The sequence below is a fragment of the Marmota flaviventris genome, chromosome 11, assembly GCF_047511675.1.
Source record: "Marmota flaviventris isolate mMarFla1 chromosome 11, mMarFla1.hap1, whole genome shotgun sequence".
Lineage (NCBI taxonomy): Eukaryota > Metazoa > Chordata > Mammalia > Rodentia > Sciuridae > Marmota > Marmota flaviventris.
The window spans coordinates 43,938,022-44,226,379 of NC_092508.1; the positions used below are offsets into that span (position 1 = coordinate 43,938,022).

The following is a 288,358-nucleotide window of genomic DNA, read 5'->3' on the forward strand; positions in this document are numbered from 1 at the left end:
CCCAGGCTGTTCACCACACAGTCATAATGGTGTTGTCACGGAACATACATTGTGTCAGGGATCTCTTTTAAATATTGGAACAATCTATAAAGCAGACTAATTAAAATGACCCCAGTTTTACAGAGGAGGGCCCTGGGGCCCAGAGAACTTATGTATGTATATATGTATATGTATGTATATGTGTGTGTGTGTGTGTGTGTGTGTGTGTATTATATATGTTAAGTCCTCATTGGCAGAACTGGGAGTCAATTCCAGTCATTCTGAATCCAGAGTCCATATTCCCAACTGAAGCATTATAAGGTCCCTGAATTGCCATGTAAAAACTGGGACTTTCTTAGAGCCCTGTGGAGTAAGTAGTCCTGTGTTAATTAGCTGCCCAAAGTAGAGAGGAGCCAGGTGAGTTGGGTCCAGAGTGGGTGTTTACTGCTTCACATTTCCCATCCGGGACAAGCAGTACGCTTCCAGTTACCCACTTATCAGAAGCCACAGCTTGTTCTTGTACAAAGTACATTACTTTCCAATTTGAGGAAACATGCCCCTTTTCTCTCACCTATTTTGTCGCCATCCAAGCATTGGTCTTTCTCCCAAGTGCCTAATGATTCAGAATTCTTGAATCAGGTATTCTTAAAGCTTCACTGAAATAACACAGAAGTGGTTTAGGGCTTCAGATAGCCTTTGTCTTCTTCCAGTGCATCATAAGGCTGAAGAATTCCTGAATGGAAAATCACCTTTTTTTTTTTATCCATATGCTCATCTCTGTCACAAGCCTCATCTTCACAGAATAACATTAACTTTAGGGTCAGCCTCTCATGCAGAAGCTGAGGAAACTGAGGCCCACATATCCCCCAAAGGTGATCTCTTCCTGTACTGTCCAATATGGTATAAATCTAATTCCTCAAATGCACTAGCCACATTCCACCTGCTTAATAGCCATATGTAGTTCACAGTCACCACACTAGACTGCACAAATAGAGAATTTATCATCTTCCTAGTAAGTTCTACTGGACAGAGCCATTGTACAATACTACTGTCAAAGGATGTTGATCTGTGTATGTATCCGCCCTTCCTGGCTCCCACGGCTCTGGTCTGGAGAGTCCCTACCAACCTCTGGGTTTTCTCTATCATTGACAAACCATCCAGAGTGTAAAGGACCTGGTGTCCTCATAATTAGCACCAGGAGTTTGAAGTTGCTACATTTCTGGTTATCTGGAAATATCTAGAAACCCTTAAATAGAAATAAAACCACACACATGTATGTTTCAGGCACATGTGGAATGGTTCAGGCCAGGGCTGCTTTAGGCTTGCTCTACCATAACATTAGGTGGGGAATGGCCTCCCCACCCCCTGGGATGGAGGAAGGTGCTGGGTGGACCAGGACTTTGACATTAGGAGGATCTGACTTTGAATCCTAGTTTTGTGACTGTAATCCTATAATTTAAGCTCTGTTAGCTTCAGAATTCTCATATTTAAAATGGGGCCAGTGATATGTACCACAGAGGAGTTTTGTAAGGACAAAATAATTTCTTTAGCACATAACAAGCACCCAATCACCATGGATGTGGCTCCTCTTTTCCTAGATTGACAGCTTAACCTCAGATTGGCTGAGAGGAATATTGCTTAAACAGTGGCCCCGGCAGCACTAGAAGTATTGAAAGGAACTGCAAAACCGTAGGAAGCTTTCAGCTAACTGTTTCTTAGGGCCATGGTAAAATTCACAGGCCAGTAGAGGAGCACTGTCCTCCCTATGAGTCCTTAAGTTTTTCAGGAAGTGACTGCCATTGAGATGTATTATAAGCTATTATTCTGTTTAAGGCTTTGAGGACTAGTTTAATAATTAGCAACCAGCCTCTTTGCATCCAGACGAACTCAGCACCCTGGGGTAATCTGCTATTTCTATGATCATAGGGGAAAAAGTAGAAAATAAGTCATTAAGGCAGTGATTACCAGCCTGGGTTTTGTGACACCCCTGAGTATTTCTAGGGATCTCAAGGGGGGTTATAAAATTCTCAAATCAAGATTTAATTTGAATTCACTTTAATGTTTTTTAAAGTGGCATATGGCACTTTGAAGACAAGAAAAAGTCACAAAGTCCACAGACTCATGAAGGTGTCAGCTCAAAAGGCTGGAAATTACTGCATTATTGGATCAATTCCCACAGTAAACATTTCATGACAAAGGTGTGTTGCATTTGGTCTCATTCATTACAGAGTAAAGGACTTTTACTTTTTTGGTCACATCTTTATCATTTAAGAAATATTTAAAAATGTGTTTTATTTTTACTTCAACATGTCCACTGTGCATTTCCAAAACAGCAGGCTTTTCAAGGAAATAAATCAGAACTGTAAACACAAGATACAATATAAGTTTTTGACTTCCTACAGTCAGTTTCACAAATCTACATACTGTACATTCATAGGTGCGGTTCAGCCTGTCACCCACTTCTTTATTTCTGTAATTACACAAGCATAATAAATACATCTGATTTTAAAGGTCACTTAAAATGAGTCATGATAATTTACAGTACAGTACGTTTCAGTTCAAGTGCAAAAATAACTATTTGCTTAACTCTATTTCTTTTTAAGCTATGTTTTGTGGTGAAGCTAGATATCCAAGTGTACAATTTCTTCTCCCAGATAAAGTACTGGGCAGAGCTGTGTCATGGGGAGGCCCTGGCTTTACCATGATCCTGTCTGACCAGAGGCTAAGGCGAGAGCTGGCTTCTAACTGTTCCTTCCTCTCTCCCATTGCCTTTCATTCAGCTGAAGCAGTGGCTCTCTCCCTAGTCCTCCACTTTCATTTTTAGCAGCAAGCATTATGCATGATTCACCAAACCATTGTTCTGAAGATAGCTGAATATGTACAGTCTCATACCCAGATCTAATTGTCCAGTGTCTGACTATATCTTCTTGGGAAAGAGCACACTGAGATTTGTTTCTTTATTCTTTAGAAAGTACCTCTTGTTACACCCTTTCTATTCCCAATTTCTTATTTACCACCTCACAAACAAAACTGACCTACTAGGTAAGTTTTAAAAATTGTATCCCTCTCCCAGGCACTTAAATCTTATACTGTTCTTTGTAAATAGTATTGTGTAATTAAAGGAACCTTAAGAATTCAGTGATTTTTGTTTTATTATATAAGCTAACTAGAGCCCAAATCCCTCTAAAATAGTAAATAGTGATGGAAGCTATTTCCAGTATAATATATTTAGTAAACCATTACCTGTTAAGCCATAGGATACTGACTTGGTCAGTTTCTTTGAAATATTCCCTCATTTCTAGTCATTCTCAAAGCCCATTTAAAACAAAAGGCATTTTAAAGCTCAATTTAGCTTGCAGTAGTCAATGACAGCTTTTGCTGCTCAGTACTATTTTCAATATATACCATACGTATATAAAAATATATTTGTTGGAGATATGCAAAGCTTATGATGAAACTTAACTTTTTAAAATTTTAAACAAAAAAGTATAAGTATTATTTTCATCTGATTACCTTTTAATATATCTTACAATTTTTAAAATGGTTCTCTTCTAGAGAAAAAAAATTATAGATGTATTCTTTACAGTGGACATTAAGAACACAATAATTAGAATAAATAATCAGAAGAGGGAAATTATACCAATATTCACCTTGAAATACTCGTGTTCCCTCTACTTAGTGTAACAGCTGGTTTCCAGCCTTCCTGCATTGGCAGAAATGTTCTGTGGTCATTCACCTAACCAACCAAGAACTGAAGTCCTCACTGAATGCTATTTCCTTTCTGTGACTCCAATGGGACTATGGAAGTTCACCTTCTCTTGCCATATGTATTGTAGCTCAGGTGTGTGTGTGTGTTTATGTGTGTGTGTTTTCCATGTTAATGAGTTTAGATATTTAGAAGCGTATGCGGTGCTGGCTCCTCCGCAGGAGTTGTGATGGGGTCTGGCCAAGGAACCCAATTCCATGCAGGGTGTGAGATGAGCAGGACACGGTCCCTCAGCGTCCTCCAGTGGCAGGCGGAGTGTGCTGCTCCCCACTCTCCTCCACACGTGGGTCCACACTGGGGTGAACAGAGCTAATCTGCGTCTGAGATGCTGCTGCGTCAGGGGATGGCTGGTTTCTAGGTGGGTCAGGGTGAGTCTCACGCAGGACAGGCTGGACTCCACCAGCTGGAGAATTTTCTTGATTCTCACTGGTCCCCTGGGAGGAAAAAACAGAAAGAATGTGAAACCAACCCTTTATATATGTTTTCAAGTAAGACACAGCAAACGTGGGGAGATCATCATGAAGTGCCCAGGGACCAAGTAATAGAGGAATAAGTAAAGAATGTCTTACCTTTCATTTCTTTTCCTATGTGCAACTGCCAGAGCCGCATGAAAAACACAAACACTATAAGCAGACATATCTTGTGGATAAAGGAACATTTTTACCAAAACACCCATCACTACTAGGTAAACAATTTACATCATCAAATATTTTAATGACTCCCCAGTCACTGTAAATCACTGGATGAGTACCAAGGAATAAGTGAAATGCAGGCCACTTGCTAAGACCAGGGTGTTCAAGAGCTAGAAGATGTTTTGTCAATATTAAGTTAATGAGGGATTTTTCTGTAATGAAAAATCCTAATGTATATTTGCAATTTCAAAATAAAAATAATCACTAAAAGTTAAATGAGAAAGAACTTCTACATAAAAAAGGGACGTGTACTTATGTAACCAGTGGTGGGTAGCAATAAGTATGTGTACTCACTCCAGTATGTTTTGGTAAAATTCCATATTAGTTTTCAGGTCAGGAAACATGATTTTTTTTTTTGTAGTTATAGATGGACAGAATGCCTTTATTTTGTTTGTTTATTTTTATGTGGTGCTGAGGATCGAACCCCAGCCCAGGAAACATGATTTTTAAAAAGGGTTACTTCTAATAGCTGAATAATTAAAAAAAAGTTTCATTTTTGTTAATTTTGAAATATATGGGAAAAAAACCTTAGCACAATGACTTTTTCATAAGAACTACACCAAAACTGCTAGTTCTTGTTAATCTCAACAGACACCAGAAAAAAAGAAAAAAAAAATTAGTGCTGCGTAACCCTCATGGGCTTCTGTGAAAATGAGGCTGAGCACAGAGATGACAATGCTACGCCCTCGGAGGCAGACTCACCTGCTCTCCCGCTCCCCTCCCTGCTGTAAAGTACAAAATCCTCCCTGTGCTCCTCCCACCCCAATGTCGAGTTCAGACCTAGCAGAAGATTCATATGAGTTTATTATCTTAAGGAGGATCATGCACAAACTGGCATGCATATGGTTATCAGTCAAGAATCAGATTTGCATAAATTATATAAAGATTTTAGGTTTACAAAGTCAAGATACATTAAATGAAGGTAATTCAACAGATTTTATAAAAAGAAAATACCCAAATTACCCTTAAGTCTTTCTCCTTTATTTCTTTGTTTCTTCTGGCTCCTCTGAAGCTACTCTAAATATGGAGCTGACACAACTTATCAAGCAAGTGGGAAAAAAAGGGAATAAAATTCATTCCTTTGGTCAAACTGTTTGTAGAAGTCATACTCATTTTCCAAAGTCTGGAAACAGCTTTTAGTTACACAGCTATTAACTTTATCAGCATGGTTTGACTTTTCTCAGAAGAGATCACTAGAGATTATCTAGGGATAAGAATAATTGCACTTTCTATTTTTCAGGTGAGGCCACTGCAGAACCATCATCCCCTGAGTTGGGGGTCCTGTCAAACCCATACAGCGGCTCAATTATTAGTTAATTAATTCAACAGATATTTATTGCATTCCTATGATATGGCATGACCACTAGAATGTTGGAACTATAGAGCTTAGTAAATACAGTCCCTGAATGCAAGAACAATATACTCTTGCTGTAACTGTTATCCATCAACACTGAAATTTTAAAGGAGTATATAAGATTGGAATTTATTAAGAATTATCATCCCCTTTGTAAAGCCTTCCTAAACCTCATAAGGCAGAATTTTCCTTCTACGGGACCATGTAAATATGCCATAACAGCTATCAGAGTATTGAAATTGTTTGCATGTCTCTTGTTTCCCACCAGTTTTTCGATAAATCTTAATGAATGTAAAATGAATAATTAAAATGAGTGAGCCCACTTTAAGTGTCTCCAGTGAAGGTGACATTGCTAGCCCAGTGGAGGAACAATACCTGTAAAGGCTGTATCTCAGAAGCACGGTTGTCTCTTGTCAGTTGCATCATCTCTTTAATTTGGTAGAGTGCGTAGACCAAAGTCACCCAGGGGGAGGAGCTGACCCCCCAGGCTGGTTTGTTCACATCTTCCTGTTCTTCCTGGTGCTTGGTTTTCTTGGGTGGAAGTCTGGGCTCAATGCGTGGCATGACATCTTCTGTCTGTTGCTGTACCAAGTCGATGGTTGCTATGGGAACAGGACTGGAGGGAACAGGAATCCTTTCTGCCAACATTGTCTTGTCTGGAGAGAAAATAATGTTCAAATTATTTTTCAGTTTTCTACATATTTAAATAAAGGCAAATAAGCCAGGTGCAGTGGTGCACAACTATAATCCCAGCTACTTGAATGGCTGCCTTGAGCCCAGGGGGTTGAGACCAGCTTGGGCAACAGAGTGAGACTCTGGCTCAACTAAATAAGTAAACTGACAATTCTATACACCCATTCTAATTTGTTTAGCAACATTAATAAATTTTTGTTTACCAAGGATTTCTTTATGTGGTGCACGACTTCTTTGCTTGGTCTCCTCATAGGGCTTAATAGATATTAACTTATATTTATTTAAAAAATCTAGTTTTCAATTTAACTTATATATAACATTGTATGGAGCATAGGTTACAGTTAATGTGCTTTAGGTCCCCTTGTAGGATTGCAATTTTAAAGGTAGCACCAAAACAGCAAAAGCTATCTGGAAGCCTTTTACTGAAGGCTCAAACTGAGACTTGTAAGAGGTATGATCCACATGAGATTATAAAGAACAAAAGTAAGAAACCCAATATTGCTCTTTTTTTCTGAATAACTCAAAGTGATTAAAATCTACCTATGAGGTTTCTGTAATAAGTAAGTTTTTGTCCTGACAGAAGTACTTTGGATACTTGAAGCCAGGGCTCATGGAAGGATAGGACAGCCAAAGAAGACTATCCCTGCACAGGGACCAAGTAGCTGAGCAAGAGTTATTTGTATTCTACTGGTCGACCCTTTTCATTAAAAAGTTGATTTAAGCTGGGTGTGGTGGCACAAACCTGTAATCCCAGTGGCTCAGGAGGCTGAGACAGAAGGATCACAAGTTCAAAGCCAGCCTCAGCAAAAGCAACTCAGTGAGACCCTGTTTCTAAATAAAATACAAAACAGGGCTGAGGATATGGTTCAGTGATCAAGTGCCCCTGAGTGCAATCCCTGGTCCTCTCCCCACCAAAAAAAAAAAAAAAATGCTTTAACAAGTGGTGATGCCTGTAATCCCAGCGACATAGGAGGCTGAGGAAGGAGGATCGCAAATTCCAGGTCAGCCTGGGCCATTTAGCAGACCTTATCTCAAAATAAAAAGAGCTGAGGACAGGTCAGTGGTAGAGCGCCCCTAGTTTCAATTCCCAGTACAATCTCCAGTACTGCAATCAAGATTGATTTAAATTCTCATCTATACATTATACTTGACAAAACAATTTTACTAAAGGCCATATCTAGTTCAGGGAAAACTTCAAATTTCAGATTTTGACTTTCATTTTCTTCAAATGAAGGTAAAGGCATAGATAGTAATACCACTCCCTACCCCTAGAAGTAAAATTACTATAGCCTTATATGTATTTGACTATTGAAATCCCTCCAGGATACCAGGGAAATTTAAAACCAGTACCATAAAACAAAACAAGAATGTTCAAGCTTCCTAATATAATTCTTTTTAGCAGAGAAGGAGGCTTCTCTCTAACATGGCACATACGAGTGCATCGGTACATCACTGAGGAAATCCACTCAGGTAGGCCCATCATATACCATTACTACTTCCAGGTTTCTGAGGGGCACCTGTGAAATTCCTCATGGTCTGGACCATTAGCAACATCAAGAAAGAATGGAAATGTTTACCTTCTTCCTCATCTGGCACTGCCAGCCACTGGATCAGGGCAAAGAGCAGGAGGATCACCAGGCAGGCCATGCCAATGCCTCGGAAGGTTGCAGCAGCCCCTGTGAAAACAATCACAGGACCGTAGAGGAATTCCAGGAAATGCAGATAGCCCTCCTCCCAAACTGTCAATGTTCTAAAGTTCAGGCACAGGAAGCACAGCTTTCAGTGAATCAGAGGACAGTGCCCTTCCGCTAGCTTTCCCTAAAGGTGCCCCTGGCGCTGGCACTGGTTCTGTTGTTTGTCAATTATAAAACTGCATTTTTAAAGGATTATAAGGGATTGTCTTTCACTGCCTTCCATGCAACATCTAATATTCAATGGCATTCTCTTCTTTGTAAACACCATTTACCTACCTTTTTACTAACAGCCCTATTAATCTGTAGTGGGATGGCAGAGCTTATATGGTGTTATAAACTCACATGTCTCTGGGCCCAACTCACCATGACTGAGCAGTCACAGTCCCTAGAGCAGAATAATCTCATTTCCACCCTGGCCCCTATATTTCCAATAAAGGAGATCTGATGAGGCAGACAGGCTGTGTTAATACAGATGTACTAACATGATCAACATCAGTATACTGTTAGTTAGACTCTCCTGGTTCAAATGATGAATTTTCTTTTCTTTAGCTTTATCATCATCAGGTTTGGGGTACCACACTGTAAACCAAAAACATATGTGCTTATTCATTTTTTGGGGCTCCTTTGAAGTATCTATGTAGCATCTCATTAAACTGTTAGTCAAAGGAGTGTGGGCACAATTATAGGCTGCTTTTAATCATCTTAACAACCTAACCACATGCTTTAGAATTATAACTAGCCTGAAATTTAGAAACAGAATACAAATACTGGAATTTAGCTTCTGGCAATATTCAGTAATAATGTGAGTGTTCATGAAGTATTGCTGAAAAATTATGTTTTCACCAAAGGAAAAAAGTCCTTTTTACCAAAATAATTGACTAACACGCCTCCAATCATGGCACCACATCCTCTCCCCAATCCCAGGTGAAGGCCCTGCAGGATGCCCTGTGCAGACGTCCTCAGCTCCGGGGGAACAGCTGCACTGAGGTAAGAAATACATGCTGCCCAGATGGCCGCGTGTGTCACTCCTGGAGAAGGAAAGAAACAGAGAAACAGGAGGCATCAAATGTCTGCTTAGAACTCCTTCAGTTACCCCATTTAGAATGTGAATTATTTAAATTTTAAACACATGCATTCTCTCTCTCTCTCTCTCTCTCTCTCACACACACACACACACACACACACACACACACGTACATTGGTAAAGTATCCATAGCATAAAGTTCACCACTTTGACCATTTTTATACATTCGGTTCAATGGAATTAAGTACACTCACACCGTTCTGCAAACATCAACAACACCCATCTCCAGAACTTTTTCACCTGAAACAAAATCTATACCATTCTTTAATCCCTCCCCTTCAGGCCTTGGCAACCCCTTTTCTTTCTATTTCCATGAAGGTCATTACTCTGGGTATCTCATAACTAGAATCATACAGTATTTGTCCTCTTTGTTTCTGGCTTATTTCACTTAACATAACGTCTTAAAGGTTCATCCATGTTGCAGCAAGTTTCAGAATTTCCTTCCTTTTAAAGGCTAAATAATACTCCAACATATGTATATATCACATTTGCTCATGTATTCTTCTATTGGTGGACATCTGAGTTGTGTCCACCTATTTTGTTTTTTCGTTTGGGGTACTGGGGATTGAACTAATAAGGGTCATTTAACCACTGAGGCACATCCCCAACCCTTTTTATTTTTTAGTTTTCTCTCCTTTGGGAGACAGGGTCTCACAAAGTTGCTTAGGACCTCGCTAAGTTGCCGAGGCTGGCTTTGAACTCATGATCCTCCTGCCTCCGCCTCCCCAGTCACTGGAATTACAGGGGTTCACCATCACACCCAGATATGTTCACCTATTAAAGGCTAGTGTGAATAATGCTACTATGAACATCGGTATACAAGTACCTGTTTGTATCCCTGATTTCAATTATTTTGGATATACACAGCTCAAAGCAGAGCTTCTGGGTCACATGGTCACATGCTTAACATTTTGAGGAACCACTGAACTATTTTACACAGTAGTTGCACCATTTACATTGCCATCAGATAAGAACAAGAGATCCAATTTCTCTACCACTTATTTTTGGATTTTTTTTCCTCTTAAATAATAGCAATCCTAATGAGTGTGAAGTAGTATTTTGTGTTTCTGATTTGCATTCTCCTAAATACTAGTGATGCTGAGCACTAGTGATGCTTTTTAACCATTTGTGTATCTTCTTTGGAGAAATGGCTATTTGAATCCTCCCATTTTTAAATTAAGTTGATTTCTATTGATGAGTTGGAAGTGTTCTTTATATGTTCTGTGTATTCATATCTTAGTGAGCACCTACTCTGACATTAAGATTATTTCCATTTTTCTCCATCATGATTAGCACCATAATTTACAAAGCTGGAGATAAAGCTTTTTATGTACCTTAGATTATTTACACTGGCTATAATTCCACAATTGAGGTTAATGGTTCAGAGGATATGACAATTTGGGGGAGGGGAGTACCAAGGATTGAATTCAGGGGCTCTCAACCACTGAACTACATTGATTTCTCAGTCCTATTTTGTGTTTTGTTTAGAGACAGGGTCTCACTGAGTTGCTTTAGTTGCTTTAGTGCCTTACTGTTGCAAAGGCTGGCTCTGAACTTGTGATCCTTCTCCCCAGTCACTGGGATTACAGTTGTGCACCACCACACCTGGCTGGAGATGACAATTTTTATGCTTGTGAATAAACAGTTTTAGTTTTCCAAAAGAGTGTAGAGACAACTTACAATGCCTCATAACAACTGTATTTTATCTTCATTATCTGTTGGAGGGAGAGAGAAGTAACAGGTTTTTTAAAAGTAATTATTTTAATATATGGTAACTTTGCATTATCTGAATTAAAATATTAACTGAGACATTGCTTTAAGTGTGATTTTAAAAAATATATTATCACAACAGGTTTTATAGCTAGAGAGATTAAAAAATCAGCTGGTTCTGCCTTGATTAAGTCAGGAGCTCCTTCCCTAAAAAATGATCTCTTTTGGAGATAATATCTTCAGAAACTCACCCTAAGTTTTAGACTATTAAACTACAGAGTCAATATTCCTTTAAAATTTGGTCTAACTTTTGTCTGCTTCTGACCAGAATGGATCAACAGGGTGTAGACTTACTCTCTTTCCTGAAATAACTGAAAAGCTATATATATATATATAAACATATATATATATATAGCTTTTCAGTTATATGATTCTCGAGACATTGCTTTATATATGTTGTATGTGTTGGAATACTTTCGATTTTTATTTTAGTATAAGTGAAATTCTAGCGTGCATCAGCAACAAAACCAGTAACACCTGAGACATGAGAAATAAATGAGTAGCCCCAGCTCAAAGCCTGAGATATTCTGAGAGGTACAGGCACAAAGAATCACTGAGTTGAATATTCCAGCCAGGAGTCTAAAGAGACAAGGTAGCCGGTGTGCTAGGGCAAAACACCAGAGAGGAGACAGCCTTCAAAGAGAAAACTCCAGAGACCTACAGAGGGTTTCCAGACGAGAACTAACTGTTCAACAAAAGCATGTATAGAAATTTTTCAAAGCCAAGGAAAGAACCACCCAAGAGTGTGATAGAGAGCAATTCTGGAAACCATATGAGGTTGGAAATAGTACCTGCTTCCACCAGCCAAGGTGGAAAACCTCAGGATTTCTGGGACTTGTCAAGTACTCAAGAGGGTCTTGTGTTAGTAAATAAGCCCTAACCACTACTCTAGTCTCACCTAAGTAATCTTAAAAGCAAAACCCCAAAAGATGATACTATTTCCAAGTAACTGAGTTATGTCCCAGAACAAGGCTCAAGCATGTTTCTAGGAATATGAAAATATCCAGCACTCAAAAAGGGAAAAGTCACAAGTATGCCATACAATAAAAAATCACTGGGATGACCTTACTTAAGTGGATCCATAATGCAATAAATGTTATTTTTACTGGACACTTTATCTCACATGCCTCATAATTGACTAAGAAACATCTAAACAATTTTCCTATCCCTTATATGTGCCTCAGTCATCATTTTAACTGTTTTTTGTTTGTTTGTTTTGTTTTGTTTTTCTAGTGCTGCAGATCCAACCCAGGCCTCCCACAAGCTTGGCAAACACTCTGTCACTAAGCTATATCCTAGCCCTAACCAGACTATTTTTCAACTAAAAAGTCAGTCTAGATCATCAGTGGTAGCATGCACACTTAATTAATTTCCAAAGAAGTCAAATAAAGTATTTACTTTAGCTAAACAATTGCAATGCTCTCTAGATAGTGCCATATTTCTCAGAAATGAATAATGTCTGGATAGAGTCTTCATTGTGAATGTTGATACAGAGGTACACAATGGGAAGAGTTTCATTTGTATCATTAAAGGTGATGTTACTTCTATTTCTTTTCAAGATGTACGCTAGAATTTCACTAACACTAAAATAAAAATCGAAAGTATTCCAACACATACAATTAATTCATTCAAAATTGATTTGATTCAATAACAAAATCCAAATTAGTGATCCATCTTTAAGACGTGGTTTCCCAAGACCTGAAACCACATCACATGGTTGCACGTTAACTGCAATCAATTGCAGGATTTACAAGTAGACAAAGACGAGCCTCTTTGTGTATGGGACTGTATTAAAATATACTTTTTGGTTATAATTTAGATCAAATGTATTTGATCTCATTGATATTTTAGATTAAATATAATTCTTGAAGTTATTCTCAAGTGTGAAGGCTTTGGCATACACAAAATCTTGCAATAATAGAGCCTCTCTCTTTACACCACTTCAAAATTCTAGGTGTTGTCTAAAACTTAGACAACAAGGTAATCTAAGGTAATCAAACCATTTTCCACCAGGGTGACTCCAGTCTGAAGGCTTTTAAATTATTTTTAGAGCTGGCTGGCTGGTATAATGTGGCAGTTCTGAAATTCTCCTGAGTTAGATTTCTAAAGTCTCTTTATTGTTTTTGATTAGATAATTGGGAACTACAGCCTTTAAAGTAACTAATGGCATTAGCTGAAGGGAAAAACAATAAAGTGTAAATGTCTTCTCTGGTACTAAAGATAGAAGAAGGAAAGCCAGTCCTCCTATATCCTCCAACATTTTCTAGGGAAGACGTAAGGTTAGAATTGATTTCTCTCAAAAAAAAAAAAAAAAAAAAAAAACAACTATTTCTAAACATCATGACAATGGAAGAATCAATTAAGCCTACCCCACTTCCTAGAAAATAAACTAGCAAAACTAAGCAATCCATAGAAGGGACCGGTTAGTAATATCACCTTAAAGGCATTTGTAGAGCTACGGTTCTTATGCTTAAATTTGAATACACAACTCTCCAGTAATCTTATTAGTAATCTCAAACTCTGGCCAATATTTTTATTACAATTGTGTTCTGGTCCTCTAATTTCAGAATAATATAAAAAGCTACCTTAGAAATCTAAAAACTTTCCACCATTTTCCATATTTATATGACAAGATTGAGGAAGCCTTAGCAATTGTGCTACCTAAAACAACTCTCCTGTAAAATTTAGGAGGTAAAATACTATCATAAACTAGGAAAAGAAAATATTTCTACTTTCTTTACTTTTTATTAGAGATCTGTGCAAAAGAGTAGATGATTATTCTTTATGTGATGAAATAAGAACATTTATTTTGTGACATGGGTAAATGTGTACAGCAGAGGTACAAAATTTCAAACCCTTAAGTATGAGATAATTATGTTGGAAGAGCCAACGGTGAAAATCAAAAGATGTTACCCCTGATTGCTAACAGTGAACACACAAATTGACACCTAGCCACACCTGTTAACCCTTCCTTAGTCACTTGTCATAAATCTATCGAGATGCCTTCAGTAGTAATTCATCACCAACTCACTAATAGGTGCTCAACGAATACTGCATGACTCACAAAGACCAAACAGGTCACATAAACTTAGTGTCTCAGTCCTCCCTTACTTCTAGTGGGGTTCATCAGCATTAGCTTTGAGGCTTAATAGAAACAAAAAGATATGCCCACATTACTTAATGCCATGACCCTAACTATCTGGAGATACTGTTTGGATAACCTTGAATCACTAAAAATAATTGTGATTAATAATAAAATTTTTTATTAATAATATAGTATCATCACAGCAAATTATTCCACAAGGAATTGTGCTATTTTGCACAGATTATTTCCTTTATTCTTGGGTAGCATGTTTTTCTTCATTTTCCAAAAAGGAAACTAAGGCACCAAGAGATTAGAATGCCATGTTCAAGGTCACAGAGACAGGCAGTAGTAGGACATGGTATGAATCTTGGATATCCACATTCAGAACTTAAGTGCTTATGTGTTGCACTGTATGTCCTCGTAACAACTATTTCAGTATTCCTCAGAAAATGTAGTTGTCAGCTTTGAGAGGTTTTGTTGGTATTTGCAAACATGCCCAACAATCTACTTTCTTGAAAAAAAAATTCCTATTCCTTCTGCCTTTTTCCCCTCATTCCCTAAAAGCTGATTTATTACATATAGCATCAAGTCTTTCATATACCCTAAATGGCTCTTTACCTTATAATATTCAACACCGGTATCTTATTCTGCAATATGTATTTCAAAACTGTTCAGTCCTGGCCCACAAGAGTGCTCTATTGCAATAAATGGCATGTATGAGCAAGAAAAAAAATCCTTTCTTCTCAAGAAGACAGCTATTCTTTGTTAAATGTTGCTTGGCTTGGGGAAATCACATCATAATGGCTGGGAGGAGAGAGAACTGACAAAGTACTGAGAACTAGAACTGTTTTGTTTTTCTTGTTTCTACCACTGATGTATTGCTTACCAAACAAAATATAATTATCCCTTTAGCACCAGCACACAGAATTAGCTGTCACAATCCTTTTCCGTGTACAGACCAAAGTTTACATTTCAATTACTTCATTGTACTTCTCATGCAGGGATGAAAGAAGCTTCTGAAAGATAAAACTTGTGAACATCGGTAAGACTGCTCTCCCTAAATAAAGGCCTCCACTGGGTAGGCAGTAAGAGGAGTCTCTATCAGTTAAGGTAATGCTAGCTGTTGTAATAGATAAGCCTCAAAATAATACTGATTTCACACAGTAGATACTTTCTTGATCATAAATGAAGTCCAACTAGCAGGAGACAGGAGGAGTAGCAGCTCTGTTCCATACACTCATTCAGGGATCCAGGCTGCAAAGACTTCGACTCTTCAATGCCTGGTACCCTAGGTTTCAATACCCAGGGGAAGGAGGAGAGGCAATCAAAGCACACAGAAAATTTTATGGGTCAAGTTTAGAAGGGATATACATCATTTTTTTGCTCCTATCTCACTAGTCAGAACCAGTTATCCAGTCATACCTAACTGCAAGGGATATTGGAAAATATAATCTAGCTGTATGTGCAAGAAGAAAGCCAGATAGCAGATGAGCTACAGCAGGGAGCCTGGCTTGTTATTATCCCTCTTAGACTTTCCAAAAATAGCAGGGAATCTTTCAGAGTAATGTACTTAGCAGAGGTGGCATGGAACTTGAAAGAGATTTTATATAGGACAGGCAACAATTATTATTATAGGCCAACATTTCCACTTCTACCAGCACACAGCACTGCAAGAATCTCCTTCATGCCTCTACTTAGCACTATCTGTTGATAATGTTGATGTCTATACTATGGGCCAGATACCTGGTAGGTTCGAAGAATATGATGATATCTAAGAAATGTCCAGTGGGTCAAAAGGGTCAAGATTTACCTGAAGAAGGAGCAGACTGAGCTCCTTGTGGAGAACAGACCTACCCAGCATCCAGCACAAAGCCTGACATCTAATGGCAGCTGAATAGAAGGATGATGAATTCAAACTAGGCAGGAAGTGATCTGTATGCTGGCATATGAGAAAGAAGGCATTTATGGATAAAAGGTATTCTAGATAAGGTTGGAGAGAATTTCCAAATCCCATGTTGTGTAAAAGTAGAGAAGAAACAGATCTCTTCTATAAACTTTAGTTTGCATGTTTGAAAAAATTAAGTTTCTAGAAAAGTCTATATCTGATGTAACATTGTTTTTGGAGCCCTCATGAATTTTATATTATGCCTTTGGCACATTTCAAACAAGTTTAAGGAGACTACCACCTAACGCCGAGTGTGTTTAATGTCAAGACTTGGCAGCACTGTATATTACATCCTCATGCTTTCCCACATGAAGCTGCACACAGGGGCTAATTTTATATCAAAGCCAGTAAAAAATATCCCTTCCCTAAAGATGGTCCTGATTCCACTATGTTTTGGTCATCAGGTCTCAGGTTCTAATTCATAGCCAGACTTTCATGTATAATTGCAGATTAACCTCCTAGGATAGAATCTTTTCAATTATATTTCTTCTGGTACTTGGGTTTGTTTGTTTCTAATTTACCTTATTGTTATTGTTTTTTATCTAACATCCACTGTACTCTATGTGTCAAATACTGTTCTAAATACTTTGCATAAATTAGTTTATTTAGTACTCATATTAATCTTTTCTATAATTCAAGTCTTAAGCTTAGAGAGATTAAGCAGCTTGCCAAAGACACGGAACTTATAGTCAGGGAGCTTGAATTCAAACACAGATGGTCTAATTCAAGCCTAAGTACTTTATGGTTTCCAGGTTATTGTATTTTTTTGTAAACTGCCTCAACAAGCCTATAGAATGAGGTGGGAGTGTAAGTGAGTAAATGATTAAAATATATCAGTGTTTTTACAGTATGCCACAGATGGCAAGATGTTATTCTAGAAAGAAATATGATATTGAAAATACAGGATTTAAGTTTTGTTTTCAAAATCTCTTCAGATATTTATAAATTTTCAGATAGAACTTCATTATTCACAAGGGTTAAAAACTGGAAAATATCAAGTACAGTACGAGATACAGGGGCAATAAATCACAAGCAGTTATAACATATCTTTGTATAAGCATAACTCTTAGGAGAAATAAAGTGTAAGGCATGGACTTTGTATTTAAGGGGTTAAACAAGGCAACAAAACTAGTATTTGCAAAATGACTTGAGTGCTATTACGTGCTAACTTACACAACATAGTCCATAAATGTGAGAACAATTCAGAAAAAGGAGAGCTCAGTGGGGCATACAGATGCCAGAAAAGGATGATTGGACCAGAAGACATTTCATCAAATGAATACTAAATGGAAAAAATAATTTCTTTTTGAAGAAAATGTTTTTGTAACTGTTTTAGTTTTATCAACTATAAAACATGGGCAACAAAGAATAAAATTATTAGCTGAGTGTGGTGGCACATGCCTGTAATCCAAGTGGCTCACGAGGCTGAGGCAGGAGGATCTGAAGTTCAAAGCCAGTCTCAGCAACTTAGCAGGGCCCTGAGTAACTTAGCAAGATGCTCTCTCAAATTAATAATATATTCTCATATATATATATATATATATATATATATATATGAGAATATATTATTAATTGTATGTACATATATATATAATGTCATAAAAATTATATTTTTTATTATATATAGGGGCTAGGGGATGGCTCAGTGTTAGTTAAGCACTGCTGCATTCACTCCTTGATATAAAAAAAATCATTAAAATTTGTAAGACTATTCTGATTAAAAGTTAATTTTAACAGTAATACCAATGACTTTTGTGTACCAATTATCAACTGAAATGCTTAACTTAGAATATTTGTGTATCTTAGGTATTCATGTAGCAAACTACTGTGTTTTAAGGGTTAAGCCACACAGAAAATTTTCAACCTGATAATAACAGATTGGAATCATGTCTAGAATTCCTACTGTCAGATAAGGACTACATAGTAATCCTCTTATAATTTTTCTATGTTCTTCAAGAACCTAAGAGGAAGGAAAACATGGGTCTTACTTGGCGGAAGAGGCATGCTATATAAACAGAATAAAGCTTCATAAATGTCAGCTCAGGCCCTCCTACTGGTGACATTAAAAAACCATCTTTCATAAAAAATGTAACCCAACCCCCACTGGCAAAATATCCTACAGAGAGGAGATGACCTGAACTTCATTTCTACCTGTCAACACTAAAGTCATTAATTCAAGTAATTCAAAGTAACCTTTTAGTTATAGCAGCTCCCTGGGGTGGACTTACTCTCCTTAAATATATTTTAATAACCAGAATAATTTTGATCACATTCTTTTCTGAGCTTTGCAAAGATTTACTATAAAATCAGTACCCACATAGGAAAGAAGTATAACAAATTTGAGCTTTACTTTTATCAAATGTTTATATTCCTGATCATAACCATAAATGTTCAAATGTTTCTTACGCAAAAGTAAAGGTAAAATTTCCATGAATTTTTAAAATAAGATCTTGAGAAATAAAAAACTAATCCTGCCACCTCTGGGATGGTACTTAGATCCAACTTAAAAAACAAAAATATAGACTCCTTATGGGCAGGAAATATGCTTTATGCCACTAGTTGCCTACTGAATAACATGTTAGCTGAATTGCTAAAAGGATAAGGCTGCAAGATAACACTGGCCACTGAATGTGAGAAAGATTAGAGAAAGAAATGACCTCACATTTCCATAATGGTCATACCTTGATCCCCAAATAGATCTGCGTAGCCTCTTCCCTATGGGTCTAAAGAGGAGAAATTTTCCTTTTTCTGCATCCCAAATGCTAATTAATGTTAATATAGCCCAATGAGAGAATGTTACAGGATGATTAAGAACTTGAAGAAATCAAGGAAAACAAGGGATTTTTCTACCATGAGTTTCATGCAACCCCAAAGAGGAATAGATGGGTAGCTGGTGATACAGAACACAGTACAGCTTTTGTCTTCTCCACTTCAGCTGCGCATTAGGCAGTATTAGTTTTCATGTTGTTTTGGGGACTTTAATGTCTTTGGACAAACAATGTAAAGGCAACATAATCAAGACCACTCAAACAAATCTTTTCAGTCAGAACTGTATCCTGTGATGCAAGACTGACTCCACAGGGATGATCCACTGCTTTCCGTGGGGTGGGCATGGGTCAAATAAAGGAAGGAATTTTGGTTTTGTTGTACAGCCAAATACTCAGTATTCAGTCTGCCAAGGAATGAAATGATCTCCAGTTTTAGAAACAATGAGCTCTGTGGAAACTGGTCACAGAGCCCTCTGTTGGAGGAGGAAACTATGCATTTACAGATCTCCTTTTTCTCTTGCTTCAATCAGTAACTAAGTTTCTCCTGGAACAAGAGAGAATAAAATGAAATATGTAAGTATAAACTGTAGCTGGTGACACGAAGCAGAACTCCTGTTTAGATTCAGAACATGGCCAGCCCCCCAAATCCTGGGATGATACACCCCGAGGTATATACAAGCATTGTAAAAACACAGCCCAGGTCCGCAGTTTGGGATGATAATTCCATGGAGCCCTAGCTGTGGCACACCACCTGTGTTCCTGCGGTCCTGCTGTGCTTTCTACTTCTGTGTTTTGGCATATAGCACTCTTCCCTATCCTAGAATGCTGGCTTTCTTTAGGCTACCGGGTGGATTCCTACTAGCTCTTCAATCCCCAGTTTGTATGTTATTTCCTTAGGGAATTCTTCAATAAAATCCTCATCCACCCACTCTCGACTTCACAAAGCCAATTATTTTCTCCACCAAGCTCTTTGTCTGTTACCTAGCACATTTTTCTATGATTCCATCTAACACACTGTGTAGTAATTATATGTTTTCACATCTGGCTTCCAGAACAGATGGTGAGACCTTGAGGCATGAGTTAATTTTTTTTTATTACATTCCTAGTACCCCACATGCTGCCTGGTTCCTAGTAGCCATTTAATACATCTGATAAATTAACAGGAAAAGAGGTTTTAAGTTCAAAATAGCATTTGTTTTTCCTTCTTATAAAATTCTTCCGTTGCTCCTTAAACCATTTCATGAATGCTCTTTTTTCTTCAGTATCTTATGTAAACTTTTCTATCTAATTCATGTTAAATTAAAAGGAGAAAAAAAGTATATACATAATTATTGCAAAATATATTTTCATAGGCACACAGATCTTTTTATGGAGTCTGTACACTGTGACATACCAATAAACAAAGCAATGAAGCCAGACAAGGAGAGAACAGGAAATAGAAGTGAGATACTAAGAACTGGGTTGCATATAGCTTGTTATTGCAAGATTCTTTCCTGTAGCTCATGTTTAGCTCTTTGTTATTCTTCAATGATATAATATAAGTATGCCTTAAGACCCTTCTAGAATTCTAGTGATTATATATGATAATTCATTATATGCTCAATTTTCTATACATTTATATACAAATCTCCTTTTACCAATTATACCATAGAAGTATAATTTCCTGAGTGAAAAGCACCTTTAAAGTTTTTGGGTTTTTTTGTGGGTTTGTTTTGTTTTTTTTGGTACAGTACTGGGGATTGTATCGAGGTCCTCATGCTTGCTAGGCAAACACTATACCACTGAGCTACATTCCCTATCCTTAAAATATATATATTTTTAAATTTTATAATTTTAATATAAATATAAATTATATCTCATTTAAATTGGGATGTTCTTTTCTCATTGCTATGGTGTAATCTGATGAATGAGTGAGATTACTTTTTTTTTTTTTTTTTGGTACCAGGGATTGAATCTAGGAGCTCTTAACCACTGAGTCACATCCCCAGCCCTCTTATGTTTTATTTAGAGACAGGGTCTCACTGAGTTGCTTAGGGCCTCACTAAGTTGCTGAGGCTGGCTTGGAACTTGAGATCTCCTGCCTCTGCCTCCTGAGTAGCTGGGATTACAGGTATGCACCACCATGCCCAGCACATTTTACACATTCTATTTAGACATACGGTTGTAAATCTTTCATCTTAAAAGATCAAAATCATGAAAAGAAATTAATTATATTGAAATGCATTTACATCCTTCAAGTTAGGAAAAAAGATAATGGAAATCTTTAATAAAGCTAATGAAATTATATATAACCCCATGCTGTCTAGTCCAATTACTGATTTAGGAACCTGGGCTGTCACAGCAGACTCAACTCCAAATGATCTTGTCTTGAGCCTGTATTTTAATCACAATGCCAATCAATAAATAGGACAGGCAAGGTACTAACAGTGGTTTTCAGAACCCAGTTACATGAGCTAATATGGCAATGAGCCTCCTAGAAATTTTTTCAGTTCTATCTTGATAGGAAACAGTGTAGTGAAGCCAGGGAAGAACTCAGGTCAGGATATCTGAGCAAAGATTTAGGAGGTTCATGGAAAAACAATAATGTGACTATAAAGCTTTAGACATAAACCACCAGATATAATAAAAATAATGGAAGAGATAAATAATTATGACAATATTTTTTCAATAAACATAGTTAACTTAAAAAAAACAAAAACACCTAAATTTTTGAAAAATGAATACTTTTACATTTTAAAACCACCTTTAAATGCCTGTGGCCTAACAATTATATGTAGGATTATTTTCTAGAGTTCTTCTTTCTTTGTTTAGTCACAAGGGTGTGGGTCAAATCCAGCTCTGTTTGACTCAATGCAGCACTGCACTCAGGGTAACTGAAAAGCCAGCCTTTTGACGTCATCTCTTCCTTAACAATCACTTCAAAATCATATAAAACAGCAGGTCCACCCTTCCTTTGTAGAGTCAGATGCTGAAGGCCACATTGCTTGGTTAAGTAGAGAAATAACTCTAATTATAGCAGTTAACTTACCTTGAAGAACTTCCATGGGGAGGACAGTCCAGGCATTTTCCAGGTAGGAAATATAAATATAGCGAGCTGTATTGCAGGCCAGGCCAATGTACAGAACCCTATAAAAAGCAAAGGAAAGTTAATTAAGCCCCAAAGACTAAACACAAAAACTACAAATATTACCTACTTTTTACCCTCCATCATTGAACAGATAGGGTTCCAAACCTAGGGGAAGGTAAGCTATAGGACAATTAAATTTACCCATGATTTAGGAACAAGAATAATGCTTCTAATATATCTGCCCTCAGCCTTTCCCAAATGCTTAATATAAAAGCGAACATCGCCCTTCCTAAAACTTTAATTAGTAACAGAGACAATGTTTTTTTAAGATAGCCTGGGCACACTCCCATCTGTAATGACATTACTGGCTTCCTTCCAGGTGGCTGGAGGGTAAATATGCCTGGGATTGTAGCCACTTCACAACAATGGAGAAAGAACAGGATAAAAATTAGAACATGTGAACATGATTGTGGTCTCACTTATAATACCCAGGACATCAAGCAGTGTCACAGGGAGACTCTTAAGGTCACTAAAAATGATCATCTAATGATGGATAATAAACTATTTGGAAATCAAATATTTTTCCTGTCAGTTCAAGTGATAGACGTTCACTATTTTAAAAAATATCCATGACATCACACACTTACAAAACTAATATATATTAATCTCTTGACTCCCCTACCCCCGTTCATTATTACTACAAAAAATATAAGTAAAAACAAAATAAGCAAAGGACTAAAGTGGTGCACCCAAGCATAAAGTTACAGTCTCTCCCATTCTGAACTGGGCAGGCTGGTTTGGAAGCAGATGGTTCCTGCTTCTCTGTACTAAACAAACAGCCTGATGAGGAATTTCTCTTTCTCAGTCATTTTTCATTTTCCTAACCTTAATGTTTTTCTTGTTTTCTGATGCCAACATGACAGTCAGTGGTATTTTCCTAATCTTGCTCTGCTAAGATTACATACATGATTATACAATCATTTCTATAAAAATTGTCCTCTTTTTCCCATCCTTGAATCAATCACAGGACAGACTATGCTCTCAGGTGCCCAGATGGGACTGATTTTAATTAAATGTGGAACAAAAGGATGGGAAAAAGACAAAAGGATTGGGTTTGAGGAGGGCTAGGAAATGGATATTAGAAAAAACTTAGGAGATCCTCCGTGAATTATTAAAAAGGCCTGGGTCACTTAGTTCTATGAATATTATATTCTTTATACTTGTGTGGTTTGATGAAATAAGTATATTTCAGTTCTGTTTCATAAAAATTTTGTTGAACATGCTTGCTACTGATCCATCTATCAAACTCCCTCAACTAGGCAGGAAAAAACCCACAGGAAATTAAAATGCAAAATGCACTACAGAAACACAAAACAAGATCCAGGAACCTCTTTTTGCTTCTTTTTAAAGTTCTAACCCAACTCTAAGTTAGGGTAAGAGGATAGCCTCTACTTAGCCTAACTCAGGGGCCAGCAACATTTTCTGTTAAGGGTCATAACCTCTATAGTTTAGGTTTCCTGGGCCACATGGTCTTTATAACAACCACTCAACTCTGCTCTGCTGGTGTGAAAGGAGAGCAGATAATATGTAAGTAAATAAGCCTGTCTACACTCTAGTAAAATTTAATTATGAACATTGAAATTTAAATTTCATGTAACTTTTATGTGTCAAAAAATATTATGCTCCTTGTGACTTTTTTCAGCCATTTCAAAATGTAGAAATGATTCCTAGTTCATGAGTCATACAAAAAGAGGCAGCAGGCCAGATTTGGCCTTTAGGCCATAGACCTAACCCCTGGCCTAAGTTGTTAATTCTTAACCTTGGCTATGTATCAGGTTTACTCTGGTAATTGTTTAAAACGACAGATGTCAAGGCCTACCCATCTCAATAAAGATCTCTAGGCTGAAATGCAGGTGTGGTGCTTCTGAAACCTCCCCAGGTGGTTCTGATAACTGAGTCAGCCAGGAGAATCACTGGTGTAACTCATTCCAACCTGTCTTCAGTAACACTTTCCCATAATCCTATCATACAATATATTTGGTAATCCACCTTCCTAAGGCTCACATTGCCTGTCTTCAACCTTTCTTTCAAGCCTGACTCTGAATCAGAGTTGCCATGACAACTGCTATGCAATCCAAAGTGGGCCATAGTACAAAGCTCCTGGCCTAAAGTAACCCAAAGTCAATCAACCCATTTTAGGAAGTAGATGATGTCTTCAAACCTCTACCCATGTGCAATTCACTCGATGGAGCTATTGATCCATAGCTTCTGGGACTCTTAGGTCTCAGACTGCCACCAAGAGCTTGCTATAGCCTTCACTTCTTTCCCACATTTCTAATGTCAAAACTGATATTCCTTTAGCACCAAACAGGTGCCCTAAAAAAGAAAAGCAAAATAAGAAGTATCCATGGCAAGATACTCTCTCTCTGACACTCAGTTTCCTCATGTCTCAAGTAGGATAACAGCATCTCTTCTGCAAATTTGTGGAGATACTTATAATACAATGATTCACCCAAAATAATCACTCAATTAATGACAGTATTTTCATTATTTTAGAGGAAAGCATCTAAGAACTTCCCTTTTGTTTTCTAACAGAACTTTATCCCAGAATTGAAAAAGAGGAACCTGTTAGTATTTGAATCTCAAATGTCCCTTAAAGTCTCATATGTTGAAGGTGTGGTCCCCAGCTGATAGCCCTGTTGGGAGGTGGTGAAACCTTTAGGAGGTAGGGTCAAGTGGAAGGAAGTTAGGTCATTGAGGACCCTGGCCCCTTCCATATTCTCTTTGCTTTCTGATTGCCATGAGATAAACACTTTTACTCTGTGGCCTGCTCCCTACCATGACTGCTTTGCTACAGGCCAAAGCAACTAAAATCTCGAAAACTGTGAGCCAAAGCAAATCTATCCGCCCAACCTCCCACCCCCACCTTTCCCCTTCAATGTTGGGGATTGAACCCAGAGCCTTATAATCCTAAGCCAATGTTCTACCACTGAGTTATATCTCCAGTCCAAACTTTCATCTTTTGATTTGTTATCTCAGGTATTTTGTTGCAGTGACAGAAAGATGACTAATATAGAGCCCAGCATTCTTCCTCACCAACCATTTTGGGGAGACCATGGTTTCAAGAAACTAGCACAGATAAAATTATGAGCATATAAAGAAAGGCAGCATTTGTATCTATGAAAAGGCAAAGATAGAAAAATACATTTATTCAACAGTCATTGAAAAGTACAACTAAAGAATTTTTTTAATATCTGAACTTAAGCTGCCATATTATTCCATTTTACAGACTGAATTTTCCCAAAATTCATAATTCCTAACCCCTAGAATCTCTGAATATGACTATATTTGGAGATAAAGGTTTTGAAGAGGTAAGGTGAAATGAGGTCATACTGGTGGGTCCTAATCCAATGTGACTCATGTCTTTAGAAGAAGAGAGTAGGAGACAGGCATGGGGGAAAGCTGTGAAGACACTGGAAAATGAGCCACAGGGAGGGGCCTTCAAAAGAAATCAACCCTGATGACACCTTCATCTTGGACTTTGAGACTCCAGATCCATAAGGAAATAAATTTCTGTATTTTTAGGCCACCAAGTCTGTGGATTTTGTTATGGCAGCCCTAGAAAACTAATATATTCACTCTCACAAAATTAAGGTCTGCTGATAAAATGAAATTTATAATGTGTTTTACTAGATCATCTTATAGATAACCAAATGCTTCTTTATGTGTGGTGTAGAGCACATGTTCAGAGTCCCAGAATATCCCTGGGCTCTAAGGTCTGGAAACACAGATGAACAACCTAAAAAATGCTTCTCGATAAGACACAGATACCTATTAAACATCTATAGTGATAAAGGTCAGTAATAATGTCACTCTTTTCCTTTTTCATAACAGGAAGTCAGTAATAAAAGTAGGCAAGAAACAAAGGCAATTTTAGAACAGGTGGTTGGTATAAGTGAAGTTATCTACAAAGAGGAACACAACTAGTAAGAGGGGATATATTACTACACCATGGAAAACCTAAATCGCCTGTTAGATATCTTGATTCTATATTTGTGCAAACTATAAAAGTATGAGAAAAGGTGCTTATGAAATTCTAATTTCTTATACAACCACAGTTCACAGTATTAGCAGTATATGTTGGTTGGTAATAATCTGATAATAAAACTGATACTTTTAAAAACAATCTTCAAGAAATAGATAACAATTAATTGTGAAGTCATTCTGGAATTTCTTACAGAATGTACGTTAGACATAATGCCCTATTTTTCTAAATTTAACCAACTATAGTGTGGCTGAATGCCCCATAGGAACCATACAAAACTATAATGTGTATGAATTTCCTCAAAAAACATTTATTGAGACACCACTATATACTACTATACATTGTACTGGACCCAAGGGGAATAAAAATGAAGAAGAAATCTTCCTTGCCAGAAGAAACAGTCTACTGGGGAAAAAAGACACATAAGCAGGAAAGTTAAATACAAGTAAAATAAAATATGCTAAGAGGGGCTGGGGTTGTGGCTCAGTGGTACAGCACTCTCCTTGCACATGTGCGGCCCTGGGTTCGATCCTCAGCACCATATAAAAATAAATAAATAAAATGAAGGTATTGTGTAACTAAAAAATAAATGCAAAATAAAATATGCTAAGAGTACATGGGAACATAAAGATCAGGCCCTTAGCTTACGGGAGTTCAGGGACACCCAGGGTAGGAGCAGCTAGAGACAGAAGATGGGGAATGCCCCAGGGAAGTGTAAACAAAGTGAACAGAGGTTAATTATAAAGCCACCTGGGTCTATAGCCAGAGAGGGTGTTTCAAAGATACAAAAGGGGTCCTAAGCTCAGGACTGAAGAAGAGGTACCAGTGAACGATTCTAATCCAGACCCATTCTGGAAATTATTCCAGAGACAGCACAGGGTGCAAGCAGCAAAGAAAGGCCTAAGCAGGCCCACCCTACAGTGCTCATCTGCCTCTTTCCATTCTCAGAGAAGGAACACAGGTCCATCACTGTGTTTCAATAAGCAGACAAGTAAATAAGGAATGATGCTGGCCCTATGGCTCTCCAACCCAGTAGGATTATTATCTGGATTTCTACTTTGTCTTTAAAATTATGCAACATCCAACTAAATTCATATTTAATGTCATTCCTGTCTTAATACTACAATAGGAGGGAACTGGGGTTGTGGTTCAGTGGTAGAGCACTTGCCAAGCACATGTGAGGCACTGAGTTCGATCCTCAGCACCACATAAAATAAACAAAATAATACATTAGAAGGATGGATGTGAATAAACCTTGGTTATCCAAGTAGTTTTAAAAGGCACCTGACATAACCAGTGATGCCTTAATCATTTTCATTCTAGACAAAGAAACTGATGGCCTTTGGAGACAGCTTAAGGAAAGCACTTGTTTGCCACACAGATCATTAGAAAGCATATGTGATACAATGGGGCATCTGGATTTAAAAAACAACTGCTGATACACACAAGATTCTATTCTAAATCATCCTTCCTTGCAATCTATCTGGCACAATGCTCTGCCTAGCAACCTGTCCTCTGGCCCACATGAATGCCAAAAATACCCACTGGCACACAGTGTCCTAATCCTCCTCCAGCCATCACTCAGCTCCATCTCATACCAGGTCTATGTCCTTTACCTGTGATCACTGCATCACAGGTTTGCCACATAACACTTATCTCCATTGTGACTACACATCCACAACCTGAAAGCATTTCCATGGAGGGTGCTACGTTATATCCATTTTATCCCCAGTGCCTGACACACAACAGGCAGTCAATAAAATATTCACGATCTAGAGGGAAAATATGAATGCGCTAAATAAAACACCAATTAACAAATATGTACCGAACACAATCTGTGCTAAGTGCTAGGGATACAGTGGTGGAAAAGATATATACTATGCACATACTGTACTTACAATTACATGTGTGTGTTTATTTTAAGATTCCTAGTTATGGTACAGGAATAAGTTATGAGTTTGTGAAAGAATGAATTGACTTAATTCATTAAAAAAAACCCAGATGAACACAATTGGCAACATTTTCGACTAAAGTTAATAGACTTTGTTGAAGATAAACATTGTAGTAATTCAATGAAGAGCTGGCTATGGTTTGCTTTTTTGGAGCATCCTGAAGCTCCATGCAATGTGCAAAAAGCAGATAACAGAGTTCTGCTCCCCACAGGCCTATCTCACCAAAAGAAAGAAAAGCTAGCATACAAGCCACAAAGCATAGAGTCAATGGCATGCTCCTGGCACAACTGAAGGGATCTCCAATAGAGTCCTCAGAGGCCATCAAGCTTCTATTACCAACGGGTATTGCTGGCCACTGAACCATCCTTGTAAAACTGAGCATAAGAACCACAAGGTCTACAAAAGAGTAAAAGGGAAAGAAACAACAGCCATTTAGCTATGTGTGTTTTTTGCATCTACTAATCGCTCCTTCTATCTAGTTCCTACTAGAAACTGAAAAGATAAAAGTGAAGTCTGAGTCTCTGATGCTCTTAACTCATTCTTTATTTTGCTACCTTCAGAAATCTCCTCTCTAAATGATTGACAAACTAAGAATATAATTATTGTCACCATCGGCATGGTCATTGTTGGTTCCCTGACATATTTACATCTCTCCATTATTCTTTTAATTTATCTGTTTTCTTAGGGTGTGTCCATCATCCTGGTATAAAATTAATGATGTTGAAAAACAAATAAAACCTTGACAAATGAAACAGAACCACTTGGAAGACAGGGTATGCTATTTCATTGTTATATTTTTCAATTAGGTGAAAGCTGAATGTCTAAAAACATAACACCCTCCCCACCCCCCGATTTTCTTTAAAAATTGTTCATGATAAGGCCTAAGTACACATACAAGGACATTTGGCATAGCAATTAATTTGAAGAAGGCCTCAAGAGTTTCAGCTGCTCCTAAACTAAATCTGAGGGAACTAAATAAATTCATTAAAATTCAGGATGAAGGGGGCTGGGGTTGTGGCTCAGTGGTAGAGTGTTTTCCTAGAACGAATGAGGCACTGGGTTGGATCCTCAGCACCAAATAAAAATAAATAAATAAAATAAAGGTGTTGTGTTCATCTACAACTAAAAACTATTTTTTAAAAAAACAATTCAAGCTGAAAGAATATCATGACCAAATCAAAAAGTGACAATAATCCCACTATTCCTGACTTTGGCCAGACCATGGCAGAAGTGAATACAATTAAAGGCACCAGATTTTAAGAGATCACTGAGAAAAAGAAAGAGAGAGAGAATAGAAAAAAGCCAGAATATGGAGGGAAAAGACAATAGAGGTGCTAAACAAGATGATCTAGAAGAAATCCCTGAGTGAACTGGGACCTTCAAGATAGTGAGGGGCCTTCCTGCTAAAGATAAGTTGGGCCCACAGTCACACCAGGGAGCAGGCAATATGGTAGAGGCTATTATCTTAGCTGCCTCTCTTTTCAACTGAACTTGAGCCTGGAGCTTCCTGGGACTTGCCCTATAGGAGATGAGATTATTAGAAGGAAGAACCCAGGGTCTGGTTATGTCACTTGAGACCTGGTTGAAGCTGCACCTAAGGCCATGCACTGCATTTCTCAATTAGACAATATATTCCCTGTTTTGTTTAATCCACTTTTTTTTTTTAAAGAGAGAGAGAGAGAGAGAGAATTTTAATATTTATTTTTTAGTTCTCGGCAGACACATCTTTGTTTGTATGTGGTGCTGAGGATCGAACCCGGGCCGCACGCATGCCAGGCGAGCGTGCTACCACTTGAGCCACATCCCCAGCCCTTGTTTAATCCACTTTGAGTAAGATTTTCTGCCACTTCAACTGAGAGTCCTAAATGATACAAAATCCTGGTTGCCTCGGGAGGTAGCAAGTTCAATATCACCAGAAGTAGCCAAGCAAAGGCTAGGTAACCATGAGTCAAGGATTAGAGAGAAGGGAAGATAAACAGGAATGGAGCTAGTCCTATATGACTGCATGTGTTTGCTAGGGCTGCCATAACAAACAGCATTCACTGGGTGGTTTGAACAACAGGAATTTATTGTCTCACAGTTCTGGGGCTAGAAGTGCAAGATCAGGGTGTTAGCAGGGTTGGTTTCTTCTGAGGCCTCCTTCCTTGGCTTGAAGATGGCCATCTTTTCCCTGTCATCACAAAGTCTTCCCTCTATGCTTGTCTGTGCCCTATCTCCTCTTCTCATAAGGTCATCAGTCATCATGGATTAAGGTCCCACCTAATTACCTCATTTTAACTTAAATATTTCCTTAAAGGCCATAACTCCAAATATAGCCATACTCTGAGGTTCTAGGGGTAAGGACTCCGCCATATGAATTTTCAGATGACAAAATTCAACCCATAAAATGTTCCCCAAGGTCACTTTTGACCCCAACCTAGAGCAAAATTTAGTAAAGAGCTATTTACTCCATGGACTACCCATCAAGGATGTGATAGCAATGGTACCTTCCCTGGGCCTCTGCAGTCAGACTGAAGCTGTATCTTTAGTGGAGGATTGTTTAGGATTTTGCACAACGTAATCTAGTCACATTTACTCATTTATTTTATCTGGGGGATTGCTATTTACTTTTCCAGTGGTTGATACAAAACAAAAGGCTTGTACAAACATGACTAATGAATGCCTTTTCACAATGAGCAGCACTGTGACATTGCTGCATTGGGCCGAGGTGGTGGAATTCAAGGCACTCTTGAAGTGGGCTTCGCTTAGAAGTGGTTATAGCTTTTCTGCTTATGAAAAGTTCAAGTTAGCACGCAAAGAAAAATTACAAAGCCTTGTACAAATGCATAAGCTACCATTAAATAAAATACAGCTATTTCAGCAAGAGCAATCATGCCTTTTACAAGTTCTGCCTGAGCCAGTACATAGAGAAGTGCCTAAGATTTGGAGGCCCCAACTTCCATTCAGGTCAATTAATTAAAAAAAAAAAATTGTACAGCAATCCAAGCACTGCTATGATAAATCACATCCCCTGTCACTGGCTAGACTGCTGTCACAGCATGGCATAGATAAGTTTGCATGGATGGCTTTGTGCACATTTTTGATTTAGCAGCAAAAACCATTTGAAGTCTCTGTACTAGGGTAAAGGGTGAAGGTAGGCAGGGAGTGGGAAGGTCTGATGGATGGTTTTTCACATACTAAAATCAAATAAAGCCGAAAATTAGATTACTGGAGACAGAACTAAAAGAAGCCGTAGCATTACCTCCAATCCTCTCATTTCATAGCTCAAAAAAAGAGAGGCCACAGTGTTAGACCAGTGGAAGATCCAGGTCCCTGTCCCCCTTGCATCACAGCATTCTATTGGAGGTAATAGCAATGTGCTATTTTTCTTCTCTAAGGTAGGGCCCTATGGTGTTAGAGTCTGTAAACAAGTCAAAATAACACCTGGCATTTTGCCAGGGGAATGTTAGAGTTCGTAAACAAGTCTGGATGGTGCCTGGCAAAATGCCAGAGGGAGTGGTTTGAGAAGTAACAAAAACAAGCCATTGAGTGTGGAGATTCCTTATTGGTTGACTGATGTATCTAGTTTATTCTAATTAGATAAGCTGTGTGGAATGTATAAATACTGCTCCTGTCCTGCAATAAACGGCTCCCACTCCTGCTGTATCAACGTTTACAAGTTATTCGTCACCCCCCGGTTATTTTGCTGCAGCCGGACTGTGGCAGATGGTGGCCCGTTACGGGGAGCCCCGGGACACTCGGGGGTAAGTGACAAAAAAAAAGCTGCCCGTCCATAGATAGGACGGGGGCAATCTGCTCGTCCCTAGGCAGATAGGGCGAGAGGAAAAATGACCATTTCGAGAAAATGGAGAAGATTGATACAGTATGTTTGTGTCTTGTTTTGTCTAAGTGTATTGTATTGTCTTTGTGATGAAAATATGGAAGGGGTGAGAAGTAAATTACTAAGGGAAGAAGGCACCCCAGTGGAACCAAGAATATTTAAGGCATGTGTTGATGGAAGCCCAGGAACTCTAGTCAGAAAGAAAAAGAAAGTTCAGAAGAAGAAAGATTATCAGGAAAAAAGTTGCAGCAAAAGGCTATTACTGAATACTTTTCGTTACCGGAGGGTGCGTGAAGCGGAGAGGCGGCTGCCGAGTGTGCAAGCCGGCCATAGCGCAGCAAGGATTTTCCAAGAGGCGGCGACTGGCCCTTCCCCGCCTCCTGGCCGGGGAGCTGGCTCTTCCACTGCTGGGATCCCAAATCTAGACCTGACCTGGAGGCACAGTCTCGCAGGCTCTTGCTCCCTGTGTCCGGAAGCAGTTTGAGTCCGGGACACTCCCCAGGGCCATCTGGGGCTGCCCAGGCACTACAGCCAGCAGAAGACGCTACTGGTGTCCCTGATGTTTGGTCATTTTCAATGCCAATAACTAAGCTACAATGGTTCTCCCACACCTGGAAGCTGATGAGTAATGAGCACTATTAATGCTTATTTCAAATGCAAAAAAACCTTGAGATAATGTACTAAATTGTTCAGAAGGTTGTTTTCTTAGTAGAATGCTACAGGATTTTCTTTAGCCATCCGGAGTTCCTGCCTTCGTCCCAGTGCCAGTAAAGACCAAGGTGGAAAAATTTCCAGTGTTGCTGAAAACCGGACAAGATTTCGGCTGAGAAACAGACGAGACTTCGGATTAAGCTAGTTGCCTGCAGAACTTACCTGGACTGTGATTTAAGCTAGCTGCCTGCAGAACTTACCTGGACTGTGATTTACCTAGACTGTCAGTTAATCTGTTGAGACACTGCTTTACCTGGACTGAGACAACAAACTGTAATCTATAACAAATTGTAACTCGGTATCTTTGCTAACAGTGTCATTGCTGGTATAATTTTTCCAAGGGCTTCTTGCATGGAGCCATCAATTGGCTTGGTATTGTGGCATTTTGTATCCTCCCTTTCTGTTTGTAGCAGGTTATTTATGGTGTTTCTGTAAAAACCACTATGGTCGTTATTTAAATTAAACAAAAGGGGGAAATGTTAGAGTCTGTAAACAAGTCAAAATAACACCTGGCATTTTGCCAGGGGAATGTTAGAGTTCGTAAACAAGTCTGGATGGTGCCTGGCAAAATGCCAGAGGGAGTGGTTTGAGAAGTAACAAAAACAAGCCATTGAGTGTGGAGATTCCTTATTGGTTGACTGATGTATCTAGTTTATTCTAATTAGATAAGCTGTGTGGAATGTATAAATACTGCTCCTGTCCTGCAATAAACGGCTCCCACTCCTGCTGTATCAACGTTTACAAGTTATTCGTCACCCCCCGGTTATTTTGCTGCAGCCGGACTGTGGCACTATGGCAGAAGACTGGCAGCATTAGTGTGGATATACTTCTGGACACAGCTGTGCATTTGGATTAAGGATGCTGGCTGGATGTTCGTGTTGGCTTTAGAACATGGCTAACATTTTAAACTTTGATGAATCATTGCAAAGACTGGGCTAAGAGGAAACTAGAAAAGCAAGTGCCATGCAGCAGCTGTCTAATATCCTGGATCTCAAAAGAAAACCTTACCCAAAGGCAAAATTATGTGTTATGAGATGAAATGGGCCAAAAGACCATTTCTGCTGAAGTAGCCACAGAAATCAATGCTGAGCCAGAATAAAGGGTGGGCCAGGGTTTCCACCCCTACCTGCAGGCCAAATGGGGGCTGCATCTAGCAGGTGAACTTTGAGATGAAATAATCAGAGTTGACTGCATGGCTGGGAAAGAAGCAGAAACCAGGGACACTGCTTACATACACATAGCCAAGGGAAGAGTATTTTTCTTCTCTAAGGTAAGGCCCTATGCAGAAGACTGGCAGAATTAGTGTGGATATACTGTGCATTTGGATTAAGAGTGGCAGAGGTAGGGTCTGATAGAAGTCTCCCTAACCACAGGTGCAGGCTGCATCCATCATCTAGGTCTTATAGGCCTCTATAGCAGGCTGGGAAGTAGCTTGAGCTGGGCTCACCCCTCATTCCATCAGGGGACTGAAAGGAGTCCTGATCTCTTCCATTCCCTGATTCCTGATGCAGTTCCACATGACTCACTGTGAAGAGTCTTAACTCCCCAAAGGCCACACTGGGTATTGAGTCACCTCCTCTTTTTCTTGAACTTGCTCTAGTTTTCAAACTTAATGCAATCCTACCTATGCTAAACATATTCTGTCTGAAGTACAATTTAAGGTGTGCATTTTTCAAGTAGGAAAAAAAAATAACATAATAAACTCCTACCCTAAGCCTGTCAATTAGTAAACTTTTATAAGAAATTCTGCTCTTATTTTTTTTTAAATAGGAACTCCAACTGAATAAATTTTGTTCAAAGCATTCCTGTCCCTCCTTTTGTAACATTACAGAATTATACCCCTCATACCAATATTTCAATCTTCTATCATATTCTCCTTTTTTTTAAAAGCATTTTCCCAGTTAGTTCCCTGTTTATTCCTGTGGATAATCTCCTGGAAGTTTTATTGCAGAGGAAATTAAGGTCCTGAAAAGTGAACCAAATTTCCAGAGTCATGTAGCTAAACATCACAGAACAGCACAGCTGGGTCTTCTGCTGCCTTGTCCCAGGCCTCTCCACCACTGGCAAAGCCTTCCCATCCTGATCACAAGCCTTTAGGGAAATTTTAAAGGTGATCTTTTTCTTATACATTAATGATCACTTTACCTTAAAATCTTGTTTCACTTAGATTTGCTATAATATTCTACCTATATTTGAAACATATTATATTTTTACAAAAAATCATTAACAGAGCCAAGAATAAAATAATTAATAGTAATGAATTAATAGTAATTAATATTAATTCAACTAATAGTAATTAAATAATAATGATACTAGTCTCCATGTACTTCGATGACACTAATATAAGTGTCTGATACCTATAAAAGACCATGAGATTTGTAAGCCAGAGAACCTGAGCCGATATCCTACTTTCCTCTCAGAAAGGTAAATTTTGGACAAATTATAGTAAATTGGTTCTTTCTTAGGCTTGCAGGGTGGATGTGCCCAACCAAGGTGCATGCTACCAGAAATGTACACACATGCAGGAACAATTAAGGGTGGTCCTGGATTCATTCCTACTGGGTTAAGCCACAGGTTCCTATGCTAGTGACCTTTGACTCTAAGAATATTTGAGAATCCAAAGGCTCTACACCCACTTTAGCCTCTTCTTGCTGACTCTCTGTTTAGAGATGTATATTAGTTTGCTTGGGCTGCCACAGCAAGAAACCATAGACTGGGTGGCTTAAACAACAATTATTTCCCAAATTTTCTGGAGCCTGAAAACCAGAGAACAGGGTGCTAATATGGTTTCTGTTTTTTACCATAAGAAAAGCAGAGTAAGCCAAGTGCATGCCTTACTGCAGGTGTGTGAGAGGTCCTCTAGGTGAGTCTGCTGGGTTTCTGTTCTAAAAGGCTCAGGGTTTACTCCAGTTGAACTGGGCTGACTGGGCTGCGCAAAATAACCACACAAGAGACACAAACACCTTTTTCTTTGGGGTCTCTGTGACGGCTCCTCTGACCTTAAGGGTCTGCAGGAAGAGAGAAAGCGAGAGCACACACGCTGACCCCTTTTATTAAGGAGAAGCTATTCAAATGAGGCAAGGGGTCAGGTTTCAGGGGGCTGAGTCTATCTTCATGTTGTCCACTGTCAGCAGGTTGACTGACTCCTGGGTAGGCCACACCCAAGGGCACAATAAGAGAACCGGACACACACAAGGCACTTCCATGGAAGATTCTATCCTAAACAGGGCAAGGGGTTATATTACAAAGGAACAGGTGAGCATAGCTTCACCCAGGGGGCTGTAGCAAGACACACCCATGCATGAGACACTGACCCTTGAACCCAAGAAGAGTGGGGAAAGCTCTGCCACATTTCTGTAACTGAGCGCCTCACCACCCAGCTGGGGAGTGTGACTCAGTCATGTGCAAGGTTGGTCTCCCACACAGAGTCTTTATCTTAAAATGCAATTTTCGGGCCACAAGTTAACATCCAACTTCAGCATCAATACAGACTGCTAAATTGGCCTCTACAGTGACCACCTAGGTAATGAATGTGTCAGAGCATCTTTGCTCTTGTCCAGTGCACACCTTGACCATCACCTTGGCCTGTTAGGGGCCCTTGTTAGTTGTATTCTTGGGGCAGTCTGCAACCACAAAAATGAGGACACAGGTGAAGTTAGTCCTGCTCTTTTTAACCAAGGGAGTTGCCTCATTGACCCAGAAATTGAAGATAAAGAGAAACCAAAAGTGACACCACTAACTAAAAGCCCTGGATGCAACTGCACTGCCTGGCAACAATGGTCTTTTGTTCTGAGCTATGAATAACTTGATTATAGGTAGTGTTGTCATAAGTCATCCTGGTAGCTATGATATTATATGGTAATGAATTTCTTTGCAAAACTGTTCTTTCAAGGAACTACAAAGACCAAATTACTCACTTCAACTCCTGATCATAAATTCATCTATTTTTTATATTCCATGGTTTATAATTCAATAATAAGAATCTATACTTGAAACTCTAAGAGGCTTTTCCTATGAAAATGGGTATCAACATCTTTGAAGGTCAAATGGGAAATAGAAAAGTAGAAATCTACCCACATATAAATAATAATAGCTACAATTACAATTATTTTATATGTAAGCAATGACAGAGATGGAAGTTTACAGTCACCAAGCCCTAAGAAATGGCATTAACGAATATATAAAGAGTTTAAGAATTTTTTTTTAGTTTTAGATGAACACAATATCTTTATTTTATTTATTTATTTTCATGTGGTGCTGAGGATGGAACCCCATGCCTCACATGTGGTAGGCAAGTGCTCTACCACTAAGCTACAAACCCAGCTCCAACAGTTTGATTTTTATATGGCTTATTTTTATCAACAGATGTTTTTTTTGATTTTGTTTTGGTAAGTGCTATGATATAGACTACATGTGTGAGATATGTCCTACAGGTATTAACTGAGACAAAAATAATCCATAATTGCTTATATTTTAACAACTCTGAAGTTTGCCAGTTTATACAAAATGAAAAACAAAATCCAGTGGTGATGAGCTCACACTGACCTATCCTTATGTTCTCATCCAACCATTCATGTCTAAGAGAAGGCTGCCCATTGCACTTTGAGCTTAAAAAAAAAAAAGATCTTGTCACCAGTTTCATGTTCTGTAACTAGAAAAGCTCTAATCAGCTCCACTCTATAATAGTCATTGTGTTGACATAATAATTCCACCTCAGAGCCCTCTAAATGCATGATAATTTTTATACTTTGTATGTCAAGACATCCTTTTGAGTTATTTTTTACTGTGCCTGTGAATCAGGGAGAGAGCGAGTGAACATCTGTGTAGTTTCTTCTGAAGTTTTCAGGACTGCATTAAACAGGAGGTCTCTTCACGCTTGTGGTGATGGCTCACAACCTGCCTTAGTGGCTTACACAGGCCAGCCATATGTTCAGAGAGCAGTGCAGGGGGAGTCCCTAAATTCCCACCCATCTAAGACTCCCGGGTTCCAAAATTCCTCATCCCCTGAAACCTGGCTCATTTTAAACTTGAACCAGTACAGTCTTACATGTCGCTCTAGGTTGTTGATATTTAAGCTCAGCTTTTAAGATACAGTATAAATGCCAAATAGACCAGAATCAATTATTTCTCTCTTGTACTCCCACCAATGTCAGTGGGTTGGGCAGACCCAGAAGCATCAATAAATGTCCTGCCGCTATAGCTTTCCTATCTTTGGCCAACTTGGAATTTCCAGTTCATAATCTATTTCATTAGTTTCTTTATAAATGGAATGTACCCTCACCCCTCCTCAACTCTGAAACATCATTGGCATTGCCAAATAATTTTCTTTCAAACTTAGATCCCAAAGAGCCACTAGGAATATTTTACTACTGATACCTACCTCTCCCAGTTAGCCCCACCATCTAGCTGGGTTGTTTTTCAGGAAGCTAAGGAGCCAAACTGTTGGAACTATAGCAGTAAACAAAGTTCAATGTCTGCGTCTTTCTGATGGGCAGAATACTCTGCTCAAGAGTCTAGAGTTCTAGAAGCACCCCTCAAACGAAAGCTGTGGCTCAACCTGGCTTTCCCTATTGATACAACAGCATATTCTTTAGAGTTTGTAACAATTCTGTGATGATTAGAACTCAGATGAAGCTTCATGATATTAATCTCAGCCTGATCTCAGGAAGTAGACCTTGTCACAGGACAGGAAAATCTTGGTCATTGGATGGTGGCAAAAGCAGTACTACTTCTGGAGAGTGTTATTGTGTGGGTGTTTTTATTTTAACTTAAGTCACAAAGAAATTTTAAAAATATTAAAATTCATACCCTTTGATTGATCAAGATGGAGGCAGGATAACTTTATTTTTCCCTGGCACCAGTGCTTAATATGTGCTCTATCTCCTTTGGTTAATTACTTACCCACATGAAAAAGCAGGTTGTTTTGAAATATCAGTTCTAATCCTTACAGTTCAAAGGGAAAGAGGAAAAACAATCTTCCTTTTGTCCACACAGTCAATCAGTTATAGGAAGCATTAACTCCTTCCATACTACCATGTTATGAATAATTGTAAGTTATCCTGATGAAAAGAGAAGGATTTATCATTTTTTCCCCACCTGACTTTGCAAATAAAATTTCAAAACCAAGATACCAGGAGAAGAGTCAGACCTTACATTCCAAGTCATCCACCATAGGAAATGAACTATTTTCTCTTTCATGCATCCACATGGTACTAGTTATGTACCATCCTTGGAAGACTTGAAGAACCAGTTACTCAAACCGTTCTCTGTATTCTGTGGTTCTGAGAAACATCAGTTGAGAAAGTCTGGCAGCACAAAAGAAAAAAAAATCTACTCCTTTAAATGGGGATAATGTGTTGAAGGAGCATAGAACATATTGGAGTCTACTTTCAATACGTGAAATACATAGAGTCTACATTCTCTTAAATATTCTGATGAATTTAAAATAACTTGCATTCAGGGTTGTCAGGGTTATGGAATACCAATACCACCACCACCAAAAACAGCAGCAGTGGCTCCTATTGCTTCCTGCATCTTTGCTAAGGCCTGATTCCACCGAGCTTTCATAAATTCTCTTGAACTCTCTCTAGCAAGACTGCCCAATTAAGTAAAAAAGCAAAGGCAGGACAGAAGCCAGGTCAAGGCTCCAAGACCAACCCTGAAGGGTGGAAGGCTTAAAATGAGGGTCTGAACTATCATCTCTCTGAATCTATTTCAAATTAGCATGTATTTATCAAAATACATAGTATAGAAAAGAGAGAGAAACCATGAATATCACCTCTTTCCACTATATGATTTTGTACAAAAAGATCAGAATTTAAAACAGAACAAAAAACACTGTCTTTTATCAAACAACTGCTTTTGAAAGACAAGCTGCTTATCATACCTGAATATTCCCTTTCAAAATTAAAACAATAGAGTTAATACGTAATGATATAATTGTTAACCCCTATAGAAATACCTGGCTGATAACCAATTTTAGGACTTGTACTGTGGCTTTACTTTTTTATTTATGCTTCACCATACATTTTATATAATGAATAAAAAATATGACAAAAATAAGAAAACTGAGTTGTGTATAATGGCAACTTCAAAGAACCATGAAGTGTCCCTTACACGAAAAGCAAATACACAGTCTCTGTTGGTCTGCAATCACCCTCCTGAGGTTTTTTGAGTTAACTCCCAACCTGCTGCAAGAGAGCACTCATTCATTCACATCCTAAAAACCCAAGACTGGTGACACTGTAGAGCTGATGCTGTGGCTCCTCTGTATTCTATTATATATGACAAGAACAATCACATACTGAGTTTGAAGCCACAATCAATGACACATACCACTCTGGCAGAGCAGATAGGGGCCAGTGTGCCTCATTTCACCAGTGCTAAGAGTCTTCACATACCATTTCACTAACTAGCCAGAATACATCAAATCACCAGTTTTGGATACACACCATACAAATTCAAATGATAAAAGTACTGATTAACTAGACTAGATTAATCTTTAAGACCATCTTATGTTTTAAGGAGAATAAAACATTCTCTAATACAAAGGCTACACCAGGTAGCATGATTCCAATTAAATATAATCTCATTTAATTTGTCAATCTACATTTGAAAATCATTATAAATTGTTGGAGTAGGATCTCAATTTGCCCAAGATGTTTGTTGAGGGGGAATGCTGGGTATTTTGAAAACCTCAAATGACTTGACTTGGCAGCCTTAATGATTTATACACTTATGATATTGCTGTCATTTGTATCTTTATTAGATTCAATGGATCTTAAGTTATGAGCAATGTAATATATCAGAAGATTAACATAAAATAACAAAAAATTAGATAAATTCCTAATATATGCCAGTCACAACAATTGCCACATTTTATCTCATTTAGTCTTCATAAAAAAAGGTAAGAGACAGGTATTAATACTATGCCTATTTACAGATGACAAAACAGAGATACAAAATGTTCTGTAAATTGTTGATGGCCACATGGTTCCAAGGTACAGATATGGACCCAGAACCAGGCAAGCCAGCTCTGAACCCATACTGGTGGACAAACAACACAATCCCCCATTAACACTGAATATTTGGAGCATAGTGATACGCTTTGAGTAATAAAGTACAGACCAATATTTCAATAAGATCAGAAACTTAGAATGATATCTTGGAGATAACTATAATTTATTTCCCTCAACCCACTGCTCTTCTTAGCCCACAAAAGTTCCTTGCTGATCCTATACATGTTTGCAGTTCTAACTGTCCCAAATATGTACCCCCAATCCCACCTCTCCATTAAGCTTCAAGCTTATGTCAGTACATGCCAACTGTCTGCCAGACATCCCCCATTTGACCTCTCTAAATGTTTCAACTTCAAATTAACCTAACACTAAATACAAATCATTATATGCCCCTTCTTCCTAATCTACATCTCTTTTCTGAATTTCCTATGGAATAATGAAACTACCATACCTAAGTCGGAAATGTGGAAGTCTCTACCTCATCTCCTATATCCAAAATATTCTATGAATTTTAACTCCCAAATATATCCTTTCCCTCAATTTCTGCTGTTACTGCTGTAGTTCAGGCCTGTACCACATGCCACTTGAACTATTTTAAGAATATTCTGAGGGGCTGGGATTGTGGCTCAGTAGTAGAGCGCTCGCCTAGCACGGGCGGGATCTGGGTTTGATCCTCAGCACCACATAAAAATAAAGGCATTGTGTTGTGTCCATCTACACCTAAAAAAAAGAAATTTATATATATATATATATATATATATATATATATATATAAAGAATATTCTGAATGGGCTCCCAGCTTCAAAGTTACCCTGCACACTGCACATGAGTGACCATCCCATAAGAAAATCAATGGCCCTACCCTGCTTTGAGCCTTGCTATGACTCCCTACTGCCTCCAGAGAAAGTTCACTGATCTAGCATCCATCTCGACTTCAACATCTCCTGTATTTTCCATTGTCCTTTTCTTTAGTGCCTATTCTCTGCATCCTATTAATCTGGGATTCTCTAGGTCTAAGTAACTGTTCAACAAAATCGAACAAATATGGAGGGTTTTGATTTTAAATAATGTGGAATAATATTTGTGTCTCTAGAGCACATGTAATTTAAAATTTACTATGAAAATTAACTCTTTCAAAACATTTTTTAATGGGATAAAAATATTTTTAAAGAACTAATTCTCCTTTAAGAAATCAGAAGGGAAAAAGTTGTTTAAGGTCCACCATTGTTTTGTTTTCCTTGCAGTGCTAAGTTTTGAACCCAAGACCTCCCACATGCTAGGCAAGCACTCTACCACTGAGCTATATCTCCAGCCCTTTTTTAGTTTATTTTGAGACAGGGTATCAATAAATTACCCAGGCTTGCCTGGAATTTGCAATCCCTCTGCCTCAGCCTTCCAAGTAGCTGAGATTTCAAGCATGCAACACCACCCCTAGCTCGTTTTGTTCCTCAATAAATAATTGAGTTATTCTATTTCTATGCTATGGTGTCATTGTGGCAACTGCCATCAGAAGTCTTCCTAAACAAATAAGTGTTGGTGTCCAAGTCAGCATCTAATCAGGGAAACAGTCACCAATCTGTCTCAATTCAGGGACTTGTTAAAGAGGTGACAAAAAAGTGGAGAATCCAGGGTACTACTCAACAGCCTCTCTATGACACAAGTTAGCAGGACACTGGGAGGAGATGATGATCCACAGTGGTGGATCCACAAGCAAGATGTAGCATCTCACAGAGGCTCTGCCTAATGAGGCTGAGAGGTCTCCTGAGTCAGGGTAGAGAGTCTGGGAAGCTGGAAAGAGTACTGTAGTGGAGAGATCCAAAGAGAGAGCTGCAGAGATCTGCAGGGGGTTCCCTTGGAGCCTCCAGGTGAGTACTAATCAACACATGGATGTGAGGAAACTACCAGAGATCAAGGAAAGAACCACCTGGAAGGATTAGAGGGAGCTGTCTCTGAAAACTCATACAAATATGCTGCATGAGCTAGAAAGAGAAAAATGCCCTCGGTTTTCCCATCTCCCTTCCTCTACTCCTCTTTTCGTCTACGCCTCTTATTAGTTGGCGTTTCTCAACCTAGGCTGGGCACAGGAATCAACTAGGGAGCTTTAAAAAGTGCAGCTGCCTGGAGGGTGTGATGTAATTGGTCTGGGTACAGCCTGGGCATCAGGAGCCTCCAAAGCACTGCTGATGAATCTACATTAGCTGAGCCCAGGAGACCAAATCCTGGGAAACTCCAAACACCACCACCGCTACCAAAAAAAAGAAAAAAAAACTCAGACATGATCTTCTCTGGGTCTTTCAGGGCCACCCAGCTCAAACTGATCACTCCAGCTGTGGGGTTTCCTCCTTCTTCTAATGCTTTTTGCTATTTCTCCAAAGTGTGTGCTCAGCTGAGCCAGTTGCCCAGCAGCTGACTCTGCTCTGGGTCTGCCTGCAACGCCCCCTCAGCAGAGCCTGGTGCTCCTCCTCTTGCTATTTGCATCATGTATTTCCCTCTTTCCCAAAATGACTGGCTAGTTTGGATACATGACTACTATTAAGTAGTAACTTATGGCTAACAATGGATAATAAATATATTACTCTCTCTAGATAACAGCTGCAGGCAAAACTGACCTTAAATGTAAGATTAAATGACCTTAAGTGTTAGATTGAGTAGATTTATGTGTGTTAGATTTATCTGTGTCCCTTAAAATGGAAATAATTTTAAATCAAATAACATAAGTCATAGCCTAATCTTAGATAATAACAATTTACAAGTTTACAGATCATTTATTGCAATTTGTTTTGGTCATGACGCTACTCACAGTTGTTGAAACGTTCTGCAAGGTGAATACACCCTTAAGACACATTTATATCTCTAGTTAACCATCCTGATATAAATGGACTTAAAAATAAACTTTCTGTAAATCCCCAAATACAAGAAATTTAGTTTTTTAGGGTAAATATATACTATCCTATTTGCTGGAGAAAGTCATTGTTTAGAGAGGGACAAAAGCCAAAGTCAAAATCAGAAACCATTTACTGTGTGTGTGTATGTGTGTGTTTAGACTGAAAAGTTATTCTCTGAAAAACTGGGCCTGAAATACTAAATGGTTCAAAAGTGTACATGCTGTGTTAAAAACTGCTTTATGATGTGGGTTTTTCTTCATTCTAAATCTATATTAAAATTTTTTGTGAAAATAGATTTCTGACTATTCTGTCCATGTACAACTCACACACAAAAAAATTGACTTTAAACTGTCACCACTAAACATATTTAAGTCACCAAATTTCAACAATCACCACTTGACTGGGCTCCCAAAATTGTTATCAAGAGAAGCATATCTGTTTTGCCTGAGTACAAATGCAGGAATAATCTTACTTTAACAACCAGAATCTTTTAAATATATTTAAAATAATTAATATTACTTTAGTGAACAGAATATTTGAAAGAGGCAAATGACCACATATTGATGAAATCCTGGCAGGCTCTTGGAAGCAACAAGGTGACCACAGGGGCCACCTCCTGTCATCACATCATTGAGTAAGAAAAAAAAGAGAGATGCTTTTGTGTGTGTGTGTGTCTGAACATAATACCAAATAATTAAGGTTATGTGCAGTATAGGTTTTTAAGTAAGAGTGACTAATACTACTCAGGAAAGGAAGACAGAAGTGTAAACTCACTAACATAAATAGTAGTGAAGCTATTAGGGCTTTATCATGAAAATACACCTCAGACAAAAGGCAAAGGCTGCTGAACTGGGGATGTGGCTCAGTGGTTAAGCACCCCGTAGGTTCAATCCCCAGTACCAAAACAAACAAACAAACAAACAAACAAAACCGCAAAGGAGGAAGAGAACTGTCTTTTCTAGGCATGAGAAAAACTTAATATCTCTGAAAATAGAACCTATTTGTATATTCTATACTGAGTCTGTGCTCAATTGATGCTATTGACTGATTAAATAATATGCTATCTAGGAACTCCCCTCCTTGGTAACACCTAAATGGGCACTTTTTTAGGAACAAACCCTGATTGTTTGAAGAGGGATACTAGAGTACTCTACCACTGAGCTATAGCGTAGAGCTATAACCCCAGCATCTTTTTTTTTTTTTTCCTTAAAGTACTGTCTTGTTGAATTACCCAGACTGGCCTGGAATTTGCAATCCTCCTACCTTAACCTCCTGTGTTGCTGGGATTACAGGTGTGTACCACCATGCCTGGCAGATTTTTAAAATCCTATTAGAGGTAAGATCCATACACTTAGGCTGCAGAGAAGTATCTAATCATCATGGTCAATCCACACAGCTCAGAGAATGTAAACATGGCCTGGAAAGGCGTCAAAGGATTTGAGAAAGAAGGGACAGGATACAGCCTCCCAAAGCAAAACCAAACCACACAAGGAAAAATATTCACAATTGTTTGGGAGAAAGAATGATTCTAGGTTGAACTTTAAATGAGAAAATATTTTCTTCAGTTAGAAAGGAAATGAAAGGAATAAAGATTAATATTTTCTAAATCTTGTCACTGTTTCTTTTTTTAATTTCTTATAGAAAGAGCAGGTTTCAAGACCATCATGTACACACAAACACATACAGTTGCTTTCTTTTGGTTATGGTAACTTGAAAGTTTAGGGGGAGACATGTCATACTTTTCTACAAGGCAGTGGTTCAATGCAGCTGGTTCCATATTTTGGAGTCAATAATAGAGCAGAAGAACTTGTAGATAGCAAGGTGTGGTTTGATCAGCCTTAGATAAACATCAACGGTGACAAACGCTACAAAACAAAGAAACTAGAGGAATTCATAGCTTTTGTTTGTTTGAATAAAAGGAAATCATGAAAGATTTTTAAATAGTCCATGTCTTCATGGCAAAGATACAAAGATTCATGTAACAATTAGGAAAAAAGTTACATAAAGATTTACTCTAATCACAGATTAGGGATTATGGTGGGTCATATCATACTTCATTAAATATAATGTTTTGGGTTTTTTTTTACAGCACTGAACCTCAGCATGCTAGGTAAGTGCTCTATCACTGAGCTACATTTTTTTTTGTCATTGTAGTAGGACTGAATGCCTTTATTTATCTATTTTTTAAAAATATTTATTTTTTAATTGTAGTTGGACACAATACTTTTATTTATTTATTTATTTTTATTAAACCCAGGGCCTCACAAGTGCTAGGCAAGTGCTCTGCCCCTGGGCTACAGCCCCAGCCTTGTGGTCATCTTTACACATCACATATTCAAACTTTACCTGTTGTCATTAAGTGGTTCATAATAAATGGAGGCTGGAAAAATAATCTACAGAAACTTTCCTATATAAATGTTTGATTCAGGTAGACTCCTCAAAGTCCATGGAACAATATAGCTCACTAAGCTCCCACGCCTGAGAACACTTATTTTGAGCATCTCTTAGCACACAGATAAATAGCCTACTGATCTTTCCAGAGTGGTGGGCAAGGGGAGGCAGCCATTTTTTGTTTGCCTGCTTGTCTATAATAATCCATCTATGTTATTCCTTCCTTGCTTCCTTTGGTTTCCATTTTAAAGAGAAAGAGCAAAAGATAGCTTCCTTGCCAACCCAACCCTACCCCCACACAAATCAGAATACCTTAAATACGTTAAAAGGAGCTCTAGACTATAAAATGACAAAGCTCCACTGCTGAGGGGATCAACAGTAAGCATTTTCTTACCTGATGTGGCCAATCAATTCAATAAGCTTGTGACTAAAAAAATAAGCTGTCAGCTCAGACACGTGACTCAGGACTGAACAGACCCCAAAGAGGGTTGTAGTTCCATTCAGGTCTTCCAAATGCCAGTAGAGAAAGGTGAACACGAAGCCATATCCAAAACCCATGAACCAAGCCACAAACAACACTGAGCCATACTGCACGCTGCAGAGCAGTTTGATTAAGTCCCAAAAGTTGAAGGTCTGCGAGTGGCTCATGGTGGTGGGTGTCTCCTCAGAGGACTCCGTGGAGTTGTTCCTTTCCACCTGAGGGATCTCCACCTCTTTCCCCTTGCTATCACTGTTTGTGAAGTGGTTGTAGCGGAAACGGAACTGGGTAGCCACAATCAAGGCCATTGTCATGAGAACTCCGAAGACGATGAAGACGATCTGGTAGTTCCGGTACTCAGGGGGCTTACACCCCTTGCCATCCACGAGAACTTCCATGTGGGTATAGTCAATCCCGATGCCCACGGACAGCATTGCCAGGCCCCAGCCCAGGGAGCCCCACATGCGCTGCAGTCCATAGCGGTCTCGGTGCTTTCCCAGATACTGGAGTGTTACTGTGTCTACAATCGTGACAGAAGAGGCACTGAAAAATTCTCCGATTATGACAACTACCAAGATCACCAAGAATATAGCTTCAACTTCTTGCTGATCATAAACAAGAGTGACTTGGTCAGAAGGTAAAGATTTGATGGTAGTGACAATAGCAGTGGTTGTCTCCCTGGTTACATTCCCCGTGGGGGTAAGGGTTGCTGTGCTTGTATTCAAGCTCAAGTCCATAACAAGGTCAGTGATTTCATCTATCTGGGGCTGCAGAGTGGGTTCATGGATCTTGGTTGAAGCTGTCGTAACGATATCAGCATCTAAGATGTTGGGCCCCGTTTCTAACACTGGTGGCCCACTGGAAGGAAACAAGTCCCTTTTCTCACGCGTTTTTGGTGATATAGTAAGGAAAGAGATAGCAGAAGAATTTGTTGGCAAGACGGTTAACAGGTGACTTGCATTGGTGGGGTGAGCTGTTGGGGGAATCTTTGGTACACATCTCAAGGTAGCAGGTTTGACAAACCCAATGCCCAGGTTGAATAAAACCCAACACAAAAGAGAAAAGAGAAGGACAATTTTGCCTTTTTTGAAGCGGTCTGCAACCACACCCCAAAAGGGGGCACTACAGAATTCAATGAAGTATCTAATACCAACCAACAGTCCACTCTGGCTTGGCGACATTCCCAGCTGTTTATAATACACAGGCAAAAGTGGGTAAAGAGAGCCATAGGCAGAGTAAAAGAAAAAATAAAAAACCTTGGAAATGAGAAGATCGTTGTTTATTTTAACACAATGTTTTTCTATCCAGTCTATTTCCTCCTCAGGAATAGCAGATGTTTCTGTGGAGGAGGGCGTTTCATTTGAAGGTGGTTCTGGTTCCCTGGAAATTCCATTGAAGGGATCAGCAAGCACATATTTTCTCTTCTGCTCCTCCTCATCATCAGTTAAGATAGCAACTTTATCATCTGCCGCCATGGCTCACCACCACCATCAGAAGGCTTATGACTTTTAAAATCTTGACTGTTGATCTGTAAAGCAAAATGTTAAAGACAGCTTAGTCATGAAAATCATAACATGGAAGCATAGGACTTCATCATGCAGGAAGATGAGTTTCACATTACAGCTAACAAAATAACTGGAGAGAGAACTAGCATTTATTACTTACAGCCATATAATACTGGTACAGAAAGATAACTTAAAAATTTTAAATACCCTTCATGGCCACTGACTCATTACATCTTTCAGTGGCAGGTTTATAGCTCAGGATCATTCTCAATCTTTTCACCGATTCCCAGGGAAAATGTACAAGTAATAGGGATTATGTTTAAACCTAATACAGGGAGCTGAAAATAAACACTATTTATAGTTTCTTGGTTTTACAATCACTTGATTTACAAAACCACTGCATTATGGAGTCTAAAAATCTTTAGTAATTAAAGAGAGTTAAAAACCTTCAGTTTTCAGAGAAAAACAAACAAGTGCTTAATCACCAGGACAAACACAATGAGAACAAAGAAGCCAACTGTGTTCTGTAATGGGAGTTGGTTACAAGGATCATGAGAAGACATCCCAGTAAGGAAGCGGTAAACAGTAAGGAAGCATTGCTAATGTTACAGACATCAGTCCCAATATGCTTTTATGGTTTGCAGTTTAAGGGAACATCATCAAAAATAACATTCATTGTGGGCCGGTAGCAGACATTTATTGAAGGCTGGTTCAGTAGCAGAGTGCTTGCCTAATATGCATGAGGCCCTGGGTTTAGACCTTAGCACCATCAGTCAATCACCCAACCAACCATAGCAAATTCAATCTGCTAATGTTTAAAAAAGAACATTTATTGGGCACTTTCTCTGTGCCAGGTAACATTTTAAGATCTTTAAATGCATTAATTCACATTCATCCTAACAGGCCTATCATTTTGTCTGTTTTACAGATGAGAAAAATAAAACCTGAGGAGTTTAATTAATAATTGGCAAGGCCAGGATTTGAACCTTGAGATTATGGCTTTAGGACACATGATCTAGTGTGCCCAAAATGCCAAAATGCTCAATGACACATTTTAGATAATATTATTAAACCTTTTTAGGACACAGCTGTTTCATATGAAAGATCAGCAATGTACAATGGTATAAATTTATAGGAACTGTGTCATATTACACCAAAATTTCCACTTTTTTCTGATAGACAAACGGTCAAAGAGTCAAGAGGTCTTGCCTCACAAGTTGTGTCCTCTAGTTCAATGAACACTTCTGAAGTTAAAAGGCATATCCACTAAAGTTTTGTTAACTCCTTTTACTTTCTCTGGTAGAGAAATACCAATTTTACTTGCCAATCCTTGTAATATCTTGCCTTCTCTTTTCTCAAATGAATTAACATTCTGAAAATATTCCAGAATAATGCATGTAAACATTTTTTAATGTCTACAAAGCCCTTCAGCAGACAACAGAAACACAATTTAATGAGGTCTATATAATTAAGTCCATTTATTTTATTCTCAGAAGTGAGTTGTCAAATAGTTTCTAGCTTTGAAAATATTCATGCATTTTGGTAGTTTTTTTTTTTAATTGAGGTAAAATTCACATAACATAAACTCAACCATTTTAAAATAAACAATTCAGGGGCATTTAGTCTATTCACAGTATTGTACAGCCACCACTTCTACCTAGTTTCCAAATCTTGATTTTCTTTATGGTAAAAGGAAAAGCTCCCCATCCTGAGAAGACGTGAAGAAAAGTAAAGTCCAGCTTCTGCTGCACAGCTATGAAAGATGAGTTCTTCCACACTCTAAGTGACTTTGCTTCCATCATCAGTGCCTCTACCTTCCCAGTTCATCAGCTCCAATTCCACTTTGTTACCTCAAAATGAGAAGTAATTCCCCTTTGAACTATTTCCTAGTTTATTTTATTTCTTGAGCTCAGAACCAAAAGAAATGTTTGTTGTGTTTCAAATTCATACAGTTATATGGCATTTCTGGGTGAAATGGGCATTAAACACATCTAATTTGGTTCCTTCCCTAAACCCACTGAAAGGAAAATGCGCGTGTGCATACCTATACCCACATTATAATCATAACCTAAGCTAGAAAGAGTTAAGGAGCTATAACATCAATGAAATAGAGACATTTTACACAAGTGATTTCTCACAAAACGGATATCTTGTTTTTCCCTTTCTCAAGGTTATGTTCTAGCACACCAATGGGATAAATCAAGAGAGTAAGACACAGAATGCAGCAAATAAGAGCTAGAACCAGGAAGACAAGCAAAGGGAGCATAGGGATGATGGTGATTGAAGATCCCAGATGACAACTATGTGCCAGACATGAGAGACAATGAATCTAGCTGGAACAGTGGGGCCCAGGACAGACCCTCAGCTGAATAACACTGGTGTGGAACACCAACACACCTGAGCAGGTCCTAGAGGGTAATTTAGACAATTTAGACAATTGATGCATTCAGGGATGAATCAGTGGTAAATAAAGTTAAAAAAAAAAAAGTTGCACAAGAAAACAAAAAGTTGCACAGGAAAAATAATCATAGTTTACTACACATCTCCCACTGTGATTATAGTCACACTATGTAAACAGTGAATACTGAACAACTCAAATCTGCCACACAACTACACTGGAGAGGCAGGAAATGAGATGGCTGGGCAGATAAAGCTCTAAAGGCAGGAAGGGAGTCAACTTCACACCTTCCACAGCAAGAACAGATAATCCTCACATCCAAAAGTTGAGAAACAGGAATATAAAGACAATCCCCAAACAGGTAGAAAGCAGCTCCTGGGAGGATAAACCAGAAAGGAAGGCACACAAGTCTGAAGGGGTTTTTGTTTTTCATGACTGGTTTGAGAGAATGTCATTTGTCAAAGTTTGAAAAAAAATCAAACTTTGTAAACTGGTTCATTTTTTAAAACTTTTGTGCATGAATAACTCCCATTTAAAATATAAAAGTCAATGAATTGTACATTTTAAAAAAGTAGAAATATAATGAAAGTTTTCACCATAAAGAAATGATAAATGAGCCGGGCACAGTGGTGCACACCTGTAATCCAGGGGTTCCGGAGGTTGAAACAGAAGGATCATGAGTTCAAAGCCAGTCTCAGCAATGGCAAGGTGCTAAGCAACTCTGTGAGACCCTGTCTCTAAATAAAATACAAAATAGGTGTGGGAATGTGGCTCAGTGATTGAGTGTGCCTGAGTTGAATCCCCAGTACAAAAAAAAAAAAAAAGAAAGGAAATGATAAATGAGATAGATATGCTTGAACTAGGCAATGTACACAGGTATCAAGTGACCCAAAGTACTCATTGATATGTAAACATTTGTGTTGTTATGGGTCAGTTAAAAATAAATTTAATTTAAAAAAGAAAAAGAAATCTCTGGTTACATGAGCTTTGGCCCTGCAAGAGATAAGAAAACCTTTCCAATAGTGACTAAAAATATTTTTCAGAATTGCACAAAATATCTGACTACATGAATTCTAATCAGGGGCCCTTTGGTGGCCTTTAATTATCCCTCATCAATCAACTGCTGAGACTTTACCAAGTAGGTCAGAGAAGGACAACAAAGTTCTCGTAAGAGGCATAATTCCTTAAACAGTCCAAGTGGTGATGGAGAACTGAGGCCCAAATGCTCATCTGAAGCTGCAAGATACCTTACATTAGGAAGTCAGTTTATACCTTGACAAATGACATTCTCTCAAACCAATCTTTCCTCTCTACTTTCTTCAATTTGGCCATCACAGGGTTATTCAAGGTTTCTTTGGTTACAGAAGTCCAGATGTTAAGTTAGTTCTCAAAGTATCAACAATTGCAAAGTAATGTCCCGTAACATAATGTTTTTTATATGAAAGTCACACTCGGTAACTTTTATATGAATTTCAAATCCAAAAATACAAACAAAAACTCTGAGTTTAAATTCAGGACATTAATTTTTAGACTTGATATTTTCACATTTAGATTTTAATGAAAAGGAATCAAAACACGGGGAAATCATATTTAAACAGTAATAAAATAAAGAGTAATTATAGTCATTCGTATAATCACAGGACCAAGGACAAAAGAAACAAACCAAAAACATTTCTGTATTTTAAGGAGACTAAAATATGTTCCAAAGTAGTTTATCTTTTGCTGAATTTAATCATAAAATGTAACTCGTCATGTCAAGTACGGATAAAGCAAGTATAAGGAATGGTAAAATACTTAAATATTCTGAACAAGATCCTTCACATGTTTACAAAATGGGGGCAGATTAAGAGGCTGATGTAGGCTGAATGTCCATATCCCCCCAAATTTATAAGTATACCAAGGTGACTTTATATGGAGATATAGGACCTTAGATTTTAAAAATGGTCTTGAAGGTGGGATCCTCATGATGGAATTAGTGCAATTATAGAACAGGAAGACAGACAGATCTTTCTTTCCACATCATTTGATAAGAAAAGGCCATGTGAGGACAGTGAGAGAGAGACATCTAACAAGTCAGGAAATAGGCCTTTACCAGGAACTAAGTAACTGGCACCTTGATCTTTAACTTCTTAGTCCCAGCACTCTGAGAACAAATTGTTGTTTAAGCCACCTAGTCCATGTATGGTGTTTTGTTAGAGCAGCTTGAGCAGATTGATTCAATAAACATGAATCCATTCAGCTTGTATTTTAAACTTCTAATCAGAAGCTTTAAAAAAATAAGCCTTAAAAATAGAAGACATTTCAAATATTCAGAAACCTATGAATCTCTCTGGGAAATCGCTATTGCCAATTTGCAGTTGATCCTAATTGGTAACAGGGACTTTGGTTTATTTTCTAGATAACCTGAAAAGTTTTCTCATCTAGCACACTTGAATGATATTCATCAACACCACCACTGTGAAAATAGAACACAGCCTTTTAAAACCTGAAAAGTCATCCTACCAGTACCTATTGTGAGTCATTCAAATAGAAGGTATTTTTGAATTATTGATGAGAGACAATAAAACCATTCTTGTTCAGATTGATAGCTTTCTTCATTAGGTATTTAAATTAAAAATGACTTGAACATGTATTGTGATCCATAAATATATGAGTATAGAAATGGATTAAATCTTTGAAAGGAAAAAAAAACCCTTAGACCTGAATATGTTATTTAGAATAATAATTGCAAAGATCAGATTTACAAACATAATGATAACATGTGCTATGACACAGCAATGAGATAACAGTGATATAAAGGACACAATCCATGGGGAACAGAGAAGGGGCATTCTTCCTGTGCCCCTACCATCATAACTCAAATGTTGCCCATAACTGAAGCTGCAACACAGGGAAGACTATTTCTTGAACCCTAGGAGCTAGCTCTACCTTGCCAACCGTTACTGACCATTCTCAATGTCTAGGAGCAGTGTGAGTCCCAGAGCAGGACTCTAACAACCACTGTAATTTATTATCAGCACAGACTATGAGAAATCACCGTAAATGAGCCGTAAGAGTCCTGGCATTTACACACAACACTCCTGAACATTCAGTTCAACCCCTAGCATTTTCTAGAACAGAGCTTTCTTCAGAGGTACAGAATGCAATATCAACCCCACAGATCTTTATTTAAATCAGGATTGCTTTAGCATCTGCTAGACATTTGGCTGATGTCATGAAAAAAAAATTAAAAATTGGCTTTATAACAGTCACACAGGGTACAAAGACATCAAAGTGTACAAGTGGCTATTTTGGAATCTTCCTCTTCCTCCCAGGCATTATGACAAGGCTTCTTTATGGCTGAGAGAAACTGTGAAGGGCAGAACTGGTCCTACTTCTGTCAGTCCAGTTTTCAGCCTGAGCCCTCCAGGCACTTGGTGCTGCCCCCAGACTCTCCGTAACTGCTACCAATAGCATTGTATTGGGACTGAACCTCCTCCCAGAAACAGAACCTGTCACACTTGTCTCTCCTGGGGGACCTTTCCTAAGCTCCTAGTCAAACTTGTCTGCTAGATGACACATATAATGTTGCTCCATTTTCACAATATATTTGTATTTGAATAAGGATTTAGTGCACTATTTTGCCATCATTATTATTACTAACTACAGCATAACACTTAACACCATGGGCTTAACAGATGTTAACTCATTTAATTCTCACGGCAGTTCCCCAGGGTAGATATGATTACTGTGCTTCATTACAGGTGAGGAAATAGAGGCACAGAAAAGGCAAATAACTAGCCTATGTTTACACTGGAAACAAGTAGAAGAGCTGGGATTCAAACCCATATAGCCTAAGCTTTTAAAAGATACTACCTCTCTATGCACTGCACAGTTATTAGGCAGAGATGCCAAATACTTGGTCTGAGGTCCCAATGATTTGCTTTATAGTAGACAAGATGAATCCAAAATAGAAGGAAACATTTAATGATGTGGAAAAAGTTAAATCACTAGAATCAGAGGAATAATGAAAGAAGCCAGCCACTTAGCACTGCGTAATTAACAAAAGAAAAAAGGTGCTTCAGACCGTGGGAACTTCTGGAGTTGAGTGAAGAGTCCATACTTCAAACAGGGGGTGGCAACAGAACGAGGGACTTAGACTGACCTTGAAAGATAGAAAGGGTTTTCCTTAGGCAAGTAGGAGTGGGGAAATTATTCCAAGATGGGAAATGAAGAAGAAATAGTGCTTCTTTAAAAGATTTATATTAGGATTGTGGACCTCTGAGGCCACCAGACAGCCACAGATTACAGAGGGTCTGATTGTCATGCTGAAAGAGGATTCGACACAAAGCACAAAGTTAGCAACTTACACTGAAAATGAAGACTTTTTTTTTTTTTTAACCCAACAGCTATAAATGTAGCAATAACCATTAGATGGCATATGCTGTTGGTGATCCACAGTTCACAGGGCAAAGACCATGCAATCCCTACTCTCAAGCCCAATGGTGAGAGACTTGAAGGCAAAGAACCACAACATACCATGCCGTGTGTTAAACCAGAAACGGACACTGTGGTGCAGAAGTCCCTGGGGTAGGATCTTGAGGAAGCCTTACAGGATGTGTAGAGCAACCCAGAAGAGGAATAGGGTGCTGATCCAGAGACCTGTGTAAATGCTGAGGGGTTCCTGAGAGGTGGAAGAGACTGGCAGAGACAGGAATCACTGACTAGCTTTGAGGTTCTGGAAAAGCTTTTAACATCTCAGTTTCCTCACCTACAGGTGAGGCTCATCAGAACACCTTTCCTTCTTGACAGCTGTGAGGGTGAAAGCATATCATGCATGTTGGACTCTTAGCACAGTGCTTGATAAACACTGAGAACCTGTAGGTCTTATTTATTTTGAGAGCAATGGGGAGCCACTGATGTGAATGGAGCAGGAGAAGAGCATGACCACATTTATAGAAAACAGACCGCAGGGTTTTGCTACTGCAACACCTACTAAGAATTCCCTGACATTCAAGTTCTTATTTAAGTGTGTGGCCTTAATTCTAAAGGCAAGAAATTTGTAATTCAGGGGCACTCAGCCACAGAGCCACATTACCAGCCTTATTTTGTATTTTATTTAGAGATAGGGTCTGAGTTGCTTAGCACCTTGCTTTTACTGAGGCTGGCTTTGAACTCGTGATCCTCCTGCCTCAGCCTCCTGAGTCGCTGGGACTATAGGCATGGGCCACCACACTTGGCCATTTTACAGATATCTCTTATCCAACCAAAAAGATTATAAACTCCTTGAGAGAGGAATCTAGTGCTTTGCATATTTCCATTTACTTCTGTAAGCTCTTGCAAATATTGGTTATTTTTGGTAAGCATTTGATGAAAATATAGGATTTTTATTAAAGTTTAATGTGATCAGAGATTAATTTTAGGAAATAGAGGAGAAAGAAGTTTCAGTATTTCTCCTAGTCTTGACAGATCAGTGCCTCTTCAAGCTCCATTTTCCTCATCATAAAATGGTGATTAAAAAAACACAAAACTAAGTTAACTGACCCACAAAGAAATTCTGAGCTTAAATGAAATAATGTATGAAAAAGCGTTTTGTTAATTCAAAAGCAACATATGAACATTTGGTGGTGGTAGTGGTCACTGTGGTTTTATTCCAGGATATGCTATTTATTTTGCAATTATTCCAAAAGTGTTCTCCCGAGGGAGTGTTCTAAAATTCTTTGGCACCATCTAGCTTAGCATCTGACCTGTCAATGCTCACAGATTTGTGCTCTTGTCTATCTCTCAGTCAACAGCCCAGTGTGAGGTGAGGTCATTGGCTTGCTAGAGAACACACTGTTGTGTTATGGATTGGAATTATAGTTGAGTACCTCTGGGCCAGAAATAACTACTCATTTAAAATATAAACGTCTGTAGAAGCATTTTACTTACATTTGTAACATCACAAATCTGCAAGAAAGGAGTTGAAACCCTCCCTAACATTTCCCTTCAATCTGCTGAGAGAGTAAAAAGGAATGAACTGTTTTGATCTCTTAAGGCTGAAAGATAGCTTTTAAGTGTAATGGTGGCTTTAGGAATAAAATCCAAGTGGATTTTCACTTTAACTTTGTTGAAAAAAATAATCAAATGCCAATGTTAAAAATTACAACTTGGGCCCTTTAGACTTAATTAATCATCATGGAAATAGACTCCTATTTATTTATTTTAGGCTTCTGATTAAATATTGTATCAATATACCACAGTTTAAAACATAAATCTGGCCAGGCAAGGTGGCACATGCCTGTAATCCCTGTGGCTTGGGAAGCTCAGGCAGAAGGATAATAAGTTCAAAGCCAGCCCCAGCAAAAGCAAGGTGCTAAGCAACTCAGAGAAACCCTGTCTTTAAATAAAATACAAAATAAGGCTGGGGATGTGGCTCAGTTGAGTACCCCTGAATTCAACCCCAGGTACCCCCACCAAAAAATACATAAATCTGAAATAGGCCCCAGAATCACATTTCTTTGTACTTTCAAATAAACTTCCTGTGTTAAAACAAGCCCAGCCTGAGGAACAAGAAACAGTTCCTATTATAACATGAAAAAAAATGTTTTACAAAAGATACCTCTATTGAGGCTGGGGATGTAGCTCAGTGGTAGAGCACTTGCCTAGCACACACCCTGGATTCAATCACCACCACCACAAAAAAGGGAAAGTATTTATATCTTGTGAGTTTCTCTAGCCAAAAAAATCCAACAGATGTTCAAGATAGTAAATTGAATTTGCAGTTGATACTGTGCATGCATTTGTTGAAGATGGAAAACAATGTAGGAATTTAAGGGGCACACAGAGGCCTTTGTGAATGTGGAAGCAATGTATTTTCATCATCTGTTCCTAAACAAAGATCAATAGCCAGGTGGGCAATGAAATGGCTTTTTATGGTAACTAAATGAACAGGCAGAGTTTCAAAATCTCATTATACTTCAATTATTGAAGCTTAGAAACCATTTCCCCATTGAACCAATATTACAAATAATAGGAGTGCTCAGGTTACTGAATTAACAGTGTTAAGAACCTAAAGTCTACATAATTTTTAAGGGGAAATTCTTTCACTTTTCCATCTGGGATGCTACCAACACATCTTTCTAAGGCATCTCCACCCAGAGCTTGAGATTCTACTCCTTCCTTTCCAGCCAGGAGTCACAGCATTGAGCCTGGGGTCACCAGCCACTTGCTTCCCCCAGGACAACAATACCAACCTGTGGCAGCCATCAATTATTGCCAGGGATCTCTGAAAGCCCTAAAAAAGCATACATATCTGATGTTCACGTTCTATTTGTTTTCAAATGTTTATTCATGCTACCATCATATATTTATTTCTCTAATAAAAGTTAATGCAAATCTTATTATCTTTCTACCATCATGTACTTTCTCAGGGGACCCTAGGAGAGCAACTATGATCACATGGAAAATCTACAGGATGCTGTCTTCAAACTCCTTACAGGTAATCAGACAGGTAAGAGGTTGGGAGAGGAAGGGGAAGGATGAAACCTGATCAGCACCATCACAGGCCACAGCAAAACCAGGAGCCCAGCAAGTTTACAAGGACCATCTGAAAGTTGTCTCTATTACCAAATTATTTGTTATTTTAATGAATATAAATTTCTTTCTTTGCTAGTAAACTGACATGGAAAACCTTAGATTTTTTTGTCTTTTTTTTAAAAATATTTTTTTAGTTGTAGATGGACCCAATATCTTTGTTTATTTTTATGTGGTACTGAGGGTCAAACTCAGTGCCTCACACATGCAAGCCATGTGAGCTACTGCCCCAGCACCTCTTGTCTTTCCATAATATAAAACAAAGGGTTTTTTAAAGATTGGCATTGAAATTGAAAACCATTATTTAAGGTTTTACAGGAATACCTTCCTCAATAAGTTTGTTATATCTTAAAATGAAAACAATTTATATAGAATGTATATCTGTTTTTAAAAAAGACAAATTACAATTCAATTGAATGATTTTAGTGACTGTTTTTAAACTCAGTTATGTGAATCCCTCTTTCATACACAATTTTTTTCCTCAAATCTCTTCAGAAAAGGACTGACTTCAGTAAATACAATTACTATAAGACTATGGGTCCAGGAAAACGAAATACTAGGAACATAGAAAACTCAAGACTGTGAAAAAATAAAAATTATAATGAGAAATAAAAACATAATTCTAAGTATTAGTAACCTAACACTAGGTTATAATACTACCCTACATATTATTATAATACTGTATTTATAATGGGTCCTTAATAAATGCTTGTTCAATAAAAGACAGGTCTTATCACTTGATTCTTCTGATACCAGACACTGAGGAAGTTAAGAGGCTTAAGGAAAGCATAATCTACTCATAGGACAAGACATTTTATACAGAAATGTACAGGAGCTTTAGAAGAAAGACACAACTGTTATGAGTTCACCATTTAAATCAGAATATAGACTTCAAAGTTTAAAAACATTTTCCTATAGATATGAAGCTACTGTCAATGATCTTTACCTTCACTCCCTAAATACACAACAGTCTAAGAGAATAATTTATATCCTTAGAACATTCCATATGTGTAATCTCACATTGTTTAATTTTGTTTATTATGCTATTAGAGTTCTGATAAATTGAGAGCTGAAACGTGCTATCCATTCTAATGACATAATTACTTTCAGAAAAATGTTTTATTATGTAGCCTACTACTAAATACTATAATATACTAAAATATACTTCAACATACATGCTATACTGGTACTTTTTAAAATAAAAGTATTCAGTGCTATACTGGTACTTTTTAAAATAAAAGTATTCAGTGCTAATGAGGTTGAGGATTGACAGGCACCTTCATTCACTAAGAATAGAAGTATAAACTTTCTAGGAAGCAAAGATTTAAGGTAACCATATTTACCCTAAGAACCTTAAGGTTACAGACTTGTATAATAATCAAAACTGAAACAAAGTAAGCAATTAATAATAGGGGAAGTTAAATGAATCTTGGTAGATCCATATTAGAGAAAAATTAAAATCATATCTATATGATGGGAAAATATAACTTAATTACACAGGAAAATGTATCACACTAAGTGAAAAAAGCAGAACACAATCCTCCATGTAAAGTGAGAGTTTATATCTGTAAATTTATACACTGCAAATGAAATATGTTTTTTTTTTTAAAAAAAAAAACTTGAAGAAATAATATAAAAATGTTACTAGGTGTTAACTGTGTATATTAAAACTAGAATTTATGTTAATATTTTTTATACTGGGTTGGATTTTTCTTCAGTGAGCACTTCTCTCTTTTAAAATACATATTTAAAAAGTCATTGTTAAATATGAGACATCTTAGTGACAACTGGGACATCATTTATCCTGGAGTTCCTGGCTAAAGTGTGATTACTCACCAATGCCTTGTGCTTCTCAGTAGAAATGACTGAAAGGGACAGTTACAAAGGCTCTGAACTTTGCAAAGATCTTACACCTGTGATAGGGATACTCATTATATGGATAATAAAATGAGTGTCATTTTTATCCTTTTGAAAATATCACAAAGTCTTTTATTTAAGCTTTCTTAAAAGGTGAATTGGGTTATAAAGGTTCCTTTCTTATAAAGGAACACAATTTTTCATTAAACACAATTCCACAGATATTATTTTAAACAGAATTAAAGGCCCTCATAATAGCTAAAGAAGTGTGACTCTCCGGATCAAGTCCTGCTTATCAAAGCAGTGCATTTCTTAAAAATTCCAAGTAGTGTGCATGCCACTTTGTATGGTCTGGTTTTATTTGTTTAGTATGGGGGCTTCCTGCTTTGCTCTATATGAATGGAACCTCATTTTCCTTGGGCCCTACTACAGTCTATCTGAACCTCTGTCCCTAAAAGTGTCCAGAACAGTTATGAGAAAAGAATGGGCAACACGAGTCACAAGGACCCACTCCTCCAAGGGAATTCTTCCCTCTTTACCCACCATGGCAGAGGGGCTCAGGGTGCATTTAGTGCATAGGTTTACTGAAGCTGATGCTGCTGGCCATGTGGAAAGTAGAGGGCACCTGACTTGGCTCTAGTAACCCTACACAGGCAGCCAACTACTAGTCCAGACTCGTTACTCACTTTCCCTTGGCATGGTTAACCCGCAAATCAGGCTTGTTCAGACAGCACCAGTTCCTCTTTCTAATTCTCCTTTTTATCCTCCACAAAGCCACACCAGAGCTTCCTCTGCCCACAGCTGACTCATGGTGCTCCCATATCTCTGTCTGTTTCCCCAGTCTCACTCTTGGTCTCAGATCAAAACACTATTAAACAGTTTGTCAGCGTCATTCAAAGTTGGACTTTCCTATTTTCTATTTGCAGAATGTTTCCTGAATTAGTCTCCCATTCTCAAGTGTCAAGGATTCCTTGTTTTGGATTCTTAGAACAAGTGTCAAGAAAGGTGTCCCTGACCTCCTTAACTCAATCCTTTTCACCTCTTTAAATATGGCTTTTCTACTAGTCTGAATTTCTTCCATCTTTGGAATTCTCTCTCATTCCACCCTGGCCCCCACATCTAAAATGCAGCAGGACCACAAGGTCATGAGGTAACACAGAGCTCTCATTTACATTTCCAAATGTTAACCTGCTTTCAACACAATTGTCAGCATATCCATGGCTCAGTTACACTTACATACTGGACCAAGGCAGATGGCTGCTCCTTTGAATGTACAAAACAACTGGCTGTCAGGCTTAGTTTCTGTTGGTGCTGAAGTAGAGGGTGTACGTATGCTCTTTAGAGACACAAATTAGCAATCAGAGTCGCAATGTCTATAACAGACACATATTAATACATATCACCTAAACTCCGGATTTAGTTTTTCCACATTTTTTTAAAGAAAGTTTTGTTTTGGCCTCTGTACCAACAAATCAAACATCATGTGTCTTAGCAAATGACTAAGTTGCCCAGCCAATGAACTTGAGACAGTGCCACTTTACAAAACAATTGATATTTTCCAAATATAAAAATCCAAACACAGCTACAAAGCAAAGGTTACTCAATCCAACAATGGAGCTAAGTACTGGATAACTTGTCATTCAAGATTTAGGAAAATAAGTCAAGCTGATACAAATCCCTTTCACCCCAAAAATGCCAGTATAGTAAATGCCCATAGACAGCTAATGTTGGATAACTAACCATGGAGGGATTTTAAATCCAAATTGAACACTCTTGGTGAAGGCACTAAGGTGATTTCATTGTCCCACAGAGAATTGATATCAGTTGTATATATGTTTCTCCTAGGAATCCAAAATGTTGTGCCCTGGGAAATGCCTTGGTAGTTTTGCTTTGAGGAAGAAAGTTTTACACAAATTGAATCTGTGCTAGGGTTGAACTGTACACTAGATCTACAGAGTTTCCTCAATCAAGGAAAACCTTAAAATGTTCAATATCACCTCAAATTGTCAATATCTCCTCTGCAAAATAACTTTATCTTTCTCAGGACTCCTATTATGTTTACAATGAACCAAGTTTATTCAGATTTCTTTCACATATAAAATACAAGAAGCATGTGTTTTCTTGGTTCTGGAAAGTCTGAATATATTTGGTTCTAGATTTCTAAGTCCCAACAGGGAAATGTATGAATTTTTAAGGATTCTAAGCATTAATTTTTATTAATTTTACATAGAACTGGGCAGAATTATGGGATTGTATTAAATAAATATGTATGCATCAGACTAAATTAACTTGATAACTTGCTGCTCCTGAAGTTGTTAGTAAAATTACATCTAAAGTCATCTGGAGTGTCAACCTCATAAGATGACACAACAGGTAAACTGATTCCTCCAACTCCCGCTTCCACCAGGTTGTTCTGTAGGGAACAATAATGCTTCCATGGTTGTAGCCACCAGCAAGACCAGGAAGAAAGGAATTCTTACCCTCTAGTCTTAAACAGATGAACTGTGGTATGCACCGGAGCATTCATACAGAGGAGGAAAACTGGGGAGCTGCAGAATATGCTACACTTTAGAAAAAGTAAAAATCAGTTATAAGACTCTTCACTCTTTGCTCCTACATCTGCAGTTCCAAGACCACTGTCTTCCACTTTGATCTCCTGAGATTCATTTCACTTGCTTAAATTATAGAATTTAGGCATACTAAATTTCCTCTCACTTTGGATTTTTATAAAGTGAACTGATGCTATTCTTTGTTTCCCTTTTTAGTTTATATAATAAAAGAACATATGATTATTTTAAAATTTTAAAGCCCAAACCTAACTTTACAAGTAAAAAAGGGAAAACACCCTTTTATTCCACCCCATCCCACTTGCTTAAGGTAGCCACTCTTGACAGTTTGGGGACAAGGAGATATATATGTACCTGTAAGCAGGTTTAAGTAAATGTATACAAATCTCTTCTGCAAGTTGCTTTGTTCACTTAATATACCTCGATTTTTCCCATGCCAATGTACCAAAGTGACTAGCATTTGACCCTGCATTTATTGTATTTCTCCCTTTCCCCATAATGAGAATGTTCAATCAAGAGTTAATGAAAAAGGTGGGTGCAGTGGCACACTCCTGTAATCCCAGCAGTTCAGGAGGCTGAGGCAGGAGGATCTTGAGTTCAAAGCCACCCTCAGCAAAAGCAAGGCACTAAGCAACTCAGTGAGATCCTTTCTCTAAATAAAATACAAAATAGGGATGGGGATGTGGCTCAGTGGCTGAGTGCCCTTGATCAATCCCCAGTACTCTTCCCCAAAAAAAGAATTAATGAAAAAAATAATAAATAAATAAAATTTAAAAAGAATTAATAAATATCAAAAGAAGTAAGAAAACCCTACTGGTATAATTCTAAAATTTTCTCTGGCAAATTAGTTTTTACTAAAACTAGAACAAATGGTAAAATATACATGTTCTGATATATATCTATATATCTATATATATTTATATATATCTATATAGCTATAGATATAGATATCTCCATTATAAATACATAGATTATCCTATATGGACGTTACTATATGCAATATATGTATGTTGAAATGAAGTTAATTTCAAAGGCAAGAAGAAAAGGAAAGCATTTGCCTAGGTGGTAAGGTTTAATGGTCCTGAGTAGGGAGAGACACCAAGTGGAAATTTCCCACACTTTGGAGCCAGGACATACAGGGTCCAAACCTAACTGCATCTCTTCCTGATTGTGGTTAGTATAGAATTACTTAAAATTTTTGAGCTTCCTTTTAATTAGAGAAAAATATTTTACAGATATTTAGAAATAAATGGTGTTAAGATGGTGTGTTGAATATCAGTATTCGAAAGTGTCTTATTGCCAGGTGTGGTGGCGCATGCCTGCAATCCCTGCAACTCAGGAGGCTGAAGCAGGAGTATCACAAGTTCAAAGCCAGCCTCAGAAACTCAGTGAGATCTTAAGCAACCTAGTGAGACCCTGCCTCAAAACAAAAAGTAAAAGGGTTGGGGATGTAGTATAGTGGTTAAGCACCTCTGGGTTCAATCCTGGGTCTGGAAAAAAAAAAAGTGCCTTACTACTGTTAATAATCCAGAAATTATAGATGAAACTGACAGTCCAATATTCACATGACCAAATACCTGCAAACCTTGCTATTTTGTCTTTTTGTTTCAGTATGCCTTCATGATTTTATACTTACCTAATTTGTACACAGAAGGTACCTTAAAAATAAGTTATTATAAACACCCTTAGTCACTATTATTTAAATTTTTATTAAAATAGTCTATTCCCCCAGAGCATCTTGTTGCACTGGGCTCATTAATGTTTCAACCATTTCCCAAGCAATGCTGAATTTTACTTATAAATTGTGATAAATACCATCCAATCAACTACCACGAAATAACTAAAAACACTCCCCTTGTCTTCCAGTGACCAAGTATCAAAAGTCAAGCTTCCCATTGAAAACTCTAACCTCTCCTTTTGTTTAACAAGGCAGTCAGAGATACCTACACTTTTAGTTGGCTAATGCCCAGGTCTTGGGGAAGAGTTGTTCTGCTCACATCTGGGACCTACCAAATAGTCATCTCTCTTCATAACATGCTGTTAGTCAACTATATATATGTCCACCTACTCTTTACATCCATCTACACTAAAAAGGTTAGATTAACACAATATCATGAACTTCTAGAAAAGGCAAAGGAAAATTTAATCACTACACTACCCAACCATCTTTTTTTTTTCACAAGTGAGAGAAAACTGGGACCCAGAACCCAAGGGCATCAAACTATTTGGATTTCAGCCTTCACTCTTAAAGATTATTTTCTATTACTCATAGGCCAGGTATCATAGGTTCCAGTTGTACTGTGTGATACTTATTAAACATTTTTTGATTAAAGGAAATGTTTGTTGTTCCTAATGCATGTGGGAGTAGCAAAATGCATCGTGTGCCTGCTTGAAGGGTTATTAATCCACCTGTGTGTGTCCACGTGAGGAGGGGATAAAAGAAAGGGGGAGGTGCATTTGGAATTGTTTACTACTTAAATTTACAGGTAAATTACAGGGTATGGAATAAATAAGACTCAGAAGTACTAGCAACCCCCATTACCATTTCAAAAGGGCTTCAGGGACATACCACTAAATTCAAGTACAGAAGGAAGCGCGAAGGGTACAATTTCTCCTAGGTAGCAGGCCTGAGAAAAGGCTCCCCCCCCCCCCCCGTATATATTCACCTGGGGAAACTGACAATATCAATTTCCTCCTTCTGCCAAAGCAGGGCCACGTCCTTGTCACTGGGGCTGTGTGGAGGTTCTCACCTCCGCCTTTCTCCCGGAGACATTTGTGCCAAGGACGTAAGTGGGGCTGGGCCGAGAGGGGCCTGGACACCCGGGCCCATCCCTCATCCCCCTTTTCCGGCGGCAACTGGCGTCGGGCGAGGGCTCCCTGGGCAGCGCCTTTGTTTTCCCGACTCCAATTACGTTTGCGGAAGTGCTGCAGGCGCCCGGCACACGGGGGGCGCTGACGGCAGCCTCCCCCAGCACCCTACAAAGATGACAACAGACACCCGAGCCCAGGGGAGGGAGGGAGCGAGCGGCAGGCGACCAGGGTGGGCGCGGAAACGCCCACGCGCGCTCCCTCGGGCCCCTTCCCAAGCCCCCTCCCCGACAGCAGGTGTGCGCGGCGAAGGGTCCCCGCCCTCCCGCGCGGCGCGTCCCCGGCGGGGGAGGCCAGGGCGGGGCTGCGGGGCCTCCCCCGCCGAGCGCGCCCCCTCCCCGCGCACCCGGCACGACTCACCTGCTGCGGCGGCGGCGGCGCTCAGCTGCGCAGGGCGCGGGGAGCCCTGTCCCCGGGGCGCGGGGCGGCAGCTCCGGGCGCCGGGGCGGCGGCTGTCGGGGCGGTGCGCACCATCTCTGGCGAGTCGCTCGCTCCGGGGGGCTGCGGCGGGCGGGGTGGGGCGGGGCGCGGCGGGGCTGAGGGATGCGGACTGGGTGGGGCGACGACAGCCGGGCCGAGCGCTCCCGCCGGGGCGACCTTCTCCAGCAGCTGCTCTTCTTGGTGCTGGGTCCTCACGGTCGCTGCAGTCGTTCACTACCGGCTGGACCCGATTCAGGGCCGAGCGCCGAGGACCGTCCGCCAGGTGCAGCGCTCCGCCTCCTGCGGCGGCGGCGGCGGATGCGTCGGTCTCCTCCTCCCGGCCTCCCGCCCGCCCTGGCGGCCCCGGGGGACCCGGGACCCGACCCGGCTGGGAAGCGCACTAAGAAGGGGAAAGCGGACGTCGAGGTCCAGCCTGCCCCGCCACTATCACCACCACCACCACCTACCCACCCACCCACACAGGCTTCCAACCGAGACCCCTGTCTCCCTATGCAAAAAATTCAGGCCACGGCGAGGAAGAAGACTTGAGATGGGGAGTAGAGGGACGTCTGATCTGAAGATAGTACTAGCCATCATTTATTGAGCGCTTCTTAAGAGCCAGGCACAAGGCTAACACTATAAATGCTCTATCACAGTGTCTCAAGTCACAGTCTTGATCGACTGTCCTCAGTTGACTTGGGAGAGAAGGGAGGGAAAGAACGTGGTGAGTTTCACGAACTCACAGAGGCTAAAACACCCTCCTAGCAAGGCACTGCGGGGTATCTGGCGCTTTGCTGAAGAGATCCTGTGTGTCGCACTAAGAATGTAATTTAAATTGTATTTCTGGTTAAACTTACAGCGAGGCGGAGAGTGTAGTTGATTGCATAAAGTATTCATTCAACAAGAATTTTTGTGTGCTTGTGACTGGCTCTAGGGGATGCCATATCCTGTTCTCAGCGTTTATTCTGGCAACAGCAGAGAATAATGGAAGCTAACATTTATGAATGTTTATTATATATGAAGTACTATTTAAGCTTTATCATAATCTTATGAGTATAGGTAATGATATTCCCACTTCACAACTAAGAAAACTGAGGCTGAAAGTTAATGTAATCTCTCCAAAATTACTAGGTAGTAAAAGAAAAAGATGACTTCTTTTAAATCCAGTTGTTAACCTCCTAACCATGAAATCATACTCATGAGAACTTTTTAGGTCTTGGAGCTTCAGAATTTGGAGTCCCTTTTTGGGGAGAATTAAAACAATAAGAATACTAAGTTGCTAGACCCTCTCCAGGAACCCATGAAATGTGCCTGAAGCCTACAACACAGCCTCTTGATAGATCTATTTACAATATCGACACATAAAAGCAAAATAAAGGTAGCGAGTGCTAAAGTTTTAAATGAAAATGATGAAGGAGATTATTGTTCTAAGAATGACAGATTGTTGTTTGATGTGTCCTGGAGATACCTGCTTCCTACTGCATTATTTTAAACTAAATGTCTCATAGAGTACACAGTTGGTAGCTGTCACAATAGAATTGTCATTTTTCTGATCTATCAACTATTAAATAAACAACTTTTTAAAAAAGAACATAAGGGAAAAAAGCAAACAGACTCTCTTCTCTCAGGTCCTTTCCTTTATGAGAAAAGACAACAGAAAAAAACTTGGAGAAATATTGGATAGATCTTGATCTATAAAGTCAGCCCCATGTTGAAAAGTGAAGCCATGTCATCCCAGAGATCAAAGCTGGTGTTTGTATTTCAAATAGGACAGGGTAGGCTCAAGGGTCAGCACAGGGAAAACGTGTTGTTCCAATTGACCTTGTTAAGGAAGGAATTTTTTCCTGACAGCCACAATCCTTTAAATATGTCAGGGTTTTTGGCTCTGTCTAGTAGGTCATTATTCAACTCATACACATACTAAAGATCACAAAATTTTAAATTTTCTTAATTTTTAAAACTCACAAATAAATCAATATAAGGAGAAGACACAAATATGCATGAAGAAATAGTGATCTGCTATTCCTTCCCACCTTCCCACTGTCTCTGAGCCAACCAGTGGGTGTGGTGTGGGAAATTAGCCTCCAAGTACACAACCAGTCAGGCTAACCCAGAGGTCATTGCGCAGAGAGACTTCAGATGTTGAAATCACAAGGCTATTGAAGAATGCACAGCATGAAAGCCAAGAGAGAGAGGATGGGGTACAAATGGGTGATATATTTATGAAATGTGCATAGCTTCATACCTCTTCTCCAGTCTCAGCTATATCATTCTTTCCCGCTGATAGAATAGTTACAGGATCAGAGTGGAGGTTAAACAAAGAGGCTTGGTAGACAGAAGGTGCCTGGTGCCAAACCCAACACATACTTACTTGCTCCAGGAGACATAGGAACAAGTATGCCTGGCTCTTGTTCTAGCTCACCAATTAATCTGGTAGTTGCTATGGATTTTATCTGCATTTCTCAGGCAGAGAGGAGTGCAGCCTGCATGGGTATCACCAGTGGGTGATCCTTTTAAGACTTCCTGGATATTGATTGACTTATGAATATTTAGTATATCAAGAATATTTGGGGACTGGGGTTGTGGCTCAGCGGTAGAGTGCTTGCCTGGCACGTGCAGGGACCTGGGTTTGATCCTCAGCACCACATAAAAATAAATAAGTAAAAGGTATTGTGTCCAACCACAACTAAAAAATAAAATATTTTTAAAAAACAAGACTAATGGTAAAGCTGGGAGAATTAGCCCTTAAAAAAAAGAATATTTGGCCAGGTACAGTGGCGCATGCCTGTAATCTCAGCTGCTTGGGAGGCTGAGGCAGGAGGATCACAAAGCCAGATTCATCAACTTTGCGAGGCCCTAAGCAACTTTGTGAGACCCTGTTTCAAAAAGTAAAAGCTGGGGATGTGGCTCAATGGTTAAGCACCCCTGTGTTCAATTCTGGGTACCAAAAAAAAAAAAAAAATCGATGCCTACTTGGTCCTTCCAACCTTTCCTCTTTCCTCTACTTTTTCTCACAAACTACTTTCTTCTGCTTCATTTGCCTTCCTCATAATGTTTTTTCTTGTATTCCCTTTGACAGAATTGTTTATTCTTAAATAAGAAAATAAACACATTACATTGGGCAATAATAATAACAAATAACATTTATATAGGACTCACCATGAGCCAGGCAAGGCTCACTGCAATTTGCAATATATTTATTCAGAAAACCCTCACAGTAATCACATGATTTTACCAACTGGTGCATATAAAAGTGAAACAACTTGACCAAGATCACACCACTAGTAAGTGATAGAATCTGCATTCGATCCCACATAGTCTGGCTTCAAATTGTGGTTCTTATTCATTCCTCCTTGCTCATTTAAATACTTCAAAACATGTCTAATCATACAGAGGGGGTTGGAGTTTTTTAAAAATTTTTTTAGTTGTAGATGAACAAATATCTTTATTTTGTTTATTTATTTTTATGTGGTGCTGAGGATTGAACCTAGTGCCTCACACATTCGAGGCAAGTATTCAATCACTGAGCCACAACCCCAGAGTGTCAACCACTCAACCACTTCTTTCTTCACCTGTCAGGAACATTGGACACTGTTGATGGTTTCTTTTTCTGTCTTTCTTTTTTTTTTTTTTTTCAAGTTGTCAATGGACCTTTATTTATTTAATTAATTTATTTATATAAATTATATGGTGCTGAGAATTGAAGCCAGGGTCTCACCTGTGCTAGGTGAGCACTCTACCACTGAGCTACAACTCCAGCCCCTGATGTTTCCTTTTTAAAACTTTCTTCCTTGAAACTCACTCCTCCTCTAACTTCCATGACCCATAAGTCTTGTGTTTCCCTTTTCCTCAGGCCACTCCCCTTTGTATGATCCATTTGGGTTTTTTTAATGCCTTGGATTTTGTTCTAGATCTTTCTTTCTCCTAACTGCTGCTGTTGTTATTTTGGTGAATGTTCCTTCTCATTCTGTTAGCTTCAATCACAGAATGTTTAAAGATAACCTGACATCCATCTCTCTGAGGCAGCTTCTCTCCTGAGGACCAGATCCATATGGCCATTGTCCAGTGGAATGTGTCACAGGCATCCCAACCTCACTAAGTCCCACATCAATGCTTCATTATCTTCTGCTTCTCCCCCACTCTCCTCCCCTGTTCTTACTTCTGGGTTCTCAAACTACCATCTATCTTTCCCCCTCTCCAGTACCCCCATACACAGTATATTTATTTCCTATTGCTGCTGAAACAAGTTACCATATTATCTTAATTTTGGAGACAGAAGTCCAAAATGAGTTTTAGTGACTGCAGGACTGCTGTGTTAGTTAGCTTTTTGTCACTGTGACAAAATACTGGAGGTAAACAACTTAAAAGGAAGAAAATTTATTTTAGCTCATGGTTTCAGACGTTTCAGTCCGTGGTCAGTTGGCCCTGTTGCTATGGGCCTTTGTGAAGGCACAACCTCAAGATGGTGGCTGGGAATGTGGGGGCAGAGAAGTGGAGAGGAGAGAGGAGAAGAAAGGGGCTGGGGTTAAGATATGCCCTTCCTGGGATATGCTGCAAGTGACCTACTTCCTCCAACTAGGCCCACCTCCTACAATTTCCACTGCCTCCCAATAGTCAGTCCAACTATGAACCCATCCATCGGTAGATTAATTCATTGATGAGATTAGAGCCCTCACTCACTTTCCAAAAGCCCCGCCTCTGAGCATTACTGCACTGGGGGCCAAGGCTTTAACACATAAGCTTTTGGGGGATATTTCTGATCTAGTCTATAATAGCTTCATTTCTGTACACTATACAGGAGAATCAATCACTTAGGCTTTTCCCACTTCTAGAAGCTAGGCACATTCCTTGCCTCATATGACCCCTTCCTCCACTTCCAAAGCACACCATTCTAATTTCTGCTTCAGTTTTCAGGGTGCCTTTTCTGACTCTGACCCCTTTACCCTCTTATTAAGAACCTCATTATTTCACTGGGCTCACCCTAATGACCCAGGATAATCTCCTCCTTTCCAGAGCCTTAATCACATCTGCAAAGTCCCTTTTCACCATGGAAGGTAGCATATTCATAGGTACCTGAGGTTGAGATTTGGACATCACTGGGGGCTTTGACCACACCAAGTCAAACGCCAAACTCTCCCAGATCCATCTTTTGAAATCTCTGGACCCCATCCTCTTCTCTCTATCCCTGTGCTATTCTAAACCACGAGGTTATCTCACCTCTTCCTTGTGACAACCACTTCTCTGACCTATTTGCTTCATTGTGCTCATCCATTCAATTAATTTTCCATCCACAACCAAAGTAATCTTTAAAAACATCTGTCCATGTAATCTCTTTGCCATCCTTCAGGGTGGTGTAACACCATGGGACACCCTTCACATTGTATGGTGTGTCTGGGATGTGCTATCAGCAGACCTCATTTATTGTAACAAGGAGACTCAAAGTTCCAGTAGTTAAATAGGACTAGAGATTTTTTTCTCATTTATCACTCCTTAAGTAGACAGATAGTCCACATAACACAGGAATTCCATCTCTGGTCCAGGGTAACTGCTTCAGGTCTCACCATCCCCAGCACACAGGCATGTTGGCTATAAATTCAATCAGTTAGGGAAGCACTAGCATTTATATACATCATTCCCATTCACATTCCATTGGCTGGAACTTAGTCACATGACCACATCTGAGTGCAAAGGAAGAAAATATGGGCTTTAGCTGAGTGGCTACATGCCCAGCTAAGTTCTATTCCTACAAAAGAAAGAAAGAATGAATTTTGAGAATCAACTGGAAACCTTCAACAGGGGGAAAAAGTGGAGGATTGTAATTTATACTGGAGGATAAGGGATACTTCTATGAGGAAGTAACACTAAACTGAGACCTAAAAGCATAAGTAAAAGATAGCCAGGTAAAGGGTTCTGGAAAGTTCTTTCCCCACAAAAGGCATATCTTGAGGCAAGAGAGAGCTAGGATCATCTGACCGGAGCTGAATGAGGAGTGAGCTATGGGGAAATTTGATAACTTTGGGTAAATAGGCAGGAGCTAGGTGAGGCAAATACCTGTACATCCTATTAAACGTATGGAATTTTAAGCTTAAATTCAAAGCAAACCACTGCAGAATGTTTAGGAGATCTGTGCTTTTAAAATATCACCATGGCCTGGAGAGGGCTCAGATGGTAGGGGGTTAGGCTAAGTTAGAAAGTAGTCAGTGGAGGAGAGAATGGCTAACAGGCTTGGATCACAGTGGTAGTAGTAGGGATAGAGAAAGAAGATGAATTTGAGAGAGTTTTTGAAAGCGTATGAGCACACTTGGTGATACATTGGATGTGGGAGGCAAGGGAAAGGAGGTGTTAAGAATGACTCAGATTTCTGGTTGGAACAACTGGGTAGATTGTGATAACCTTTACAGAGAAGGAGGAGACTGTGGGAGGAGCAGGTTGGAGGGAAGAAAGAGTTCACATTTGACATAAGTTTGAGATGGCTGTGAGACTTGAAGGTGGAGCTGTGAAGCAGACAATTAAATATAAGATTCCAAAGCTCAGAATAAAGGACTCGATTTGGCAATCATCAGTGCTGAGGTAATATTTACAGTCATGAAGAAAACCACTTAAGGATAAAATATATTGAAGGAGCCCTGAGAAAGGTCAACATTTACCAGTTGATATATGAGGAGAAATTTAGAATAATCAGTGATAAAAATAGGAGGAAATTAAGGAGGATGTTGCCCCTGCAGCCTGTTGTTGTTGTTGTTGGTGTGCGTGTGTGTGTGTGTGTTTCAAGGAGTGTGAAGTTTAACACCCTACTCCTTTTTCAGATCCCAGATAAACCATTGTATCTTCCACAGACTAGTCTTGTTGTCCCTCAGTGGCTTCATTTGCTGTGCGTCTTCTCTATCATGGCACCTACCATAGCTATTGTAATGGCTTGTTTGACTTCCATGTTGGACTGTGTATTCCTTAATGGGACTCTGCATACAGGGAATGTAGGAATGTTCATCATTCTTATTAGTTAGCTAAAGGATGGTCCATTGCAACAGCCCACATATAGTGGTTTAAACAAGAATAAAAGAATACTTTTCCCTCATATAAAATTGTAGGTTAATAGGTGGCTCCGTGTGTTGGGAACCAGGAATTATGGTCTCTTGATGCATCTTCAATATAAAGCTTCCATCTCCAAGTCCAATGAGGCATCACCAAAATGCAACATCCAGCTCTCACCACTGTGTGCACGCTTTAGCCATTGAGCTATGTGGGGAAGGGAAGGCATGTTCCTTTCTCTTAAAAACATAAACAGAAATTGTACGTATCACTTAAATATTACTGTTCAAATTTCAGTGCCGGAACTTGTTTATATGACCACACCTCTCTGCTATGACGACTGAGAAATGTAGTCTTTGAGTATTCATGTACAGAGATAAAACTTTTGCTATGAAAGGAGAAGGGAACAGACACTAAGTGTGACTAACAGCCCTAACCCACCTCTGTTACTGCATCCCAGAGCCTGACTGCCCTTCTCTAGTGTTCTGGTTATCATTCACCTCACACAGAGCCTGACTCTTGGAATGTGCTTCATTCAGCATAGAGAAAGGTGGAAGGACAGCACTAGCTTTTGACACTGATTATCACATGTGGGAGGAAATGGAAAGGGCATGGAGGGAGAGTTATAAGTATTTGTTGACTAAATGGATCATAATAAATGGATAAATTCAGTGGTGACAATTGTAATGAGGATGGTTCCTTTTAATTCCCACTATCTTCCCTTCCTTCCTTCTTCAGCATTGGCTTGTGGAGGAAGTAGGACTTAATTTTGGGCCCAAAACATGACTTAAGACGTAAATAGTAACAAAGAAGGCTAATTTATTTCAATCTATTATTATGACTTATTTTCACTTAGTTCTCTTGAGTTTTCTAGGCAGACAATCACATAAAGCCATACATAATGATATTTGCTATCCCTTTTGATACTTGTATCTATTTTAAAATTTTTATCACATTGCTAAAATAATGGTAAATATTTGTAATGGCCAACAGTTGTCCCTTGTGTTGTTACTTTCTTTGTTGACTGCCTCTGTTACTTTTCCATTGAGTATGAGCCTGACTGTTGCTTTGGCATAGATATTCTTCATTAGATTAATAAAGTTTTCTACATATGATCTAATAAGGTTTTTAAAAATGAATAATAGATGTTTTAATATAATCTACTTCATGTATTTTCTAATATTTTTGTCTATTTCCAATCCAGTTCCATACCATAATATGCTTTTTATCTTCTAATTGTGGTCATCCTAATGATAATGAATCTACCATGTCAGGACAGAGAGTTAAGCACTGAAGACAAAAGGAAGTATAAAACCTGGTCCCTCCCTTATGAGAGGCTTATAAGCTACTAGCAAGGGTATGGCTATAAATAAATCAATTATAATTAGTATAATAACAGAAGGTGGCATATTTTATGAGTGATACACAGACTAATGTTACAAAAATAACATTTTTTTAATGTTCTTCCCCTTCTAAGAGAAATCTATTAGATCATTATAGCCTAAAGTATAAAGTCCAAAATCTTTAATCATCTTCAACCAAACACTAACTTTGCCAATTTTATCTTCTTGGCATTTCTCTAATGTGTTTGATCTCACCCATCCTACATATCCTTACACACATCCCATGGAACTCAGGTCTTAATGCGACAGTCTCCATAACAGCTTTCGTATTCCCAGTCTCACATTTATCCAACACAAAAACATAAACAGTCTTGTATCTTTAATTTTTAAAACTTTTAATGAGAGTATAATAACTATTCAGAAAAGTGCACACATCAAAAGAGCACAGTTCAATGAGTTAATCATTGTGTAATCATTCCAATAGCAAGAAATTGATCATTACCAATATCCCATAAAGATTCCTGTACTCCCTTCAAATTACTACCTTCTCCTGCCCCAAATTACATCATTTTTATTTCTAACCTAAAAGGTTAGTTTTGCTTAAATTTGAACTGTATAATAAATAAAATCAAACAGTATGTAATACTTTGTGCTTGATTTCTTCAGTTCAAAATTACATTGCTATGTGTAGTTATTCCATTTCCAATACACAGATTGCACATTATTTATCTTTCATTTTTCTGCTGAGGAACACTTGGATTATTCCCATTCTTGAAAATTACAAATAATGCTTCCATGAACATCCTTGTTCTGATCTTTTAGTACTCATGTATGAATTTCTATCATATGTACCAGAAATGTAATTGCTAAATCATAGGGCATGCAGATTTTCACCATTATTAGTTAATACCAAGCAATTTCCAAGGTGTTTGCAAAAAATTATACTCCAATTGGCAGTATGTCTCTTTAATCTCACCAAGTCTGTAACAGCTCCTTAGTCTTCCCCTGTCTTCTATGACCTTGACATCGTATAAAGGATATTGGTCAGATGGCTTGTAGAAGGACCCTCAATTTAAGTTAACTGATGCTTTCTCATGGCTAGACTCAGGCATGCATTTCTTGGAGAAACATAACATAGACACTGTGTCCTCAGATCACACATTAGGGGCACACTTGTCATATGTCCTAGTATTTGCAATATGAATCATAAGTCCCCTGATTGGGGTTCTATGTACTGGGTTTCTCCACTGTAAAGTCACTGCTCTGGTTTGAATTTTGTATCCCTTTCAAATTTCATGTTGACACTTAATCTCCTGCAACAGTATTAAGAGGTGGAGTGTTTAGGAGGTAAAGTCATGATAGCCTCACCCTCATTGATGAGCTTAAAGGAATGGGTTTGCCCCTTCCACCTCCTTTTCCCTCTTCATCCCTTCCACCATTGTGAGAATTCAGCCTTTGACCCCTCTAGAGTATCCAGCAAAAAGGCATCATCTTTGAAAAAGAGAGATGCCATCACCAGACCTCAAGTTCACTTATTGGTATTCTGTCCCTATAGTTTACCTTTTCCAGAATGTTACATAGATGGAATTATATAAAATGCAGCCTTTTGGGTAGGACTTCTTCCACACAGCATTCTCTGTTTAAGATTCATTGATATCATGGTATGAATTATTGTATATATTGTATGAATCAATGGTTTGGTCCTTTTTATTGCTGAATTGTATAGATAAAGCACAGTTTTTATCCACTTATTGACTGAAGGACATCTGAGTTGCTTCTAGTTTCGGGCTATTATTAACAAAGCTTCCATAAACATTTGCACACAGGTTTTGTATAAACAAAAATTTTCCGTTCACTTGAGTAAAATACCTAAGAGCAGGATTATTGGAGCACATGGTAAGAAATTTGTTTAACTTTGGGTCGGGGATGTAGCTCAGTGGTAGAATACTTGTCTAGCATGTAAAAGGCCCTAGGTTCTATCCCCATCAACAGAATAAATGTTTAACAAAATTCAACATCAATTCAACAATCTACTACAGAGTCTATTTAGTGTAACAAGGCAAATAAATAAATAAGAATACAGATGAAAAGGAAGAAGTAAAACTGTCTTTATTCTCAAATGACATTTATTTATGTGGAAAATCCTAAACAATCTAAAATAAAAGCTGCTAGACCTAACAGAACTAATAGGTGAGAGTGTCAAGTTTGAAGAGTACAAAAATAAATTTAAAAATCAGTTGTATTTCTCTGTATTGGCAAAGAAAAACCAAAAACTTAAATTCATAAAACATTACCATTTACACAGCATCAAAATGTAAGATAATTGCATTTTTGAACTATACATTAAAAACTACAAAAGATGGCTTATAGAAATTAATAAAAATCTAAATAAATGAAAGTGAGATTAGAAGTCTATATATAATAATGTTACTAGATTAGAAGTCTAAATATTGTTAAAATGTCAGGTTTTTTTCTAATCTACAGGTTAAACACAATTACACGCAAAGTTCTAACAAGCTCTTTTGTAGGATTTGACAAACCAATTTTAAATAATTTAAAGGGTCTCAAATATTTGAAACAACTATGAAAAAGATCAAAATTGGAGGACTTACATTATTTGATTTCAAAACTTATAAATCTAGAATAATCAAGATACTGTAGTATTGATGTAAAGATTGTCATAGAGATCAGTGGAACAAAATGTGAGTTCAAAAATAGGCTCATACACATAGCTAGTCAATTTTTTTTAAAAAGCAGTTTTATTTTATGAAAACTTCTTATAATATTATGGCTTAGATATGAGATGTCCTCCAAAAGCTTATGTGTGAGACAACACAAGAACATTCAGAGGTGAAATGATTAGATGATGAGAGGTGTAACCTAATCAGTGGATTAATCCACAATATGAGTTAACTAGACAGTAAGTATAGGCTAGTCAATTTCAATGAAGTGACTTTCTTAGTCTGTTTTCTGTTGCTGTAACAAAATATCTGAGGCTGGATACTTTATGTGAAAGAGATTATTTCACTCACAGTTTTGAAGGCTATAAGTCTATGACAGATGGCATCACAATTGTAGGAGCATATGGACGAGATCACACAGCAAAACAGGAAGCTAGAGATGGGACAGGGGCCAGTCTTGGTGCTTGATAACAATCTTCTCTCACAGGAACTAACTGGGTTCCCACAAGAACTTCCAAGGGCAATACCCTCCCTGACTTTATTACCTTTCACTAGGCCCAACCTCTTAAATGTTCTGCTACCTCCCAACACTGCCACACTGAGGAAGAAGCTTCCAACACAGCAGCACACTTGAACCATGTCCAAACCATAGCAGCTACTAAGGCAATTCAATAGAAGGATCATCTTTCCAACATAGATGCATTGAATATCTATATTTTAAAAGTGAATCTCAGGATCTGGGCATGGAAGCACACTCCTATAATCCCAAAGGCTCCGGAGGCGGAGGCAGGTGGATCCTTAGTTCAAAGCCAGCCTCAGTCACCGTGAGGCACCAAGCAACTCAGTGAGACCCTGTCACTAAATAAAATATGTAATAGGGTGGAGGATGTGACTCACTGGTTGAGTGCCCTTGAGTTCAACCCCCAAAAGTGAATTTCAATCTTACCTCAAACTATATATAAAAGTTAACTCAAAAATTAATCAAAGACCTAATTATAAAAGGTAAAACAATAAAAATTCTGGAAGAAATGGGAAATGTTTACCTTTAATTTGTCGAGATTTTTTATGTAGGATAGAAAAATACAAATTATAAAAGAAAAGAATAAATTAACTGAACTTACTAAAAATTAAGAATTTTTGCTTTTCAAAATGCAAGTTTACAAAAAAGAAAAGGCAAAAATCTGAGAAATTATTTTCAAACACATATCCAACAAATGACTTGGCATCTAGAATACGTAAGAACTCTCACAACTCAAGGGTGAACAACTTTTTTGTGTGAGTTCTGTTGAAAATTTGGCAGTTATATCAACATTCTTCTATATGTTCTATATTTTAAAATAGTATGATATGGCACATAGAGAATGTAAGAGGAACTCTAATTCTATCCACCTTCACCTAGCTTGATTGAAAATTGACTCTACTAAATTTAATATTGCTAAAATAAAGTAGAAATAAAGTTTTCATCCTTAAATACCATGTCATCATTTTTATCATTGATAATGAATAAGTAATGAAATATCAATAATTGAGTAATTATTCAGTTAATATTTATTAGGCACTCAAAGTTCTGGTACAGTCCTTATTGAAATGGAATGATTCAGAGCACAGAAAGAACAGGCTTGGGTATTAAGAAGACTGCAACCTCAGCAGAGAAATATATTTAAAGCATATTTCAGAAGTTTGTTACTTGAGGAAAAGAACATGTTTATATCCAAACAATCCAGGACTTTTAAAATAGTCTTCTATAATACCACATGCAATAATTCTTTGAAGATAATTAGATATAGGAGACTAGCTCCAGTGTCTTAATATTTATGTCAAAAATTTGGGTATATTCCATTCACTCATTCATTTAACCAATATAGTATTTGTCAAGTGGCTATTTAGTAAATCACACCGTTCTTAGTGCTGGGAAGCCATATATAAAACAGATAAGGTCTACCCTCACCTAGCTTACATTCTAGAAGGTATATAACTTTAGCCCAAATATTACTTTTTCCTTAATGAAAGGTATCAACATTTATGTCATTGTTTTCCTTAGCTATAATAATAATACTGGAAACAAACAACCATAATATAGAAAATGAATGTAATTTTGTAATCTTATCCCTTGGTATAATTACCTTGAATAGTTCAGTATATATACTTAGACTTTTAAAAATACTTTTAAAAATTTACAAACTGGATCACACTTCCATAAATTGCTTTTTTTTCCTCTTAGTAGTACAGTATACCATAATTATCTTTTGCATCTAGATCTATTTATTTATATTGTATAACATACAGACTACATACAGACTACAATTTATTTCAGCCATATTCTATTGATAACTCATTGGAGATATTTCTGGTTTTTCCTTTATGATTAGTGCTTTCAGTGTCTTGTTTAAGAAATATTTTGGGCTGGGGATGTGGCTCAAGTGGTAGCGCACTTGCCTGGCATGCGCGAGGTACTGGGTTCGATCTTCAACACCACATAAAGATAAAATAAAGATATTGTGTCCACCTAAAACTAAAAAATAAATATTAAAAAAAGAAATCTTTTCCTAGTCCATGATATTTTCAAATTTACCTGTGGGAGAGGGAGAGAGAGAGAGAGAGAGTGAGAGAGAGAGAAATTCCAGGTTTTAGTTGTCCCACTGGGCTGGGGAGGAGAAATTGTGCTTTAGAGATTTGGGACAGCTAAAATGAGGGTTTAAAAATCTCAGAAAAAAAGAGAAATGCAGAGTAGTGAACTTGGCACTTTGCATACAATTTCTCTTCAAGACTTTTCTAATTCAGAAGCTGAATGTGCTCACAGTGAAAGGCTGAGAAACCTAGCATAAAGCAATGAGTTGCTAAGAGGCTTATATCTAAGGACTGATTTTGACAATCTCACCCGTTTTCTTGTTTTCTTCGTTTGTAGTTTTGCAGTGGGGGAGGTAGGAAGAAGGGTTTGTGTGCCAAACTAAAGCCTGGTTGCAAGTCACCAGAGAGTTTTTAGGGAAAGAGGACCTGAAAATCAATACACAATGCTAGCATCAGAAGGGCTTCCTGTGACTGTCCTGCAATGAAGAGACTGCTCAGGGATTGTGTCCCACCCACAGTCACAGATCATCCCCATCAACAGAGCCAAGACACTGGGCTTCCTTAGACTACCGCCAGTGCCCCAAAGCCCTATTGGCCATGTGTGTCCAAGCAGGCAAGGAGAGGTTTGGTCAAAAGTGATGACTCAGATGTTGCAAAAGAAGGCTGTTGGAAGCCAAGAAATAGGGAAGAGCAGGGAAAAAGAGACAAGGATGAGAAAGGGGCCCCAGAGTTTCCTTCAAGAAAGGACACAAAAGAGGAGATCTTCCAGATTGATTAGAGGAGTCTAATGGGGTTGGTGGTGGGGGGTAGAAAATGTATGTACTTTGCGATCTGTTAAGAACATGGACTGGCAACACAAGGAGGGAGAAATGGCCAGCAGACCACTGGAATGTGAGTCTGAGATTAGGGCTTTTCCCTATTCAAATCATGCCTTCCTTAATTCCTTCCTTTTATAAATTGGATATACACTGTAGCTGAAGCTATAGAGACAGATGGGATCTTTAGGCAAAAAATGTATAAAGAAAATAATTTTTATGCGGGTAAAGTGGTGCATGCCTACAGTCCCAGCAGCTCAGGAGACTGAGACAGGAGGATCTTGAGCTAAAAGCCACCCTCAGCAAAAGTGAGGCACTAAGCAACTCAGTGAGACCCTGTCTCTAAATAAAATACAAAGTAGGACTGGGGATGTGGCTCAGTGATAGAGTGGCCCTGAGTTCAATCCCCTGTATCTATCCCCACGCACACAAAAAATAGAAAATAATTTTTACAAAGTATGGCACGTTCGAATTTCACAGCTGAAAAAGAAAACCCAATATAGGTACTCAGATTCACCATGAAAACTAGATGTCATGGCTGGAATCTCAGAAGAAGGATCATCTAGATTTTTGCTTGACTCTGTAGAATGTCTGTAAGGATTGATGGTAATTAGAATGTAGTTCATTCTATAGCTGGGCATTTCATATCCCTCAACAGCTTCTTGTACTTGCTTCTCCATAATTTTTGCTCAATTGATTCTATAAGCTTTTGATACTGTAAACTTTATCTATTTTCTACAATAAAATGGTGTGGGAAGCCACCCATGAATTACTTGAGGGTCTTCCCTCGTTTTGGCTTCCAGGGAGATTTTATTTTTAACCTTGGGAACTATCCATGGCTCTCCCAGGCAATAGATTGCCCAAGGCACATGACCTTTATCTCTGCTCTACTAGGAAGATCTCTCATAACAGCTCAGAAGATGGGTGTAACCCTTTGGAAACTGGACAGCCCACCTATAACATTTTTTGGTGAAGAACATTCTATGGAAGACCTTTGATGTTCCCTGATATAAATAAAGCAAGTGTGGGCTCCATTTTGCTTTTTAGTGAGAAGCTTGATCTGTATTATCAGCTAGCCCGTCCCACCCCCGATTTCTGAAAATACTTTCTGTGTCCTGTGGTTTTTTCCTTGTTCTGTTTTTCTTAGCTTTTATTTCGCAGCCAGCCCATTCCACCGAGGTGAACCCCATTTCCATCACCTACGAGGGACACAGGTAAGAAAATGGTACAATTTAAGAAACACATTAGGCTTCCTTAATAACTCAATCAACCATTGACTAATTTCATCAGTATACAATTAGTTCTAAAGTAGAGCATAGTCCTCATCTGTTGATGAATTCAATTAGTACACCTTTGTTGGAGGACTCTTTCACAGTTAAGCACCCAAGTTTTAAAATATGCCTTTTTAATTTAGTAGTTCTACTTCTAAGAATTCATCTTAATGATACAATTAGAGTTCAAATGTGCACATTCATCTAATATATTCATTGACTCATTTATTATATTTTAAATTAATGATGAATAACTAAATATAGTAAATAGATAAATGTTAAGTGTATACATCATTTTTACAAAACAAACACTCTCACATATCTGCCATCAAGGTATAGAACACTATTGGAACCCCCTGAACTTTCCCAGTCATTATTTCCCCCAAGGTAACTGCTACTCTGACTTTGCGGTAGCAAAGGAATTTTAGGGAAACTGTGAAAAAATCATTGTTCAATTGGGATCAACACTAGGAGGAAGAGAAGGGAAAGGAGAAAAGTAAAATCAAGGCGAGGTATAAACTGGACTAAATAGAATCACAACAAATTCTTCCACAGGTCTGCAGGGAGCTCTGAAGCTGGGGTGGTCCTTCACAGTTCTGCCAAACTCTGATGAGGGCCTTTATTCTCAGCCCCAGGGCTAGGAATGTAATCTTGAACTTGGCAGCTCTCTTCAACTAAGGTACTTCCCAGGAAGGCCTTCATTCCTTCAGGAGGATTTTGATAGTATGTTCCATTAGTTCTGCTTTGTATGTACTCTTGTGTGTGTCAATTCCATGTATGTGAGATGAATCTATATTTTTTCATTCCTTTTTAGCCTGTCATAATACACTTACTCATTCTACTGCAGTTAAGAACTTAATTAGTTTTCAAGTGCTGGCTGGTCTGAGTAGCAGTGCTATGGACATTCTTGAACACGTCTTTTGATATATATTTACATGAATATCCATTAAGTATATGCAGAGAAAGGAATCATAGAATAAGTATATAGTTAGCTTTATTAAATCATGCCAAGCATTTTTCTAAAGTAGTTGTGCAAATTTATACTCCCATTAGCAAGTAGAAGAGAATTTTAGTTATTCCAAATTCTCACCAATATTTGATATCAATTGTTAAATTTTAGTCATTCCGGTGGGTGTAGTAGCATCTCTATATAGTATAGGTGCATTATTTCTTATATCTTGTGATATGCTTATTGGCCATTGGAATACTCTCTTTACAAAAGTAAAGAGTCTAGCAGTCATTTCTTAAAAACTGGGCTTTCTGTCTTGTTCTTGTTGATTTGGAGGTTTTTATTTCTTGTGGATACAAGTCCCTTATTATATATTTCTCATTAAATATCTCTCCCATTCTATGGCTCAACTTTTTATTCTCTTATGATTAGAATAAAAATAACCCTAGAGAAATTATAGTATTAACAGCAGTCGTGTCTGGAGTGGAATTTTTCTTCTTCTTCATATTCTCCAGTTCGTTCAGGCACATGTGAAAACATAATGAAAAGAAGGAGGTGTTTAGGAAGGTGCTTATTAAAAAAAAAAAAAAGTAACCCTTGGGAAGAGGATAAGAGAAGAGTTTGGCCCCAACATACCTGTAATGTCACATATGCCTGTGCAGATCTGCTGGAGACACCTGGTGGACAGTGTTGAGTTGACACCAAATGTGGGAAGTGCTGAATGTGCCACTTTCTTGCCAGGTGACTACTAACACACACCCTGGTTTAGTTACACCTCTGTCATCTCAGTTTACAAACAAATAAAAAGAACCTTCAGTTGGTATGAACCTAGATCCTCAGTGGGTGGGTTTGGGCCTGACTAGCAAATATGACAAAAATTTAGATGGAACAAAAGACAGTAAGATTAGAAGTAGAAATGGAACTAATTCAGGACTGGCTACATAATTTGTGGAGCTCAGTGCATAGTGAAAATGTGGGACCCTTTGTTTTAAAAGCAGGAGGAAAGTTGCCATTAAAGGTACAAAAGTAAAAAGTTTTTCCCATTTTTAAAAAATTTTTCTGTTTTTGTTTTTGTGCTTTTGCTACTTAATGTCATTCTGGGCACAGAGAAATTAAACATTTAAATTATTATCACTCATATTTATATTGTGTAATACAGATAAAGGAGTGTTTAACCTATATATAAAATCATCAAAAAAATATACAACTTTTCCCCCTCCCTTTAAATCTTTTCTTTGATTGTTGTTTTTATTTTTGTTTTTGTGGTGCTGGAGATTGAACCCAGGGCTTTGCACATGTACTGGGCTGAGCCACACTCCAGTCCCACAATTCATTTTTCACTGCTCATGCATGTATACATGTTTTGTTGTCAGAACAGTGGAAACACGCTGCAGAAAACTAATTCAACTGTTTTCACTTTACTCCTCCCTCATTTCCACCTGCTTTCTCCACACTGGGTTCACTGGAAAGCAAGGACCAACAAGGAAAGAAGCTCTAAGTAGTCCTAGCTGTCCCTTTCCTTCTGTGCTCCCCTTTCTAGCATATATGATTGTCCTTTATAGAAAAATGACATAAACAGGAAGAGATAGGGTTCCTTGGTTGTCCATGTTTCTTAGGATGCCATTGACTCCCTTTTTTTATTGTTTTAGTTATCCATGGACATTTATTTATTTATTTGTGCTGCTCAGAATCAAACCCAGTACCTCACACATGCTAGCCAAGCACTCTACACTGAGCCATAACCCCAGCCCCTGCCATTGACTTCTATTTGTTTCAAGCAAATTCTGGTTCTTGAGACTCTTGGTGACTCCACTTAGTCATAAATAGAACTCACTTATAATGTACTTGCTCTGAGTTTCATTGACCCACACACACCACAGGTCTTGGGGGGGGGGTGCTCTGAGCCCAATGTGAATGGAATTGCAAGGAGAGGCTCTCCTCTTCTGTATGGTTATAATACAGAGATAATCAAAGTATAATTTCACAAATCACATAATTTGCTGCCATCAAAAGAAATCCTTTTTCTTTTTACATTGTTCAAAGGATGAGAAAAATAATGAGCAAAAATCACTCATATATGTGATCTGATAGATACAACGTAACATTTGGTGAAGGAGGATTATGCTCTGTGTTCTCATCACAGCAAAACATGTGTCACTCATGCCACATTTGGAATCATTTCAAAGCTTCCTAACACCTCCATCATTGTACCTTTGACTTAACTTAAAAAACACAGGTTTGAAGATAACATTTTTGAGAATTTCAACATGGTCATAGCAGAACATTAGACCAAGCTTGGTGGTCTTCTAAAAGGGGAGCTTTGTACAACTGCCTAGGTCACAAACCCATGAAACCAGGTCAGGAATGGTTTGCTTTGTTTTCTTTTTTCCTTTACTAGGCAAAGGGAGAAAAGTCATGATCATGGCCCTGTTAGGAACACTGAAATACAGCCTAGAAAAGAAAAACTTTGTTTAGAATTACAGGTATTTTATTGGAACCAGAATTTTGACTAGCTTGAGTATCAGATAGAAATAATAAGCAAATAAAACCTTTTAAGAAAGGTGTCAATGACCAAAATAGCTACTTCATTGGACCATTTTCACAGATCTATTTGCATGCATACCAGGCTTCAAGTTCCTGGCTAATCTAAAGGGACATTTGCAGTTGATGAGCATGTTTTCATGATTTTCACCCTCACTACCAAGCCAAACACATGTAGAGCTGTCAGCTATAGATGGGAAAGTTTACAATTTACTGTTTCTACTCCACCTCCCTGCTTTTTAAAAAAAATTTTATTTTTATTTATTTATTTATTTATTTTTAAAAACTTAGTACTTAGAGGGGAAAAAAATGCAAACAAAGCTTGGGACAAAGAAGAGAATTGTTAGAAACTTTTGCTTCTTGTTTCTTCTTTTGGGAAAATAGCAAATACATGCAGATGAATTTTGTCTTTTCTGCCATTTTTGGTAAGGAAGCGTTGTTTAAGGCTGGTTACAGTGACACCCTCTAGGCTGCAGATGCAGGAGAAGGGGTGACGGCCAGCTGCTGTGCACTGGACTGAGTGAACAGACTCCTAAAGTGGAATGGCTGAAAAAGGTATGCAAAGCACACAGTTGACGCTAGTTTGTCTGCCTTCTGAGCAGTTGACAGACAGAGGCAGGGGTGTGGCTTGCTAAGAGGAGGCAACAGGCCCAGAGTTGAGTTGCCAGGGCCAAGAATCTCAGAAATTCCTCACAGGTCTCAGGAGAGGAGTAACTGTACTGGCATTTGCCTTCTATTTCCATGATGTGTTTGTTGCCGGGAAGCCCTTTGTCATCTTGAAGGATGTATGTGTTTACGGCACTTTAATTATTTGGAGGATTAAGTGGATAAGTGCATCATAAGTAGATAAGTGAGTGTGGCTATCTATGAGTTGGAATAACCCTACTGGAAGGCTTTGAGTCCTCAACCATAAGACCAGGGGGGTGTATGATCAGAGGTCAGGCTGAGCCCAGACAGCTCTGTTGCCCTGACTGATAGAACCTGCTAGTTGTCCTCTTATACCTGTTTCCCATCTTCTAGAGATAAGACTTCTGGCTTTTGGCTGGGTACATGGCTCCCAGAAAAGAGACGTTTTCCAATTTCCCTTAGAGCTATGAGTAATCCATGTGACTAGGTTGTGGGATGAAAAATTACCTTCCTTACCCTTCTTTGTCTTTCCTTCTATTTGATGGGAGATGTAGATGCACTTGGGTAGCTCCGAAAAAGGTTATAGTCTGGGGGTAGGGGGAGTAGTGGGATGAAAGAAGCTTGAGGTCTTTAGGGTTGAACACAAACCTATTCACTTCACTTTTGGAAGATAGAAATTTCTTCTCTCTTAAGCCATTGCTATTTTGGCATTTCTGCCACTCATTGTTAATCCTAATGCTTACCGCAATGGAGTATTACTGCAAACTTATTCTGGCAAGTTCCCTTCTCGACACAAGGGTTATCTTATGGAGTATACACATAGGTTCAGTGTCCTGTGTTTTAAAAAAAATTTTTTTAAACACATTATAACACAGCAGAAAACCCTTTACAGAATACTCATCCCTTGGCACTTCAAAATATCATACAGCAGTATAGGTATAGCTCAGGGGTAGAGTGCTTGCCTAGCATGCTTATGGCCCTGGTTGGCCCCAGCACTGCAGTAGCAACAACAACGATGTCTCATAGGAGGAGGCTCTAACAAAGGGGTCAGAAGTCAGGGCAAAAGATTGGCCACATACGAGGTACATTAAAAGATAATGCTCTTCAGGTCCCATACTCGATGTAGGAACCAATGCTTAGGAAGAGTTGGGCTGAGTTAGAGGTGATGGTAAAGTGAAAGCAGGTAGCTGGTGCAAAGAATAACAGGTGAAAGGATTGGGTAGACAATGTATTAAAAAGTGAATTGTTGGGCCTGGGGTTATGGCTTAGTTGTAGAGCGCTTGCCTAGCATGTGTGAGGCACTGGGTTCAATTCTCAGCACCACATATAAATAAATAAAATAAAGATCCATTGCCAACTAAAAAGTATTCTTTTAAAATGTGAATTGTTAAAAGTTAATTAATTTAGAGCTTTCAAAAATGTAGGTAAAATATTGTCAGGTGAAAGAGATAGTATTATTCCACAGGAGCCAGGGATATATACTTTGACTCTTATTTTGAATAATACAATGCAGTTGAATATCTAACAGCATTTGGAATATACTGCTCCATATGTTAGCTATTAATATTGTTATTATATTACAATAAAATAATTAAGCCTATTAATAACTTATCTGATTATTGACTAAATCAGGTGTGTTCTTTCTATTTATTTAATGATGTTTCTGATAATTTTTAGGTTGACTACATTAAGCATGAATAATAAAAGCATACTAGCTATTTTAAGAAAGGCCCCAGTAGCACTTCCCTCCTCTGCACAAACTACTGCAACACAGATGAACCTTGAAGACGGTATGCTAAGCGAAATAAACCATTCACAAAAAGGACAAATGTAGGATTCCACCTATGTGAGAGAAGTACCTAAAGTTGTCAAATTCATAGTGACAGAACGTAGAACAGTGGGTATCAGGGACTGGGGTAAAGAGGAAATGGGGAGTTTTATTATGGAGTTTGGGAAGATGAAAAAGTTCTGGAGCGAAGTAGAGTATTTGCTTAACATGCATAAAGCCAGGTCTTGGGTTTGACTCTCAGAATTGGGAGTTGGGGAGGTGGAATAAAGTGAGCAAGGGTGAGAGTGTTTTAGTCTGTTTGGTCTACTATAACAAAATACCATAAACTGGGTAGCTTATAAACAACAAAAATTTCTTTCTCACATCTCTGGAGCCTGGAAATTTCCAGATCAAGGCAGATTCGGTGGAGGATGAGCACCTGCTTTCTGGCTCATATACTGCACCTTCTTCTTGCGTCCTGACATGGTGGAAAGGGTGAGAGGTATTTGTCAGGCCTCTTTTATAAGGGCACTAACCCCATTCATGACGGCATCAGCTTCATGATCTGAGCATTTTCCACAGGCCTCACCTTCTAATACCATCATCTTGGGAGTTAGGATTTCAACATATGAATTTGGCAATGGATACAAGCATTTAGACCATAGCAGAGTAAGAGCAGTTGACTTCTACTCTGTGGGTAAGTGAGAAGGGTAAATGGTGGGTATTATGGGCTGTGTAAAGAGAGCTGTTGTTACCTGAGAGAGTTGAAGAGCCATTTGGTGGGTTTTGAACAGAACAGAGACATATCTGATACTTTTGAAAAAGATCACTCTGGTTTCTGCCTTGAAAACAAGGTGTATGGTGGCAAGTTAGCAGTTTATCCAAGTGAGGCATAAAAGGGGGGCCTGGAGCAGGGTGAGGGGTAGGCAGATGGTGAGGAGTGGTGGAATTCTGGGTATATTTTGAAATTGGAACCAAGAGGGTTTCCTGAACAATTGTGAGTTTAAGAACAATACATGAAACAACATTTACTTGTATTCCCAGAGACTGAATATGATGTGCAGTTTAGCTCCCATTTTACCACTGTTCGTCAAAGTAACCTGGCAGATTAATCTCTACATCCATTCTCCTGTAAAACCCATGGATCATCACCAAGATACCTGACCTTGTGGCCAAGGGGTTCCTCTCTACAATACCGCCCCACCAACCCTCCACCACTCTTCTTTCCAACAAATGAGTTCTCTCTGGACCAAGAGTTGCTGACTTCCAAAACTCTATATCCTAATTTTACTTTTTACAATTAAAGATGTTAATTAAATATAATATAAAATAATGGAACATGAGTTTAAAAGCAAATAATTGAAGGTTTGGGTAAGGGTTGACTAAGGTGGAACTTAACAAATTTACCTTATGAGTCAACTGTAAAAATAGAGGGAAAAATTACAAAAATACAGAATGAATATGTCCTCAGATTGCTTTGCAAATATTTTTAAGTTCTTCTTGTAAACAAATTAAAATTAGAAATCCTGCTTACCTGGGTGTGGTTTATGCAAGAGAAACAATGACCTATCAGCAGACACAGGCTCAAGGAAGGGCTGTGGTTTTCTGTCAAAGATTGACAATGAACATATAGTTGTCCCTCAGTATCAGAAGGGGATTCATTCCAGAAACTCCTATGGATGCCCAAATCCACAGAAGCTCAAATCTCATATATAAAACAATGTAGTGTTTGCAAATAATCTATCCATAGCCTAGCATATACTTAATATTTCATATATTTAATATATTCCTAAATTCAATATAAATGCAAGTTACTTATAATACCTAAATTCAATATAATTGATATTTAAATAATTGTTATGCTGTATTGTGTAGGGAATGTTGGCAAGAATACCGGACATATTCAGTACAGATTGAAAATATTTTTTGAATATTGTCTAGAGAACTATGACAAGATTACTGGACATATTCAGTACATAATTTTTTCAAATATTTTCCATCTAAGATTGAATGAATCTTAGACACAAAAGCCACAAATATGGAAGGCTGATCGCATATAGTAGGTTCTTACAGAATATATTGATTTCCTTTTCTGGTATTGATTCCCTTTTCTCTTCAGCTCTTTTTCCCTTCCAATTCATTGAGGAACTGTCTGGACCTCACTGAAGATGGCTATTCTGCTGTGTGTTCCTGATTATTTACATGCTCTGTCAGTGCTGTTGGAGTCAGCATATGCCCCCCCACCCCACGTCACTATTTTCTGTTTCCATGCCGATTGCATTTGGGAATGAGGGTTTTTATTTCTAATGAGTTTTGTGAAGAATCAACTGACTTTGACTTCAAATTAACCTTTAAAGTTAGACTATCAGTGACAAGATAAAACTTGACAGCCCACAACCATAGGGCACAATGTCAACTTCTAAAAACCAATCATTAAATAAATCGTTGAATCTGTTATATGCAAAAAAGGTGTTTTACTGAGGAAATGTAATTTCATTTATGTCAAAGGGATACCTGCACTCCCATGTTCACAATGTTTATGATATGGAATCAATTCCTGCACTGGATGGACAAATAAAGAAAATGTGGTGCATATATACACAATGGAATACTATTTGGCCTTTAAAAAGAAGGAAATTCTGTCATTTGCAACAGCAAGGATGAACTTGAAAGATATTATGAAGGCAAATAAGCCAGACACCAGAAAAAAAAAAGCCCAATAATCTCACTTATATATGGAATTTAAAAAGGCAACTCATAGAAGCAGATAGTAGGATGGTGGTTACTAGGGTTGGGAATAGTTGGGGTGGGTCATTGGTCAAAAGATAAAAAATTTCAAAGAGATAGTTAATAAAAATGAATTGTATATTTGAAAATTGCTAATGGAGGATATTTTAAGTGTTCTCAACATACACACAAAAATAATGACAATGCAAATATTAATAGCTTGATGTAGTCACTTCAAGATGTATGCATATTCCAAAGCATTATTTTGTACAATATTAAACATATGCAACTATTAGTGTCAATTTTTTTTTTTTTTTTAAATTTAGGACAGAAGAAAAAAAAAAACAACAACTTTGGAGGAACATCCTTTGGCCCCCAGAGGGCACACAGTGATCAGCGCCGATTCATTGATTGATTCCCTTTGGTAGGCACTACAGGGTTGGCAGGGCAGCTAACATAGACAAAAACAAAAACCTAATAACCACGGTTCATGTTCATATCAGAGAATAATCAATATGGGAACTGGTACACACAAAGCTATCTCTTGTGTAGTAAATATACAAAAGTCATAGAAATCTCTACTCCATTCCCTTATGCAGAAATGTCTCTCTTGGGTCTCTGTGCATCTATGGTCCTTGCTCTTCTCTCTCAATGACACTTCCCTCCTCTGCACCCTGCCACCTTGCATCTCTCCCACTCACTGTGAGGATTTCTATCTAATTCCTTTTCTCTAATTCCCTCACTGTCTCTGAGCAGGTGGGAGGGGGTCCACAGTGCTCTAGCCTTTCCTTCTCAAGAGAAACGATACTTTTGAAAGTACATGGATTTTGCTACATTTATGGAAATTTACAGTTCTGAATGTTCCACACAGGCAGATTTTGCCTTCAAGACAGGAAACAAAACCCAAGCAAACCCCTCCTGTATTCTCCCTAATATTTCAGTGACCATTCTTCTATAACTTAGAGGTTTAGAGTAGTTCTGCGAATTGAATAGGATTTTTCCTCTTTCTTCAATATTTTATTGAATAAGTTTCAAGCAACATTAACACCATATTCACTGTAAGAATATCATACATCAATTTACTGCATGAATGTCATTAATTTACTGAAATTAACATTATGAACACATAATGGAAAAATATTCCTCAAAAGAGGAAGGCGAATGCTAGCCAACAATAGGACAAAACTATCTTCAAAAGATAGAAATAACAGTTGCAGTTTGGCTTATATGTACTTTGAGGCCAGAGACCTCTATGCCTGTGTCTCCAAAGGAGCTAGGTTTTGGACAAGGAGGCTCAGGAACGTCTCCAGCCGCTTCCTGGATCTGTAAGCAATGAGTCCTCCCTTGTTGGCCCAGCGATCCACCCCAGTGGCACCTTCATTTTCCAGGTGGTACAGCAGCTGGGGCAAATCCAGCCCAGAGTCTGGATGCCTTTCTAAGCATTCTTTCATGTCCACTATTCCCCCGCCCATGGCCCTCAGGATGGCATGAGCAGCACAAGAGTCCCACTTGAACGTGGTGTCTTCTGAAAAGATGTAAATGTCTACGAGGCCTTGGACAACACAGAGGCTCTTGTAACCAGCCCCTGCTGCCCTGAAGATCCTCTCTCCGCACACGCGGGCTAACGCGGCCTTGATGGTCTCCTTCTCACTAGTGCTGATGACTGCTGAAAAAGCCGAGGAGGACTCTGACTCAGGGTTGGAGTTCTCAGTTCGCTTTTCACTGCCATTTCTTTTAGAGATGGCCCGCTCAAGTGAATGGATGTTGGTCCCCATGTAAGAAAGGCCCCAGTAACACTGTCCTTTCCACCTATGGAAGAAAAAGTTCAGTCGATAAAGGCGATTTGCACATTTGTTTTTTCATGATTCATATTGCCTTTTATTGTTTTAATAAAATGAAAACAAACAAAAACCCAGTTCATCCTAGCATCATGAGTTTTACCTCCCCTAAGCTTAGAAATAGATCTCAAGTAGCTAATTTATTTTTAAAAGTTACTCTTATGCATGCATCTGCCTGCAGTTATGGCAGAGTTAGGAATGTTTTCACTTTTATGGCTTTATCACATCCATCTAGGACAACACCAAACTATTTGAATTCCAGCCTCCAGAAACACTGCAAACTTTTATGGCCACTTTTGGCATTTAAAGTTCAGTAGGGGAAAAGATGAACAGGTAAATCAATCTTCAAATCTCTTACAGTCTTTATAACATGTTTTTGGTCTTTGGTTACTCCTTTTTATTCTTTGATTTATCAGTTCCATGTTGGCTTCTGACACCAGAAAGATGGGGCTCAAAATGTTACTATTTTGGTCAACAACAATAAGGACAGTACCTTCCATTCATTAGTTCTTAACATATATTCTATGTTGAAAAATTCACTGTTTACAGAATTGGGAAAATAAATAACTTGCTGTGGCCTACCCAGATTGTAAGTGATACAATCTGCATTCAAACCCAGGTGGTCTCACTGCAGAATCTGTGACACTAAGTACTTTGTTGACTACCTCCATTTCTAGGCCATGAGAATGTCTCATCCTGCCCCAATTATTTTTAATTTCCTAATGACCTTTTAAAGATGATACAAACATACTTTTGGTTTGGAAGAAAGCAAAGGGAAAGGCAAAATATAAAAATTCCAGAGTCGTAAAGAGCAAACTATTCTCACCTGAAGTGACTCAAAATTCAATAAAAATATGTAGTCCTATATAAATGGAAAAAAATGATCTATTTCAATTAAAAAACAACAAGAAAAAAATTTTTAAAAAAAGCCTTAAACTGCTTGTATTTGAAACCTGCCTGCCCTGGAGTCAACCCAAAGCACAGGCCATGAGTCAGAGGTAACTGGTGTCCTGGCCATCCTCTATGCTCTGCTGGAGAGTCTATGGAAAGGGCAGAGAGAGAGGAGGCAGAAAGGGAAGTGATGTTGACAGCATTTATAAGGAGAGATGTCCCAGAGGTAGGTTCTAAGCCTGGCCACAATTGTCAATCTTTTTATTGGATTTTTTTTTTCACATTTTGTTTTAAATTTCTTCTAAAATTATACAAAAGTTCATCTGGCTATATGGTTACAACAGGTGACATATATCTTGGTCCAAAAGTATTAGAAAACAATTTTAGCATCAGTCTAATTTATTTACTTTATGGTACTGGGGATTGAATCCAGGACTTCACACAGGCTAGGTAAGTGCTATACCACTGATCTATATCCTTGGCCCTTTAAAAAATTTTTATTTTGTGGCAGTGTCTTGCTAAGTTCAAACTTGTGACCCTCCTGTCTCAGCCTCCCTAGTAACTAAGGTGACAGGTGCATGCCACTGTGCCTAGCTAGCAGCACCATTCTATTAATCTGGTTCTGAGTACCTTCTAGAAATGTAGAACAGGGTTGCAATATCCCAAATGTAGACCTATGATATTTCTAAGATAATATTTCTTTTAAAATTTCTATTTTGTACTTGGGCCAAATAAAATCATGCCAAATGCAGGACTAAAAGTAGAAAGAACTGTCTTTGTTTTAATTTTTTTTTGTAGTTGTAGATAAACAAATAAAACAAAGGCATGTTGTCTATCTTTATGTGGAGCTAAGGATTGAACCCAGGGCCTCACACGTGCTAGTTAAATGCTCTGCTACTGAGCTACAGCCCCAGCCCAAATAGAAAGAACTTTAATTCAAACTTGCAGATTTTTAGTGGAAACACCAAAATGTATCATGGGAATATCGTGTAAGGATAATCCTGACTGTAAGCAAAGCTGAGGGAATAAATTCCAAAGACTGTACTAGACCATAAATGTTCATCTTTTTACCTGAGAGTGTTTAGGTCTTGTGACACAAAAGGTTGATTGATGACTCCCATGAGAGGCACTCCTGTGTGTATGTCATAGACACCAATTAAAATAGTGACACACTGAAGTCCAGAGGGGAATATTCCTTGGTTGGATTGAATGTCAGCAGAACCTTTAATATACTGATAAGTTGAATCTGGAAAATTAAGTAAGTGTGTTAAGGTTCACATAAAGATTATTTAGAAGATAATGCTGAATACATCTATAAGTTTTGCTCTGTATAATTTCTCTTTTCTTCTAATTGGCTGTAGCAGGTTTTAACTTTTGGGTGTCACTTGTATCAAATTGTTACTTGGCCTCCTACATTTCATTCTTAAGCTGCTTATGTTTCATTCTCCTGGCTAGTGAGAATGAAGGAGAGCACCTGTCTATAATTCCTGCAGCATCTAGTATAGCACTTTACAAATATTTGTCATAGGTGGAAAGCATTTAAAAGTTAACAACTCAGAATAATGGTGAGGTTATTTTAGAATTGTTATTAATCAGAGGACTAGTACAATGAGAGATGGAAAAGTCTTCTTCCAGCAATATGCCAGAGGCAGAATTATCTATTATTGTTAATATTATTTGGTTCCTCAAGTTCCAAGGAGGAAAGACAATGATGGTGGCATAAAAAGGAAGAAATTAATGATGTTCCTGTGAAAAAGAAGTGGAAGAGCTGTTTCCTCTTCAGAGATATGAGAGCTGCCTGCCAGCATCTGGGGGGTTAGCACCCAGCTAAGGGTGAGACTGGCAGAAGATGCAGAGAGCTAGAGAATAGAATCAAGAACCAAGAAATAACCAGGTGTGATGGTACATGCCTGTAACCCCAGGGACTCAGGAGGCTGAGGCTGAGGCAGAAGGATCGCAAATTCATAGCCAGCCTCAGTAACTCAGCAAGCCCCTAAGTAACTTAGTGAGACCCTGCCTCAAAATAAAAAAAAAATTTAAAAAAGGGCTGGGGATGTGGCTCAGTTAGGTGCCCCTGGGTTGAATTCCTGGTACCAAAACCATAACAAAAACAAGAAACAGGAGATCCTTGTCCTTCAGAAATCATAATTGATGTAGTTTATCCTTAAGTAATCAAAGATTTTGGGAAAGACTTCATTTCCACATACAATCCATTGACTGAATGTTATGTAGTTCTCTGATTAAACCACTATTTCTTTAATTTCTCCCTCTCCTTTCTCCCCTCTCCCTCTCCCTCTCCTCTTCCTTGATGAGGTCACACAATGTTGTCCAGGCTGGTCTAGAACTCCTTGGATCAAGTCATCCTCTTGCTTCAGTCTCCCCGATGGTTAGGACTAAAGCATGCACCACCAAGCCCAGACAATTAAATCCATTTTTATAACACTGGAAAGGGTGGAGGAGTTTGTCTGCTTAGTAAAATGTATTGGGTGGAATATCACAGGGAGGTGGGAAAAAAATGGGATGGGGGGCACAATACCTGGAGCTTGGTATTAGTGGCATCACTGAAGATAAGGACCACATTTTTAAAACAATGAGCTATAGATTATCTTCCTACCACAATAAACTGATGGTTCATGAGACACATTGACTATTATGCTAGATCAATACTGTTTTTGATTGTTGATTTGTTTAGTAATCAATGGTTAAGAACTGGAAACTTTTATTTAAGACCCTGGATTTTGCTTATTCTGCTCCCACCAAAAAATCTGAAGATCTGGCCTGTACTCCCATACGGCCACAATCTGTTGGAGCTAAGCACTCTTTAAGTAACATGTGTTCTCAATTGTTATAACTGCTATCACTTCATGTTCTCACTTATTTACCAGTCTGGCCCTTCTGTGGGCCTGTGTAGTACATACACACACCTGTTATAGACTTGTGTATAAAGGTACATATGTACATAGCTATATGTATATATACACATATCTATAACATAACACATCATAATGTACCTCAACTCTTCACTTAGCATTTTGAAACTTAAAAATTTTAAATCTTCTAGGAGAATTAAACTATACTTTCAATAATTTTTATTTTCCAAGCCAAAAAAAAAAGAAAGAAAGAAAGAAAGAAAAAGGATTGTACACAAGAACAAATACACAGGTAACAGAGCAAACATACTCTCCTATACTTACCTATGGGATCCACCCAGATTCCCATAAGGTCCTGTGGAATGTTGATCACTATGGAATCCAGAGCTGCATCAGCAAAGGTGACATCCTGATGGACAACCTTGGCTAGTGCTTCAGATGCTGATTTGTTACCATTAAGGACTTTGCTAAGAAGCTGGGCTGTTTCTTCCTCTGTCGAACACAGCTTTATGATAATCTTTTCCCCTAGAAAGGACAAACTAAAACCATTATATCTTGAGAGTTTTGGTGGAGAAAGAACAGAGAGGTAGGGGAAAGAGAGAGAAGGAGGGAGGAGGCTGCAAAACCCATGCACCTGTATTAGGTAAGGTCAACATATCCATGCCCGTGGTTCCTAAGCCTGATGACCACCAGAATCACGTAGGGAGCTTCACAAAGTCATGATGCCCAGTGGCCTCATGTCCTTAATCTCAGGGTAGGATACAGGAATTGAAAGACTGACTCCCCAGGAAAACATCCACATGGACACAATTTTGTGTCAATTTTAAGGGGGTTCACAGACCAGTTAAAAATCCTTTAATCCTTGATAATTGATCCTTTTTTTGGGGTCTTTTTTAAATTTAATTTTTTACAAAGGCAATTTAATAGTACAAGAAGAGACCTCAATGGAGAAAACAAGAAACTCATTTAAAAAATTAAGAAAACATGGCACTTTTAGATATATAGACACATATTCCTCACAACCCTATCTGATTTAAGGACCAGCAGATTCTGTTATCACCCAGGAGCTTGTCAGAAATTCAGAACCTCTCTGGGTGTGGAGGCTGAGACAGAAGGATTACAAATTCAATGCTAGCCTCAGCAGTTGAGCAAGATCCTGTCTCAAAATAAAAAAAAAAAATAAAAAGGGCTGGGAGTGCAGTTCAGTGGTAGAGCACCCTTGGGTTCAATACTGAATACCATTAAAAAAAAAAAAAGAAAGAAAGAAAGAAAAAAAAACAGAACCTGAGGCCTTCCACCAGACCAGCCCTACTGGATTTGAACAAGATACTCATTTGATGATATAATCAGTAAAGTTGGGGAAGCACAGTATGAATGTATTTACAATGATGACTTATTTTTTTTTTTGGTGGTGGTGGTGATTGAACACAGGGGACTCACACATGCTAGGTAAGCACTCTACCCCTACCTATACCCCCAGCCCATAATGATGACTTTGCATCAGCAAGAAACACTTAAATTTAAATTCAAATTCAATTAAACTATTAAAGTTGAGGAATAACAGTGCTAATAAGTGCCACACACTGAACACTACCTTTGGGCTTACTAAAAGTTACAGGATCATTCAAATGAGTAAATTATACCATATCACTCCTTTGCTTAAAACAGGCTAGTGAATCCCCATCACACTTTGAGGGCAACCTGAATTCCTGCCAAGATTCCATCCTGCCTGAAATCACACTATCCACCACAGTCTCTCCTCTTCCCTGCTCTACATTTCTTTGCCCTTTTAACAAACAGGAAAGTAGATGTGGAATGGTTTTGTGTTCCTATAATTCTGGATAAATCATGTATCGAAATAACTTTGTAAAGTAGTCAAATGTAGGATTTTTAATGAGGAATTCTTATGAGTTAATCATAGGAGTTATTTTTAACCTTCAGCTAGTTCTCTCTTCCTACTGAATGTCTATTATGGTTTAGATAGGCGGTGTCCCCTGAAAGCTCATGTGTGAGATAATGCAAGAATTTTCAGAGGCAAAAGGAACAGATTGTGAGAGATATAACCTATGTCACTGGATTAATCCACTGATAAAAATACACTGGGTGGTAAAGGTGGGCAGGTAGGGTGTGGCTGGAGGAAGTAGGTCACTGGGAGCCTTCTGCTGTGATGTTTTGCCTCACCTGGGTCCCAGAGCTGTGGAGTCAGCTGTCTATGGAGCAAGGCTTCTGAAACCATAGCCAAAATAAACTTCCTACTCTACCTTGTTCTTGCCATGTCTTTTGATCACAGCGACAAAAAAAAACTGACTAAAACAGTATTATAGAACCAAGGTCATTTTAATATATTGCTCATGTAGGAGACTTAAAAAGATTATCAGACGCTAATCCAGAAACTCATGTTCTTCCTTTATAAATGTGTTTCTCAATATTTGACTATCTGTCCCATGATCAACGTTTAAGATTCACTATTTTAGTCTTTTAATATTAAACAAACAAAAATCCCAAACAAACTAAAAATGAAAAATTTCTCTGAAAATAATCAGAGATTATGATATTTTCCCCTAAACTGCCATAGAACATGGAGGTCACTGAAGGGGAATCTGCCCATAGGAAACTACATAAATAAAACTAAAATCTTGGCATTGGCCTGCTCTGATATCTCCGGCAATTCTGGAGTCTGAAGCAGAAGGCTCACTTAAACCCAGGGGTTCCAGACCAGTCTGGGCAACATATCAAGATAGGACTCTGAGATTCTGTCTCAAGCAAAATAAAAACAAACAAACAAAAAAACAGGTGGAACTAAGTTACTTCAAGTACCTTTACAGAAGTTCTGAGACCTTGAGAAATGATGGCTCAAGATCACCCAGGATTTCAGGGTCAAGGGCTCCCAGGGAACCCTTGGGACTTAGACCTGAAATTGGACTTAGACCTGAAATTGGACTTAGACCTGAAATTATCTGTACATACATGTAGCTGTGCATCTTTCTGGGGGCATCATTTTTTTTTTTTTGATACCAGGGGTTAAACTCAGGGGAACTCAAGTATTGAGCCACATCTCCCACCCTATTTTGTATTTTATTTAGAGACAGGGTCTCACTGAGTTGTTTAGCGCCTCGCCTTGCTGAGGCTGGCTTTGAATCTGAGATCCTCCTGTGTAAGCTTCCTGAGCTACTGGGATTATAGGCATACATTACCACGCCCGGCTCTAGGGGCATTGATAACCTCCACTAAGTTCCCAACGGACCATAGAATTTTCCCAAAAGGTAATTTTATTAATTATTTAAATGCTACAGATTTATATTTAAAATGATGCATGGTCATGGTAAATTATTCTAAGAGATCACATCTCTCTCTTAATTTAAATAGCATGATATTATGAGGTAGAGATTGAATGAAGCTTTACATTCAAATATATAATACTGTTGACATTGAAAGGTTTCCAAACATCCACTTATTTCATGGTGTAAGTTGGAGATCAGAATACTGTATGATAACTAAGTTACAAAAATACATTAAGATTCTCATACTTACCCAAATCATTAGTAAATTCATTGGATTCTTCTCCAAAAATATTTTTTTCCAAGCCTGGAAACTGAATGATTCAGAATATGATAAAAAGCAAAACAACAACTAAAACCTACACACGTTCAGTTCCCAATAGATTTCCATCTTACATTTCAAGTTAAACACAATTACATCTGAATTTCAGAAATTTCCAAATGTATAAACCAAATCAAGTATAAAAAATGACACTAGCTTGGTCAGGTGCTTAGTTCTCTAATATTTTCCTGTCCCTTTGCCTCTCTAAATCCAAATCGTGGTTGAAGTCTGGTTTTCTTATGTCTTGTTATCCTACTGTAGAAAGGCCCTAAAGCTAGGATGCTTGCAAAGGAGATACTGTAACTATCATCTTAAACAGCACCCTAGTACCTTATAAAAGTTAATATTATTGATCAAGTGCCTGAAGTTATTGAGACTAGATAGAAGAGATAGGAGGGTAATGTTAGATTTTGTTTTTCATTTTCAAATATGTTTCTGCTCCTGTTAGAAATACCATTAGTTTTCAGGCTAGGAAGATATAGGAAGGAAGGGGGGGGGGGGTGGTGTAGAACTTTATTGACTGATAATTTGTGCATCAATATAAAGTGAGTAAATGGAGTCAAGTAAGAATCTTCTCTCATCTCTGTACGATTAGGAAACTTTCAAATATATTTTTCTTCTGACCCTCAGTAGTGAGAATAACTTTTCTCAAAATATTTGCTGAAGCATGCCTATAATTCTCAGGAGGCTGAGACAGGAGGATGGCAAGTTCAAAGTCAGTCTCAGCAACTTAGTGAGACCCAAAGCAACTTAGCAAGACCTTGTCTCACAAAAAAAAAAAAAAAAAAAAAAAACACTGATGTGGTTCACTCGTAGAGAGCCCTAGGTTCAATCCCCAGTATAAAAAAAATTAAAATTAAAAAATAAAAATTGCCTTGTGATATGCATGATGTTCTTAGGGAACAAAAGTAAGGAGATGCTTTAAATACTTAAGCCCAGTCATCTGCAGATGGCCAAAAGCTTTAATAATGCCCAGAACCACTTGGAGGTTTATTTTTTTGTTTATTTTGTTTTTGCTTTTTGTTGTTGTTGTTTTATTTTTTTCTGTTTTGAAAGATGGTACAAGCCAATGAGGGCTGGCAACCATCCTGTTCTTCAAGGATGGAAGCTCAGTCTCCAAGCCTGCTTAAACATCTGTTTCTGAGGGACCAAGGCATAAGGGTCATGAAATAAAAATATTTCATATAATTGAAAAGGAAAACTATTTGTTCATAAGTTCTGACATTTACTTCATGAATGAATGACTGCCTGAACTTGTTATAATGCTCTGTGGAAAATATTAGTTCATAAACATACCTAATCCAGTTGCTCAACCATCATTTGTACTCAATTATCTTGAGCAGTAATAAACAAAAATAAGTTTGCTTCATTTATTTTATCTAAGCCAGATATAACAGATATTACAGGGTATAAGAAAATCAAAGTTGGCAGAAATTTCGTGGGGTCATTGATTCTTATCACCTTCCTGTGGTTAAGATTTCACTTAAATGATGCCCCATATTTTAAGCATTTCTTAGAAAATATTCCAATAATTTAAAATGTTTTATGTCACAAAGTTCTATCCTCCCCCAAGCTAAACAGAATTATTAGATTATCATTTAAAAGGCAATATTACTATTGAACATAGACATTGGAAGTTGGGTGCAGTGGCACACACTTGTAATCATAGTGGCTCCAGAGGCTGTGGCAGGAGGATCATGAGTTCAAAGTGAGCCTCACCTACTTAGCGAGGCCCCAAGTAAAATATTAAAAAGGGTGGGGATGTGGCTCAGTGGTTAAGTGTCCCTGAGTTCAATCTCTGTTACCAGAAAAAGAAAAAAGAAAAAGGATGTAGACTCTGGAGCCAGTTTGCCTGTGTTCAAAAACTTGACTTGCCATTCATTTTCTGTGTAACCTTAGGCAAGTTACTTAAGCTCTCTGTGGTCCCTTTTTTCATTCACTACATTGGGATAATTGCTCTTAAGCCATAAAATTGTTACAAGAGCTAAATAAGTTACCCTTTTCAAAGCCCTTAAAATAATGCCTGTCACACACTTAGCATTTATAAGTGTCTGTTATCATCATTAGTATTATCTCTACTACTACTATTACTACTACTGCTACCACTACTACTATTACCACTTCTACTTATGAATACTGTTTTGTGATTCAGCTCATGATACCCAGAATCATAATCACTGTTAGTTATGACAATGTTTTTCTAGTAGTAGAACAAAGGAAGACTTCATTGAGCTACAAACCCCATAACCAAGGCAAATATTAGATACATGAGTAAGTCCAAAAGATGAGACTTACTATACCAAGTTTAAAAATAAACCAAAACACAGGCTACAAAACAATGTGCTTTCATTTCTGATGAGATGAATGATAGGAGTCACGTGCACACATACACAAAGAAAGGAAACATTCTAATAATATTTAGCAAAACATAGTTGTGGTTTTTTCTAGTTGCAGGGTTAAGAGAGCTCAATTTTGTTTGTGTTTCAGAGAACATGTATGATTCACTAAGAAGAAACTCATTAATAAAAGAAAGGTTTTTGTGATTATTATTTTCTTTTCTGTACTTTAAAGATTTTCTGCAGTGAACTTTTTTTTTTTCAGCATTATAATCCTATCAAGGGACAGGGGAACCCAAGATATTTATTGAATCCAAGATGCTAATATTCTGAAAAGGAATAAAAGTCATGCTATTCTATGGTGGTGGGGGGAGCCACAGAGGCAAGTATTTTACAATTACCTTGGCCATGACCTTTCTTACCTTGTTCTCCATATTCTGTTTTATAACTTCCTGCACCAGTACATCAGCCAGGGTCTTGAAATCAACTGTGAACTTCTTGTTCTTTTCTCCCTCCTTCTTTTCTTCAATGAGCAGCTGGAAGAGAGCTTCCTGCTGCCTGCATGCCCGGGCGATGTTGGCAGCTTTCTCTGAGACACGGAGCAGTTCCTGGAGGATCTCTGACATTTCTGAACTTTGGTTTTCAGTGGCAGCTTCTGGTGGAATCGGCTCCCACTCTCTGGGCTGTCAGCTGTAAAGTGCAAGAATGTGAAAGAGAAAGCAGTTCAGAGAGTGATGTCAGGGTGCCTCACACTACCAGCCACTTGGCAGGCAGTCAACCTGGTCAGCATTGCTGAACAGCTAGTATATAACATAATCACAGCCTCAGAGTGGAAGGCTGTACCTATAAGCTGAAATTTAAAACTTAGTGTTTAAAATCTTGAAAAAAAATGATTGCATTCTCAAAAATACATTATACAAAGAACTGAATTATCAGTCTGAGAAAAATCCTTGAATGAGAATCTATATTATCTTTACAGAGTCCCACACAGACAGGTAGACAGAGCACAGTGTTAAAGGAAAGCCAGATTCTTGCAATGACCCTAGTCTGATCACAGAGACTCAGCAGTAGGACTAAAGCAGTATTCTTTTTCTCACCCTGAAGGAAGAAGAGAGAAGTAGGACAGACTTATGCTCTCAGTTCCAGGGCAACTTTCTCAAGTATTAAGTAGCAAGGCAGCAAGCATTGTTGTGTCCTGCAAGACTCTAAGGCCACTGCTGGGCTAGCAGCACAAGCCATCTCCTAGCCAACTTATCCCTGCCCCATTAAAAAAAAAAAAAAATCCTATTATCTGTAGACTCCTCCTACCAACTGAAAGTCTAAACAGCAAAACATTGAGACTTGCAACTTGTTGGAACTTGAAAAATCCTGGCTTCTAAAGTTTCAGGCTACCACGCCTTGATCTATCTCTTGGGCCTATCTTGCAATTAGAGAAAATTTTTCACCCCTTAATAGTAGCTACCTCGTATTAAAAGCTTGAATAAGTCCCAGTTTCTTTTTGTAGGAATTATTATGAGGATTTCCTTCCCTGTTCTACAGTTTGAGAAACGGAAGCTTCGGGAGGTGAAGTCACTTCTTCAGGGTTACAAAAGACTAACTGTACAGGGCTCTGCAGTGGTCATACTGACACTTGGGCTATTTATCATCATAGGAGACAGTTTCCTTTATAGAAAGAAATTTCCTGAATGGACTCCCAGAGACTGAAAATTAGAACAAATATAAAGATATTATTGCAACAGGGTTAACTGTGAATTGTCACAGTTAGTTCATCTTAAGTTTGCAAACAAAATATGTTCTCCTCGTTGTAAGATTATGGGTTAACCAGCATGAGAAAATGTGTCCAACCTAGACAGTAATAAAAGGGCAGTGGATAAAACAATGAGACATCTTCTTTCTGGTTTTATATGTTTTAAAGTTAACATTCACCCTTGGAGAAGGCACTGATGCACGCATGCTCACAAACAAGCAGGTGTCCAGAGGGCAATCGACAGAAGGGTATCAAGGTCCCTACAGAAGACAGCACTTTTTTAGTCTGTAACTCCAATCTTTCCTTAATTTGGGTTAAGGAAATGAGTTGAGTTAAAGTATTTCTGCACACAGTAAGTTAATATTATTTGCAATAAGAAAAAGTTGAAAATAATATTCAGCATTGGTAAAATATCAGATAAAATACTATGAGGCCAGAAAAATCATGTTTATGAGGAATATTGAATAATGTGGAAATGTGCTAATGCTACAGTGTCAAATGGAAAACCATCTATGATTATATGTAGAGTAACAGTATATTATCAATATTTGTTTACACTGAAAGAGTGAGAAAGAAGAGAGAATAGTAGGTGGTGGTTGAATGATAGTTTTTGCTGAATAGTGAATTGCATATGACTTTTTTTCATTAGGCTTTTGTATAATTTTCAAATATTCTATAGTAAACATATAATGCTTTTATAATAAGCAATGACATTTAAAGTATCTTAAGGTAACTGTCCAAATAAAACACAACAACACTTTGTGGTAACAACACAAAAAGCTCCTAGGAGGTAGAGAGATGTATTTAAAACTAAAAAACATCTTCCAACTTTAAATGTTTTTTTCTTTCAGGAATGAATGATATGTTGGAAGATTCACTTCAGTTGACTTGAACCTACACATTAAGAAAAAGAGTTTCATTAGTAAGCTAAGGCACTTTTGAGAAATAATTTTATGGCATATATGACATGTATATGGCACAAATTAAAATGATGTATAATAAACACATGGAAATATGCATACATATTCCCAGTATATCATAAGCCCTGAGAGATAAATTATAATTTCTTAATAAATGTTTTGCAGTTATATAAGTTAAGGAACAAGAACCAAAGAATCAACAGTATCCAATTAACTTTTTATCTTAAAAGGATGAAGATGTTAAGGAGTCCAATTTGCAAGCTTTCAAGATAAACAATATCAGAATTGGCTATTATACTCAACTTTGTTAAAACCAATCAATATTTTTCTGAAAAGATGCACTGTACCAACTACACCGTTAGGTAGCCTCTGACACATTTCCTGCCCCCAGGAATTGAGTTCTTCCTCTTTGGACCCGACCTTTATTTCCTCAGTGACTGTTGTTCCCACCTGAGCAGTTGCTGCTTAGCAAGCCCGGCCACTTGACCAATGGGGGAGAACTATCAGCCATAGACTGTAGTCCTGTAATGAATAGATTACATATTTTATAAATTCTTAGCATAATAATCATGTTTTTCAAGTCCAAAGATACCCCAAAGTTCAACCTTAACCACTGTTTATTCCGAACTGAGGGATCACTATATTTTGTCAAACTCCAAGAGGAACTATCCAGGTTCAGGTTGACACTACACTTTCTCCAGTCATCTGAACCAACCTAGCACTTCTTCAGATATTTTTCCTTCTCTAGTTCCCCAGCTTTCTCTCTCTCTCAAAAAAAAAAATTATATATATATATATCCTACAGCCCCAACACAAGACTTTCCAGGTAACCAATACAGTGATGCATGCTTGTAGTCCCCACTCCCACTACTTGGGAGCCTGAAGCATGAGGATCACTTGATCACAGGCATTTGAGACCAGATAGATGACATAACAAGACCCTGTCCCAAAACATAAAAAAAAAAAGACTTACTAATTTGCACAGCTGACCTACTACTTTCTGATTAAACAAACCATTTCTTCCAATCAAATCAAATCATCCTACTATACTTCTCTGTAAGCTGTTTCCTCATAGCTCTCTCCATCTATTCTCAATTCAGTTCATGCAAGCAAGAAGGGAGCCCTGGAGGGAAAAAAAAAAAAAAAGAAAAGAAAGAAAGAAAAAGGAAGAAGGGAACACTGAACAATTCATCCTGACCTTGAATACTTGAGATTGTCTATAGAGAAATTGAGGACCACATCCAATACAGGATTTCTCCAGCTTTACATGGAAATTATCTTTGAGATGATTTTAAAAAGAAAGGTTTTCACTTTACACACTTATTTTGGCCGTCATTTCAAGAGTGGCAGGTATCCTGGTGGAAACCTAAAGTTCTATTATTAGTTGTAGGTATAATAGATGCTTGTGGTTCTATTAGTAGCTATTCACGTGCATGGATAGGCCAAAGTTGAAACATTTACTAGGTGCTTAATATATGTCAGGCATCTTCTAAGCACTTCAAATATATTAGCACACTTAATTCTCACACAACCCTATGAAATATGTATTATCTCCACTTTACAGATTAAGAAACTGAGGTATAAGGAGGTTAAGGAATTTGCCCCCAAATCACACAGCTAGGAAGTAGCAGGACAGGATTCAAGCCCTGCAAGCTGATGAAGCCTATGCTGTTAAGCATTACTCTAGCCAATGAAATTGTTCTCCACAAATTGTCAATTGTTTAAGAAATTAATGATTATTATATAATAATCCTAAGCACATTATTATGATGTACAATATACAGCAAAAAATGCACATAACTAATGTCTGTCACGAGTCAGAGCATTAGAGCTCACTAATTGACACTTTACTTTCCTTTTACTCTCAGAAAAACCCTTTCTTCAGCTGATCCTTAGACTCACTGTAAAGTACCCTACTGAGTAATAAAAGTTCATCCATCAGTTCCACTGATGTCTCCCTTAACCATCTTCATATAACTAGTGGTAGGGGCCTAAGAGGAATTTAAGGAACAGATTTATTTTCTCATAGTTCTGGAGACTGCAAGTCCAAGATCAAGATGTTAACATGATTAGTTCCTGAGGTTTTCCTTGGCTTGCAGACAGTTTCTTCTCATTATGGCCTCTCCCAGTCTTTCCTCTCTGGGCACAAATCTCTGGTCACTCCCTCTTATAAGGATCCCAGTCAGATTAGATTAGGGCCCATCCATCTGATCTCATGTAGCCTTTAAATGTTCTTTCTCCAAATATACTTATTTCCTGGTAGCCTTGGTGGACTAGGATCCCTTTAGGTACTAAAATATGTGCGTGTTCAAGTCCCTTAAATAAAAATGGCATAATATTTATTTGCATATAACCTATGCACGTCCTCCTGTATGCTTTCAGGGCTTCAATGTAAGAATGTCAGAGGAACACAATTCAGCTTGCAATACCTCTCCTGATAGAGAGGCCTCAATGATTTTAGCCAATGCCAACACAATCTATGTCTTTCTCTTTTGTGTTCTGGTCAAATAATAAAAATTAGAGTTTTATTCCCCACTTAAGTGGTCAACAGTTTAATTTTGTGAGATAAACTTTCTTCCCAGAGCTCTTCACTTTAACAGCAAAATACCACACTATGCAGTGAGCATTGAAACGAATTCTCTCATAAGCCATGATTTGTAACATCCTATTTTCAGTCACATTTCAGCAAAACAGGCTTAACGAAATTTCATTGTTCACCATCTCACACCCAATGTATATCTATATATTAATATTAAATTGTGTCATAATGTCAGGGTTGGTCTCTAGTTTTTGTGTTCTTGTCACAGTAGTTGGAGAAATATTGAAAAAATTAAAGCATTTCAGAAAAAAAATCAAAATATCTCTACAAAGATAAAATTCAACCTTAATTTGTAGCCATTCTATCATCTCATTGTAACATCAGAGGTTTAAAAGTCACATCTGGGGCTGGGCACATTGGTGTACACCTCTAACCTCAGTTAGTTACTTGGAAAGCTGAGGCAGGAGGATCACAAGTTCAAGGCCAACTGGGCAACTGAGTGAGACTTTATCTCAAAAAATAATAATAAAGCTCAGTGGTAGGTAGAGTGCTTGCCCAGCATGCATGAATTCTGGGTTCAATCCCTAGTACTGCCAAAAAAAAAATCATATCTGGGACTAGGAGAGTAAATCAGTGGTAGAGTGCTTGTCTACCATGCACAAGCCCTGGGTGGATCCCTAGCAACATAAGAGGAAAAAGAGGAGAGAGGGAGAAAGATGGTGAGGGGAGAGAGGGAGGGAAATGGGGGGAGAGAGAAAAAAGAGAGAGAGATTATATCTTATCTGAATAGTTGATGCATATTTCAGAGGTGATAATTAACATAGTGGGAAGGATAAAGGTTTCAAGTGGACCTGACTCAAGACCTAGTTCTGCCACTACCTGCCCTTACATGGAAATTATCTTTGAGATGATTTTTCAGGAAATTTACTTAGTTTCTCTGAGCCTCTCTTCATCATAATATGAAGATAATACCATGCAGTGATGCCATGAAGATCTAATGAGCTATTGTAGATAATAATAAAAGGCATCTATGACAATTAAACACAACCTCACAAAAACCATAGTCACATGTCCTTACTTGAAAAAAAAAATAAGAGGTTGGCAAGTTTATATGGGTCACTGAAATCTTTTCTGAAAATGTACTAGTCCATTAAATCAAAAGCCTGGGAACTACTTGTAATTCTCTGAATAACCCTGAATGAGGTTCCTTTATGTAGGCCAGACCTGATTGCTTTGCCTTCTGGGCATCTGGGTGGAAACTCTGGCTCTTGGAGGCTGGGGGATTGCTCTAGCTTCATGACAGACCATCTGCGGGTAGACACTTTTCTGTCAGGGGGATATTTTGTCAGGGGAATTTGTGAGGATTCTAGGGCCCTGGGAGTCTATTCTTCTGTGCACTGTCTGTGCCTTTTTGTTGTCCACAGTGATAGAAATGTGACACAGAGATAAAGGCCCTCAACAAAATGAAGTACTCTCTAACAAATGGCAAGTGAATCAAAGTATTTTGTTGACATTCCCTACTTCCAGCAGACGATCCAACTCTTCTTTCTACAGAGCCCACATTTTTGCCCCACTGCCCATCACTCATTCTCTCTCAGCAATGGCAATCGGTAGGCATTATGCATGGCCTTGCCTGACAGCCATGGCTGCTGGGGCAAAAGGCCTGGCTTCCACAAAGTACATGCAAGTCTTATAAGAAGGTGCTTGTCCTGACCTCTTTCAAAGAGGCTCAGCTGTCTAGGAGTCTCCTAGATGGACACATGTGAAGTAGCGCTCTATTTAGTTTGAATTGCTGTGATCCAGAAATATTCCTTGTACACCTAACCCTAACAAAGTCACACAAGTAAGTAGGGGAAGCAGATTTCATTCCATCTCTCCTTTGTTCCATACTTTACCTTCAGGGAGTAAAGACTAGAGGCCATCATGGCAAAAGGGAAGGGAATAGAAGCAGCCCCCAAAGACAGCATAGGCCTCAATTTGTTGTACAGCTTACTAACAGTCACCTCGTCCGATAGCCCTGTGACTGCTCATCTACCCACCCGGTTACCTCGGCCAGGGGAAAGTGGACTACAAGCATTCAATGCAACTCTTGAGTTCATTGGAAACTAAACTGTCTTTCCAGTATACAAGCTTTGTTTAACTTTTAGATACTTGACTGTCCAATGTTTCTCAGAAGCCAGTGAGTCTTCTAGTATGGGACCGCCTATACATTTCTGGTGTTATATTACTTTGATGTGGGTGGAACTGCCATCATTGCACCCTAGGGCTGATTAAGTTTTACCTTTTAACAGCTGATTTCCCATTTTCTACTCACTTACTCTCCTGCTCTGAGGATACTATATATTTGCACTTGCTGTTCCCGCTGGTTGATGGGACATTCCTCTTGTTTTGTCTACTTAATGGTCACTCACCCTCTCAGAATCAGTTCAGGGGCAAGAAACTTACTGCCTTAAAGAGGGTATCCAAAAAGTCAAAGAACATATGAACAGGCAGCCTACTTTATTAATAATGAGGAAAATGCTACTTAAAATTTCAACAGGATACCCCCACTTAACCAATAGAATAGTTAAAATTAAAAAGTCTAAAACTTTCAAGGTTTAGTGATATACAGAGAAATGGGAACTCTTACACAGTGCTGGCATGAAATTGGCATAACCATTTTGGAAAACCATTTGTAATTTGTTGAATGCAAGTAAATCTGTGAGCCAGCAATTTCCTCTGGACACATATACCCAACAGAAGTTCATGCAAGTGTGTATCAAGAGATACATTCAAGGGTATTTATTAGCAGCATTATTCTAATAATCTAGCACTGATAATAACCCAAGTAACCATAAATAACAAATGAAACTGTAGCATAAACACATTCATACAGCACTAAAAATTAATGAACCACTGCAATTAGGCAACAACATGGATGCATCTCACAAAGGCACACTGTTCTGAAAGAATTCAGATTTGAAAGATATACACTGTGCTGTTTAATTTATTCACAGTTAAAAAACGGGCGAAATTAGTTCATGGTGTTAGATGTCACTATAGTGGTTACCTTTGGAAAATAAGGAGGGGTTATTGGTGGGGGGATGTAAAGGGACTTTCAGGCCCTGGTAATGTTCTGGATCTGAGTGGGTGCACTGACTTTGAGTGAATTAATTAAGCATATTTTGAGAAATTCTATACTTTCAAGTATGTATTTCTAACTCAACACACGTGTTTGTGTGCATATGCGTGCACACGTGTATGTTTAGTGTATGTGTAGAAGGATGAGAATCAGTTCAATTGTTGGCTCCTGCAGGAATGCCATTCCAGATCCCTCCATCTTGGGCTCCTGGACCACAGGAGACTAGAAGCAGGCCAAATCTCTATCCCAGCTCTCCATAATACTATACACTGGTTTACGTGTCTATTCTCTGTCTGGCAAGAGATTCAAACGTGTGGTTTCTTAGGACTCTTAACACATATTTCAGAAGTGTTCAATAAATGCCAGCTGATAATATTTTCTCTTAGCTTTGTAAATACAGAATTTTTGTCATAATGTTTACTATACTTGGATTTTATCAGCATTACCCAAGTGCTATTAGGCACATGGACCTATATTTGTTACATAAAAGTCTATGTATATTCTAAATTCATTTTTTTTTTTAAAAAATCCACAACTGTATCTGGATGACTAGCAACAGAACTGCATTTTTTGAGCACTGAATGAGATTCTGAAATTATACCATCTCAGCTAAAGGTGATCTATCCTTAACAAAACTAATTTTTTGTTAATTAAATCATGTAAAAGAGTGAGTTTAGTTTGGTTTGTTAGAACAGACATTTCCTTAACATTTCTCACTCTATCCTCTCTAACCTTCAAAAGAAGACACATACCATTTCTAATGTGGTTAGTTTAACTCACTCTAGCTTTGTTGAGGTTACTAATGAACTACATTAGTCAACATTTTTGCTCACGGATGCTGCTCAAAGCAATAAGCTACACAGAGATGACTGATGTTCTCAAATATTGTTCTGGTAGCTTCTAAATGAGAGCTTGTGCTAAAGTAGTATTTTACAAATAAGTGAGATCGAGAATTAATTGGGACACATTAAAAATACAGATTTTTGCATTTTCTTCAGTAGGCATTGTTTCAATAAATCTGGGTTGAAAAAAGTCCCTCAGCTGATTTTTATATGACAACTTAAGGAAACACCAGGTATGACATGAGTCCACCCTGTCCATCATTGGTTACTTAGATGCAGAACAGGGACTCCGATGGCTACTGCAATGAGGACAGCCTTGTCCTCAGGCTAAGTTGACTTACCCTGCTTTTTGTAACAGAAATTAAATGCTAGGTGGCAGGGGAACAAGTTGGTCTACATAATAACTCTTCTACATTAGCAAAACACTTGGGAAAAGCAGGCATTTCAGACTTCCCAGAACTCATTTGAAAATTATCAAAAAGTATTCCATTTAGAAATAGTTTTAAACTGATAGTGATCCATTTTTTTTCCCTTCTTTTCCATAGTTTGGAACATTTTCTGCCTAGAAACTTTATTGATTTGGGTTTTTTTCTATCTGCTGTATTTCAACTACATCCTTAAACTTTTCTATGCTAATGTTTTTAGAACAACTATGGTGTTGTAAATGAAATCTGAAATAGGATGGAATATGAAAAATAAAAGTAGATTCAGGATAACTTTGTTAACGATAGGAAAGAAAAGACTTTTTAAAGACAACTCAAGGCAGTGAGAGGGGAAAAAAAAGACAAGAAGTATTCCTTGTAGAAAGAATCTCTTCCAGTAAAATATCATTTATAGTTTTGATCAATCTTTGAGTCAATTTGAATGTTTCTTTCTGAATGTAACTTTCTAGGTCTTCAAGGGATTCCCAAGTCAATTTATCTTTCCTTCTAAACTCTTGCAACATTTACTGGATGTACCAACTCATTTAACATTTGCTTTTTATTTTCTATAGAGGCCAGAGGAATGTGTGGTAAGAAAAAAAAAAAAAAAACTCTTACTTAGGCTGCAGGAGAGCTGGTTCCTAGGCTCTGCTTTGTCCTTCACCTACTGAGTGTATAACCTTAGCCATGTGACTTAGGCTTTGGGGAACTTGTATGAAATGTTTATTCAAGTTCTGTCACATTCTAACAACATCATATTAATGAATGGTTAATGCAGGTTATACTGTGACTTGTAATCCACAGAAAAATATAGTACTGTGCCTGAAAATTTTATATAACAAATTTACTTGTCACCTCTTCTGTGTTCCTGATTAAACATATGAAAGCTTGCAAACTGGAGTAACTTATTTATAAATTTTATTAAAATGACTCCCCAACACCCCCCCCCATAAAAATGAAACTTGGCCATAAGAAAATGGTCAGTTATACATAAAAACTAATAAAATATATTAATTAATTTGTTTATTACATTATTGTTTATTATTTAATATTAATTTACCATTCATTTTTATCATTTTAATTATTGCTTTAGATTTTACAAATATAAAAAAGAAAGAGAAAACAGTTGGATAGGATGATTTCAATGGTCTGTTCCACTTAAAAACTTCTCTGTTTTTTATATCTACTTTTCCTATAAAAGATACCATGCTAAGTAAAATAAAGCAGCCTCAAAAATACAAATATTTAATGATTCCAGTTACATATGAGGTACTCAGAATAGTCACATTCACAAAGACAGAAAGTACAATAGTAGTTACCTGTCTGGGAGGAGAAGGTAATGGAGAGCTGCTGTTTAATGAGTATACTGTTTCAGTTTGGAATGATGAAAAAGTTTTAGAGATAGACACTGGTGATGGTTGCACAACAATGTGCATATAATTAGTGCTGCTGAATTGTGCACTAGTAAATGGTTAAGGGCTGGGGATGTGGCTCAGTGGTAGAGCACTTGCATAGCATGTGCAAGGCCCTGGGTTCAATCCCCTGCACCACAAGAAAAAAATGTTAAAATGGTAAATTTAATATAATACAGATTTTACAGAAAAATTACAGGTTAAAGGAAATGCATGTTTTCAAAAGCATTTGACATTTATCATCTAAATAATGAGCATAATAAATATACGTTAATTGAATGGAAAAAAAAAGGTTGGAGTTAGAGTATGAAAATTAGGTTGAAAGAAAGGCACTATTACTCTTGATGCTGATTTTGCACCATAATCACAATGTTTTTAATATTTATACTGTATGTTTATACACAGTGGTTTGGGTATGGATGAAGCAGTTAATAAACATAGTGAGAGGGTCTCATGCTCCCACCAAGTCACCAATTGGGGCTCCATGGCACAATCTACTGCTGTGAGTGCCTTCAGAGTAGGTACACATTCCATCTCTCCATGACACACAGTGGGAGTTCTATCAATTGTCTGATTTTCATTTCATTAAACATATTTAAAAGGATTTTCTCAAACCAAAACTAAATATAAAGGATTATTCATTATGCAAATTTAGTATTACAACTATTAGAAAACATGAGTCCAAATATTTTTTTTTGTAGAACTTTCTAGAAGATATTATTACTTACATCTGCAATGATAAATAACTGGACCTAAAAATCCCCAGAATGTTAAAGTTCCAAGCAGAGATCACAGATTATGTATCCTTTATATGCTTCACATCTCTCCTAGCATTCTATTTACTTTTTCATTTTGTGGAAGAAAATGTTTGTCTTTAACAGATGTTTACAAAATGTTGATTAGAGCAATACAGAATACTAAACGTGATATTTGCTTTTAAAGGAACATGAACTGATTAAAAAAATTGTAGAATCTTTTATTGGAAAAGTTCAAAGTACTAAAAAGATATGAATAGCTCACTAAAGCCACAGTAATATATAAATATACTAATTGCTTGTGCATTCTTGCTGATTCTGCAACCTAAATAAATATATAAGTGGGTTAATATTTAATTTTCTTAGTCTTATTTTTATATCCCCCACTCTTTGATATTCATAAGGCTTACAAATACAGATTTTAAATGCAGACTTTTAATTATTCCCAGATCAAACTGGGATTATACAGATTCTTGCAAATTCCAGGGAGGAATTAACTAGAGGGGTTTTCTGGAATTTTGAAGATCAAATCTTCACTTAAAAAACACTAGTAATGAAAACTTAGGGCATCACTTTAACTTTGATCTGTTTTCCTTGAGCAATATCAAAAGAACAATTTCCTGTGTTCACTTGAATTTAACTCCTTTGGTGTTAATTGTTGCTCTCATTTGCATTGAGGGAAATTTACCATTGTCACCTAAGAAAGGTACATGTTTAAATATCTATTGGTAAAGTTAGCAAATATTCAAATTAGTTTAAACTTGGATAATTTAGGAGATTTTAAATATTTAGTTGATTAACATTAAAACAAGCTAATAACTACATTCCCCTGAAAGGGAAAAAGGAAATAAAAAATAAAGAAAGGCAAAGAGAAAGAAAAAAGGGAAATATGTTTAATCCTCTATGTTGTCAATTTGTTTTTATGTACAACTACTATTTTCTTATGGTCAAGTTTTTTTTGTTTTTTTTTTTTAATGGATTGGGGAGTCATTTTAATAAAAACTACAATTAAGTTACTTAAAGTTGCATGCTTTCCTTCCCTTTATTTAATCAGGAGCACAAGTAAATCTGACAAGTAAATCTGCTACATGGAAGAAATTATCAGGCACAATACTTTATTTTCCTGTGGATTACAAGTCACAGTAATCTGCATTAAATATTCATTAATACAATGTTCTTAGAATGTGACAGAACTTGAATTAACCCTGCATACCACGTAAAGGAAACTAAATTTATACGAAAATATGTTTACCAAACTCAACCACCAGAGGCTTGACTACAAAAGGATATAAAAGTTTGAGGTTTCCTAAATTAGTGATATCATCATATTAAGAGAATCATCTTTCATTTAAGAATATTTTATGTACAGGAATCTTAATAGGTTTTCATTCTAGCAACAGTCATTTCTTACCTGTTTTCCAAATCTATCTTTTTTTAAAAAAAGAAAAACTTAAAATTTTATCATCTTTGCCTAGTTTAAGTATTCCCTCTCCCTTAGAAATTCTGAATCAGGAAGCACCAAGTTGCAACCTGGGAATCTTTTTAAACCCCTCCCCCTCACTTGCCCATACTCCTAGGTAATTTTAAAAATCAAACACATTTGTGAAACACTACACTAATTGCGGGAGATGGGAAGCAAAGCATTTATTTCCAAACTCTGAGCCAAACAGGAATATCAACAGGAAGAGAGAGAGGAGTTCCATTAGCTTCATTACTTATAATGAATTCAAGGTATTTGCATTAATTAAATTCAAGGTATTTTAACAAGGACATTAATAAGGACTTACATCTGGAAAAAGTTCTCATATACACCATCCCCACCTTTAAAAATGAAGATGTTTGTTTTTATTGATCACTTTATATAATATAATTATCTTTTAAGCAATGTCTGTAAAACACAAAATAGAATAAGACATTTTCTAATTGTTTTTAGAGATAGAAATAAAAAGGGAAATGCCTGTAGGATAAATTACCATTTATAACTTGTTTTTCCTGCCTTCTATGCCCAGTAAGAAATTACATTTTTTTAAAAGTGTTACAACAAATATAGTCATAATTTAAATTTGTAATTCGCAGGTGGTGCAGGTGGTGGTTTAGTTCAAAAGCTTGAAGAGGTAGTTTATTCTGTGCAAAAAGTAAAGTGTAACTTATATGCATCTTATGTAAACCATATGACTAAGAGTTAACTTCAAAAGTAGCATAAAAATTCTCAAAAACTTAAAGTATGTTCTGAATAAGACTACAAAAAATACTTGTATGGGGAAAAGTGTTTCTTCTATTGCCTTTATTTTTCTCCTCATAGGGATATTTTTAAAGTTCAGAATGAGATCACTTAGCTAATTCATTAGTCAATAGTAGTTGAGTGGATTATTTTCACCTTTTATATTATTATCAGGCTGGGCAAAGCCAATTCTTATCTACTTTGGTTTCAAACCCAGGAATTAAGGGGAAAGGGCCAAAATATGTTTTATTCATCATATGGTATGCATTTAAGTGGTCTGTCCACAAGGCCATAATCCACTATGCTTTTCAAGTAAACACCATCCACCCAGTGGGAACACATCTCTTTATTCAACACCTGAGAACTAGCTTTAAAACTGGAAGTCTCCAAGAAACACATGTGATTGTTTATAACTGTTTTCGTGGATGTACTAAATAATGTAGAGATTTTCTTTCACGCTTTGTGTCTTACCTTCTACATGATTAGGCCAAACCAGGTTTAATTATTTCCACTTATGCTCTGTCCATACCAACTAACTGCGCGTCTCACAAAACCGCCTCTCAAAATGCGGAGAAAATTTAAATCAAGGAGGTAAAGATTTTTTTCTAAATATAGTTCCATCATGTTTATTTTACACTCATCAAGTAGGTCACGAGAGGCAGCCAACAGCTATCAGCACTTAGAAGCATCTCTCAAATGTACACGCTGCGACCAAGGGGCGCATGACAGTTATGCCATCTACCTGTTGAACCTGGGCTACTGCTCTCCACGACTGTCAAATCGGCTAAATCAGCTTATTCGACCTAGAAATGCTAATGATTGGATTAAAAATAATAATAAAGTTGCTTGCTGCTCTGCCTTCCCGTCTCTGATTACTTTTGGGTCGCTACAGCAGAACCAAGGGCGCCGCGAGACCGCGAGCTCCTCTGCTCGGCTGGCTGCAGCGGCGTTGCCTGGGTGGGCAGCGCCAGGCCGGGGGCAGCCTCGCTGCAGGGACGGAGGACCTCACAGGCCGGGGCGCATAGGCAAGGAGTCCTCCCGGCCCAGATTGACTCACCTACCCTCCGGAGAGGCGATGGAACGCGCGCTGCTCAGCCAGCCCCAGCCCCAGATCCGAGGAGGAGAGAGATGGTGGCGGGGGAGCCGGTGGCTGGCGTAAGGAGGAAAACGTATTACCTAAGCCGGGGATGAGGAGCCGAGAAGGAGGCTACAGCCTTTCTCTTGAGAAACGGAAGAGGCGGGGGAGGAGAAAAGGAGGAGGAGGAAAATGATCCGGGGGAGGAGGAGGTGGCCCGGGTGTAGGAGGCTAGGAGAGGGGCGCCAGGCGTCCGGCCGCAGGCTCAGCTGGAGGACGAGGGGCGGGGAGGACGGCGGAGGTCATGGGAAGGGAGGGTTAAGCCAGGCCAACGCGCTGCCTAGCTTGGCCTCGGATTGCAGTGCTCAGCATCCGCCAGGTCGCCGCCCCCTCGTTTCCCCTGGAACTGTGGCTGGAAAGGCGCGGTGACGCCTACGGGCTTCTGCCGAGGGCTAGGGCATCCCACGCCTGCCAGAGCCAGGCGTCCACCACGTCACACAAGTGGAGCGTGATGATTCGAATAGGAGGGCCAGGAAGAAAAGGACTCCCGGGGTCACCTCGTTGGTCGTTTTTGTTGTTTCCTTGTAACCGCCCACAAATTCACTTTAAAAATCTTCCCCTTTCATTCATTCATTCTCTTGGGGGATGATGGGTTTGACAGATGGGTTAGCAGCTGTGAAGATGGACTTCCTGCCCGTGGTATTCAGGTCTCATTCTTCTAATAGCAATGTCAGGATGATCTGGATGTTCTTGAAGCCATAGCAGTCTGTTGTGGGCGCATGCCTCTTGAAGTTTGGGCCCAGGGCCACCTATGCCAAAAATATCATGGGCAGAGAACTCACCTTCAATCCTGTAAACTGTGGTAGTTAGTGTACCTTAAGGAAGGCTTTTTTGAATGGTAGGTTGGAATAGGAATGGGTGGCAGAGGGAGACCAGGGTAGAAATTTTAAAAGGGCAACATAACACTTTTGAGTATAAGGGGCCTCACAGAGGCTGATGTTTCTGAGTGCATTGAGCTTCCTAAAGCAGTGCTTATACTTCATGAGAAAACTAGGAAAGGATAATATTGCAAAGTCCCAAATGGGTCATTAGAAGAGGTTGCTCTTGCAGGAGGTGCCTAGGCCCTTCCACCTAGAGGGCTGAGAAGACCAGCATCCATATATCTGTAACTCAGTCCATAGCAAAAATTGGGGAAACTCTGTTTTAAAGTTGTAGCTAGCATGGTTTCTTTTCTACACTTTCCCAACCACTCAAGACTACCTCACTATGTTGTCACCACTTGGTCCTCAGAACAGTCAGGAACAACCAGACAAGAGCCTGGGGCAATGCTGACATACTCCAGAAAATGGTGCTTAAAACTTATACATCTCTCAAATAACTCATTTCTCTGCTCCTGTAGTTTGTGAAACAGCTTTTCTCTCATCCATCCACTCCCCAACTTTTGTAAAGGTGAGATTGCAATAAATCACTGAATCAATCTTAAAGCAGGAGATGGAATCTTGATTCACCAGCTGGTGGTCTGGATCCACCAGCCAGCAGGCCAAGGGGTAGGCTGCAAGTCTACACCCTTCGACCCCCTCCTGAGGTTTGAGTACATCTTTTATAGTCCAAAACCATATTAAAGCATAAGTGTCTGTTGCTATGATTCAAAACCATAAACAAACGTCATCATATCTAAAAACAGAAAAGGGAGTGGGCCAAAACATCCCTAGTTGTATACAAGTTAAAAGAATGGTTACTAACATCTAGGCAATCAATCTCTGACAGGGTACAATGTCCAAAAAAATGGAACCAAAGAGAGGACACTTTTACATTGTAAAAGAATTGCCATTTTGTGTTGGCAAACATGCTATGTTAAGCAACTGTTGATGGTTACAGAGGTGGGCTTTCTCCTGGAGAAGCATTTCTTACATGAGGTGGAATCTCAGGGCAAAATGGAGTCTGTTTTGATAATTTTTATTTGTCTGGCCCATAACACTTTCACTCACTAGCAGATTCAGTTGATTTTACTTTCTCAGATGCATCTCTTAGGGATCCCTAGATCCATCCCTGCTGCTACTGTTTATTAATTATATCCCTGATGGCAAAAATCAAGAAATAGTTTAAGCACCATATTTAGAAGTAAAGAGATAAGTACCTGAAGAAGTAGTTAGAAGTGGAAAGAATTTACCTCTAGGGAGTAAGATTTGGGCAGGAGAGAGCGGAGGAGGGACATAAATCTAGTCCATTTCTCCCCTGGCTACTGCAGTGATCATTTTATACCACACATCTCAATGCAGTTTCTTGCTTGTTTAAAAGCTTTCATTGCCCTCCTCCCCATCTCTGGTTGTATCAAACTTCTTCCCAGGCACAGTGACACATTGCTGTAATCTCAGCTAATCAGCAGGCTGATACAGGAGGATAGTAAGTTCCAGGCCAGAATGCACCACTTAAGTAAGAATCCCCATCTCAAAAACCAACCAACCAAACAAACAAACAAACAAAAAGCTTCTGTGGACATGGCATTCAAGGCCCATTTTCTCCTCTCATCTGTCCATCCTGCCCCTCACATTTCATGCCCTATTTTACCATAACTCATCTAGTTTCCTAAACCCACAAATTGATTCCATACCTTTGCACATTTATACACGTTATTGCTTTTACCTTAAAGCATTCTCTTGCTGCTACAGTAAGTACTAATGACACTGTGCTAAGTGCTTGGCATGTTTTATAGCTGTTAATTTTTGCATCAGTCCTATGGTAGGTATTGTTGTTATCTCCATTTTATAAACAAGAAAACTGAAACTTAGAGAGGTTAAGTAATTTACTAAAATATGTGGTATGTGTTGAAGCTAAATCTGAACCCAGCAATTTGACTCCAGGATTCACATAATATTACCTACTTATCCCTTTAAAACTGTTTTTTAGGTACTAAATTTGGGCAGGATTGAAAGATTTAAAAAGTCTTAAAAGGGCAAGGAGAATATATGAGTGAATTGCTTTAACCTCAAAGTAAGTATGGAGCAAATATTGAAATTACAAAGGTAAAGTGACAGAGTTGACTATTGAACTTTAATTTCTTTCATCTAAAATATCCATAGAATAAAATTAAAAGACAAATAAAAATTATCAAAATATGTAATATATGTGAACAATAAGGAAATAGCATCTTTTATTAAACAAAGATGTCTTATAAGCAAAATAAAAATATCCTATTCAAAGAAAAATGAACAAATATGCAAATCAGTTAAATTGTGAAAGAAAAATATGAATAATGGTGAAACATTTTTAAGGAAATTGAAAACTTAAAACGATGCACCGTCAATTTAGCTGAGAATAAAATAATACTCATAGCTATTGATTTGAGCCAGCAACCCTTGGGGCAGAATGGGTGGCAAATGACCAAGCTCATGAATTTCTGAGAAGAAGTACGTGAATCAGCTCAAACATTCTGAGGGTAAGTTTGGCAGAATGTAGTTAAAAAGCCTCAAAATGTTCACACCCTTTGACTACAAAATTACATTTCTGGGAATTTCTAATAAAGAAATACTCTATAACGGAGGTTTGCAAACATTTTCTGTAAAAGGTCAGACTGTAAGTACTTCAAACTTTGAAGGCTGCATTTGCCTCCATTATTTTTCTTTCACACACACGCTTCTAAAAAAACAATCTAAAAATGTACAAGCTATTAGTTTGAGAGTTGTAGAAAAACCAGTAGTGGCTTGAAATCACCATGAGAAAAGTAGTATGTGAAAAAAGTAACCTACAGGAAAGTTTGTCATGTGTATTTGGTAACAGCCACAAGAGAAACCAAACTAAATGTCTGTGAATGTTTATGTAGTTGTTATAATCAGATATAAACAGACAATTTGGACAAGGTTTTACAAGTTTAAAATGTTGCAAAATGGTATCTATTGTGTGAAATAGTATTTATGATTTAAGTGGAAATTATAGTATACAAAAGAATATGTATCCCAATACAAAATAATCATATGTATATATTTGCATGGAAAAAGATCAGGAAAGATAGAAACACATTAATATGTTTGCAGTGGTCTGGGAGGAAGGATGGAATCGTATTATTTAGGTTTTAGTATTATTATAAATATTTTATAATGTTTTAGTATTATTATAAATAGTATTATTTAGGTTTTTTGGGGTTAGAGGGATTGAACTCAGGGGCACTTGACCACTGAACCATATTTCCAGCCCTATTTTGTATTTTATTTAGGGACAGGGTATTGCTGAATTGCTTAGCACCTCACTTTTGCTGAGGCTAGCTTTGAACTTGTGATCCTCCTACCTCAGCCTCCCAAAAGCTGCTGGGATACCAGGCATATGCCACTGAGCCCAGCTAGTTTTTTGTTTTATGAGTGTGTTTCCCCTAGTGAATGTGTACTGTTTTTATAATAAACAAACTATAAGAAAGTTTGCTTGTGGGACAACAAAGCACCTCAGGTGTCAATTTGAGAACAACTTTCCCAAATCCACTCCTCCAGATGAAGCTGGTTGCTCTCTTCTATGTTCCTTGATTACATAATGGTCTTTTGAGCACCATTATTTACTTAATTGCAGAATGGTTAATACCATCATCTAGTTAAGCTTTTCTCTGTTCTTAGGCATTGGAGTTCCAAATACTCTTCTATTTTTTAAAAGTATGCTGATGATTCTCCCACTTGTTCTGTGCCTGGTCCACTTACCTCTCTCTGCTGGACTCTGTGCTTTTAAAGACAAACTTTCATTAACTATTTCCTCTGGGCTGTCTTACCAGCTGGTATTCACTGATGGGTGACACCAATGAGATACCACGTAGATTAAAGTACAGAAAAGGAGAAACATTGGGGGTATTGCTTCTCATCTCTTTTCCTGCTTCTGGAGGGGTTCTGCAAGGCTTTGAAATTCTAAGGCTCCCACAAAGGCAGAACCCCCTCCTAGTAAGAAATGGACTAGATTTATACCTTCTCTATATCTCTCTTCCCCAAATTCCCAGCTTCCACTGGGCTCTGCCAATGTGATTTCCTACCCCTAGACCCTCAGGCCAAGCCTAACAGCTTCTTACTCTTGCAAGTGCCTGAGTACTCTATGACCCTTGTTTCCTTTTCCCCCAACACTAACCCTAAATCTAATATAACTTCTGTAAATAGTCTGTACAATAAAATCTCTTTGGTTGAAACATCTGAGCGGAAGTCAGTTCCTGTTATGACAGGCTGACATATATTAAGGAACTCTGTTGATCATCACAGAACACAAATCTTTTATTCTTTATTGCAACAAGCCCTGGAAATTCTCAGATTTTACATCCAAGGTAATTATAGAATGATTTATATGTTTCCTGAGCAGGAATTTGAATCACTACTGTGAGGCCAGTGTGTGTGAATGTAACACTATCATTCCTCACTTCTCCAGTAGTTTTTGAAAAGTAACACTTGCATTTTAGTGAAGAAATCATATACTAAGTATGGTGGTATTCACATTTTGATATTTTCAGTGCAGCATTTGCCACCTGCATCTCTTTTATGTCAAAGTGACTCAATCACAGGATGTTAGGTAGCTAATAAAATGTGAGTTACAACAAGAAAAAAAATTTCCTAACATACAGATTAGATAAAAATTGAATTGCTCCAGGAGACAGGGTTGGGAGTAACATTTTCCCTACCTTTGAAGCACACCTTAGGAACCTCTGAAAAACCTCAGGGGACCTTATAACACAGTTTGAAAACAGATTTGGAGAGTACCAGAAGCTAGAAGATACATGATTTATAAATGTCAAGTGTCTATTGTATTTCTTTTGATTAAATTTCTAGTATTACATGATCAACAATAGGATTTTACCAATTACCCTTTAAGACCCTAGTCACAGTGAATGATGTTCCCTATCTCAATGCTGCTTCTATCAATAAATACACAATGCCAAAAAATTTTACTCAATTTATGAATATTTTCTTTGTTTATACGATTAGAATTCACTTTAAACCAAAGATCAGATCGGTGTTCATTTATATTTCCTCTAATTTTTATACTATTTTATCATTAAAGTTTAAGTTTTTAATAATCTTGAATTTTTTTGTTTTTTTAGGAACTCAAACTGATCCCCTGCCCCCAAATAGTTCACCAAATTTCCTGACATTGTTATTGGATAAACATCCCCTTTTCATTCAATCATGATGAACAAAATATTGTTCTTTTATGCAAAATTTTGTTCTATTTTGCTTCATCCTTCCTCCTTTGGAACATTGTGCTCATGGCTTAGCTTTGTAATAGTGATAAGGTAACTATGCTATAATTCATTTTTAAAAAAAATATTCTTAATATTTATACTTTCAGGTGAAACTTGTTTATTGTTTTGAATGACTTTCTCTGTTATAGAAGTAATGCATTATGAAGAAAAGTTTGTGGGAAAACGTGAAAGAGTAAAAGGAAACCAAAAACCCCACTTCCCTATAACTATTGACATTTTGGAGTATAACTTTCTAGTCTTCTGTGCATGTAGGTATATATTATTTTTACAAATATTACCAAATATTGTTTTATAAATGGTTCTTTAATCACATACAAGTATTTCGCCATGTCATTAAATATTCTTTTGAAATACGATCTTCAATGGCACATTAGCCAATTTTGATAAGAGTCAATAGAAGCAGTGTCAGTAAAACTCTTAGCCTTTCTGGACTCAGTCATCTCTTTTACTTGAACTAGCACTGATGTTACCAATTGTTGTTACACAGATCAGCATTGTGTGCTTGCCACTGCTGCACCTCGTAACTTGAAATCAGCTGCTGTAAACTTGAAATTGGTTTTTGGCTGTAGTTTACTGTATCATAATGAGTTTTTCAGTATTTGCCACCTGCATCTCTTTTATGTCAAAGTGACTCAATCACAGGATGTTAGGTAGCTAATAAAATGTGAGTTACAACAAGGAACAGGCTAGAATTTGTTTGGTTGTAAGAGATCCTTAGCTTCATATTGCACAATCTTATTTTTGTGTTCCCTTTAAATCATTAACTAATATAAATCAATCTTAGTTATTCAACCTTAGAAGAGATTAAATAACTCTCAAATTCTTAGGAAAGACTGACTAACTCTCATGAAAGCAAAGTATATCTATGATTGTTAAAAGATTTCAGAGTTACCTTTAACATTTGTGATAGAATACTTAAAAGTCTGAGTTGTTTTTTTCAAATACAGTGCAAGTTTGCTAAACTATATAAACTACAGGGAATCAAACATGATATTAAGCTACAAGTAGCCAAGATATCAAAAACAGAATAAATTTCTAGAATAAGTCATGGTAGATATATTTATAGTTACTTTTCAATACACAGGAATATAGGCCTCTATCTAGCAATGTTTCACTGGGCCTTGAGTATTTATTTTTTAAAATTGTGAGGTTCAAAATAATAGTACAGTGCCCAAATATATTTACTATGCCTCCAATTATTACCTAAATAATGAGGCACATTAGATCACAGAAGGAAGTTATTTAATAAAAACTCTTTTTTTCCCCACCACTTACCTTACACAGAAGAGTTGCTTACTGAATCCCCAGATGTAAAATACAGTACATGCTAAAACTTTGAAGTATATGGATCCTTAGGATTTGAGTTTCTTCCTTTCTCAGGGAATTAATGGCTGGAACCTGAGAGTAAAAACTCAGGAAAGGGACATTGTATTTCCTTTCCTTTTGCTCCATCTGAACATGCTTACTAAACCACCAAGCCCGGCCTCTGCTGATTAGGTGAAGAGTTCTCTGCTATCCAGTACAAAGGTTATCCTCTGGAGCACACACATATCGGCCATTCATTTCCTTCAATTCTTAAATTTCCCTGGATATTTTCTAGTTTACTTTAGCTTTTCACAAATGACTCTAAGATGAACTCATTGTTCTATCCTTCCTAATGCACTTTAGTTCATAAAATCAGTTTACTGCATACTTTGTTATCTTGAATATTTACATCCTCACTGGTTATCTCTTTGTGCATTTGGCTTTGAACAGGTTTGCTTGATTTTATTTTTAGAACTGTAAGTAGTTTGGTAACCTATCTTTTGATATTTTGTGGGAAGTCTGAATATAAATTTACTTCTTAGAGAAGAATGCATTAAAATAATTACATTTCTTAACCATTAAAAACAGAACTTTAAGAAACTTCTTTAAAAAGTCTAGTGCATATAGTCAAATTCTTTTCCTATACCACACCATCATATCTCCTCCACACCTCTTGTTACCAAATCATTCTGCTAAAAACCTAAGCCAAGAAGAAACTGGAAAGGCAAGAGGAGACAAGAATTATATGCTAATTATACTCTTAAATGTGTTTGCAATAACTCCTTCTGTGATCTGAAGTGCCTCATTATTTAGATCATTGTTGAAGAAATAGTAAATATCTGGGTCCTGCACTATTACTTCTAACACCTCACAACTTAAAAATAATTTTAATTTTCAAAATGCTTTCACACATATTGACTATTTGATCCTAAATGCTTTTTTGCAAGTCTTTCAATAGTACTGACACTGAAATGTTTGCTCAGTGTGAATAACCTAGTGTTTCCACAAATTAACTGTTATAAATAGAAAGAAAACATTGGAAAATCAGAAAGAACACACATTCGACTCCTGTTATTTTTGAACTTACTTCACATAGTTCCTTTTCTCCTAAACACTTTTCCTCCTCTTCATATTTTTTCCTTTCTTTACTCTTTCCACAAACTTGTAAAGAAAAATTAAATATATTACTTGTTATATGCAGTAAATTTTGTCTTGGAAATACAACAAATACAGTCATTAGATGTTTCTGTGAGGACCAGTAGATTAAATGAAAGTTGCAGATCATTTCTTGACACCATAATCAGAAAAAGCTATGTAATGTTTTGAACGACTAATAATAATAAAAAAAGAAAAGAGATAACAGTATAGTCATATGGAAAGCAGTGTGGAGGTTCCTCAAAAAATGAAAAATAAAACTACCATATGATCTAAAAAAAAAAAAAAAAAGAAAAGAAAAGAAAAAAGAAAAAGCTGATACCCAGCCACCACTTACTTCTCTGTTGCCATCTCTGGGGTCCTAATCCCCATCCCTTTAGATGAGTTTTTACCTTAATATACTATAGAAGGAGATCTGTGTACAGAAATAACCGTCTCTACCTTGTCATAATTATCAAAGTCAAAACTCAAAACTTGAAGAAAAACTTTGATGTTATCATTTACCATAAATCTCTTACTAGTTGCAAATTATTTTCTACTCCATCCATTCTGAACTTTTAAAAATTCTTTTAGATGTAGATGGACACAATACCTTTATTTTATTTATTTTTATGTGATGCCAGGGATTGAACTTGGTGCCTCATGCATGCTAGGCAAGTGCTCTACCACTGAGCCACACAACTCCAGCCCCCCATTCTGAATCTTAAAAATACATACCAAACATAGCTGTCCTGCCTTTCATTTTTTTCTCTCAGTGACTCTTTTTTTCCTAAACACAGGCAGAAATTATATATATATGTACATGGATATCTGTATGTATCTATATACATTTAAATAAAATTTACTATTAGTATTGTGGTTTTAGTCAATTTTTATGTTTTAACTTAGGATTTGAAGAGTTTCAGTCGAGAGTTTCTGAGCACAGTAGCTGAATATCAGAAACATAATAGTAATATTAACAATTTTCTCTTTGCTTGCCTCTTTCTTTATTTTCAATAGGGAAGAAGAATAAAGTATTATTATGAATAGTAGAAGGTCTTCAAATACCCAATAGCAGAACAAAATAAAAGACACTCTGAAAAGAACTTGAAACTTTCTCATGAGTGGAAAAGCATATCGTTTCAACACTCATTTGATGTTATTTCTCCTCCCCAAAAGAAATATCAAATATTTGGAAATCTAATATTTATCAGAGGGAAGTATATGCATACTATAAAAATATATTATGCTACTTATGTACTATTGTTGTGTATACACACCTACAAATAAGTCCAGGGAATCAGAAGATCTTAGTGCCATAATTATTACAGAGGATCTTCTTATTTTCCCAGTTCCCTGTGGGACCAGCTAACATTACAGAATTTGTAAATGAACTTAACAAACTTGTAGAACAAGTCAGTTTATTTACTTACTTGAGTATGTCTTAGTGGTAATTTTAAATATTTATTGCTAAATTGAAATTCTCAAAACTGTATCTGTATAATATATATTTGTAATATTGAAGATGAGTTGACATAACATGCAAATTATTAAAAATCTACAAATAGATATTGTACTGTTATTGTATACCAAGGCTTATGTTCTTTAATATTACAATGCAAATGTCAGTATTGATCTTATGTTGTAAATGTATTATGTATGTTTTAGTTTTAATTATAAGGGGAATAATATGGCATGTCATATAATCAAATTGTCTTTTTTTTTTTTTTTTAGTACCAGGAAGGAATTGAACCCAGGGATGCTTAACCATTGAGCAACATTCCAGACACTTTAAAAATTATTTTTATTTTGAGACATAAAAGTTGTATAGGGCCTCACTAAATTGCTGAGGCTGGCCTTGAATTTGCCATCTTCCTGTTTCAGCCTACTGAGCCACTGGGATTACAGTCATCAGCCACCGTACCTGGAATGTCATATATCAAAATCAAGTGAAGTATTAATGTTTTTTCCTAAGAAATCTGATTTGGAGGGACTATCTTGCAGGAAAAAGACAAGCATTTCAGTCTTCTTTTATTTGACATATTTACCTCTTGCCAGCAACTCAGTGGCAATCAAGTACATATAGGAAATAAAAAAATGTACCCAAAGTTATTTGGGGAATTACCCATAATGAAAAATACATCATATTACATGTAATCACCCTATATCCTTTAAAAAAAATCACATTTATTTTTGTTACAAAACAGCTATCTATTCTCATGTAAAACAATAGGAAATAGAAATGACTCAAGATAAGAAGTGAGTCATACATATTTCCACCACCACCCAACAATAACCACTGTTGACATTTCGAGTATGCTTTCTCTAGAATATTTCTGCATACTTACACACACATTTCACCTAATAGAAACAATCTTATTTTTTTTTAAAAAACTTCCCACTTTATTAATGTCTCTATCTTAGAGCTGCTATTTGAATCGCTGTTATGAGCATGAATATTGATTGATGATCTGAGAAATAAGCCATCATTGCCTGTTGCACTCCCACAATCTTGGAAACCATGATCCAAACAGACAATTAAATCTCAAGGCCTTTTGACCCAATGTGGCCCATTCATAGCTCAAAAAATTTTAAGATCATTTTGCTAAGTCCAAAAAATGGGAAACAGATTGGCCAGTTATCAGGTATGACAAAAATATGTAAATAAGTAGCTATTTAAAAGTAATTTATGGGATAATGTAATAAGGTAGAGTTAAAATCAGACAAAGCAAAGCAAGTCAAAATCCTTTGCAAGTCAAATTCATATGAAGGTAAAGAAAACATACAGGGAGGAGTTTGGAGAGCCAGATGTGTTTCCTCTGATCCACTGGACATGCTTCAAAGTGATACTGATAGAATAGAATTAAAATCTGGTTGTGTCATATTTCTGCTCAAATTCTCTTATGGTGGCTCACAGATCCTTGGTGACCTACTCCATCTCTTTATTTCTCCTCCCCAAAAGAAATATCTCCAGCGTCACTGTCAGAATGTTGGAGCTACCTGTTATGCTCCAGTAGTAAAGAGTTTCTCCATGTAAAACACTCACTTGTTCTGGGAAGTTTTCTCTGATTCTTAGCTTATGACAAGTAAGCCTACTATGTGCTTCCATAGCACCATGTAAACTCCAGGGACCAGCTCCTAACATAACAGCTGGATTGTAATAGTCCTTTTATGACTAGACAGAGCATTAAAAGAGAAACATTCCACAAGTTTGGATAAGAACCTGCACTGCCAAGGAGAGAAGGAAGTATAGATCAGAGGCCCTCCAGAGGGGCACTCCATCTAAAGTTTTCATACAGTTTTGGTCTATGTGATCCTTTCAATAGCTCCACCACAGTGCATATGATCTGGTCCTGGTCCTTGTGTTACACAAAATAAAAGGGCATATATAAGAGCCAGAGTGATCTTCAAAATATTCAAGTTATTGCCTTGACAACAACTCTGTGCATGCTGGCCTGCAGCAGGCAGTCTCAGCCTTGGAAAGATGAGCACACGCCCAGACCTTCTGGTACACCATGTACCACTGCCAGGGATGCCATCTCCCCCCAAGGAATCTGGGTCTACTTTGAGTACACAGAGATGGGATCGAGAATAGACAGTTGTATCCGGCCAGCTAGCAGATGCCACATGGTTTCTTCAGCCATGGCCACTTTGAGGCTTCTTGGAGCCAGGGTGACTGAATTGCCTGGCAGTTGGCACTAACTCTTTATTAATCAGTTTGAAAAGCATTTCAATGTATTGATAATCATATGGCTATACTGATGCTTACTTGGTAAATATGAGCCCTGCAGAAAGGAATATTTAACTTTCTTTGGATACTGAGCAAGAGGAAAGAGATCAGAAGATTTCCTTACTCAACCTCACTTAGCACTAAAACCTTGGAATCCATTAAGTGACAATCCATGCTAATGGTATAAGACAGAAAATAACAGGTACCTCAAGAGGAGTGGTGTGTCACAGGTACCACAGTATTCCATACCACTCATCCTGTGACATATAAGAGGGTTATATCAATAAGTTGAAATCAACATTGTTGTCTAGTCACTGAAACAAGGTATCTTTTCTATAATTCTTGTCTTTAAGAGCTATAAAATGTCCTTACTTCTTGGACTCTAATCAAATGACCCAGATCCCCTTGTTTAAAGACACATGAAATTTCATGCAGGTATTCCCATCTGGGCATCCTGTGGTCAGCCTTGGCCTAAGAGGTACACTGAGACCATCACACTCACAGCCTTGAGTTAGAATTAATGATCATTATAGGTCAGGAATTTGCCCTGTGGCTTGGCAAAGAACATTGTAATCAAAAATGCTGTTTCCAGCCAAGTGTGCTGGCATATGCCTGTAATTTCAGTGACTGGGGAGGTAGAGGGAGGAGGATAGTGAATTCAAAGCCAGCATTAGCAATGCTGGTGCTAAGTAACTCAGTGAGACTCTGTCTCTAAATAAAATATAAAATAGGGCTGGGGGTGTGGCTCAGTGGTCAAGTGCCCCTGAGTTTAATCCCCAGCACCCCACCTCCATCCACGCAAAATAAATAAATAAATAAATAAAAATAAAAAATGCTGTTTTCCCAAATGACCACTTTGCAAATTTTGGGAAACAGTGAAAAGAAAGGGGAACAATCAGGTTTCAGTACATTTACAAAAGTTTTTTAGAAAGGAATAGAAGGTAAACAATTGAGACTTCCTACTTAAACTATGAGTAAGAAATCAAGATAGAGCTGAGCAGGTAAGACAACCCCAGGCAGGTTACAGTTAAGAAAGGGTAGGCCCTGAAGCTTCTTTCAGAAGTGGGTTTTGGTGGGGCTGCGGTTGTAGCTTAGTGGTAGAGTGCTTGCCTAGCATGTGTGAGGCATTGAGTTTGATCCTCAGCACCACATAAAAACAAATAAATAAAAAAATGAAGGGGTTGTATCTGTTTGCAACTAAAAAAATTTTAAAAAGAGTGGGTTTTTATGACAGAATAAGCATCTCATTTCTGGCTTTGGCAGACATCCTTGATCTGCAGAGGAGCTTGAGGGAAAGGGCAGGGATGGGTGTGTTGAGGATGCCTAATTCAATGATGGTGACTGGCAGGCTCTCCAGGGCTTTTCATTGGTTTCCAATCACTGATTTCCAATGGGGGAAAGTAGGAGAGAACCCCTTTTCTGACCTTCAGTCCTAGAGTTGGTTCTGGATAATATTTGACATGTTGTAGAATTAATTCAAGGAGTACTTGCATTTTTTTTTTAAGAGAGAGAGAGAGAGAGAGAGAGAGAGAGAGAGAGAGAGAGAGAAACTTTAGTATTTATTTATTTATTTTTTTAGTTCTTGGCGGACACAACATCTTTGTTTGTATGTGGTGCTGAGGATCGAACCCAGGCTGCACGCATGCCAGGCGAGCGCGCTACCGCTTGAGCCACATCCCCAGCCCCAAAGAGTACTTGCATTTTGACAAATAAAATTTGCAACCTTATTTTTAATACCAATGCCAGCATATGAGAGTTATTTCCATACCATACAAAATATTAGAGTTATTTATATATAAAATTTCCTTTGTGGTTAATTAGAATACCAAATTTGCAAGACTACTTACCATATCCCAGTGATAGGTTTTTAAAAGATTCAGACAAAATATTAAGAGTTCCTATCCTCAAGGAATGCACAGTTTGCTTGTATGAGAAAATTAGCATTCAGCAAATAATTAGGGAAGAAATAAGTGATGAATTATAGTATTGATTTGAAGTGTAGTTTGAATTCAGGAAAGGCAAGTTCAGTACAAGTTGAATAAAAGATTATTGCAGGAAGATTAGACTTAAGCCTTTGGAATGAAGAAAGTTTAGAAGAAGATAAAAAGAGAATGAATGGCTTTGTGGTATGAAGAATAACATGAGTTAAGGCACAAAGGCAGAACATTAATATGTTCTCAGTGACATACAGGATATGTGTGACTGTAATTGGAACAAGTAAACAGGAAAAAAAGGTTGGAAAGTTGTAAGGTTTTGTTACCTCAAAATTCAGTCAGTTTGAACTGAATGTTATAGACAACTGTTGTCTAATGTAGATGCAATGTAAGTCATGTGTATAATTTAAAAATTTCCAGTGGCCACATTAAAAATGTGAAAAGAAACAGGTGAAGTTAATTTTTAACAATGTAGTTTTTCTAATTCAGAGTATTCAAAATACTGTAATTTTATCATATATTAAACATAAAATTTTAGACTACTCTAGTGTTTTAATTTAAATTTTCTATGTAATGTTTTGAACAGCCAACAATAAAAAATTAAAAAATAAAATAAAATAAAATTGATCACTGTCAAAAAAAAATTTTAAGAACTTCAGTTCTTCAATTATAATAGCTGCATTTCAATAACTCAATAGCCTTGTATAAGCATTGAACAGCATAGCTATCGATAAATGTGAGATTGTTTATTTTCAGAATAATAAAAAATGGTACCTTAGGAAGATTTGTTGTCCGTAATATAGGAATGAATTTAAAGGTGTCATGGTTGGGGGAGAAGATAAGTTAGATCTGGAATGAGTTCAACATGGGTACTAGAATGGTAGCAGTGGGGAGTTGAAAGAATAGGGCAAATCTGAGAAATATGTCAAAGAAAAAATAGATATGCTTTGATGATTAATTGGCAATTAAAAAGAAATCAAGTGTGATAGCCAGCCGTCAAACAATCCTTAAAGATCTTTGCCTCCTGGTATTCATTCCCTTCCATGCTAACCCAGGGGTGATTTTTTTGTGTGTGTGTGGTTAATGAAATAAGCAGTAGTTATGGCACGTCACTTCCAAGATTAGGTTATAAAAGACACTGTGGCTTCTGCATTGTTGGTTCTCTCTCTAGGATCCCTAGCTCTGGAGGAAGCCAGGAGTTAAACTGTAAGCAGTCCTCTGGAAAGGCCCAGGTGGCGAGGACTTGAGGCTTGCCAGTGTCATGAGTTTGGAAGTGGTCCCTCCCTTCCCAGGTGAATATTTAGATAACTGCAGTCCCAGCTACCACTTTGCAGCCTCATGAGAAGCTGAGCCAGAACACCTGGCTAAGCCTCTCCCTGGCTTACACAACCTGTGGAGATAATGTTTATTGATTTATAGATTTGGAGGTAATGTGTTACAGTAATTGATGATTGCATATCAAACAATAATAAAAAGAAAATCAAACCTAAAAATAGGCAACAAAATTGAATAGGTATTTTTACAAAATAAAGTAGTAAACATGAAAAAGTGCTCAACATCTTAGACACTAGGAAAATGAAATGAAAACCACAACTTGACAGCACTCCACATATACTAGCATGACTAAAATTAAAAAGATTTCAAAGGGGCTGGGGTTGTGGCTCAGTGGTAAAGCACTTGCCTGGCATGTGTGAGGCACTGGGTTTGATCCTCAGTACCATATAAAAATAAACAAAATAAAGGTAATCTTTCCATCTACAACTAAAAAAAAATCACAAAATGATGATGAGTATATGGAGAAACCTGAATTCTTTTTTTAAAAAGCAGATATAATTAACATACCATATAATTCATCCATTTAAAGTATACTATTAAGTGTAAACAGTCCCATCACTAGCACACTTTCTCAAATGGTAAAACAGTTTCCATCTGGCCCAACAATGCCACTCATAGGCATATGCCTAAGAGAAAGGAAAACAGAGCCCACATAAAAACTTGTACATGGATAATCACAGCATCACTATTTTTAATAGCCAGAGAGTGGAAACAATCTTGTCCATGCACTGACAAAGATATATTTTTTAAAAAGTTGTACATCCATACAATGAAGTATTATTGAACAAGAAAAAGAAATGAAGTACTGATATGTGTTACCACATGAATGAGTAATGCTGAGTGGAAGAAGCTGGTCACAAAGACCACATATTATATGATTCCATTTATATGAGTGTCTATATAAGCAAATATGTAGACAGAAAGCACACCAGGGGTTGCCCAGGAGATGGAGGACTAGAGGGTGACAGCTAAAATTACAGACTTTCTTTGTGGAATAATAAAAATATTTTGAAATTCATAGTGATGCTAGAGCCAGGACTGATTACATAGTTTGCTGGCCTAGTGCAAAATGAAAATGTGGGGTCCTTTATTAAAAAATTAACAGTAGAACATTAAACCAAGCAAGGGACCTTGTGAGATACAGGTAGCATTGTGAGACACAGAAGCTAGAGGGACAAGAAAACTTTGAATCTCAGGTCATAACAGGAAATCCATGTCTTGCCAGTATACTATGCTGGATAAGATGATCCATTCATTTTTGTGACCAAGTAAGGAAGCAAGATGATGGTGATTGCCTGTAGCTAGAGACTGAATCGCAGTTCAGGAATTTGTTGTCTGTTGTTTTTCCTTTGTTTAGTGGGAATTTAGTTATTATATTTGACATAGGTCAGAAGGTAATTTTTTTTTAAAGATTTGATAGTGTATCTCCTTAAATACAGAGGAGCTAAAAATAACTCCTTTAGGGCTGGGGAGTACAGCTCAGTAGTAGAGTTTGCGGAGAACGTGGGAGTAGTAGAGTTTGCCGAGGCTTCAATCCCCAGCACTGAAGAAACAAAACTCCTTTAATTTCCCCTCTTAAACTCTTCACTGAATTTTTTATTTCTCATAAATACAAATACTTGATTGGTGATGAAATGTTGGCTGCTAGACTTTTGGGTGGATCTGAGAGCAACTCTACAGTGTATTTTAGTGGTTTAGTTAAATCTTGTTTTAAGTTACTTTTGGAATATAATTACTCTTTCACTGATAGCAGTAATTTTTAGTTTAGTTAATGAGGACATAAATATCCTTTTTTTTTTTTTTTTGTACCAGGGATTGAACCCAGAGGCTCTTAACCACCAAGACACATCCATAGCGTCCCTCGCCTTTCAAAGTTTCTTAGGGCCTCATTAAGTTGCTGAGTCTGGCTTTGAATTCTTTATCCTCCAGACTCAGCCTTCCCATCCGCTGGGGTTACATGGGCGTGCCACCGCTCCTGACCTATCACCTCTGAATCAGATATTCTTGTCTGTCATTGAGAAAGATTGGGGGATGTATAATTTATTCCAAGAAAATTGCAAATGTTCCAATTCTAGCATGAAAGGATTTCAACTATATTGGGTTACAAATAAACTATATCGATATTTCATCTGCTTTATTCTCAAAGAATATTAAATAACATTTTAAATTTAAAATCATTAAAATTTCAGAAAAGTCATTGACATCAATCACAACTGGCCAAGACTGTTTGGGCTTTTCCCAAAACCGCCTCTGGAGGGCAATCTTCTTTCCTGCTAATCCGACAGAGTCAACTCCACCCTCTCCCACGGCCTGGCCTCAGCTCTTTCTCTCTGCTCTCGCTTTGGCCCCGCCCACGACCCTGGCCCCGCCCCAGCCCGTAGCTCAATCCATTTCCTCCTGTGGTTGCTCTTGCCCCGCCCCTTAGCGTAGCGTAGAGGAAAAGACGCCGTGGGCCGCTCTGGCATCTTGGAGGACTTGTCCTCTGTGTCGGGCGGCGTGGGGTTGTTCCGGTCTGTCGTGAGGTGCAAGTCCGGTACGTCTTTCTAGCTGCTTTAGCTCCGGATTTTTTTTGGCGATGGGACATCAGAACGTGTGGAGGCTAATGTCGAGGTAAGTGCCAAGGGCAGCTCATCACCTACTCTCGCCCAGGTGAGAAAAGGGTCCTGGGTGGCCGACTGTTTGGCTTCCAAGTTTCGAGTCCCACTTGTAGGCACAGCCTTCAAACCCGGCTTGCATGCTCTGATGCCCCCACGCCCTCTGCCCAGCTTTCCGCTTCTCTTCCTTCAGCAACATCTTTGCAGCATTACCTCCATTTTCTGTCACTGGCTCCTAATCATAAGCCACGGCGTTTTTTCCTTTTGGCATCTATTTCTTTCATTTATTAAAGGTGGGGTACAGTTTTGGGTCATGTAGGGATTCAAGTTAGAGTAAATTAACATGTGTCACGTTTTATGCAGCTAACAGACGTGCTTTGCTAGTTGTTGCACCTGTGCTGGTGGTGTGTGCCTTGGTTGGCTTTATTAGATGATTCCAGCGTTGTTACAGGGGCCTGGAACTTAGGGAATAGTGTTGAGGATATTTGACGTGACTTAGTGGGGAATGTGTGAAGACGTTAACTTTTTAAAAGTGCTCTTCACTGCAGGTTGGGCTCAGCACAGCAACTGTGGTAGCAATCATTTTGATGATAGGAAATTAGGCTGCATCAGTTTTAAGGCCTACTGCCTGCCCTTAAATAATACCACGTAGCAGCTGTGCCTCCTTGAAAGGGGATTTATTATTTCCTCCACAAGTTATTTCTGCTTAAGGATTTGCTTTAGGGGTTTTCTGCGAAGGGATTCATAGCGTTTCTTTGAAGAATAGTTATTGTTTCAGTAAAAAGTGTCTTTTGGTCTGACATTGTATCCATTGACCTGATTCTCAAATGTTTGTTACGCTTTGAAGGGCTACATTTTGTTTTCTTGGTATCTTAAAATTCCTCCCTGTACTTCTAATCACCTCATGGAGAAACTTAGTAAATACTAAGAATATCAGTACATATCTCATTGCCTCTGCTTTTTTGATGTCAGCAAATACCAAATTATTTGATAAACAAGACACGTTTATTGACGTTAACTTAGTTGGGTAAGAATATATTCCCACGGTTCATCTTGGGTTTATTCCCCCCACATTTCAAGATGCAGACTGGATTAGGGGAAGCCAGGGAGATTTTGTTTAGATATGCCTTTTCCAGATCCAGCTCTGAAGTGGGTATTATACTAACAAAACAGGACCTGAGGTTGGGTCATCCAGTCTAAGGTTGCCTAATCCACAAATGTATAAGGGAATAGGATGCCCCAGAGTGTTTTTGAGAGGTAAAAAGGGCCTGTGTGCCATGGTTGATATTGTTGGGCAATCCTACTTGAACTATGGCCTCCTTTGGCTTCTCTAGCATTGTCTTATGTTCCTGCTACCACTCTTCCACTACTTTTCTTGATTCAGTGTCAGTTCCTTGTACATTTTTTCGTCTCCAAATCATCTTTAACAATAACTTACATTTGTTTAACCTGATTTTTCCTGAGCTCTTGTGCTAGTTACAACTATCTGAATGTTTTGATTGCCCTTCGAATATGTTTGCTCATAATTGCAACCTTTACAACTCATTTGTTTCTCTTGGCATTATCAGTCTTCTAGATATCTAAAATTATGTAAGTTCTCCCATACTTCCAAACCTTATCTCTTCCTGCTGACTCAAATTTAATTATCACTTGCTAATTTTGCAAAGAGTTGATTGATGAATTTACCCTCATCCCAGTTTGAGTAGGTTCATACAAGACTGTTAGAGTCATCTTACTAAATTTTACTTTAGTGCCTGCCATTCTTCTGCTCAAAAGCTCTCAGAGGTACCCTTGTGTTCATGGACTTGAATAAAATTTACTGGCCTGGATTGCAAGGATTTGGCTTCAATTTATTTCACGAATACAATATTTTACAGTGATTCTAGCTGCAGGGAGATACTGTTCTAGGCAATTCTATTATCCTATAGCTATCTGGACTACTTGGTATTCTTACTGTTCCTTATCCAAGTCCCTTAAAGTCTGTAAGAATAGCATATATGAGACAGATAATTGGACAAAAGTGGTATTTAGTTACCAAATCTGGTAAGCATCTTAAAGGAAAGGCTCAGATATGAGAGAGCCAGATTTAGATAGAGGAAGTCAAAGTCAGTCTCTTAAATGGATTGATCTTTAAGTTGTTAATAGAACTCATTGTTTTTTTTTTTTTTCCATCTGTTCTGCTTAATTAAATTGTTTGGGTTCTTGCTCTTTGGCTGCTTCTTTTCTTTTTTCTTCTACTTAGGTGTCCAGAAGCTCAATTATGTGTTCCATCTCTCCCCACCCCAGTGTTCTAGGAGGCACATGTCCAAGTGCAGAGGCTGAAAATATGTGTTTAGTGATTCTAGATGATAGCATTTGGGGGCTGGTAAGCTAGGGAGAATGCTCTGTCTAAAGGAGGCAGTTCCTTAGCCCCCGACATTGTTGTCATTCCAGAATTTAGATACAGTGTTTCTATATCTACTTTTGGTTTTTCTGAAAAAGCTGGAAACTGCATGTTTATGTGAAATCTTTTGGTTTTTAAATATGCATAATTTTGAAACACTGCTGAATGGAAAAACAACAACAATGATAATGACAAAGAAGCACATTTTCAGACCTAGATAGCAACTTCTGGCCACTAATTTCCAATTGCAGCTCTCTTTTTATTTCTTACCAAAACTTGATACTTCCACAATTGTCTGTATATGTGAGTTCCTGCCTCTAGTCTTAACTTTTCTTTGAGGCTCCAGTCTCTTTTCTCCATTTGATTTTGAATGTTTCTACTTATTATCAGTACAAATTGAAATAAAAAAATCAAGTTCACATTTTATCCTACAAACCAGTTGTTTTCCTTTCCAATCTTTTCAATATATTCTTCTAACTATTTTTATTTGAAATCTTGGAGTCATTTTTGAAATAAGTCTTTTATTTTTCACTGTGTTTTTACTTCATAACTCAATAAATCATTCCTTTCTATTTCTACAGCTGCTCTCCTTCATCAGCTACTGCTTGAATTACTTGGTCTTCTGGACCTGATTTTCTGCCCTATTTACATCTTGCCTACTTCTGGTGTAATAATCTTAATTCTGGTGTAATTACTTATATAATGATATTCTTGCTTGGATAGTTTCATGTGGTGTTGTTTAATTTTGTAAACCTATTTTTGATTCATTGGCTTAATCATGTGAATGATTAAGTTCCCGTTCTTCTAAGACAATCGTTTTTATACTTTAGCATGCAACATAATCACCTGAAGAGTTTATTAAGCAGATTTCTGGGTCCCACTCCCACAATTTCTTATTCAATAGGTCTGTATTGGGACAGATATTTTGCATTTCTAATAAATTACCAGTGTAGAGTGACACAATTTGACATCACCTGAAAGAATTGAAATACACCTGTTCATAGAATTAAATTAGCAGTCTCTGAGATGTGCATGGCCTCTTCCTATCCACCAGATGGCAGTTTGGGAACCAATAGAAGGAAAAGAGAAAACCATAAATTCAGAATTACTTGGAGACTCTAACTTTTCAAGTACTTACTTTGAGATATAAAAGCTAATACCAAATTTTATTTTATGTTTTTACAGCGCTGGGGATTGAACCCAAGGTCTCACTCATGCTAGGCAAGTGCTGTACCACTGAACTACATCCCCAGTCCCAAAACCAGATTTTAAGTATTTTGAATATAAATTGGACTAGATGGAAACAATATGATTAAAAATAATCTGGCATGGAATTTAGTAATACTTAGTTTTTTGTTGATTTCCTGTAATAATTGGTCCAGGGATTTTTGTGACCCATAAATGCTGTACAGAGTGCTTTTGCACTTGGATTTGGTAGGTTTAGATTAACTTTTCTATGAGTGAAATAAGATTCTATCTCAAATAAAACTGAGACTTGAAGATGGGCCTGTGTTTACCTATTTCTTCTTTTGTCACAGGTAATATTTAAACTGTTACTTAGATTTGCTATGGAAACTCCTTCTTTAACTTTGAGCTGACTTTGGGTGCTGACCTCATTAAGGAATTCAAGGTCATTCTGCATTGAAAAAAAAAAAAAAAATAGCTCTTCATTTTCCTTTGATTCTGGGAATTGAACCTAAGGCCTTGAGCATGCTTAGGTACATTCAGCTCTTCAACTTTTTAGTATTTAAAACTTCCAAAAAGATAAAATTGATTCAAATTTAAAAAAGCTTATGTTAGTCTAAGTGTGGTTCAGATTTTAAGTCTGTATGAAAACCCTATTTAAAAAATAAGCTAGGATCTGTCACTTCAGTTTAATTTTTCTCAAGTGTTCATTTTAATGACAATTTGTCTGCATGTTGTTGTCATATCTATACCTATAACCCACCTCTCAAGTTTGATTAAGTGGTTTTTGGTCTGACTTTTTTTTTTTTTTTGGAATAAGAGTCTTTAGGTAAATTCTAATGTGAAAGCAGACTGGAGTCACTGGACTAGGATAAGAATATTTGTGATAAGGCAAATTCAAAATATGCTACTCCAGGAGTATGAAGTGTAACTGATTTGAGCAAATAGGCAGTTTCCCCTGTTTTGGTTTGATTGAATTGAATATAATATAAAGGGAAAGTAAATATAAATTTTGAATAATCATTTAGATTATAAATATTTTTTATATATTCAGGCATCTTCAGATGTGGTTATAGGTGGAAACAATTATCATATTATCTTTTTTTTTTTTTTAAGTCTCAGGATATTGCTATTGCTCCTCCTATAATCTCGAAGTATCCTTGAAAAACTAAACTGGAAAATTATTAATTCCACTAGATAGTGTATGTATCTGCACGTATACCCTTCTTAGTCTGCTGTGGCTGATTCCAGCTTTGACTTCTCTCCATATATCTTAAATTTAACTTATTAAACAAGAAGCATGTATCTCAATACATTCTAACTTCAGTATTTTTATATGTACTGTCACTACATTGTGAGTTTTTCAACGGCAAGAGATGTGATTTGGGGGAAACTTTTTTAAAGGGCCCAAAGGATAAAGATACAGTTTGATGAGATCTTCACAAACTAAACATTTCTAAAAATCCCTGGTGCCTGGATCAGGAGACAAGCTAACAACATCATCCTGGAAGCCCGTCTCATGGCCCTTCTAGTCACTACCTTCCCCCCATGTTGCTTTATATTTTCTTAATCATGATTTAAATAAGGTGCTTAAATGCACCATTCTGAAGTATATAGCTTGGTGAACTTTTATGTGTGTAGGTCGTTCTCTAATCATCCTCTGGATATAGTTTTCAACTTTACATGTTTCTTCGTGCACCTTTCCAGCTTCCCCCACCTTCTGCCATTCTGAAATTTGTTATTGATCATCATTTCCAAGGTGTATATTAACTTTGTATTCCTATACTAATATTTTTAGAATTAAAAAATTAGAATGTCTTGTGATTATTGTTTTGTAGCTTGCTTCCTTTATGTAATTTCTGTCATACTTGTTTTCCATGTTATATTATTTAAATATTTTTAAATAAGTATTTTTAGTGTTCATGTAATTGTTGTATATAAATGACACAATTTAAAAAATCACTCTATTTACTTTTTACTTTGCTTCTAGTTTTTCATTTTTTTAAATTTGTTGTGAACATCTTTATAAATCAGACCTTGCAAATGTTGATGGAATTACTAGGTGGAAGAGAATTTTTTTAAAAAATATTTTCAGTTATAGATGGACACAATGCCTTTATTTATTGATTTTTATGTGGTGCTGAGGACCAAACCCAGTGCTTTATACATGCTAGGCAAATGCTCTACCATGAGTCACATCTCCAGCCCCTCAGAATGTTTTTTTTTCCTTATTAATATTTCAGGGTCTCTGTATGTTTTCCAGGCTGGCCATGAATTCCTGGGCTCAAGTGATCCTTCTGCCTCAACCTCTTGAGTGCTGGGACCATACGCAAGTGCCAGCATGCCCAGATAATCTTTTTAAAGGTTGTGGATCTATATTTACATAACTCCTACTAGAAGAGCAGTACCAATTTATATTTCTCTCAGCAGTGTCTGAGAATGCCTATTTTATTGCTTCCATACCAAACTTTAAAAATTAATACACTTTATTTTTTAGAGCATTTTAGGTTTGTAGAAAAATTGAGCAGAAAATTTTGACAAATGTATAATGCCTTGTACCTAGTGTTACAGTGTAATGTGATTATTTTCACTGCCCTAAATGTTTCCTGTCTCCACCTATTCATCTTTCCCTTCTGCTCCCAGACCTCTGGCAACTAATGATCTTCCTATTCCATAGTTTTGCCTTTTTCAGAATATCATACACTTGAAATCATGCAGTATTAGTCTTTTCAAATTGATGACTTTCACTCAGAAGTACACACTCTCCCCCCCTTTGGGTGTGTGACATAATAATCTCTCTCTATTATTGCTGAATAATAGTCTATTTTATAGATGTACCAAAGTTGGATTGTACTTTGCTCATTAAAGGACATTTTGGTTACTTCCACATTTTGAGCAATTATAAATGAAGCTAACATAACATTCATGTGCAGATTTTATTATAGACATAAGTTTTCAACTTATTTGGTAAGACACAAGGAGTGGAAGCTGGGCACAGTGGCACACACCTATAATCCCAGCGACTCAGGAGACTGAAGCAGGGAGGATCACAAGTTCAAGACCAGCCTCAGCATCTTAGTGAGACTCTGTCTCAGATATAAAGGGTTGGGGATATAACTCAGGAGTAAAATGCCCCTGGGTTCTATCCCCAGTATTGGAGAAGGGGAAAAAAAGGAGTCAAGGAGTGGGATTGCTAGATCATATGGTAAGAATATATTTAGTTTTTCAGTTTTGTAAGAAATTGCCAAACTTTTTCAAAAGGGCTCTACTCTTTGATTGCTAAAATTATCAGCAGTGAATAAGTTAAATCTTTTTTCTTTAACTTTTTGTTCTAATAATTTCTAGAAGAGGCTTAAGCAAAAGGCAATATAGTATTTGTAGATTGAGATATGACTGTCCACATTACTATGCTCATTGTATTCTACATTTGTTTCAGGTTTAACTCATTCAGAAGAACCAATATCATTTTGCAGCATTTGGTAAGTTTGGCCTTTGTTTAGCTGGCCTTATTGTTTTGTGATATGTAACTTAAAATGTCATTTTTATACAAGTAGAAAAATACTGGCATGGCAGGTTTCCTTGACCTTGGTATACCATTGTTCTCAATGAGTGCTGGGACTTATTGAGAACAATGAGTCCTCATAACCTTATGTCACCTCCTATCATAAGGTTATGATAGGTGACATAAGGTTATGATAAAAAGCATGGAGAAGCATGAGTGTTTGAGTTTAAATAATGGGTCTACTTCTTCATCTTAGGCAGATTATATATATATATATATATATATATATATATATATATATATGTTTAATATACATTACATATATAAAATATATATCATATATCTGACACATACATATATTTACATATGAATAAATAAAATCAAGATAATATTATCTTAGAGTGTTTATGAATGATAAATAAGATAATAAATTTAAAAATCTAGCATAGTACATGGCATGTGGTCAATTTATAAGTTAGTAATTATTGTACTGATACTTTGCAAACGTAAATGTCCTTAGTTTATCAGTTTGTAAGGAAGAAATTCTGTTTTTCCCTCTTATATATCTTATGTAGACTGACAAGTATCTTGCACATAAGAAATAACAGGTTATATAAATAAGTACTATAGGGGCTGGGGTTGTGGCTCAGCGGTAGAGCGCTTGCCTAGCATGTGAGAAGCCCTAGTTTTGTCCTCAGCACCACACAAAAATAAATGAATAAAATAAAGGCATCGTGTCCAACTACCCCTAAAAAATATTTAAAAAAAATAAGTACTATAGCACTAACTGTACTCCTGGTGCTGTTCTAAGTACTTGATATTTATTAGCTGAATTAATTCTTATAGTCCTGTGGGGTATACTGCAGTTTTAAAACGTCTAAACTAAAATATTTTGTTAGTTTGTCATTAATGCATTTAGTGGCAAAATTGTACCTGAATATATATATATATTAATATCTTTATTTTGTTTATGTGGTGCTTGGGATCAAACTCAGTGCCTCACACATGCTAGGCAGGTGCTCTACCATTGAGCCACAATTCCAGCCCCAATCTGAACATATTTGAAGCTCTTTTTATCTTTGTCCTAACTAGTGTGACTATTCATGGTTTGGTGCAGAAATACAGAAGGATTTGATTATAATGTTCTGACCCAGGCTTCATTTGGAGTGGTTTACATAGTATATGATATGTACTATGTTACTTATCTAAAACAAGAACATTTTCTTGAATTAAAAGATTGTGGCCTCATCTTATTTTATGAAACTGAGCGACAAGGAGACTAAGTAACATACACAGTGTCACACAGCTAGTAAATATGAGGTGTGATATGAATCCAGACAGACTGGCTTCATTGACTTGCCTACTGTACTGTATAGCTTCTGACAAGAGTGGGCACTCAGTAGCTATTGCAAAGTGTACTTTAGTTATTGCTAAGGTGGAGATGGAAATGTGAAGATTATGTTATCCCTTTCTACTCTTATTTTAGTCAGTTGACATACATTGGGACTGAGGAGTTTCCTTGAAAAAGAACTTATCAGTGTAGTAATTCACAAATTTAGACACTGTACAGAGGGGGAAAGACATGACAGCCAGATCACATGGGTACTGTGGTGACATGGGGCATAAACTTCCCACTTTGAAGTAGGGAAGAAAAACTGAACTGTCATCAGAGCCTAAGGACTGAGTGCTTTTGGGTCCCAGTGTTAGCTTTGACATGATCCAGGGATAGAGAGGATCCCAAGCAGTCCTTCTGTGACCCTTCTAAGAGAACCAATGGAGTCACAGTTTTTCTTTTTTGGGGGAGGGGGTGTGAGGGCATGAGAGTACCAGGGATTGAACCCAAGGGTGTTTGTGTTTTACTTCTGAGTTACATACTTAGCACTTTTTACATTTTGAGACAGGGTTTCACCAAAAAAAAAAAAAAAAAAAAAAAAAAGTTGCTGGGGCTGGCCTTGGATTTGCAATCTTCCTGCCTCAGCCTCCTGAATTGGCTAGGATTACTGGTGTGCCCAACTGGATTCATGCTTTCTTTTTATTTCATTGAATGATGGCTAGAAACATTTCTTCTTCCCTTTCTTTATTCTTACCCTTTCCCCACAACGTTCTTTCCTCATATACACTTTGGATTGTATGAGAATTTTGTTTCTGATTCTAGTGTCTGATCTTTCCTGACATAAGTTTCTTTTTACAGAAAACTTTTTTAGGTTTTAGTTAAAAATTGTTGGTGTTATTTTTGTAGAAAAGAGTGTTTTTTTTTCCTTTAGAATTAATGAAAACATATATAGATGAGTCTAACACTGGAATGTTTTTCCCCTTCTGCCCTTTTGCATGAATGATTTTGATTCATGAACCAATAGTTGTTTTCAGGTTTTGAGAGTGCCTTGTTTTTCAGGTAGGAAGAAATATCCTTTCATTTGTTAATTCAATTATATCATCCTAATGGCATTGATGTGAGAAGATTCTGAGATAGTTTTTGTTTAAGACCTGATCTTTGTAAATGTCCTGTACAAATACTTAGCCTAAGTGTTTCAAAATCCATACTTAAGATGTTCTTGCATCATTATTATAGCAAAAATTGAAAATTATTCAGTTCCTATCAATAGGCATTGATATGTAATAACATTTTACACACCTGATAAAAATAAGTAGATGGGCTGAGTATGCAGTCTGCAAAATCCATATTGAGAATTTGTCACAAACATTGGTTAAATGGTCTGGTTTCTTCAAAAAATGAAAGGAAAAGAAAGGAATGGAGGAGAGCCTGTAGATTAAAATACTTGAAAGATAGTTTGTTCATTTAGATAGTTTGTTCATTTTTAAAAATGAACAAACTATCTGGATACATGCTTGACATTTATTATAAAACCTAGGAGAGGGGCTGGGGTTATGGCTCAGCGGTAGAGCACTCACCTCACACGTGCAAGGTCCTAGGTTCGATCCTCAACCACATATAAATAAATAGTCACCTAGGAGAGTTTTACTTTTCTGGAGAGGGAGCAGCTGTGATTGGGGTGGGACAGCTGTGATTGGTGAAGGACTTTGGTTCTGTCTAAAAAGCATTGATTCTGGGATTTGATTTTTACCCCAAATACAAGGGTCAGTACATCCAGGATGTTCCAGCAAATTACCATAGACTGGGTGACCTAAAAGCAAACATTTCTCTTAGTTCTGGAGAGGGAGGCTGGAGAGTCCAAGATCAAGGCACCAACAGATTTAGTGTCTGACAAGGGCCTGCCTCAGAGTACATTAGTTGGCCATGTTGGCTTTCTTTTTGCTGCATCTTCACGTGGTGGGTGTTGGGTGGGGAGCTTTCTAAAGGTTCTTTTATAAGGGCACTGGTACCACTCATCAAGGCTGTGTCCTCGTGACTTTATCAATCTTACCTTCCTAATATAGAATCTTGGAGATTAGAATTTCAATGTATGAATGTGGGAGGGACACAAATGTCCAGTCTAGAATACAAACTTATAGCTTGTTATGAATTTATGGATGGTGGCAGAAAATATAAAACTCTTGGGTTAGAGACAAAGGACTTTATCATTTATTATGATGGAAGGAAGATAAACTGGAGTGTCCTCAGGGATTGAGGGATGAGTGTTTCTGGGCCCTGGTGTTTGCTTTGACATGTACTTCAGGCAAAGACAGAAAGTATTTCAAGCAGTTTTTCTGTGACTCTTCTAAAAGAACCAGCACTTTTTATTTTTCATTTTGAGACAAGATCTCTCTAAATTGTCTAGGTTGGTCTCCAACTTGTGATCCTCCTACCTCAGACTCCCAAGTAGCTGGGATTACAAAGGTGTGCTGCCATGCCCAGCTAAAACAGTTTTCTAAGTCTCTTAACGTAGTAGTTTCTAAGTCTAATCTATCATTCTTTTAAAAAGGTAATTAAAATTTTGTTTTGAATAGGTAGTATATGGATACAGATGGTACAAAATTGAGGGTTCAAAGGGCTGTCCTGCTCCTGTGTTTTAGATGCCAGTTTTCCTTCCTGGAAGTAAATATTTTCTAGTTCTATGAAAGAATGCTTGGTATTTTAATAGGAATTGCATTAAATCTGGGTAATGCTTTTAGTAGTATGGCCATTTTGACAATGATAATTCTGCCTCTCCAAGAGCATGAGAGATCTTTCCATCTTCTAAGGTCTTCTTCAATTTCTTTCTTTAGTGTTCTGTAGTTTTCATTGTAGAGGTCTTTCATTTCTTTTGTTAGATTTGATTCTCAGCTTTTTTTTTTTTTTTTCTAGGCTATGGTGATTGATGTAATTCTAATTTCTCTTCAGTTGATTCATTACTGATGTATAGGAACACATTTGATTTATGGGTATTGATTTTATATCTTGCTACTTTGCTGAATTCATTTATTAATCCTAGAAGTTTTCTGGTGGAATTTTTTTGGATCTTCTAAATATAGAATCAGCAAATAGTGATACTTTCAGTTCTTCTTATCCTATTTGTATCCCTTTAATTTCTTTTGTCTAATTGCTCTGGCTACAGTTTCCGGGATTATGTTGAATAGAAGTGGTTACAGAGAGTATCTCTGTCTTGTTCCAGTTTTTAGAGAGAATGCTTTCAATTTTTCTCCATTTAGAATGATGTTGGCCTTGGGTATAGCAGAGACAGCTTTTTCAATGTTGAGGTATGTTCCTATTATCTCTAGTTTTTCAAATGTTTTGAACATGAAGGGGTGATGTTTTCTGTCAAATGCTTTTTCTGCATCTATTGAGATGATCATATGATTCTTGTCTTTAAGTCTATTGATGTGAAGAATTAAGTTTATTGATTTCTGTTTGTTGAACCAAACTTGCATCCCTGGGATGAACCCCACTTGATCCTGGTACACTATCTTTTTAATATGTTTTTGTATGTGATTTGCCAGAATTTTACTGAGAATTTTTGCAACAATGTTCATCAGGGATTCTTTTTAGAGTCCCTAGCATGTGCTCATATGAATGATTATATTTTGTTTAAGTATATTTTCTCACTGATGAACATTTTAGTCTTTCATGTGAGTCCACACAGTCACTTGCTCTCTTTCTTTCTTTTCCTTTTTTTTTGGGGGAGTGGGGTGGGGTGGGGTGGAGCTGGGGATCGAACACAGTGCCTGACACATGCTAGGCAAGTACTCTACCATCAAGCTACGTGTGCTAGGGATTGAACCCATATTTTACTACAATTTATAGTGTTAAGTAAGTTTGAATTTCTCTAGTGAGAAATTTAAATTGAAAAGATACACTCTTTCCTGTTGTTTAATAGTCTTTCCTAAAACTTTTTAAATGCATATAAATTATATTTAATATGATAATGAATTTTAATGATTAGTTTCAATCTTAAATATGTAGCATGATTTTATAAAGGAGAACTTAAGCATTCTGTAAACGTTGTATATGCTTTAAAAATATGGACTCCTGAATTTTATTAGATCTTAGTAAGTGTGCTGTTTAGCTTTAAATGGCATACTTCAGTTAATTTTTTTAGTTCGAACTGACTTTTAATTTTATGTTGCACATTTTTCCCATTTAAGGTTTAAGTAATTGTCCTTGGATAAAAAGTGTTAAGAATGGTGGTGCCATGAGCCCTGATATTTATGTGTGACACAATTCTGGAAAATTGCTGTTTAGTTAAACCCGTGTTCTTTAAGGAGTTAAATTAGTACTGTATATTACAGAAATGGAGATTTGGTGATAACTTTATATTGTGTAAGGCGCTAAGTAAGTGTATAGGCAACTTTTTTCCAAACATATAACATGTAAGTCTGAAGTTTTATAATCTTGCCTCAGACTTCTTTTTCTGCCTGCCATCAATCACATCAATCATTCCTTTAATTGGTCTTTTTTTTTTAAGTTTATTTTGAGATAGGTCTTGCTGAGTTTCTGGGGCTGGCCTCAAACTTATGACTCTCTTGTTTCAACCTTCCAAATAGCTGGAATTACAGGCATTAGCCCCCATACCTGGCTCTGTTCCACTCATTTTTACATCTTCATATTTCCAAATTTTCATTGCTTATGGCTTAGTAAGTGCTGTTCCTTCTAGCTGGAATTCTTACTCCCTTTTTCTCAATATACATTAAAATGGCCCAGGCCAGATATTACCTTTAAAAAACAAAACAAAAAACGCCATCTATAAGGTAATGTAGTCAGAATTTTTTTATTTGCTCCTTTTTTCTATTTTAATTTTACTTTCTCATTGCCTAACATAGAGCTTGAAAAATAGTAAGTTAAGAGATTTAAGAGTATTTTATGGTCCAGGAAATTCTAGTACTAGGCTTTATTATAAATCAGTTGATTCAGAAAAAAATTCAGGAGATATGTGTAGTTTGCTTTGGAATTTGTCCATCTATACTGACTAAATAACTTTAGAAATATTTGTCAGATTGCCTATTTATTCATTCCTTTGGTAATTGTTAACATGAAAGGGTTTTGTGTGTGTTTTGATGTGGACTTGCAACAAAAAGTGAATTTTATCATGAAGTTGTTCTTTGCTTACACAGAGAATGTCCAAGCACACAGAAGCTGCAGAGGATGTACTTCTGGAAAAAAAAGGTTGCGCAGGAGTGATTACACTTAATAGACCGAAGTTACTCAATGCACTGAATCTTAATATGACTCAGCAGATTTACTCACAGTTAAAGGTTTGTAATTTCTGAAAGCATTTATATGGATCATTTAAAAAATGTATCATAATAAAATATTTTATCCCACAGAATCTTTCACAGTTTGGTTGTAAAGATTCTATCCCATTTAGTCATAGGGCTCTTTTGATTATGTACCCAAGCCCCAATGATTCTTGAGTCCTTGGTGCTTTCCTGTGTGATTATCTCTGGGACCTTGGTGATAAGAAGTCTACTCCCTTGCAGGACAACCCCTTCCACTTTTTTTTTTTTTTTTTAAATATTTTTTTAGTTGTAGTTGGACTTATGGCTTAGCAAGTTGTTTATTTTATTTATTTATTTATTTGGTGCAGAGGATTGAACCCAGCACCTCACATGTGCTAGGTGAGCGCTCTATTGCTGAGCCACAAGCCCAGTCCCCCCTTCCACTTTTTTAAAAAAATATTTTTCTAGTTGTAGTTGAATGTAATATCTTTATTTATTTTTATGTGGTGCTGAGGATCGAACCCAGCGTGTCAACTGCCCAAAGCGGGTGCTCTACCAATGAGCTACAGCCCCAGCCCCACCTTCCACTTTTATATAGCTCTGATTTTTAACAAGTTCCTTTTTGTATTCTGTCATTCTTTGTTTCTCTGATCTTTGAGCCAATGATACAGCTCTGCCTCATAGAACATGAGTGTACGAATCTACTTTGTCTGCATATGGTAGCCTTTTGGCTAAAAAACAGCTGTTTTTATCTGCCTGGCCTGCCTTTTTTTTTTTTTTTTTTAAACCAACAGATATTATTGAGGGGGCTCCCAGAAGGAGAAGAAAAGGAGAGGCAGAGAGCAGAGAAAGGAGGGGAGGAGGGCAGAAAGAAAGAGAGCAGAGAGGAAAGGGAAGATAGCAGGAAGAGGAAAGAAAGAAGAGGAAGAGAGGAAGAGAGCAGAGAGCAGAGCCAGGCCTGCTTTTTCTTAAAGAAGGCTATAAACCTTTCTAATTAAATTACATAGAGTGATAGAAAAATGTAACACTTAAAGTCAGACTACTTATGTTTCAAACTTGGATTTCTACTTGTTAACCATGTACATTGGAAAATTGATTTCCTTATTTCTCCCTTTTTTCAGCTATGAAATAGGGATGATGATCTTTTCTAGAATGATCACAAAGATTAAATGAAATAGTATGTGGAAGTACCTAATATGGCTTGCCATGTAGGTGTTGAACAAATGTTAGTTCTCTCCTGGCCTTTAATTTCTTATTCTTCACTTCATGATCTCTTTCATTCTTGTGTTCTGTTTGAGACATCTTATAGTATGTCCTAAATTGCCACCACAGAAATTATCCAAGTATTACAAGTCAGAGTTGGACTAGAGTGGAAGAAAGTAAAAACTTCCATGTCAGAAGAGCATATTTTTATTATTGTAGTTCAGAATTGCATTGCTCTTTTGAAAGTCATCTGTCTGGCTATATCTCTTTCTTGTGCACTTATAATTTTATTCTGTAAAATAGAGTTCATAGAATTCCTGTTAATTTTTCATTGGACTGTTCTAACCTTTTGAATTTCCATTGGTACTTTATGCAATTATTCTATTTATAGGTGGTGGTAGGAATGAAATCTAGGTCCTTGCTCATATGCTAAGTTCTGTACCACTGAACAACATCCCCAGCCCCAGATCCTGCTTATTTGTTAGTGGTTCTTACCAACCCCCAGAATTTGTACATTTGATTAATATCATAAGTGGTTTTGCTCTATTACTTATAAATGTTTCAGTAGAAAGTGTCATACTATAATAGAAAGGTTATTCCTTGGGCTGGATTTGTGGCTCTGTGGTAGAATGTTTGCCTAGCATGTGTGAGGAACTGAGTTTGATCCCCAGCACCACATAAAAATAAACTAATAAAATAAAGGTATTGTGTCCATCTGCAACTAAAAAAAAGTTATTCCTCTGTTAACAATCTTTGGGTTGATTTGTTTACCAGATTTATAAGTTTATGTAACATATTACCTTTAAGTCCATATTTACTCACCTTGGTCTTAAAGTTATGGTTTATATTTCAGATGCTATCATGAAATTTGGATCACAGAATGTATTCATTTAGCATCCTTGTTGAAATAGCCTCTACTTTATCTTAGAAAAGAAAATGAAGTTCATTCCATGATGAAATGGAATGAATGAGATCCATTCCTCTGGATATGCTTTATAAAAGGTTGTATTTATATATGTACATGTATAGATATGGATGTGTACCTTTGAGTTTGTATTACAGTATGCTTATACCATCTTCTTTAACATTTGGATAGAAGTGGGAGCAAGATCCCGAAACTTCCCTGATTATTATAAAGGGAGCTGGAGGAAAGGCTTTCTGCGCTGGGGGTGATATCAGAGGTAAAAACTCTCCCTACCCCTCATGTAAATGCTTCCTCCCCACTAGAACTGATAAAGTATTGGCAAGTTTTTGTGGCAATTTGTAATATGATATACTTTTTTAGAATTTTTTGGTTACGAGTTAATCTTAAAAATGCAGAAAAATTTAGAGACTTACCTTTTGCTGGTAGTAGTAGAAAATGAGGAGAATAGAGATTTTTTTTCTTCACTACACATTTGCCCTTTGGAAACTTGGATATTGTATCTCTCCTTAAATTGTCCTAAACAAGGTATCCATAGTGGTGTGTGAATCCGCTTCATATTTTAGAATAGCTGATATTAAGCATTTCTGTTTGTTATGTAATTTGGCAATCTGATCATGTTGAGTGACTTCCCAATCTCCAAATATCACCTACTGTTATATATTCCCATAACTTTCACATTTTCCTACTATTTATGATCTAAAGCGAACACTTTCTATATACTTAATGGATTTTTTTCTTTTTTTGGTACCAGGGATTGAATCCAGGGGCACTTTACCATTAAGCCACATCCCCAGCCTTTTTGTATTTTATTTAGAGACAAGGTCTGACTAAATTGCTTAGGGCCTTGCTAAGTTGTTGAGGCTGGCTTTGAACTGAAAATCCTCCTTCCTCAAAAAATGTAAGAATTTAATTCAGACTTAAATCCCAAGATCCTGGGATTATAGGCATGTACCACTGTGCCAGGCTTATTTCTACTTTATATATATTGTGTGTGTATTTATATATTTACATGTGTATAAACATACAGAGATAAATAAAAGTTACTTTTCAAATTGTTTGGGTCAATCTGTACCTGTTTAGCTGTTTAAGAGAGAAGAAATATTTCTTAGGATCAAAGTCATGTACTTACTGTTACCACTATTCATTGTCCATATATATACATATAGAAAACTGTTTTTACAATTTATATTTATTTTCTTATGGAGTGGGCAGGATCCAGGGACATTTTCTCCTAGTATTCTTGTTTTGCATTTTTTTTTTTTTCGTATTGTGATAAGATGATAATATTTGGGTTGATTTGTTCATCAAATTTACAAGTTAATATAAGTCATTAAGAATAGGAAGAAACAATCTGGATTTAGGATATAATTTTAAGTATGTATTAGATTTGAAGTAACTGAGTTTTAAAATTGATGTTTAATATAAATTTTGATTGCTTAAACTGATTTGTTAATTAAATAGTTTTTGAATTTGTTGTTTTACCTACAACATGAATTTTTTTGTGTGTATGTATGGTGCTAGGGATTGAACCCAGGGCTTCATATATGCATGTATGTTCTCTGCCTCTGAACTACACTCCCAGCCCCCATGTGAATATTTTTTTAAAAATTTCTTGAATTTGTTCTAATCAGTTATACATGACAGTAGAATGCATTTTGACATATACAAATGGAGCACAATTTCTCATTCTTCTGACTGTACCTGGTGAGAGTCACACCAGTAGTGTAATCATACATATATTTATGGTAATAATGTCTGTCTCATTCTACTGCCCTTCCCTTTCCCACAGCCCCATGCCTCCCCTCACTCCCCTCTGCATAATCAGGAGTTCCTTTATTCTTCCCTACACTGCCCCCTGCAATGGATCAACATTAACTTACCAGAGAAAATGTTGAGCCTATGGTTTTGGGAATTGGCTCTAGTTTCATCCAGTTACCTGCAAATGCCATAATTGCATTCTTTAAGGTTTTGTAATATTCCATTGTGTATATAGACCATGTTTTCTTTATCCATTCATCTATTGAAGGGCATCTAGTTTGGTTCCATAGTTTATTGTGAATTGAGCTGCTATAAATATTGATGTGGCTACATCATTGCAGTATGCTGATTTTAAATCCTTTGGGTATAAACCAAGGAGTGGGATAGCTGGGTCAAATGGTGGTTCTGTTTCAAGTTTTCTGAGGAATCTCCATACTGCTTTCAATAGTGGTTGTGCCACTTTCCAGTCTCACCAGCAATGTATAAATTTATTAGTTCCGGAAGTTTTCTGGTAGAATTTTTTTGGATCTTCTACATATAGAATCATGTCATCAGCAAATAGTGATATTTTTAGTTCGTCTTTTCCTATTTGTATCCCTTCTTGTTAGGAAGTCAGGTTCTAAACCATTTTCTCCCACATCTTTGTCAACACTTATTATTGCTTGTAAAATAAATAAATATATAAATATAAATAAATAAATAAATATATATATATATATATATATATATATATATATATATATATATATACACACACACACACACACTTCACTTTATTTATTTATTAATTTATTTATTTTTTATGTGGTGCTGAGAATTGAACCCAGTGCCTCACCCATGCTAGGAAAGCTTAGAGTACTTTTGATTTGCATTTCTCCAATTGCTGAAGAAGATGAGTATTTTTTCATATAATTGTTGATCGATTGTGTTTCTTCTTCTGTGTCTGTTCAGTTCCTTAGCCCATTTATTGATTGAGTTATTTGGGTTTTTTTTTAGTGTTAAGTTTTTTTTAGTTCTTTGTATATCTTGGAGACTAGTGCTTTATCTGAGGTGTGTGTGGTAAAGATTTTTTTCCCATTCTGTAGGCTCTCTCTTCACATTATTGGTTGTTTCCTTTGCTGAGAAGAAGCTTTTGAGTTTGAATTCATCCCATTTATTGATTCTTGCTTTTCCTACTTGTGCTTTAGGAGTCTTGTTCAGGAAGTCAGGTAGGTTCTAAGCCAACATGATGAAAAATTGGGCCTACTTTTTCTTCTACTAGGTGCAGGGTCTCTGTTCTAGTGTCTAAGTCTTTGATCCAATAAAAAAAAGTTGATTTTTGTGCAGGGTGAGAGATACAGGTTAAATTTCATTCAGCTACATATGGACTTCCGGTTTTCCTAGCAACATTTATTGAAGAGGCTATCTTTCTTCTAATGACTGTTTTTTGGCACCTTTGTCTAGTATGAGATAACCATATTTATGTGGGTTTGTCTGTGGATCTTCTATTTTGTACCATTGGTCTACATGTCTATTTTGGTACCAATACCATGCCATTGTTTGTTTGCTCAATAATATGGTTTAAGGTCTAGTATTGTGGTGCCTCCTGCTTCACTCTTGCTAAGGATACCTTGGCTATTCTGCGTCTCTTCTTTTTCCAAATGAATTTCATGATTGCCTTTTCTATTTCTATGAAGAATGTCATTGATATTTTTATAGAAATTGCTTTAAATCTGTATAACAGTTTTAGTAGTATGACATTTTGATTATATTAATTCTGCCTATCCAAGAGCATGGGAGATCCTTCCATTTTCTGAGGTCTTCAATTTCTTTCTGTAGTGTTCTGTGGTTTTCATTGTAGAGGTCTTTCACCTCTTTTGTTAGATTGATTCCCAAGTATTTTTTTTTTTTTTTTGAGGCTATGGTGAATAGGTTAATTCTAATTTCTCTTGCAGAATATTCATAGAGTGCATTTGATTTATGGGTATTAATTTTATATTCTGATACTTTGCTGAATTATTAGTGCTAGAAGTTATCTGGTGGAATTTTTTGATATATGATTGTCATCAGCAAATAGTGATAGTTTCAGTTCTTCTTTTCCTATTCATATCCCTTTAATTTCTTTCATCTGTCTGATTGTTCTAGCTAGAGTTTCAGGGACTATGTTGAATACAAGTGGTGAAAGAGGACATTTCTGTCTTGTTCCAGTTTTTAGAGGGAGTGCTTTCAATTTTTCTCCATTTAGAATGATGTTGGCCTTGGGTTTAGCATACATAGCTTTTACAGTGTTGAGGTATGTTCCTACTATCCTTTGTTTTTCTAGTATTTTGAACATGAAGAGGTGTATTTTGTCAAATGCTTTCTCAGCATCTATTGAGACAATCCTGTGATTCTTGTTTTAAGCCTATTGATGTGAAGAATTAAGTTTATTGATTTCTGTATGTTGAACCAACCTTGCATCCCTGGGATGAACCCCATTTGATTGTGGTGCACTGTCTTTTTAATATGTTTTCGTATGTGATTTGCCAGAATTTTACTGGGAATTTTTGCATCTGTGTTCATCAGGAATATTGGTTTGAAGTTTTCTTTCCTTGATGTGACTGTGTTTAGTTTTGGAATCAGGGTGATACTTGCGTCATAGAATGAGTTTGGTAGGGTTCCCTCCTTTTTATTTCTTGGAATAATTTGAGGAGTATTAGTATTACTTCTTCTTTGAAGGTCTTGTAGAACTTGGCTGATAATCCATCTGGTCCTGGGCTTTTTTTGGTTGGTAAGCATTTGACAGCGTCTTTTATTTCCTTGGAGCAGGGTCCGCTCTTGGGCCCCACCTGGGATAGCAAGTTTGTTGCTGAAAGCTCAGTACTTGTCCCTGATGAGGACATGATTTTGAGAAAAAGGAAAAGAAGGTTTATTGCTTTGCTAGCCAAGTAGAAACACAGGAGATCCTGTCCCAAAGGCTGTGATTCTCTTGCTTTTGTTTTATCGTGTGTGTGTGTGTGTATGTGTGTATGTGTGTGTTGCTAGGCAGCAAACCCAGGGCCTTGTGCATACTGTGCAAGCTCTCTATTACTGAGCTATATCCCTAGCCCTTTTTATTTTGAGATATTATCTCACTAAATTGCCCAGGCTGATCTCAAACCTGTGATCCTCTTAAAGCCTTCTGAGCAGTTGGGACAACAGGTATGCACCACCATGCATGTTTATGTATCCCCTTTTATGGGAAAGTATTATGTAAGAATTATTGATTAGATTTTGAGACAACCTCTAGAGTTCTGATATATAGTCATCCTTCAGTATCTGCCTCCTGAAGGATTGATTCCTTTCACCCAGGATCCCAAAATCCACAGATGCTCAAATCTCATATAAAATGGTGCTGGGGATGTAGTTCAGTGGTAGGCTTGCCTAGTATGTGCGAAGCCCTGAATTCAATGCCCAACACAGCCAAAACAAAACAACAACAACAACAAAAAAAACATGTATATATCATACAAGTACATTTAATTTATATTTTAGATTATTCTCAGAATTTAAGTACAGGAAAGGCATATGAGTTTGCAGTTTATAGAAGAAAAACTATAGAGATTGATTGCAGTAGGAGCACAGGAGATGTGAAATCTGCCTACGAGAAAATTGCAATAGAAATGTAACTATTTGATAGTATTCATTACTCAGCATATATCTACTGAGTGCTTGTTTATTAAGTCAGGCAGCAGAATGCTATAGCAATGTCTTTGAGAAGTTATATTTCCATTGTTGTTACTGACAAATAAGAATGTTACTGTCTTATTTACCTTTCTAGCCTCACCTTTTATCATTTCCCTTTAGTCTTTTAAAATAAATTTATTCTTGATTTTACCTTTGCATCCTTGCTTTTCTGCTTTTGCAGGTACTGCTTCCTCCATTTAAAACTTTCCTCCTGACATTTCTTAGGAACTTCCTACCTGTCTTTTTCTTACTTGGTTCAGACTTGCCTCTTCTGGAAAGCCATCTTTTAATCACATCCCTCCTTGCTCCCATTCCCATAGCACCCCATTGTTATTTTTGCTATCTATAGAACCTCCCACTTTAGATAGTAGTTGTAAGCCCTGGGTTTATCTGCATTCTAACCTGCACTTTGATAAATCAGGTTCCCACAACTCACTCCTCAAGTTGTTGATTTACTCATTAACTCATGGAACTCAGAGTAACACATTTACTGATTTATTATAGAGAATATTATAATGAATACATATGGATTGATGCATAGGACAAGGACAGGGTTGTGGTACTTCCATGCCCTTATTGGGCACACCACTCCTAAAAACCTCTTCATGTTCACCTGTCCAGAAGCTCTCCAAACCCTTTGTTTTTGTGTTTTCTTGGATACTTCATTTTTTTAAGCATTGTTGAAGCATAGAGAACCATGGATTAAAAAGGGTGTGATCTAATGCTTGTACACCAAGTGGCAGGGCTTATCTGTTCTGGTGCTTTGTGGCCTCCCTGTGCAGCATTCCTCCCTCCCACATCTGGGCTAAGACTTCTCAAATGGGGTCTGTGATCTGCTGTCAGACAAAGTGGGTCAAAGAGCAACTTCATGACCAGCTCCAAGATAGAAATATAGGGAAAGGTTTTGAGTATGTGACCAGCTTTTTGAAAGAGAAGTTCTAGTTTCTCTGGTCTGTTTTGGAGAGGGAGTTAAGGGGCCTGGAACTGGGGATAAAAACCAAAATATGTGTGTATTTCATAATACCAAAGTAAGTCAAATAAGAATTTTATCTTAGGTAAAATTATCTTAAAACTTTGATACCGGACTGTAGCTCTCTAAATATAATATTTCTGTGGTATGATCAGCTTTAATTTTACCAAGTCATTTTAGAGTCCTCCACCCAGTACTTAATTATCACAGTATTTTTAATATGTCAACTAGAAAATACATTTTTTGATTTCTAATTGTTCTTCCTTTTCTTTCAATTTCTAATTTTTTCCTTTCTTAGCAATCTCAGATGCTATGAAGACAAAACAGAAACTTGCTGAAGTTTTCTTCAAAGAAGAATATATACTGAACAATGCCATTGGTATGTGTATGCTCTAGAAAGCTTTGAAAATGGAATCAAGAAATGGGGTGGGCAGTATGATTTGCTAAGATGTCATCAGTAGGCACTTTTTTTTTTTTTTTTGCTACTGGGGATTGAACCTAGGGGTGCTTTATCACTGAGTCACATCCTCAGCCCTTTTTATTTTTATTTTGAGGCAAGATCTCACTAAGTTGTTTTGGGATTCACTAAGAGCTAAGACTGACCTTGAACTTAATGATCCTACTGCCTCAGCCTCCCAAATTGCTGGGATTATAGGCATGTGCCACCTTGCCTAACTTATTGAAACTTTTATATACTATGTGTTGGAGCTAAATAAAGTTGATTTAAGTATTTGGACTGGTTATTACAGAACAATTATACCTTAATATTTGTAGGCTATACTTCACTACTGTCTCATGAAATTTTTAATCATACAGTTAGCTTTCTTATTGAACAAAAAACTTGGGTCTCAGCTTTCTATATAAAATGTACCATTTCCTAATTCTCAAGGAACTCTGAAATGAAAATTTTTTTATAGTCAAAGTTCTAGTTTCACTGGAAGCAAAGCAGTATTTACTTTTATCAAACATGTGTTTTCAAAAGTTAAGTTATAGGGAATAACAGTAAATACTTATGTACCCACCAGTCCAGCAATAACAGATATCAATATATTATTTTTGCTTGTTATTGAAAATTTTATTTAAAAGAAATAAAGTATTTTAATTTTTAAAGTCATAATTCAGCCCATTTTGTGGTTTTCCTTCATGTCATTCCTTTATCTAAGCAGAAGCAACCATTGGTTGTGTGTAGTGATGCAACCATAACTTAACTTTACTAAATGCTTATAAACTTGTTAGTGTTTTGAAATATACATAAAAACTCTTACTATGTATAGATGTTCCCTGACTTAGAGTGGTTTACTTTAATCATTCACATTTACAATGGTGTGAAAGCAGTACGCGTTCTAGTCCGTGTTCTGTAGAAACTGTATTCAAATTTAGAATTTTGATCTTTCTTGGGCTTGTGATATGTAGTTCAGAACTCTCTCACGATATTGGGCAGAGCAGTAAGGCTCTGAGTTCACAAGTCAGCCATGAGTTCACAAGGTGAACAGCTACTGTGATGTTTGCTAAATTAGATATGTTAAAATGTTATTTTACTTGCAATAGTTATAATTTAATAGTGGTTTTATTGGGTGAAAATTCATTGTAAGTCAAGGAGAATCTATATATGTTCCAATAAGTTGTTTTTAATAACATGAGTGTAACTATATAATAATTATGACTATATGCCCATATTATTTATTCTACATTTATGGATATCTTAAGTTATTTCTAGTTTTTACTAATGTAGGTGATTATAACCTTATGATGTCCATGTGTTAAAATTTCTTTAGGAATAATTATGTGGCATGGACAGCTCATAGAATTAATACATCTTTTTTTCCAAATTCTTCCCAAAATGTTTTTTTCTATACATCTTTTGTCATGACTACCCTTGGATTTTTCATCTTCCAGAATTGCTAAGTGGATCAAAACATTGAAGTTTTATATTGCCATTTGATAAGGAGGTAATCTTAGCAAAAAGCTATAGTTGAAACTCAATGATTTATATTTTTGTTATATTCTGGCCAACTTTCCCTTTCACAGGAAAAACAAAAGAGGGAATGGATGGATGACAATAAAAGTTCATATGATTACCAAAATTTTCAACTGGGAAAGGACATCTGAGGCCATATGTTAAGTCTCATCATCTTTTAGATGAGGATACACACATACATACATACATACATACATACATATACACACACACTCTTATCTGTCATGCATATATATTATATATAATTTATATCTATGTATTTATCATTTAATACCTAGTTGAATTGCCAATTAATGATAAAGCTGAAACTAGAATCTGGGTCTTCTAATTCTCAGTCCATGCTTTTTCTTGTATGCTGGACTTTGTTGTATGTATCCAGATACTTTAGTTATATGAAAAACAAATATGTTCTTTAAAATACAACTGCGCATGTAAATATCAGTGACTTATAAAATAAATACTATATTTCTTAATAGCTGAGTTACATGATAATTTGTTTCAAATTGAAGTTGAGTTGTTAATGAATAGCTAATCAGGATTGTGTATGGATTGACATTTAAAAAATATTTTATAAGCTTTACAATAGTTCTCTTTGATATTTCTTACAAAAACTTCCTAGGAATAATAGAGTCTATATAACATGATTTTTGAAAAAGTGAATATATTGTAAATATTGCAACTAAAATTATAGGTCTGTTTCTTTTAGCTTCTCTCCAGAAACCATACATTGCACTTATTGATGGAATTACAATGGGTGGGGTAAGTAGTCTTTTTGCTCTCTCCATTGATGAGTGAGTTGTATTAAAAATAAGTTACTAATTATTAAATGGAAGTGAGGTGATGAAAATGATAGAACTCTCTGAAACAAAATCATATGTGGATTAGATTTTGAATCCTGACAGAATTGGTTTAGAGTATTTGCTTATAGCAGTTTTAGACTTATCTCAACCCACAAGACTATTTTATGTTCTTAATTATGTTATATATTATTTTAATTTTTTTTTTTGAATTAGCAAAATTTCTTTTCTCTCTCTCCCCCTCTCCCCCTCTCCCCCTCTCCCCCTCTCCCCCTCTCCCCCTCTCCCCCTCTCCCCCTCTCCCCCCCTCCCTCCTCCTCCTCCTCCTCCTCCTCCTCCTTTCTCCTCCTCCCTCCTCGCCCCTCTCTTTTTGTATCAGATATTGAACCTGGAGCACTTAACCACTAGCCACAAGGTCTTGCTAAGTTGTTTAGGATCTCACTAAGTTGCTGAGGCTGGCCTTGAACTTTAAATCCTGCTGCCTCCTGAGTTGCTGAGATTACATGTGTGCATCACGAAGCAACAAAAACTGCATTTTTTTTTTTTTTTTGTTAATATGTAGAGCTTTTTATTCTACTTACAAATCAATTTCTTGCTTTCAACAGCTTCAGAAGAGAAACAGGAATGTAAAATTTTTCTCTTAGACTATTAGTGATGGAAATGAGGTTGACGAAATTTTATCTATTGTATATAATTTCACCTTGGTGGAAGTGCTTGTAATCTTTAGGAAATTCTCTAAAACTGCATTTTTATCAGTTGACACATTTATTTTGCCTCTGCTATTATAAAGAATTCTGAAATGTAACTGACTTTGAATGACTTGATATGGAGTTGGGATGAATGTGAAATAATTATAGAACAAATAGTAAATTATATGGTCATGACTATAACAAAGATAAGCCTTTAAAGAAGTGAGTGTTCAGAAAGGATCTTTATGGTGGAAAAGGGGCTTGCTTCATGGAAAAGATGGTGAATTTAACTCAGCTTAGAAAGATAGTATGGGGAGAAAAAGTAATATCTTTTGTTTATCCAATTGCAAGGGTCATGGCTGACATGCTAGAACAAAAGATTAACAAGAGAGAAGCTTAACATTTATTTAATCAAAGTTTTACAAGATGCAGGAATATTAAAAACCCAAAGACCAGGGAAGACTGTATTTTATAAGGGTTTGATGCAGACTGGATGGTTTGGAGAGAATATGATTGCAGAAAAGGAGTACGAAACAGTGTTCCTAGACTGGGGGACTTAGACTGTTGCTCAGGTTCTTCTTGGCCTCTCTGATAGCATTCCTTCCTCTAGCCATAATGCAGGATGCTCTTCTCTTGACAGTCTAATGATATACTTTTAGGAGAGGTTGCTCAGAGAATTCCTTTATTGCTAGCTGTTGTAGAAAGACTTTGAAAATATGGCCCTTTGGGACGTGTGATCTGAACCCTAATAACAGATAGAACTTAGCCTATCTAAGGCTAAAGAGTAGAATTTCAAAAATTCTACCTGCTGGCTGTAGATTGTAGTGCCATGCCTGTGATCCCAATGACTTTGGAGACTGAGGCAGAAGAATTGCAAGTTTGAGGCCAGCCTGCGCAACTTGGTGAGACCCTCTCTCAGAAATTTTTTTAAAAATTGAAAAAGGTATGGGGATGTAGCCAATGGTAGAATGCTTGTCTGGTTCAATCCCAATTTGGAATACAGATTTCCCTCTCCTTCCTTATTCTTGTGGAACCACCATAAATTAAGCCTCTTGGGTATCAGGAATTGCTTAGATCCTGTATATATCATTTTTGGGGGGCTGGTTCCACTAGCAGCTGTGTAGTTAGAAAGCAGAATCAAGGACAGCCTAATGGTCTCTTTTTGTTGGGTGATATAGGACATGGTTTAGTTTACTTTCTTTGTCATGGAAGTGTTAACCTGGGGAAAATAAAATCTCTTAAAAAAATTAAAATAAAAAAAACTTGTCAAATAAGGGAAAAGTCAAATAATCTGATGTATTGAGGGAGAGCCACTCTGTGAATGTAGAGAACCAAGAAAAAGTGAAAAGAAAAGCAATAGGCATACCCAATAGCATAGAAGAAAATGTGGTCCCAGTGAAACAGGAGATAACCCCCATAAGGAGATAGCAAACTCGGATGAAAGGGCTTCCAGTTGAAAAGGGGAACAAGTAATATAAGGAAGGATGATGAAGAACTAAAATACAATAGCAGAACTGACATTTCATTTTGAAAGCAATAGGTGAGAAAGAATTGAATATTACAAATAGTGAAGTTGTATCTGTGGAGAACAAGCTTGAGAAATTCTCTCAAAACAAAAATGTTCAAAAAAAAAAAAAAGGATAAAAATGATGAGGATTGGGGATGGAATATAGCTCCGTTTTAGAGTGTGTGTTTAACATGCTAGAGGTCCTGGCTTCAATCCCCAGAGCCAAAAATATGGACTAATTTTAATATGAAAAGATTGGTGAAGTGTCCTGTAGTGATATCAACAGGCAGAATGTCCTCCTCTTTACAGAAACCTGGCAAGAATCTTTGCACTACACCTTATCTGAATGCACTGGTTGTTCCTTTTGTAGCAGCCTTTTTAAACTAGAATTACACCAATTAAGTGTTAGTATCTGAAGGCAATGGCTTTCCAGGTGTTATCTCTGCAGTAGCAGCAGTAGCAGTGTTTGGGAACTTATTAGAAACCCATATTTTTCTATCCCACACCAGGGTCAAACCAAGATCTTAGATGCCACAGTCTGTTTAAACAGGCCTTCCATGTGATTCCAGTGATTGAGAATCATCGCCCTAAAGCAGCCACTGTGTGTAATGAATTAACTTCTATCCCATTTTTGTCCTGTGCTTTTTAGAATGGTACTCTGTTCCATCCTTGAGAGAATTGAGAAAATAATCATGTCATTACAACAACCCATGGTTGAGATGAAGAAGCCTTAGGAGAGAAATTTTGTTTTACATTACATTTTATCTGCTCCCCTAAAACAAACAAACAAATAAAAAACTTATGTGTCTTTTCTCCCAGCAGGTCTGTCTATCACATTCTTAAAAACTTAAGTTCTAATTTTTCTTCTTTTTTTTTTTTTTTGACAGTCATAAAAACTATTACAATTAGACGTGATTTCTTCCTTCATTTGAGTCAGTATATTCATCTGAACTCAAAATTTGGTGTTTTTTAGAGAGAGAGAGAATCTTTTTTGTAGATGAACACAACACAATGCCTTTATTTTTATGTGGTGCTGAGAATTGAACCTGGGTCTCGCCTGTGCTAGGCGAGTGCTCTACTGCTGAGCCACAATCCCAGACCAATATTCATCTGAACTCAAAATTTGGTGTTTGTACCTCATTGTTATTTTATGATATGGCTTGTTTCCCTAGGAATATCGGGTGATTTGTAAAGACAATGTTCCCATAAGAACATGCCAATGTGTGCACGTGTATAAAAAATACATTATTAAAAATCCTATTCTGATAATGTCTTGTATAGCCTTTTGAAAGAGTAAAATGAACAGATTAGAGTGAATTGGCTTTTTTTTGTAATGGAAATTTTTTATGTAGCTTGGTTTTGAAAGCTAAATTTTTATGTTTCATTTACAAACTAGTTAACCTAAAACTTTTCATGAACTCTAGCTTTTAAATATAATTCTCTAGATCAATGACTTTCAACTTTGACTGCACTTTATTATCATTTGGGAGTCTTTAAAATATTCTCAGTGCCCAAGCTTTCCTCAACTCCCATAACCGATAAATTGGATATTGGAGTTGGACCTATTCATTTTTAAAGCTCCCTAGTGATACTAAATGAGTGTCAGGTTAAGGATTCCTGATCATAATTAGTGTGTAGTTCAGAGTCAGTCACTTGTGTAACTCTTTCTAAATTTTCAAAAGACAATGATTCTCTTATTCTGGCTGGTATCAGAATCACTCAGAGGGCTTGTTAAAATACAACCCCCCTCCACCCCATTTCCAGTTTAGTAAGTCTGAAGTGTGGCCTGTGAATTTGTATTTTTGAACAGGTTCTTAGATGATGTTGATGTTGATGATGCTGGAGGCAAGGTCACTTTAGATAACATTTCTGTAAGATGTTGAGAACAGTTTGTTACTCAAAAGTTTTTATTTTCAGCTGGACACAGTATGCATACCTGTAATCCCAGGAGATTGGGAGGCTGAAGCAGGAGGGTTGCGAGGTCAAAGGCAGCCTAAGCAAAAGTGAAGCTCTAAGCAACTCAGTGAGACCCTGTCTCTAAATTTAAAGAAGTACAAAATAGGGCTGGGAATGTGGCTCAGTGATTGAGTGCCCCTGAGTTCAATCTCCAGTATCTTGCTGTCCCCCTAAAAGTTTTTATTTTTGAATTTTTCATTAGAATTTGTGGTACATAATTATTACATGCAAACACATTTTTAATTGGTTAAAAGAAAAACTTCAGACAAAATTAATAGTTTATCTGAGCAAAGAACATGAATCGGACTGCACTCAGCATTGGAAGGATTGTGAGACCTCTGCCTGGCAGCAGGGAGCTTTTATAAGCTGAACACAGAAACAAAGCAAAATTTGCATTATTTGGGTATAGTATTATTAGTTGGCTGCCTGTGATTGACTGAAATTCATCTTTTTTTTTTTACTAACACTTCTAAATTTGGTTTGGATTTAAGTAATAGGGTTGAGGTATCTTACAAAGGACCTAAAAGTACAGAGACAATATTAGGTCAGTGACCTATTTATTTAAATGAGCAAACCTAATATATAACTGTGAATAAATTGGAGCAAATAAGGCTTAAGAAAAAGTTTTAGGAATAGTAGTTGTCTCTGTTTTTGTTTTGATTCTGGTCAATACATTTTTTTTAATACTAAAAGAATTTTCTTAGGAATTTGAACAATCCAAAAGACTGTGTCAGAAAGCTTGATTTTACCTCCTTCCTCTCTTGCTGTAGAAAGTATTATTTTTTTACCCAACATGGAAAATTACAGTTTTACTGTCATGCACTATGAAGAATGGCACAGAACTTTGCAGGGGAGATAGCTAAATTCTATTTTGTTTCAGATTTTGAAAATTCAGACATTTACTCTGTTTTGGTATTTGGTAAGATAAAAATGTTACTGAGTGGTTCTTCACATAGTTAATCAAAATGATGTGAAAACTTTTGTTTTTCCAATATTTCTGAAGAAAGATTTGAGCAGTTTTGGGACTGGGGATATATCTTAGTGATAGAGTACCTGCCTAATGTGTGTGAGACCCTGGATTCAATCCCTAATACTGAAACAACAATACAGAGAAATGATTTTTTTTTAAAATGGAAATAATAGTTCATTCTATTTCTGAAGGATAAAAAATTCTAAGTGTGTTTTTCCCATTAAATCTCTAGGTTACATTTTCTTATGCTAATATATAACAGAAGGGAAGGTTGTTTAAAAATTAAAGTTTAAATAGATATAGAAGAAAGGGGAGGGAGAAAGAACCTGGTAGATTAGAGGAAGAATGTACTTCCAGGCAGTTCCACAGCATCAGACTTACAAAGTGGAAAGACTGTTTCTCAGCAAATGGATAACAAAGGGGACTCACTGAAACTTTATATTGGACTATTAAAGAAACTAGAGACATAGAAACAAACTTTAAACAGATAAGGAATAGTATGTTAGAGACATGCCAGCTTGGCTGGTGGCTGCCAGTGAAGGGAAGCAGGGAGCACAGACAGAAAACCTGTGAATTAGAGAGGGAGGCTGATCTTCATGAACACAGACTCAGTGGGGGAAAAAAGTTCAATGAAACCAACCAAAATTTGCTCAAATCCCCAGGATGGAGAGTTCAGGGAGAACTGAGATCTCTGGCCCAGAAAACAACTGCAGGCACAGCTTGGGACTATCCATAAACACTGTGTGGCAGCCTGCAGAGACAAATTGGGAACATGTAAAGGAAGTAACCACCAGTCATATTTTATGAACTGCAGAGTGTGCTGAACCAAAGCAACTGAAATAGCAACAAAGAAAATTATATCTGGCTCATATAGGCTCCAACTACCAAGGAGAGAAATCTCTCTGTTGCTGGTATCCCATAAGAGCTTTCAGGAAGATACCTATAGCTACCACCCAGGAGTGTCTGCACTCCAGGGTCGATACCTGGTAATTCACATTCATAGCACTGTAGGTAAAACCTGTGGAGGGTTAGTTCCTATTCCCTAAAAATGGATTTTACGAGGGCCCCCAGAAATCCAGCCACCTAGCAGAGATTGGCCTTTCCACAGCAATAGGAGGCATGGATCAAATCCCAAATACCGACCAACAGAGTTCCACAATTCACCCAAGACAAAACTGCAACTACTGAAACTTCCTATTTAGAGCTCTGTATCATCCCTGCTACAGGATGCCACAATTCATCAGAACTCCCCAGTCTTACCCAGGCTGTCACTGGGAGATTAGAAACTAAGAACTAGTATTCTTGGCTGGCAGCTAGGTGAGAAACACAAAGACATTGGACTTAACAACCCTTGACCTAAGGGGTACAGAGCCAAAAATAAATATAAAAAATGAAAATTCATTCCTGCCAATAATTTTGACCACTGTAGTAGAAACAGACCTTTTATTTTTCATTAAATTTTCTTTCTCTTCTTTTTTTCTTCTTATTTTTCCTATTCCCATTTATATAATTATATAAAATTAAAAAATCTTTAACCTTTTTTCAAACATCATTTCATATTGTGTATTTTTACTTTTTTCCATTATATATAATTTTGTGTGTGTGTATGTCCTTGTTGTGCCAATAGATTTGATAAAATATATAATTTCATGTTCACCTTAATAGCTTTCTTCTGCACCTATTATTTAGCCTTGATTTGAATTTGGTGGGATATAATTATATGAGGATTTGAGTTGTTTTGATCTTATATTTGTGAGTTTGTTTGTACCTTGGTTTGTGGAGAGTGGTGACAGAGAATAGGAGAGAAGTGGATGAGATTGGGGGTCTCTGTTGACTTCATGGCTGTGGCATACCCTGAGAATGTTTCTGTGCAAGGGCACAGGATGCTTAGCTGCTATGGTAATGCTTAGCTGCTATGGTAATGCTCCACCTGAGGAGGCTCTGTGCAAGAGTCTTACCAGCTTTGACCTTGATCTCAGACACTTATATCCCAGGTATAGAGGAATTCTCATGAAAGACAATCACAATGTTTTACCTGCTCTGCTACTCCTGAGCCTGCCCGCTTAACAATAACTTTAAAGAATGGGCCTCCTTGAGCACTACACAAACTCCTCACATTGCACATTGCAACTGTGGAAAAGCTGCATAGATGTTTCTAGTTCTTTAACTTTTCTGAGTACAAAGAATAATGCTTGCATAGTCTTTAACCTGATAATGAGACATATATAAATAAAGATTGCCATTGTAACTCTTTAGATCTGCTTCTCCATCAGAGAACATCTGATGTGCCATCAGAGAGCAGCCCTCCATCTGATCCCAGCTATTTATCTTCATAAGCTGCATGTGTGAGTTTCTTCTATCCCCTATCACTCCTCGCTGGTACTGCAAGTTTGGCTGTGCAGGATGCAGCACTGGTTCTTGGCCCTTCTATCTCCCTTTCTTCACTCTGTTCTCCATTAATAGCCAAAACTTCCTTTTCCCTCATGCTCTCTTGTTTTTCATTGCTTTCAGTTTTTTATTTCTTCTGTATAGTTGACATCTGCTTCCTGCCTCTCCTCTGATCACTTTTTAAAAAATCTATTTCAAACTTGCCTTCCTACCCAATTTTTCTCTTATTTAAGAAACAATAATCTCACTAATTTTATATAGTTTATTTAATTCCTACCCCGTTCACGTTGTGATTATTAACATGGTGGATAATATCATAGACACCTGCTGTCAAATGTCTGATCTAGTTCACAGATTTTTATTGTTGGTACTGATGTTAAATGCTGATTCCTTATCTATACCTATACCTCTACCTCTACCTATACCTCTGTCTGTCTGTCTATCTATCTATCTATCTATCCCTATATAGGTGGCAGGTAGTATTATAGATATCAAAGTAGACAACCTGACCTTCATCCTAAGACTGTATTCTGTTGCTGACATTTGTGCCATCTTTGATTTCTCCTCCCTTTAAAAGGGGCATAAGATCATCATAAGGTCATCAAAACATAAGATGAGTAAGGATTTCCAATCTAATACTCTAAATCAAATGGACTTAATAGATATCTACAGAGTATTTCACCCCAAACAGCTGAATTTACATTCTTTTCACCAGCTTATGGAATCTTTTAAAATAGACCATATTCTGGATCACATTGTAAGTCTTGGTGAATACAAAATTGATATAATCCCATGCATGCTATCAGAGCATAATAGAATGAAACTAGAAATCAACAGCACACAAAAAACAATAGAAACTACATAAATACATGTAGATTAAATAATATTCCTTTAAATGAAGAATGAATCAAAGAAGAGATCAAATTCTTTTTTAAAAAAATATTTTAAAGTTGTTGATGGACCTTTATTTACTTATCTGTATGTGGTGCCAAGAATCAAACCCAGCGCATCACGCTTGCCAGGCAAGCACACTACCACTGATCTACAACCCCAGCCCCAGAAATCAAATTCTTAGTAGCAAATGGAAACAGATAAAACATCAAAATCTCTGGGACTGTATGAAAGCAGTTCTAAAAGGAAAATTTATAGCATTTAGTGTCTACATTAAAAGAAAAGATCACAAATAAGCTTATATTTCAAGGTCTTAGAAAAGGAAGGACAAATGATTTCAAATCAGAGGAGAAGACAGGAAATAATAAAGATTAGAGGCAAAATTAGTGAAATTGAGAATAAAAATACAACACACAGGATCAATGCAATGAAGAATTTGTTCTTCAAAAAGAAAAATAAGATTGATGAACCCCTAACCAAACTGGGAAGATCCAAATCAATAAAATTAGAGATGAAGAAAGAGATCTCACTACAGATACTTCTAAAATACAGAGGATCAGAAACTGTTTTGAAAATTTATACTTCAATCAATGCAAATTCTAGAAGTCATTGACAAATTTTTAGACACATATGACCTTTTCAAATTAAACCAGGAGGATATAGAAAATCTAAACAGACCAATATCAAGTAATGAAATTGAAAGAGCAATTAAAAGCCTTCAACAAAGCAAGCCCAGAACCAGATGGGTTCTTACTGAATTCTACCAGACATTTAAAGAAGAATTAATACCAGTCTTTCTCAAATTATTCCATGAAATTGAAAGGGAAGGAACACTCTCAAATACATTCTCTGAAGCTAGTATAACCCTCATACCCAAATAAGACACATCAAGGAAAGAAAACTACTGACCAGTATCCCTGATTACTAAAGATGCAAAAATCCTTAGTAAAATATAAGCAAACTTAATTCAAAGACACATCAAGAAGATAATACATCATGATCAAGTGAATTTCATCCCAGGGATAAAGGTTGTTTCAACGTATGTAAATCAGTAAAGGTAATTTACCACTTAATTAGAATTAAGGACAAGAATCACATGATTATCTCAATAGATTCAGAAAAGGCCTTGGATAAAATCCTGCACTCATTCATGCTAAAAGTACTAGGAGAAACTGAGGATTACCTCAACATTACAAAGGCTGTCCATGACAAACCCAAAGCCAACATCATATTAAATGGACAGCAACTGAATACTTTTTCTCTAAAATCAGGAACAAGACAAGGATGTCCACTGTCACCATTTCTGTTCATTATAGTTCTAGAACCACTAGTCAAGCAAGAGAGGGAAATTAAAGGGATCTACATAGGAAGTTATCAAGTCATCTCTGTTTGCTAAAGACATGATCCTATATGTAGAAGACCCCCCAAAAACTCCACCAGAAGCCTTCTAGAGTTGATAAGTAAATTCAGCAAAGTAGCATGATATAAGATCAAAACCCATACACCAGTAGCTTTCCTATACCTCAACAGGGATTCTGCTGAGGAAGAAATTAGGAAAACCATTCCATCCACAATAGCCTCAAAAAACAAAAAACTCTTGAGAATTTATCCAAGGAAGTGAAAGATCTCTACAATGAAAATTTATAAAACACTGAAAAACATCAAAGAACCTAGAAGATAGAAAGACCTCCCATGTTCTTGAGTAGGCAGAATATTGTCCAAATGGCCATACTACCAAAAATAGTACACAGATTTAATGTAATCCTCATCAAAATACCAATGACATTCTTCACAGAATTAGAAAAAAAAATCCTTAAATTTATTAACAAGAATGAGAGACCCAGAATAGCCAAAGCAATCATGAGCAAGAGGAGTGATGTAGGAGTGATGTCCCAATACCTGACCTGAAATTATACTGCAGAACTATAGTAACAAAACAGCATGATATTATCAACAAAATAGGCATGAAAACCAATAGAACAGAATAGAAGACATAGGGACAAACCTACATTCTTAAGGCCATGTGATACTTGACAAAAGGTGCCAAAAATACTTGGAGAAAATGTCTTTTAAATAAATGATGCTGGGAAAACTGGGTAGCCATATTGTAAGAATGAAACTAGACATCTGTCTCTCTCACTGCACAAAAGTCAAATCAAAATGGACCAAAGACTAAGAATTAGATTAGGAACCTCTGCAACTGCTAGAAGACAAGATAGTGTCAACACTCCATTATATCAGTGTTGGCACTGACTTCTTTAACAAGACTTTTAAAGCTGAAGAAATAAAACCAAGTGGAATGCTATCAAATTGAAAAGTTTCTACACAGCAAAGGAAACAAGTGAAAAGAGAGCCTACAGAAGGAGAGAAGATCTTTGCCAGCTGCTTTTCTGACGGGGGATTAGTATCCAGAATATATAGAGAACTCAAAATCAACACCCAGAACCCAAATAACTCAATCAATAGATGGACAAAAGATCTAAACATTTATTTCTGAAAACAAGAATTGGAAATGACTCACAAATAAATGAAAAAAAAATTGACATCTCCAACAATCAAGTGCAAATCAAAACTAACATTAAGATTTTATCTCACTCCTGTTAGAATGGCAAATTATCAAGAACACAAACAATAATAAATGTTTTTGAGGATGTGGGGGTAAGGTTCACTCATGTGTTGCTGGTGGGCCTGCAGAATAGTACAACCACTCTGGAAAGAAGCATGGAAATTGCTCAAAAAACCAGGAATGGAACCATCATATGACCCAGCTATCCCAATCAGTAGTAGCTATCGAAAAGAACTAAAATCAGTATACTGTAGCACCTCAATGTTTATAGAAGCACAATTCATAATAGTCAAATTATGGAATCAGTGCTGATGCCTGTAAATAGTTGAATGCATTAGGAAATTGTGGAAGTTTCAGCCATAAAGAAGAAAAAAATTATGCCATTTGTTGGCCAATGGATAGAAATGAAGAACATCATGCTAAGTGAAATAAGAAGTCTCAGAAAATCAAGGGTTGGATGTTTTCTCTCATGGAAGCTAGAGAAAAAGAAGGAGAGGAGGATTGGATATTATAAAAATATGGGGAAGATGAGTAGGAGGAGGAGGAGAGGGAGAGAACAAGTATGGGAATGGAGATTAAGTACAGAATGAATTTTTAAATATCGTGCTATTTGTACATATAAATATACCATAGGAAATTTCACTTTTATGTGTAAGTAAAAAAAATAATAATAGATGAGTAAAAAGATCTGTATAGTAGAGGAAGAAGAATTGGGGGAAGGAGGAAGGGAAGAAAAAGGGAATATCAACTGAAATAGAATTCCACGCATATGCAAATTCGTGGAGATGAACTCTACTACTATGTAGAACAATAATGCTCTAATAAAAAAGGGGAATCCTTAAATTTTTATTCCATACATGAAGTAGCATTTCTGTTTTCCTTCCCAGTTGAAGTGGATTTGAAGAATGGCCAAGTTTGTTTCTTCCTTTCCTTTCCTCCTCCTCTTTTTCACCCTGCGTTCGTTTTGTAGTAGAAACAACATTGGCTCCTTCAAGCCAACTAAAGTGGGTGGAATATAGTATTGTTTTGTGTTTCTCAAGGTATTTTTAAGATGCTGTTAGCAGAAGGGTTTTGTGATTGTAGGAGACCAGAGCATGCTGTCCCAAATAAGCTGCTTTATTATAAGAAGTATTATTTTGAGAAATAGCAGACATGGTGAAGCCCTGAAAAAACACAAATTTCCCATTTGTAAGGAAATTTACACAGAGGTGGAAATATCCATTTGTAAGGGTGTCTTACTGGTTGAAACAGGAAGAGAAGGAAGACTAAATCACTAGAGATTCCTATCAGTGAAGAAGGCATCAACTCAAGTCTTTAAAACAAACTTTATTCTTGTTTTCCATGCTTTTTCTTGTCACCTTCCTATCATTTGCCTCCCCTACATATTTCTTTCTTTGAAGACCCTGTATAAGCTAGAGTTTAAGACCACTTCTTGGAGAACGTTTCCCTGTGTGTGCACATATTTGTTATTCTCTTGTTGATTTGTCCTTTGTTTTGGGAGCCTTAGCTAAGAACTCAGAAGGGTCCAGAGAAATTTCTATTTTCCTTCCACTTCATGATCAGTAATGGAAAAATGAGTTTTAAGAATATTTTAGAAGGATATGTTCTGATTAATTGAGAAGTGAGAATTGGAATGGAAATAATAAGATACATGCATAACCCATATGATTTTATTAGGACACAGGCCATCCAAATAGAATGTTGACTAGTGTTCAGTTAGATGGGAGCTATTGAATCAGATTATATTTAGCTACTGATTAATGTCACTTGAGACATGTCCTTGTGATGAAAAGAATGAACAGTCCTCAAAAATTAAATTATGTTAATATATTACAAAGATCTGTTAGATAATAGATACTTTTTTCAGTTTGAAAAGGTATTCTGTTTTTGCTGCTGTTAGTGACACTTGAAAAGGAGACATTTTAAGAAACCTTTTTATAGTATTGTGAAGTGCTGAGTTTTTCTTAACACAATTTAGTGGAAACTGAGATCTTAATGAAACCTGAAAGAAAAGAGAAAATAATTTTATGCACTAATATTGAACCTCAGGGCTATAAATACCCCAAGAACATTGCTTACTGATCCCGAAGAAAGAACTTGAAGACTCAGTGAAAAGGTTTTGGATATTTTATTTCTCTTGCACTCCTCAGTGGTGGCAGCTGGGATACAGTGGAGCGCTACACTGCATCTACGAGCTGGAGGAATGTATGGAGTGGGTTGCATGTTCACTGCACAGTTGGATTTATTGAGATGTTTTATGTGAACATTATTTTACTTTAGAACCAAAGTCACTCTGCTTTGTTTCTCACCTGAAGATTGGAGATCAGGGAAGAGGACTGTTTTCCCTCTCCAGTTCCTTTGTTATTATATTCTTCAGAGTCCTTATCTGCCTGCAGACTTTCTTAGGATTAGTGGATTAGAAAAATTTATGTGTATACTTTCCTTCTGCTCACTCCCATGTCTTTTAAAAAATCATTCAAAAGCTCTTTAAGATCTGAATAGAGCCTTGTTTAAGACAGAAATGTTAGTAATACAGGAGGAGATGTGATAGGGAAAAGTGAAATTTCCCTTGGATTTCTAAGTGTTTAGGGTGTGTTTCTAGGTATTCAATTTATGTTCACTGTTGAACTTTCTCCAAGTTGTGGCTGGATATCTTCTTTTTCTTTACAGAGAGAAATCCCCCACTAGGATTCTCCCTATTTAAAATTTGCTTCTGTCTTATTAGGGAAGAAGGCTTGCCTTTAGTTGCAGAATTTCTCAAAGTGAATTTTTCTAATTTTTTTTTTTTTTTAGTTATAGATGGACACAATAGGACACAATACCTATATTTTATTTTATTTTAATGTGATGCTGAGGATTGAACCCAGTACCTCATATGTGTTAGGCAAGTGCACTACCACTGAACTGCAACCCCAGCCCATCTCAAAGTGAATTTTTAAGGTCATTTAGTTTCATCTTTTCTTCCCTTTCCTTTTCTATTCTCATTCTCTAACATGTCTTATGCTGATTGGCAGGCCGCCTCAGGTGATCTGTTTAACTTTATCTCATCACTTGTTTGTCTTATTAGATAGAACTCTTTATTCTTTACCTTCATCTATCTCCCCAACCCATTTTAGTCTAAGTACAGAATTGGGACATGTTCTCATTTTCATACCAAGAACTTGGCTTCACTGCCTTTACTCCCCATTTTAAAGTATTGAATTCTTGGAAATAGAACTTTGACTTTCTAGAAATATAAATATTCTTGACAATGTTCACATATTTGCAAGTTGTCAATTGACAGGGAATTCTTTCACTTGTCCATATTGGTCAGGTTTTTGGTTCATTATGTTTTTAGTTGTGAAAGTTCCCTATGTTCTAGGTCATGTGGCTGGCATTTCTTTTGCCATTTTCACTTTTCCTGAATCTCAACCCAACATGTTGAATTGGTCTAGAGAGTTCTATTCCTTATGGAGCATCAAACTATTTCACAGAAAAGAAAGGGGGAGGAGAGCACCTTTGCCTATAAAATAAGCTCATTCTTCTAAGGGTATATTATATTAGTTTTGAAACTAACTAGGGCTCATTATGACTTTAGCCATTATTTGAGATTGTTCTCAACTATTTTACCCAAGTAGCAAAACTTTTTAGGTGTGTACTATATATTTGATATTCGTTAACCTGGGGATAAAATAGTGAGCAAGGCAGATGGGTTTTTTTTTTTTTTTTTTTTTTTAATCATGGAGCTTTCTGTCTAAATAGACAGATACCGGATGGTCTGGGAATACATGAGAGTGTCAGCCTCAGCATGTGTGCCAGTGTGAGTGGTTTAGTGATGGGCATGAGGTAGGGCAAGAATTGTGGAGGAAGTTATGTTTAAGCTGGGACCTACTGAAGGAGGGATTAGCCTGGGAAGAAGTTCAGAGTAGAAGACAGAGTATAATTGGTGCCAGTGTGTAAGGGTTTGATACAGTGTAGAAGGAAAATGTACAAGTGAGAGATAATATTGTATGTGAAAATGAGATGGGAGAATGCTAATTTTGGGAAAGTTTAGTGTGCTCAAATTTTGAAGTGTCTTTTTTGGGAAGGTGGCGGCGAATAGAGTGCATCACCCCCGTGTACCGCGTCACTGCGCAGGTGAATAACGAGTTAGAATGGCCAAAAGCTATCTTGTTAGGAATTTCCAGCAAAATTGGGGTGCACCGAAACCTAGAAGAAGGATTTCCAGCACCCGAGGATCAATTACTGGGGCTCAATCGCGAGTGAACAGTGCACCCGGAGATTCAGGCTGATTGATTGGCGGCCCGCCCTGCAGCCAGAAACTGCGGCGCGCCGAGAAACAGCGTGTCAGCAACACAGAGAAATGGTGCTGTGGATTCTGTGGGGTCCTGCCAACTGTGCCCTCACTGTGCTCTAGGCTGAGTTCTGGGTTTGAGACGGGGGAGAGAAACAGTCCAGGTCTGTCCTCCACACCGGACAACCCACCGAGGAAGCCAGCGGCCACCATCTTGGAGAGCTGACGTCACCATCACCAGTTTCTGACAGATCGCAACAAGTTTAGCGATAGAACAGGTGTGTGGCATTTAGCACTTCTCACATACAATCGCATAAAATCTCTCCCCGGCTTTCCGGGGGCGTGAATATCAGAGTGAGCGTGAATAGAGGCATGGGGAAAGGTAAAGGCACCTGACCTCCAACTCCCCCCTCCCACCAGCGGAGGGAATCAAAACAATAGGGGCCGGTTCCCAATAGCCTCGCTCCTCATCCAGGAAACTGCAGGCCCAGAGTATAGCTTGAACTGCAGAGAGGTATCACACTGGGGAAGTCCTGTCTGGCAGGAGAGCGAGGAGACTGTAGTCCAGGACCCTAAGCTAACAGGTTTTGAGAGACATGGGGGGCGGGGGGGGGCGAGGAGGGAGCAGCCTCACATGGATTGTTTTCTACAGCCGGAGGGCAAAATCTTGGCCCGGAAGGCACAGCACCACCTACTGGAAGCAAAGAAAATAGAAGCCTAACAGTGCCTTTTTTTTTTTTCTTTTTTTAATTGTAATTTTTATTTTACTGCATTTTATTATTTTTTTATCATTTCTTTTTCTTTTCTATTCTTTTCTCTTTCTTTCTTCTCTCCCTCTCTCTCTCGGTTTGCTTCCTTACCTTTTCCCCATATTTACTCTTAAGCATGACCACCCAGATTACGTATAATTTACTAAATGCAAATAGATGAATACTACGAGTCGGTCTCTAGTCCGCCTAAGCCCTTAACTATCCCCAAGTACTCCTGTCTATTCTCTTGTTAATATCCGCCTGCATTTGAGCAACCCCCCAAAGAAGCTAACATATACTAACCTCCATACCATCAAATCGCCCGACCTTAACATAAAATCCTAAGTTCAAACCTCAGTTCTCTATATGCCATCAAAATCTGTAGGACTTTAATGAAACTAATGAATTTACCTTAAATCACAATTAAATCCAACGTCTCTAAACATTGTCTCCCAACACAAAGGAGAGATATTGGAACTATAAAAACCAAAACAAATTTAAAGGAGAAAACAGAAACACAGCAGTCAAACGGAGTTGGAAAGTAACGTGAGCACCATGAAAAAACAAGGGAAAAAAGGATTACAAACAATGCAGGACAACTTAAATTCACAGGAGAACCTAGAAGCATCAGAAAAATGGACAGAGAAAGAACTCAAGGCATACCTAACTCAGATGGAACGGAATCTTAGAGAAGACATTAGACAGCAAGTCCAAACAATGAAAGTATACTTTGAAAACGAATTACATAAGCAAATTCAAATGGCAAAGAACGAGCTCTACCAGGAGAAAGAGATTTTTAAAAAAAATCAAACAGTAATCCTAGAAATGCAGGAAACCATAAACCAAATTAAGAACTCAAAAGAGAATATTACAAATAGACTAGATCAAGTAGAAGTCAGAACATCAGATAATGAAGACAAAGTTTATCAACTTGGAAAGAATATAGTCAACATAGAAAGGATGCTAAGAAATCACCAGGAATCCATCCAAGAGATATGGGATGTCATAAAAAAACCAAACTTGAGAGTCATTGGGATAGAAGAAGGTGTAGAGGTTCAAACCAAAGTAATGAACAATCTATTGAATGAAATAATCTTAGAAAACTTTCCAGATATGAAAGATGGAATGGATTGCCAAATCCTGGAAGCCTACAGGACCCCAAACATACAAAACCGTAATAGACCAACTCCAAGACACATAATTATGAAGATATCCAACATACAGAACAAGGAGAGAATATTAAAAGCTACAAGAGAAAGGAGGCAGATTATATTCAGGGGTAAACCAATTAGGTTAACGGCTGATTTTTCATCACAGACGTTGAAAGCAAGAAGATCCTGGAACAACGTATTTCAAACACTGAAAAATAATGGATTCCAACCAAGAATACTGTATCCAGCAAAATTAAGCTTTAGATTTGACAATGAAATTAAAATATTTCATGATAAACAAAAGTTAAAAGAATTTGCAGCCAGAAAACCAGCAATGCAAGGCATTTTGAGCAAAACAGTAGAAGAAGAGGAATGGAAAAACAGCACCCAAAACTAACAGTGGGAGGTAACTCAGTAAAGGGGAAAAAAAAAATAACCCAAGAGGAAAAACTAGCCATATTAAAATAAATATATAAATAAGCATGACTGGAAGTACAAACCATATATCAATAGTAACCCTAAACGTTAATGGCTTAAATTCACCAATCAAGAGACATAGGCTAGTAACCTGGATTAAAAAAACAAATCCAACAATATGCTGCCTTCAGGAGACTCATGATAGGAAAAGACATACACAGGCTGAAGGTGAAAGGTTGGGAAAAATCATACCACTCACATGGTCCTCGGAAGCAAGCAGGAGTGGCCATACTCATATCAAATAAAATCAACTTCAAACCTAAGTTAATCAAAAGGGATAAAGAAGGACACTATATACTGTTAAAAGGAACCATCCACCAACAAGACATAACAATTATCAATATGTATGCACCAAACAATGGTGCTGCAATGTTCATAAAACAAACTCTCCTCAAGTTCAATAGTCAAATAGATCACAACATGATAATTATGGATGAGTTCAACACACCGCTCTCTCCATTGGACAGATCCTCCAGACAAAAGCTGAATAAAGAAACTATAGAACTCAATAACACAATCAATAACCTAGACTTAACTGACATATATAGAATATATCAACCATCATCAAGTGGATACACTTTCTTCTCAGCAGCACATGGATCCTTCTCAAAGATAGACCATATATTATGCCATAGGGCAACTCTTAGTAAATATAAAGGTGTGGAGATAATACCATGCATCTTATCTGATCATAATGGAATGAAACTGGAAATCAATGACAAAAGAAGGAAGGAAAAATCCTGCATCACCTGTAAAATGATCAATATGTTACTGAATGATCAATGGGTTACAGAAGACATAAAGGAGGAAATAAAATAAAAAAATTCTTAGAGATAAATGAAAATACAGACAAAACATATTGGAATCTATGGGACACAATGAAAGCAGTTTTAAGAGGGAAATTCATTGCCTGGAGTTCATTCCTCAAAAAAAGAAAAAAAACAACAAATAAATGAACTCACACTTCATCTCAAAACCCTAGAAAAGGAAGAGCAAAACAACAGCAAATGTAGTAGAAGGCCAGAAATAATTAAAATCAGAGCAGAAATCAATGAAATTGAAACAAAAAAAAAACCATTGAAAAAATTGATAAAACTAAAATTTGATTCTTTGATAAAATAAATAAGATCGACAGACCCTTTAGCCATGCTAACGAAGAGAAGAAGAGAGAGAATTTAAATTACATACGGGATGAAAAAGGCAATATCACAACGGACACTACAGAAATACAGAAGATAATTTGAAATTATTTTGAAACCCTATATTCCAATAAAATAGAAGATAGTGAAGATATCGATAAATTTCTTAAGTCATATGATTTGCCCAGATTGAGTCAGGAAGATACACACAATTTAAACAGACCAATAACAAAGGAGGAAGTAGAAGAAGCCATCAAAAGACTACCAACCAAGAAAAGCCCTGGACCGGCATAAAAATAGGAAAAGAAGAACTTAAAATATCACTATTTGCAGACGATATGATCCTATACCTAGAAGACCCAAAAGGGTCTACAAAGAAACTACTAGAACTAATAAATGAATTCAGCAAAGTGGCAGGATATAAAATCAACACGCATAAATCAAAGGCATTCCTGTATATCAGCAACAAAACTTCTGAAATGGAAATGAGGAAAACCACCCCATTCACAATATCCTCAAAAAAAATAAAATACTTGGGAATCAACCTAACAAAAGAGGTGAAAGATTTATACAATGAAAACTACAGAACCCTAAAGAGAGAGAGAAGAAGAAGATCTTAGAAGATGGAAAAATGTACCCTGTTCATGGATAGGCAGAACCAACATCATCAAAATGGCGATATTACCCAAAGTTCTCTACAGGTTCAACGCAATGCCAATCAAAATCCCAACGGCATTTCTTGTAGAAATAGATAAAGCTATCATGAAATTCATATGGAAAATCAAAAGACCCAGAATAGCAAAAGCAATTCTAAGCAGGAAGTGTGAATCGGGAGGTATAGCGATACCAGATTTCAAACTGTACTACAGAGCAATAGTAACAAAAACAGCATGGTACTGGTACCAAAACAGGCAGGTGGACCAATGGTACAGAATAGAGGACACAGAAACCAATCCACAAAATTACAGCTTTCTTATATTTGATACAGGGGCTAAAAGCATGCAATCGAGGAAGGATAGCATCTTCAACAAATGGTGCTGGGAAAATTGGAAATCCATATGCAACAAAATGAAACTGAATCCCTTTTTCTCGCCATGCACAAAAGTTAACTCAAAATGGATCAAGGAGCTTGATATCAAATCAGAGACTCTGTGTCTGATAGAAGAAAAAGTTGGCTCTGATCTACATATTGTGGGGTCGGGCTCCAAATTCCTTAATAGGACGCCCATAGCACAAGAGTTAAAAACAAGAATCAACAAATGGGACTTAACTCAAAGTAAAAAGTTTTTTCTCAGCAAGAGAAACAATAAGAGAGGTAAATAGGGAGCCTACATCCTGGGAACAAATTTTTACTCCTCACACTTCAGATAGAGCCCTAATATCCAGAGTATACAAAGAACTAAAAAAATTAAACAATAAGATAACAAATAACCCAATCAACAAATGGGCCAAAGACCTGAACAGACACTTCTCAGAGGAGGACATACAATCAATCAACAAGTACATGAAAAAATGCTCACCATCTCTAGCAGTCAGAGAAATGCAAATCAAAACCACCCTAAGATACCATCTCACTCCAGTAATATCGGCAGCCATTATGAAGTCAAACAACAACAAGTGCTGGCAAGGATGTGGGGAAAAGGGTACACTTGTACATTGCTGGTGAGACTGCAAATTGGTGCAGCCAATTTGGAAAGCTGTATGGAGATTCCTTGGAAAGCCTGGAATGGAACCACCATTTGACCCAGCTATTGCCCTTCTCGGACTATTCCCTGAAGACCTTAAAAGAGCGTACTACAGGGATACTGCCACATCGATGTTCATAGCAGCACAATTCACAATAGCTAGACTGTGGAACCAACCCAGATGCCCTTCAATAGATGAATGGATAAAAAAAATGTGGCATTTATACACAATGGAGTATTACACAGCACTAAAAAATGACAAAATCATGGAATTTGCAGGGAAATGGATGGCATTAGAGCAGATTATGCTGAGTGAAGCTAGCCAATCCCTAAAAAACAAATGTAAAATGTCTTCTTTGATATAATATGAGCAACTAAGAACAGAGCAGGGAGGAAGAGCATGAGGAAAAGATTAACATTAAACAGAGACATGAGGTGGGAGGGAAAGGGAGAGAAAAGGGAAATTGCATGGAAATGGAAGGAGACCCTCATTGTTATACAAAATTACATATAAGAGGATGTGAGGGGAAAGGAAAAAAAATAAAACAAGGGAGAGAAATGAATTACAGTAGATGGGGTAGAGAGAGAAATGGGAGGGGAGGGGGGATAGTAGAGGATAGGAAAGGTAGCAGAATACAACAGTTACTAATATGGCATTATGTTAAAATGTGGATGTGTAACCGATGTGATTCTGCAATCTGTATTTGGGGTAAAAATAGGAGTTCATAGCCTACTTGAATCTAATGTATGAAATATGATATGTCAAGAGCTTTGTAATGTTTTGAACAACCAATAAAAAAAAATTTGAAGTGTCAAGGTGATAGGGATTCAGTTCTGAGTCTAGAGAGGTAAGCAAGGAGTCACATCAGACCTCTAGTATAAGACATGTTAAGTAGTATATCCTGATAGCAACTTGGAGAAGTGTTTAAGGCTTTTAGCAGAGCCATTGAATAGAACAGATTTCCATTTTAGAAAGATAACTTCCTTGTGGGAAGAATGAACTGGAAGCAGGTAGGACTGAGATGAAGAAGTTACTTAGGAAGCTATTGCAGAAATCCAGGTGAGACATTATCATGATTTGAGCTGGAGTAGAGGTAATAAAGGGGCAGAAAATGGGATATATTTACGACAGATATTCAGGAGGCAATTTGGTGGAATTTGATGATAGATTGTATTGACAGATAAAGAGGGCACTGTCTACTAAAATTTGGGAGGCGGAATGCCATGGAGTGAGCTGGTGATGGTGAAGGGAAATGAATTTAATTTGGGGTTTGTTAAGTGAGAGATGCCTGTGGGAAATTCAGTGGGAGTAGTTATTTTGAACAAAAGTGTTTTGTTGATTATATAAATCTGAAATCTGGTTGCTTTCTGGGCAAGGAGTGTTAACTTTGGGATTAGTGTAGGTATAGTGAGCTTTAGAGTAGATGCTTCATACTATAAATTAACTCATAAGTGATTGGTTAACTGGGGAAATGATTTCAATGCAGAAGTCTGGTGCTTTTTTTTTGTTGTTTGTTTTCTGGGGATGCAGAGGTAGGGTGTTGGGAATAAATATATAATTTTTAGCTAAGCAGGAAAATGTGCTTGGCTCAGTTGTACTATGAACAGGAATTCTTTGGTCTGTATTTTAAGAAAGTAAAATAAAACAAATGCCTGTTCCTAGGGTGTCTTCCACCATCATGTAAATCTCCAGGTTTTGGCAAACCCTCTAACACATAGCTGCACTTCTACTTGCATTGTGTTAGCACCTGATAGTTCTATTCTGATTGAAGTATTGCCCTTATTTCTACTTTATTTCTGTGTATTTTAAATGTCTGCTGTGGTAGTCTTTGTTGCTATGGAGCTGCCTGACTGATTTGTCTAAATCACATTTCCAGGACCATTTATAGTTTTAATTAGCATTAAAATTATTAAGTTGTTTAGGTTCTGAACAGACTGCCCCAACTCTTTTTCCTGTAGTCTCTGTGCAGTTTTATAGAACATTAGGATTTGTTTTAAGAAACTCATCATGTTACAGTAGAGATGCCTTATATTGAAAATTTGTCAGTACAAAAGATTATGCATAGAAATGTGACAGAAATAGTGACTATCTCTGCTTCTTTTTATATGTTTGCTTTGTTTTCTGTGTTGTACAGCCTCAGCTTTCTCAGATTTTTGGTTTCCAACCCCATATAATTTCAACTTTTATTTGGCTCTCATATCTTCTGTAACTCAAATTTCAAAAGACCTTTTAGCATATTTGCCTGTCATCAACTGACAACTGCCCACTGTGTTTCTTTTTAAATACCTAAGAGTAAGAACCTTGTCTAATTCACCTCCCTCTCATTTCTCCCCAGGCCTCCAAATTCTAAAAAAAGTCTACATTGGCTGCCCTTGAATCCATTGTTCATCTTCTGTATAGCCCATGCTGAGGGAAGGGAAAAAAGTTTCTAGGCAGAGCCAGTTTCCATAGAGAAAAGGCAGTAATTGGGCACGCAGTGGCCTTCTCTTGTATGTCTTTGTTGCTTCAAAATTATATGATTTATTGAAATTGTAAAAGCTTAAAATTGTGGAGAAATGGCATGAACCCCTGTGGCTAGTGGAATGAGAGCAGGAAGAGCTGTAGAAGCTAAAGTCAGAGAGGTAGCTTGGGCCAGATTACATAGAGCCTTGCAGGCTGTGGAATAGAGTTTGTAATACACACTTCTGCATATGATATATATTATTATATGTAAAATATATATCTGATTTATTCAAATATATCACATTTATTCAAATATACGAGATACATGGAGAAAAGTCTAAAAGGTTACTTACCAAATTGATAATAGCTGTGTGTCTCTAGGGAAGCCTGGCAAGACTAGGACTGAGAACTGTAATGTGTGAAATTCAAAGTTAATTAAAAAAAGGAGAGGTCAGCCAGGTGAGAACTGGAGGTCTGCCTTCTAGGAAGCTCTTGTGGGTCCTAGAGCTCAATAGAACATAATCTGAAACTGTTAATTCAGTCTCTTTTTAAATTTCTTAGCAGCATCTTCCTCAATAGGTATAAAATTTCAGTTATAATATGATAAAAGTAGACAATAGAATATAAGGCAAAGGCCCTTAAAATAGTAAAGGAGATTATTAATGTAACTAATTTTTTTACCAGAATCGTAAGATTTTATTATAGTTTTGAAGTATATACAATCTAATATGGGCTTATCTTGTCAGTTGACTATGTCCTAATGCAGACCTATAATATAAATAATCACAATTATAATCTAAATTATGGATATAACCTAGAAATGTTTACAGCCAAGGTCGTTGTAGGTAGCAAATAAAGAATTTTATTCATTTCCATATTTACAGACATGATCTATTCAATTTTAAGCTTGGAATATGGTACATGAAGTTTATAAGAAATTGTGTGTGTTTCTAAGTATTTTGTAATGAAAGAAAGTTTTTAAGAACTTACAAATGGCTGAACTGAATTTGAAAACAAAGGAGATAAGAAAATTTTGATGAAAAATTAAAAGAATCAAAGAAATGAGTCCCTTTCAATTTTCAAAGATACACTGATTAAAAAGAATTGAGAAGTATAACAATAAAAGAAGTTCTAAATAATGTGAAAAGAGTGTATGTACCACAGGAAATTACCATGATGGGAACTAACATAAACTTGGATGCTTTGTTATCATGTGTACTTATGTTTCAAATATGCTTGGTATTCAAATATCTGTCATATTGCTTTTTTCTGTGACATTCAGTAGGTTTGAAATAGACTTTCAGTAGAATCTTTCAGTAATAAATTTTTAAGAGTTTTGTAATTGGCGTCATTAAATGTTTTTTTTTAATTGTTCTAATTTGCTATACATGATGGCAGAATGTAGTTCAATTCATATTACACATATAGAGCACAATTTTTCAAGTAACTGATTGTACATAAAGTATTTTCATACCATTTGTGTCTTCATACATGTACTTAGGGTAATGATGTCTAACTCATTCCACCATCATCCCTACCCTTTGACTGCTCCTTTCCCCTCCCTCCCCTTTGCCCTGTCTAAAGTTCTTCTATTCCTCCCATGCTCCCCTGCCCCCATCACCATTATGAGTCAGCATCCTCATATCAAAGAAAACATTCAGCGTTTAGTTTTTTGGGATTGGCTTGTTTCACTTAGCATTATATTCTCCGACTTTATCCATTTACCTGCAAATGCCATGATTTTATTCTCTTTTAATGCTGAGTAATGTTCCATTCCATTGTGTATATTTACCAAAGTTTCCCTATTCATTCATCTATTGAAGGGCATCTAGGTTGGTTCCATAATTTAGCTATTGTGAATTGTGCTGCTATAAACATCCATATGGCTGTTTCCCTGTAGTATGCTGGGTATTTTTTTTAATAGTTTTTAGTTGTTGATGGACCTTATTTTATTTATTTGTATGTGGTGCTGAGAATGAAACCTGGTGCATCATGCATGCTAGGCAAGCGCACTACCACTGAGCCAAAACCCCAGCCCTAGTATGCTGTTTTTTTTAAAGGGGGGGGGGGGGAGAAAGAGAGAATATGAATTTTTTAATATTTATTTTTTAGTTTTTGGTGGACACAACATCTTTATTTTATTTTTTATGTGGTGCTGAGGATCAAACCCAGCACCCTGTGAATGCCAGGCGAGCACGCTACTGCTTGAGCCACGTTCCCCGCCCAAGTATTTAAGTTTTTTAAGTCCTTTAGGTATAAACCAAGGAGTGGGATAGCTGGATCAAATGGTGTTTCCATTCCAAGTTTTCCAAGGAATCTCCATATTGCTTTCCAGATTGGCTGCACCAATTGGCAGTCCCACCAGCAATGTATGAGTGTGCCTTTTCCCCCATATCCTCGCCAACACTTATTGTTGTTTGTATTCTTGATAGCTACCATTCTGACTGAAGTGAGACAAAATCTTAGAGTAGTTTTGATTTGCATTTCTCTAATTGCTAGGATGTTTAACATTTTTTCATGTTTGTTGATTGATTGTACATCTTCTTCTGATAAGTGTTGGTTCAGTTTCTTGGTCAAGTTATTGATTGTGTTATTTGCTTTTTTGGTGTTAAGATTTTTGGGTTCTTTATATATCCTAAAGATTAGTGCTCTATCTGCTGTGATTGTGGTAAAGATTTGCTCCCATTCTGTAGGCTCTCTGTTCACCTCACTGATTGTTTTTTTTTTTTAATTTTTTTGCTGAGCAGAAGCTTTTTAATTTGAATTCATCCCATTTATTAATTCTTGGTTTAAATTCTTGCAGTATAGGAGTCTTATTAAGAAAGTTGGGGCCTAATTTGACATGATGGAGATTTTGGCCTACTTTTTCTTCCATTAGGCGCAAGGTCTCTGGTTTAATTCCTAGGTCCTTGATCCACTTTGAGTTTAATTTTGTGCATGGTGAGAGATAGGGGTTTAATTTCATTTTGTTACATGTGGATTTCCAATTTTCCCAGCACCATTTGTTGAAGAGGCTATCTTTTCTCCAATGTTTGTTTTTGGCACCTTTGTCTAATATAAGATAACTGTAGTTAGGTGGGTTAGACTCTGTATCCTCTACTCTGTACCATTGGTCTACAGGTCTATTTTGGTGCCAATACCATGCTGTTTTTGTTACTATTGCTCTGTAATAAAGGTCTGGAATAGTAATGCCACCGGCTACCCTCTTCTGGCTAAGAATTGCTTTGGCTATTCTGGGTCTCTTATTTTTCCAGATGAATTTCATGATTGCTCTATCTATTTCTATGAAGAATGTCATTGGGATTTTGATTGGGGTTACATTGAATCTCTATAGTGCTTTTGGTAGTATGGCCATTTTGACTATTAATTCTGCCTAACAAGATAGATCTTTCCATCTTCTAAAGTCTTCTTTAATTTCTTTCTTTAGCGTGTTGTAGTTTTCATTGCAGAGGTCTTTCACCTCTTTTGTTAAGTTTATTTCCAAGTATTTTATTTTATTTTTTTGAGGCTATTGTAACTGAGGTGGTTTTCCTCATTTCACTTTCAGTGGATTTGTCCCTGATGCACAGAAAAACCTTTGATTTATGGGTGTTGATTTTATATTCAGCTACTTTGCTGAATTCATTTATTAGTTCTAGTAGATTTCTGGTGGAATGTTTTGGGTCTTCTAGATATAGAATCATATTGACTACAAATAGTGGTAATTTGAGTTCTTCTTTTCCTATCCGTATTCCTTTAATTTCTTTCATCTGTTTAATTGCTCTGGCCAGTGTTTCAAGAACTATGTTAAATAGAAGTGGTTACAGAGGGCATCCTGTCTTGTTCCAGTTTTTAGAGGGAATGCTTTCAATTTTTCTCCATTTAGAATGATGTTGGCCTGGGGCTTAGCATAGATAGCCTTTACAATGTTGAGGTATGTTCCTGTTATCCCTAGTTTTTCTAGCGTTTTGAACATGAAGGGATGCTGTATTTTATCAAATGCTTTCTCAGTGTCTATTAAGATGATCATATGATTTCTTATCTTTGAGTCTATTGATGTGATGGATTGCATTTATTGATTTCTATATGTTTAACCAACCTTGCATTCCTGCGATGAATCCTACTTGATCATGATGCAATAGGTTTTTTTTTGTGTGTGTGTGTGTGTGTGTGTATTCGATTTGCCAGAATTTTATTGAGAATTTTTGCATCTATATTCATTAGAGAGATTGGTCTGAAGTTTTCTTTCTTTGATGTCTTTTTCTGGTTTTGCAATCAGGATGATATTTTGGCCTCATAGAATATGTTTGGAAGTGTTCCCTCTTTTTTTATTTCATGAAATAGTTTGAGAAGTATTGGTATTAGTTCTTCTTTAAAGGTCTTGTAGAACTCACTTTTGTATCCATCTGGTCCTGGGCTTTTCTTGGTTGGTAGGCTTCTGATGGCATCCTCTATTTCCTTACTTGAAATTGATCTGTTTAAATTGTGTATATCATGGAGTTTGGGTATATCATATGCCTCTAGAAATTTGTTGATGCCTTCGATATTTTCTATTTTATTGGAGTACAAATTTTCGAAATAATTTCTAATTATCTTCTTTATTTCTGTAGTGGCCATTGTAATATTTCCTTTTTTCATCACGGATGTTAGTAATTTGAGTTTTCTCTCTCCTTCTCTTTGTTAGCATGGCTAATGTTTTATCAATTTTACTTATTTTTTAAAAGAACCAACTTGTGTTTTGTCAATTTTTAAAAATTGTTTCTTTTGTTTCAATTTCATTGATTTCAGCTCTGATTTTAATTATTTTCTGTCTCCTACTGCTTTTGGGGTTGATTTCTTCTTCTCTTTCTAGGGCTTTCAGATGTAATGTTAGGTCATTTATTTGGTGACTTTTTCTGCTTTTAAGGAATGAACTTTATGCAATGAACTTTCCTCCTAGAACTGCTTTCATAGTGTCCCAGAGATTTTGATATGTTGTATCAGTGTTCTCATTTACCTCTAAAATTTTTTTAAATCTTCTCCTTGATATCTGTTGTAACCCATTGTTCATTCAATATCATATTCTTTAGTCTCCTGGTGTTGGAGTAGTTATTTTTTATTTTATCATTGATTTCTAATTTAATTCCATTATTGTCTGATAGAATGCAGGGTAGTATCTCTACTTTTTTGTATTTACTAAGATTTGCTTTGTGGCATACCATATGGTCTGTTTTAGAGAAGGATCCATAGCTGCTGAGAAGAAAGTGTATTTGCTCGTTGATGGATAATATGCTCTATGTATGTCAGTTAAGTCTAAGTTATTGATTATATTGTTGAATTTTGTAGTTTCTTTGTTTAGCTTTTGTTTGGAAGACTATCTATTGGTGAAAGAGGTGTGTTAAAGTCTCCCAGAGTTATTGTGTTGTGATCTATTTGACTCTTGAACTTGAAAAGAGTTTGATTGATGAACATAGGTGTTCATTGTTTAGGGCATATATATTTATAACTGTTATGTCTTGTTGATGTATGGTTCCCTCAAGCAGTATGAAATGACCATCTTTATCCCTTTTGATTAACTTTGGCTTGAAGTCTATTTTATATGAAGATGGAAACCCCTGCTTGCTTACGTAGACCATGTGAATGGTATATTTTATCCCAACCTTTTACCTTTAGTCTGTGGGTGTCTTTTCCTATGAGATGAGTCTCCTGAAGGCAACATATTGTTGGGTCTTTTTTTTTTTTTAATCCAATCTACCAGCCTATGTCTTTTGATTGGGGAGTTTAAGCCATTAACATTTAGGGTTATTATTGAGATATGATTTATATTACCGGTCATTTTGTTTATTTTTGATATTTAGCTTGACTTGGTTTCTCTTTTGGTTGGCTTTTCTTTTATTGTAGTTCTTGCCTTTGCAGATTTTCATTATTGTTTTTCATTTCCTTCTCGTGGAATATTTTGCCAAGAATCTTCTGTAGTGCAGGCTTTCTTGCTGTAATTTCTTTTAAATTTTGTTTATCATGGAACGTTTTTATTTCATCACCAAATTTGAAGCTTAATTTTGCTGGATATAAGATTCTTGGTTAGCATCCATTATCTTTTAGAGGTTGGTATATGTTGTTCCAGGATCTCCTGGCTTTGAGAGTCTGGGTTGAAAAATCTGAGATCTGAATTGGTCCTCATTAAATGTTTATCTGAGAAAAATGATGTTGCTCATTTTATTTGATGAAATAAGTAAGTAGAATGTGTTAAATATTCTTTTTAAAATCATTGAAATTTGATAGAATAGCTTGGTTGTGCTTTTTGAATTATGGTGCCACTCACAAGCAACACTTGGTGGTTCTGAGAAAAGTCAGTATTCCTACATCTTTGCCACATTTGTTTTGAAATGAGAGGGAAGTGGGGAAGAGAACATGAAACACTACTGATTGAAAACATCTACGTTAAAACAAATTAGTTTCAGATTTCAGGGATTCCCTTTTTTTTGGTCTGGTAAGTTCATCTGAAATTGTGTGGTTTGGGTCTTCTCTCCAACCCATTTTCTGGAACAAATTCCTATGAATATAATTTACTTGCTTTGTATTATTTGTTTTTATGCTTTCAATTTTTACGGTGTTTTTTAACCAAAAATTTTTTCTTATTTCCCTAGGGAGTTGGTATCTCAGTTCATGGACAATTCCGAGTGGCTACTGAGAAGTCTGTTTTTTCAATGCCAGAAACAGCAATAGGTAAAAAATCATTTTTTCATGATTACTTTCAGAATCATCTTCCTTTGAAACACTTAAGCTTATACTGTTGTTGAAGGAATGAAGTAATGGAATCTTGTGTGAGATATAACAAAGAAAGGTTGGAAATATTATGAACAACTTTATAAAGGAAAGCAAGCAAGAGAAACCTCACAGTAACTCCAGGTTTATACCTTGAGTTTCCAACCTTGGTGTGGTCCTTCATTTGGGAAAGTTAAGCTAAGAGGCCAAGGAGACCAAGGCATCTAGAATTCCCAGAAGAGAGGACCACAGAGGAGAGAGTTGCAGACAGAACTCTGGAGCTCTGATTCTTGTGTAAGGAGGAGGTAGCCTAGTTTCAGGTCCAGGCTTTGCAATACTTAGAGGTCAAGCAGAGGAAGTAGAGCCAGCAAGGGAGACTGGAAAGATACAGCCAGTGGGAGAATGTGTGTGTATGTGTATTATCCTGGAGGGAAGAATGTGTTTAAGGATGGGAGGGTGCTTTCACTTGGGCAGAATACCATTGAGTCTCTGGGCAAGAAGAGGAGCAGAATGTTGGGCAAATGTAAGAAGGCCACAGTGGCTGGAGTTTAGTGGCTAGTAAGAGATACAGAAAGTGGTCAAGGGCCCTGAAGGATTTTGATAAAGATGATTGTTCTTATCCAAGACAATCAGGAAACTGTGAGAGGGTTTTAAGGAGTGCAATACTCTGATCAAAATTCGAGTTTTAAAAAGATCACCCTGGCTAAGAGAAGGTGTCAAGGTGGATGGTTGTTTCCTTTACTGAGGTGGGTAATGACAGGAGTGGGGAAGGTCAGGAGTTCAGTTTATTTTTATGTACAGTAGCATGCTGCTTATTCTCTTAATTATAAGAATCTTTGTTAAGTAGAACTAGAAAGAATTTTTGAGGTTTTGTTTTTATCTCAACTTCATTACGTTAAGTAACCTCAAAATAGCTGTATGAGTTAAACAGCTAGGGCATCACTGTTGTTTAAAGAAGTTCTTAAACACCGAAAAATAGTATACTGGTAACTAACTGTATAGATACTACTTCCAATTGTTGTAAGTAGAGAGGGGAATTTTAAAAATACTGATGGCTAAGGAAAGAGTAAATGCATGTGATTAGTATCAATTACATACTGATGGTTTAATAGAATGAATGGTATTGCACTAGTCTTTAAATATCTAGAATATTAGATAATTGATTAAGTTTCAGAGATGATTTAAATGTTTGTGATTAATTTTCCCATAATAACCCTTGTATTATGTATTTTTCCCCTATGTTTATCATTTGGAAAGAATATTTTTTCCAATTTTTATCTATTTCAGAGATTCTTAGAAAAGTAAATTGATGACAGGAAAATTTAGGTAGAATTATTGAGTACTTCAAGTACACAAAACAAGTATCATCCGATACTTTCTGCCTTCTATAGAAATGAGACATGAAGATTTTGAAAATACCCCAATCATCACAACTTGTAGTAAGTTCTTTGTGACATTGGTTAAATTTAGTATTTAGTTTAATAATATTTGTAGTGTAGATTTATACTCCAGAGAAATGGCTATGTGACTTAAAGGAAGGAGGTTTTATTCATTTCTTATTTGAGTCATTGTTATTTCTCTTTATTATGTTTAATTCCAGGACTGTTCCCTGATGTGGGTGGAGGTTATTTCTTGCCAAGACTTCAAGGAAAACTGGGTTACTTTCTGGCATTGACAGGATTCAGACTAAAAGGAAGAGATGTGTACAGAGTAGGAATTGCTACACACTTTGTAGATTCTGAAAAGGTAATTGGATGTTGACATGGAATGTGGAGGTACTATAAATGGTTGAAATAACAGGTTTTTGGTAGACATGGGTGTGAATTTTGATTTATTGCTTTTAGCTGTGCAACTGTTTCAGTTAGATTTTTTGTTGTGACCAAAGGACCTGAAAAGAACTTAGAGAATGAAAGGTTTATTTTGGCTCACAGTTTCAGGAGTTCCATCTATAGTCAGCCAATTCCATTCCTCTGGATCTGAAGTGGCAGAACATTGTGGCAGAAGGGCATGGCAGAGGAAAGCAGCTCAAGACATGGCAACCAGGAAGCAAAGAGAAGTCTTTGCTCACCAGGGACAACCCCAAAGGCACACCTCCAATGACCTACCTCCTCCAGCCATACCCCAACTCCCTACAGTTACTCCATAAGATTAACTCTCATAATCTAAATATTTCACCTCTGAACATTCTTGAATTGTCTTAGCTTTTGGAGATACCTCATATCTAAACCATAACATCAACCTTGGAGAAGGTGCTTAAGGTTTCCAATTCTGTTTCCTCATGCAAAATGGAGATGATAATACTTGGATTCAGGGCTGTTTTGCCTGGCATCTTTAGTGAATATTTTTTAATGAATAAATAGAATGTTAAAAAAAACCTATGTTAAGAAAATCTAATTATATGATATCTAAATTTAAAGATAGGCTTTTATGAAGACATTTCTGAAAGAGTCTGTTGTGGTAAGTTTCCCTAGTGCATTTAAAATAATTGCATTTGTAAAATATCATCTTGACTTCTATCTATTTATTTATTGTGTATTGGGAATTGAACCTAGGGCCTCACACATGCCAGTCAACTGCTCTACCACTGAGCTACATCCCCAGCCCTTGGTCTTGACTTTTCTTAAACATATCTGTCTTGTACAAGGAATACATGTTACTTATCTTCATTTTTTTTTTTTTTCTAGTAGTATGGCCAATTTTCTTAGGATAGCATAGCATAGTAGCAAAGAGTATACAAATAGACTGAGTTTAAAACCTACCTTGAATTTAGCCTCTCTGGTTTCCTGGTTTTCCGTCTGCAAAAGGGAGATGATAATATTTCCATAATAATCAAAACTCTTTGTGTTACATGTAACAAACCTAAACAAATTAATTTGAGGTGATTTTGTCCCAGAATTCTCAATAAAAGGCCTGTGATTTATTCTACTTTACCTTGCTTAGTTCACCCTGACTTATATTATATATATTTGAACCATATGGGTGGGTGGAATACACTGACTGCCCCATAGGTTCTGGATAATGCACTTCATCTTTGGAACCAGAGAGTGAAGTCCACTTCTCAGGAAGCATGTGGTCTTCAATGAATATCTGATCTTGAGGAAAAGGTGTTTGGAGTTAGAGGAAGGAATATTATAAAAGTTAAATTAGAAAATTTGTGTTTCATGCTTAGCTGTATAACTGACATACAGTAAGCATTCAGATTTTAACTGTTAGTATTTTAACACAATTTTCTCTGTGTATTTATTTATTTTTTTTAAGAGTTAACCAGAATTTTCACTGAGAATTTCTTGTGTTACACAGGATGTCCCACTTGTACCCATGTGTCTACTTTATAACATTCTATTTGGGGCACTGATACCAGAGATTGCATTAATTATTGGATTATTTTACAAATGCTTAAGGACTGTTAAAAATATAATTCTTTAATGTCATGCATCCTCTCTGACCTACCAGCCATTAACATAAACCAGTTGGATAGCATAAAAATGTATCATTTGCTTGCTAATAGAATTCCCTTTATTAACTTTATAAATTGGCTGTGCCATTTTTTATGTTAGTAAACCTTGATCTTGGTCCATTATGGATCCTATGAGGTATGTGAAGTGTGAGAAATTGAAGGTTGTTCCTGTACACTGTTATGAGGGCCTTCCATCTCATCTGGTTGAAGTTGCAGATCTTCCTATTGTGGGTATCTTCAGTCACATTGAGTAAGCAGCTGTTTCATCCTTCCCTTGAGCCATGGGCATTCCATTGTCCACTCTGGAAGGACATTCTTGATTATAGTAGAACTTAGCTAAGGATAAAAGAGGGAAAACTGATGTGCAGTGCTTTTCTCTGTCAACTTGCCTAATAATAATACCTGTAGCAGATAAACAGCCATTCTTAGGACCTATAGGAAATACAGAAATGAGTAATACCCATTGAAGATGGGTTTAGAAGTGGGTACAAAAGGTAGATAAACACGTCTCATCTGGCAGTATAAAGCATGACACGTATAAAAACAGGATACATGCTAAGAAAGTACTCAAAATGTTGAAAGAAAGAGCATACCTGTAAGAAAGGATTAGATGACCTTCCCGTGAATATCATCAGAAAAAGGCAAATAGAGTAGATAAACATAAATAAAATAAATCAACCTCATGGCCAGGAAAACATTAGCTATGTTTTGGAAATAGAGAAAAGTCTCATTTAGTTGTAGAATAGATATGTGAATGACTAGATGGAGAAGTGGCAGTGATGACAGTAGCCCCTAGTTAAGTGTGTTAATTTTACTTAGAATTAATTTAAAATAAAATTTATAAATCAAATCTTTGATTACAATACAGGTTGAGTATCTTTTATCTGAAATGCTTGGGACTAGAAGTGTTTTGGATTTTGGATTAGGGATACTCAACTTGCGCCACATTTCAAGTGCTCCTTAGTATCTTCCATCTCTTATCTGTTCCTGCTAAGGCAACATTTGCTGTGTGGGAATGACTCAGTTTAAGAGAGCATTTTAAGATAAGATTCTAACAAAGAGAGATTTTTAAAAAAATGAAAGTTAATTTTAAAAAAACCTTTCTGTTTCTATGGGTTTCAAATGTTTATCTTTTTATTTCCCCCGTAGGTGAGCATGTTAGAGGAAGATTTGGTAGCATTGAAATCTCCTTCAAAGGAAAATGTCGCAGATGTCTTAGAAACCTACCATACACAGGTGATCTTCTCAATGCTTTTACCCTAGGTTTTAATTTATGGGGAAAGTGAAGTGATTAAAAACTTATCAGTTGGTAAATAGTATAGTTTGTGGATGTAAATAAATATACTGGGGATTGTTTTACTTTAAAGCTTGGGGAGAGGACCAGTGCTTTGTTGTTAGAGTAGTCATCTGATAAGATGACTTCTTACTGTGCACAGCTCCTCTCCTCACCGCTGGAGAACCTCAGCACAATGTCTTCCGAGGGCTTTTCACAACACAGTGTGGCATTTCTGTAATGGAGATTCAGTGTTCACACTGTTGTATGGAGCTGCTAAATATCTATCTATAATAATATATTGCAGTGTTCGGTTTAATTCTTAAGTTATCTAACTTGATTTTTCTTGTAAAAGCCAAGTATAAAAGCACTATGCAACTCTAATTACACATCTTATTGAATACATACTTCTTCCAAAAAACCACTAAAATTATAATTGGGGAATAAAAAAGGCATAAAACCACAAAGTCAAATAGAACAGAAGAGGAGACAATGGAAGACATGTCAACGTACTAGGAGCTTGAATTCTAGGATTTTTTTTTTTGGTGTGTGTGTGTGTGTGTGTGTGTTGGTGGGAATTGAACCCAGGGCCATACACATGTGAGGCAAATATTCTACCACTGAGCTACACCCCCGGCCCAACATTTTGGGAGCTTGAAATCAGCAGGCGCAGGTAGTTATACCTGAGAATGCTAAAATCATCCTTCAATGTGGGAAAGACAATAAGAAATCAGCTGATTCCTGGTATAGACCCTTTCCAAGGAATCAGGGCCCTCTGAAAACTGGGTTATAGGGCTAGGGCTATGACTCAGTGGAAAAGTTTTTGCTTAACATGCTCAAGGTCCTGAATTCAATCCCCAGCACCGAAAAGAGAAATTAGATTAAAGCCTGGAGTGGGGAAGAAAAGCAAGAAGTTTTTTTGTTTGTTTGTTTTTGTTGTTATTTCGTTTTTGAGATAAAATGTTTCACTATATTGCCCAGGCTCTGGGCTTAAACTACCAATTCTCCTGCCTCAACTCCCAGGAGCTGGAGTTACAGGCATATACCACCATGCCCAGCTAAATTGTAAGTTTTTAAAAGCAGAACTCTAGAAGTCTTCCTTCTGTATAACCCAGAGCAACTGTCTTCACATAGCATGGCAGCAGAGTAGAATCTTACTCCGAGGACAGATGTGGTTGAGATCCTCCTGTATTCTTAAGAGGTGGAATGTAACTAAATGGGAAGACCCATAGCAGCAGTTGGCTTAGAGAACCAACATATACATATAAAGTTTCCTAACTTCAGATCTTCACAGAAAAAGAAGTATTGCTAGGGCAAGAGTAAGAAATTTAAATACAATAGCAAAAATGGAAAAACCCTACAACAGATAGATTAAAATTGACATTGAAGAAAACTCCAGGATAAGAGGAAGAAAAGGATAATGAGTGGAAAAGAAAGAGAAGCGAAGGCCAATGTGTAACTATTAGGAATTTATTACAGAAAAGACAAAGGATGAAATATTGAGAGAAACTGTACAAAAAGTAACCGAGAAATAAAGAACTCAAGTGCAGATTGACAGGGTCACTGAGTATTTGATGTAATAATGTGATTATAGAGCTTATGAGGATTCTATCCATTTTTGTCAGAGCACTTAACAGTCTTTCACTTTATCAAATTGGGTAAACATGAATTGGATTATGATATGTGGAGATTGAAAAGCCTTACCAAAGAGTTCTGTTAAATGTGTAAGTATTAGTCTGTAGGAAAGTCATCTTGGATTTATTCAGTACTTTTGTCAGTGATTTAGGTGAGAATGTTGACAGAATTTTGACCAAATTGATTTGAAACTAAGAAAATAAGTTAGGTAAAAGTACATGAATGTAAAAATACTTTGAATTTAGAGGAATCTATTTAATAGTAACTATTGAAATTTAATGAACATATGTGAGAACCACCCAAAGTACCAAATTTATAAGTACTGTTTTCTTTTTCTGGAGGTCAGAGCTGCAGGGACACCAGTAATATAGTAGGAATTTCCAGATCGGATAGAAAGTTGGCAGGATGATCTCTCAGATCCCTTGAAATCCTTAAACTCACAGATACATTTAAATGAGCCGTGTGGGTGGCGTTTGGGAGAATTCCCCCGGGAGTGTGTGTGGAGTGTGCTGGTGGAGTTCAGAAATAAAGTTTGTTCCTGCTTGAGTGGCTCATGATTTGTGCCCAGCCAGACTGCGGCAACATACCATCTGCATTTTGAGCACATAATGGTAGGTATTTGAGATTGTTAGATATAATTTGACTGAACGTAATTATTTGTCACAAATATATCATTAAAATGTAATTTTTATGGATTTAAAAAAATTTTGAATTCAAATTATTTCTTTTCAAACAGTCCAAGATTGATCAAGACAAGTCTTTTATTCTTGAGGAACACCTGGACAAAATAAACAGGTACTTTAAAAGACATCTTAATTATATTTATTCCTTTGGGAAAACTATTAAATTGAATTTTCTAACATTGTAATTATGTTGTATTTGGCAATATACTTAATTCTATGATCATATAGCGTGATGTGTACTTTTATTTTCACTTAAATTTGAAAGTAACTTCTTGCCCATCTCTTTTAGAGGGAAATAATCATTTATCTTTAACTAATCTTCCATGCTAATTTAGTTTAATTCAAAGTCCTTTTTTAAAAAAACTGGGGAAGAAAGGCTAGAAAATAATAATTGAACTAACTTATCTTTTATCTTTGTAAAATCATCTTCTTTGAAGGTCTTATTAAAGCATCCAGCAAAAGGTTTTATAGGAGAAATCTGTCTGAAAGATTTGAGAAATTGACAGACTGGCCTAAGGAAATAAGAAGAAAACTATTGGAAAATAATAAATCCATCTCTTCATTTTACAAGCTTCAGGTTTTCTTTAGTTGAAATATTTATTTACATATAAGTACTATGGATGTAAGAAAGCAAATGAAAAGAGAAGATTTAGGTTTTGTTTTGCACTAATGATGGTAGACTGTGAAACCCTTACCCAGGGGAGTAATAATTCTGTTTCGTTATCCTATAAAATAGGTTAAGAAACTCTTCATTATTGCAATGGGTCTGGGGGAAGCTTGTTTTCAGATTCTTGGTTATTCTGGAAATGGGAAATCACTTGCATATATATTGGTGAAAATATGTTTCCTTTTTTTAGATGTTTTTCAGCCAACACTGTGGAACAGATCATTGAAAATTTACAGCAAGATGGTTCACCTTTTGCCCTGGAGCAGTTGAAGGTAATCTATGGATTCTTTCTTCTCTGATATGGTGAAGTCTTAGAGTGCGGAAGTCTCTCTGAGGGGTGTCAGTGGTCTGTGGTGGTCGTAACCTAAGGCCTGGGAAGCAGTTCTAGTAAACATTGGCCTGCTCTTGAGGGCAAAGTCAAGCTGGGATTATATCCTTTGAATGTAACAGATAGGGATTTTTGTAACCCTGTTTCATTTCCAAGAAGTCCCCCTTGTCCTATGGGAGTTTTTAGGAAGATTTTTATCATAAAGATTTTTATCCCATTTCTGATGATGAGACTACCAGGCTCTCCAAAATAAATAGTCACCTGATGATATTTTGAAATTATGATATTAATTGATGAATTCTGTTTAATATGAAGTATTTTTTAAGCAAGAGGTTTAATGGAAATGTGATCCTATTTAAACTAGTAAGAGATTATATTTATTTATAATAGCTAAGTCTTAAGTAGTATTTCTGAGTTAAGGACTCTGATTTTTCTATAGAATAACTGATAATAGAAGAAAAGCTATTTTTATATAAATGTGTACACAACTGAGTTTAGCCTGCAGCCAACACAGACTTTATATGTGAAGGTTCGGCTATGTGAGAAATCCTAAGGGAGTTTGAATTAAAGAGACAGACTCTAATTACCTTTAAACCAGCTCCAGGACCGCTAGCCTCTAGCTACCCATTAAAGTAGCGAGGTTTACTGAAGAGGCTAGCAAGAGAGAGAGAACACGCTAGGGAGTGCACTTTTATTGGGGAACAAAAAATTCTGCCTCCCATACAATGAAGGGGGGCAGTGTCCCAAGGTCAGGTGAGACGATTGGGTCTTTAGGGGCTGAGGTCAGGCATGCCTCCACTGAAACTCTATTAGATAAATTAAACAACTCTGACTTTCACTGTCCCTGTGGTTGCTGGCAATAATCCTACTCTACTTTGAACTTCTGTGAATTTTAGTGCTCATGTAATTGAAATCACATAGAACTTTTCCTTTGGAATTCCTTATCACTTGGAATTTTGTCCTCAAGCTTTATCCATATAGTGACAGGTGCCAGCCAGAATTTCCTTCTTTTTGAAGGCTGAATATCACTGCATTGCATGGTTATATTACATTTTGTTTACATTTTTTGGCTATTGTGAACAATACTCTTGTGAACATGGGTGTCTCTCTTTGAGGCCATGTTTTTAATCTTTTGGATATGTACCCATATGGATTATAGGGTAATTCTGTTTTTAATGTTTCAGGGAGTAACTGTACTATTTTCCATATAGCTGTTTCATTTTATGTTGCTACCAACAGTATAAGGGCTCCATTTTCTCCAGATCCTCACCAACACTTGTTATTTTTGACATCCCAATGGCTACCAATGTTAATATTTATGAGATGATAGCTCATTGTAGTTTTTTTCTTTTAAGTTGTAATTGGATACAATACCCTTTATTTTATTTATTTATATGTGGTGCTGAGGATCGAACCCAGGGCCTTACGCGTGCTAGGCGAGTGCTCTACTGCTGAGCCACACACAACCCCAGCCCACTCATTGTAGTTTTGATTTGAATTTTCCTAATGATTAGTGTTCTTAAATGTCTTTCCATATATTTGTTGATATACAAATATATGTTTTCTTTGGATAAATTTCAAGTCTTCTGCCAATTTTTAAATTGTGTTTTCAGAGTTTTTTTGTGTTGACTTATTGAAAGGGCTCCTTGCCCCACCCTCCCACCTCTTTTGGCCAAGCACTCTACCACTGAGCTAAATCCCCAGCTCAAAACTCCCTCTTCTTTTTGAATCTCCCATTTCTGATGATGAGACTACCAGGCTCTCCAAAATAAAGAAGGTTCTTCAAGTATCCATTTGCAGTGTAAACAAAGGAGCACACAAAGAAGAAAATCGTAATTTTTCTTCCTACCCTTAAGCCCTTGGTAAGAACACTAAGCCAAGGAAGGAGATCTAAATGGACAACCAATCCTTAGGAGAGCTAGGCTCTATGAAGTCCATGGCCAGAGAGTCAGAGAAACAAGAACAGGGAACAATAGGTTCTGTTTATATCCAGGAAGATGGTCCTGAGTGAATGGCCAAGGAAACCAGTTATCTTTGACTCATTTAATTGTATTCTCTGTTGTTGATAGGGGATGGCCTATTGTGTGAAGGCTTAGAGAGAGGGCATATAAGTTGCTCTTAACTTCACATATGGTGTGAATCTACATCATGTACAACCAGAGAAATGAAAAGTTATGTTCCATTTGTGTGCAATGAATCGAAATGCATTCTGCTGTCATGTGTAACTAATTAGAACAAATTTTAAAAACAAGATAACTTGTGATTCTTCTTTCTAGTTAGCAATGTGAGATTATGTATTTGTTTAAAAATACCCATTTTGTGAATAGTAAATGATACACAATTTTGTTCCCAAAGAAGTTGGCATACAGGGCTATGAGAGGACTCTAAAGGATTTATGCACCAAAAACAGGAGAAGGGATAGGAAAACTAAGAGTGATAGCCCAAACATAGATTTTTAAAAAGAGCAAAATACTAAAAAGAGAAATTCAACCTGAAGGTTTCATTCATCTTTTTATAAACTTTGAGAATTATTCATAAAATATACTGTTTCAACATAAAGTGGTAGGCTTTCATTCATGAAGAATTAACTGTGAAAGGAACTTTTCTTTTGCTGTAAACAAGTAGAAAACTGGACAAAATATATGAAACAACTACCTATGTCCCTGAGGGAAGGGAAAAAAGGTTTTATTGGCTTTCTTTGTGGAGGAATTTCCAGAATATTCATCTGTATGTGTTTTAGGTAAAACTCCACAAGACCAAGGGAAGAGTCACAGGAAAGCAGTGGTCTGAATAAGGAACAATGCTCATTCAGGTCTGGGTTGAATTCACTTTCCTATCAGCCAGACAGCTCACACCTGATTGAACACTAAAGCGAAGGCTACTCTAAAGTCCTCAGGTAATTCAGTGAGGGAAAGATGGTCTTTTCAACAAATGGTTCTATAATGATTAGATATCCATATGCAAGGGAAAAAAGAACTTGACTCTTATCTTAGACCACATGCATTTCAAAATGGATTATATATCCGAATGTAAATGCTATGGCTCACCACTTAAAAAAGAAAGCAGAAATGAATTCTGTTGTGAATTTGGCTTAGCCAAGATAGATAGATATATATATATATATATATATATATATATATATATATATATATATATATGGATCATCTTACCAACTTATTTATTTTTTCTGTTCATTCTTTTTCTGATATTAATCAGAAAATCCAGCTGTACTGGAGATTGAACTCAAGGCCTTACACATCTAGACAAATGCTTTATCACTGAGTTACATCCCCACCCCTAGTAAGATGATCTTTAATATAATTAAATACTTTTGCTCTTTAGAAGATACTGTCAATAAAATGAACATAATTTCAACATACATTTCTGGTGAATGGACTTTAATTCACTATATAAAGATAAGAATATAAACAGCTTCTGTGAATATTTTTGTATGTCTTTTGGTAGCAAAGTCATCAAATATGCATACATTTTTATTACTGTCAAATAATTTCCTAATATGATTATACATTTACTTTTGAGCATTGGTTGGTTCTACAGCCTTATCAACTCATGACATTATTTCTTTTTCATTTAGTCATTCTCTGTGACTTGCCTTTTCTCTCTCTCTCTCTTTTATTTTTTATTTCTTATAATTTTTTTTTAGCTGTAGATGGATACAATAACTTTACTTATTTTTATGTGGTGCTGAGGATCGAACCCATCGCTTCACACATGCAAGGCAAGCGCTCTACCACTGAGCTATAACCCCAACCCTCTCTCTCTCTTAAATAGTGCCATATGATGAACAGAAACTGTTAATTTTAGTATTAATCCAACTTATCCTTAAAGATAAAAATCTTTAAGAACATTTCTTAAAAGAAAAAAAATCTTTAAGAACATTAAAATTGTTGATTACTATAGGTTTTCTTTTATGTTCTGTTTAAGAAATCATGGCCATCTCTGTAAGCTTTTATATTAATAGATGTGTTACTAAGGCTTCAGGATCCTCAAGAACATTGGAATCTAAAAGGCAATATAGGTCATTGTCTTCTATATCAAGAGTCCCCAAGAATACCCCCAAGTTTGGCTATCTGCTAGAAGGATTCTGGAGACTTCCGTGTAGTTGTACTCATGTTATGATAATATACAAAGGAAAATCTGCAAAGGGAAAGGCACATGGGGTGAAATCTGGAAGAAACCAGGTGCAAGCTTCCAAGAGTCCTCTTTCACTGGAGTGACACAGGACTTACATAATTCCTCTAGCACCTGGTTGAGACAAGTCTTGTGAAGTACTTTACAGACTTGGTGTACAAGGCTTTCCCTAGGGACTAGACCTGTAGGCACTGTGCCTAGCACACACCAAAATTCCAGACTTCCAAGGGGAAAGCAGAATGTTGAGTCTTCAATTCCACAGATAAGGTGTGGTATTTAGGTGCATTAATTTCTCTTAGTGATGATGTAACTTTCTTTGTAGAGGACTTGCATTTGCATCATGCAGTGAATTTATTCCTAGATATTTAAATGGTTTCAATGTAAATGGTATCATTCTAAAAATTCATTTTTTATTTGTTGATATGTAGACATAAAATTGAAATTGAATTTTGTATGTTGACCTTATATCAGTGACTTGTCTAGACTCATTGAGTCATTTATAGTTTGCAGATTACTTTGAATTATTTGTACATATACTTTCCTTCTTCACGTTTTTCCCTTTCTCCTCCTTTGGTTCTTTTTTCTCTTCCTGTCACTCTCTCCTTATTCTGACTGCCTGTCCCCACACACTGCCCCAACTTCCTACACTGCTTCAACACCTCTAGCAAAATGTTCAGTAGAAGTGATGAGATGATAGTCATCTTTGTCTTATTCCCAATCTCGGGAAAAAAAAATCTTTAGGAACATTAAAATCATTGACTACTATAGGTTTTCTATGGAATTTTTCTTTAAATCAATATAAGGAAGTTCTTTCTAGTCTTAATCACCTAAAAGGTTTTTTGGTGATTATTGGTTTGAATAAAGGTTGGATTTTATCATTAATACTTTTTTGCAGCTATTGGGATGATCAGATGATTTTAAAAAATTTTGTCTGTAATATAGTATGTTAAAAGTAATTATTCTTTTTCTTAATGGTGCTGGGGATTGAACTATTTTAAATGCATTTTAAAAAGTAAAATGATCGAGATATACATGAATTCCAAAGTTTAGAATTCTGTGTTAGGATTCTTCAAAGAAACAGGACCAAAAGGAGATAGGTGTTTGTGTGTGTGTGTGTGTGTGTGTGTAATCTGTATAATTAATATATAAAAAGAGTTTTATAAGATATTGGGCTCAAGCAGTTATGGAGGATGAGAAGTTCCATATTTTGTTGTCTGCAAACTGAACACCCAGGAGAGCCAGTGCTAGAGTTTGAAAGCCTGAGAGGAGAAGAGTCTAAATTTAAAAAGCCTGAGAAGATTAATATCCCAGCATAAGGAATCAGGCAGAGAGAGAAGCCTAACCCATCTTTCTCTACCTTTTTTGTTTTCTTCAGTCTCTGAGTGGATTGGATTTATCCACTCATATTAGGAAGGGTCTTCTGCTTTGCTCAGTCCACCAATTCAAATGCTCATCTCATCCAGAAACATTCTCACAGACATTCCCAGGAATTAGTGTTTAATCCAAAATCTGGTCATCCCTTGAGACAGTCAAGTTGACATTTAAAATTAACTATAACAGATTCTTTCTTTGAGGATTAACTCTAGACTTTTTCCTTATTTATTAATGGAAAAACCTGAACATTTTCTAAGTTCACATAGTGAAAGAAAAAATAGGGGCATACCTATATACGTCTTCAGTCAACCCCAAGACCTACTTGATAAAATGTTTTAATTGTGTTAATAGATGTACTGAATATTCTAGTTTTATATCAGCCCTTATTGCACATAATTTTTCTATTGACAGTGCATGTCACAAGATGTGTTATTGGGTTTTCTAAGACGGGGGGAGGAGGAAAGACAACATCTTGAGTTTTTCTATTGTTGAATTTTGATAAGTCTTGAAAGAAGGGTTCTTATCCAGCAGGCAGTGGTTATAGTGACACAATGCTCCTCGAGAGCAAGGACCATGTCCTGTTTATTATTGTCTCCTCAGAAGTAGACACTTCTACTCCTCAGAGTAGACTCTAATGATCTGAAATTAAAATGTGAATCATTTTGATAAAAGTAAAGGAAAAAAGAAGTTGGTTCCTTGATGTACAGGAGACAATCTTTAATGGGTCAGATAAATTGATTAGAACACTGACCAGTATTTTACAATGAGTAGAAACATGTTCACTAGGTTGTGTGGGTACAGAATTGCATCAATACACATTTCTGGCATAGCCAAAGATGCAAGTCCTAATTGTTCATCAAAATTTTCAGAATAGTCTGTACTAACAAATCCATGGCTGATTTGACTCTCTTCATCTTTCTTTGATTCTAATACATTTCTCACTTCTCTGCCAAGGGAAAAGTCCCCATCTGTGTGCTCATTCCATCTTTTCCTTCCTGTGTAGGAACTAATTGCATCAGTCATTTCCTCCTTTCAGTATCTTCAGGTTTACTGTCTTGAGTTATTGGCACATTTTCTTATGCCATTATTTTCAAAGCTTTTCTACTCTTAAACAAGTTAAAATGCCTTTCTTTGACACTGTCTTCCTTACTTTGTCTTCCACCATCAAAATTACATGAGTTTTTGGTCGTTTCTGTTCATTACCTGATGTGATATCCTTTTTCTTTTTGAATTCTCTGCAGCTTTTGACAATCTTGACTACTTTTATAGCCTTGTATAGTAGGAATTGGAGTTAATACCTTTGGGTTTGGTTCCTAACTCACTTTCTATGTCACCTTGGACAGATTCATATCAGGGTTTGGTTTCCTCATTCCTCATCTTTCCCATCTCCTTTCCCAAAGTGTAATGAAACATATTAACATACTTCCCTAAGAGCTATGGGGATGTGCTCAGTACATCCTTATTCTACTGTGTTTCTGATGCATTGCAGTACCCTTATTGCCATGCCATTTACAAGGCAAGTGGTAGTATTAGCCTTATTTTTACAAATGAGGAGACTAAGGTCAGTCATCTAGGAAGTGGTAGAGCTGGGATTCCAACTTAGAGCTCTGTGGTCCTAGAGCCTAACCCCAAGCCTCAATGTTAAATTGCTAGCATACTAAGAATAGTTAAACCCTTAGGTTGTCAGTATGCCAGTTTTTTCTTATGCAGTATCAGTATTACAGAAATATTTTTCAATAGTCAATATTTCATAAAATGTCTAACAGCTTTTTGGATGAAGCATTTCCCCTCATTTTTTCATGTGTGGGTGACAAATAAATGGGGCCCTTAGTGCCTTTCTTATGGAATATACTTCCTCAGCCAACTGAGGAAGTATAACAAAAGACAGATTTTTGCAATTTGCAAAATCAAAATGGAAACCATAAGCAGTGAGCTCTTACAGTTTTGCTGAGGAATAACTGTGGGCTCACATACTACAATGTTGTTGATGAGGGAGTTGTGGTTTCACTGACCTGTAGACAAAAAAGCCAGAAGGTGGCTTTTCCCTTCAGTATAATTTTCAGCATTATGAATAAAGTTCTTCCAAGTACTCACTTCCAGGTACTCACAACAATATATGGGTATTGATCCTACTAAAGAAAACTAGTAGATTTGTCAACAAAATGGACCCATTGTCTGCTTGCCAAAGGAGAGGCCTCCTGGCACAGCATACAGACTGCTGTGAGGTATTATCCTTATGCCCTGTGACTAGAAAGGCAGGAACAGGCAGTAGGAGTAAGTGGGATGATGTCCACAAAGCACCTAGCTCAGAAGGGTGAGTTCCCTTGAAGAACCAGTTTCTTAAAATCCCTTAATCATTTTATTTCTGTCCTATCCACTTTTCTTTTCTTCTACTCTTTTCTCCCCTCCCCTCCTCAATTCTCTTCTCTTCCAGGAAGTATCAACTAGGTAATAGCTCTCTTGTCTTCTCTTCAGCAGCACTGTGGTTGTATGTAGGTCACTGATCTTTCCTGGACTTTTCTGTATGGTAGTCATCTACTTAAGCTCTGCCAACTGCTAGGTAAGATGCTGTCCTAGCCACTCAACTTGTTCTTTGAATCTGTTCGCCAGACTTAAGGATAATACAGAGAACATAGGCTCTTGAAGTGGGGAATTCTTTGAATTCACAAAATAAAGTTTAAACCTTTGAGCAATCATTGAACAATAAGCTGGAAACTATATGTTGCAATTATAAAGGAAAATGTAGGCATCGGGTGTCTCTGACAAGGAATGGACTCTTTCATCAGCCAGGTAGTTACGATTATGCTCATGCATTGGAACACTGGTAATAGCATCTCTAAATTCAGAACAAATGGCCTAGCATTGTAGTAAGAAGTCAGTCTATAATTCTTATTTTGTTATTAAAATACTATAGAAGAGTGCCTCATAGTAACTTGGATCATTCTGTCTTCTCTCTTCCAAGGTAAGTAGGTTTATTTACAGGTGAAGAGTTCAGATAAGACACTTCTAGAGTCACATAGTGGGAAGGAAAAGCTACTGCCTTTCTTAACTCCTTCACTTTCTTTACATTGTAAGAGAAAGTGTCCACTGAAAATATTACTACTTTGTAATATGCACATTAATTTTATTTAAGTATAATCACTGGTTGCTTAGTTGGGATCATAATTTATGCCAGGCAAACCCCAAAGGTACATTAAGTTGTAAGTATAGAATTTACCCCACTGTGGAATGATCCCTTTTTGTAACAGAACTTTTTTTTTTTTTTTTTTTTGGTGTTTTGGAAGGATTAGGCTAAGCCATAACCCTTTGTGAGTCTTTGGCATATGAATTAATGGGCATATTTTAATATGACTTGCATGGAAATTCTTCTGGCTTATTATAGACAATAAAGGAACTATTTGGCTACAACTTACAACTATGTTTTTTCCCCAAAAGGTGATTAATCAAATGTCTCCAACATCTCTAAAGATCACTCTAAGACACCTCATAAAGGGGTCTTCCCAGACCTTGAAGGATGTATTAACTGAGGAATATCGTATGAGTCAAGCATGTATGGTAAGAATTTTTTTTTTAAAATATGGTTTTCTAGTTAGGAAAGTAATATATGCTCATTGTGTAGAACATGTAAAATACAGAAAAAGATAAATAAGAAAATCAAAACTGCCTGTAAATTTACTCCATGAAAACAAACAGGCCAATTAATTTTAGGGTTGTGGAGGTATTGCTACCCAGATTATCATGAAGCCTTTATGACATAGCAGTTGCATTTGCATGTGTATAAAAAGGCCTCTGACCTCATGTGGAATTCAAAATGAAAACTGTCCATTTCTTAGGCAAGGTCTCTGTCACCTTGGGCAAGGAACATAAATGTTCTAAATCTGAATTCTTTCTCTGCAAAAATGAGGAATATTACTTATAAGCTGATATATGCATAAATGGAAAATATTAGTTTTGTTACATGTTTTAGTTGGTAGATTAACATTGAAAGTACTATTGTAAACATAGACAGCAATCAAAGGCAGTGTGATTATCATGAAATATTTCAGTCAGATTTTTTTTTCCATATAATAAACTTTATAAAGGCAGAATTGTCCCTTATGTTCAGAGGGCCCTTAAGTATCATATTATTTAGATTAATATAAACTTATGGTCAAGGGAATATTTAGTTTAATTACAGAAAGAAAGCAGACATGCCTAATGGATTTTAATGTCTTGAAATAGCTATTAAGACATCAAATTTGTTAATCTAATCAGAAATAAAGCTCTTTTTGACCATGTCTTAAAGTTACTTCTTGAGGAGGCAATGGTAGCTAAAGTCTATTGAGTGTAAATACTAAGGAGAAAAAAAAAAAAAACAGAAAATAGGATACAGAATTCAGAGCCATAGCGGGGGCTAAACTACAGATAGGTTAACCAGAGAATTGCTCTTTGAATGAAGACCCTAAAAGTAGTGAGCCATGTAGATTTCTGGAGGGAGAGCATCCCAGGCAGAGGGAACTGTACATACAAAGCTCTGAGGAGAGTGTACCTCCCTGTGCTAGGAAGAACAAGGAGGCCATGTGGGAGGGAGGGGTAATGTAGTAGTGAGTGAAAAATGAGGTCAGAGGCAATATTGTAGGGAAGGGTCTGGTGGAGCATACAGGAGCTTGAAGCTGTAAGATCTTTGACTTTTGTTCTGATTAAAATGGAAGCCACTAGATGGTTTTTAAGCAGAGGAGTGCCATGATCTTTAATAGAGCTCATCACTCAGGCTGATGCATTAAGCAGTGAGTGATAAGATCATCTAGAAATCAAGAGATCCCAGAACTGAGCCCTAGGGAACCCCCACCATTTTAAGGTGGGGTAGAGAGAGTGCAGTGGCACTGTCAAAGCATCTGGCAGATGAGCTTAGAAGTAAATCACCCTGAAACCATGTGTGATTTTGTCAAATCTTCAGAGTAGTGGTGGAAGAAGAAGTTAGAGTGCAGAAAGTGGAGAGGAAATGAGCAAATGAGATGTGAAAGTAGACACAATATGTGTATACAACTTTTTTTTATTATTATTATTGAAATAGAAATAGGTAGAAGCTAGGACTGTGAGGTTCATTTTGTAACACGGAATGGACTGGAACATGTTTGTAAATTGGGAATGATCCAGTTGAGAAAAATGGTTATATTGATGATACTAATAATAACTTATGAACACTTAGTATGTGTCAGGCCCTACTGGAATATGGATTAAAAGAATCCTGTGATGGGTGTATTGGTATTGCCATTTCATATAAGGAAACTGGGGTTTAGAGAAATTTCTAGGCAAGGTAACATGGTCACTGTGTAGTGGAACTAGGAAGTGACTTGAACTGCATACACTCACCCACTCAGTTATGCAGTTGCACTGGCAATGTAAAATACAGAAAAAGATAAATAAGAAAATAAAAACTGCCTATAAATCTACTCCATGAAAACAAACAGGCAGAGGAGTAGATGACTTTCTCAAGCAGACTTTTTGAGAAGGCAAAGGAGATGTGAACGGGAGTGTAGGGAAGGACTGACCTTGCGAGGAGAATGGTCCCTTTCTCCATAGTCATGAAAAAGAAGGCAGGTTCAGATGGCTGCAGTTGGCTATACATGTTTCAGTGGTGAGAACATAAGAATGTTCATTCATGAGGGCTTCTCTATTTTTAATAAAGTAGGAGGTTAGATCATTAGAGAATACTGTAAGAGGGTTCTCTAGGGGAAGAGGCAGAGAAAGCAATAAACAGTTTAAATTATTATTTTGGGGAACAGGGAAGAGATTGGATAGTTTTCCGTGCCTGTTTGAGAGTTGTGATCATGAATTTTAAACAAAACCACTTACAGTTGTATGATTTTTGTTCAGCTAGATTAAGCTGCTCAAATTCAGACAGAGGTAAGTGGTCGGGTTCTGCTGGTGCAGGGATTTTGCTAGAATAGTATAAAAGAGAGGACGTTTGAGGAAGATGAGGCATTTTCCAGGAAAAGTGACCTATGAATGGACTGGGGGGACTGGACTGTACGAAGAGCAATAGGAAGCCAGTGTAGGGGGAAGAGTTATGGAATCAGGGGACCTGAGGAAGACCAAGAGCATCACAGCAGTGAACAAAGTTTCACAAATAAAATTTGGAGATGATGATCAGAAAGTTGTCAGGCTCTAAATGTCATTGGTTTATGGTCATGGGAGAGGGAGGTTGCAGCGGCTGAAAAAGAGGCATAACCCAGGATAAGGATGCCTAGAAATCTCCTACATTAACCTCAATTTTCTTTCAGAGAGGTCATGACTTCCATGAAGGCGTTAGAGCTGGTAAGTAACAAATAGCTGTGTTTCCTTCTTAGATATCAGGGAAATAGGATTTGTGAGCATACAATGTTACTTAAAGTTGGTAGTTGTTTTATTAGTGAAAATTAAACTTTTGTAAAAATTGGCAAGTTATGTGTTTTTAAATATACTGGATATAAAGGGAAGTTCAGTCTTGAAACTAATATTGCTCTTAAAGTTCACCTAATTTGGTTACTTCTCCCTAATTTACATACAAGTAGTAATCCTGCTTTTACAGTCACATGGACTGCCTTATGAGCTTATAGACTCATCCTGCTGCTGACTCCTTGCAAAAGCCCTCAATTCTCCTTCCCTTCTTCCTCTTTTGTTACTGGCCTGGTTAAATTGGGCAGTGGTTGAATCCTACCATCTACTTTCCTTGCCTGTATCTGAGCAGTTAAACATTGCTGGAGAAAAAGCATTTGACGTTATACTTTCCATTTTTACTTCTCACATCTAAAGTCAGCATTTTTAGAAAAAGCAAGTAAAGTGATATTTTTTTCCCAACAAACTTGCCACAGTTCCTTTTATGAATAGCCCTCATCTTTCTAAGGAGTTTTTGTTTATTGTATAAAATGAATTTTTTCTCTGCATATATTTTGTACATCTAATTTTCTTATGCTTTTATTAATCATCTTGATATATAGACTCTAGATATACATTTTTATCTGAATAAAAGGTTATGTTCTCTGAACTCAAAGCTTTGGTAAAAACCAGTGACTATTGTAGAATTCTCTTCTTTTCTGGCATGATATAACATTATTAGAAATACGCACCAAGTACAAATCTGGTTGGAAGACAATGGAGTTGAGTCAGAGCAAATGGCTATGTTTTATAGAAATCAAGTACAACATGCGTTTTCCCCACTAATTCCTTGCCAGTTCTCACTGCATGGGATTAGTGCCTACATCTCTGATTTTAGGAGGACCTGTGTACTACCTTGGATTGTGTTGCTAAAGTAGTCATGATATATTATGATAGCTCTTCTTCAAAAAGGGAGGTATTATTTTTAGATAAATACTTGCAGTTATTTTAAGAAAAAAGTTGGAAGTCAAGCAGTGATATCTAGAGTTCTGATTCATAAAGCAAGTGATTATCAAGCTACTTTTCAAATGAGAGAAGGTGTGTTGCCTCTTCTTTAGCACAGCTTCTTTATTCAGAAAGCAATATTTATTCTGGCTAAAACTATTTCATGTTCTTGCTACAATTTTCTAACTATGTGTTAGCAAATTAGAAGAAATGAGTTAGCAAATTAAGAAAAGTTGCAAAAATTCTTACTCTTAACATCTAGAATAAACTTCTATCTAGTTATAGAAGGAAATAAAAATGGGTTATCTTAGTAGAGCTAAGTAGCTACCAAATGGAATTTAAACAGTATCTTAGGAGACCTTCTGAAAAAAACAATTGCCTATATGGCAAGAATTTCTTTCTATCCTAGGCAAAAATTTTTGTTAATTTGAAATAACACCCAGATTTGATTAGTATTCTCTTTTCTTTTGTCCTTCAGTGGAACTTCAAGGAGGGTAGGTAGTATTGGTCAGAAGACTCAAAAGTAGGCATCAGAACATCAGTGTTTAACATCACCACTGATCTGATTGCAGAATCCCAGACAGCCATACCTAACAGCCTCCAGCACAAACGGGGAGTGATGGTGCATGCCTGTCTGTAGTCCCAGCTACTCAGAAGGCTGGTTTGAGATCAGCCTGGGCAACACAGACACACCCCATCCTAAAACAAACAAAACAAACCTCCAAAAACAAAAGATTCTAACAAGGCTTCCAGTGTCCACATTTAATTGTATATAAAGCTTCCTTTTCTCCACCTACCAAGAGAAGCTTCTTCCTTGGTTCCCAGACTGCTTCTTTCATTAGCTTAAAAAATTAGTTTTTTCCAGTCTTTGTAGAGTTTGTATATTTAAATATTTCTATTATTCACCAGAATTATGAACTTTTTGAAATACTTTTTCTTTAATTGTAGATGGGCACAGTATATTTATTTTTATGTGGTACTGAGGATCGAACCCAGTGCCTCACGTGTGCCAGTTGAGCGCTCTACTACTAAGCCCCAGCCCCAACCCTAAATATGCACATTTTAAGCATAGTTGAAATTTGCTACCCCAACCATAAAATTAAAAAAAAAAATTTTTTTTTGTAGATTCACATCTAGTTGTAAGAAATAATGAAGAGATCCTGTATACCCTCTACCCAGTTTCCCAAACGAAAACATGTATAACTGTAATGTGTTGTCACAACCAGGAAGTAAACATGGCTCTTCTTATTTTTTAAGAAGAGGTTATAGATTGCCTCATCCTTACAGTCCTGTGGGGATATTATGTGGCTACACTAAGTGATGACCACACTGAAACAAGAGAAGAACAAGGCTTCATGATAACCTGACAGTGGTCTGATTTTTTTTTTTTTTAATTCAGAGCTATCTGAGCTAGTGGATTTAGCAGAATAGCAATGTCCACATTTAATTATGCATAAAGTTCTTTTCTCTCAACCTTAAGTAATTTTCCTCCCAAAACTAAGTGTGGTGGAGGTGAGGTGGCAGATCTGAGTCATTTGCTCTCCCTTGTCTTCCCTTTCAACCATACCAACACTAGTTTTATCTTCTTATTATTTTCTTGAAAGAGGAAAATGAATGTTTAAATCACTGAATTAGTTCAGGTGGCTTTATTAAATCTGCAGACATGAAGCTTAGTAGGTGAGAATATACCCACACCAGTCATCAAAGGTATATTGCTGTCCTTCCATATTCTCTGAGGGTTTAATTTAGAAGAAAAATGTACAAAAATATATACTGAAAGGAAACAATGTACTATAGCAAAATATGCCTACTACAAAACAGCTTCTATAAGTAATTAAATAGAAAGAAATATCCTAACATCTATGTCTTCTTTTGCCAGTTTTAGTTGATAAAGACCAGAGTCCAAAATGGAAACCAGCTAATCTAAAAGAAGTTACTGATGAAGATTTGGACAATTATTTTAAATCTCTGGGAAGCAATGATTTGAAATTTTGAGGTGACTGTTACTTTTAAAATTTATTTTGTAGCAGAGGTTGACAACTAAACACAGAAGCCCAGTCTGGCCTGCTGCCTCATTTTATGTAGTCTACAAACTAGAAGTGGTATCTTCATTTTTGAAGGGTTGGGAAAGGAAATAAAAAATTAATATTTCATGACTTCTGAAAATTACATGAAGTTCATGAGTGTCTACAAATAAAGTTTGATTGGAATATCACTGTGTTCATCTGCACGTATCATCCATGGCTGCTTTGATGTGAGTAGTTGCAGCAGAGATTGTATGGCTTGCAAAGCCTAAACTATTCACTCTCTGATCCTTGTCAGAAAAAGCTTACCAACCCCCGTTTTTCTGAGGATAGGACAATTCAAAGATCTCTTGAGATTCTCAAGTTATTATATCTATTTGAAATGGGAAATTTGGCTTTCAGTAAGTAGTGATTTATGTTTTGGCTAAACAAACTTAGGTGTGGATTATAAAAAATAAAGACCCTGATATTTTTTTGAGGATTCTGTGGTAATGCATCATAGAATTTCCTTTATGAGTGTATTTTGCAGTAACTGGGTTACTATAGCATAAGAGTTCCTTTTGTATATATTAGAAATCTTGGTCAAAAAGAAAAAGTTCTCATGAGGTTCTCTCTCCAGTATTTTAACTCAGCTTTGGTCTTCCCTAAAATAATTAGAATATCTTCCCATGGGTGAAAATGAAGGCATTATTTTTTACTTACAATATTTTCTAATTTGGCAGAATAAGGACCCCCAGTCTCTAAGACAGAGATGCTCTACTTTTTATTATTTAAACTTTTGTGTGATAATAGTTAAAAGTAGTTTAAAATATAAGTATCATCAATAATTGGTACTATTGACAAAATAAGTGTTTTTTAAGGTATGTAAGGCTTTAAAGTTCTAGTTAAGAATAATTTTTAAATTAAAGGTCAGTTTATCATTTATTTGGTAACTTGTTCTAGTTTTTCCTTAATTCCACATCCCTCAGAAACTAAAAAAATTTCAGGTGTGTAAGAACAAAAACATAGAAAGACATCAAAGATTATGGATTATACCCTTCTTATGAGATTTGAAGCCCAGAAGGTATTGCTCAGTTCTTAATCTATTTGACATGGTTTCTTCCAAAAAATTCAGGAACAGATCTGAAATAAAAATGTCATGATATCGGATATTTATATTCATATCTTTAAAGCTTCTAAATTGAACCCAAATGATTCAAGAAATTATTTGTATAAGTGGATTTTTATTCACTTTACACTTGTTAGCAATACAGAAAATGTTGTCTTTTATGTTAAAAAATGTCAAAGTATACAGCATTGAAAAGATTTTCCTTCAATTAAATAAGAACTTATAGCTATGTAATTGCAACTGTATAGTTACAAAAAAAAAAATGTTTTCACAAAAGTATTTGGAAAAAAATATACCACTTTATAACTAATTCTTACAGGGAAGAGAATTTGTTAACAAAACTTGGGTTTTGTAAATTAAAGTGCAGGTAGTACTCCTGAAGGCATGGCTTATTTGTTTATGTAAAGACAGGATGAGGGCATTATGATTAAACCAGGAATTTGTTAGAACTTTTCTTTGTTTTGGGAGTTGCTGAGGGTTGAACTCAGGGGCTTGTGCATGCGAGTCATGCTGCTCTACCACTGAGCTACATTCCCAGCCATTTTATTTTCTTTTAAGACAGAATCTCACTAGGTTCCCAGACTAGCTTCAAACTTGAGGTCTTCCTGCCTCAGTCTTCCATGTGACTGGAATTATAGGTGTGTAACACCACAGCCAGCAAAATTTTATTTTTACTGTTTCTTGACATTACTTAAATGCGTCTGTAACTTTTGATTTCTACAATGTGTAATGCAAATGTACACTTCCACACCATCTCAGAATACCAATGATTTTTGAGTAGGATGTATGAGTACCATGCTATTTTTATCATACTATAGTATTAAGGCGGTTTGATATAAATTATTCCTTTGGGATTAAGATGATAATCATTTTTGTCGCCTTCAATATGCCTTAAGTGCTGATAACCACAGGCAGTTTGCAACAAACTGATAAAGCAACTCAAAGTGGAGAATTCTAGGTCCAAAGGCATGAAAGTTAACGGTATGTAAGAGACAATTGGGAAAGCAGCAGTGGGGCACATTGTGGGGTTGTGTGACTCTGTAAATAAGGGATTGGTGTGCTTGTTTTCTAATGATCAGCCTCCACAGTTGCCACCTGGAGGGTCTTTGTTGTGCTGGTAAGTGTGCATGGGCCCTTACACCACTAATGCTCCAAATATGTCCTTTTCCAGTAGCTAATAATTCTCTCCAGTATTCTATTTTATAGGTCTCCTCCTTTCTCAGTTGCCCTATTTTTTATGAAAAAATGAAGTAAAGCCCATGTTTCAATATGAATGTATGAAGGCAAAATTTTACCAAAACTGTTCTTGTCATCAAGGCCAAACTCTTAGTAATTGTCACATGCACTATAAATTGTTTACTTAGCTATCTTCCCATCTGGTTTATCCACTAACTCACTGATTATGTAAGCCCGTGGCTCCTTGTTCATGGGTTGACATATAATACAGCAGCTTTTAGATAACTCTTAGATGATATATACATCATACTCTATGGAAATAAAACTCAGGGCAGGGGTGGTGCTCAATGATAAAATTTTACCACCATAGTGCTGAGAGAGGGTGACAACAGAGATCAGACTTCTAGCTAGATATGGATCTTTCAGAGATTCCTATTACACTCTGGGAAACAGGGGCAGAGGGCAAAGAAGGAACCTGAAGTTAAAATATTTAGTTATACCCAAACCCCACTAATCTATGTCCCCTATGTATACTGAAAAATTTAGTGACATAGCTTTGTATGGCTTTGTGTTCTTACCACAATATTATAGTATAGATTTAATTTATATCTTTCCAATAGCAAATGACCTTGCAGCAAAAGCATCCTTAGTAATATATAAAACAGAAAACATCCTCATCTAGGTTTTTGTCTGTGTCATTAGTATAAAATCAAAAAACCTCAAAATTTTCTTCATGAGCTACAAATGTACTTTGTATTTAAAAACTTTTTGTCGGACTACGACTTCAGGTCTTTCTATGAGGAGGATTGGTTGCTTTTCTATTATACAAATTGCAAGATTACAAGTTGAATAATCAGGCATCCCAAAACCACTGAAATTTGGGACATCACTTCATATCCCTTCCTGTGCACATGTAACTTGAAGAATTCACTGATTCAATTTTTGGTTTCAAAGTATTGCTTTAAGTTAGAGGTGTAGCTTTCTGCCTGCATACAAAGCCAAATATATATTGATCTTGAAGTCACAAGCCTTCTTCTACCTCCTTTAGATTTCAGTGACATTGGTGTATCTTAATAAAAGGATTTTTCTTTCTAATTTAATTAAACTATGTAGCAAATATTAATAGAGATAATTCTACAGACTCAGTCCCATTTTTCCTAAAAGTTTTGTCTTCTCAGTATCTTCCTCCCCCTCTCCCAAATCATGTTACCATTGATCTTCAAACAGTTATGTAATGTTTTTTTTTTTCTCTAAAGTGTGTACGTGATAACAGTAAAAAGAAAAAAGCCTAATTTATGAAAATCGCATAGTGTATGGCTAAAAATGCCCAATGGGCACATATTACTACTAAAAAACAAGTACTGCTTCTTGGAGGAATGTGTTATTTTGTTCTGTAACACAACTGTAAATCCTCATGCATTATTTGGTCCCATGTAAACTGAATGGAATTGCTCTACTGGTCAGTAAAAGTCTGGGAATAAGTGCCACCTGTACCCACATCTGCATCTCTGAAACAAAGGTTAACACACAATTAATACCAGGTTTTGCTTTCTACCTTACTGACTTGGCTTCTGTTATTTTAAAGATTTTGGATTGTTGTTTGTAAAAGGAACCTAGGACTTCTTAATACAATGCAATAAACATTAATGTCATGGCTTCTATAAATTATATCTTTAAAGATGGCTTTACACATAGTCTGACTCATTCAATAACAGTTGTAGTTAGGGCCCTGAGGTTCAAGGTGGTAGTTATGCTTTTCATCTACAAAAATATATTAAGAACAGGGTTCAAGGTGGAACTTTTCTACACAGGTTGTATTCTAATCTTAGGTCATAGGTGTTGAGAAGTGGGGATCCTTGACAAATGGTTTTGGCAAATGATCCACAATGAATCACTATGATCTGAGTGCCACTCCCTTGCCAAGGCATTATGGGGGAAAAACCTTTTCACATCTGGGCTTTTTTTTTTTTTTTTTTTTTGGTATAAATTAACAGACATGGTTATTTTAAAGAAGTGACTTTAACCATTTAGAACCTGGGATACTTTTAGCATTTTCTTTGGTGGTGCCATTATGCCTCAGGAAGAAAGTGGTGTGACCTCCAGATGATTACTGGGTGCCACAGGACCTCGTTTGGCCCTTGTATAACCAAACTTCAAAAACCAGCAGGTAGAAATTACTGTTAACACAGAACTGCTTAAAACACATTTCATCTTAGGTTTTCCTACACCAGTGACATTATCATAGACAAGTTTCTACATCCAGATGGAGTTATTTGTACTTATATGCACACCAGCGTTTGCTTCTGTTTCATGTATTTAAACTAGCACCAACTATATCCACAGGTCAACAAAGTTGTCATCCTACAGCATCAAGGCCCTCGCTGTCACTCTCAATGTATGGGATGTCATAGTACTTGATGTTATTGCGTGCCCACTGCTGCAGGGCATCATGCAAAATTTCCTGGGATAGACGGTGTGCATATTCAAGCACCACAATGTTGGGCACTGGGGGTTTCTTCACTTCCTCATTGACATGAACTGGAGAAGGCATCCTAGGTAGAAATTCCTGTTCTGGCATGAAGGTTTCTTCATTCTCATCTTGCTTCTCTGGTGCAAATGTGGTAGGAAATGGAAAAGTTTGCTTTGATTTCATGCAGCCCATGTTGTAGAGGTGTTATGACTGAGTGAAGGAGAGCAGCAGCAAGACTACTTCAGCAGCATTTTGGGAAGACAGTGAAGGTCTGTCCACCACAAGATGTGGACCAGTGCTTTCTCTCGCCAGGCCACTTGGTAATCAGTGCTCCCTTTCACCACTCTTCACTCGTAGTGTTTATCTGTCAAGAGAAGGGAGTTTTCAGTTGTTGATGGATTTTAATTTATTTATTTATAGTAGTGCTGAGGATTGAACCCAGTGCCTCACACATGCTAGGCAAGCGCTCTACCACTGAGCCCCAGCCCCAGCCCCAAGAGAAGGGAGTTTTCATTTTAATTCATAGAATGCAAAATAATGTAAGATTCATTGACATATTGGTACCCTGTAAAAATTCTTTTCACCAATTTGGTCCCTTGGAGGAAATGTGAAGTAACAACAAATAGCTTTATCTTATCAACTGAAGGGAAAAGAAATCAACAAAAATGGCAATTTATAAAACAGGAAAATGTTTTTTCAAGCTTTTGAAAATTTTATAAAACTAAAAATATTTAAACTCATTTATAACAGCAATATAGCTCCTGGATCAAATTCTAGACCCCTATTATCAGAATGCAGCCCTGCTCATTTGTTTTATGTATTATTGCTGCTTGATTTCATGCTATGATGGCAGGATTGAATACTTGTGACAGAGTGTGGCCTGCAAAGCCTAAAATATTTATTACCTAACCCTTTACAGAAAGCGTGTGCCAACCTCTGATCTTTCTTTGTCAAGGGAAATAAACATATCAAAGTCTGATTTTGTTGTGAACTTACAAACCTGCATATCTTGGACCGCTATTAGTCAGGCTTTGTTCCCTGGTCAGATATTCACAACTCAGTGGTCCTTATACTAGGGCCAATCAAACAACACAGGTTAGACACAGCAAAGTCAGTTTTTTTAAATGAATTAAATGTCTCTATGAGATTATATGTAAAGCTTATATTTATTTAAAATAGGTGTAAAGGTTTCTCCTAAGTATCCTACCCTTACCTGATGTTTGGACAGTAAGTAGGCAACAATGCTTCTGTGCTCCCCAAGTAGGTGCTGTCACTGGATAACTTCTCTTAAGCTAGAACTTCATGATAACTAAAACAACACTGAACAGCTTCACTGTAGAGAGAACCAGACATGTGAGAGCACAGGAAAGTCTCTATGGATGAGGTTAACTGTTCCCAGTTCTTTTTAATTTTAGGACTCAAGACAATTCAGTTAAGTGTTTCTGATACAAGTGATCCCTAAAAGGCAAAAGCTAGCATATGCCTAATTTGCTTTTCTAACTAAGTGTATAAAAAATAACCTTTACCATGTTTATTGCTATATACTTTTTTGGCTTTCTATGAATTCTACCCAATTTTCTCATTATATCTATTCCTGATAAGGATGATATACTGGTAAAGGGTCCTTCTGCTTTTAATTACCTTTAGTTCTATATTATACCCTGCTTCCTGCTCAATTTCAGAGATGTATTTCAATGGGGAAGAAAGAACATGTGTGATATCTGCTTTGTTTACTGGACTGAACTGCTTGAAGAGAACTGTCTTGGTTCTTCATCTCCAGCATGTATCTATTTTGTACTGTGAGGAACAGTTCAGGGACCCAGACATGGTTAACATGAAAAAGTTTACTTAGAAAACTCAATGGGTGTCATAAATAAAAGGCTGTGCGTAGAATCATCAGATTATCCTGTATATTCTAGGATCTTTGGTTTTGTATAAGCAGCTTTTTCTTGCCAATACAGAGTAACTAGTACCAGATTTGCCCTCTCACCTGGACAAAATACAGGTATTTTCAGAATGAAGGAAAAGCTGCTCAGTACTGTAATTCCTTGAGGAAAGGAGGACACAAGACATTTAATCCCATAATTGAACATCCTAGGGTTTTACTTGGGAGTATCTTCCTTAGAATTATCACAGAGAAGTTGAGCCCAAAGACAGACAGTGTTAATTCTACTGAGCTGAGGAAGCAGAGGTTTGGGTTACTGAAGCATCAAATTTATAAGACAGAGTTTATAAGAACCCTAGGAAAGGCAGAAATTTGCTAAAGGACTCATCAAGGATAAGGGCTGGGATGTGTATATGTAGGAAAATGATCTGCAGGGCCTAGTAAGAGATCGCCTGCTCTGGGACTTCGGAGTTGAACAGTGATACCAGATGTTCTACAGTACTGGGAATCCTTGGAGTTGGAGAGCACCCAAAGTGGAGAGACCCCATCGAACATTTGAGGCTTTAATTACTGCCCAGGAAATGTGATGCCTTAGGAATCAGGGGTATACCCTAGGAACAGGGGTTGGCAAAGGTTTTTGTAAAGAGATAGTATATGACAGGCTTGTGAGCTATATTGCTATAATCTGAAGATCCTCCCCAATTTATATGCTAAAACCTAATCCTCAAGTGATAGTATTTGGAAGTGGTGTCTCTGGGAATTAATATTAGGGCATCAGTGCCCTTATAAAAGAGGCCCCAGGAGCTTCCTTGCCCTCATTGTGAAGAAAAAAGGCACCATCTGTGAACCAGGAAGCCAGCCTTCAACAGACAAAATCTGAGTATACTTCCCAGTCTCCAGAACTATGAGAAAAAAGTTTGTTGTTTCTAACCACCCAGTCTATGGTATTTTGTTATAGCAGCATGAACAGATCGAGACAAAGTATATCACAAGGACTCATCTCTACTACTGCACAAAAGCAGCCACAGAAATATATAAATGAATGGGTATGCGATAAAACTTCATTTGCAAAAATAGCTAACCATAGACCATGTCAGAGTAAGTTCAACAGAAATAATCTCACTCTAACAAAGACTAAAAATATTTATAGAAAAATGACATAATACAGACTCCATACAAAGTATTATTTGCGATGTAAATAATTAAATGCAAAAAAGCAGGAAAATGTAACCCACCATCAAAAAAAAAAAAAAAAAGCTGTTAGAAACAGACCCCCAAATGGCCCAGAATTTTTAATTAATAGAGCTTCATAGAACTTACTAGAAACTTTAAAAAGTTAAGTATATAAGTATATTCAAGGACATGAAGGAAAGAAAATAGAAACTCAAAACCTAAAATATACAATATCTGAAGTGAAAAATTCATTGTATGGGCTATTAGATGTTGCAAGAGATTAATGAAGTTAATAAATAAATGTGTATACACACATATACAGATAATCTGAAAACTGGGGGGGGGGGGGATTTTAAAACTGAACCGAGCAAAAAAGATAACGCACTAAAAAGATAATGCAAGTATGACCTTAAAGCAGTGGAGAATGAGTATGTTTAACCCAGAAGAAGACAGGAAAGGGGGGAACATTGGAAGAAAATGGAGCAATTAAAAAACAAACAAGATGACTAACTTCCACAAAAAATATACTGTTTGAAAGGGGAATGGACTAAAAATTCCAATTAAAAAGCAGATGTGATCACGTTAGTTAAACAGGATCCAGACCATTCAGATATGGTCAACAGATCCAAGGCCATACATTGAAGAAAGCATAGTCTTATGATCAAATAATGTGAGAACTGAGTATCCACATTAAAGAAATAAAAAACTGGACAGATATTATAGCCTTCACAAAAATTAACTCAAAGTGTTTCCTAGACCAAAATACAAAATGTAAAACTGTAACACTCCTAGAAAACAACATAGGGGAAAACCTATATATAACCTTGGGTTATATAATAAGTTTGACTTTGCTAGAATATGAACTCTGCTCTTCATAATACATTGTCAAGAAAATATGAAGACAAGCCACAGACGGAGAAAACATTGTAAAATTATATTTGATAAAGAACTGTTATACAGAGTAACCCAACAAGAATATGAACAACCTAATTTAAATTGGGCAAAAGATCTGAGGAAGACATGAAAAATAAACAAGAAAAAAAACATTCACCATCATATGCCACTAGGGAATTGCGAATTAAAACAAAGAGTGATACACTACTACAACCTGTTAGAATGAAGAAAATCCAACACACCAAATGCTAGTGATGATGTGGAACAACAGAGCTCACATTCATTGCTGGTAAGAAGGCAAAAATGGTACAGTCACTTTGGAAGATAGTTCAGCAGTTTCTCACATAACTAAACATACTTTTACTACATGATCTAGCAATTGCTCTTCTTGGTATTTACCAAAGGAAACTTGTGTCCATCTACATGCAGATTTCTTTATTCAAATTTCTAAAACTTAAGAGCAACCAAGACACCCTTCAGTTGGTGAATGAATAAACTGTGGTGTATCTAGATAATGAAAAATATTCAGCTTTAAAAAGGGATAAATAATTAAGTCATGAAAAGAAGAAACCTTAAATACATATTACAAGGTTTAAAAGGCCACCCTGAAAGAACTACATAATGATTCCAACTATATGAGAAATAAGGCAAAACTACAGACAGTAAAAAGACCGTGAGTTAGGAGGGTGGAATGGATAGATTCAGTGTAGATGATTTCTGGGGCAGAGAAACTATTCTACATGATACTATAATGATGGATACATGCTGTTATATGTTTGTCAAAATACATGAACTCTGCAAAACCAAAAGTGAACCTTAATAAAGTATGACTTAGGGTGAATGTGATGTGTCAATATAGGTTCATCAATTAAATGTACCGCTCTGATGGGGGATGCTAATGGTGTGCACTTGGTGGATACATAAAGTTCAGTTTCTCTGGGGGCCTAAAACTGCTCTTAAAAAAAAAAAAATCAGCTTTTGGGGGCTAGGGCTCAGTGATAGAGCGCTTGCCTAGCATGTGTGAGGCACATGGTTCCATCCTCAGAACCACATAAAAATAAATAAAATAAAGACATGCTGTTTATCTACAACTACCAAAAAAATTTTTTTAAAGTCAACTTTAAAAACAAACCATGTGCTCTCTATAAGAGGTGTACTTTAAATATAAATATGTACAGAACTAATAGCTTCAAAATACATGAAGAACTAAAAACTGGTAGAATTAAAGTAGAAACCCCAGCACAATTGGATTTAAACATTGCTCAGTCAGCAAATGATAGAGTATCCAAAGAATACAGGTTTGAACATTATGATCCAATGTGAATTAACTGACATTAACTTAACAGTTATATTAACAGTATCTCAACAACTAATACATATTCCTATCAAGTGCTTATGGAGCATTCATCAAGACAGACTGAGTACATAATGGTCTCAACAGATTTCAAAGATTTGAAATTTTAGAGTATATTTCCCAACCACCCTAGAATTAAATTAAAAATAAATGATAGTAAAATAGTCAGAAAGGCCCCAAATATTTAAAAATTAACCATTTCAAAATAATTAATGGGGTAAATAAGAAATCACAAGGAAAATTAAAATCATTTCAACTATATAATAGCCACAATATAATGAAGTTTTGAAATGCATCATTAAAACTCAGATGAAAATGTATAGACTTAAATGCTTGAAATAGAAAAGGTTTAAACCAGTTATCTAAGCTTTTACCTTCAGCTAAAAAAAAAAAAGTAAATTAAACCCAAAGTAAGCATAAGAAAGGAAAGAATTGGGGTGAGAAAAATAATAGAAAATCTAATAGCCCAATAACAAGAGCAGAAGTCAGTGAAGCAATGGAATCAATAGTATTTATTTAAAAATATCAGTAAAATACACAAATCTCTATTCATAAACTGTTCAACAAAAATAAGAGAAGTTGTTATCTAAGATTGTGTAGTGAAAAAGACATTGCTACAGATCCTGTGTACATTAGAAATATAACAAAGAAATAATATGAACAATTTCATGCTAATTCCAAATTGCCAAAACTAGCATAAGAAAAGAAAATTCCATAGCCCAATATCAGTTTAAGAAATTGCATTTGTAATTTAAATCTTTCCCCAAAGGACCTTCTCAAATGGCTATACTAGAATATATAGAATATATATTCTATCAAATATTCAGGAAGAACTAATATCAATCTTACCCAAATTCATTCTATATAAGGCCAAGATGACCCTGTACCCAAACCCAAAGATAGTACAAGAAAACTCAACTTTATGAACCAATATTTCCCATTAACACAGACCCAGGTGTTTTAAGTGACAGATTAAATCTAGTATATATGAAATGGTTAACAAAATGTGAGATTTATACCAGCAAGTCAAGAAATGCAGTCTAATATTGAAAAGTCAAACTTTTCAACATATTAACAAAAAGATCAGATTCTCAACAGAAGCAGAGCACATCTCCAAAAATAACCATTTCATGATAAAAATTCTCAGCTAAGTAGCAATAGGAGGGGTGTCTTTAAACTAACATCAAACAAAAGGAATGACTGAATGCTTTTCCCCTATCATAAAAAGGTAATGCTGTTCATTCTCATTTCTATTTAAAATTCTACTAGCAGTCCTATGAGAAGGAAGTCCTATATAAGAAGGAAGGAGGGAGAAAAGAAATAACTAGCATAAGTGGCGCTGGAAGAAAAAGAAAACTGCAGAGGACATGATTGTATATATAAAAAATCTTACAGATTATTTCCCCTTAAATTACTAAGATTAATGGGCAATTTCATCAAGGTCTGATGATGTAAAATTTATATATATAAAAAATTAGCTATATTTCTATCTGCTTAGTATTTATTTGAAAGATAAAATTAATGCCATTGCAATAGTCTAAAAATATGATCACAGGCATAAATTTAACAAAGCATATGAAGAAAACTATACTGCACATTGTGTATGTTGGATACGAAAAATAATATTATTTTTTTTTTACCAAGGAAAAGTAAAGAATGTAAATAGGCAAATACTGTTTGTTATCTGGAAAACTTAATATTGTTAAGATATCAGTTCTCCCCCCCAAATTAATGTATATATTCAATGCAATTCCAGCACACCTTTTTGTGGATATTGACAGACTGATTCTCAAATCCTATCAAAATTCCTGCAAAATTTGCTCTACATATAGACATACTAATGCTAAACTGTATATGTAAATACAAAGAAAAGTATAAAAGTTGAGACAATTTTGAGAAAGAACAAAGTTAGAGGAGCCATATTATCTACTTTTAAGAATGACTATAAAGCTTCAGAAATCAAGACAATGTTACACTAATAAAAGGCTAGACACAAATCTGTGGAATAGAACAGAGTCAAGAAATAGGCCGGACACAGTGGCACATGCCTCTAATCCCAGCAGGTTGGGAGGCTGAGGCAGAAGGATCACGAGTTCAAAGCCAGCCTCAATAAAAGCGAAGCGCTAAGCAACTCAGTGAGACCCTGTCTCTAAATAAAATACAGAATCGGGCTGGGGATCTAGCTCAGTGGTCAAGTGCCCCGAATTCAATCTCCTGTACTCCCCACTCCCCAAAAATAAATAGACCTACACAAATACAGTCAATTGATTTTTGACAATGGTGTAAAATTAATACAAAAAAGATAATCTTTACAATAAATGAAATGATTAGACATTTGTATATCCCCAACCCCTGCCAAAAAAAAAAAAAAAAGTCTACCTCTACCTTGTGCAGTCATCCATTGCATCTATAGGAGATTGGTTCCAGGACCCCCTGAGTATACCAAAATCCTGAAGCCCCTTATATAAAAATGATAATATTTATTACATACATCCTCTCATATACTCTAAATCATCACTAGGTTACTTGTAATACTTAATACAAATGTAAGTGCTATGTAAATACTGTATTGTTTTGGGAATAATGATAAGAAAAAACTTGCATTTGTTCATCACAGTTGCAAATTTTCTTGCAAATATCTGAAAATCTATGGACATGACACTTGCAGATACATATGCTGACTATATAGTTCAGACTATATAGTCTAAGCCACAACTCCAGCCCCAAAATTTTCAGTTTTGATGTAGTCCTGTTTATCAATGTTTTCTTTCATGGTTCATACTTTTGGTGCTCCATCTAGAAACTGTAGGGCTAGCTGTAGGACTGGGAGTGGTGGCACACACCTGTGATCCCAGTGGATCAAGAGACTGAAGCAGGAGGATCCCAAGCCTCGGCAACTTAGCAAGGCCCTAAGAAACTTAGCAAGATACTGACTCACTGAAAAATAAAAAAGGGCTGGGGATATGGCTCAGTGGCTAAGCACCTGAGTTCAATCTCTGGTACCTAAATAAATAAATAAATAAATGTAGGGATCATTAAATTAAGTGTAAAATGTAAAACTGTAAGATTTAAGAGAAAAAAAAATGTGATCTTGGGTTAGACAGTTTCTAGACAGAACACTAAAAGTATGAACCATCAAAGAAAACATTGATAAACAGGACTACGTCAAAACTGAAAACTTTTGGCTGGGGTTGTAGCTCAGTGGTAGAGCACTTCCCTAGCATGTGTGAGGCACTGGGTTTGATCCTCAGCACCACATATAAATAAATAAAATAAAGGTCCATTGACAACTAAAATATATATATATATTTGTTTTAAAAAACTGAAAACTTTTGCTCTGAAGACAAATGCAGTTTAGAAAATGAAAAGGCCAGCAAATATTTAAAAAGTTTGCAAATCTATTCTAACAAATGACTTGAATCTAGACTATATAAATACTGAAACTCAACAGCAAGAAAACAACCAGGTTTTTAAAATGAACAAAAGATGTAGATGAACATTTCACCCAAGACCAACTACGGATGGCAAGTAACATGAAAGATGCTTAATATCAGGATGCTAATAATCAAATAGTTAAGCCATAAGGGAAATGCAAATTAAAGCCACCATAAGATGCCACCTAATAGAATAGGTAAAGTAAAACATGTATAATACCAAGCATACTGAGTACCAGTACAACTGGAACTCACACATTGCCGGTAGGAATGCAAAATGGCATGGCCACTCTTGAAAACAGTTTGCCAGTTTCATATTATAAAGTTCAAACAACCATTTACCATATGGCCCAGCAATCTCACTTGAGAGAGATAAAAATCAGTGTTTGTATAAAACTTTTGTACAAATGTCTGTCACGGCTTTATTGCCAAAAGGTGGAAGCAATAAAGACAGTGACACGCATCAGTATAAGTCTTAAAGGCATGCTAACTGGAGAGGTCAGTCTTGGTAGGTTGTATGATTCTATGTATAGGACATTCTGGGGAAGACACACCTCTAGGTACAGACATCAGATCTAGGCCCAGCAGGGGCTAGGGTAGATTGCAACTACAGAGGCAGCAGGAAGGAGCTTTTGAGGGGTAAAGGAACTGCTTTTTCCCAACTGTGATGGTGGTTATAACAAATCTACACATGTACTAAAACTCTTAGATTTGTTCACCAAAGTTACTTTTACTGTATATACATTTTAAAAGGTATTTTCCAAAACCACAATAGTATCCACACTAAGATTGCTAAAATTGAAAAACCTAGAGTGCTTCATGTTGGTGAATATGGAATGCATTTATTGCTGGGGGGTGTATCTACTTTTAATAACTATTTGGCTGTTTCTTAACAAAATTATCCATGCTCTTTAACCTGTGAACCAGCCATTTCATTTCTAGGTATTTGTCTAAGACAAATGGAATATGTCTGTATATCAGTGTTCATGGCATCTTTATACACAAATAGTCAAAGCTTGAAATGATCCAGATTTCCCTCAGTAGGTAGATGGATGAACAAATTAGGGCTATCCTTAAAATGGAATACTACTTGACAGTTACTAGAGAATGAATTATTGACATATGCCACAACATGGATGAGTCTCAGAAACACATCAAGCTGGTACAAAAGACTGATTATATTTCTACGAATTGCAAGATTGGACGACACTAACTGCATGAAGAGAAATGACAGTAGTGGTTTCCTTTGGGTGAGAGGTAGTAGGGCCTACCTGAAAGGGGGAATGAAAGAACTTTCTGGGTGATAGAAATGTTCTATATTTTGATTGGGCAACTGATTACATGGGTGTATACATTTGTTAAAACTTACCAAATGATAATACCCTTGACATCTGTTATTTCATTGTAATTTTTATTTTAATAAAATGTAGGATCAATTTTTGAGAACATTCTGGGATACCCAAATCCAGGGGATTGATATATATTTATACCTCAAAAAGACTGTTTGCTTGAATTGGTCATACCAAGTGTTAAAATCTGTCTGAAGTTCCAGTTCTTAAAGTGATTGGGCAGAATCCAGAGCACAGACCAACTCATGGTGCCATATGCCTCTAAGACAAGGCCTGTTGTTTCCTTCCCACTGGCCTAAATCCATCCCAAAACTCAGCAGAGATATTCTGGTAGGAGTCTACTCTTACCTCCAGTTACCAGTATAATGTTTTTTTCACTTCCTTTGGGAACATTATTGCTTTGGTTTAAAATGATGGCAATAAAAGAGAAACCAATTTGAAAATCGGATTTGAAAGTCCTTTATCCTAAACAGTGCTGTTCCTGAACTTGCAGCTAAAGAGTGTGGGCATGGGGTGGGGTAGAGTGGGGAGAGGAATACAGAATCTCATACAAAGAACTAGATTAGTAAGGTCCGTAAGATTTGACCCATTACTAGGTTCTTTAGTTGGATCACATTTCTGGATTGTTTATAAGGCATAGTACCTACATAGTAAAATGCATTGTCAACCTTCAGCTAATTTTGCTATAATGCAAAAAGGATAGAAGACTACTGTTCTTCAGTTTTTCACCACTTTAGTGTACTAATTTATGTTTGCCATCTCTAACTAATAGATGAAATAGGCAAATATGTCTGTTTCTATGACAAGCAATTCCATTAGCTTGTGACTGAGGCAGTTGTTTAAATTCGTTAAAAACACACCTTGGTTCCTTAAGAAACAGAACTGAGTTTCAAACAGCATGTTTGTCATTATTCTCTGATAATGGGTACTAAGGGTATATTTTCTTTCTTGAAGGGGTTCATGAAAATTGGACATTAAATGGAGGACTCTGTACTGGGAATATTGAGAATCACTGGCTTGGGGACTATAAATTCACAACAGGGTCAAATAGATATGGACTCAATTTAAATTTAATGTTCTTTTTCACCAAAAATGCAAAAGCTAGAAAATATGCATATGATTTCAATCAATTTGGAGGTCACCAAAAGAACATCACAGTAAAGTCTTTGGAAATCAAGTAGCTGGTTTCCTCCTCTGGCTTATTGGGCACATGCTGTGTGCAGCTGCTCACCCACAGGCAGTCTCTGTGAGATAGCTCTTCATGTGTCACACTTGGGGCTAAAGAACCCAAGTGGAGGGGGAGAGAAAATAACATGGTTAAGTGAAAGGACAATGTTTGAGATAAACCTAAGTGGAGGTTGGGTGTATGGTTTTATATGTTTTGAGCTGGGCTCCACCTCAGATGGTCATAAAAATTGAGATCCAATGTATACAGTATCTATAACTCCCTAGGAACAGAGAAGGTTTTCCATGTTGTTTGCCTTCCTTGTCTCTCAAGATTGTCACCTAAACCTACTAACATCAAATTATAGTGCTTTGTTTATATTTTAAGATTATAATTAAGGAAGGAAATATAATCTAAGAATGCCAACAGTCATTCTGAGATCAGAATCAGGTGATACATGTCCTAAATCAGGGGTGAATACTTCGTCTCACTTAGCAGGTTCTCCAGGTGGAGAAAAGAACCAAGCCGGCATTTCTCTCAGACTCTCTGGGCTTTACTCTGCGTACCATATGGCTTTACCTGACCACTCCTATTTATGATGACAAATATTGAACTTAAACTGTAGCAGTTCCCACAGTATTGTAATATTAATCCTTGCAGGAAAATGAAAAGTAGCTCCTGACCAACTTGTTAGGAAAATCTGATCTAAGCCAGGCACAGTGGCTCATGCCTGTAATCCCAGTGGCTCTGGAGCCTAAGGCAGGAGGATCACAAGTTCAAAGACAGCCTTAGCAATTTAGAGAGGCCCTGTCTCAAAATAAAAAAATAAAAAGGACTGGGGATGTGGCTCTGAATTCAATCTGTTACAAAAAGAAAAAAGGAAATCTGATCTAGTACCTTTGCACACATTTTGTCCATTAAGATGGTTAAGATGGTGCATAAGTCCCATATTCTTACCATCTCCTTGAGTCATATTTCTTTTGTGAACTCCTGTGCATACATACATAATTAAATCTGTGTTTTAATCATACTCTCCAGCTTTTATCAGTTTGATTCATAGGCCTGAGTCACTCAACCAAGCAGAGTAGAAGAGGTTTTTTTTTTTTCCCTCCACTATAAATTAAATTGTAGTCTTTATGTTATGTAGTGAAACCAATTCAAATACTTCAGAACAGTAGGAGGCATAAATAATAGAGTGTTAAGTGCCATGCACTAAATTAAATTTCAGACAGCAGTGTGTTTAATTTTGAACACCAAGAAGAACCCACTCTAATGTGGAGACATGCGAGAGCATAGTATTCAAAGACACTTGGACTCTTGGTCAAAGAACCAAGAATTCAGAAAATTTTGCTATTTAAAATTTAATAATTTCTTTATGATGCATATAATACTATACTTTTTTCCTAGGGAGTTATTACAATTTTTATGCCCATGGCTGATGGTTCGGTATTTCAGGGGAGGAAAGTTACAGTTAATTTAAACATGTTTAAAAAATTCTTTTACCACTGGATTTCTCATTAATCCAAGGAAATGTCCTCTCGAATCAACCTAATCCTGCCACACTCAGGCTCATTTCCTCCTTCTAGCCCTTTCTTAAGCTGAAACACCACCTCCCCCTTATCTCCACCCAGCACCTTTCCCTTCTTCCCTACTTAAACCAAAGTAGCAAGCTTCAAAGATATGGACACCCCCATCTCCTCCATGCAAACTTCCTAGAATTGTACTAGCCTTTCTTAGAATCCTCTTCTTGAACTGGTGTCTAGACCAATTACTTTATAAATATTGTCTTCCCAAATGAGATTAAATATTCCTCACAAGTAGGAGTTGCTTTTTCTTATTTTGCACAGAACAGTTCTCTACATTAAGGCACTTAATGAATACTTATTACTGTTTGGCCATTTATCAAATATCCATGAGCATGCAGTGTGTGAAACACTGGGAATAAAACACTCGACTTCACACAGCTCTACCTTTCCCAGAGCGCTCACATGGAAAAGCCATAAACTTGCAATAATGTTTGGACCAGTGTTTTGTGTGGCTAGTGCAACGTTTAAAGTGCTCTGAATTAGGATTCCTCTGAGCTGGGCATTTCACTCTCTAGTCACAGGCCTCTGTTGCACCCTTGTGCACATTACCAATCCAGCTTCACTAATTTGCTACCTTCAGCCCCTTGTGAAACACTCCTAAGGAATAAATTAATTCTTAAAATACAAGGCTCTTCCCATATTAGATGATTAGAGTTATTTATCCAAACTTTAAACATCATAGAACCCTGAGTGGTTTTCTCTACCACCAATTTGGTCCATATTGTTCATTGTACTCTTGCTATGGAAAACAGGCCCCCATTAAAGAATTCTCAAATCCAAAGGCAGATGGTATATTAGTTAATTAGAGAAAGAAAACAGAACTGTTTAGCAGCTGTTTTGCTGCTTTAAAAGCAAATGAGCTTCAAACTGAAAAAGATAGAAACCTCATTAAGTGAGAACTAAGGTGCAAGCAGAAGCAGCCACTTTAAAGCCAACAGGTGACTTCTAGTGACTCATTTCCAAGGTTGCAAGAGAATCTGCAGGTGTGAGCACAAGGATACAGCTAACCTGGAGAAGGAAGGAGGTCTCCAGAGGCTGGAGTCACACACACAACCTCTCATCCCAAGTGTTTTTATTTTGTAATACTCAGAATTGAAGAAAAGAAAATTCCTAAGCATTATATGCCAGTAGTCTGACATCAATCTCTGGCAAACTCCAAAACTTAATGATAAATAGGCAATACTTTTTTTTTTGGGGGGGGGGGGCGGGGATGGAGATTAGAGATATCCAAGAATTAGCAGTTCACTAAAAATCATTTTAAAACTAACATCATTAAGTCTTTGTTATAGATTAGGGAATACCTAAGGTCTTTATTGTTAGCAAGACATTTGATTAAAATTTTTCTCATTATATCTTTATGGGCAAGACCAGTCTGTGGACTAGAACAGTTTATGAACTATAACTGACTGACTTATTAAAATAAGTCAAAATGCTGAGTTCAGCTGATTCATTAATTTCAACAATATCTACTACTTAGAAGCAACTATATCTCCAACCAGTACTATATTTGGCACTTTCAGTATGCTGAATTTTCACAACCACTCTGAAAGGCAAATGTTACTAACTTCATTTTACTGATATGGAAAAGAAGCTTCTCGAGGATATCAATCTAGTAGATTTCAGGAACAAACTCCAAAACCAGGTTCCAAAAATCCAGGGCCATTTCTACTATGCTGTAGGCTTCTAGATGAGCCACCTTCATAGCAATATGTTATCAGTGACTTGAATGTCTGCTGAATAAACTCACTGAATGTCCAGAATTAATATGATGAATGTCACAACCATGGCTAAAAATATCTAACAGAGTGGAGATTGGAGAGAGTTTCAAAGTAATATAAGCCAACAGAACAAAAATTTCAGATTTGAGAAATGTTAAATTGCACAGTTTAAAAATTAATAAAGCCTACCTTAATAGCCAAGTGTGGAGGTTCGGTTTTAAGTCAACTTTGGAGTATTTATTTGAAGATGGGAATTCATTATACTCTGAATAATGACTTATTTACTTCATTGTGGTCTAAGGATCTTTAGCACAAGAAGGGTCTTAGGTAAGGAAGGAAACAATGATCATCTATTAAAGATACCATTTTCTGACTTCTTGGCACCTAATCTACATCTTTAATTTCATCTTCACAACCATCCTCTGGGCAGATGGAGTGTATTACCATTCCCATTTAGCAGATAATAGATCCAAGACCCAGAGATCTGAAAGGCTGTCAAATAGACAAAAATCTTAATTTAGACCTTTTATTTCCTAACTATTTTTGGTCATGGACCCTTTTCAGATTCTAGGTGAAAATTTTAGATCTTTGCAAAAAAAATAAAAAAGGCCTTCAAATAATTTCAAAAGTTGGAAGATTATTGGCAAAAGTCAGACTAATGAAAAACAAGTCCAAGTAAGCAGTTGTTGGGTGTAAACAAGGTCTTGCTAATACTAACCTTCAGGAGAGATACCTCAAATTATATTTAACTCCCTGGCACTGAAGTGGAGTGTGGCTGGTCTGTCAGGAATGCTGCAAAAGGGAGATTAAAATGGACTGGAGGATGGTCTATGATTTTAAAGTATCCTTTTGCTGTAAGATTGTGGGCCTAAGTAATTTTGCTTGATGGCAAAGTTAAAAACTCAAGTTACTATTTTTCCAGACCATTCTGCCATACCTAAACAATGTAATTTCCCATTTATATATGATAGCTAGATCAGGTAATAGAAAGCAATTTCATCCAAAGGAAAAAAAGGATTATCCAAGTGTTCATCTTGGTTTGATTTATACTTTGTCATAACGAAATAGATTCCGTATTCCTATGAATTCTTATTTAACAATCTCTCTAAGAGAAACATTATATACATCAAATCCCCAAAAGATGGAGTCTTTGATATGAGTATTACTAGCTTATAATTTTATGTTAAACTACTTCCATAAAGAATGGGGAGAGGAGTGTCAGAACAGAGACAAGGGAAGCAACTCCCATTGCCCTGCTTTGCTCCTCAGTTCCTTTGCTCATGGCTGAAGATCTAACCAGTTTACCGGCTTGCTTTCTCATTGGCATTATTTCTTCTCTAGAGTCAGCCTCTCACAGCTCCTAAGAGCACAAGAGCTAAGACTTTGCTCATCATATGCCACTCAGAGCACAAGCCTGACAGCTTGACATATGAAAAAAATTTGACGGACAAACCTTTTACCCGAAAATCTTCACTCTTCAGGTGGGAAGGAAGGTGAAACTGTAGCTCATAAAGAAATACCTCTAATTGAGGGCTTAGAACAAGATGAAAGGGGTGGGGGCTAACTCTCCGCAGTTCGGGAACTGAGATGTGAAGCTCAATCCAACACAGTTGGCCGAGAAATATCTGATTTAATTAAAGCCTCCTGTAACTCATGGGTTTCTGCCATTGAAAAAGCAATAGGGTACAGCTGACAGACTGTACACAGACTGTACACTGAGCACAGACCGACAGACACGCGCGCGCCCCGGGGACCCACCTCCCAGATGTTCACTTACACCACACATCACCAGGGCAGCTGCGCGGCCATCGCAGGTGTGCACCGCCCTGGGGACCCTGGAGGCATCCGGCGCTCGGAGGGCTGCGTGCCGGGGCCAGTGCCCGAGCTCCCGAGCAGGCGCTGCTCTTGGGAGGGGGCTTGCTGGCGTCAGGGCACGCGGACGCTGAGGCCGAGCAGGGGCAAAGTGCAGTCTGTGGCCGGGCAGTGGCGCCGCCTTCCCACAAACGCCGGGTTCAGTCAAGTGGCAGCGTTTGGAGGACGGGGCGTCCTTCGGTCGCGCTCCCGGCCCCTCCTCCTGCCGCCGCCGCCGCCGCCGCACCCGCCGCACCCGCCGCGCGCTCGTCACGGGTTCGCGCCCCGCTCCCGGCCGGCCCCGCAGGTGGCAGCCGAGGGGCGCGCGCTCCCCCGTACGCCCTCTGCGGGCAGCACGCGAGTTCCGGGAGGCGGCGGGGTGCCGTGGTGAAGTCCGCAGGCACTAGGTCCGAGCGCGCGGGACAGTGGGTCCCAGCCACCGCGCTCACACCCACCCTCAATACACTATCTGTACTGCTGCCACTTCCCCAGCAGGAGCTAGACTGCCCAAGAAATTATGAAAGCTGAGTGAGCAAGTCACTTCACTACCCTGTTCCCTTTTGGGAGCCACTTGAGCTATGATTTCACTTGCGCTCTGCACTGGTTTAAAGCAGGCGCTGTTCCCAAGGCCCCTTGGAAGTCACGTGGCCCTTGGAGCGAACAGGTGCTCGGCCATGGCGCTGTACCTGTTCAGGTGAGCTCCAGCAGCCTCGCTGCAGCCTTCCTTTCTAAGCCAAAGATTCTGGCTCCCTGGTTCAGGCTATAAGCCAACTTTGACCCCAGGCCCACAATAGGCCTAGGCCAGGACTGCCCTTCCTAACTAGTTTGCACTGTAAGTATGCAGAGCACACTGCTTAAAAATTTACAGGATGCATCCGTTTTGCATTTTTCAGGCGTGTCTCTCCTTAATTAAATGTCTCGAAAAGCCATTTTCTCACTCTGAAGAACTGAGCCGCCACTACCTCAAAACACGGCCACTATTCAGTTACACTTCTCTGCACATTTCATGTGATGCCTGCATCTGTCCAGCATGATTCCCAGCAATAATAACAGCCCCAAGAGAACTACAAAAGAACCATTATTTTCATCGTGTTCTACAATGAATTAGTCAATGCAAAATTCATGCCTGAAGGGACCTTAGTGATCATTTCACTTGACTACTTCACATTACAGATGAGGATGCTGAGACCCAGAGTCCAGCTGCAAAATTAAACTGGGAAAAGACTGGAGCTTAAAAAGTCTGCAGTCTGAAAACTTACATGAGATTTAACTCTTTGAAGCTACAATATATAAAGAGTAAACCTAGATAGCAAAGGAATTGAGAAACATAAGATAGAGAAAACCTTGCTCAGAATCTTTGAGACTTTTTTGTTGGGGAGAGGGGTCTCTAGTTATTGAACCCACGGATGCTACATCCCCTGCCCTTTTTATTTTTTATTTTTATTTTTTATTTTGAGAGGCTCACTAAGTTGCTAATGCTGGCCTTGAACACTTGATTCTTCTGCCTCAGCCTCCTCAGTCACTGAGATTACAAGGCATACACCACTGTGACTGGCTTCTTTGAGACTGTAAATGAATCAAGCATTCTTATTTTTTTTAAGAGAGAGATAATTTTTTAATATTTATTTTTTAGTTTTCGGTGGACACAACATCTTTATTTTTTTATTTTTATGTGGTACTGAGGATTGAACCCAGCACCCGGCACATGCCAGGCAAGCGCGTTACCACTTGAGCCACATCCCCAGCCCAACATTCTTACTTTTTTACTATGCTTAAATTAGTTAAGGTTACTTATATATTATAGAAATGTAATTTTCATTATGCTAAATGACTAACAGAATTGATATTATTATATTCTAACAATCATAGAGCATCAATACACTTATATTGATGCATCTGATAAGTATCAATTTTTAATATATACAAATTGATTATACTTAGAATATTTAGTTCTACAAATTTCAGGCACACATGCTAGATAATTATGATCAAATGCAAGGTTCCACCTTGCCTAATTCTTCACTGATGTCGTTTGCTTGCCTTCTCCCTTCCCTAGTTTTAAGACTCTGTCAACCTAGTGCTGAAATCATCCTTAGACAACCTCTGGCTTCCACAGTGAGAGATGGGTGTCAGTCTAGATGTGCTCTAGGCAACAAGATAAACAGTAATTTGTAATTTTTGCTTCCCAGTTATCAGGGTAGAAGGAAAAAGTGGGTGGGAAGAATCAGTCTCTGGCTTCTACCAGAAAAGGAACCTAGGTACATGACACCCCTCCTTCAGATCCTCTTCCTCTCTGCAGGGCCTCCCATTATCACCCATGAAGACTGGCTCAGAATCCCAATTCTGAGTATTGGGTGGGAGTAGGAGGTAGGGAGGGCCTTGGTCTCTCTCCTCAGAACTGCAGGCTGTGCTTCTGGTGAAGATGGTGCCATGGTAATCCCCAAAGGGGAGTGCTTAGGGAGAATGTGGTGTCCACCTGCTGCTGGGATTTGGAAAGACTGGCTTTCCTCACAGCTACCCCAGTCTGGAACTGGAAGTCAGGGCCTAGCATTTCTGCCCTCCTATCTTCCTCTCAGCCTGGCTTGAACAAGAGTAGAGGAGGAGGTGAGAACTCAGAGCTCCTCAAACTGGTGGTGACAGAAACTGTACAAGTTTGAAAAAGGGTACCTTTTAAAACATGAGAAGAGGAAGGGCCACAGACAGGGCCTGATATCAGTGTGGTTAAGATGACGGTATTGGAGAATAACAAATTTTTTGTGGGTTTTCTTTTGGGGAGAAGGCCATGGAAAATAAAAATTTTAAGTATCAAATACTGATATTTGAATATGTTGTCAATAAGGAAGAAGTTTTGAGCTGGATTTGGACTGCATGCCAAGTAGTAGCCTTCAATTAATAGAATAAAATCAAGGGATCCCCATATACTTTTCCCTTAAAGAACTCCAATTTCACCCCCCTAGTCCCATAAAACTTCCATTTCTACTTCAGAGACAGATGGATCACAGAGAGGTATGCAGCAGACTCCTTCCATTCTCATCCCTACTTAAACAAGAGCACCTTTAATTTCCTTTTTTTGCTTCAGGAAGACCAATCAGAGCGTGTTCCTCAGGGGGAAGCAAAAAAACCTCCTCACTAAAAGAACTCTAAATAGTGAAATGATGTGACCCTGTCCCTATCAGGAGAGATCTGCACTCTGGGCTCACCTCTCCATCATGTTGCTTTTACTACTTATCAGAGAGTCAAATGTCACAATTTGTTTTCTGATAATGAAGTGAAGAGATGAGGACAGGTTAGGTAGATGGAATAGCTCTAATCACCTGGAGATTAGAGCATATATGTTTGTTCATGAGAGATATGAAAATCACAGAAAAGATTTATAAAGAATAGATGACTCTTACTGCGCACCCCCCCCACACATTCCTACCCAGAAAACATCTCAGGTTATGAAAAAGAGACCAAAGTCAACTGGGCAGGTAGAAGAAAACTTAAATGCTCACAAAATTTACTGCAGAGACAGAAAACATACCATTTTGGGATATAAACCCTGATAGAATTAAGGATGATCTATGAGAAAACACATTTTGAGATTCTATGATCTCTTTTCTCATATAATAGTGGTTAAGGGGAAAACTTAGTGGTTACTGAAAAACAAGGCTACTTCTACTTTTCTCACTGATACAGGTTTTATGTGTGTTTTTAAAAAATGTATTTTGGCTACAATGGTCTCTTTAAAATAGTGAACTTATGTTACATGTGCTAAGATTTTATTTAGATTTGGCTAAGAGACCCAGATATCTTCTCTGAGTAGGCAACAGACACATTTTTGTGTCAGACTCTAGACTAGAGTTTTAGGGTGTAAAACTTCAAAATTTAAGAAGCAGAAATGGTTTACTGATTCTTTAACACTTTCTGTAGCCCAAGACATCTAAGAGTCTTGATACAGAACCAGCTGTAGGCTGTTTTTTTCCTATAAGTTTTTTTTTCCTTTTTTTCCCTATAAAATTTTCCAGCATCCTATCCCTGGTCTCTCAGTTGCCTCTATGCCCAAACAGGCTTTAAAACCCTGTCAATCTTAATCACATTGTTGCAAAAGACCTCTTCTTATTTAATACTTTTCCAGAATCAAAAACCAAATTGCCAGATTACCTGACATTAAGATGGGACCAGTTGTTGTTTATGAATAATGCGTTATAAGACATTGCTAAGAACCAGATAAATATTACAGTAATCATTGCTCCAAAATTTATGATTTCAATTGTCATATTATATTGAATGTTTTTACTTAGGGCATATGTGCCTTTCAGTATGATTCATTTTCCATTATCTCCCTGCCCTGATTGTTACAAGCAATCTGTCCCAATTGGATGGAAACAGTTCAGTTTCCTCCTGGGATTCTGAATTTTCACATATTTGTTTAATAGCTCATAAGTTTTAAGTTCAAGCTAATATTCAACAAATATACGTTGAAAGCAGCATAGCTACATAATTAAAAACAGTAGGATTTTTTTTTTTTCTGGAGAAGTTAGGGGAAGTTAGAATAGATGACCTGACACAGAGTCATATTCTACATTGCTCTTATGGGCAGTACTAGAACCAAAGGAAAGATGACACTGCAGGAAGATTTGGATTTAATTAACAGAGGTCTGACTTGTGGTTATATCTTACAGCAGGAAGGTCTGGTTTGTGAAATAAGAAACTGTTTCTTCAACCACAAGTTAGATGATCTTTCTGGTATGTTATAATGGAGGTTTCTAAAAAGAATAGTAAAATTCCATATCACTAAGAAAATTTAAGGCAAGATTCTATAATTTTAGGAGTTGAGTTGAAATTTAAGGCAAGATTTTATAAGTTTAGGAGTTGAATTCATGAACACTTGGCCTTTGGACTGTATACATCCCAGCACCGCAAGGCATCATCTTGAAGTCTTCCTTGTACCCTCTAGAAGGACAGTATTGCTGTTGTCTTTGGCTAAGGAGGCATTCCCCAATCTTTTTGAGTTTTTCTTAGAAAGCAAATTAACTGCCAAATGTTGAACAAATTGGTACTCAAAAAATCCCAACTAATTCAACATAAGAAACTGGTTATCCATGTAGGAATATTTTATGGCTTGTGATATTTCACTTAACTGCTAACCTCCTTTGACGGAGTCAGATGCTACTCTAACTTAGAGGCCATAATGATAATTGCGATTTATGGAGCATCTACTATGCCTTGGAAACCATAAAAGCCCCTCTCATTTAATACTCACAATGTCACTGTGAGGTATGTATGATTTCTGTTTGAAATATGAAAAAATAAAAATGATAAAGTCAATGTTCACATGCGTAGAACTTGAATTTGAGCCCAGGCCTGAATTTAAAGCCAACACTCCTTTTATTATTCCATGTTACGTTCCAAAGCCATAGCCATCTTCACCATAGCCTGTTAAATCTGGCCCTTAATTCTAGGCAGCAATCCTCCTATATTCAACTCCTAATCCCTCAACTCTTATGGGTATAGCATCCATGGCCAAAGTATTGAGGTTTGGAAAGAAGATGAGTTCCTACCAAAACTAGTGAAGCTCTAGGGGTAGAATGCCAGGCTTGAACAGGGGGATAGAGAAAGTATTCAAAACAATAATATTTTCCATCACTTCTGTATTTCTTAGTAAGGATCTATTTCATGTAGTTTCTATTTAAAATCATGCAGGTAATACTTATGAAGAGCCAGCCACAAAGATAGTCATTTTATGAGAGTTATAAATGACTAAAGTATAGCTATATAGCAAACTAAAAAAGCTCATGTGTGAGACAATGCAAGAAGGTTTTTTAGAGGAGAAATGATAGGGTTATGAGAGCCTTAATCCAACCAGTGAATTAATCCTGTGATGGGAACTGAGTGGAAACTGAAGGCAAGCAGGGTGTGGCTAGAGGAGGTGGGTCATTGGGGGTGTGCTTTGGGGGTATATATTTTGTATCTGGCGAGTGGAAGTCTCTCTCTACTTCCTGATCATCATGTGAAGTGCTTCCCTCTGCCACATTGTTCTGCCATGATGTTCAGCCTTAACTCAAGCCCTGAGGAAAGGAGCCCACTGCCTATGAACTGAAACCTCTGAAATCGTGAGCCCGCTAAATAAACTTTTCCTCCCCTAAAATGGTTCTTGTCGGGTCTTTAAGTCACAGCAGTTAAAAAGCTGACTAAAACAATATGTTAAGAAAAATAACAGATGCACACTGGAAAGAATGATGTAATAAAATTCTTTCTCAAATAGAAAAGATTTACAATTAATAGTGCAGTACTAAGCATGAAGGTAGTGATTAGTGGCACAAACCAATCATGCTGCAGAAATACAGATGAAAAAATATAATGTCCTGTCTTACCACAATGCCAGAGAAAAAGAATTCATAGATGTTTTGGTTTTCCTAACAGCTTATTTCCCCTCCATAAACTTAGTCTATCCATGGTTTTTCTTGCCAGCAGGCACCAAGATCTGAATCTTTTAGAACTTGATGGAAGCCTTCCTGTCCATTGAGTTTACATGCTTCAGTTAATAGGGATGTTTTTCTGTATATAACAAACCAACGAATAAAACAAAACCTACTAATTCTGTATTGATAGAGGAGAGCTGAAAAAAGAAAGGAATCACCTCATTTTGCTCAGAAAAGTAAGGCAAGAATATTGGCTGAGTCAGAGAAAATGAATTTAAGAGAAGGAATTATATTTTTAGAGCAGTTAAATTTTTTACAATGAATATTGATTATATTTATAATCAGAAAAAATCTGATTAAATGATTTTCATTTTGAAAGACTGAATAGAGAAATTTTGGGTTACCTCTAAAATACCATGATCATTTTAAGGAGTCCTTGGGTAAGAATTAGCTATTAGCACAGTTCTGCCACCTCTTTTGGTGTATAAACATTTCATTGTTTTTATCTTTTTCTATTTTATTTGCCTTTTGCAGTAGACAATGGGAATTATTGATGTAAGTGGCAAATATGGATAGTCTGTGTTTTAAACAAAGGAAAATAGAGTGGTTTAAATCAGGATGTTCTCCTAAGAACCAACATGTACTTTCCAGTTTTAAGCTAAATAACAACCTTAATTTAAAGAAACTAGCCTTTTACTAAAGATGGTTACTGGGAATGCCATCAGGCATTTAAACTGAAATTCTTTCCCAAGAGAGTGGCTAGCTTTGTTCCAAAAGGATTTCAGTTCCTGGGAAATTGCTACTTTATCTAATCTAGGACCACCCAGTTTTAATGGACAAGGGATTCAGGGTACATACTCTGTTTTCTCCTATCCAGTCTGCTCTAGGAGCTGAGATTGATTCTTGAAGTACAATAGAACATCTTTACCACAATTGCATTATCTTGCATCTGTATTGGATTATGAACTATTAGGTTTCTCTTTCGTCAAAAGAAAAGCTTCACATGGATTTTCTATGATTAATATTAGTTACCTTCTCTTTTCTAAGAGCAAAATTAAAATTCATCACTATTCTATTGTCCATCTAGGGATGGGGAACAGGGAGAAACAGAAATGGGAAACTAATATTGCATAGGTTATATCATCCACAGAGGTGGGGGAACCCCCTGGAAAACAGTTTATAATATATGCATAAATAGAGATAACAGTTCAGATTCCAAGTTTGTCTCTACCCAGTTCCAATGCTCTTGGCAGAATACCACTGGTGGAGAAAAATTTACACGTCTGATCTTCATAAATGACACAACAGGGATTCAATCTTGCAGTACTGCTATGGCCCGAATGTTTGTGTTTCCCCAAATTCATATGCTGAAATTCTAATCCCCAATGTTATGGTATTTGGAGATGGGGCTTTTGAGAGGTAATTAAGTCTTGGGGTTCAGCCCTCATAATGAGATTAGTGCTATTATAAGAGACACTAGAGAGCTTTCTTCCCTTCTTTTTCTCCCCACTTTGTGAGGTCACAGCAAGAAGACAGCCATCTGCAAACCAGGAAGAGGGACCTCACCAGAACCCAACCATGCTCCCACACTGCTCTCAGACTTCCCATCCTCCAAAACAGTGAGAAATAAATTTCTGATACTTAAGCCACCTGGCTTATGATATTTTTATTGTATCAGTCTGAACTAAGCCAAAGACTAACTTTTTAATTTTGTGAATAGTTTTGAATAGCTCCTGTCTTATGCTCTTATCTTCAGAAACAAACAAGAAGTGCCTCAGTAACCTGGATTTATTTCAAAGGAAACTTTACAACGTTAAGCCTTTTGAAGAGCCTCATATGATAACAGTCCTAGTGCTGGAAAACCATTTGTCCTACTGAGGGTATTCAGCTAATATGCTGCATCTTAACCCAAACAAACTAGTCCTAACCAGTGTTACCAGTGAAGTCACAATTAATCATGTCCACAAGCACAAATGCATATTATCTCACAGAGGGTGTAGTTGGTCACATTTCATAATGCCTTAAACACTCTCTCCTGAAATGTGGCAGGATAAAAAATGCAAATATCTAACCTTATTATCTGCTCATAAGGAGCCTGACACCTATTTTTCCAATGGTCAAGGCTTGATGAAGATCTGAGAGACTGTTCTCTCTGAAACTGAGAAAGTCAGACCCTGATCTTATTAGAGTGCCCTCATGATCCTATACAGAGTTCCTTACCTTCAGACCCCCTTACTATCCTCAGCTATAGGAGGCAGATTACACAGAAATCTGTGCATCAAGTATTAGGTGATATCTGAACTTGCTGGACATTAAATAATTCTAACAGTTTATCTAAAAATTTTTTTGGAATTACCTTATGTAGACAATCATGTCCAGTCTGAATAAATAATTTTTCTTTATTTTTAATTCTTTTTTTTGTCTTTTCTTGCTGACTATAATTGAATTAAAGTAGCAATAGGAACATTATTTTTTGTTGCTGATTTTAAAAGGAATGTTTCTATGTTTTATTATTTAAAACAATGTTTGCTCTAGGATTTGGGAGGTTTTAAAAAAAAGAATCAGATTAAAGAAGCCCCCTTCTATTCATAATTTTCTAAAATATTTTTTTCATGAATAGGTGATTCATTTTTTTTTAAATGCTTTTTCTCCCATCTGTTAAGATGATTGAAATTGCTCTCCACTTTGATCTGCTAATGTGATACATATAAATGGATTTTAAAACGCTAGACTATTTTTTCATCTTTAGGATAAACCGAACTTGGTTATAATTGTTTTTAATAAATTTCAAGATTTGGTTTGCATGTATATTTTCTTGGTAGTTTTTAATTATGTTCATAAGTGGTATCAGTCAATAATTTTAAAATATTTCTTCTCTGTTTGTATTGATTTATAACAGTTTCATAAAATGAATTGTGAACACTTCATTTTTTCAGTCTCTGGAATAAGTTGTATAAGACAGGAAAAATCAATTTTTCAAAAAATTATCAGACCTCACAAAAAAGATTTTTTAAAAAATGGATTTGGTGGATTAAAAAAATCCTTCACATATCTCATACTTCTTGAGATAATTTTGGAAATTTGTGTATTTCTAGAAGATTTCCCATGTTCCCTAAGTTTTATAATTTATTAGAGTTGTTGTTTTATTTTATTTATTCTATTATACTATTATTAGAATTATTTTGGCAGTGCTGGGGATGAAATCATGAGCTTTGAACATGTGCTGTACCACTGAACTACATCCCTGCCCTATTCTCTTCTACTTTAAATAACTGCTATATGTGTTTCTCTTTTTCATACTTAGTATTAATTTCCTTTTCACTAGTGCTTCTTACATTATATTCCTTTGTTCTAGGTTTAAGTTTCCTTCTGCTGTTAGTACATCTTGGAGTTAATCTTTCTGTCAAGATCTAAGCAGAAAACTCAGTCTGTCTAAATACGACTTTATCTGACCTTCCTCTTAAACCTTCTAAATCAAAAGTCTGAACAGAAAACCCCAGGAGTATTTGCTTCTGCCACACAGTTCAGGATTATCAGTCACCTGGGATAGGTTCTCAAGCTTATTTATTGGTTTAGGATAACTGTGCCACTCGGGTGTTATAAATCAGACTCTGAAAACAATAACTGCACAGACTTGTGCTTTTAGTTTATCAGATTACACCCAGGCCAGGTCTACTCCAACAGAAAGCAAAGCAACCACAAACAACACAAACACAGAGGCAGCTCTTATGCTTTCTCCTTGGGATAATATCTTGAGTTTTCAATTTTCTCTCTCAAAGATGCAGCTTATCAAAGAGTACCAGTTTTATGCATGAATCTTGGCTCCCATTTCCTTCTTTGGATAGTCCAAGGTCACCTGTTCTGTTTCTGTGTGTCAATTATGACCTAAGCTCCCAGGAGCCCCTCTGCATACTATTCTAGTTTTCAGTTTTCTCTTTTTTTGCGGAGGGAGGAGTATCTGGATAATTGTTATTTCTTATGAGGACACTATATATTTAAATTTGGTTTTGGAATTTAGCCTGCTTAGGTGTTTAGCAAGTGATATATAGTGAGTGACTATATATTAGTTCAGTTCTTAGCTTGCTATAGCACTGTCCCCATTGGCTCTTTGGCACATTCTATCCTGGCTTCTAAACCCACCACTTTAAGATGCCTGTTTTTTTCAAAGTCACCATTATTTTCTGTATGTCAAATTCAATGAGTATTTCTTACTCCATATTTTACTTTTTTCCCCTTCTTCGTGAAACACTTTCTACTTTTAGCTCACGTGGCAATTAATTCTTTTGGTTTTCTTCCTTTGCCTGTGCTGCTCCTACCCTCATATTAATCCTTAAATACGGCCATCTCCCAGGGCCTGATGTATGTTCTCCTCTCTTTTTTTTTCTATATAATTTCCTTAGGTGTGCCGCACACCTGTAAACCCATCGGCTTGGAAGTCTGAGGCAGGAAGATTGCAAGTTCAAAGCCAGCCTCAACAACTTACAGAAGCTTTAAGCAACTTAGCAAGAACCTGTCTCAAAATAAAAAGTTTTAAATAGAAGGAGCCGGGGATGTGGCTTAGTGGGTTCAATCTCTAGTACCAAAAGAAAAAGGAAAAAAATAGTTCTTTAGGTGAACTTACCCATTTGCACTGCTTAATAAATCCTTCACATATCTTCACAGATCACATGCTTTAGTTATGATCTTTCTGCCAGTGAACCCCAATGTTACATCTCCAACCTTAACCCTTCTTGGGTGTCTAACAGCCATCTCAAACTTAACATATCAAAAATAGATTTTTGGTTTTATCTGAGGCCAGTTCTTGCTATGTTGCCCAAGTAGCTCAGATTACAGGTTTACGCCATCCCGCCCAGGTAAAAATTAATTTCTTGATACTTGTTCTCCAAATATATTCCTCTTTTGGTTTCTCCAACCTAATAAATTTGTAACTAATAGCTCAAATCAGAAACTTAGGAGTCATTTTTTGGTCATTTCTCCCATTTTATTGTTCTGCTTCTCCCACTACACACGGCTCACCAGCTATTACTGGGCACTTCTCCAATCTTATCTCATACAACCAACTCCTTCTCTCACAAGTTCTAGCCACACTGGCCTCTTTTCCACCTCAGGGCCTTCATACTTTTTATTTGGTCTTCTTTTCATATATTTCATATCTCTGTTCAAATGTCACCTCCTTGAAGAAGACTCTCCTGATTACTTGGTGTAAAGTAGCCTTCTCCCCATAACCAGCTCTTCCGCTGTTTATTTCCTTCAGAGTCTTTATCACAACTTGAAATCACCTTATTTGCTTATGTTTTACTCGCCTGTTCTAGAACGTGAGTGCCATTAAGGGAATACTTTCTATAGCATTTAAACACTATACTAACATTGCCTAGAACAATAGTACCTTATATACTGTAAGTACAAAAATTACTTCTTGAACAAATCAATAACAAGATATTTTCACTTCCAATTACAGCAGTCTATAGAGTTTGTATTACACCAACTCTCCTAATGAGAAAAACTAAAAAAATTGGATAGAATGTAAAAAACAAAAAAATCAGACTGAAGGTATCCAAGATCTATCAAGGCAGCCAAGACTGCAGGAGCCAAGATCCTAACTAGAATGGAATTGCTGAGAAATGAGTTTGTTATTTTGTGCAGCATATCCATTTTCATGCCTTTGCCAATTTACAAGTGACAGCCAAAAGGCTGAGAACCTGACTCGGGCTTTTAGCTGTCTCATAGAGTTTGGAAGAAAAAAAGAAATTAGTTCAGGACTCATCAAAGTAGGAGCCCAAGAAAACACTATTGTCTTATAGTTAAAACTATTGAAGAGATAGACTAGGAATAACCAGATAAGCCAGGAACATACAGGAAATACCTCAATTCTCACAAAGACTGAGACCCAGTCTATGATTAGTTTAATTTCATGCTGCAAAAGCATCTCAAATTATTGAGATGTCTTAAATTATTGTTCTAATTTTCAATTCACAATATCTGGCATTCAATTAAAAATCATCACATACCCCCTGAAGACAAAAGACTAAGAAAAATGTAAAAAAAAAATGATTAGGTACACAGTATATTCAGATACTACAGTTTCAGAAACAAGTTATAAAATAAAAATTAGTATGTTTGAAAAATAGAAGATCACATAGAAATTGTTTTTTTAAAAAACAAATGAAACTGAATTGAATGCAGAATAGAGTATATCATGGTGAAACTATGGAAGACCAAAGATATATAGAAAATCTTGAAGAAACAGAGACAGATAAGAAAGATGCATCACCCTCGATGGAGCAATAATAGGTTTGTTATCTGCTCTTCAATAGAAATAATGAAAGCTAAAAGACAGGGAAATCACTGCATCAAAGAATCAAGTGGAAAACCTACCAACATATTAGTTTTTCAGACCCTGGGTAGGCAAATATTTCTTAAATAGACTCCATGAGAGAAGGAGTTGGTTGTATGAGATGAGATTGGAGAGGTGTCCAGGTAATAGCTGGTGAGCCATGTATAGTGGGAGAAGGAGAACTATAAAATGGGAAAAACCTAAAGATGACTCCTAAGTTTCTGATTCGAGCCATTAGTTAAAGTTACTATTTATTAGGTTGGAAAAAAACCAAAAAAAGGAACATATTTGGAAAATGAGTATCAAGAGATCAAATAATAAAGAAAAGGTTGATATAAGTATGAAAGGACTTTTTTTTCATTAAACTGTATCATTAAGAGTGAGAAATGCAAACCATATCTTAGGAAAAAATAATAATATTTTACATAGGAACTCATGTATTAATTGAAAAGAACTTCTAACAAGGACAGATAACCCAGATTTTTAAATGGGCAAAAAACTCTAATAAACACTTTACAAAATAGGCTGTCTAACTAGTTAATAAATACATAAAAAGGTGCTCAAACTTCTTAGTCACATCAGAAGTGCCAATTAAGACCAACTTAGGACAACAATACATAATTGCCAAACAGCTGACACAAGTGTCAGGATGAGGAGCAAGGGAGGAAAACCTGGGATGACCACTTTGGAAAATGGTTCATGTTATCATCTGGAGCTAAAGATATGGTATGGCTTGGAAACTGTAATTCCTAGATGTTCAGGTTGAGTATTCCTTATCTAAAATATGTAGAACTAGAAGTATTTCAGACTTCAGATCTATTTTGATTTTGGAATATTTGCATAAACACAATGAGGGACCCAAGTCTAAGTATGAAATTCCCTGGGTTTCAGTTCTTACACCTATAACCCAAAGAAGTAATTTTCTATTTCTAGTTTGTCCACATTTTGATTGTGACCCACAACATAAGGACAAATGTGGAATCATTCAGGGCTTATGGTATCATGTCAGGGCTCAAAAAGCTTGTATTTTAGGTCATTGTGGACTTTGGATTTTGGGATTAGGAATGCTCAATCTATAAGCCTAATAAAAATACATGCACCAAGAGACAAAAATATTCATGGCACTCATATTTGTATAGCTCCAAGACTATAAATATTCAAGAGTATTAAAACTACAACTGGTAAATATTGCACCCCCAATGAGAGTAAGTTTTATTATTAATTTTTATTAGGCTATAGATGTCTTTTTGTATTTAATAGATTGCAAAAATGTGCCCAGCAGACAACCAAGAACATCTTCTCAGAAATATATGGTTAAATATAATTGAAAATGCCTCAATAAAATAATTATTACCTCAGGCATTGTTACTAATCGATGGAAGATTTAGTCACTGAATTTTTTTTTACTTTTAAGTGCCAATATTTGAAGATCAGGCATAAATTAGACTTCACTTTACTCTTACTACATTGGGATAAAGCTTCTTCTTCCTAATGAATTGCAGATTTAAGCTTTTCAAATAGGTGTCTTGCAAGGAGACAAAACAATTTTTATTATTGCACTCTGAATTCACCAATTAGCCCATTTTATCTCACAGATAAAAGTTGAGAAAACAACTTAAAATTACCAGGTTCATTAAGCTAGCACGACAAGTCTTATTCAGTAGTTATGAAGCCAGCTGTTTGGTTTCTACACAGATCTTAGTTTGTGCCAAACTTTTTCAAAGCTTTTCACATTCCCTTTCTAAATGAAGATGGGAAAATATTTAATAGTGCTCCCATGTGTTCAACATCTTGAATAAGAAAAACCCCAAAGATACCCTCTTATACATCTATGAGAATTTAAGTTTGAATTGTATTTATTATTTTTTTTTTTAAGAGAGAGAGAGAGAGATTTTTTTTTTTTTTTAGTTTTCGGTGGACACACATCTTTGTTTGTATATGGTGCTGAGGATCAAACCTGGGCCGCGCGCATGCCAGGTAAGCGCACTACCGCTTGAGCCACATCCTCAGCCCTGTATTTATTATTGATAAGCCTTAAACGCAACTCTTAAATAGCCATCTTAGTTATTTTCTTAGTATTTTGTTCAATAAACACAGTAATATTATCATTATAATTTTACTGATTGAGAAAACAAAAATTATAAAGTCTTATTGCCTTATCTCAGGAGTCATAAATACAGTTGCAGATATTATAGTAAAATGTGTGTCTCTCACATACTGTTTTCGTAGCTCTATTGGCAATTCTATTTTCTTTTCAAAGCTTCTTTCCATAGCATTTTAAAAAATATTTATTTTTTAGTTGTAGATGGAAACAATACCTTTATTTTATTTTCATGTGGTGCCTTACATGTTCTAGGTGAGCACTCTACCACTGAGCCACTTTAACTATAAATTTCTCTTCTGTAATATATTCCACCTATAGGCTTGTTTTCCTTCAAAAATTCTCACTCCATTTCTTTTCCAAGTACTTCTATTACCTAGAGTGGTTGGGGTGATGATTATTCTGCTTAAGCAAAGTTATCATAAAACACATATGTGCATAACAAATTTTTTAAAAAGGCAATGTATTAGAATAATACAATATCTTATTGTTCTCTTATTACTATTCATATTCATAAAAAAATAACTTCTCAAATTCCTAGAACCTATTCTAATCAGTTGTGTTTATGCATAGAGAAGGTGAATATGGCATTTGGGGAAGTAAACATGATTGCTCACTTAGCCATCTTGACCCAGAGGTATTCTCTGGATTTAAATCTTCTATCCTTTGCAAGAGAAAGGAGCACTCTAGGTTGCTCTCAGTTTGAGGAAAGTAAAAAAAACAGAACTATCAACTGTAAGCCAGGAGAGGTAACTACCAAAAATAAAGACCTTGATTTTGGAATAATTGATCTGCAGCCATCTTCTCTTTTTTTTTTTTTTATTTTTGGTTGTTGATGGACATTTTATTCATTTATTTATATGCGGTGCTGAGAGTTAAACCCAGAGCCTCACATAAGCCAGGCAAGCGCTACCACTGAGCCCCAAGCCCCAGCCATCTTCTTTTTTCTGGCAGTGATTATAAAATAGGATTAATAGTTCTCTAATGCCACTCCTGATTCCAGATAATAAATCCATATTATCTGAACACAGGTCTTTTCTTTTTGGTGGATAAGAGGGGAAAAAAAATGTTTATCCAAAAGGATGCCCAGAACATAATCCTATTTTAGTGAACTGGTAAACATTTTCTTATCTACCCAAGAACACTCTCACAGCTCAGTTCCTGCTTTTGCATAATCATCTGGAACAGAGGGGTCTATATTGAGCTGTTGCATTTTATCTAATAACTGATTCTTGCTCCAGGATTCAAAGACTGATGAAAAGTCAACAAAAGTAAAAATGCTTTACATTGAGTCTGATATCTCTCTACAAAGTGACATAACAATAGTAAAAATGAAAAGGGTATGAATAGGGTTCATTTGTTCTTTCTCAGAATGTAGGCATAAAAGCCTGGATGTTTTGCTTATGGAAAATAAATCTAGTGGGAGATTAGAAGGAATTCTATTAAATTAATAGAGTAGAGAAATGCCTTTTAAAGACTGATATAAACTACATTTGGATTTCAACCCCATTGGACCATCCAGATTAGGCCAAGAAAGACAAATGAAGTAACAAAGGTACTATTGCTGATCATTTCTGGAGGCAAGGATTTCCCTGGATAATGTCTGCCCCAGCACCAGCACAAAGACCTCACTGAAAAGAAAGGAACCTCTTCTCAAGAGGTTTCATCTACAATTTAGCTTCTCTTCCGTAGCTGGCTCCCTTCTGTTGACAATGCTGGTAGACATCTTTGACTATCTAGTAATTCCCTTATCAAATTTAGTCAGGTTGAGAAAAGCAAGGCATAAATCACATTTTATGATTATGTAAGAAGCAACATCAGAAAATTACCCTTACTATAAACAGAAGGTGGTTTGAGAACTCAAAATAATTGACCACTAATTAAATTGTTTCTTCTTTATATTTGCGTTCAATTTTCCACCCTATATATTTTTTAAGAAAAAGTTTAGTTATAATAATCAATCCACAGAGCTAAATTGAAGCCCTTATTTCGTCCCTAAACAACTGAGAAGCTTTAAAAATGTTCAGGTCTCTTAGAGACTTTTTGCTCATCTATAAATCAAGATTTCTTAATGAATCATCTAAGACCAACTATAAAGTTAGATTTTAGCATTTTCTGTCAGTATTAATTTCACATTCTATTTAAAACTTTAATAAGAAGGTGAATTAATTCTATCAACTCTCGATTTCTTTAAGATTAAATAGAATAAAACAGATCAGTATATCTTTTAGAGACAAACTGTTTTAACATTTTGATGCTGCCTTTAAATCTTTTATACATTTTATAGTAAAGAGATATATACCCATATTTTATACAGTGGTTCTTATGCAGTTGAAAACATACTCATTTTATTGCATGTAGCATTAAAAATAATGGACTATTTCTATGATACCAACTATACATTTATAAATTTATCTGAAACCAGTTTTCATTCAGAGAAATAATCTGATATATATTTCTTGTTGATTTAAAGCAAATATGACTAGATTTTTATGCAAATGTAAGTAGATATATGGTATCATTAAAATGTCATTTTTAATGCTTTAAAAAAAGCAAATGATGCTGTTAAATAGATGGAGGTGGAGAACATCATGCTAAGTGAAATAAGCCAATCCCCCCCAAATCAAAGGCTGAATGTTTTCTCTGATATGTGGATGCTAATTCACAATAAGGGGTGGGGGGCATGGAGCTAGGGAAGAATAGAGTAAATTTAGATAGAAGAGAGTGAAGGAAGGGGAGGGGATTTGGGGATAGGAAGAATAGTGGAATGAAATAGACATTATTACCTTATGTACAGATATGACTGTATGACCAATGTGATTCTACAACATGTACAATCAGAAAAATGAGAAATTATACCACATTCATGTATGATATACCAAAGTGAATAAATGCATTCTACTGTTATGTATAACTAATTAAAAGAAATTAAAAATTATTTTTTTTAAAAAGCAAATGAATTGCCAGTAAATGGATGAAACTGGAGACTAGTTCTATGCTAAGTGAAAGAAGCCAATCCGAAAAACACAAAGGCCTAATGTTTCTCTCTGATATGTGGATGCTAACACACAATAAGGGTGAGGGATAGATGGAGAGAATAGAAGTTCACTGGATTAGATAAAGGGAAATGAAGGGAAGAGAGGTGGTATGGGAATAGGAAAGATAGTAGAATGAATCAGACATAACTTTCTTATGTTTATATGTGAATACATGACCAGTGTAACTCCACATCATGTACAACCACATAATGGGAACTTATACTCCAGGTAAGTTTAATAAAGTCAAAATACATTCTACTGTCATGTATAACTAAAAAAAAAAAGCAAATGAAGAAAGAGAGCTAGTTATATAAAACATTTTGCCTTATTTCAATTTAATGAGTACAATGATAAAGATGAAATGCACTAGGTTAGGGGCTGGGGTTGTGGCTCAGTGGTAGAATGCTCGCCTAGCATGCACAGGGCACTGGGTTCGATTCTCAGTATCACATAAAAAAATAAAATTAAAATATTGTAGCAATGCAAAAAAATTTTTAAAAAATTAAAAATAAGTAAGTAAATAAATAATTATCCAAAGTACATGTATTAAGACACAAATTGGTGTCAACATACTTTATATACAAGCAGAGATATGAAAAATTGTGCTGTATATATGTAATAATAATTATAATGCAATTAAAATTTCTTTTTAAAATCAATAAAAAAATATTGTGTCTACCTAAAATTTTTAAAATGCACTAGGTCATATGCAAAAATCTAATAATACTTGCATTGAATAAAAAAGAAGTGTATACTAATATTTCAGTTGGCTTCCCATTTCCAGAGTAAAAAAACTAGTTTCATTTAGTCATACTTTATCAATATCATGGGAGGAAACAAATTTTAAAGTATACTTTCAGTACAGGATATGAGTTACCCAATTTTCACAATAACTAGAAATAAAAGGCAATATTTGGGGTTTTGAATTTTGATGTGGGGTTTACCAGAGAATAACATGGATTGGCATGCTTAGGATCTTATTTGTTTATTTACTTATTATCTTTTTCTAGGAATAGTGCCGTCCAGGAAGTAGAAATAACTGGACAGGAGTAGAGCTTGGGAATTCTAGAACAGTATTTGACAACACTCCATAAAATAACCATATTTTCTACCCACTTTGAGGACCTTGAGTATGCAGCACTTTGCAAAGTAAGTCGATTTAAAAAAACAGAAAGAAAAATTATCCAAATAACCTGAGAGGGAGAGTCAGATAATCTAAGGCCAGATGGATGAAAAGCTCAACTGGATCCTGACTGTCGCTCTTCAGAAGTTCATAATTATGTCTTCAAACATGAACCTCCAGAGAAGTAAAGATGGCAAAGTAGAGGAAGCCTGCACTTCCTAGATGTTCTGTGGCTCAGAACTGAAGCAGCAGAAATACTGCTTCTCAGTGGGTGACTGAGTCCACAGACATTCAATATTGGACAGAGACTCGGAGAGACCCAATTATTTTGGTGTTTCAAAAAGAGGACAAGAAAGAGTGTGCTGGAGCCAAGCCAATCCCAGCAGCAATGCCAGCTCACCACAGAGGGCTGGGATAACACCAATGGAAAGAGAGAAATACAATGGACAAATTTGGCACAGAAACACTGGTAGAACAGAAAGCCAGCCTGAACTTAGCTGAATCAGAGGCCGAATGGCCTCATGTTTGAAAAGCACTCTGTGTATCTCAAATTATAAACAGAGGGTTGAGTGGGGAGCCATCTTGAGGAGGTCATGCTGGAGTTTGCTGCTATGGGAGATCACAGCAAATATTGCCACACTATCCCAGCTAGCACCTACCCTGTGGCTTAGGGTACACCTGGCAGATCACAGCTGAAACAGGCACTGAGAAGTTTGTACTCAGAAGGATTCATGTCAGAGATAAGGAGGAGGGAGCAACTTGCTTTCCTGTTTAGTCTGGTGGCTCACAAGACCAGATAAAGAGAGTCAGGAAACTAAACAGGCATGCATGATTACATTTGGGAATTGAGCCATGGAAGACCATATTTGTGGAAGGTGGAGTGTGCCAGACTTACATGCCCCCTTCACCCAGGACAGTAATGGATACTCCATCTTATAAGTAGATTTTTGGAGGAGGCCCCTGAATTCTAGATGCCCAGCAGAGATCAGCATCTGTCCAACCCTATGAGTGTGTTGATCTAATCTCTCCAGAGTAGATACCACTGGACAAAGTCCCAAAGTTATGATTAAAGCTAGATGACAGCTGTTGGAACTTTCCATTTGGAATTCTGCATCATCCCTGCTCAGGGAGTGCATTAATCTAACTGTCCAGACAAAACTCCAATAGATGGTACTTCCCATTCCATCCTAGCTTGTACTGGTAGCAGGGAAGCTGAGAGCCATTTCAACCAGTTTTGGTTTCAGGCCACTACAGCTGGCAGCTTGGTGAACAGCACAAAAGGAGAAAAGCCCTTGCTTTTCTTGCTCCCTAGCTCCCTAAAAGGAGTGCATTGCTCAGGAAGAAATATAAATAAGGGAAGTTCAGCATAGGCAATGAATATCCATATGTGTCCACAATTTCAACCACCTAATTAGAGACAATTCTTTCATTTTCATTAAGGATTTTTTGTTGTTGTATTTTCTGACTGGTGTGTGTGTGTGTGTGTGTGTGTGTGTGTGTGTGTGCACATGCACGTGCAAATGTATTTCTTTTTATATCATTTTTTTTCTTGTTATCATACTTTTGTTATTTTGATTGGGGGGTGGGGTACTGAGGATTGAACTCAGGAGCATCAACCCCAGAGTCACATCCCCAGCCCTATTTTGTATTTTATTTAGAGAAAGGGTCTCACTGCATTGCTTACTGCCTTCTCTTGCTGAGGCTGGCTTTGAACTTGCCATCCTCCTGCCTCAGCCTCCCAAGCAGCTGGGATTACAGGAGTGAGCCACTGTGTCAGCATGTTTTATTTTTTGAGGGTCAGTGGTTTGTTTTTGTTTCTTACTCTTTCTTTCCTTTTATTCTCCCTAGTAGCCAAATTCTCGTTCTCTCTCTCGTTATTTGATTTCTTTTATTTCTTTATTTTATCCTCCTTCTTTATGACCTTCATTTGCTACCTGTCTTCTTCTTATTCTTTTTTTACCTTTTGAATAACCTAAACTTTCTCTTGCCTTTCTACCTATTTTCTCTTTTTTTAATGAACTATACATGTATTTTTTACCATCTTTCAGAACTATTTAGTTTATATAATTTCTGCCCCTAGAATTCATGTGGCTGTGTTTATTAGCACTGTGAATGTTATAGTTGACCCCTGGTGTTTAATGTTATATCTAGTTCAGGGTAGTTTGTTATTGCTCCGGTTGTTAACTGTTGACCTCACCATCCTGTTTTTATGGTCATTAGTGTTATGAATGTCATAATAGGCACCTGATATTTTTAAAATGTTGTATATTCTTTGCTACTGCTCCTTGCTATTATTTATTTCCCTTTTTTGTGAGGTGCTAAGAATCTAGTGTGACACTATGAGTTCTTGGAGTAGATGCTGTGCTGCTGAGCTACACCCCCAACCCACCTAAGAGACATCACAGCCTTCCTTCCCACACAACTGAATCATGTTTGAACTTCAGGAATAATTTGACACAAAGACAATAGCATTCAAAATCCCTAACCAGGCAACCAGACCCCAATTAGAAACTGCTGAGGGAGGACCCTTGGGTCCCACTCATGGACATCTGCTCCTATAGCAACAGCAGAGAGAAATAACACAGACTATGGCCACTACACCAACAAGGGGCCTTCATCGAGATCAATCACATACCTTTATATCATACAGAATTGTCGAATTTAGAAGAGCAGTCACAGAGGGTGTACCTCATATACCCTGCCCTATACAACACAATTGCAATCTTGTGAAATATACAGAGAAATTAGGATCTTCAAGCTGTAACACAATACATACTGATCAAAGTACACTAATCACCCCCAAAGAACTAGGAGGGAAATAATAAAACAAAACCCACTTGAAAATATATTCAACAATTCACAATACCCTATACAATCCCAGAACAATTAATTAATCAAGAGAAGGCTTTTTTCCAAAAAAGGTCCTCACATAAAAGTGGAAGAGAAATCCATCCCCATGTATGCACAAATCTCAACATAGAAATGCAAGAAATACAAGAAACCCATGGATGGATTTAGTAAGTCAGTATAAGATATGAATGAGAAATTTAGTAGATATATTTAAAAAGAACCAAAAAAGAAATTGTGGAAATAAAAGACAATAAATCACATTAACAGTTCAAAGTCTCCAAGAGTACAGTACATAGAAGACAGAATCTCAGAGCTAGATGACAAAAGCAGCCAGCCTTAAATATTCTAACAGTATTAAAGAAAAGAAAGTAAGTAAAGCCACAATGAGAATATATAGGAACTCTGGGACAACATTAAGAGATCAAATTTAAAAATCATTGCAAATGAAGAGGGATCTGAGATACAGGCTAATGGATAACTTTTCAGGAAAATAATACAAGAAAAAACCTTGGGAAGGAGATGGACATCCAGATGCAGGACACATTCAGAAACTCAAATAGACAAGATCAAAAAAGAACTTTTCCATAACATGTTACAATTTAAAATAGCTAATATACAGAACCAAGATAATATTTTAAAAGCTTTTAAGAGAAAAACATTAGGTCATATTTAGTGGTCAGAAATTGTTGAGAGCCACAGCCAAAAGGGGCCCCAGCAAACTTCCAGCTGCCAGCTGATGATTGGCTCACAGCGGGCTCAGCAAACTTCTAGCTGCCAACTGATTGGCTCCTCTGCGGTGAAGCTCATTGGGCTGTTTCCCTGCCCTTTCAGACCACAGAGCTGCTCATTGGGGGACTTTTTTTGGCTCCGCCCACACGACCCAGCCAATCGGCCTCAAGAGCAGGAGGAGTGGGGGAGGTTGAGAGGCTTGTGGGAAGCCAGTGGTAGCAGTTGGGCTCTGAGGGTTTTTCCTGAGGAGCTGTGTGGTGTGGTGTGTGTGTTCTAAAAATAAAGTTCGTTTCTTTTGACAAGTGGCTCCTGAATTGTGCCCAGCCAGACTGAGGCAAGAAATTACTTCTGATTTCCAGCACAAACTCTAAAATAGAAAATAACTCCCTCCCACCCCTCTGCCCTATCTAGAATTCATCTATTCGTCCCATGTCCCCCTCCCTACCCCATTATGAGTCAGCCTCCTTATATCAGAGAAAACATTTGGCATTTGTTTTTTTGGGATTAGCTAACTTCACTTAGAATTATCTTCTCCAATGCCATCCATTTACCTGCAAATGCCATGATTTTATTCTCTTTTATTGCCGAGTAAAATTCCATTGTGTATATATGCCAAATTTTTTAATCCATTCATCCACTGAAGGGCATCTAGGTTGGCTCCACATTTTACCTATTGTGAATTGTGCAGCTATAAACATTGATGTGGCTGTGTCTCTGTAGTATGTTGTTTTTAAGTCCTTTGGTATAGACCGAGGAGAGGGATAGCTGGGTCAAATGGTGATTCCATTCCCAGATTTCCAAGGAATCTCCATACTTCTTTCTGGGGATAGCAAGGATGGTGGAATATGATAGACATCATTATCCAAAGTACATGTATGAAGACACGAATTAGTGTCAACATACTTTCTATACAACCAGAGATATGAAAAATTGTGCTGTATATGTGAAATAAGAATTGTAATGTATTCCACTGTCTTTTAATATTTTAAAAAATCAATAAAAAAGAAAATAACTCCCAAGGTTTGATATCCAGCAAAGCTATCCCTTCATTTAAAATATATTTTCATAAAAAAATAAAAAAATATTTGTGCCCCAATATAAATTTATTCTTCAGAATTGAAGAATAAATAAAAACCTTACAAGCAGAAACTAAAAAATTCATGACTACTAAACCAGCACTACAGAAAATACTTAAACAATACACACAGAAAAAATTAGAAACAAACTCCAGAGCTCACAAATGGATGAATCTCATTAGAAGAGTAGCTAATCAAATGAGAAATAGGGCTGAATTGAACATTATAAATAAATCAAAATGCAGGGGTTAATAAACATCTCTCTAGAGTAACACTGAATGTAAATAGCCTCAATTCTCCAATTAAAAGATATGGACTGACAGAATGGATTCAAATTCTCAACTGTATGCTGTTTGCAAGAGACTCTCACAGGCAAAGACTGTCAGTCACAGACTAGAAGTGAAAGGATAGAAAATGATATTCTGTGCAAACAGATCCTGAAATAAAGGAGGAGTAGCTACTCTCATGTCTGACAAAGCAAATTTCAAGTCAAAATTAATCAAAATAAGGTCATTTCATACTGTTTAAGGGACAATTCAACAAGAAGACATAACAATAGTAAATATTTGTGCCCCAAATGTCAGTACACCTGATTACATAAACACTTCTAGAGTTCTAGACTCAGATGGACTCCAATACAATAATATGAGGTGATTTCAATACACTACTCTCACCAATAGATAGATCATCTAGACATAAACTCAGTAAAGACTCTTTGGACCTAAAATATATTTTAAACCAAATGGGTCTAACAGACATCTATAGAATATTTCATCCAACAATAGTTAAATTCATTTTCTTCTTAGCTGTTAATAGAATCTTTTCCAAAGTAGATAATATTTTAAGCCACAAAGCAAGTCTTGGCAAACATAAAAAAATCAGTATAATTCCTTGCATCTTATCAGTTAATAATGGAATGAAATTAGAAATCAACACTAAGAAAAATTACAGAAACAATATAAACACATGCAGGTTGAACAATATACTTTTGAACTATGAATGCCATAGAAAAATCAGGGGAGAAATTAAAAATTCTTAAGATCAAAGAAAAAAAAGAGTTACAAAATATCAGAAATTACTTGGGTACTATGTAGATAGTTCAAGGAGGAAAGTTTACAGCTAAGTGGACCTACATTGAGAAACGAGAAAAAAAAAAAAAAAACAAGTGAACAACTGAATGATGCATTTCAAAGGCCCTTTAAAAACAGGAACAAACCAATTCCAAAAACAGCAGAAGGAAGAAAATAAGTAAGATTAGAGTTGAACTAACCAAAATAGAAAAAGTTCCAAATTAATGAAATTATAGATGAAAAAGGAGATACCAACACAGTCATTATAGAAATCCAGAGGATCATTATAGACTATTTTGAAAATTCATACTCCAACAAAAAAGAAAATTCTAAAAGAAATGAGCACATTTCTAGATACATATGACCCAAAAAAACTGCACCAAAAGGATACAGAAAACCTATACAGAAAAATAACAAGCAATAAAATTGACACAATAATAAAGAGCCTTCAAAGAAAAGCCCGAGACTAGGTAAATTCTCAGCTGAATTCTACCAGACCTTTAACGAAGAACTAATGCCAGTGCTCCTCAAATTCTAAACTCATAAAATTACTCCCAGTTTGGCATTGGAAAATCCTAGTTCAAATAATGTTTTCAGATACAAAGACTTTAGTTTAAAAACTCAAAGAACAGAAATTTAGAAGGGGCCACATTGGCTACCTATTAAGAATGGAAAGCTGCAATTTGAACTTGTTCACATTCTTTCTTCTCTTGGCTACTTTGATACTTTCCTTTCCCAAGTATGCCAAAAGTCTGCTTTTGAGTCATAAATTCAGCCTTTTTTTCTTAAAGTGATCGCTCAGTCCCAGATACTGAATGATACTGGTAAGCTTTGTTACTTTGCAGTCATATTGGCTAGAAATATGTGGTTACAAAGCAGTCATCAGTCAAGGACCCTAGGGCCAAGAGAACTTGGAACACTGAGCCTCACAATACAAAGGGAGCTCAAAGAAACAAGTTCCAGTCACAGCCAAATAGAACCACACACTCCAGCAACTCTGTTTCACAAATGGAATAGGGCATGTCCCGAATTCAGAGAAGAATGCCAAAGATTCCCAGAAATTGAGTCTAAACAGTTTAGCTCACAATCTCATAAAAAGGATATTTTATACTCACAAAACACTATTGTTAACAGTGATTTATGAACAAAGTGAGATATAACTGCTCAACACAAACAATAGTACCCATCAACATAGAACTCCCACAAACTTCCTGGGCAATCTTGCCCTTCAGTCTTACCACATGGTCAGGCCCACAGGCAAGACTTCCTGGGACCCCAACCAAGGCAGTTACAGCACCAACATAACTTTTACCAAATTGGGTGGAGGTCAAGGTCTGCTAATCATAACTTGCATGTAGAGGAAGATAGACAAATGCCCAATCCCAAACCAGGACCCCTACCTTTTTTAGTGCACTACCCACTCCCGTTTTCTCAGCTTTGGCGAGTCCCACTATTATTCTGTACATCAACCCCATCCTAATATATTCTAATCCTCCTGCATCCTCATCTTGGCCCAAAAGTCTCTCATCCCCAGAAATCACTAGGCCTCCTCCTCAAGGAGGCCTGGTTCTCCTATGAGGAAACCCCACCCCAACAAAATGGATAGCAATGGTAGATTCTCCTGCCCGCTCCTGTTTCCAAATGTGCCTCCCCTGCTTCAGTGAGGCTTCTGCCTGTGATTGTCCTCTGCCCTGCCTGTTGCACTTTAGATCACCTCTGCTGTGTTCTCCCTGGGTCAGTGAGAACTTCGGGATCTGGGTTTGTTGTTCTCCTCCTTTCTGCCTGGGGTTTGCATAATGCTCAGGACAAAATTATCCACTGGGGATAGAATCAAAAGGATGATGGACTCTTTTAATGACAACATCATGCTGGGAATCCCCTCAGGAATTTATAACTTGATCTGTAACATTGAAAGCAATGTTGATTATAGCTTTAATAAAATTTATTTAAAATATATAAATAATTAAGATTGTAAAGACAAATTCTTACCATTTCTTATTCAACAGGTACAACCTTGTTGAATTTACTTCAAAGTATTTAATGTGAGAAATAGTTTGTCACCAAATTTGTAAGTGAAATTATTTGTTGAAGGACCTCTATATATAATAAAACATAGGTTAAATTTAATTCCTGCTAAAACCAACCAACGCTATATGTTTAAGTCTTATATATAACCACTCTACCTTCTAGATACATGGGAGACATAATCTAAATGTTAATTTATAGAATTATTGTCCTTATTATATACATTTTATTCACAATGGAGATAGCTTCCCCTTCCTTCCATCACACATTTCCATTTAAAAATAATACAATTAAAATTTTTTTAAAGTCAAGGAAAAACAAAAATGTATAGAACCCAACCATTCTTTTACACACATCTATATTAGATAATATTCTACGTTATTTTAAAATATCTTGGCTATTTATAAATAGTAAATTTAGTTCCCACATAAGTAGCAATATTAACAAATCTGTTAGCATCGTAATCTCATGTGTAACATTCCTTGTTTTTCTGGAATATAAACATACTCTATATAACTACAGCATGCTGTGGTGTGTGTATGTATGTGTGTGTGCATTAAGGAGTCATTTGTTTTATAATAATGTCATCTCTATAATTTAGTTTCCTTTTCTGTAGAATTATCACTGTCTACTTCTCATAAGTTTGTTAAGGATCAAACAAGGAGCTAACTCAGGAAATGCTTCACAAGAACCAAACTGCCTTCTTTCAGTGACTACATGATACCACATGACAAGGGTGTGCCATGCCATAATACTGAAGGACGCTCTGTCTTAAATCTTTTACTAGTGCAAACAAAATAAACATAATTGTGTTATGCCTTAGCTAGTAGTCATTGTGTTTCTGGGGGATAGATTCCTAAGAATGGGAGAGATGAATGTATTTTTAATCTCAATGGACAATATCAGATTGCATTTTTAAAAGGCTGAAACAATGAACATTTCTACATGTACACAGTACCCTTCTCCCCAAACCTCGTCAGCAGGAAGAATTTTCACTTTCAACTTTTCTAATCCAATTAGTTGTTAGGATTGTTGTTTCATGTTTTCATTTTCTTAACTCCTTGCAAAGTTGGGCAGGATTTCAAGTTTATTGACCATTTGAATTTGCTTTTCTGCAAATTGCACTTGCCCATTGTTTCTGTTTGGTTATTTATGTTGTTTCATCTGTTTGTAAGGTCTTTTGTATATTATACTTTGGATCTTCTCTATCATGTGTTTCTCTTATCATTTCATTTTGAAAGCTCTTGTTGAGTGTAATATTTCTTTCTTTTTGGTTTAAGTTTAATTCTTTGCTTGCCATACAGATTTTTAAATTACCTGTATTTTTTCTTTGTAGCTTCCAAGTCCTATCTTGGTTAATCAAGTTGAATTCATGTATAAATAAAACCTATTATTTCTTTTTTCTTTTATTTTATCTATCTAGAACATATCTCAATATATATATATATATATTTTTTTTTTCAGATTAGTAGGCTGTTGGATCAGTACTATTTTAAAAATAACCCATCTTTTCTCTTTTTATCTAAAATACCATTTTGGTTATGTATCAAATACCCACATGTACTGAGATCTATTTCTGAGCTCTCTATTCTGTTCTGACTTTTCAAAGTCAAAATCGAAGCCAACAAGGAGGTCACGAAATACTTCAATCTAGTGAAGCAAGTTACTGCTCACTAGTTTTCTGTTTTATATTAATCATTCCATATATCTTTTAAAATCACTTTATCCAATTTCTTCCAAACTATTCAAATTCAGATTGTATTATGTTTACTGAATTTTGAAAGAATTCATGTTTTTGTTACTAGGATTTATATAAAAACATATTATTCATTGTCATTATATAATATTTTATTTTTTACCAGATGATCCTTTAATTTTTTTATAGTTTGTTAATAGTACAAAAATTATTTATTTGTTTCTGTTCACCTTTGGTCAGTTTAAGCATTAGTATTCTGATCATTCTAAATCTCGTGCTATTCAAGCCGCCTTCATTAAGAAGACTTCATTACAAAAAAAAAAATGTTTTTTGAAGATATTGACTTTCCAAACTCTGGTCTTCTAAATATTTTTTTCCCACATCCGATCTTTATATCTTTTCCTTCAATGTTTCCTATTCAAATTCTGGCTCCAATCCTTCCAAGTCCATGCCGTCTATTCCAGTATGTTATTTATATCCTATTAACTATGCCTCCTTCCCTCCTGCATCATCTACCTCTGATTCTTATTTCTTTCCTCACCCTGTCATCTATGCTCTGTTAAATCCCCCTTTCTTGTTGTGGAGAGATTTCTTTAATATCATGGACAGACTCTATAGCCACCAGTCATTTTCAACCTTCAGAAATACATCTTTCTGAGTATTAGCTCTTCTTCTCTTCTTTAACTTAGGTTAAGTCTATGACTATTATTAGGTTAGAGTGAGAAGGAAGGCAAAGTTCCAGTTCCCAGAAACCTTCCTTCTCTCTATTCCATATCTGGGGGAAAATACAGGAAAAAAAGGAGAGAAAATGTTTCCTTCCTAGATTAAGGAGAGCTGCAGTCCTCTGTGCTGGCTGTCCTTGCTCCTGTGGCTAATGCTGAATGGACATCAGTGTGCTGAGAAGCACTTGTCCAAATCCTGGCTTTTTCTTCCAGCTCATGAAGAATTCTAAAATAAGCCTTGGAAAAGACCAGAGAGTCTCTCCATCCCATACATTTTCCTCAAGTGGGAGATCTGCCTTCAGGCAAATATCTCTTTAGCTCTTATATAGGCAATTTGCCTCATGATCTGGAGTAGATCACTTTTCTACCCAAATGGTAACAGTTACTTGTAATTTCTATTTAAGAGTGGAGTTTATGTTCATTCCTTGAATCTGGATTGTACATGATACAAATAATATTTCTATCATAAACCAAAACCCTTTCCTGTGCTGCATATGAGAGTGATTCCTAAGATAACATAATTCATTAAAGAAAAAAAAATGAATTAATATGAACAAGAAGAAAGTACAGACAGTAATATTGATATCAGTGAATATAGGATTCAAGCAATTTATTAGGACTTTTATTTTAAGCTAAGACTTTAAAAAAAAATTAAGCAACTCTATAAATTCAGGCTTTCCCCCGCTAGTTTAAGTTCCTAAGTCTCAATGTCCACAAAACAAAACAAAACAAAACAAAACCCAAATTCCTTCTCATTGTGGTTGTCTCATGTTTATCTTTCCATCTTTCTTTCCTACACTCTGAAGGAGTGTGGTAGGAAGTAGAAGGATTGAAATTGTAGTCCGAATATTTTATTGGCATTTAAGATTTTATTATTTTTTAAAAATTTGAGACAGGGTGTTACTATGTTGCCCAGGCTGTCCTCAAACTCACCTTCCTCCTACCTCAGTCTCCTGAGTAGCTGGGATTACATGTGTTTGCCACTGTATCCAGCCACTGGCATCCAAGATTTCACAGGTGTGGGTGGTCCCTGGCCCTGAGAAATTAATTCCCGAGTGGCCCTTGGAGTTGTGAATGTCAAGGAGGTTTTGAAGTAGGAATGTTGGCTGAGCTAATCAAAAGGTAGTGATAAGAGTCTAGTGAAAAACTGGGACCTAGGTACACTATACCCAATAAATATTAGAGAGCAAGGCCTATGTAAATACAACTTCATTTACCAAGTCAGCTATGGTGCTCCAAGCACTGTCCTCAAAGAGATCTCTTAAATGGATAAATGATGTTACACCCTTGCTCAAAATTATTGATTCTCATTGTATTTAAAATGAAAATAAAACTCCTCATTATGGTATTTGTGATAGTTGGCTTTTTGTCACTGAGATACCTGACAGGAACAACTTAGAAGATGAAAGATTTATTTTGGTTCATGATTTTGAGAATTTAATCCATGGTCAACTGGCTCCAGGGCAGAAACATCACAGTGGAAGGGCATGGCAGAGAACTCTGCTCAGCTCATGGCAGCCAGGAAGGGGGTGGGGGAGGAGCAGGGCATTCCCCTAGTGACCCACCTCCTCCAACTAGGCCCCACCTCCCAGTAGTCCATTCAGCTATAAATGCATTAATTCATCAAATGGATTAGTCCACGGAACAAATGGATTAAACCACTGATGAGATCAGAGCCCTAACCATTGCCTCAAAGCCCAACTTATAAAACTTTCTACAGTGGATTTTGGGGGACATTTCAGATCAAAGCCATAACAACCTTCATATTCAGTTCCCACAGTTGATCTCCCTAGCCCAGTCTCTATCACACTCTGTGACACACTTACTCACTATGGCCATTGTTCAGTCTCTGGAATATGCCAAACTGCCCCTCTGTCTGCAGTTTCCTCTTTCCCATCCCCTACTCCTTTGCCTGATCCTTATTCATCTTTTGTTCTCATTTTAAATGTTACCTCCTAAGGCCCTCCCAACCACCTCTTCCATCTAAATTAGACCTTCAATTAAACCTTCATTGTATTTTTTTCATATTAGATTTTGGAAGTATGCTTTCATATTTACCTTTTCAAAGAATTTATTCCCCCATGAAATCACGCGTTTCATGAGGGCAGAAATTGTTTTGTTGGGTATTTTAAAAATTCCTGGCTCATAGTAATCAGAAAAGATTTGTAAAGAGAATGATTTAATGATTTAATCCTTATAACAACCTTGCAAAATGATATTCTTGTTCTTGCTTCCTCTTTTCAATGTGGAAACTGACACTTAGAAATATTTGTTGATATATCCAACATTCGCTCTTTCGCTTCGCTCCGGGCGGAGAAGCTGAATGTGTAATCAGCAGTGGATTGTAAGTACCCGAGGCAAAGAAAGCTCAGTGCGCCCCGCCTTTTTTTTTTTTTCTTTTTTTTTGAAAATTTTTTATACAGGGAGAGTTTGTGGATTGGGATTGTTGGCGGGGCTGTGGTTTCTGTGCCGAAAATCCACTTCGCGGGAGCCGCCATTTGCTTTCTGCTTGCTGTCTTGGCTCTGTATACACTGTCCGGCAGCAGCATCTAGAGGTTGGAGCTGGGCTGCGTGCCGAGCTCTGTCCTCCGAAGGCTGGACTGCAGCCTCGAGCGCCTCGGTGGCCTGTTCGCCGCTGCACCTTCGGGCAGAGCCTGCTCTGGGGTCGTTCTGCACCCCCCTGCCAGGGGACCCGTGCTCCGGAGGAGGGGGACGGAGAGCCGCAGCGGCAGCCGCTTGGGCCCCTGGGGCCGGGCACCGGGCTGAAGAGCTGCGGAGGCCAGGGCGGCTCTGCTACGGTCGCAGACAAGTGCGGCGCTCGTGAGCGCGGCCCAGAGACGGAGGCGACGGCGGCAGGGTTTCATTTCTAGAAATCTGGACTGGAAACAGAAGCAGCAGTTTGTATAATCCCAAGAACTTGCTTATGCCAGGAAGCTGTAAGGGCAACATGAATATCACTGAGGAGATCTAACATGGTGGCAGGCACAGAGAGATCAAGTCTCTGACATCTTCAACTGCACGGGCATAGGGAGCCGTAAACTGTCTAAATGCTGTTTGCTCAGGATCACTAGGCAATGCTGAGCTGACGTGGATCTGGGGTGTACAGGCTGGGCCCCTCAGAACACACACACAGAGCCCGAATAGGAGGCAATTAAGCTCCGGTTCGCCTGCTTCGTGTGACTCAGCACTAACTATCCCGCTGAAATAATTGGCCGGCCCTTAGGAACTTACAGAGGTAAAAGCCAACCGAGCCTTCATAGGCAGTGGCCACAGGACTGAAACGGGGATTGGGAGAGACAGTCAGGACCCACCCGTTGCACTGGTCACCCGGCAAAGGGAACAAATGGTCACCATTTGCATGGGATACCACCATGGCAGAGAAATGGCGTCACGGGCAGAGGAGATAACTGCATTGAAACCAGCGCGACAAGTGTGTAATCCCCTAGTCATCTCTCTCCACACAGAGGGGAAACCTTAAGGGCCACTCCCAGCTCTCCTGTGAACGCAATAACCAGACCGAGGGAATCAGGAGTGGCGCGGTACTCGCGGCGCGGAACTCCCGGCTACCGCTCCCACCAGTGCTGACAACTGAGGTCTCTTGCACCAGCTACCGGGGGCGTGGCTACAGGAGGGCAAGCAAATTCGCTGGGGGATCTCAGCCCCAAGCTCTACAAACTTAGGGTCTGAGGGAGGCAAACAGGGAGAGTGAGCCCAGGTGTTCATGAAAACAGGGCTCCCAGGAGCAGCAGACCTGGCGTGTAGCCAGTATTGTGGTGAGCGCCACAGGTGAGCACGGCCTGGCTTGAGGAAACACAAGACAAGGCCCTAGACACTCAGGATTGGAGACCCGCCCAGTCTAGGAGAAAGAGCTGCTGCACAGTGAATGGTTCCCACCTATTGAGAGGAGAAGCTTGGCCCAGTGGGCACAGCTCCACCTACTGGAAGAGAAGTTAATAGAACTCTAGGACTGCATTTATTATTATTATTATTATCATTTTTTTTTCTTTTCTTTTTCTTTTTTTTTCTTCTTTTTCTTTCATTTTCAATTTTTATTTGTTGTTGTTCTTTAACTTTTTTCAATGTTTCTATTTTTTTAAATTTTTTTATTTTATTATTATTATTTTTTTTTAATTTTAATTTTCATTTTTTTATTATCACTATTATTTTTGTTAAAATTTTTTTTTCGCCTTTTCTTTCTTTCTTTATTATCTAATCGTTGTTATTTTTGTTTCTTTTGTCTTTTCATTTCTTTTCAATTTTCTTATTCCCCCTTCCTTGAATTCTACCTGCCTACTCTCAGTCTCTTTAGTGACTTCTTCCCTTCCCTTCTAATATCTTTCCTCCCAAGCATCAAATAAATCTATAAGAGTAAACAGTAACTCAGCAGTCAAACAGAACAAGAAGTAACATGAGCAGCATAAAAAAGCAAGGAAGAAAAGGAGTACAAACAATGAAGGACAGCCTAAATATTCAGGAGGACCTAGAGTCAGCAGAAAAATGGTCATATAAAGAACTCAAGGAATACCTTAGACAGATGGAATGGAACCTTAAAGAAGATACGAGACAGCAAATCCAAACAGTGAAAGAACACTTTGAAAATGAATTACATAAACAGATAAAAGAAGAAGTTAAGCATCTTTATCAGGAGATTGAGATTATAAAAAAAAAACCAAACAATAATTCTAGAAATGAAGGAAATGATAAACCAAATTAAAAACTCAATTGAGAGTATCACTAACAGAGTGGAGCAAGTAGAAGCCAGAACATCAGATAATGAAGACAAAATATATCATCTTGAAAAGAGCCTAGCCAACTCAGAAAGCCTGGTTAAAAACCACGAGAAAAACATCCAAGAGATATGGGATAACATAAAAAAACCAAACCTATGAGTCATCGGGATAGAAGAAGGTACAGAGATTCAAACCAAGGGAATGAGTAACCTGCTGAAAGAAATAATTACAGAAAACTTTCCAGAAATAAAAAAGGAAACGGATATACAAATTGTACATGCATACAGGACACCAAGCACACAAAATCACAGTAGACCAACGCCAAGACACATTGTTATGAAGATATCCAATATACAGAACAAAGAGAAAATACTAAAAGCTACAAGAGAAAGGAGGCAGATTACATTCAGGGGTAAACCAATAAGGTTAACAACGGATTTTTCATCACAGACGCTGAAAGCGAGAAGATCCTGGAACAACGTATTTCAAACACTGAAAGACAATGGATGCCAACCAAGAATTCTGTATCCAGCAAAATTAAGCTTCAGGTACGACAACGAAATAAAAATCTTTCATGATAAACAAAAGCTAAAAGAATTTGCAGCCAGAAAACCAGCATTGCAAAGCATCTTGAGCAAAACACTACACGAGGAAGAAATGAAAAACAATAACCAAAACCATCAGTGGGAAGTGCCTCTATAAAGACAGAGGGTGGGGGGAAAGCTAACCATGGAGAAACAAACTAAATTAAAAAAAAAAAAAGAAGAAGATAAATAATCAAACATGGCTGGAAGTACAAACCATATATCAATAGTAACTCTAAACATTAATGGCTTAAACTCTCCAATAAAGCGACATAGGCTGGTAACATGGATTAAAAAAACAAATCCAACAATATGCTGCCTCCAGGAGACACATCTGATTGGAAAAGACATACACAGGCTGAAGGTGAAAGGTTGGGAAAAAATATACCACGCACATGGTCCTCGTAAGCAAGCAGGGGTGGCCATCCTCATATCGAATAAAATTGACTTCAAGACTAAATTAATCAAAAGGGATAAGGAAGGACATTATATACTGTTAAAAGGAACCATTCACCAACAAGACATAACAATTATCAATATTTATGCACCAAATAATGGTGCTGCGACGTTCATAAAACAAATTCTCCTCAAGTTCAAGAATCAAATAGACCACAACACAATAATTATGGGTGACTTCAACACACCTCTCTCACAATTGGACAGATCCTCCAAACAAAAGCTGAATAAAGAAACTATTGAACTCAATATCACAATCAACAACCTAGACTTAACTGATATATATAGAATATATCAACCATCATCAAGTGGATATACTTTTTTCTCAGCAGCACATGGATCCTCCTCAAAAATAGACCATATATTATGCCATAGGGCAACCCTCAGTAAATATACAGGGGTGGAGATAATACCATGCATTTTATCTGATCATAATGGAATGAAACTGGAAATCAATGATAAAAGAAGGAAGGAAAAATCCTACATCACATGGAAAATGAATAATATGTTACTGAATGATCAATGGGTTACAGAAGACATAAAGGAGGAAATCAAAAAATTCTTAGAGATAAATGAAAATACAGACACAACATATCGGAATCTATGGGACACAATGAAAGCAGTTTTAAGAGGGAAATTCATCGCTTGGAGGTCATTCCTCAAAAAAAGGAAAAACCAACAAATAAATGAACTCACACTTCATCTCAAAGCCCTAGAAAAGGAAGAGCAAAACAACAGCAAATGTAGTAGAAGGCAAGAAATAATTAAAATCAAAGCGGAAATCAATGAAATTGAAACAAAAGAAACTATTGAAAAAATTAACAAAACTAAAAGTTGGTTCTTTGAAAAAATAAATAAGATCGACAGACCCTTAGCCATGCTAATGAAGAGAAGAAGAGAGAGAACTCAAATTACTAACATACGGGATGAAAAAGGCAATATCACAACAGACGCTACAGAAATACAGAAGACAATTAGAAATTATTTTGAAAACCTATATTCCAATAAAATAGAAGATAGTGAAGACATCGATAAATTCCTTAAGTCATATGATTTGCCCAGACTGAGTCAGGAGGATACTCACAACTTAAACAGACCAATAACAATAGATGAAATAGAAGAAGCAATCAAAAGACTTCCAACCAAGAAAAGCCCAGGACCGGATGGATATACAGCGGAGTTTTACAAAACCTTTAAGGAAGAATTAATACCAATACTTTTCAAGTTATTTCAGGAAATAGAAAAAGAAGGAGCTGTGCCAAATTCATTCTATGAGGCCAACATCACCCTGATTCCGAAACCAAACAAAGACACCTCAAAGAAATAAAACTACAGACCAATATCTCTAATGAACCTAGATGCAAAAATCCTCAATAAAATTCTGGCGAATCGGATACAAAGGCACATCAAAAAAATTGTGCACCATGATCAAGTAGGATTCATCCCTGGGATGCAAGGATGGTTCAATATACGGAAATCAATAAATGTTATTCATCACATCAATAGACTTAAAAATAAGAACCATATGATCATCTCAATAGACGCAGAAAAAGCATTCGACAAAGTACAGCATCCCTTTATGTTCAAAACATTAGAAAAACTAGGGATAACAGGAACTTACCTCAACATTGTAAAAGCTATCTATGCTAAGCCTCAGGCTAGCATCATTCTCAATGGAGAAAAATTGAAGGCATTCCCCCTAAAATCTGGAACAAGACAGGGATGCCCTCTATCACCACTTCTATTCAATATAGTTCTCGAAACACTGGCCAGAGCAATTAGACAGACGAAAGAAATTAAAGGCATAAAAATAGGAAAGGAAGAACTTAAATTATCACTATTTGCAGATGACATGATTCTATACCTAGAAGACCCAAAAGGGTCTACAAAAAAACTACTAGAACTAATAAATGAATTCAGCAAAGTGGCAGGATATAAAATCAACACGCATAAATCAAAGGCATTTCTGTATATCAGCAACAAAACTTCTGAAACGGAAATGAGGAAAAACACTCCATTCACAATATCCTCAAAAAAAATAAAATACTTGGGAATCAACCTAACAAAAGAGGTGAAAGATTTATATAATGAAAACTACAAAACCCTAAAAAGAGAAGTAGAAGAAGATCTTAGAAGATGGAAAAATATACCCTGTTCATGGATAGGCAGAACTAACATCATCAAAATGGCGATATTACCAAAAGTTCTCTATAGGTTTAATGCAATGCCAATCAAAATCCCAACGGCATTTCTTGTAGAAATGGATAAAGCAATCATGAAATTCATATGGAAAAATAAAAGACCCAGAATAGCAAAAGCAATTCTAAGCAGGAAGTGCGAATCAGGCGGTATAGCAATACCAGACTTAAAACTATATTACAGAGCAATAGTAAAAAAAACAGCATGGTACTGGTACCAAAACAGGAGGGTGGACCAATGGTACAGAATAGAGGACACAGAGACTAATCCACAAAGCTACAACTATCTTATATTTGATAAAGGAGCTAAAAGCATGCAATGGAGGGAGGATAGCATCTTCAACAAATGGTGCTGGGAAAACTGGAAATCCATATGCAACAAAATGAAACTGAATCCCCTCCTCTTGCCATGCATAAAAGTTAACTCAAAGTGGATCAAGGAGCTAGATATCAAATCAGAGACTCTGTGTCTGATAGAAGAAAAAGTTGGCTCCGATCTACATATTGTAGGGTTGGGCTCCAAATTCCTTAATAGGACACCCATAGCACAAAAGTTGATAACAAAAATCAACAAATGGGACTTACTTAAACTGAAAAGTTTTCTCTCAGCAAGAGAAACAATAAAAGAGGTAAATAGGGAGCCTACATCATGGGAACAAATTTTTACTCCTCACACTTCAGATAGAGCCCTAATATCCAGAGTATACAAAGAACTCAAAAAATTAAACAATAAGAAAACAAATAACCCAATCAACAAATGGGCCAAAGACCTGAACAGACACTTCTCAGAGGAGGACATACAATCAATCAACAAGTACATGAAAAAATGCTCACCATCTCTAGCAGTCAGAGAAATGCAAATCAAAACCACCCTAAGATACCATCTCACTCCAGTAAGATTGGCAGCCATTATGAAGTCAAACAACAATAAGTGCTGGAGAGGATGTGGGGAAAAGGGTACTCTTGTACATTGCTGGTGGGACTGCAAACTGGTGCGGCCAATCTGGAAAGCAGTATGGAGATTCCTGGGAAAGCTGGGAATGGAACCACCATTTGACCCAGCTATTGCCCTTCTTGGACTTTTCCCTGAAGACCTTAAAAGAGCGTACTACAGGGATACTGCTACATCGATGTTCATAGCAGCACAATTCACAATTGCTAGACTGTGGAACCAACCCAGATGCCCTTCAATAGATGAATGGATAAAAAAAATGTGGCATTGATACACCATGGAGTATTACGCAGCACTAAAAAATGACAAATTCATAGAATTTGCAGGGAAATGGATGGCACTAGAGCAGATTATGCTTAGTGAAGCTAGCCAATCCCTAAAAAACAAATACCAAATGTCTTCTTTGATATAATGAGAGCAACTAAGAACAGAGCAGGGAGGAAGAGCAGGAAGAAAAGATTAACATTAAACAGATATATGAGGTGGGATGGAAAGGGAGAGAAAAGGGAAATTGCATGGTAATGGAGGGAGACCCTCATTGTTATACAAAATTACATATAAGAGGTTGTGAGGGGAATGGGAAAATAAACAAGGAGAGATATGAATTACAGTGGATGGGGTAGAGAGAGAAGATGGGAGGGGAGGGAGGGGGGATGGTAGAGGATAGGAAAGGTAGCAGAATACAACAGTTACTAATAGGGCATTATGTAAAAATGTGGATGTGTAACCGATGTGATTCTGCAATCTGTATTTGGGGTAAAATTGGGAGTTCATAACCAACTTGAATCTAATGTATGAAATATGATATGTCAAGAGCTTTATAATGTTTTGAACAACCAATAAAAAAAAAGAAAAAAAAAGCAATTAGAGAGAAAATAGAAAAAAAATCATGATATAAGTATTTACTTCTGCACTTGATTCTAGTTCATTAATCTCTTTACCTGTCTTTCTTCCAATGTCTGTTTAAATTACTATGGATTAGTAAAATTGTAAAATTAGGAAATGTTATTTCTGCAGGTTTTTTTTATTTTTCAAGTCACTTTTGCTATTCTTGATTGTTGCATTTTCATGTGAATTTTAAAATCATCTTGTCAATTTCTAAAAGTAAATTAACCTATAATTTACAGGTATAAAATTGAATCTGTAGATAAGTAGAAAGAATAATATTGCTTAACTATATTTAAATTTAATGTTTTTGTTCTTCTGATTGTATAGACTCATTTTCTTCATTTTATTTGTTCAATACCTTTGACAATGTATAAAAATAAATTATAATGTGCCAGGAATGGTGGACTGTAGTCACAGTGACTAGGGAAGCTGAGAAGTAAGGATTCCAAGTTTTAAGACAGCCTAGACTACTCATCAAGATCCTCTCTGAAAATAAAAAAAATTTAAAAAGTGGGATCTAGCTCTGAACAGTAAGCCATAAGGTTCAAACCTCAGTATATAACAAACACAATATAATATACAGAAAAACAGTTCTTACCAACTTTGTAATAAATTGAATATCTCAAATATTAAAGTTTTCTATCTGTAGGTTCATGCCACTATTTATCATATATTTCTCTTTTATTTGGTTTTGTCTTTGGATAATTAAATATAAGATTATATCCACTGTAATACCTTTAACTACAAATTATATTATCAGTATTTTTTTCATAAGATTATGTTGAGTGATGTTTCTCCTATTTATAAACCATAGTTTTTTCATTCTTGACATGCTTCATGATTTCATTGATATTTTTAAGTTATTTTTTCATCCTTTAAATAATACATCTGTATCTATCTATCTCTGTCTCTGTCTCTCTCTCTCTCTCTCTCTCTCTCTCTCTCTCTCTCTCTCTCTTCAGTTAAACAGATTCTTGTGAAATCATTCATCCCTCAAGACCTCTTCCAAAATTCTCTGGAATAGTCTAGTGTACTCCTCACTTCATGGATAAATCTTGAGATTATGAAATCTCGGAGTTTTACATCAAATACCATATTTTGGGAGTGAGGATACTCCATCATGGTGGTACCCCAAACTGTGTAGCCTCTGAGAATTAACAGCTTACAGTTGTTTAAATAACAATTTTCCTGCTCCAGAGGTTTTACCTATCCTTGAACAATAATGGCTGGATAAAATCCAGATCATCCATCTGAAAGTTCCTGCCTAACTTTCTAATTTCTATATTTATTTCATAAAAGCTAGTGCTCTCAGCCTTCTTAAACTCTACTTGCCTGTATTCAACTTAGCAGTATTTCTGGGCTCTACTTTGGGGTATATCATCATCTTCTATAACAAAATGCCTGACTGGGGATAAAAAAAAAAAAAAAGATATATCCAACATTCTCAAACATGGATCCAATCCAAATCCTATGCACTTAATTTGTACATTGTCTCCCATATGAAGAGAGACTTCTCATGAAAATATCTGTAAAAGTCAGCAAGTGGCATAGAGAGCAGAAGAAGATGATAGTCAATCTCCTGGTTCTGGTTCATGAGGACAGACAGCAGAATGTTTAAGGACAGTGAAAATAAAGTATGTTCCTTGGGATTTCAACTAAAGTGAAGATGTGGTGGAATATTCTGTAAAAGTGGTTGAGAGTATAGAGGAAGGGGTTTTGCAAAGAAATGGGACTTTTAGAGGATCTAGTGACAGTAAGAACATGGGCAAGGAAAGAGGGTGGGACTTCCTGGCAGCTATGGGGAAGAGGATGTGGATGGTTGCCTGAATGTAAGGGTATATATACATTGGGAAGTATGTAGGGCTCTAGGAACAGGAAACATGGGCAGAATTAGAGTGGAAGGACTGTTCAGGAGTATCATCAGGAAGTGCTTGACCAGTATGAGAGTATCATTGACCACATTCCTCAACTGTTTCTGAGTACTCTTCTCCCTGGAGAGTCTTCCACTCAATAAGGCCTATCTGCTCCTCCTGGAGGCCCCCCTTGTTACTCTAGAAACTCTGCCTCACTGCTGTTAACTTAGCATATCCTGCAGCAAAGGACAGGTGCAAGTCAATATTATCATAATTGGTAGCAGAAGTAGAAGAAGTGACTCCATCAAGAAGAGTAGCGATGGGTTTTTCAGAAGTTGAAAAGGTTCTGGAGTATGTTTAAATACCACATCTTAGACTCTTAGAAGTGGGCATAAAGCTGGGGACAGTCTTTGAGAATGTGGCAGAGCTTAGGTCTAAAACCTATGGGCTGAGTGGTTCTTAAAACATGGCAGCTCCTGACTTTGACGTTATATTCCATTGTAGTTAAAAGTCTATATATTCATTATATTCAATTATGAAATGAAAGTAATAATATTGGTTTTATCGTATCAATCACCACAAAACAAAATATTTAGAATTAAGAGTTGCTGAGAAAAACTGTACCTTAAAACTGGAATCCAAAACAGGTATCCTGTAAGTGTGTAGAAATAGGCTGCTGGCTCCTGAAATGCAGCAGCAGCCAGTTCCCAGCCACTCTCTGCCTGGAAACGGTTGCTAGGCAGTCCTAGATTTGCTCATAAATGCACCTTTACCCAATGATCAGTATTATGATAATACACATGCCACCTCCCAGTCACTTTTTCTGCTTCTGTTTCATTTACAGGCAAGAGTCTCTGGTAAAATATTATCTGGGCTGGTGAATAGTCTCGTGGACAGTGAATTGTGCTAGAACCAAAAAGAATACCTTTGCCACCTAGGTCTAGGAGTACTTAATAAAAGTCTGAAAGCTACATATTTTACTTCTTTTGCTTTCTTTCAGGCTGAATATAAATATGTTCCTGGGACAAGAATAATGGACTGAGATTCGTTTCTTTCAAGGTCTTTCATTGATTCATAGAAAAAGCAACACTGCAATTCATTTCATTTTAGTTTACTTTTAAGAAATATTTAGAAGATTTTGAGAATTTCAAATAGACATAGGAAACAAAGATATCACCAGAATTTTGAGGTTTTTCCTTCATCTTGCCTTTTCTCACTGCTCATCATAAATTTGAGGATCAAATATTTTTGGAATCTTAACCAATTCCTGCAGTAATGGCATTTTTAGGATGAAGCAAAGCTAGGTTTCCCACCCCACTGATAATATGAATGACACAGTATGATAATTTTAAGCATTTGATGCTAGTAATGAGCTCAGTAATATAAAGAATGAAAGGTAAGAGTATTATTGCTGCTTTTCTGATTACAGTACTTTCTGCTGCACCTGCTGCATGATTTGCTGGGGTACAGCATTTGGTACTTCCCAAAGCAAACATACCTGTCCCTGAAAGCAGTTATATTCCTGTGTTCCCATTTTTACCAAAAGTACCAGCACATTGCTTGTCCTTCAGACTCGAAATCCTGGAGCTACAGTTGCTTCTTCTGTAACATACTCTCTAACACCCAGTCCTGCTTCTTATTCCCTTTTTTTTTGCTTATGGTTCTGGGGACAGAACCCAGGGTCTCATGTGTGCTAGGTTAAGTGCTCTTCCATGGACCTATAGCCCCAGTCCTTTGCTATTCCTTTTGCTCTCTTATAGACTACCCCATTCTGCCTACTGTTTTCCTACTAGTTTTTCTACTAATTTCCTGCTAATTTGCCTACTGATATTTATTATATTAGTTGGTAAGAAAACAAAGACAGAACAAAAACTATTTTTTCTAGGTTTCTTGTAGTCAAGTCTTTTTTTTTTTTTTTCTTCCTTTTTTTGGTCTGGAAGTATGAGGATCCAATCTTAGCTCCTAACAAGCCTTCTGGCTCTATCCACCTTATGCCTTCCTCAAAATTCCTGGCACATAATACACACCAATATATTCATTTATTCTTGCTTCTAAGTCTGTTTCCCCTTGGATGCCCTTAATGCTTTGGTCTCTAGTGATTCCCAACTTAGTTATCCCATAAAATTGTTCTAAATTCCCACTTCCTCCATGGAACTTTCCTCAACTTTTTAAACTCATATTAATTAATAGAATGCCCCCACTACTATCTTTCAAGTCAGTCACTGGCATCTCCAAATGTTCTAGAATGCTAGTCAGCAAAGAATCTTAAGTCATAATAAGAGCTAATACAATAATTGTATGGTTCTTTTTCTGTACCAAACACTAATCTAAACACATATATTTGTCACAAGAGCTTCATGAGATAGATACTATTACAATCCCTATACTTCCTCAAATGAGGAAATTGGGGCACAGAGAGGCTATATAATTTGGCCAAGGTCATACAGTAAGTGGCAGAGTTGGAACTCAAATTCAAACACACTGGTCCCAGAATCCATGCTTCAAATGAGTACTTCTTATTATGAGTTTCTTCTGATTTTAAAATTCCTCCTCAAAATTTATGTACATCACTTAGGGATTTTTAAAATACAGATTCTAACTCAGTAGGTGTAGGATGAAGGCTGAGATTCTATGCTTTTAACAAGTTATCACATGATCATGCTTTTACTGTTTCAATTACCGCACATTGAGTAGCAAGAACAAAGAGAAATGCCAGCTGACACTGAAACTTTTCTCTGATCCTGCATCCTATGCATCAGAGTGGTAGGTAAGAAGGAGAAAATGTGACTGAGAGAAGTTACTAGAAAAAAAAATCTCATTTTTGTATTAGTCTAAATTTATCCATACTGAAATAGATGACAAAGTTTTTCATTCATCTTTTAGTAATCCAAATATTTAACATTAAAAAGTTCCTTAAAATGTTTTTGATTATCAAAGTAGTGGCAAGTGAGTAATAAATAAGTTGTTTTTCATGTAGACCCTGTTGAAATTTTAAATCCTGAAAGTTCCTGAAATTTAAGTTATCCCGTAGCTCCAAAAGTTTTAATCAGTAATTCTGTTTCTGGAAATGTATTATATAATACTTATTTTAAATAAGTATTCTGAATAAAGAAAAATATGTGTCCTTATGCTCATCACTGGTTCAAAATCACTTATAAACAACTGTAAACAACTTCAATATTTAACAATTTAAAATGTATAATATATAAATAGTCAAATGTGTACTTGGGAATATGGTAGATTAACAAAATAGATCTCTTTCTTCTTAACAGAAGGAGAAATTAAACCAGATATCATATACAATACATTTAAGGTTAACTTTTCTGCAGAGAAGTAAGTACCTGGAAATACAAAATAAACTGCCTTCCTACTTTAACATGCCACTTAATAATGGTTGATTTAAGAATTTTCTCTTAATTTTAATGTTTTATCAGCAGTTTATCTGTAAATAATTATAAAATGATGGTTATAATAACTATGATATGAGGAGTTAAGCTTAAAAGCACTCACATTCTGAGTGTATTTTAAGAGCATTTAGTAAAAATACCACTAATTGATAAACCAACCAATTTTATATTGTTCCTTCCAATTTTTTTTTCTTTTTTCTTTTATTTTGACACTAGGGATTGAATGCAGGGGCACTTGACCACTGAACCACATCCCCAGTCCTATTTTATATTTTATTTTGAGACAAGGTCTCACTGAGTTGCTTAGTGCCTCACTTTTGCTGAGGCTGGCTTTGAACTCAAGAGCCTCCTGTCTCAGCTTCCTGAGCTGCTAGGATTACAGGCATATGCCACCGTCCCTGGCCACCAATTTGTATAGTTTATTTTAAAGCTATCTTCTATAAAGCATCCTTTAATTAAATCATTGCCTTCCTTGTCCAAGTAGTTGCAGTAATCTCCAGCAGAGCTCATCTTTAATAGTAATAGCTTATGCTTTCAAAGAATGCGACCCATTACAAGTGGTGGTGATTAGGGGGCCTTGCAATGTTTTCCTATTTACAATATCTTCTATTTCTGTTTTCAGCTAATTGATTTCATTTTTTGTTCTCTCACTATAATTTTTTTACAATTGGTAAATAAGAGTGTATATATTTATGATGTACAACATGTGTGGAAATGTGTGTACATTGTGGAATGACTAAATCAAGCTAATTAACATGTGCATTACTCTACATAGTTATTTATGAGAACACTGAAAATATACTGACTTAATATTCAAGTATACAATTATTATTATTAACCATTAATAACTGTTATTTATAATTATCATATGCTAAAGATTATATTTTGTTATTAACTATAGTCACAATAATGTTCAATATATCTCTTGAATTTATTTCTCCTAACTAAAATTTTGTATCCTTTGGCCAAAATTTCCCCAATCCTTCCCCAACTGAAGACCTATTCTACTCTCAGCTGTTATGAGTTTGAATTTTATAGATTCCACATATAAACAAGATCATGCAATATCTGTCTTTCTGTGCCTGGCTTTTTTCATTTAAATGTCCTTCATGTTCTCACAAATGATAAGATTTCATCCTTTTCTCATCCTATTTTATGGATGAATAGTATTCCATTATGTCTGTGTGCATATGTGTATATCACATTTTTTAATCCATGTATTTGATGGACACTAAGAATGATTCCACATTTTTTCTCTTATAAATAATTATGTAGTGAACATGGGAATACAGGTGTCTCTTCAATACTGATTTCACTTCTGTTGGAGATATGGTTCGTAGTGAGATTGCTGGGTAACATGGTAGTTCTGTTTCTAATTTTTTAGGAAACTCCATGCTGTTTTATGTAATGGCTATACATATTTACATCCCCCCTAACAGCATGCAAGTGTTCCCTCTTCTTTAAACTTGTTATATTTTGTCTTTTAGATAACAGCCATTCTAACAGATATTTCATTGTGGTTTAATTAGCTCTTCCCTGAATAATTAGTGATGTTGAACATTTTCTCATGTATCTGATGGCTGTTGATGTGTCTTTTGAGAAATATCTATTTAGGTGCTTTTCCCATTTAAAAATTGATTTATTTGTTTTATTGTTATTCAGATGTTTGAATTTCTTACATATTTTGGATATTTGCCCCTTACGAAAAGGATGCTTGTAAATGTTTTCTCCCATAATGTCAGTTGTCTCTTCACTATTGTCTCTTGTACTGAGTAGAAGCTGTTTATATATTCCCATTTGTCAGTTTTTGTTTTTGTTGCTTGAGCTTTCAGGATAAAATAAAAAAGTATTGCATTTACAAGTGTTGTGTAATTTTTCCTGGTTTCTTATAATAGTTTTATAGTTTGAGATTTTATATTTAAGTATTTGATCTATTTGGAATTGATGTCTTATATATGAGATAAGGGCCCAATTTTATTTTTCTCTGTATGAATATCCACTTTTCTCAATAGCATTTATTTGAAAAGACTATCCTTTTTTCATTTTGTATCATATATTTTTTTATTTTTACATGTTGAAACTTCCTTGTATCCCAGGAACAAATCTCACTTGATCGTGGTAGATGAAGTGTGCTGTTGAATGTGGTTTACTAGTATTTTGTTGAGGACTTTTGCATCTATGCTTATTAGGAATATGGGCCTGTACTTTTTCTTTTTCTTGTAGTATCCTTATGTGGCATCAGTATTGGGGTGATGACATCATAAAATTAATTTGTCAGAATTCCTTCCTCTTTAATTTTTTGTAATATTTTGGGAAGTGTTGGTACTCTTTATATGTTTGGGAGAATTCAGCAGTGAGGCCAACAGGTCCTGAGGTTTTCCTTGATGGGAGACTTTTTATTACTGATTCAATCTCCTTATTTGTTACTTATCTATTCAGATTCTGTATTTACTTATGATTTGGTTTTGGTAGATTGTAAGTGACTAAAAATGTACCCACCTCTTCGAGGTTATCAAATTTGTTGATGCATAATTTTCACAGTAGTCTATTATTCTTAGTATTTCTGTGGTATCAGTTATAATTCAAGTTCTTTCATTTATGACCTTACTTATTTGAATCTCTTTTTTCTTAGTCTACCTAAAGATTTTTTTTTTTTTTTTTGGTTGTTACTGAGAATTAAACTCAGGGGCACTAAACCACTGAGCCACATCCTCAGCCCTATTTTTTATTTTATTTAGAGACAGGATCTCACCAAGTTGCTTAGCGCCTTGCTTTTGCTGAGGCTGGCTTTGAACCAGAGATATCCTGCCTTCGACTCACTGAGATTAGAGGTGTGGGCCACCACACAGCCGGCTACCCAAAGATGTTTTTATGTGTTTTATTATTTAAGAAAAAAACAACTTTGAGTTTTGTTGATCTGTTCTCTTGTTTTTCTTGTCTCTATTTCTATTTCTCTGTCTCTATTTCACCCGATCTTTATCTCATTCCTTATACACCACAGGTCAAATGTATTCTTGCCTTTCTAGTTCTTTGAGATGTAACATCAGGTTGTTTATTTGAATTTTTTAACAAAGGCATTCATTGCTATAAATGTCCCTCTTAGAACTCTTTTGCTTTTGTCTTTTCTTAGACACATTAGCTTCACTGGAGGAAAAAGACATTAGTTTCCCATCACAATAACAAAGTACCTGAGATAATCTGCAAAGGCAAGGGTTTAATTTGGTTCATAGTTTTGGAGGTTTCAGCCCATGATTACTTGGTGCAGTCACTTTGGCCTGTGGCAAGACAACACATTATGGCAGGAGCACATGACAAAGCAAAATGTTTATCTCAGGGAGAGAGAGAGAGAGACAGAGAGAGAGAGAGAGAGAGAGAGAGAGAGAGAGAGAGAGAGAGAGAAAAGGAGGAGGAGGAGGAGGAGGAGGAGGAGGAGGAAGGTGGGGGGAGGAGGAGTAAAGTAGCCAGGGGCCCAGTCTTTTTCAAGGGCAGACCCTCAGAGACCTCAAGACCTCCCGACTGGACCCTCTTACAGGTTCCACCCTCTTCCTGGGGACCAGGCCTTTAACTCGGGCCTTTGGGGGACAGTCAAGATCCAACATAGAGCAAGACATAAATGCTTATTTCCTACTAAGAAAAAGAAAGTTTCTTTCCTTTTAATACAAAACAGTGCTATCCACATTAAATTGAATGCCACCTTCATATTTTTCCTCTCTGAATACCATTTCTACTGTTACTTCATTATCATGTTATTAGATTGACTTGCATTACGTTACAGAAATGGATCTATTTGAAATTTCTATTAGTGAATTCACAGGTTGGTGTGTTTTATTATATCATTTCTAATTCACTTATAGAGATCAACTATAAAAATAAAACCTCCTTGTGCCACATAAAACCATTCCAGGTGCCATCAGCAGTGTGTGCTTAGGAAAGACTGTTTAAAGCTACCTGGGTCTCTTGGTGGAGGTGTTAGAGAAGGAATGAACAGAAAAGGTAAAGAAAAATGATACTTATGTAAGTTTACAAAAAATAAAACTCAATTTTAAGAATGACTCCAATGATAGTGAGCCCTACTTTTTTGGTATGTGTTGACTCTGATTTAGACTTACAAGTTAATCATGTTCTAATATATTTGAATATTATTTCTTACGTATCTTGAGTGGTTAATAAACTCTGTGGTGCTTTTTCAGATGTACTTTTATTTTGTGATACTGTAAGAGCTACATTCAGATAGCTCTAGGATGTATCACTTGTCTCAAGTATGTACAAGTATTGAGCTTGTCCAAGAATAATCACCCATAAATTCCTGATTCACTTCTCCATATCTCATTGACATTTTGCTCTGTGTTTGATTTGGGGATGTAGGGTTGGAAGAGGAAAGAGCATGAGAGTAGAGATGGTCTTTCCAAGATCCAGAAATGCTAGCATCAGGACATCACTCACAGACATCTGGTGTATATTCTGCTTCTTCTTCTGAATGAGCTTGCTGCTGAGTTTGACTTGAGAATCAGAGAGCCCTAGACATTTTGATTTTTTTCCCCCAATAAGGGCATATATTACTTAAATTCTTTCTAAATAGTGATGCATATCCCTGGAAAAGCACAAAATGAAAAGCACAAAATTAAGCTTCACAGATCTGAAACGACTTACTTTGTACAGCCAGTGCCAACAGCTCTTGGGGGCTCTGATGGCCAAGTGAACTCAATTGAGATAGGCTGAGCCATTGGCTTCCACTATGCCGGTATGACCTTGACCAAATACATCAGAAACTCAAGGAGAATTTATTTCCAGCCATCTATAGTATATTTAAACCTATAAACTTTTTCTAAAAGAGTATGACAATCTTTTGATATATTTTATTTATGCCATTATTTAAGTAAAAATTACCTATATTTAAAAAACTTTGTCCTATCACTCTTATCTCTCAAAATCTGTGGTTCTGTGGGTCCAAATCTATTTGTTTTATCTTCCCTTGCCTAAAATCCTATTCTGTAATTTATATTAATGTATTCTGAAACTATTATGAATGCAGAAACTTTTAAAATGCATAAGTAGATTTACTGGAAATATTTTTATTAAAGGACATAAAAAAATATTCCTGGGCTAGAAAAATATCCCAGTTGTTAGAGTGCTTCCCTCACATGCACAGGGCCCTGGGTTCAATCCCCAGCACCTCAAAAAAATTATTCTTTTCACATATATTTGGAATGCTAGGTAGAATAGCTCTTTAAGATTTGCAAAATAAAATCTTTGTTTTTTCTGTCCTATATGAGAATCAAGGCATTAAAAGATTAAGGGTTTTTTTTTTTTTTTTTGGATGTTTGTTTTTTGTATCGAGATTGAACTCAGGGGCACTCAACCACTGAGCCACATCCCAGCCCTATTTTGTATTTTATTTAGAGACAGGGTCTCACTGAGTTGCTTAGCACCTCACTTTTGCTGAGGCTGGCTTTGAACTTGTGATCCTCCTGCCCCACCCTGTTGAGCCACTGGGATTACAGGCATGCAGCTACCAGGCCTGGCAGGTTTGCTATTTTTTTTAAGGACATAAAAGAAGTTTTCAGATCACTTTTGAGTATTTCATACATATTTACACAACACAATTTTAACTATGTAGTGATGCTTTCCAGTGTATCAACATTTTCAATATATAATTTCTAGAGTAATTAATAAATTTGAGTTATTAGAGACATTGTTGTTTTTAAAAAGATTTTAAGAATCATTACAAATACCTCATGCATGTATCTTCCATAGCTTTATATAAGTAATCTGTTGAAAATCTGTAGCTCTGAGAACTGCCATGCTGTTTCATTACTTGGTCTCCTCCAGGGTGGGTGGGAGTGAATGTTTATTGCTTCCCAAAGTTTAACACTTATGAACTTATAGAAAAGAATTTTGTTTCCTGAACTTTCATCTTAGTAGAACCACCTCTGGAGCGCATGTCACACACCATCGCCTTTGAATTTCCCAACAAACATCCTTTATGGTTTCTCTAAGTGGAGTGGTAGGATAACTCACTATTCCAACACGGATTTCTGCATTGATTACAGAGCAGCTCATTTCTTGGTTCACTCTAAGATCAAGTCCAAAAGCAAGTGCAAAAGACTATCTTTTGCAGAAAGCCATTTTAAAAAAGCATAAGAGTCCAAAAGTTTCATTAGGGTGACACTGGAGACAATCATCTGAATTATTTCACTGACAGGGATGGGCTCACTGCAGGCAATTTACTGTGAGGTCTCAGCATTTGACAATGCAGCGGATTTACATACTCCAATACACAGAAATACATAAATCAGAAATAATTAAGACATTTTCAGAGAATTCACTTGGATTAAGACCTGTGGTGCAGAATGAATTTAAAAGCTAAAAGCATTATTTTTTAATAATGCTTTTAAAAGCTTAGGACTGATTTTAACCAAACTTCACACCGAAATGCTAAGCTTTTCCAGGGAAAAAGATCCGGGAGGAGCCAAGAGAAACAAAAGTCATATGTAGTTTTACAGGTAAAATAAAACTTTGTAAAAGGAAAGTTAAATATAAGCTAAATAAGTACTAGAGAACAAGGATGATTTGACAACAAAAATCAAGACACGCTAACTGAACCAATTTTTTAAGGATATGCTTTAAAAGGATTAATGTGAAATGAGGAAAATTGAGGTAAGATACTAGTAGATTTTTAAAAATCAGGTTAAAATTTACAATAAATAAAAATTTCAGATTCTTATACAGAGATAGTTCTTGAAAATATTATATTTATTGCAAGAAAAATGATCATAAAAAGAACAAAGCCTGAGTATTACCATATCAATAAATTGTCCCATATAAATATAATGCAATGTGAAGTGGAGATCAGTGTAATTTGTGATAAACATTTGTAAGGAATAAATCCTGCACCAAACTTTAAAAAAAGCCAAACATTATCATTGAGGCAAAGAATAATGAGAATGACATTTACAGTTGAATCATATGAAAAAGTTACTTGGATTAGAGAAGAATATGATGTGAGTTATTTTATTTTACAGAAACAAAAGCAAATAAAATCTGCCAGGAAGCGGAACTGATTAAACAAGTAAGTAAGTGCAATTAGAGTGAGAAGATAAGCTACAGTGGTCTTATCAAGGTCTTTATTTTTTAAAGACACAGAAAAGTGAACAGAAGCTTCAGATAAAGTAGGGAAAAAAATGCCATAATACAAACAGTTTCAGGGATCCAGTATGGCTATCCTTTCCCCATTTCAGCCCACCTCCAGCAAGATTTGAAGGTCAGTCTTCAAAAGAGCACCACAGGCTTCTTGGCTTGCTCATTCTCACTTTGAATGCAAAAGCCCCATTTATCAATGACCTAGAATGAATGCAGCCACTTTTTTTTTTTCCCAATTACAATCTCACCACTAGGTTGCAGTCTTAGTTCAGCTGCTTCTTTAAAGCATCTATGTGTTCACAAGCAGTTACAAGTTTAATGGTTCAACAGTTTTTAGTCCTAAGACAGAAGCTGATAAGAGCCATACCCAGTTTATCCATCTGTTCAGGGGCCTACCAAGATGCCACAGCAGACGTATTGCTTTTCAAGAGCATCAAAGCTCACAAATGACCTCTCAAAGAATTTCTCACTTATCAGTAGGCAGCTCCATTGCAAAAGCACATGATCATGCAGTGAAAAGAATCCTTTCATGGTTATTTGAAGCCTCTAGTTTCAATACAGGACCAAGAATTTGGTACTAAATACACAATTACTACTCTATTTCCTTTGCTGTTCTTAGGTCCTCAGATCCCTATGTAAGAATCAGTCTTGCTGTGCTGATCCCATTAAAGAGTCGACCTCTCTGTTTATTGTAGCACTTGCACTAATAGTTCCCCTAATGATCTTTATGTGATATCCATTCTTTAATTCTTAAAGACATATTTTAAGAGAACTTGACACTTTTAAAGAGAAAACACAGCAATGGATAAAAAAATAAGGAAATGAAAAAATAAAATCTTATATGTAATATATTTGAATATTTATGAATATTTTTCTCATGCAAGTGTCCATAAACATTGTATTTTTCCCTCTAATACACTTTGTGTATTTTTTGCGGAGGGTGGGGTTAGTTATCAAAATGTTTTCTTTGGAAATACTTAGAATTTTAGCTTGGAATATATATTTTAAAATAATTTCCAATAATTAATAAAGTATCAGTTTACTTTTTTTTTTTTTTGCATGACCAATTAGGTCATGCAAAATCACACCAACTCCCCCAAATTCCTAAAACATAAAGTAACTGCTAATAGTCACAAAACAGAATGTTCATTATCAGCACAATATGCCAGATCTCATAGTCAGTGTTGATGTGCATTGTTTCATTTAATCTGCCCAACGATTCTGTAAGGTACGATCTTTTGTATATCCCTGCTTTGTGTGGCATGTGGAGCTTTTAAATGATTGTGCAAGCTGAAACTGAACAAAGGGATCCTGTAGCAGCCTTAACTCTGTATAGAAAGATTGTTAGTCCTATAAGATATAGGCTTGCTAAAACTTAATAGAATGGACACAAATACAACCTTTAAGCAACTACACCTACCAGTAAGCAACCTGCACTCTCACCCATGGGCAGCAAGAAGCACATGGTCTGTTCATATATGGCTAACCTGGCCATCTATACCAAAAAGAAGCTGTTTGAGTTACAGAAACCTCAGGAGGCGTGGCTAGCATCAACCAGAGAGAGCCAACTCTCTGACCCCCATGGCCTGCAATTCAAAAACAACTTCCTGATTTTATTTCATCCTTTTGTTCCCACTCTCTTAGACCTTCCCTTTAAAAACCCCTCACTGGCCCCAGGGACAAAATGGATTTTGGATGACAGTCCTCCATCTTCTTGATCAGCCAGTTTTCGAATGAAGTCATCCTCCTTGCTTAACATCTTGTTCTTGGCTTAATTTACCTGTGGTGCTGTGAGCAGACAGACTTGCATTCCGTAGCAATCTTAATAATCAATGGGGAAATTACAATGGTTCCACAACCAAACAAAAAAATTGTCAAAACTTAAAAAAAAAAAAAAAAACTACTCTCAATTATAAATGTATAAAGAAATTAAAAAATATGTAAAATAGGTAAGTTAACAGACTGTGATTTAAAGCATCAAAGACATAGAGAATTAAATGTTTTTTTTTTAAAAGAAAATAAAAGCTAACCAAGGGTAGTTTGAATGGTTCCTTCTTCCTGCCATTTAATTTATGATAGAGAGGACATCTTTTCTGTAACAGCAAATTGTTATACTCCTAAATTTGGATTAGCTTACAAGATTTCTCCAACATTTCCTTTCATCTGAAGTGAATTTTCTGCCAGCATCACTTCTTTTGAGACACCTTCATCTTTTTCATTGTAAATTCTTTCCTCATTTATGTTAAATCTACCTTTACTATCTGGCTACAGATCTAATCTCTCAGATGGCATTCCTATGGTCAGCTATTTCTCCTATTACTCCATTTATATTTTATTTGAGTTATTTTTCCAGCATTACCACTTCTCATTTCTTTGCTGCACTTTGTATTTTTGGCTAATTTTTTCTTTTGATTATTTTTTTAATGCCCCATGGGTTTATCACCAAGAGCCAGGAGCTAACACCAACTACAAGCTTTGCTGTGAACTGAATAACAGATGTATGGTGACTAGTTACCAACATAGTTTTTAAAAAGTGATGGGACTTGTTACTGATCATTATGTGCATTATTATTTAAACAGTGACTTGAGGAATGAACAGCTAGCAGCTGTTTGCATTTTATACAATTATAGTTAATACAGTGTGGTAATAAAAACTTGAACTATGTTGTTGGGGTTATTTTACTGAAACCATGGTAATTGAAATGTATACATATTGAAACTGTGAAGAGTGTATACTACCTGTATTTATGTTATGTATAAGAAGGACTAGAAAGGTTAAGTAATTTCCCTGACACTAAACAGCAAGTAAGGGGCTAGGATTTGATCCTAAATCTTTATATCTGTAAAACTCAATTTTGAACTGCTTTAATGATAGTGGTCTTTTATTCTTATAAGTACTTGAGTTCTGCTTAAATATGTGCCTTTCACTTTTCAGTTAAAACAAGTGACACTATCTCATTATATTTTGAGAACTATTTAGCTATTCACTAATCTGGGTTTACCAAACTGCATTACCAGAAGTTGTGAATAGTACGACCAAGGCCCTAGGGCAGAGTGCCTGGATGTTCAAGGGGGATGTGGCTGGAAGTGAACCTGGGAAGGACTGAAGATGTAGGATCAGAGGGACCAGTCGGCTGCTCATGCAGGATCTAATAGGCTCACCTGAGGATTTTGACTTTTTTTTCTATGATGGGAAAATACTGGAAATTTTTGGTAGAAGATTATGGTGTATGAGAAATGAGAAAAAAAAGTCTTTCCCCTTTCTCAGACCTGGAAGTGAATGAAAAGAAGATGCAGTGGAGAGTGACAAAAGCAGACATGTGAACCACCTTTTGCTCTCCTGGTTTTGACCCAGAGATAGGAGTGTGTTCAATAAGTGAGAAAAACTCCAAAGCCAGAGAAGCTCTTGCTCCACTCTCTGGAAGGACATTCCCCCAGGCTGCCCCCATACCACATGGAGCAGTCACATCTAGAAGGTGCGTTGATGTCACACAGGGAGGCCAAGAGGTTTAACTTTCCTGAGCTACTTTGAATCCAAGGTGGCATAAGTTGGACCCAGCAGTTACCCAGGGTCTGAGCTAAGAATCTTTTCAAATGGTAGCCATGGCAGGGAAGGTGGCAGGTTTACATATGGCAGTCACAGATGTCAAAGGGGAGCTTTACTAACTCAGAGTGGTCCACAGATGGGCAACCCCAGCATTGGTATCTCCTAAAACTGGAGCCTGGATCTAGTTGGAGTGGTGGTTAGAGAAGGTAGTGTCCAATAGACCTTGACGACT

General features: G+C 36.9%; 4 protein-coding genes across 9 annotated transcripts; 1 reads left to right on the top strand and 3 right to left on the bottom strand.

The window, feature by feature from the left end:
• Positions 1–2,017: 2,017 nt before the first annotated feature.
• On the bottom strand, positions 2,018–65,656 carry Mfsd6 (major facilitator superfamily domain containing 6). Of its 3 annotated transcripts, none has more exons than XM_027925012.2 (7): positions 65,307–65,656; positions 46,114–47,725; positions 21,859–21,956; positions 9,045–9,206; positions 8,062–8,160; positions 6,167–6,447; positions 2,018–4,179 (listed from the first exon to the last, which is right to left on the bottom strand). In XM_027925012.2, exons 2-7 carry the CDS (start codon positions 47,670–47,672, stop codon positions 3,976–3,978), a joined length of 2,403 nt encoding a protein of 800 aa, XP_027780813.1. In that variant the 5' UTR covers positions 47,673–47,725; positions 65,307–65,656; the 3' UTR covers positions 2,018–3,975. The 3 variants fall into 3 exon arrangements, with proteins under 3 accessions (XP_027780813.1, XP_027780814.1, XP_027780812.1); XM_027925013.2 differs by lacking the exon at positions 65,307–65,656 and adding an exon at positions 64,829–65,075; XM_027925011.2 differs by lacking the exon at positions 65,307–65,656 and adding an exon at positions 64,745–65,075.
• Positions 65,657–90,675: 25,019 nt separating this feature from the next.
• Inpp1 (inositol polyphosphate-1-phosphatase) lies at positions 90,676–123,969 on the bottom strand. Of its 3 annotated transcripts, none has more exons than XM_027925017.3 (7): positions 123,767–123,969; positions 116,261–117,083; positions 101,643–101,910; positions 98,816–98,876; positions 95,609–95,809; positions 93,486–93,660; positions 90,676–91,494 (listed from the first exon to the last, which is right to left on the bottom strand). In XM_027925017.3, exons 3-7 carry the CDS (start codon positions 101,844–101,846, stop codon positions 90,936–90,938), a joined length of 1,200 nt encoding a protein of 399 aa, XP_027780818.1. In that variant the 5' UTR covers positions 101,847–101,910; positions 116,261–117,083; positions 123,767–123,969; the 3' UTR covers positions 90,676–90,935. The 3 variants fall into 3 exon arrangements, with proteins under 3 accessions (XP_027780818.1, XP_027780817.1, XP_071475086.1); XM_027925016.3 differs by having other exon boundaries at positions 116,257–117,083; XM_071618985.1 differs by lacking the exon at positions 116,261–117,083.
• A 10,394-nt stretch (positions 123,970–134,363) lies between these two features.
• Hibch (3-hydroxyisobutyryl-CoA hydrolase) lies at positions 134,364–212,231 on the top strand. Its single transcript, XM_027924974.2, has 14 exons — positions 134,364–134,539; positions 141,528–141,570; positions 148,080–148,220; positions 150,484–150,568; positions 157,023–157,103; positions 159,409–159,461; positions 188,989–189,067; positions 190,707–190,852; positions 193,713–193,799; positions 196,208–196,266; positions 197,012–197,093; positions 206,111–206,230; positions 208,939–208,972; positions 211,896–212,231. Exons 1-14 carry the CDS (start codon positions 134,505–134,507, stop codon positions 212,009–212,011), a joined length of 1,161 nt encoding a protein of 386 aa, XP_027780775.1. The 5' UTR covers positions 134,364–134,504; the 3' UTR covers positions 212,012–212,231.
• A 1,012-nt stretch (positions 212,232–213,243) lies between these two features.
• Positions 213,244–233,365, bottom strand: C11H2orf88 (chromosome 11 C2orf88 homolog). 2 transcript variants are annotated; one of them, XM_027924975.2, is made up of 2 exons: positions 233,130–233,365; positions 213,244–217,158 (listed from the first exon to the last, which is right to left on the bottom strand). In XM_027924975.2, exon 2 carries the CDS (start codon positions 216,984–216,986, stop codon positions 216,681–216,683), a length of 306 nt encoding a protein of 101 aa, XP_027780776.1. In that variant the 5' UTR covers positions 216,987–217,158; positions 233,130–233,365; the 3' UTR covers positions 213,244–216,680. The 2 variants fall into 2 exon arrangements, with proteins under 2 accessions (XP_027780776.1, XP_027780777.1); XM_027924976.2 differs by lacking the exon at positions 233,130–233,365 and adding an exon at positions 217,795–217,839.
• Between the last annotated feature and the right edge of the window lie 54,993 nt (positions 233,366–288,358).

What these genes read in the sequence shown, in the direction of transcription:
- Mfsd6 (XM_027925012.2), bottom strand. Translation starts at nt 47,672, where the DNA reads ATGGCGGCAGATGATAAAGTTGCTATCTTAACTGATGATGAGGAGGAG. An exon ending in AGTGCCAGATGAGGAAGAAG is followed by an intron (nt 6,448 to 8,061) that starts GTAAACATTTCC and finishes TTTTCTCTCCAG; the next exon opens with ACAAGACAATGTTGGCAGAA. An exon ending in CTGAGATACAGCCTTTACAG is followed by an intron (nt 4,180 to 6,166) that starts GTATTGTTCCTC and finishes TTTTCCTCCCAG; the next exon opens with GGGACCAGTGAGAATCAAGA.
- Inpp1 (XM_071618985.1), bottom strand. Translation starts at nt 101,846, where the DNA reads ATGTCAGAGATCCTCCAGGAACTGCTCCGTGTCTCAGAGAAAGCTGCC. An exon ending in AATCTGGGTGGATCCCATAG is followed by an intron (nt 93,661 to 95,608) that starts GTAAGTATAGGA and finishes TTAATTTTCCAG; the next exon opens with ATTCAACTTATCAGTATATT. An exon ending in CAAGACCTAAACACTCTCAG is followed by an intron (nt 91,495 to 93,485) that starts GTAAAAAGATGA and finishes TTTCTTCCATAG; the next exon opens with GTGGAAAGGACAGTGTTACT.
- Hibch (XM_027924974.2), top strand. Translation starts at nt 134,505, where the DNA reads ATGGGACATCAGAACGTGTGGAGGCTAATGTCGAG. An exon ending in AGATTTACTCACAGTTAAAG is followed by an intron (nt 148,221 to 150,483) that starts GTTTGTAATTTC and finishes ACATTTGGATAG; the next exon opens with AAGTGGGAGCAAGATCCCGA. An exon ending in TTGCCCTGGAGCAGTTGAAG is followed by an intron (nt 197,094 to 206,110) that starts GTAATCTATGGA and finishes TTTCCCCAAAAG; the next exon opens with GTGATTAATCAAATGTCTCC.
- C11H2orf88 (XM_027924975.2), bottom strand. Translation starts at nt 216,986, where the DNA reads ATGGGCTGCATGAAATCAAAGCAAACTTTTCCATTTCCTACCACATTT.